Source organism: Tachypleus tridentatus, chromosome 11, assembly GCF_004210375.1.
Source record: "Tachypleus tridentatus isolate NWPU-2018 chromosome 11, ASM421037v1, whole genome shotgun sequence".
In the NCBI taxonomy this organism is placed as follows: Eukaryota; Metazoa; Arthropoda; class Merostomata; order Xiphosura; family Limulidae; genus Tachypleus; species Tachypleus tridentatus.
This window is the reverse complement of record NC_134835.1, coordinates 74,252,878-74,496,670: the sequence shown is the minus strand read 5'-3', so window position 1 is coordinate 74,496,670 and position 243,793 is coordinate 74,252,878. Positions and strand designations below refer to the sequence as shown.

General features: G+C 31.9%; 3 protein-coding genes across 18 annotated transcripts; 2 read left to right on the top strand and 1 right to left on the bottom strand.

The window, feature by feature from the left end:
• The first annotated feature begins 750 nt into the window (after positions 1-750).
• Positions 751-23,602, top strand: LOC143232475 (uncharacterized). Of its 5 annotated transcripts, none has more exons than XM_076467998.1 (6): positions 753-1,004; positions 2,601-2,793; positions 3,830-3,925; positions 13,676-13,789; positions 18,749-18,885; positions 19,681-23,602. In XM_076467998.1, exons 2-6 carry the CDS (start codon positions 2,659-2,661, stop codon positions 19,892-19,894), a joined length of 696 nt encoding a protein of 231 aa, XP_076324113.1. In that variant the 5' UTR covers positions 753-1,004; positions 2,601-2,658; the 3' UTR covers positions 19,895-23,602. The 5 variants fall into 5 exon arrangements, with proteins under 5 accessions (XP_076324114.1, XP_076324115.1, XP_076324113.1 ...); XM_076467996.1 differs by having other exon boundaries at positions 753-1,055; XM_076467997.1 differs by lacking the exon at positions 753-1,004 and adding an exon at positions 1,024-1,068.
• Positions 23,603-25,260: 1,658 nt separating this feature from the next.
• On the bottom strand, positions 25,261-48,175 carry LOC143232477 (F-box/SPRY domain-containing protein 1-like). 3 transcript variants are annotated; one of them, XM_076468003.1, is made up of 4 exons: positions 47,537-48,175; positions 41,499-41,740; positions 38,520-38,607; positions 25,261-36,098 (listed from the first exon to the last, which is right to left on the bottom strand). In XM_076468003.1, exons 1-2 carry the CDS (start codon positions 48,116-48,118, stop codon positions 41,555-41,557), a joined length of 768 nt encoding a protein of 255 aa, XP_076324118.1. In that variant the 5' UTR covers positions 48,119-48,175; the 3' UTR covers positions 25,261-36,098; positions 38,520-38,607; positions 41,499-41,554. The 3 variants fall into 3 exon arrangements, with proteins under 3 accessions (XP_076324118.1, XP_076324119.1, XP_076324116.1); XM_076468004.1 differs by lacking the exon at positions 38,520-38,607 and adding an exon at positions 37,783-37,863; XM_076468001.1 differs by lacking the exon at positions 38,520-38,607 and having other exon boundaries at positions 47,537-48,174.
• A 39-nt stretch (positions 48,176-48,214) lies between these two features.
• On the top strand, positions 48,215-161,228 carry LOC143232474 (phospholipid-transporting ATPase IF-like). Of its 10 annotated transcripts, none has more exons than XM_076467991.1 (29): positions 48,215-48,475; positions 63,775-63,897; positions 68,332-68,421; positions 72,856-73,044; positions 76,868-76,996; positions 79,014-79,168; positions 80,733-80,797; positions 87,589-87,670; positions 90,020-90,158; positions 98,237-98,318; positions 99,847-99,962; positions 102,015-102,176; positions 110,725-110,897; positions 115,414-115,556; positions 116,245-116,348; positions 117,617-117,730; positions 117,855-117,977; positions 118,870-119,018; positions 121,944-122,097; positions 129,673-129,775; positions 136,591-136,736; positions 137,384-137,443; positions 140,407-140,534; positions 142,757-142,895; positions 145,407-145,472; positions 150,588-150,691; positions 153,325-153,496; positions 155,840-156,031; positions 157,250-161,228. In XM_076467991.1, the coding sequence occupies exons 1-28, from the start codon at positions 48,440-48,442 to the stop codon at positions 156,008-156,010; spliced, it is 3,417 nt and encodes a 1,138-aa protein (XP_076324106.1). In that variant the 5' UTR covers positions 48,215-48,439; the 3' UTR covers positions 156,011-156,031; positions 157,250-161,228. The 10 variants fall into 10 exon arrangements, 9 of the variants coding, with proteins under 9 accessions (XP_076324106.1, XP_076324107.1, XP_076324103.1 ...); XM_076467992.1 differs by having other exon boundaries at positions 48,216-48,481; positions 155,900-156,031; XM_076467988.1 differs by having other exon boundaries at positions 48,216-48,481; positions 155,840-156,013.
• Positions 161,229-243,793: the final 82,565 nt, after the last annotated feature.

Here is a 243,793-nt window from a genome sequence, read left to right as displayed (position 1 = left end):
TTAGACGAATCACACTTTAATTGAAACTGTTATAAAATTCAAAATCAAATCGGCTTGGAACAAATCTAAAGTAAAGAGAAAAGGGTTGTAACATGCAGACAGTACACATCTCGCTCTCGTGACGTTATATACTTAATAGTGTAATGAACATTTTATTTTGTACTAGAGTTTCATATTAGAACCGGCTTAGTCATGGGTGCTATTATTCATAGGTGTTACACTATGCAGGACTTAGTTAGGGGTGATAGATATTCTGTGAGAATATTTTAGTGCTTTCACATAATGTGGGAAACAGCACTAAATTCTTAAAATGTTCTGTGATTGGTGAACCACGGAAAGTATGAGTTGCGAAGATATTTTTGTTGCTTTTGGAGAGATTATATTCGCTTTTGAAAGAGTTAAAATTGTTGTCCAAGTCTTTTCTTCACTCTACAAGACTGTCTAATGCAGTCGATACTGTGTTACTGCTGAACGTGCAGTCTACTTTCCTATTTTAGTTATTAAGAAGAATTTAAAAAGTTTTGATTTGCTTTTAAGGGTAATTTCATTTTCGTTCATGCATCGCTTTAGTTGCTTGACTTACACTCACTTTTATGTATACCATCTCTGTTTTCAACACCTATCAATGCCAGTGTTTTTTAAAGTTTTATTTATTATTTGTCACTAAACTGTTTTTTTTATTATTATTTTCTTCCTTTGACGCTAATCCTCGTTTCCTTCAATAAATGATGACAAATATTACCAGTGTTTTCTGATGTTACGATGATCAGGACACAGTGTTTATTTTCAGTCTTAGGATATTAAAGTACACAAAGATAAGTTATATAACTTCTAATCCTGTAAATGTATTCAACATAATAGTGAAAATAATCAATTATTCAAAAATAAAGTTTTCGTTTTAATATGTATAAAATCGTTTGATTTATATATAATATTTCTTTCACTAACATTTTTACGAAGAAAGACTCAAAATTATCAAAGCCTATTTCAGCACTAGAGTGAAAGTGAGTTGTTTACAATATGGCGAACGAATCACCTTTGAATGTGAACTTGAAGTATGTACGAATTGTAAGATTAAATTAGCAATGTATTAATAGTGTTTCTTTAACTGCAAATTTTAAATATTTCTCATTTATGTTTTTTCAACGTTGCTCGTAATAACAAGGACAATGCAAGCTGTATCAACTCGTTAACAGAAATAATTCATATATAATAATTTATAATATAACTAGGCTTACCATGTAATAACTCTTTAAGAACATTTTTTTGGTGTTTGATTATCTTTGGTATTTCTAAGGTTGTAACAATAGTGGAAATTAAGTTTTTAAAATCAATGCATCTCAGCCGCTTAACCGAGAAAATGAAATGGAATGCCGCACTTTAGTAGTTTGTATCAAACAATTAATAAGGAAAGTTACACGAAATGCGTTAACATTTGTCAACCTTATATGCACATAATTGGACCATGAAATCTTGCTGTTAATTTTATGAAGTAACATGTTTTTGTCTTACATACAACCGAGAATCTAAAAACAACCTAAGCAATAAAACTAATGTTTGACGATTTAGCTGAACGTTTTTTAAATGTGCGTTGCAATTTGTATGGTACAATTTCATGGTTACAAAAAAATAGGCCTTATAACATCCTATAAGGTAATAGTAAACATATTGAATGTTTGAACATGATACAATGTGAAATTTACATTAATTGTAGCACAGGAAAAAAAACATTGCTTAGTGTAATATCATAACATAAAGAATAATGTTGAAAAGAATATTCTTTAATTACAGGTCATTAATAAATAAAAAATATCAGATTTTTAGTGTGTGTGTGTACATATATATATATCTGTCCACACAATTTGGATAATGTGATATAAAGTGATTACAAATATTGACAAAATTCCTATCCTTAACAAATAATACTTTAAGAAATGGTGGTAATATGAATCAGATTACAGATGACTATTTTCTCTAAATAAGGGAAAATGCCTTATTAGCCATATCCAGTAGATATAGGCTAATCTACTTTGTTGATTACAAAGTATATTATAATTTGAAAATGATTCAGTATCTGTATCCAGTAAATAAATACTATTACTAAAATATATTCTAATATCAGCTCTGTTGTTCATTTGGTTGAAGAACAGATTAACTATACAATTTTGATCTTCTCTAATTTATTATAATATAGTAGTCTGTAATAGTATTAGAAATTGCTATGTAATATTTTTAACTGGAAATTATAATTTCTGACAAATAATGCATTTCTAGTTATGTATGCAAACATTTGAAAAATTGTACTGAATTATATTGGAGAGTAAAATATTAATGAGAATGAAATTTTGAATTTCTCATATTGATCTTCTGAAAAAGCTACAAATTGAGAACCGTATAAATTTTATACTAGAAAAAATTAGCATAAAGCTAAATACTTGTACCTTAATGCCAAAACTGCACAATATTTCTATCATTCATATGTTTCAAGAGTAGTAATGAACATTAAATTTTTTTCATTCCATATGTTGTTACTTGAAGCTGTGCATTCTGTTTATTCTATTTATCTCAATGATGTGTTGTTGTTGCTGGTTTTTTCTTAGTTTACCAAGTAAGCCAGGCATTAGTTCAGGCTGTGAAGAGGAGCTGATCTGCTTACTGATGGAAGTAGATTTAGCAGTAAAAGAAAAGCATCAGGCTTGGGAAAAGCAGTTGCAGGATGCTCACTCAAAGATTATTTCATTGGAGAAGAAGAATGAGAGTCTTTCAATAGCTCTGGAAAAAGCATATCAAGAGGTAGTTTCTTATTATCTTTTATTGTTTTTAGTTGTTGCAAAATTGGTTCAAACAGAAAATGAGCAGAATGAACATTATGAAACCACATAAGTAATTTGCTGATTATATGATAGAGCTTTCAAAATATATTAGCAATTTCCTTGAAAATTTTAGAAAGTTGATAGTGTGAAAAGTGGTGGTAAGTGTAACATCCATGAATGTTTAGAATTCTGTTTACTTTATGTAGGATTCACTTTTATTATAGTTATTTGTAGTAATGCCACCCAATAAGTAGCTGTTTACGGTAATAATTACGAATCATGGTATTCATACCTCATTAAAAAAAGTTTAGAAAAGGTGAATATTTTCTTGAAAAGGACTTTTGTGGGAGGTATTATGTGAGAAGAGTGTTTATATTATCCTGATATAAACTGTAATGCTTTTATATGTTAAAAGTGGCACCATTTATTGAAAAAATAAGCTTTTTAAGAAATCAGTTTTTATTATATTTACAGATTACATCAATAAGGATATAATCAAATCCTCACATATAGCCCTAGAGAGAGTCATGTTCTTTTTGTGAGAAGAGTATGTTTTTTAAAAGTATGTTATGTGATAAAGAAATGGTTGTCGCAACATACTACAGTTATTTTTCTGTCGAAATATCTTGAAGACACCCAAAAAGTGAAATATTTCATGGATTTTTGTTTATATGGTGCCATTCAATAGATGACACCATATTGTATTTATTATTTTGGTCACATAGTTAGATACATATATACATGCTATATCCATTATAGTAAGATTACAAAAAGTAGATTACATGTTTATCTTTAATATCCATTAAGTGTAATATTTTTATTGTAGGAAAGTAGGAAGTGCATTGAAGAAGAGAATCACTGTCATAAATATCTGTGATCTTAGATAGAACCACTGTTTTTGGATTTTTTAAGTTGCTTTGCTTATATATAAAATGTAATTTGGTCATATTTAGAAGTGATATTTTATAAATAAAATTGAAGAAATAACTGTTGATAGCTTGAAATCTTAATTTCAGACACATTCATTTAAAGAAACAGTTCATCAATTGGAAAAAACACAGATTGACTTAATAAGTAATTACGACAAGCAAGTAAATGAATTAAAACAACAGGTAAGAATAAAATGAAGTTTTTGAGTAATTTAATCCATTGTTCACCCAATAACTATTACAGCTTTGGATAAACTAGAAATCATATTGTAGTTTTTGCTACTTTTAAATTATGCAATAAAGTACTTTGTTAAATTTTGTAAGTTTGTAGTATGTATAATTATAATTACCTAATCATAATTACATATAAAATAAAAAGAGTAAAAACTAAAAACCACAAAAATTTTCAACCACCTCTAAATATTGTGATTGTGTCACTATTAAGATGTACAAAAATTTTCATAGGTTGTCAATATTTTATGTGGTATAGAAGAACAAAATACACAATTGATAAGGTTAACACAGACTTGGAAAAGTTAGAAAGCCAGTTAAATTATAATAGTGTTAGGACATTGATGTGTGCATGTTATTATTCTGTGTTCTAAGGTGAATTTTTTAAGTAAATAAAAATTTAGTACTACAATCATTATAAAAAGGTAGGTTCAAATTTCATTGGCAATTAAAATGTATATTTTTTATTTGTTGTTACAAAATTAATTAAAAGATGAAGATTAGAAACTTATTAGTTTAGATAATGAAAAATTATGAATAAGAAAAATTATTCACAAGGTTTGTTCCTGAGTAGCTCATGTACTACATTCTTCAACATGGCTATGTGATTTACAAGTTGTATGGAGGTATTATTAATTAGGCATAGTTCCAAAGGCAATAAAACTAGGTATAAACAGATCTAGACTGTCACAAGCTCAAAGCTATTCATGATAGATAATTGCAGTTTTCTGTTACAGTCTTTAGTCACCCTAGAAATGAAAAAAAGGGTAATTTTGATACAGTACATTACCTCTGCTCACATATATAGCTATTCTCATTCAGTACTGTCCTCTATGTGCAAAAAAAATTTTTGCATGCCATAAACTTTGCATTTCTACATACACAACAATCATTGTTTTTAAGTAGCATTTCACACATAAATCATCATGGGATGACCTCCACCAATAGGAGTACAGCACACTCTCCTGATGCATGTGACTCCCTCTGTTCAACTCTGCCAAGCTCTCAATACTCATCAAGTAATGCTTTAATGCAGACATTTTTTATTGTGCTTTCTTCAAGCTTTTTTTTATTTAATATTTCATAGAAAGTGAAATATTTTTACCACAATTTATTTCTGTAGTTTTACATGATAATTTACCTTTGTTGTTCTTATTTTTTATCTCCAATTCTTCATCATGTTATCACCTTTAGAAGTTCTACAACCTATTTCCAGCACATTTACATAGACTTTAAGTCAGTAGAACTCAGCTTTCCTTTGTTCGGAAATTGATTGTTAAATGTGTCGACCTTCTTCTCATGATTTTGCAAGACTTTCTCCTGAATCCATTAAACCTGTTTGTGACAATGAGGATTTTGACAGCCTTTTACCTCCAACTGATTATGCCATGTCTTCAGAAACCTTTCTTGTGTAACCTGCTATGCCTAACTTTGACTTTTAGTCATTATTTCTCAGGTGTGTTCCAATTTATAATTTCCTCTTTGTCTTATAATCTTGTTCCATACTTATTTGTATGACACCCCTTCCTCACAGTATTTTATTTTACCTCTTTTTCTGACATAGGTTTCTCAGTTGCAATCTATTGTTTGTATGGGGGCTGACCCTGACAATTCTGTCTGTTTATCCCATGCCCAATTTTTCTTCCTCTGTCTTGCCTCTACAACTTTCCTATAATCCTTGTCCACTATATACCTCTTTTATGAGGCATTTTACTAGTCACTTGAGGGAATGTTAGCAAATACATTCTTCCTTATTACCTCCATCTTGGTAGGATTATTATCTTCAGCTCTATCTCTTCATATGTGGTTTCTTTACTATTGGGATTTTCTGGGTAGGGATGCTGTCTCGGCCAAGGTTTGTTTCACATTCACTTATCATCTGGATTTGCAGAGGCTCAATTTCTCCATTACTTCATTTTGAGGGGTATAACTGAGATCTTGGAATCACGTGAGAAATCTCTGATGTGACATTTGACCCTTTCATCTTAAGTTGCTCCTTTATCTCATTCTGAGCCTTTGCAATTCTCTGTTACAATTCCATGTTCTGAACTCCTCCATCCTTTACCTGTTTTTATCACTAGGGAATTCCACCGTGTGTTATGTTTTTTGATGTAGGTTTCATCAGCTCCAGAAGTACTGGTGACTACCTTGTGGGTTCAGGTCCAGTAAGGGCTTGTTTGGCTAATTTTATTACCCTAAGGTGGGAGTTTGCTGCCAATTCTTGGGCTATCCAAGTTTTATCTGAAAGACTTTTCATCCAGTTCCTTTCCACTTCCCCATTTCTTCAGCACCTTTAGTCTTTTCCATTACCTCAAGATCCTGTTACCAGTTGACATTTATCTGAGGCACTATGGTCTTTTCTATCACAGAAAGCTATCACACCTATCAGCCATTATTCCCCACATGTTTACTCCAGGTTGTTTGTGGTGCCAAAGACAACTGGGATCTGACATCCTGTGATTTATCTGTGACGCCTCAACCAATTTGTGTATATTCCCCATTTTATTATGAAGTCTTTTTTCCAAGGATGTGGGTGACCAAGGTATATGTTTTGATTGCTTATTTCCATATTCTTATTTTTCATAAGTCAAGATGCTGTCATCAGTTTGTCCACCAGTTGTGTATCAGTTTTGCTTCTTGCTCTTTGAGCTTGCTTTGGCTCTGTATATCCTTTGTCAGAGGATCAAAGCATTTGCCAGACTTATGCATGTTTTTGGGTTGCTTACATCACTGCTGCTCGCTCATTCTGAACTGGAGTTGCTCATAGATCACTCATCTGCTTCTGACAGTAGCTTGAGTAGATTGGATTAACAAGTTATAGGAGTGTTTTCTGTTACCTACCAAATATCTTATCCCTTTGGGTATTTTGTAACCTCAACCTCAGTCAGGCACAAACTTCTCTTCTTCGACTCCATTGAAAAGGAACTATAAATTCTCCATGCTTATTTTGCCCCCTCTTTTTCTGCTTTTATGAAAGCACTTATATCTTTTGGTCAAGCACACATGCAATTTGATCAATGAACTCTGCACAATCAATGGCATTTTACCTTTGGATTCTCCCATTATCTTTTTTTCTTCGCTTATTGGTGAGCTGTATTGGTAGTTGAACAAGACTCACATGTCATTGGGTGTACCACTTCCTTTACCTGATCTGGATTTGCATCCCTTCACAGATGCTTCTCTCCATGGTTATGAGATGTGAGTTGATCAACAAGAAGCTTCAGGACAGTGGATTACAGCTGAGAGGTCTTATCTCAACATTTTGGAGTTTCTGGCAGCACAACATGATTTTGATTACTTTCTTCCTTTTATAAGGAATTGACTTATCATAATCCATTCTGTTACTATTCCATGTTCTGAACTTCTCCAACCTTTACCCATTTTTATCACTAGGGAGTTCCACTGTGTGTTATGTTTCTTGATGTAGGTTTCATCACCTCTAGAAGTACTGGTGACTACCTTGTGGGTATCATAATCCATTCTCACAGTTCTACAGTGAAAGCTTATATCAATCCACTAACAATATACGAAACCAACATTGATCAAAGGGAAGAGCCATGTACACCCAAATTGAATAGTGTAGTTTCAATGCTGAACTGGAATTACAGGTAAGCTCTCATGAAGGCTGGTGCCACTCCTATTGACATCTGGGAAAACATCTAGGGGCCTAAGTACGAGGGCCCTCAACTTTGTCCTCTTCTATAAAAGTGGAGCAACACACTCAAACATTGGATGAAAAGCCTCTGTTTACCACCTCAGTAACTGGAAAGTGGGAGTGGTAAGGACTCTGAGAGGCAATTCACATTGAGAAGTCATGAAGAATAGTGCTGTGAAAACTGTGCAACAGGCGAGCCAAATTTCTTATATTTATAAAAGCAAACCAACTAGGATTTATTCCACCTAAAGATCAGCAGATATAAGCAGGATCCCCTTTATTCATGATAATCTATGAGTGGTGGTTCATGATAATATGGTAATACCATACAGTAGGTACCTAGATAGTCTTATGGAACACTTCATTTTGTTAGAGCCTGCTACAAACTGTAATGATAATTCATTATAAGCCATGAGAATCAACTTGTGAAACCACCTCATTAGAATAATGGAAAATAAGTCACGGAAAACTGAAGGATCCAAATGAGTGAACAATTAATTCTTAGTACCTTGAAATAAGTTAGTACAAGCCACATAACACTTGAGGGCCACTAATGGGACATAGCAGATGATTAGGATCAGAGTGGTCATAGAGGTGAGAAATGGCTGACAAATGGATTAGAGTGATGCATTTTGAACCACCAGAATCATGATGAAAAAGAAAGCAACACTGAAGTGGCCAACTAGTAATTCATCCTGCCCTTCCTCTCCTTCATCTTCATCTTTTCCCTTCCATGGCTGCCAGAGTCTTGGGAAGAAAAGGCCTATTTGGGCAAAGCAGGACAAATGTGGAATGATAAAAAGTCTTATGCGCATGGGTTGTAAGCATCTCCAACTGGTGATGACCACAAACCAACAACAACAAAAATATCATTTGAGACAAAGGTGAAACAAAAAAGAACATGAAGCTAAATGCCAAAAGGAAGGATGAGACAATGCTTGTAAAACAACTTTAAAATCCCAATTCAGTAATCGAAAAGGCAGTTTGGGCTGAATAATATGAAAGTATTTGAGTGGATCTGATAATATTTGGGATACTGAAAAATTTTGGATAAGGATACTTTGTATAAAGTCACCAAAGATGAAGCAAAACCTCTCAAATATCCAAGTCATAAAATGGGCCATAGTAGATACTTTAAGATGAAAGGGATTTACATTCCTTTTAATACATTACTGATGATAAGGATACCATTTCTGTTGATAAACAGCCATTGTTGGTCTATGGAGAGATTTATTTAAATACAGAGAAATCTTAAAAGTTAAACTCTTATGTTGGACATGGGGTCACATAACTTCCAAGCATGAAGATTGAATTTTTAAACATCTGGGTAAAGAATGTCTGATTGAAGTTGTCTCAGCAGAAACAGCCAGTGTGAAAGAGGTAGAGGTGGACATTTCTGCAGATACCAAAGTGTTTGAGCTGACAATGATCCATAGTCAGAAACTAGGACAATAACTGAATCAGGGTAAAAGCATACAGATGTAAACCTGTCCAGTTCTGACTGAATGCATCTACTGCAAACACTTCAAGGTGAGGTATCAGAGACCAAAACAACTGCAGTTGAAAATTCTAGTGATTCATAAAAGGATCAGTCAGTGGAGACCTGAACTGAAAGTAAATTCACTGAAAAACCTTGTGGCATAGCATCTATTCCATTGAAAATATTCATCTTGATCAAGACAAGTGATATTCAATTAAATTCATTACTCCTGGAACATAGTATGCTGAGAAACATATGATAGGAATGAGCCCAGTAAAGAAAATTCAAGGTATGAATATAAAGACCTCTAAATTATGTGCCTCCTTGATGAGAAAGCTGAGATACTACCATAGAATTATCAGAGTGTATCATGGCAATATTTTCCTTCAAGAGAGACAAATTACAACCATACCTGGTGTGCAGCAAGAAGTTAAAAAAACATTGATATGGAAGCTAGATTTGTCTTCTGTCATGGAACTCCTGACCTTAAAGATAAGCTCCCCAGCCATGAAGAGATGTATCTGTAAACAAATGAATCTTGGGACAAGGTGGTGGAATGGGTACCCCAATAGTAGTATTGTTTCAATCCAACCACCATTTGCACTTGGCAGTGTTGCTCCTGAGTAATAAGACAGGATGATTTAAAAGATTGAAAAGCATGATCCATTGGTTATGAAGTGACTACTGGAGAGACCTCATAATTACTCATACCAAAAGGATGCCCACATTCCTAAAAGAGAGAGAACTACCCATGCCTTATGGCTCTTCCCGTGGCTTGAAGCCCAATGGGGGCTAGTTGTTCTATTTGAGTTATAAATGCAACAGGTTATGCAGATAATGGTGTAGGTGATGTGAATCAAATGGCCAACCCTGAAGCCAGAATATGGAGTACCTATGGATCTCTGGTGTAAGAACTCTAGATGTCCAGAAAGCAGTGTAATTGTGCTCCCACTGCTCTTCCACCCATGGGATAGTCACTGTTGCTGTTCTCATTGGTCTGCTCAAGTCAAAGATCTTCAAGAATAAGAATGGTCTCATTACGGGAATCAAACAAGGTGGTCAGGAAATATGACAGGTCAATATTCTCAAATTACTATCTAATGCTAAAGAAAGGTGAGAAGTCAACAACAGTAATGAAGAAAGTAAATGGGTTCTATCAATTCATGATTCTAACATCTCTAAACTCCATCAAACAGCATGGGATGCAGAAATGGAGTTTTCCATAACTCTCTAAAGGCAGAAAATGGTAAATAAACATTTTCTAACAAACTGTCACTACCCAATAAATTTCAACAACAAACCAGCCAGGAAACCAAAGAAAAAATAAAGAGACAAACTGTCTGATGTAGACATCAGTAAAATCTCTAACTCTTTCTCAAAAGTGGTCCATCCATTGAGAATCGAAATATACTTCCTCTTGATGGTGATATGCCAAAGCATACTGTCCCATAATATAAATTAGTTGCAAATCTCTTAACATGGAAAGTACTATCAAGAGGAGGAGGAAGAAGCAAGTAGTCACTTGGTGTCCTTTCTGCTAGCAAGGAAGGAGCTGGTGCAAGGTCAAATGCAACTGAGGAGACTCCATAAATCTCGGAAATCTGAGAAAACAGTTGAAAAAAAAAAGGACTAGAGGTGGCTGATCAAAATGATCACTGTTGAGATTAACCTAGTAGAAGAAAAAGTGAGTCTAAATTCTATACAGTCAGGCACCCCCTTGGTATGTGGATTCCTGTACATGGTGAGGGGACCTCCCAGTAGAGGTTCTGTTCTTTCAGTTTACCTCCTCTGGGGTCTAAACATCCATCCACGTGTTTGCTGTGGGTGGCAACCTGTGAAGGGGAGGAGAGGATTCTGGTGGTTGAAGGGTCCAACCCTAACACACCACTTTGGCCTTGAATTCCTGTAGACAGGTGGCCTTGGGATGGTCCCCCTTGGGTTAATCGGCTGATCCACTCAGGCTAGGATCAAATGAGTACCAGTGTTCGATTTCTCAACAGGTGTTGTGGACATTATATCTGATGCAGGTGTTTGGGTATAGTGCTCACAAAACACTGGCGTTGCTGCAGTCTTTGTTTGACATTGTTGTGCATCCTCTCGTAGGCTCCATGGTAGGTGGGGTCAGTGGGCACCAAAATTTCCCTCTCTTTATTATGGATACTTCAATTAAAAGTCTTAATAAAATAGTGAAAAACAGTCTATTAGTAAAAGACCACATCTTGAAGATTCTGAGCAGCAGTCCTCACCTTTTGTACCATCTGTTGTACCTCATTTTCTTATATTGCATTCACTTTCAGACCAACTTTTAGGGCAAATGTCTCCCTTTTTAATTCAGAAGGGACTAGAGGGTCTTCCTGGCTCTCTAAAGTCAGTTAAGAAGCTTCGATCTGGTGACATATTGGTGGAAACATTCACATCTCAACACATTGAACTCCTTTTGCATTCAAAGGCAATTGGGGATATACCTGTTGAGGCTACACCTCATACTACTTTGAATTCATCACGAGGAGCTATTGTTGAGAGGGATTTGAAGAACATCCCAGACTCGGAGATTCTCGCTGGTTTCTCCATCCAAGGAGTTTCTGCAGTGAGGCTTATATCCACTCGCAAAGATGGAATTATAATGCTGACCAATGTCCTCATTCTCACATTTACATCACCACGTCCACATGCCACCATCAAGGCAGGTTATCTTAATTGCAGGGTACGACCATACATTCCAAACCCTCTTTGATGTTCCAGTGTCAACAGTTCGGTAACTCAAAGACGTCATGTTGTGGTTTGTTGACGTGTGCTTGTTGCAGTGGCAAGGACCATGATGCCTACGAGTGTGAAACGGACCCTCATTGCATCAGTTGCAATGACTCTCGCCTAATATACTTTCATTCTTACCCTAAGTGGTTGGAAGAAAAAAAGGTGCAGTGTTTGAAAACAGTTCATAATATTACCTATCCTGAGGCTTGAAAATTGCTGTCCACCACCTCATCTCGGACATATGCTGCTCCACTTCATTCCACAACTACAGTGGGAGTGCAGACAGAGATTTCTGTACCTCCTAAAGAATCATTCTCCAAACAAATGGTTAAAAAGCTGATGAATCAACTTCAACACCTATATCTGTCCCTTATATACATTCCACCAAGATCCACATCCTTTGGTTCCAGGTACAGGCATTACCTTGGATACATCTTTTTCTCCAAACCTCAAGATGCAAAACAATCTTTTGTCGAAGTCCTCAGTCTCTGGAATCCCCTTCCAATAGCAAAGACCTGCCCAATCGACCCAGGGCAGGATACATGGAGCTTGATAGACTTCCCTCGAATGAGAACAGTAAGAAAAAAAGACGTGGTCGTAAACAGAAGGGTTTTCCACCCAGTTCGCCTACATGTAAATAAAAATGACCACCCTGATACAATGGAACTGTCAAGGTTTACGTTCTAATCTGGATGAGATCAAAACACTGACTGCTTCCTACCATCCTGTATGTCTTTCCTTACAGGACACATTTCTGAAACCTGCCAATACAGTCACCTTTTGGCAGTTTTCTTTAAACAGAAATGACAGGCTGTGTGATGGATGAGTGCATGGAGGGGTGGCACTGTTGGTTGATCAGCATGTGTCTTTGCCACTTGACACACCCTTGGAGGCCGTAGCCATCCATGTTTCCTTGTAGGAAAATTACAGTTTTAGATTTATTTCGTATTTTATTATGGTGGTTACAAATTCAGGGAAATCGACTGAATTTGTATAGAATTAGGGTAAAGAAAATAACCTAAAATTCAAACTTTTACTGAAAAAGTTTTATGTTTGTTTATAAGTTTTTAGAAGTTATACTAATGAAATTTGAAAATTTTCAGATGACGATAAGTATTTTTAATCTTAACATGAAAAATTACTTTATATTTCGAATATTCTACACTCTACTCGATATATTCACAGGCAGTTTTTGGTTAAAACAACTTAATTAAAATGTCTGATTTCTTGTGTACAAAAGACTTTTAATGTTTACTAAAATCTTGCCAAATTTTCTGAAGATACACAAAATATATTAAATGTTACAATATGGAAACTGGTGACTATTTTCTAAATACAGTGGTGATCACATTGACTGACTTCATATTAGAAATAGTTACAAGTAAGATACAAAATTTAACTTTGTCCAATACACTACATTCATATATGATACCAAGATAGTAATTTTATTCATTAATATGCTATCAAGTGTTTATTCTGGGTTGTTTTTTAAGACACATCAACATTTTATACAGTAATCAAATTGTTTTGTAAAATCACAACAAACAAAGGCCAATAATATGAGAACTTTCAGAATATATATCTTGAGAAGTACTTTGGTTTCTTGAGTTGCTTTATTGTTATTCATTTTACGTATATATAGGTAGTTTAAGTGATTCATATATTTTGGTAGGTTTATGGTAAGTTCTGTAGAGGCTTACTAAGTTGAAATTGCTTATTTCTCTATAATATTTAATAGTATAACTGTTTGATTCGTTTATTTTACTCTGCTACTTTCTGCATCTTTAAAATGAAGTTATTTTATTTTTGGAAGATATCTAAAGTAAAGAAGTATTATGAGAAACATGTGAAGAAAGAAAAGAAAAAAGCCCAAAAAGAAGAGAATTCTGAAATGATACAACTCAGAAAAAATATTACAGAGTTAGAGGTAAAAATACAAGTAATTAATATGTGTTAAAAGGGTTTTTTATGTTAAAAGGGCATCATTTAATACATTTGTATACACACACACACATACATAATATAAATAAAACAATATTTATTGATTTTTGTAATAAGAATGTCTCAGTTGTTCAGTTCAGTTCATTGAGATCATCTTTTCATTGATCTGCATTAAGCAACCAGTCCAATCTAAATGTAGTACTTCACATCTGTGTATTTATGATTAAAGAAAGGATGGTGTCATTACATGTCTGGAATGATCCACTACATTATATAACAATAAAAGCAAATGGAAATGAGGTTTCAGCAAATGTTAATAATGAATAAGCCATATCGATGACAGTATGCTCCAAAGCAGGTGTTGGGGAAAAGAACTTGGTCTGATTTAGGACAGTACTTTTGAAGTAAATAATTTGCACTGGTTTGTGTTAAATTTGACACTCTTGGAACAGGCAGGTCAAAATTACATTTTTAATGTAATTAAACTACTTTATTATCATTGTATATAAATATATTTGGCATCAAAACACAGTTAATAATTCAAATTTTAGTCTTGTATAAGTTGTAAGTTCTTAATTTCATAAGGAAATATTTAAAATCATTCTCCATTTCCCATAGGATGACAATTGTGATATTTGTTTTCTAGGTCTTCCCTTATTTCTTATTTACTTATCACATATTTAAGAAGTATGGACTTTAACATAAATTATTCATTATCATATAGATATTATTCAGGCAAAGTATGATTTTTATAGTATGTGTGTTATTTGTCAATAGGACCATAAAAGTAGATATTCAGACCTACTTACAATGCCCACCTGTCAAACATCATCTTTGCCAAATTGTCAATAGTTTTCTCTAATGTTTTATACTACATTATCTGTAGCCATTAGCAAGCCAACTTTTGATGTACTATTAGTATAAAAAAAGGAGACTTAAGTTTCATTGACAGTTGACAGCAACAACAATAAGAAAAAGGCCCAAGTGCTAAAGTACTATATTTCTTGTTTTTAATATGTATTATTTAATTATAATAAAAGTAATGAAGATGTAAAAATTAGAAACTTATTAGATTAGATAAGATAATGAAAAAAAAAAATTATTCGTGCATGATCTGATGTGTATGTCATACACTCTTCCCATATTCTTTTCCATCATTCATTCATAAATACTTCTTTGTCCTGGTTGTTCTTTTCTAGCTATTTCCACATTCACTTTTAATTCCTTTCTGTCCATCTCTCACTATTATTGTTAATCTGATGGTCTTCTTTGTCCTGTCCATGCATTTTGCAGTTTCATATTATTTAGCCCACTCTGCATCTTATCAAGGTTCACACTCCCATCTATTTATTTCCCAAAATTCCTCCTCTCTCTCAGGTATTTCTCTCATTACCCTTACAGGATGGTTTTATCAACTTATTTGTTTAACGTAATCTTCTCTGGATGAAAATAAACATATTGACTCTGCCACATAATCTCTAATAAAATCTGACATCTTGCTCTTTGGTTGCTGATTTCCATTGTTGGTTGGAGATATTTTGCAAGTTGGCATATGGACAACACCAAATAGTTTAGTTGCACATTATCTTCATCATCCAGCTGTTTCTTCTTTGCCATGCTTCCTTTCTGTACCATTCTACATTTACCTTACTGGCTCTGACTAGATAAGTTTGTTTACTTTCACTTTTAAAGGGCCCTCCTCTTTGTCACAGGATCCCATTACATAGCATCTGGTGTTTGTGAGAATATACAGATATGAATCTGCACTGTGCAACCATTTCAGACCTGACAGCACTCACTGATGAGATGAGTATCCACTATTAAAGATTTACTTGCAGTATATTATTTACTAAAAAGTCCCAATACAGACCATGCATACTCATGGAACATTGTGAATAAAGCAGTATTGGAATAGCTACCCATCCCTCAAGTCTAGGTTGAATGAACTGGAACATGCCTGCTTATAAAAATATGGTTTAAATATGTGGTCACTCATTGCACTGTCTTAAGGTATTGTGCTCTTTCTGGACTTCCCAGTGAGATTTTACTTTCCTTTTTCTTTTATTGGAGTACATGGGTCCTTTCAACTCACTAGTTTCTAGCCACTGGGGTCATAGACCGTGGAGGCTTCCTCTTGAATGTTATTCTATTGGTGTAAATGATGTTGACTTTTCTCCTGTTATGGAACAGATCACAAATTCATAATGCCACCTGGTTTTGGACTGAAGGTGATCAACCAAGTACAGTTCACCCCTCAGGCTGGCTTTTCCCTGACCTACTACTGCATGAATATCAGTTTCTTGTGTTCTGGTGTTGGACAGGATCTGGATCAGACAGCATAAGTCCTCACTCATGTAGTTGGTAGGGACCTTCCTTCAATCACAAACAAGTCAAACAATACCTGATGTTGCCTGCTTTTGCACTGGAGTTGACCTGCTATAAATGCTTTTTCCCATTTTATTATTGTTTAATTGTTGGATTCCTGGGTGACCTAGTGTTAGGTGTGCAGGAACAGCACTCGTGCACTCATGTAGTTGGCAGGACGGAGTTTTCTTTTCCTTCTATTTCTTGGATTTGAAATGATGATGGTAAGGACCCTTTTCCTACCACATATCTGCCTGGTTTTGGGCTGGAGTTGACCCACCACATGCTTTGACATATCTTAGCTACACTAGGATTTGTCACATCTCTATACCCTATTCAGATTTGAGACTGTATTTGTTTTTTTGCCTGACTTAGTGAAATATATCTTCAATATACATAAAGAGAGTACCCTGGTCCAGACAAGGTGCAGTCTCTGACAAGTATGCTCCAGCACATTTGTATTGTATGGGATGTCCCTTTGACTCTTTCTGAAGAGTTCACTTTTGCACTGGTTCTTCCATTACTTCAGTATAGTATTCTAGCTAATGTGTGAGAAGAAGTAAGGTACTGTATGAGAAGTTAAGATTTTTCAACATTTAAAATGTATTTCCTATAGACAGATATTTCCACTCACACTTCCTACCAATCTTACATAGAACATTAACCATACAATATAAGAGTGTTGTAAGTTCTTCCTACTGCTAGAAAATGTGTGAGCTCATGCATGGAAAGAGCTATGGTGAGGCCTTCAATTCTGTCCCTTTATCATGGGACACTGTTACAAGGTATAAGCACAAAATTACACAGTGGACCACCCACATGTGCTAAAACCCCAATTTTTAGTGTTATAAGCTCTCTGACTTATGGCTGAACTACTAAAGAAGCTTAAACAAATTGCAACTCAAAGCAAGCAAAGTGTTAAATGATACAATGAGTGTTGGAACTTTGTGAAACTTTAAAAAGCAAGCTGTTTTTCATTTTTATGGGAAAATGGGATCCATTTATATAAAGCCCTTGCTGCATACACAAGTTCAATGGTTATTTCTTGTGAAAGTACTCTTTTTGCATTGTGCAGTTGAAAGAGAAACTTTATATTTTTTGTTAGACTGCAACCCCATACTAACAGCACATTTTAAGAATGAAAGGTGGTTTCTAATACCTGTATCATATTGTTTGATACAAGGTTGGAATTGCAATATTTTGCTGCGAAGTGATAAGATGCTAGCATTTTGCAAAAACACTAATGCTGTGAAAAAACTAGTTTGAGAGAGGAAATTGTGAAACACTTCCTTACCTCAGTGAATTTTCAAAAGAAATCAGTCGTATTAGTGGCATTGTATATATTCATCTGAAACAGTTTCAGTGTCACCTAAAAATCAATTCTAAGAATCATTGAAAGAACATAATTGAATTCATAACCTACTCAATGGCATTCTAACTTCATAACTGCCAGAGGTAGCTGAAGAGAAGCTCATAGAACTATTTAACTGTTAAAACTCTTCAGGCAGAATTCAAGTCAAAACCTCTGAAAATTCTGGATGCTAACTCACAAACAATATCATGACATGTCTCAAAAGTGAAAGATGTTCACTTGCTTTTCACATCAACATTTTCTACTCTTACAGCAACCAAAACTAAATAGTGATCTCATCTGCAGGTAGAAGAGAATTTTTGAGTTGCTGTGTAAATTATTCAGGCAAGAATGAGCTTAAACTTTTTACAAGCTCAACCTCACTCTTCATACTGAATTGGGTAGTAAAATGAAACTGTTTGCTTTGTGCTATGTACCAGTTTAAGGCTTATTTTATTTTTAGACAGGTTGTAGAGGGTGAATAAAATGTTTAGCAAGGGGACAAGTGCAATAAAAAAGCTCGACATCTGGAAAAGAACTTGGAACACATGAAGATATCAAAACTACCCACTCTACATTCTTTTCCTCCAATCCCCCAGAATTTTATAGACATAGTATTCAGAAGCTTGTGAATCGTTGGCAGGAAGTAATTAAGAATAATGGAACATACATTATTGGTTAAATAACATTAAAAGCATTTGAAATCCTTTCTCTTTTTGTGAACCTAAAATTGGACATTACTTAAGGGATGACCTGATACATCAGTTACATTAAATGCTTGTGTAAGATGTTGTTGAACCAATGGTTAGTTTGTCAAGAACTTTCCCATATTGTATATTGTGTTCCAGAACTTGACTCATAGGGAAAACAGACATTATATTCTTCAAGTTAAACACATTTCTAATGTCAGTTGTACATATTTCTCAAAATGAAATACCCAAATGGCACATACTCTTATATTTGTGTGGTTGTTAACAGTATGCAATTTGAATAATAAATAGATTAAAAATAAATGTGTATTCTTCCCTATGGGTCAAGACTTTTGGGACATCATGTATGTTTAGACCATAACAGTGAGAATAATATAGACTGGTGTGGGTTAAAGAGATTTTATAATTTTGTTTTTACTGAAAAATTACACAAATGAAGTTCAAGTCAGATGTGATACACTATGAAAATAATTTATCTTTCTGATTTACTGTACTAACATTACTATCTCTCTGATAACAGTCACAAGTCAGCATCCTTCAGGAAGAAATAAAGAAAAGAGAACTTCAGCAGCAGCATGCAGAAGCTAGTCATGAACGTCTATTAGCAGCCATTGCAGAGTTGGAGAAAACTGAGGAACAAAAAGATAATACTTTAACGTAATTTGTTTGTGTACTTCTCATATTTAATTGTGTGGGCTTTTATCAACAAATACAATCTTTATAATGAGGGGAAGAAAAAAACGTTGATAACTAATTCACAATATATGTAAATAAAGATGTGATAAATAGTATGAATAAACTTGTATATTTTGCCAGTTTTCAAGTTCACACACCTTTTAGTATACAAATACACTGTAAGCTTGTGATAGGTTTATTGTGAGAAATAACTTTTTGGGTCATCATATTCCAGATTGTGAATATTTTATTAATTTACAATTAATTAGACAATGGTTTAATAGCAGAAAACCCTATATTAAATCCAAATGTCTGTGGACATTTGTAGAACCTAATGGGTTTTGCTATACAAATAAAAGTCAAGAGTCATCTGTTTATACTAGAATTAATAGTTTAGTTCTGTTAAGAATCTAGAGAAAATTTACATCCATGAAAGTGTGTATGGAAGTTGTTAACAATTTTTTTTAGTAGATTATTATTTATTGTTATTTTTTTTGCTCAAGTTTAGTTAGTGTTTTGAACATGGTGTCAGAATTAAATGATTTTGTATTTACAACTAAATAAAAAAATGTGATAATTTGTTTGGCATAGCCAATCAAAGAAATATGTAGGAGAAGGGCTATTTTAGGTGAAAATTTAAAAATAAATATGTTAATTGGTTTTAGAATATATATCTGCTGAAAGATCACTTTGAATTAAGTAAGATGTGACTTAGAATTTTTGGTACTTGCTGGAGATTAATTTTCTGTATTTTAATAGGCTCAGTTTATTTTTCAGGGATGCACAAAGTAATGAGAAGCATTTATTGGAAGAAATTAAAAGTCTTCTGAATACAGTTGAACATAACTGGCCACCAGTGGAACACCCTGACCTGAGATCTGTAGTCTCTACACTGACAGAGAATTTTATGGGAGAAGAAAATGCCTATCTTTATAAGTTAAAAGAGGCAATTACACAAGAAATGAACCAATTAAACCAATTGGACAAGTAGATAGTTATATATAATGTTCATCAAAATAATTTCGAATAAATGTTAATTTTTATGCACTAAATGTTGGTTAAAAAAAGAATGTTTTACAGTTGAGAAATCTGTGTTTTTGATTGTAAATCTAATCACCCAAAGTAAGCTTCAGCTTTCTCATATCCTTCAAACAATATAGTGTACGTACTTATTTAACTGACTGACTGCTCTTTTCGTTTAAGTTGTATTAATCATTTTGCAAAGCCTTTACTTTCTACACTTTTCTTATTGAAGGTATCAAATAGTTATTAAGATAAACTGGTTAAGTGTATAACAGATTAATTCAGTTTTAATTGTCATGTGTAAAATATGCCAGTTTATGGTAGGATATCATTGGATTATTACATACAATATCTGAGCAGTTTTTTAGTATCCATGTGAATGAACACATTTAACTTTTAACCCAAGTAGATATAATTCATGTAGCATTCCCAAGATGCCACTGCTAGTGGTTTGAAACTCAATCTCATGGGGTGTAAACATATAAGATGAGTGAACTAAGAAACACCATAAAGGTTTAACCTACCAACTTTTTCATTTTTAAACACATCATATCACCCATATATTACTGGATATCAGACAGTTCTATATAAATAACAATAGATGTAAAAAAGTTGAATGTTAGGATATCCACTATAATAAAGATACAGCTCTCAGATGAATTAAAACTGTTTTCAGACTAAACTGGAAGTTTAAGAAATATGATGAAAATGCAGAAACAGCTGAAAATTACAATTATTGTTTTGATAATGACAACTAAGTGTTGCTAAGTTATAAAATGTAAAGATATGGACTTCTCTAGTGTAGGATTATCTCTATCTTATATATATATATATATATATAGGTGTCTGCATTTACTTTTAAAGTATTTGTACATATTTTATTAAACATCAGTGAAAAGATGAACATGTTTGAAATTGTTATTATAATTACTTACCAATGAACATTGCATCCCTATACAACTAATAAGTCAAATACTTGCCAGATGGGGTAAAATGGTATTTAATGTACAAATACTTGTAGATGTCTAGATATAAAGTACTGAGTGGAACATAAAGATTCTGTGCTAATAAGATCAGTAAACTACTAAAGAAAACTAATTTTCATATATAAACTAAAAGTACCAAAATTACATTATCTGTAGATAAACACATAAGCTACTTTGTTGTGTACACGTGTATAGTCTAATAGATTTGTTGTTATAATATGTAAACATCAAAATTTTTGGTGCATAGTTAAAAGTACATAATAATTCAGAGCTCTGATTTGTTTGTGTATGACATCTATACATATGTACCTACAGATATCATAAAAACAAAATATAGAAAAGTGTCACAAATATTTGTACATACATCAAGAATTTGTTTCAGTGAAGAATACATAATCTATAGCTGAAAAAATGTGTAGTTGAAACTTTAATCATGTTACAGTATGACAGTTGAATATGTAGAAGTGACTGTTTTTACTCTCTTACATACAATTTTATCTGTTTGTTGATATCTGTTAAGAGAGAAAGAAATATATAGATTATTTAAATAAAGAATACAAACATTGTAAATAATAAACTTTTCCTTTAGTATAACAAAGGAATTTTAATCTTTGATGCATCATTTTCAGTTGTACATTATTGAACACAGTTATGGTACACATTCTTTGACTAGCAACATAACTATTGTCATACATGAATTTTCCACTTTTGAGACTGAATTAATTGTAGAAAACAGATAGTATTTTTTATTACACTAGCATTCATTGAAAATAAGGAGTAAATATTTCTTCTATAAAACAGAAAATTAATCATGTTTCAAAATAAAATATTTTTAAAATATTGCTATTTTATGAAAAAGTATGCTAAGATCAATGTTCATGTAACAACTATCACAATTATTCATTACTATTCAAATAATATTGCAAAACGTAAATTTTCACAAGTAACTGAATTAATCACAATTTAAACTATACAACGTATTGTAATTATTGAATTTAGTTAATAAACAATGAAATTATGTAAGCTGACTGAAGCACTTTAATAACATTTATTTTTAAAACTGTTATTTACCATTTTGTAAAAAATGTTTGATCTTATTTTTCTACATTATTGTAATACACATGGAAAAAAATTGAAACAAATGGGAATTTAGAACTTGTTTATCAGGTTTTCTTCTGTTGATTATTTTTGTCATCACATATAACCACATTCTATGAACTTGTCCTACATCTTGAATAGTTGTAGTATTTTGGTTGACTAACCTGGAGTATTTCAATAGTACCAGGCTCACATGTTATCAAAACTTTAAAAAATTGTTAGTCCAATTTTGAGATGGTAAACAAGAGTTTTAATTAACCAAGGTAATATGTCAAACTAAGTGCTCTGTAATTAGGCTGCTATTCTTAACATTTAGATGCTGTTAGGTTTAAAGTCAAGAGAATACCTTGGACATTGTTTCATGCATTTATCCAAGTGAATAAAGAATAGTTAGAATTTTGAATGATTTAAAAAATTAATTTCTAGCAGTAATGAACAGTGTTCTGTAAACAGCTGGAAACAGAACCTAGAACTGTTATAGTTTAGTTACTAGTATATTTCAAATATCAAGTTTTGACTTTTCATTATAGCTGTGACTTAAAATAATCCATAATAAACAGCCTTATATATATATCAATGTGCATATTTTATTTGTTCGTATGGTGTCTATGTCAAGAAAACTTGTGATGCTAATAGATTCTTACATAATGTAGTTTATAATAACATACATGTATGCTCTTTAATCTCCAGTAAAACATTTAATAATGCTCTTCATCTGTTTTATTTATAAAATTAAATTTTCAAAGGAATGTGCCTTTCAGTTAAACAGTGGTGCATGTGCTATTGTTTTTTCAAAAGAAAGATACATAAAACTTCCATAGTTAAAGTAGTTTTGGTTATGTTACATGTATATGAAGTTGAAGTAAATTTTTTCACTCATCACTGCAATGCTACTGAGAATTTTGATGAGAAAAAAAAAAGTGAAACCTTGATCTGTTTGTGGGCTCAGTTCAAGTTAGGAGACTTAAGGAATCTCATGTCTTTATAATAACCTTGATGAAGGAATAGAATTGACTGGGTATTATGTCTTTTATTATTGAAAAATTCACAATTTTAGTGATGAGAGAAAAATATTAAATTATGTAGCTTGTCCATTAAAGAATTTAGAATGCATTGATTTCAGTAATGCCAATATAAATTTAAGGTCCTTTTGGTTAGTACAAGATAATTCAAACACCAGACATGCACTCATGTCAAACTTATCATTCTAAGTTACACAAAAATATTTATCCGTCTGTTAATAAGAAGCAAATTTAGAGCATTTTAATTGCATAGAAGTTTCAACAATTTCTTAATAAAATGTTATTGATTTATTCATCTTAACCAATTTGCTACAGCTAGAACTGCACGAGGAAATATACATCCCAGCCCCACTGAAAGGGTTAATAGAAACATTATTATTGGATTGATAACTATTATGAACAAATGGTGTAAATACCTCATGTACAAATTTTCAGCAGAAGTTTTGTTTTTGTAATATGAAGAAAGCTCTAGTGTTTGTTTACTTTTTATGTTTTTGTTTTAAATGTATCATTGTTAATATGTAATCTTTCATAGGTATGTACAAATTTAAATAAAAATAATTGTGTACATATGTTTCTCATTACATTATAAACCTGAAGATGTAATACTCGCAGAATTTTCATACACATCTATATACAGGCATAACAATCGTTTTTTATAAGATCAGACCGACAGTTATCAAGATTTTATTTTGGAAACAAACAAAATGCAATAAACAAAATTAAACACTATAATAATAAATGACTAACCACAAAAAACATCTTGCCACCTTTTCTAATGAAATGTATGTTCTACTTTGATCTGTAAAACTTATTGATCACAAGAATACAATTATGTGAAATCCATAGCATACTCATTAAAAATAATTTCTGCTAAATTTAGATGCCTATAAAAATACTTTCTTTAATATTTGGAAGTATATTATGTAGCAAACAATGACTATATGTATACCTTCTGGAAAATGTATGTTAGTTAATTGTGATCATTACTTTTAAAATAACATGTTTTAATGGGTTCAAATTACTGATCAAAATTATTTTAAATGAGGCTTTTACTTTATGTCACTGATATATGAAAATTCAGCTTCCAGAAATGTGGAGACTAAAAAAACGTTTATAATTTGTTTTAATAAAGCAATAAATGTAAGTTCATAAAAAGATGTTTATAATTTGTTTTAATAAAGCAATAAATGTAAGTTCATAAAAAATGTTTATAATTTGTTTTAATAAAGCAATAAATGTAAGTTCATAAAAAATGTTGATAATTTGTTTTTATAAAGCAATAAATGTAAGTTTAAGATCTGCCATGAAATCAGTATAAATGTACTATTCAGAAACAACAAAACTTGGAAACTCCAAACACTAGTATATAGAAAAATTAATCTTTGACTTATAGACTAACATAAAGCCAGTAACACATTTCCACCTTTGTATTATTTTTTTTACATATCAAAAAACTAAGTGTTAACATAAGTCAAAAACTGTACATCTTTAACTAAATTGTATTGTCAGATCTCTTTAGTTTTGCTTAGTTAATAACATAAATATTATATCACCAAATACATGCTTTTTGATGTGAATAACAACTGTGCCAGTATAATTAGTTTCTTACAACAGATACAGCAATAACTGGAGTGCAATTCTCTTCTGTTAAGACTTGGTTACTATGTACCATACCAGGAAGCAGTTTAATTAGTTCATGTTAAAAACTGGATACATATATTAATAAATTCAAAGAATAAAATGCAATCATTAGTTTGGAATCAATCTTTATGTTTCACTAAATTGTTGATAGTATGGAAATTTTTAGAATCACAACAAATCTATTTTTCATAAATATTAAAATAAAAGTATACTGTAGAAATTTATAATATTTTAAGTTATATTCTACTGATGAAATAATAAAAAATACGTTTTGTCACAAGACCTAAAGGCAATGTTCCTATGGATCAAAATTTCATTCATCCCTCTATAAGTTCACCAGTAGATCACTTATTAGAACATTTTCATCAATTAGTTACTGTTGTAAACAGTGTCATAGAATATGTATGTTGTACAATAACTTCTGTAAGATAAGGTACAAATATAAACAGGGATATTTTTTTTTAACCTTAAGTTCAAAATTTAAAACTGGCTTTAATACTGGTAAGCAATAACTGAACAGTGCAGAATGGTAGGATTAATTATGTCTTGTGCTCAAGACCAGCTTATGTTGCAACTCTCTTGTCTGGAGAAGGGCAAAAACAGATAATATAAGCATAAGATATAATGAACACAATAGAAGTTTAGTATGCATTTGTTTCACTAAAAGAAAGAAAGCATAAAAGTGCAATTTTTAAATTCATATTTTAAATTACAATACCAACATTCAACAAATGTTTGGGTTATTTAAAGTCATGGTTTTTCCATAAGCCGTAACTGTACCTATCAGTAAAGGAAGAACTGCTTTTCAGTGCCAAGTAAATACTGTTTTTCCTTGTTAACCTATTACCACAGAAAGTGACCATAATCAATGGAAGATTAATTGTCATTGACAGCAGAGGATGACATTTCTCCCTGACCATCAAAAAAATTTTCCCTCTACATTGAAAAGCAACAACCCATCACAAACTTCAATCAACTGACAAGCACTGGGTGTGTTCATTTCTGGGAGTATGAGTAGGAAACACAAGTATAAATCCCTCAGCTGAGGTTCCAACTAATAGACCATACAAAACATCCATACCACTCACACACTGAAATACTGGCTGATTGTCATATTTAATCTGTTTTTACCATAATGTATATAAATTACTGATACCATAATATAAAGACATGCAATGCATCTTATGTATCATAATGCATAATAGAGCAAAATGTTCTGATAATTTAAAATGTTTTTCTGTAGAAATGGCAGTAATCAGGGACTGACCATTAAATGTAATTATGCAGTGAAAAGGTTGAGATGTATATGTGTGGAGAAAGTACATCTTTGTAAGAGCAAGATGGCAATGTCTAAGTAACATTACTACACAATATCTTTTTACAAAAGTGACTTGGCTATGGTTGACATTATAATAACAGATTTTGTACATCAAAAGTTAATATATCAGAAAAAATTACCTTATTTGCATTAGCTCAAATATATTTGAAAGTATGACATTTCTAACAAAGTAGTTTTATTCTAATAAATCCTTTTGCTCTGTTCTAAAACATTTTTTTTTTGTACCTACACTTGAACAAGACATAAATTTACAGTTGTAAGGTGAATCTACTCAATTTAAGTTCACTAACACTCTTAGAACAGAGCACTAGTAACATATTACTGGTCTGAGATTACATTTAATGTCTCATGAAACATTTCAAATTAAGATGAACAATATTATATAAAAGTAGTGCTGGATGATTAAACCAATTAATGTAATGAAAAAAATCAAGAAACTGAAATTGTCTTTGTTTACTCCAACTATCCAAGCAAGCAAAATATTTCCATTATGATGTCTCATTAATATTTTTAATTAATTCAAGGTTGCTCAGCTTAATCAATTAATGTCATGACATATGCAAATAATTAACCAAAATTAGTATTTCCAATTGTTATGATTTTTAATTATTCCAATAATCCAAGTATCATATTACAATAATCTGCTATTTGATATCAGCCATGACATATGCAAATAATTAACCAAAATTAGTGTTTCCAACTGTTACTTCAAAAATCAAAGTTTTGTATGACAGTAATCAGTTATTTGATATCAGTCATGACATACACAAATTAACCAAAATTTAGTGTTTCCTCCTGTTACTATTTTAAATTACTCCAACAATCCAAGTTTCAGAAAAAATAATCAGTTATTTGATGTCAGTCACAACATATGCAAATAATTAATCAAATTTAGTGTTTTCAGTTGCTACTATTCTTAATTACTCAAGTTATCCAAGTCTCATGTGACAATAATCAGTTATTTAACTAATATAATTAATTAGCTCAATGATTAATCAGTTAGTAACTTTCACTAATCACTCAGCTCTATAAAGCACATGAAGATACACATATATCTCCACCTTAAATTATAAATAAGAATATTGTTCTTCAACCTTAAGTTCACAATTTAAAGATGGCTTCTTTACCACTGGTAGCAAATAACCTGGAGAAATATGAACTGCTTTTAACATTTTCCTTTCCAAGTAAATTAATATAACTTACTAATTTATGTTTCAGCTATTTTAACTAACATCCAAAAACAGATGTAATTAAAATAATTCTTGTATCACAAATATTACAAAATATGTTTTAAGTTAGTTGATCTATAGACTCACACGAACATAATTATATATAATAAATACCAGAATTTACAACTCGGAAATAATATTCACAATAACATGTTGACCGACAAAACTAAACAGATAAGTTCGGGCATTTGTTAAGTAACATTTTTGTTTGACAGTCAATGAAAATTTTGCCTTGAAATCTGCCTATGACTTAGAAACTTTATTTAATAATATATGAAATTATACGTGAAAAAAAAAAAGAGATGACCGGGAAATTTACATATCAATTTATACTTTGGAAAAATATTTTATAATAAAAAAATTATCTGTTGGAAATGATTAATTTAACTACAATACATGAAATCTTTAAACATTTTCTATGAAAAAGCAATACATAACAAACCTTAGTAAGAAGGCATATACACATGGTAATTTCATTTCTTTAATACAAACAATTTCACAATTAAAATAAATTTCAAACAGATATATCTATATTTTTAAATAGCTTTCTCTGCATTTGTTTCAACTAGTCAAAGACATCACTACTGATCACTCTAATGAGAGGGTAGATGAAGTAATAGAATTGGTCATTGTCTACAGAACCTCTGCAAAAAAAGAGAATAACCCACAGATGCCAGAAAAATAACAAGATGCAGAAGATGATTGAAATGTGATGTGAAAAAAAACAAACTCAAAGACATTACTTAATAGATTGCCCTAGAGAACAAGGTACATATCTTCAACAAACACCACAGATCGAATAACAACTAACTGTATAATATGAAAATAATGAGAGATCAGAGGCAAACAATCCACAAATGTGAGGGGTTGAGAAAAAATACTAAATGAAACCATCAAATCATCCACCAATTAAACCTGAGTTTGGGAAATGAAAGAAATGTCTGATTAAAGACAGTAACTTTTCCTAAAAAAAAAGAAAGAAAATAATTATATACAAACTACAACAAAGTTTACCTAATGTCAGTAACAAATAAAAGTTGAAAGGAATATAGATACAAAATGCAATGCCTGTAAGCAAACAAAAAATGAAATAAAAGTTAAAAATATAAACAAGGACATTCTTCCTGAACTTTAAGTTCAAAATTTAAGAACAGCTTTAATACTGGTAAGCAATAACTGAACAGAGCAGAATGGTAGGATTAATTAAGTCTTATGCTCAAGACCAGCTTATGTTGCAACTCTCTTGTCTGGAGAGAGGAAAAAAAATATTATATAAGCATAATAGAAGTTTAGTATGTATGTGGTTCACAAAAAGAAAGGGATAACAAAAAAAAGAATAGAAGTGCAATTTTTAAACTCAAATTTATATGTTAAGTACGCTTTCTTCCTCTTAATCAAAGACAAGTTTGGCTTGAAATCTGCCTATGACTCAGAAACATTGCTCAATAGATCAACCTAGACAACAAAGTAATCTAAAGTCTCAAACGAACATAATATCTATAATAAGTACCAAAATTTACAACTCAGAAACAATACTCACAATAACAACTAATTAGCCTAATGAAAGACAAGTTTGGCTTGAAATTTGCCTATGGCTTAGAAACTTTATTTAGCAATATATAAAATTATATGTGAAAAAAAGGACATGACCAGGAAATTTACACCAGGAAGATAGCAAAATGCAGAAGATGTATATGATGTGAAAAAAAACCCTTTAAAGACACTGTTCAGTATATCACCTCAGAAAATAAAGCACATATTTCCAACAAACACCACAGAATTTCAAACAGATATCTCTATATTTTTAAATAGCTTTACCTGCATGCAGTGATTAATGCACTTCACTACAATGAAACCCATACTCACATGTAGATTTGTGTTTCCAAATCAAAAAGGAAAAAGAAAAGATGAACTAACAAATCAAAGAGGCGGGTTGATTATGTATTGAAAGAAAGCTAACAAAGTACAGTAAAAACTGTCAAATTAAATAAACTCAAAATACAAAATATATAAAGAAATGTATGTCAGAAAGGCTAGGGAAAACTAGGCTTCACACACAGCAAGTCTAGTTAAAAATGGGAACTGAGGCTTTGCAGGCACAATAAAAACAAAAATAAAGAACATCAGAAGTGCATGACAAAGCATCCCTAATCTCACTGACATTTCTTAACAAATAAACAGAGAGATGGTTAAGTATAAAGGAATAAATAAAACAATTTGAATTAAAGTATTCATGTCCAGAGTTTCATGAAGATAAGAGTTTCAGTTGAGAAATGTCCATGTAACAAAGGCATTCAACAATGGAAGAGCATAGTGGGTTCAAAACTACTGTAATAAACAAAGATGTATAACATTTCCTCTAGAAGACCCATAAAATCTGACAATAGGTATGTTTGCGTTTTAAATGAGAAAATGAATGTTTAAAATACAAAACTCTGCATAGATAGCTTTTTGATACTGTAGAAAGATAACAGCACAAACTAAGAGGATTTGAAAAACCTGTAACAAGGTTAAAGTATTACAGTTTTCCAACAGTGACAAAAAATTACAATAAAATCTGAACTGTCTCTCTCTCCAAAAAACGTTGTACCTGATCAAAATTGAAAAAGGAGAAGTCAGAATAAGGAAGTATTTCTAAAACAACCCAAGTGAGCAATTCCATGAAAAATAACATTAATGATCTCCAAAACTCTTTCTGAAAAAGTGCCAAAAAATAACATATTCCCCATTACCCAAAAATCAATACCAAAAATATGAATTTAAGTGTCAGTGTGAAAAAAAGAGAAGCCCAGCGAACAAAAATGGTGTTTCAGCTTGCAAACACAAGAATGATAATATGAGCATTCAAACTTGGAAGATAAAGAGGCCAGTTCATTATTGTCAGGCTAACAATGAGAAGATAAAAATAAAATCTGAAAGATACTTTTGTTTGAAGCAAAAATCTTTTTAGTCTGAAAAAAAATATCCATACAGTCTTCCTGAAGATTAAAATATCCATACAGTCTTCCTGATGATTAAAATATCCATACAGTCTTCATAAAGATTAAAATGTCCATTCAGTCTTCCTGAGGATTGAAATAACTAAATTTTAACAGAAATGAAAGACAAGAATAACAAGAGACTGAGGCAGTTGTCTCTGACTTGTGCTCTCAACAAAGTAAACCATAGCAAACATGCATGCAGTGAGTAATGCCCTTTACTTCAAAGATATCCATACTAATATGTAAATTTGATGAACAGATGTGGCCATGGCATTATCCAACAAACTTTCTAATTTAGACAGGGAACAAAAAAGGTACTTTATATAAAATGTGACATAAATTACAAGTCCACAACATTAATGGAATCGTAACACATCACTTAAAACCTCACTGGTCTGAAAGCAAGTAAAGAATTTTTCAGACATAGATTCCAAACATTGGATCTCTCAGAAAAGGTCAACACACGATTTCTTTAACAAATATTATGATATAATAAAACTACCAACACTTTTATATCTAAAAATGAAAAATAACATGGATGTGTGGCATGAAACTTAAAAGACCAAGTCTGTCTACAAAGGAATATCAGACAAAAAATGGTTTTCAACATGAACAGAGTTAAATATAGAAGAGAATAAGCAAGATGAAGATTGTCTTGAATATACAACAAGAGGAATATACTAATTATTTGGGCACTATGAACATGAAATTTAACTGCCTGTACATAAAACAAACTACTGGAGTAATTCCTGCCAAAATCAATCAATAGATGAACTCTATAAAAGAAATGGCATATATCAAATGGTATGCCAACAATAAAACTTCTGCTTGTACAAAAATCTGGAAAAAAAACCAAACAACCGACAGTCCACTGTAAATTTGAAGAAACAGGTGTAATGTCTAATAGAATGCAAGCATTAGAAAACAAACTTCCCAAATGAAACAAAAGAAAATAAAAAATACAATGTTAGACCTGAATCAAAGTATTCAACCTAGAAAGAGAAACACTCATTAGAATGTATAATGTGCAAGACACAGTTCTGATGACTGAAGTTTCAAAAAATGAAGGCTAAAAGGTTACAAGGAAGTGTTCTTAATAAAATCCAGCTCTTGATAATTTCCTATTTGAGTACAAAACACAATAAAAGAGTGGAAAAACAAGTATTACACAGTCTGTAAACAAGAAATTTAAAATACTTTATTTGATGTGACTAAAGAGAATCCTGCAAAGTATATAAAAAAAACAGGAATATGAAAATTAAGTATCAGCAGAAAAACTAGAAACAGAATAAATTATTTTTAGAAATACAGACTGCAGAAATGCAATTTAAATACATTAAAAATGTTCGACTATAAAATCAAAATCATCTTTAAGGATCAAATAAAATTATGAAAACAGGTGTACAATAGACTTACAAGATGAATTTGTCTCATTCAAAGTAAAGCCTGATTTATGTACAGTGCCACAGTTGACACAGACACAAGATGAAGAAAGAATGATAGAAGCTTAGAAAGACAGTGAAAATGTTTGTGAAAGCTACAACATTACAGAAGAAAATTATGTTAAAATAAATTTTAATATGGATATCAAAGCTGTCAATTTTAAAAGAGGAATTCTAGAAAACTTTGCAAAATATCTGTTACTCAAAGAAACATTAGACATGTAAATGGAATATGCCAAAGTAAACAATTTATTAATTAATTTGAAATTATAAAATAAATATTTAAATACTCTTCTCAAAATTTGATCTGTCTGTTAACTAGTGCAGATATTCAAGGAGATAATACAAAAAGGTTTCACATTAACAGCCTTATAAAAATTTATTTTGTGATCATTTTTACTTCATTATTTACATGTTTTGTGTTTTTATGTATATAATACATAAATTTTTTCAGGCATTTGAAAAGATCTCCTCATTATTTAATTTCAATATCCTGAGCAATAACCTCAGAAACAACAACTACATAAGAGAATAACATTATTATGAAAAGTGAGTTTCAACAATACACATTGTGGGTATCCTCTATAATGAGACAAACTTAATACCATCATAAATCACAATAATTACACAAGTTTTGAACAAAATAAACTTATCTATACCACACAATTAAAGCAGCAAAATAATTAATGTAATCAATCAACTTGAAGGAAAAAAGTGTAAATATTCATGAAAATATTTAAAGAATCTAGCAATCAAACTTCAATTTTAAAATAGAAAACATCTAAAGAATATCTACACAATTTCAATCTTAATCAACATTTCACTGAAATTAAAACTCCACCATATATAAGGATAATGGTTCACCAAAATAATTCTTTATTACTTTGCACATTTTAAAATAACAATACAAAAATGTCATTAAAGAGAGATTCTGGTCACAGAAACCTTCAATATGCCATGTTTATACAGAAACAAGACTACATTTAACTCAAAAGAACAAAAACTAATTCCTCAAATTCACAAAGTAAATATAATATAAACTTTGAAAAAATAACATTTAACCTTTATTTTGTTCACATATGTATACTTATAGTTTTAACTTCATTCTATGTGTGAGTCAAATTTTGTAAGACATATAACTTTTGTCTAAGCTTGAGTATTTTCCTGCTTTAAGCTTTATTAGCTCCATGCTTTGTTATTCTAATAATTAATTGGCTCTAGGATGTTTACTGTGTTTTAGAATTAAGTAGATTTAAATTCATTTATATTTAATTTATATTATTACCTTCAGCAGCCTGAATGTGTTCTATCTCCATAAAGAATATCTACTTAGGCAAAAATCTTTTGAACATGCATTTCAACATATATATATATAATGCTAAGTCTGTACAAACATGTTCTAAATCTGAGCAAATTGAAATTATATGGCTCTGTAGTTGTAAATATTCTAAGTCTGCACATCCAGAAGAATTAAAACTATGTTGTTTTTAATTTTTTTCTTCTTTCAAAATAGTTTTCCAAGTTTTCAGTTTGAGAATGTGTTTCAATATTTGGGTTTTGTCATTCTTGACATTCTCACACTTTGTATCAAAAAATAAAATCATTATGGCTATAAAACATTTGTATAGCTGTAGCATAAGCAGATTAAAGTAACAGAATTGGTATGTAACACCGATGACTAGCACAATTTAAGTGGCAATATGCATAATGGTATTTCAAGGGTAGAGCATGTAACATTTGCTCTTTCTGGTTCTACAGAAATCTGTAGCTGCTGAGTGAAAAAAAGTACTGTTGTTTCAGTTGAGCAAGACATACACAAAGAGAAGCATCAGATGTTGCACAGAGCAATAACTTAAAATTAGGGTTATGATTCACAGCAATTCTGTCTAAAAATCAATGAATATTTTAATAAAAGTACAAAACCAAAACTTTCAGAGGTCACAACTAATAACCACTTCCACGAGATCAAATAATCATGCCCATTTCTCGTATACAATATAATTTAATTTACGATAATAACCAGTTTAAACTGCATAGGTTTTAATTATGTCTAACATTTCTGCAAGTTAGTTTACTTGTTCTTCAGAACACATTTCTTTTAATAAATTCTTTTACCACCTTTTTTTTCTTATAAACCTTCAGTTACAAAAATCATGGTAAGAAAAATCTACTAGTTTTGCTACAAGTTCATTATTCTTTTCTGGAATATCCTTCTTAATTAGACTCTCACATGTAGTACATACACACACACACAAACACTGGAAGAAAGTTTTTCAGTGTATGAAACTTCAGTAAAAGATAATATGACATTTATTTTATCTTACTACTAGCTACCTTGCCAAAGATTATAAGCACAAAACATAAATTAGTTCCTTTACACTCTTCACAGAATATGTGTTCATAAAGATTTTCTTTCTTTTTACATGATTTTCATTTGTAAGTAAATGTCAAAAAAAGTAAAAACAGCTGCCAGGATTTTACTACCATTATGTCTGAGAATGTGCTAATCTTAAAGATACTGGAATTCTCTGTATTCTATAATATGTTGTTTGATTTAATTCTGAAGACAAAAAATTATTTTTATATATTAATGTATAGGTCTTAATAATTTATAAGTTATAGATAGTTCTATATTGTGAAGATACTTAAAAATAACTCCAAAGTTCAACAGAAGGAGTACATATACCAGCAGTATTAAAAAGTGGGGCATCTTCTTAAGCAATGCAGCAAATATATTCTATGCTCATCACACTGTTTATTATTTTCATTTGAAGTAGGAAAAACATAAATAAAATAGTAGTACTGTCAAAAGATAGTATTTTTTTGGTTTCATGAGAGTACTATCAATATGGCTGCAAGCATATAACTGTACATTCAAAGATAATGCTATTGTTTAAATAAACTAAGAAGTGATGATTCCTTATGATATTCACTACAATAAGAGTGACAGGAGAAAATACATTTAACCATGTAATGTGTATTGTACAATAGCTGTATACTAGACAAGCATGCTTTGTCAAATTTTAAAATATTAGACGTTTTCATTCTGGTAAAGTCAGAAGAGAATTGGATGGATCAACAATTAAGTACAATATTCAACTTGAGATCAAAAAGCTATGTAGGAAAGAAATTTCTCACCATTTTTTAAACACATGAGTAAAAATATATATATATATATACTTTGGGACATTTCCATAAACTTTAATAACTAAAAATGTTCAAGCTCTTCTATCAGTTTGTTTCTCCCTTCTGTGACACACCTTTCTTTTGTTAAGTTCTGAAATTAATTATTTTATTATCATTTACACTGTATAGTAATATTTCTTTCTTTTATTTACTTTTAAGTTCTTTCAACACTCATTATGTACACAATTTTGGTTTCGTTTTAAAATAAACAAAAACTTGAAAAAAATACAAGGCTTGACAAAGTATTGTTTCACTTTAATTATTAATACAAATGTTATGAGTAGTTCCCTTAAATTTTCAAGCATTCGTTATGGGTAAATGACTTATACACATATAAGCTTAAAGTGCTTCAGAAAAGAGATGTTCAAAAACATTCTTAATTGTTAAATCACTCCAGTAGGTTAGGGATGTGGCTTTACAAACTTGTTAAAAAAAAAAGTGAATTAGGTCTTTACTTCCTTTAAACTTATGACACCTGTACTGCAAGATGTAGAAATCATTCTTTCAAAAATATATCTATAATGCTAATAATCAGTTAATATTTTTGTGTACTTTTGTTGGCATCAATTTTACAATATTAACAATGAATGAAATACAGTATTTGTTATAGTATCTGAAACTTGAAGCCCTCACTGCTATGTTATGCTAATGTTTAAAATTCAACAAAACTCGAAATTCCCATGAATAAGTAAATGAACACTGGCAAATGCACAAACATATCACATCACCAAGCAGATAAAGAAACTTGAAAGCATAAAATCTAAAACATGAAACTTCTGTAACAAAATCAATACAGTTGTTCTTTGTTAAATTCAAAATTTGTCCTTGTCATGTTACATTCAAAGGTATGCAATGCAATACATAAGTAGAGGGTTTCAGACACAATTTGTGAGTTCTGGTATATTTAGGGAGAAAATACTTGTCATGTCTTTCTTTAGTCTACTTCTGAAATGTGGTGTCATCATTTGTATTCCACAACTGTTCACCACTTAACTCCACTGAAATCTTTTCATAAATCTTCAATAATAATGTTCCAATTGTATAAAATATATATGGAGTTCAAAGTGGAAGTGAAAATGTACTGTAGTACTGACATGAGATTTGTTGAAAACAAGTCAAATTTTTCATATTTCAACAGACATCAGTCATGAAATTAGTCAAACAAAGATGCACAGGTCAAGTTGGACCACAAAGGCAGATTAGGATGTACTTCAGGTACAACCTGGAGTGATATGGATGGCTGATCTGAAATGTAAAACATATGTGAATATTCAGATAAGGTACTTTCATTAAAATTATATTGATTTGTTAGGAGTCAATATTTTTTCTCCTTTCTTTATTACTAGACACTTATTACAAACTAGTTTTTATCTTATAGTTTGACTGCTAATCTTCTGACATCTTCCTAAGAAGGACTATTTTCTGTGTTGGTTGTGACAGCAAAACATGACACATTTAAAAACATTCATTAGTTGATTCAAATTCTAATAAACAGATCCCCATCATGTGAATAATGCACTAAACTTCTAGCAAAAAGACCTGGGATTTAATTCCATCCACTACCAAAGCAAAAATAGTCTTTTTTCAAGATTTATCTGATAACAGCAGTAGATAAGCAGATTAAACACAGGATAAAAACCAGTTAGAAATTATTATCTAGTTATGAAAAAAAAAGATTAATAATCAGGCTTTGGTGATTGTAAAGGCTAATAACCATGACAAAGATATAGGTGGAATGATACAAGATAAATTAAAATACACATTTTGTAATTAAAAACTAATAGTAATTACTACCAAAACTATTATTAATTCCACTTAAATAATTACAGATTCATAACTAAAGCAACTCCTTTTATTTCCATGTCTGCTAAGGAATTTAAAGGTAATTCATCTCTTACTATTGAAACTTGTGACACAGTAATAACACAAACTGTATTGAGTCTTGCTCTTATCTTATCTTCTTAATTAAAGTTTTCAGAAATAAGCTCTTTAACTTGTGAAGAATACAAAGGACAGTGAAAAAATGGTTTAATTATGAGAGAACATAAGTAAAATGAAGTATTAACTATAATAGTTAATAGCATTATTATAAAGTGTCCTATCATTGGGCAGATTTCTTTTTAAATTATTTAGTGAAAACAGTTCAAAGTCAAATCAACATAGCAATAACAAATTAGTTTATTTCTGATTTATTTTCTAAACCATTTCTACAACCATGTTCACTTGTAAGTTGTACTCTTAATTGTATAAGCAATATTTCAACTGCAAGGCAAACATCCTAGCTTAAAAACTACCTTTATGTAGTCAAACACATACCATATAACTGAATAACAGAAGAAACTGACTACTAATTCATTACTTTCAATCTGTACTAACTGAATACTACAGTATTTTCACATAAAACAGATTTTTTTGACAAGTATTAGAGAGGCAAATAACAGTAGGTTTGATCAAGAAATAACCAGAGCATTCTTTAACAAATAAATTGACTAAGTTTCTCTAGGTATGAAATAGAGAGTCTGGAAAAATGTGAATAAATGAACAAAGTTTTTCTCTTATCATTTCCTTTGTACTATGCTGTGTTTATCTCCACAGCTTCCTCTCCCTCAGGATTAAACCCCACAAAACTCAAACATGTTCTTAAAATTAGTTCTTCTCAGTGTGAAATAGGTTGTTTGAAAAAATGTCAATAAATAAACAGTCTTAACATATAAACGAAAAACACAGTGTGCACACCTATGCAGACAACATGAGTCCTTTTGTACTATGCTGTATTTATCTCCACAACTTCCTCCCTCAGGATTAAACCCCACAAAACTGAAACATGTTCTTAAAATTAGTTCCTCTAAGTGTGAAATAGGGAGTTTGGAAAAAATGTGAATAAATGAACAAAGTCTTAACAAATAAACAAAAAACATAGTGTGCATACCTATGCAGACAACATGAGTCCTTTTGTACTATGCTGTATTTATCTCCACAGCTTCCTCTCTCAGGATTACACCCCACAAAACTGAAATATGTTCTTAAAATTAGTCTTCTCTTAACAATCTCCTTGTAAAAACTGGTTAAAGAAAGCATACCTAAATTATAGAGGTAAAATTGCTTTCCTAATCCAGTTAATACTGTTATCATGAGGCCTTTGTTCCCTCACAGTATTAGTCAGCTGTTAAATTCAGTTAATGTAATAAATGGACAGCAATAGATTTTACAGTGTCAATCCTTTTAACCCAGATACTATATATTACTGTAAAATCCTCTTGGGTAGAAGAGACATCACCTACTGCTGAGAACAAAGAAATGAAGAAACTAGACCAACGTAATCTTAATGACTTTCTGGACCAGGTGTTGTCATTATTACAACACTCAAACTAAGTACCTGAAATTTTTTTTTAATTTCACTAAAGGAGTTAAAAAACATGATATTCTTGCATATCAAACTATGTGTGTTGATATCTGTATCCTCATACATAGATATTTTACAGTCTTTTAATAATTAATACAGCCAGCAGCTCCCACCTAACAAACAATTACAAAATTAAAGAAATACAGTTTACAACAGTAAATATGATATCATTTTGGAATTCTGCCAGTAATGAAAGGTATAAAAATAAGTCAGTAAAGTTAAAACTTTCCCTACCTGAAAATGTATTTTCAATAGATACTCACCTTCTTGCACAGATCAGTCATTTCCTCTTGAAGTCTAGTTATTCTGCCTCACAGATTTGCATGCCACAAGCCTTGTGAAACCCCCCACCTAAAATTCATATGAATTTGAGCTACTGTGTGATGACATATCATGCAGTAAAACCCTCCACCAATAAGAACATGACACACCTCCTTGTGCAAATACTCTCTATATTTATGCAAGAAAATCTTCATTTTTGACAATATAATTACAAAAAGTACAGTAGAAAAGTGAGGAGGAAGGATGTAAACATGCACAAAAGCATGTGTCTATTGGAAATACATTATCAAGCAAGGAACTTGTTAACTTCAGAAACAAAGACTCACCTTTGTGCACAAATTAACTAGAATACCATGTTGAAATGGTAGAGACTGTTACATAAGTTACCTGGATGAGCCTCCTTTCAAGTACACTAAAAGAAAGCCCACAAAGTGCAATATCTAGTGGCAGGAGCACAACAAAGGGAGACTTCATTTTATCCCTACTGAAGGACAGGGATAGGTGAGAAACCTAAAAGGTGTTGCAAGGTTGGGTTTAATAAGTACAAGATCATCTGAAATCTTACACACAAAGTGTCAGAAGGCCAATCAGTGTAGTAATGTTGGAGCACATTCAGTCTGTACTGAACATGCTCACTTCCTTAACTTTCAGTCTCTATAGTTCAATGACAGCTGTGGAAGAAGAATCCACACACAGCTCCTCAACCATCACACAATAAGGGCCCATGCCAGCTACAGCTAACAATTGGGTTAATGAACAATACATCACAGTTGTATATTAAGAAATATCAATACCTTTGCAAGCATAACTGAAGGGGTTATATTCTTGGAGGAAGTAAAGGAGGAGACAGGAGAACCACTGATATCAAAGATTCCCATGTGTGATTCCACTAATCTTGCATCACCATTAGAATGCCAAAGAGATAAGTGATTTCAGTAAAACCTTGGTCTGCAAAAGTGATAAAACTTCTCATTCAGTATGAGTAGAATAGTCTTACATCTTGGTGAATAAAAGATCTAGAGCTCACAGATAGAAGAGAGTTGGACATGACTGAGAAATGATTTGAGGAAAACTCTTGGGTGAATATGATATTGGGTGGAAGTGAGAAATGATGTTGAAGTATTTTCAAGCAATCCCAGACAAGTGGCTTCCCTCAGAAGAAGGGAAGACTCTTCTCATGAGTGGAGTAGGAGAAGCCTATAGTTATGGATTTGCAAATCTAGCCTACATAGTAAGAGAAGGCCCTAACCATGCAGTTGACACAATGTTAAATATAAGATCTCAAAACTGGAAGATACAATCTCAACAAATGAAGGAAATATTGAAAGGACTCTAAGATTTGGATGGGAAGAAACATAGACGTATAAGATGTGTGGTATCTGAAGGAAGAGTAAAGTGAACTGGGTGAGGGCTAAAACAGGGAGGAAAAGAAAACTGGAGAAAGAGTCTGCAAGTAAAAACTAGAGTAATTAACCTGTTTGTGACCAAAGGTGTATAAAACACAACAGATGAGCTCTCACTAGGTCTAATTTTACTTTGTAGTCACTGATAAGCCTGGTGAGACTGACACCAAACAGGTAGAATTCAGTCAAGTAAAAGGGGGAGGTCAAAATGTGGGAAACACAAGGACTTGGATGAGAGATGTTTTGGAATTAATGGTTACAAATGCAAAATAAAATGTATAGTACTGTTAGTATTGATAACAAATTTTAAAGTACTTATCATTACAGTTTACACTTCTCATCTTTCCACACTTACTTTTTGCAGTTATTTTATGTTAGCAGATGGCTTAGAAATTAGAAGAAACAAAATGAATAGTACAGTCTGTTGTTTCCAGTACAGACAATATATAGTTTATTCAATAAATATTATGGTAATGTGTTCAATAAATATTATGGTATCTAAAGAAACAGAAAATGTATAAGGTTCTTATTTTATATTCTAGCTTTCCAACATTGAAAACTTGAGATTAACTCATATGAAACTATAGACATTGTATTATGGGCATCATAAAATGTAATGTGATCAAACTCGGAAGATAATGTACCAATGTGACAGAAATTGATATTTAGCTATGTTTTTATTTCACAAATGTATAACACTAAAATTTCAATTAAAATCTACAATTTGATACCAAGTTTATTGATATACCTTTATAATATAGTAGTTCAATAAAATTTTGATTTGTAAATCTACAAATGTGATATGCCCTGTGACCCTTAGCTACTAGTATCAATAGGGTTAAATGACTCTCACGTAACAGTTTGGATAAATATCTACACAGATGAGAAAAATACATTCATTAACTGTTTCGGTTAAACTTATCATTTAAATATCTGTTCATACATATATAGTATGACACTTCCTTAAATTTTATATCTCGGGAAAGATAATTCATATGAACATATATGACATAGAAAAGCAAGTAAGATAACAAAAGAAAAAGGTCAATCTTACTTTTCTCATCAAATAACTTTAACAAGATCACCATCCTAATTAAGATGCACACAATCATATTCACACATATCTACACATATCCAATAAAAACATTAACACAACTGAAAGCACACCAACATGAAAACTACTTTACAATTACTTGAAAAACCATAAAACAATTTACTTCAAAATAAGAAACTTTCATATGTAATTAAAATTATTACATTTCATTTTGAATTTAATGTAATCCAGCAAAGATTTTCAAAAACATTTGCTCATGAATAAGCTTCCTTCCATTTCCTTTTCCTTTTCAATCTGCTTGAAAAACATGAAAGCGATCAAGCTCTTTACTAGTTATATGTAAAGTTTATTTGCTCTGGTATTAAAATGATAAAGATAAATATATAGTACCTAAGAGGTACACCTAAATTCAAGTGTAATAAAACCTTGAATTTTTACAAATCTGGTGACTGGAATGGCCCAATTCAACTCAGTTTTAAAATGAACTAATTTTATTCACTTACCTTATGATCACATTGGTAATTATGTATAAAACTGATTGTACAACTTGATATTTCTATCAACCATCCAAAGGATGACCCAAATACACCATTGACACTTCTGTGTTTCCGTATACTGCAGAGATAGCTGGGTAGAGCTTCTTGTCAGGAAGTCCACGAAATGCAACACCAAGGAACTCATAATTACGTTCAAATGCTAGAGTATTGTCTTCACAGTCTAAAATAACTCGAATTCTTTCTCCTTTCTAATGCAATACAAAATGAAAAATCATAAGTATCATATGAACATAAACATGCTTATATGTAACATAATATTGAGGTGCACAATGTACAGGTATTCTTTAGTTTTGCAAGTATCAATGCACAAACTTCATTATTAATAAAAAATATTTTAAAGAACACATAACTTCATTAAAGCAGAGGGACTTTCATTGTAAAATGACCCCAACAAATACAAGAAGTGTCATTTTTGTCCATGAAAGAAAACTTCATTCCTGATATAATGTTCAAATATATACAAAATTATAAAAAATTGTTAATTTAAAAAGGGGAATAGAAATTTTACAAAAAGTAGAAAAACATGATGGGTAGCTTAAAGCAAAAATTCAATTACAAAAAAAAAGAAAACAAGCTGAAGCTTTGAATCTCCGAAATATTACAGCTTTAGACATGGAGCAAACAATAGGGATTTGCAGCTTGTGGAAATAATGTCAACATTACATCTGAAACCTTATGCTTGTTTATTTTTTCAACTGCATTTTCTCTTTAAACTACCTAAAATGTTTCTGTATTTTTTAAGATCCCTATTTCCCCTTTTAAATTAACTATTTTCATATGTTGTATGTTTTCTTTATGTCCAACATGGACATAAATCTGTGTAAAACCAATACTATTTTAATTGAAACAGTTTAGTTTAACGAAATACATGGGTGGTGTATGACGATCTTTCAAGAAACAATGACAGGTTTAACAGATAACAAAAAGACAAATTAATGAACTTGCACATGAAACTTTAAATTTTGTAATGGAAGGTGTTTGTTACTCTCAGAGCACACCAGTGTGTAGCAACTTAAGGTGAACACCTACCAGGCATTATGTTATATATTTAATAGTTAAAATAATTCTTATTGAGTTACAGTTTCATAAATAACAAACAAATTTTATTGTTGATGACTGCAATTTAATCACTATACCTATTTTGACTGATCCTGTACACAGAAATGCAAAGTACAGTTGAAGCAGGCCATTGGTTCAACCTATGAAGCAGTAGTAAGACTTTACTTGGAGTACTGTGTTCAGTTTTGATCATCTTATACAAAAATAAATATTCATATGTTGTGGAGAATTCAGAAAAAACCTATATGTGTCTGAATGATTATAATTTTGGAGAAATGATAAGAACAGTCAAACCTTTTACCAAGATTTTGTGGAGAGTCCAGGGAAAATGGGAGAGGGCATGATTGAGACTTTGAAGTTGCTAAAGGCTTGGAATTCATAAATCTACATCATGTTTTCATACAAAACCTCTGCAGGCAGAAAGACAAGAGGATGCAAGTAGCAGCTTCTATCACTCTAGATGGCAACTACTTCCATATATTTATTACTATATTGAAGAAATACAAATAACTGAAGATATATTTAGTTTTTCTAAGTAATGACTGATCTTTTTTATTATTATTATTATTATTATTATAGTAATTATGAAACAAAAGTATTCAGACTTCCAGAGTCCTTCAACCAATACAAAATGAATCACTGAAGCTAGCTCAAATCTCCCAAATATTTGTTAACCATTTTCTTAAATTCCTATAATTTTGCAGTCTTTATCAATTTAAATGCCAGTTTATTTCACAAATCCACTAGAAATACAAAACTGCCTTAATTGGATATGTCTGACCTTTCCAATTCCTATATTTATGACCTATTGTTCTACTGCCCTCAGAATTCAGCATAAAAAGTCTTATGTCTTAGTGTCACAAATTTCCTTAATTATCTTAAATATTTCCTAAACTTAGAAAATCAAAACTGCAAATTTAGTTTAACTAGCTGCTTATACAAAGAGTTTAGAGATGTTAAAAACTTTTTTAATTATTATTTTTAAATTTGCATAACAATTTAAAAATTTAATTTCCTTGGTAAAATACTACATAAATTAATTAAATATTCAGTAACAAAATACTCCTTTAACATGTTGACTGCTGGGTGTACTTGTAGAAAAGATTACAGAATAATGCTGATGTCCAAGATAATGCAACAAACAATTTGATAGCAATTTAGTGAGCACACCTATTTAATAATCATGATCAGATATGTATTATATTATTATTTGTGCTATTAAAATTTATTAAGGTACAAGTACTTGTCATCTCTACAAAGCTCACTACAAAACAACTAACACTAAAAAAAGAGATGGTTACAATGCAAAAATAAGTGATTATAACCAAAACATAGTTATCTTACATGATCCATAGCATTGTTTGATCAGGTATAAATTGATAAGTAATGGACAATCAATAAATGTTTTCACAATACATAATTTTATTCTTTCAATGTAATAAACTAATAAGTTATCACATCATAACCAAATTACAAAAAAAAGTCCAACAAATGATTACAAATGTCTCTGTCTTCTTGTTTACTTGTCCATTATTGAGGCACATGGTAGTGTTTGAAGTAGACTTCTACACACAGGGCTGATTTTTCAGAAAAAGCATCACACATGTAGCAATTTTCTTATCTCCTTCGAGCATACACAGCATGGTTTGATTGGGTTATCTTTCTTTTCTGTGAGTAGCATATGAGGTAGAAAAACAACTCATTTTGTGGAATTGAAGTTGCATGTAAACCTTGGCCATGTAGATCCAGCATAGTATTTCCAAGAAGCTAAATTGTTACCTGTTCCCAAAACTTCAAGAGTTTCATTTGATGTCCTCTATTTTCCCTCTACAGGATGAGGGTACTTAGAATAAACATTTCAATGGTATAAAGGGTAATCTTCTTATAACATTATACAGTTTTTCATAGAGTTGAGTAAACATTTGATCAGATTTGCCACCATTTTAGTCATGAGAAATACAGCATTTTTTTATAAATTATATTATTTTGATTTGTGACATCAACTGTCTTTTCTCTGTGCATGTTGCTTATTGTGAGCACATCCTGTTCATCCATTCATTTACAAACTACCACTTATTCTGACCAATTCCATTCATGTTCCCCTTTCTTCAACTTTTTTTTGACCACATCCATAAAAGTTTCTTTACAATTAGAATATTCCACACACATAACTTGAGTACTCAGTCAGTTTTTTCACCATATACATACAACTGTAATAATTATCCGTGTATAAAACATGACTGTTGTCTGGATTATAAGCCATCAAATCAAGAATACAACAGTTGCAGCTTTCTCCAAACTCATATGTTCATCAAGGGAAGCTTCAGAGTATACACATATTTTCAGTACCAGATCATGCAACTTGCCTAGTTCATAAAGTCTGATCCCATATTTGTAGAATTTACTTTTGATATATTGTTTAAAAACAAAATGAGCCCACCACACCAATGTACCATAATCTCATTGATGCACAAATCTTTTCCTGGACTGTAAATACAGGCCATCTCATTATTGAAGTGATCAAGGAGAAATTATATCTTATACAAGAGACCATTTTGGGATTAGGTATTGTCTGCAAAATGCCAAAAAAATAAGAGCAATTGAAAGAAATTGTGGCTCATAACACCCCTGTAAAATGACGTCTTGTATAAAATATCAGTATACAAGTAGTATTCCAAGGTAGTGCTAAATATAATGCTACAAGATAACTCATACCTAGCATGCAGAATTGAAAATCTTATCCCACCACCAGCTATGAGTTTTTTCACAGCATGGTACTTCCCCACCAATGTGTTAAAAATGAACTTATAATTACTCATGAAAGGATAAAATTTATGAATAAAGTATATGCATACTTAACTTGGCAAATGGGATGGATGTATACTATAAGCTGGAAAAGAGCATGTTAAAGACTTAATTCACAACATTTTTTCCAATTTATAGAAACAGCCCTTAATAACTAGGCCTATAACAAAGCTTACCACAAGGCCACTTTCATTTTTATCTCAATAAACTTTGAAGAATTACCAAATTTCAATAATATAATATACTGGATTATCTCATAAGAATTTATTTAAATACATTAATGGTGAGCAAAATGTTAAGATACAAGTCGGGCCTTTGAAGGATGATAAAAAAAGGCTTATTTCTGATGATTATAAGATGGTTTGATTACTAAACTCTTCTTTTGTTCTTCATATTCCTACTTAAATAACTGTGGTAAGTGTAGAACATCATAAAAATTTTCCAAGTACTTATATGTCTATCATTATTTCATCAGTGGTAGGAAAGTTTCAAAAGCCTGATAAAAGTTGGTTTGCAAAATCAAGTAGAAACTTTAAAATTTTGTTGGAGAATCAACATTGCTTTGCTAGGGAAAAATCTTACCTTTTAACAATTTATGAAGAGATTAATGCTTATATGATTCATAGTAAAAGTCTGAAATTGGTTTGGATATTGAAAAAACATTTAACAATGTACTACAGAGAAGACTTTTTAAAACATTATCAATATAAACATGGAGAATAGTCTAGCTCACAGGATAGAAAAGCTGTTAGATGGAAGAAAGCAGAGGTTTATTATACATGGAGTTTAGACAAAATAGCTAATGTTACAATTGGAGTACCTCAAAACTCAATGTTGGATCCTTGATATTTTTCAATTTATGTCAAAAACGTACATGAAAAAATAGCCAATAAATTATTTAAAGTTGCTTATAATATTAAGGTATTGGGTATTGCTGAATGTGAAGATGCTGCTGTTTTGCCAAATGATTTAGATTACTTAGCAAGTTGGGTACATAAATAGCAGTTGACTTTAAATAATAATAAATGCAAAGTAATGCTTCTGGGTTATGATAATTTAAATTATAAATATAATTTTGATGGGAATAACATTAGAAGTGTTATGGAAAAAATGGATCTTGGTATTCTGGTTGACCAGTCTCTTTATTCATCCAAGCAGTTTTCTGTTGCTAGTCAGATAGCAAATTGGATTTTAAGTTTATCTACAAAAATACTGAATATACAAATAAAGAATATATAATTTCATTGTATTGGTTAGGTTACATTTGTATTATCATGTTCAGTCTTTGGCTCCTAGCCTTAGAAAGGACCATAAATTGTTGAAAAGAATTCAGAAGAAGGTTACTAGTATAATATCTAGGAAGAAAGGGTTATAAGAGGCCAATTTCTTTCTGTTTTTTTTAAGATGAGTTAGAATGGATCTGATTGTGGTTTTCATGATTAAAGGAAACTGATAGTGCTGATGCATCATCATTTCTTTTTTCATCATTAATGATTAAAATGGTATGATTACAGAACACAATTATAAATAGTATAAGAATATGTGTCACCTTCAGTTTTATTTTTATAATAGAATGACTACATATGAAATGAGTGGATTCAGTAAATTTATGGGATAATACTCCGTGATGATGAGAAAACCCACTTGTAGAGAAAATTATATATTTAAAAATGGCCAGTATGGGTAAAGAAAGCACTAGTAGAGGAGCGAACAATGTTTCGACCTTCCTCTACTAGTGCTTTCTCTACCCATACCAGCTGTTTTTAAACATCTAAATTTAAGGGAATTTAATGGAAGGCTTTATAAATATTTAAATAAAGGTTGGCTATGAGTTGTTGTTTATTTAATGGATAAGTAGTGTGGATGGACAAGCAGGTTTTCTTGCTATCTTTAAAGTTAACGTTATAATTTATTACTTATCTTACACCTTAGATAGTCTTTATGAAATGCTACATTTCAAAAACTGATTTAAAATGCATGAAAAAAGTGCCCCTCATATGTTTTGCTACATGTTGTTAATCCTTAACTTAAATTAATTCTGAAGTGTTCAGTCTATTCACTACAGTTATAATTTATAAAATGCACATATGAAAATTGAAATGTTGAAACATGCAACTCACTTCGTACTTTGGAGCATTATTCAGTTGTGGATAATTTCCTTGACTATCTCCATTGTGAAGTAAATGATTATCTACAAGATTCCACCCCCAGCTTTCTGAATTTGACCCCAACAATGCAACATAGCCGGTACATTGCACAGGAGCCTTTTTTGTTGCAATTCCTATAACAGCAACTGTTCCTAATGGCCCTTCCCACCAAACTTCCCAACAGTGACGACCTGTTCTAAAACCTACTTTCCCCTTGGCAGCATCAGTACTCTGAGCAACAGGATTTCTATGTAAAGTAAAGCCATTAGGTTTAATATATATATTTCTAGAGCACTCATTGGGATCCCAAGCATGAAAGAAAGCACGAAGTTTTGCTTTATACGTCGGAGCACTCGAAAGTATATCTGATTTCAGTGCTTCTTCTGCAAGTTTTCGTATACAGTGCATCCTCCATACGTCATTGTTTTCGTCAGTTAAAAGTTTATACCAATGTTTACACACCAATGAAGAACTCCTTAAATCAGTTAAATCTAAGAAACTAAATATTGTTTCCAATACACTGTGAGACAGATGAGCCCACTTGGCCGCAGCCATGATAACTCAAAAAACTCAATTCACATCTCGGGAAATCTCGCTTTATATGTTACCTGTATTTTGAGTTGCTCAATGATAATGTTAACATGATTACGAGGAATAGAGAGAGTTCACGTGAGTGATATGACAATATTTAATGAAATTAACGTTAGATGGCCTTGTGTAATCTTAAGTTTGTAACTGCGTTAAGTTTAGCAGTAGTTGTGTTTCGTAGATACTTCATTAGATAACATAGTTCTAAAATCGTGAAAGCATGGACAAATTTTTTTATACGTAACATAATATTCAAAAAATTTTGCTGGAGAAAGTTTCAAAGTGAACATGGAATGCCTTATCTTCAAAAGGATACACAAGATTGTGAGGGTAAAGCTAAGATTTCGTTATAAATATATCATTATGTGTTTATACAAGTTATAACAAAGGCCTAACTAACTTTAAAATGTAAAATAGATCTGAATGTGAAAAAACGATTTTTAAGCTATAGTTTAGATATGAGAGTAAAAGAATTTTATAATGTTGGTGCTTGTTTTGTGTGTAGAATCATTTATTACTATCAGTGAATAATACTAATAGTAATAGTGGAGCATTGTTGTATATATTGGGTGTCTGAAGCAAACTAAACTAAGCATCATTATCACTGATCCTGTCGTTGATAGTAGCAGGAAAGTTTGTTTTTTTCTTTAGATATTATAATTGATATCTAACAGGTAGAGTATACTTGGCACTAAAGTACACTATAATGCATGTAGACAAGATTTACAATTAACGAAGTATGGAAACTTAAAGTTTCACTAATAATTAAATAGTGAAAACAACAAAAAATTACAATTGGAGGATTTCATAGTCAAAAACTAGTAGATTTAGACTGCAATTTGAATTATGTATTTAATCATTAATAAAGAACAGTTAATATTCATACCTGTAAATTGACCTTTTGAACCATCAAATATCTGGTTGGTACACTATACCAAAAAAATTGCTTTACCTGGTAACCTAAAACATTGTGTGAAACTTGCAACATGGTGAGATATAATATAACTATAATAAAGTAACTTCAATTTATATTGGTAAATGAAGTAAAAACTGTCAATAATAAAATGTTAAAATACAAGTATGAACTTCTACCTATTAAAGTAAAGGAAAGATTTTGTATTCAATTCATTGACAGATATGTTCCTCAGAATGGCTGGCATGAGTATTAACATGCTCAGCAATGGTCAGTTGCAAACTCTCTCTTTGTTAACTTGAAGATGACCTAGGAAGGTCAAAACATTGTTCTTTGCTTTAATAGTAAAAGTGTTACATTTTTATTTCAAGTGGGTTTCTCATCATCAAGATATGTACCTGTTATGATATAAACGAAACTGTTGTCAAGGTAATATTGTCTGCATACTGTTCTAATTCATCATGTTCTTGACATGCTGTTAATTTAAATGAGGTAGATATATATGTGTGTGTGTGTGTGTGTGTGTGTGTGTATATATATATATAGGTTTATAAATTATGTAATACAGACCACTTAGTTTATTTTATGGCCTCATTTTTTTCAAGTTCAGTGATCAAAAGTATTTATTAATGGTTTTAAAGTTGTTTTTGTGTTTTGAAATGGCAAATTCTTCTGGAATATATGTAAAAAAAAATTCAGCACAGAGCTTGAAGAGAGCTATTGTTTGATGTATCACTGAATTTTATTGTTCAAGCATACACTCTGACACAACTTATGATTGTGTACCTTAATCTTACCAGTTTTGTTATTAAGTATGAAAAATGATAGTGCATAGAATACTATCACTTTCCTTGACACGCTAACATGTTGGCTCCCACATGACCCCACATACTCTATTTTCTTTTTAAAGGACCACTTATTGGCTGGGGCACAACAGCTACTAATACAATTCTTTTTTAAGCCCACCTATCTTTTAAAGTTTTTCTATGTTTTATTTACTTGATAGTTGTATATAGTATGTAAAAATAGACTTAGCAAATAACTTTATTTAGACATAAGTGGATAAAAAAAATGAATTTTGCAACAATATAGTTATTTTAACACAGTGAATGTAAAAAAAGCATAAAAAAGAATTTTTGAAGTAAATATTATGTAAATTTTCCAACATACTATTTCCAAAAGAGATTAGAAAACATATGTTTGCCATGAAAATAAAAATAATGAATAGTAAGAAAGCAGTACAAAGTGACACTTATCATTATTATAGGTTTAATTTGAAGTTATATGACCTTATGTCTTTTATTGGAACAAGTAATGTATAGAGTAGGGCTACCTTCACATTCATCACATTATGTGCAAACGTTTTGGTCTTTCTATCTGTTTCTTTTGCTGTCATTGTCTTTCTTATTTCACTGTAGCAGCCAGTTTATCATTTATGAATTATTCTGTTAGACTTGACTCTTTCAGTATAAGCTTTCATAATGTGCCATGTATTGGCTCTACCTGCTGTTGTCTTTGGTGTTACTGCTGCTTGAGCATTTACAGTGATACAGTGATTCATATTTGAAACTTGTGTATTTGTAGTTGTTTCTTTTGTGTGCTTTATTGAATAATACCAAAGTATTTACCACTGCCATGTTTAGCAAAATCTCAAAAGCAATCTTATTATACCATCTAATACTCTTTCAAAGTAAAAAATAACTGGACATTTGATCAGATATGTCTATTCCTTGTTTTATGATATTGTAATTAAGAACCATTTCTGGGTTTTTGACATCCACATCATTGATTCTCTGTTCAGTTTCCTTAAAACTCAGATTATCCTTTGTTAACAACATAGGAACATCACTTTTGCCCTTCCATTTTGCAGTCACAATTCTATTATCTTTCTTGTTAGTGACCTACAATTTCTTCCTTCTTTAGTTTGGCACTTATAATTTCCTTGGGGTTACTCTTTATGTTTGTTCATAATGTTCCCACAAGGTGGGTTTGAGGCTTTAGCAGCTCCTCTGCTAAATCAATTGATGTTTACAAATTACCTATGGTGATTGTTCTCCCTGCATTTAGATAGTTTTTAGTAAGATCAAGGACTGTTTGAGTTGCACGAGTGAATCCATCTAAGGGACACCCTCACTGTTGCTGTGTGTCATCTTTTCCAGTAAAAACAGTGTTGATATAGGTGTAACTTTGGGGATCACGGTTTATACACTTTCAAACCATATTAATGAAACACTGGGAGACCTCAGCATAGCACCATTGTTTCATCTACTGCAATGCATTCACCTGGAATATTAGCTCATGTAAAAGTTTTTTCAAGAATCTCAACTAACCTTCTAATTTTTCCTGAATGATTTCTCCCAGTTGTTTGATTATTTGCAAAATGACAAAACATAGGAGTGCTTGAAACCTATTTCTTAACATTATTTGTGGTTTGTAAAAATTCCTGTAGAAGAGACCTTTCTGCCAGTAGTAGGGAATTTTTGGACATCTCACAAGTCCCATGTACATAATAATTCCCCAAAAAACTTTATTTCATCACAGTTAGGGTTTTTCCACTTGCTTACCTTTGTGTTATCAGCTACCTTAGTTTGGTGATAATTTTAGACTTGTTTGTTGAACTATAATATTATAAATTTTATCATTTACCATAAGCTCAATTGCATCAAAAGGCATTACTATAGCATTTGTAGATGATCCACAACTTGGAACAATAAGTGAAAGTTTTTAGGATGGGAATTGTTCACTGGGCATCATCCATAAGATGGAGTGTGCTGCTGGGTAATACCACTAGTTTAGGCTTCAGTTTCAGACTGTATTTTCCAAATCTTCAGTTGTCAGGGCTTTTTCATCTTCTTAGTTGAAAGTTTAATTGCTAGAAGGTCATAATTTGAATCTTCATAATCTTTATTTTTAATATCTGAATTTTCCTCGATTTCCAAAGAATGTAATCTTGATTTTCTTTTTCAGAAGCATAAAAAATATTTACTGGTACATCAGATTGGTTGAAACTTGTATTTCAACATATAAAAAAAATATTAAAAAAAGTCTGAAAAAAGAGAAAAAATATTATACATAGATTCACATGCCAAAAAAATTTATGCATCTGAAATTTTAGTACAACCCATGGGTTGGTCATGTGGGACAGTTAGACGGTGACCCGTGAAGGGGAGGAGAAGATGAGGGGTCCAACCTTAACACACCACTTTGGCCTTGAATTCCTGTAGACGGGTAGCCTTGGTATGACCCCTTTGGGTCAATCAACTGGTCCACTCGGGCTAGGGTCAACCAAGTACCAGTGTTAGATGTTTTCAACAGGTGTTGTGGACATTGTATCAGATGCTGGTGTTTGGGTATAGTGCTCATGAAACCCTGGCATTGCTGCAGTGTCCTTGTTTGACATTGTAGTGTGTCCCCTCATAGGGCTCCATGATGGGTGGGGTCAGTGGGCACCAAAATTTCCCTTTCTTTATTGTGGATACTCCAATTACAAATCTCAATAAAATAGTGAAAAAAGTCTATAGGTAAACAACCACATCTTGAAGATTCTGAGCAGCAATCTTCACCATTTGTACCACCTGTTGTATCTCTTTTTCTTATATTGCATTCACTTTCAGACAAACCATTAGGGCAAATGTCTCCTTTTTAGATTCAAAAGGGACTAGAGGGACTTGCTGACTCTCCAAAGTCAGTGAAGAAGCTTCGATCTGGTGACATGTTGGTGGAAACATCCTCATCTCAACAAAGTGAACTCCTCTTGCATTCAAAGGCAATTGGGGATATACATATTGAAGTTGCACCTCATGCTACTTTGAATTCATCACAAGGAGTTATTGTTGAGAGGGATTGGAAGAACATCCCAGAGTTGGAGATTTCTGCAGTGAGACATATCTCTAAAGATGTAATTATGGTGACGACCAATGCCCTCATTCTCACATTTCCATCACCACATCTGCCTGCCACCATTAAGGCAGGTTATCTTAATTGCAGAGTATGGCCATACATTCCAAACTGTCTCCTATGTTTTCAGTGTCAGTAGTTTGGTTACTCGAAGAAATCATGTCGTAGTTCCTTGATGTGTGCTCGTTGCAGTGGCAAGGATTATGATGCCTACGAGTGTGAAATGGACCCTCATTGCATCAGTTACAATGGCTCTTGCCTGTTTTACTTTTGTTCTTGCCCAGAATGGTTGGAAGAAAAAGAGGTGCAGCATTTGAAAACCATTCATAACATTACTTATCCTGAGGATTGAAAATTGCTGTCCACCACCTCAATTTGGACATATGCTGCTGCACTTTGTTCCATAACTACAGTTGGAGTGCAGACAGATCTTTCTGTGCCTCCAACAGAATCATCCTCCAGACAAATGAAGTTTTTTGACTTCCATGGTTAAAAAAGTTAATGAATCAACTTCAACACCTATCTGTGTCCCTTACATACATTCCAACAAATCCCAAGATCCACATCCGTTGGTTCCAGGTACAGGCATTTCCTCAGATACGTTTTTTCTCCCACCCCAAAATGCAAAACAATCATTTGTTTACATCCTCAGTCACTGGAATTCCCTTCCAACAGCATGAGACCTGCCCAATTGACCCAGGGCAGGATCCATGGAGGTCAATAGACCTCCCTTGAACAAGAACAATAAGGAAAAAGGATGTGGCCATAAACAAAAGGGTTCTCCACCCAATTCGCAGTTCTCTTTGTACAGAAATGACAGGCTGTGTGATAGACGAGTTCATGGAGGGTTGGCACTGCCGGTTGATCAGCACGTGCCCACCCTGTCTTTGCCACTTGACAAACCCGAGGAGGCTATAGCCATTCATGTTTCCTTGGGTCACACCATCACTGTTTGTTCTCTCTAACTGTCACCTGGAGAGACACATGATCAATCAGACTTTGATTCTCTCATTGACTAGTTGCCATCTCCCTTTTTCATCCTGGGGGACTTCAGTGGGGATCATTCCCTCTGGTGAAGTGCTGATATTGATAGGAGTGGTCGCTCTGTAGAGCATTTGCTTTCTGATCACAATCTTTCTTTTTTCAATACTGGCTCTTCTACTTATTTCCATGCATATACTCAGTCCTTTACTGCTATTGATCTCTCAATTTGCTCCTCTTCATTATTTTACAATTTTTCATGGAGGGTTGACAGTAATCCATGGGGCAGTGATCATTTTCCTATAATTTTGAGAGAGATTGGTCGTGGTCAATGACACCCGACCAATTTGCTCTGGTGGAAACTGGATCAAGCAAAGTGGCCCTCTTTCACTGCTGTCATAGAATTTGATCCTGCCATTGTCTATAAGTCATTAATAGACGACTGTATGGCAACAGTAACTGACTGTATTATACAAACAGCTGCTCAATGTATTCCTAAAACATCAACACATTTTCCATGATATCCTCCTCTGTGGTGGAATCCTGCCTGCCACATGGCATGGAAAACTCAAAAAATGGGCCTGGGATACTTTTCATAGGTATTCCACACTATTGCACTGCATTGCTTTCCAGCAGGCCTGTGCACGTGCTTGGTGGGTAAGATGTCAAAGACAGAAGGAATCTCGGATTAAGTTCACAACCAGCTTATCTTCTACCACAGTTCCAAAGTCATATGGGACAAGATTCGAAAGGTCAGTGGGCATTATAATTCTGTTTCCCTCTTTATCTTGCTCTCTGATGGCCAGGAAGTGGCTGATACCCACAGCATTGCCGATACTCTTGGTGAAACCTTTTGCCTGGTATCTAGTACTTTTGCTTCTTCTTCCACCTTCTCAGCCATCAAGACTTGGCCAGAGTCTTATAGTCTCTATGACTATAGTTGTCCCTTTACACTGATGGAAATCAAACTGGCAGTACATCAGTTGGACCTGATGATGTACACTATGAAATGCTGTGCCATCTATCTCCTGCTTCTCTTGCTATTCTTCTTATTGTTTTTAACTGGATCTGGCAGGAGAATGTTTTTCCTGATGTCTGGTGCCAGGCTATTGTCCTACCTTTCTTTAAGCCTGAGAATGATCCCAAGATTCCTTCAAACTACCACCCAATTGCTTTGTCAAGCTGATTCAGTAAGACCTTAGAAAGGATGGTTAATGCTCATCTTGTTTGGTTCCTTGAATCAGATATGCTCCTCTTGCCCACTCAGTGTGGGTTCTGAAGACAGTGCTTCACCATGGACCACCTGATTTGACTTGAAAAGTCTATCAGAGAAGCCTTTCTCAAGTGACAACATCTTGTATCAATATTCTTTGATACTGAGAAGGCTTATGATACAACATGGAGGTATGGCATTTTGCAAGACCTCCATATACATGGGTTACGTGGCCATTTGCCCATTTTTATTTAAAAATTTGTAATGGACAGGAGATTCCAAGTTCATGTGGGTTCAACACTTTCCTGTTCTTTTCTACAGGAACTTGGAGTTCCCCAGGGCTGTGCTTTGAATGTCACACTTTTTAGTGTAAAGATTAATGCCATCACTAAACAACTCACTCTTACTGTTGCAAACGGGCTCTATATCTACGACTTGCATATCTTATGTCAGTCATCGAACATGAGGTATATTGAGTGGCAGCTAGAGATTGCCCTCAATCGTTTACTGAAGTGGACTATAGCAAACGGCTTTAACTTATCTCCCTCTAAAACCGTTTGCATGCACTTTTGCTGCCAACAGGGTATTCACCCTGATCCTGAATTCCGTGTTGGTGAAGTTGTGCTACCTGTGGTCCCTGAGACAAAGTTCTTGGGGCTTATCTTTGACCATAAGCTGACCTTTATACCACACATCAAGCATCTGCTGGTCAAATGTACAATAGCACTGAACATCCTCCATGTCTTTTCCACAACTTGGGAAGCAGATCGATGTTCTATGCTAAAGATATATAATGCTGTTATTCAATCAACACTTGACTATGGATCACTGGCCTATTGCTCTGCAAGGACCTCAGCCTTAAAGATGCTAGACCCCATTCATCTTCAAGGACTTGGCTCTGCACTGGGGCTTTCTGCACTTCTCCAGTTCAGACATTAGACCTTTTTTAATGTGAGTCTCTTTTAAGAATCAAAGTCCATCTAGTTCAATTTGAAATTAAAAAATGGCTATAACATCAAATAACTTGAAGCCAGGACTGGAAAGGCCAACTTTATGTGACTAATGCTGATGTTTGAACTACTTGTTAATCATTCTGGCAAGTTATAATTAAAATTTTGATACAAGTCTTTTAAAACGTTTATAACTTTACTTTCTGAAAATGGCCATAATGTTAAAGAACTCAGAACCAGGATTGGAAAGGCTAAAGTGACTGGTGGTGGTTTTTGAACTTACCTGTTAGTCTTCCTGTTGAGTTATGATAATTACAATTATGCTACAGAAAGTCCTTTGCAACTTGTATTACTCTAGTTTTTCTCTTACCACTGTAGACTATATGTAAACTTTGGTTTTAATGTTATTTATGTTTTTTTAAAAACGTTGTTTTGTTTTACCTTAATTTCCTTTTACAAATTTTACTAAATTTAATTTTAACTTTTTAACGGATGTTTGGTGCAGATAGCCATAAAACAACAAACCAACCAATATAGTGTGTATATCTTCATAAAATTTGGCAGTATTTCAGTTAATACTACAAGTATTTAACACATAAAAAGTCATATTTTTAGTGAAGTATTTTTAATAACTAAAATAAACATTTGTCCATGAATATACTGAGTATTTGCTTTGAACAGTTCATGTGCAAGCTAATTTTCATATGTAGATTAAAAGTACTTTTCCTTCTTTCAAAAATCTTACTTTTTTGTAATCCTAAGACCTTCCAAATACACTACAAACATTTTTTCAGTAAAATTTGATAAGTTACATGTTATTTTCTCAAACTTAACTTAAAGTTGGATCATTCAATTTGACAAACCTTGTAACCACGAAAAATAAATAAGTCTAAATTACCCCTTTTCCTTTTTATAATGATTTTATATTGTAATATTAATCTAAATTTGTTTATCCTAAGTAGCTCTAAATTTGTAACATTATACATCTCTCAGTAATTAAATTTTGATGTTTTATTACCATTTTTATTGCCCTTTGAACTGTGATCAATTTCTGTCAATGGCATTATAAGTTGTAAATCACTTGAGAAACCTGTAGCTCACATTGCGCTGTTGAATTGTACTACCCATGAGATACTACGGTTGGTACCAGCAGCTTGCATACATACCTCATGAAACATGAAAGATTTTTAATGCAAGACACTGAAACTTTGTTTCATGCATAGCACCTTTTAACTTATTGTCTCCATTCACTACTGATAAAATTTTGCTTCATGGTTTCCAAATTGGCTTTCTTAAACCTTGAAACAAACATTTAATTTCCTCTTTTCATCAAAACATGTAAAACATCAAACGTAATTATGCAGTGGTCACCCTTCTTCATAAATTTCAACTCTTGCAACCAAATCCTCATTAATCATTCACAATAAATTGAAAATTGCACCTTTTCTGGCTAGTTCCCTAACTATTTTATATATAAACTATCCTGAATCTTCAAAACCTCTCATCCTCACTTGTGGGCTCTGTAAAATTCTCATCGTTTTATACAGTTTCCCACTGACATTAGCTGTATGATCAGGTGGCCTATAACAATTGCCATTAAAAAAAACACTTCTACACTTCAGTCATAATATACAAACATAAAAGGACCATTTAATCCCTTAACTACCTTGCATTTATAAGCCCTTGAGAAATATAAAAATTTAAACCAATCATTTATATTTTCAGAAAATTATTACTCCATTTCCAAACTCCTATAAGGTAGCCCTCTTCACTGTTTTGGTGGCAACTCATTCCATACTAATTGTTGTGTTATAAAAAATAAAATTTTCTTAACTAGGACCTAAGCTGTTTTTTCTTTAAAACTATAACTTATGTTATCTCATTCTATTATTTTCATACAATAAAACAAAATATTATTGCCCTTTATCCTGTCAATCCTTGGTGATAAGTGTGTAAATTTCAGTCGTATCACCTCTTGTACTTCTTTTCTCAAGAGAGACATAAGTAAACCTTAAACTAGAATCATTTTAGTAGCTCTATTCTGAATTGTTTCTGATAAGTGAGTATTCTTTCTCAAAATAAGGAAACCAAAACTGTTCACAGAATTCATGTCAGGTCCAGCTAATGATGGCTGCAGAGAAGTAGTTACATCTTGTGACTTGTAATCAACATATTTATAAATACACTAAAATTGTTATTAGTATTGCTATTCATAACAAAACACTACCTCAAAGAATTATGCCTTATCCACCACATGGCTGAGATCGTATTATTCAATCTTGTTATTGAATGTGTTTCATTCTACAGTAATCATAATATCCAAATTGTGATGACCCAAATGCATTACTTTGCACTTGTCATATATATAATTACATTTGTACACAAATTGCCTGAAATATTATTTACAAAATGATGTAGTAGTTGAAAGTTAAGAAATAGTCACCTGATTATTTTAAGCAGCTTATCAGGAAGTGGATAACTTTTATATCATTACATCCATATTTTAAGTGAGAGTAAATTTGTCATTAAACATCAAATTATGAACAATGTTGAATTACAAGTTTACTCTTCATATGTGTATTTCACTTTTACTGTATAATCATTTACAAGTAGAATTGTAAATTATATAATGTATTTGTTTTATTAGTTCATGAGTAATTTTCTTGTATTATTCTAGTACTGTACAGTGTCATCATGTTGACAATAATTACATCAAATGACCAAGTGTTTTCTATGTCTTACAAGTGATTATTTTTTTGTGATACTGATGTAAGTTATTTTTTAATGCTTTATTTAATATTTATACTATGAGCTTATTGGTTCTGACAAAATAAACTGTAAAACTGCACTAGAATATGCACAAGCCTTTAGCCAGGATTCTTTTGTTGGTGGGTTGATTAATAATTGCGAAAAATATCGCTTTAGCCCATCATAAAGCAACTCATCTAAAGTGTAACTCCTCTTAATTGAATTTCTAAAAAGTGATGTACATCTGTGTTGTACTTACATAACTTCAAAATAGCTGCAACCAGTAAAGAACTATGAAAATGACAATATTTTATTTTTGGAGGTTGGACGAGTTTGTATTCCGTGTCAAAAAGTAAATTTGATAAACTTTTTTTCAGGCTTATGTACTACATAAAGTACTGCATGTGCTGCATGTTAATCTTCATTGCTGTATGTATTTATTCATGCCAGCAGATTACGTTAAAGCTAAACGAAACTAGTTAACCTACATTAGTTTAAAACTTGTACTGGTGTTTCATTGTATGGTGAGCCAGTGTGCACACATGCATTGGTACTAACATGTTACACAACTCTTTGCAAAGACCGTAACTAGTAATTGTTATACATGAATAGATCCTCTTACATTTTATTTTTTATTTAAATAGGTAAGTGAAGTTGGAATTCCAGGTGTATGAAAAGCAAAATTAGCTATTAAATGTAGAAGTCTGTATGTATAGGTTAACTGGCATTTCTGGTATTCACAAACAGTGATCTGTAAAAGTTAGTTATGATACAGTATATCTTGCTTGTACAGTAGAGTTTGTAACTCAAGAAACAATTTTTTAACATGCTTGTATGATCTGAATTTTTTATAATCAATTTTAAAATCTTTTTTTATATATTCAGTTTGTCTTTAACTATTGTTTGGTCATACCATGGATAACAACTATCAATAAGATTTTGACAATAAGTAAATGTAAACATTTTTACCTAAAAGTGTTAAATATCAATTGTAAAAAAACATCATCACCTTTGTATAATTTGTGTATAGATGTGTACACAGGGATTGCCAAATAAGTTTGGCAGGTTGGAGACTGGAAAATAGTTTCGCCCACTCAATCCTCCCCCTCCTTGACTCAAGAAAATGTGTGACCCAGATTTTAGTTTTGTGTAATTTGAACATTTTAGACAATCAAAATTGGAAGCCTTAAGTCTTTTGTACAATTATGTCCATTTGCATGACTTTTATATTTCAATATTTATTGAATATTCGAATACTTTATAAATATTTTCTGTTATACATAATTACATAAATATTACAGAATATACAAAATAGTGTTATGAAATTTAAGCCAGTTAGACTAAACATTTGTTTTTATGGTATAATTTGTATGGTTATTCTAGAACAAATAAAGCATAATTTATATCCATATCCTACTTTTCTTATGGTAGTTACTAAGTCAGTTAAATTGACAGACTCCCTATAGTTAGGATAGAGAAAATAACAAATGAAATACAGTCTTACTGAAAATAAATGTTTGAAATTTATTTAGGAGGTTTAAGAGATTACATAAATGGTATTTGAGATTTTTGGGATAAAGAATAGTTTTTAATCATGATGTGAAAATCACTTGCACTCAAACTCGTAACAAAATAATCTTTAATTTCACAAACAAATCTTTAGTAAAAGTACTTCATTAAAAAAATTTGAACATTGAAAATTTTTGTGTGCAAAAAAACTTGGAATCATTATTAAAAGCCTACCAAATTTTGTGAAGATGCACAAACTGCATAAACATTATAGTATAAATACTTAATATGTGTAAATGTGTACACGAACTTCAGTATTTTATACTGAGCCAACTGCAAAACAACTAATAGTTTCAATAAAGTTTTTAGTGTTACTTCATAATTCTGTATACATAGACAAGATATTTTCATTTATAGAACTATGATATAAAATTGATATCTATTTGCATATACCACATATAAACTTGTATAACTGTCATATACTTCAAGAGTAAGAGTGCTGTTTGAAAAAAAAAGAGGATGACTATATATAACAAGAAACATCTGTGATGATAGTACAAGTACTTGTACATTGTATTTGCTTGAACATTCTGTAAGTACAGCAATTAGAATGGTTTTTGAACAAAAATACTATCTTATTGATAAGGAGAGGTTCTTGTTACTATCTTCCATACAATACAGATTAGAAGTAAAGTAGGTATTGTGTTCTGAGTCACAACTATATGAAGCCTCTGAAAGATAAATGCTAAATAAGTTTTATGTGCATCATTTGTGTATTTAACATGAAACATGTTACTAAAATGTTCAGTTTACATGTATGGATAATTAGACATGATTGATTCATGAGTTGGCCAGAGTAAAATGTAAAAATGGGCAAATTTGCACATTTTTATTTACATAAGGTCCGAATAAAGCAACATATAAATCAGGATTTACATGTATTTATACTGAAGTTATACAAAAATGTTTAAAAGTGAGTAGTTTTTCAAGATCTGCAACTGTAATGTAAATCACTTTCACGTATCAGCCCCCAAATATAGTCTCCCATCATGTTTTTGTTATATGCTCCCAGGTTAAAAAAGCAAAGTTTGTAGAGAAAAATAGGTAATTTCCATAGTTAAATTTTATTTACATTTCAGTTTTCTATTTTAGTTAATTGTGTTATTTATGTTTTAAATGTGCATTAGGAAAGTTTAATATTTTTTAAAAATACAACCCATATTTTGCCTCAATTCAATGGTCAATGTCCATGTATGGATAATTAAATGTGATTGATTCATGAGTTGACCAGAGTAAAATGTGGAGTGAAAACAAAAAACTTAGTTTCAGTTTAAAGTTTTTTCATTAGTAATTCTTGACTTGTAAATATAATGCCTATCTACCTGTGTCATAAGTGTCACGATATGCTGCCCAAAGGTAAAGTATCTTTGCTGATGATACTCAATATCGCTTAAGGATGCCCAATGTTGCAATAAATAATAATATTAAAAGTCAGGAAGGGAGAATGAAATGTTTGCAAGAAACTGTATGAAAATGTAAAAACTTTTAATTAATAACATAACCAAAAGATCTTTTAAGATGACTTTGAAAGAATACAAGTTGTGTACATTTTTTCAGTTTCTTGATTTTTAACATTATGTTGCAATATTACTTAATGATAATATTCAAATAAGTACAATATAAAAATAACAAACCTTTAGATCAAATAGTCTCATTCTTTGTGTGTATAAAATACTTGTAATCTTTAACAAAATCTTACCATTTCTAGTAAAGAGGAATTAAGAAAGCTCAAAGTTATGTACAGTAGAAACTAAATATTATAAAATCAGTATAAACTGAGAAAAATAAATATAACAATCTAAGTGTTGGAAAAATGAAATATTAAAAAATATTTTCTGTATGGTCTTTGGGGAGAGTTGGAGGAAATTATGTTCAAAGAGAAGATGGTGCTGAAGGTGTTGTGTGAAATTATGTGATTGGATGTGATGTATGTAATTCATAATTTGATAATGGTGGCATAGAATGCCACTGAAACATGTAGTCTTTTTAGGACTCTGCTTTTTTTGTAATAAATTTATTGTGAATCAGTTCAACATTGTTCATTTTTCATATTTTACATGTGCAAAAGTTCCATTAATTTATTTGAAACTTAGTTAATGTCCAGCAATACCAACCATGAATTACCCCATGGATATGTAAGTGGTAAAAGAATAAGGTCAATTAAGCTACAAGTTTATGATTATTATCCACTGTAAGACTGTATAGCATTATTCAGTTTAAATGCTTTTATTCAAACCTGAATTCACACAACTGATGGAAATTCAGCATTTAGTTGTAGATAAAAGTTATTATTGGAAAGAGCTGGTGGCCTATTTATTGACTTGTGTGGTTTTGTGTATTAATCCCGACCTTGTTTCTGCACTCTTCAGCATTGACATCACCTGTCATACTTAACTTTTGCAAAAAAGAAAATTTTAGTACATTTTACTTCCCTCTTTTTACAAACAGTTTTACGAAAGTGGGTTGATAAGTGAGCAATGTTTTAATTTTACAATTCACTGGTTGTATATATTATTAATATCATACCAGTGTAGTCATTGCACTTATAGAATGACCTCATATATTGGTATTATACCATACAGTTGGCTACAGTAAATTATTAATTAACACTGATACTTATTTTGACTTCTTGGGATTTAATGGTAAACAGATTATCCTTATCTCACATTTATTGTGTTTAGTATTTAATGTATAGCTGTATGTGTATGTTACAATACTGTTTATAAAGTATTTGTATTTATAATAATTACAGTATAGCATATGTGAACATAAAGTGAACACTCTTACAACAAGAAAGAAACTTAATGTTTTGTGAACAGTGGTTCACATTCATTGTGTTTTTACAAAAAATAGTATTTCTATATTTTTGGAATAAGACATGAATTCAGTATTTGATATTTCTATATTCATGTATCTGCCAAACTTTGTTTGTTTGTAGTTTTGATTGTACAATTCTATAAATATTGTTTCAGTTTAGTTGGAATTGACTGAAAGGGAAACGTAAATTCATCAGTAATGTAAGAGATTAAACAAATCATAAAATATAGGAAATTAAAAACTAGTTAGAACTTTGAAGGTTAAGTCAGTGTCTCAAAAATGCAAAATTTGTTTTGCCCTTCAGCATTTGAAATGATTAGAGAAATGTTTCAAAAAATAAATAGTAGTAGAACTTTAAATATCCCAAAGTCTTTATGGCTATAATTTTATTTTGTCTACTCCCATGTTTAATGAGTGTGTTTTACTCTGATACTGTATAAATCATCTATAGTTTAATGGAAGTTTTTTTCCATATATTGGTGTTTGTGCTACAGATTTGTATACTGAATTATATTTGATACTTCTTTGATTTCAGAGAGCTTCAAGTCGAAAGGCTCATGAAGAGTCTAGAACAGTGTATGTTGGCCACAGACACCCACCAGGGAAAGAAGATGAATTAGAAGGAAAGTTTCCAGACAACACTGTAGTTTCTTCTAAGGTAATCTTTTACACTTGAACTTGTAATATGTGTTAAAACAATGATTATTCAAAATGTATTAAATGTCTTGGTGTGTGAATAAACAGTTGTGATTAAAATGTAGCAAGGTTTTAAGTCAAAATAACATGCTAAAATTAGAAAAAATAAGTATCTTGTTTTGTGAAAGTTTTACTTTTTCCTTATGTTTAAACAGTTCACTTCACTCATTTCAAGTGATACACTTGATTGGTGGATGCTCCTGTCTTGATACAAACTCATTGGTCAGCTTCTTTTGTTTAGTACATATTCATTTTGCTTATGTGTACATTAATAGTTAGTACATTGCTACCATTTTTCTATTATAACTAGAGGGGTGGTCCTTATTACATAAAACATATTGCTGGCTAAATCAGTTGCAGTAGAATATGTTTTTTACTCTTAAGAAACAACAGCTATGTAGCTGTTGGTAGATTGTTTAAAAAGTTATTCTCACTGAGATAGTCTTGTTGTTGATAACTTTTATTCTTTTATGTATGTTTCACCATTAAACTTTTTGTAGATGTTACACAGTTTAGTTGGATACCATTAAAATTAGTAGAAATAGTAAGTTACTGTTCATATAGGGCTTTGAATGTATTTTAAAATGAGTCACTCACCACTTTATGTTAAAATTTTATTTTGTTTTTTTACAAGCATTAACATAATATAATCCAAGGAATGGTACTTTGGCTTTGTCATTTTTTGTTAGTCCAGTTTTATTTACTTGACATCTTCTGATACAATATAGTATCATAGATATACTTTTAAGGAATTGATGGATTAATTCAGTTTCTCTTTTCAGTTGTTGAACACTTTGCACTCTTTAAATGTGGTTGTAATTTGGTTTAGGAAACTTTACAGCATATCATGGAACAGGTTTAACATAACATTTTTGCCACTTTTATGTATCTTCTGTAACTTTCATTTTAACACCTGATATGGTTTTTGTAGCAAAATATTATGTGAAAGATTTGTTGGAAGTATCACTGAGATCAGCCAAACACATTGCATGGGTATGTGTAGAAGTTCTAGAAAATGTACACTTTCCAAGTATTTTTATTTACAGGTACACATATATACCATAAAGTAAACTTATGAAATTTTTCCTTGGTTAAGCCAAGACATTTTTAGCCCAAAATCACATTTGTATGTGGTCTCAGAAGAAACATCCACTGATTATGTGAAAGATATTGATTATCCTAATATCTTAATAAAAATTTTCAATTCATGCAGTAAATAATATATTTTTCAGTAGAACTGCTACTTCTACATGAGTACTTTCATACCCTGGAACCTACAAAGCTACAAGAAATTTTGAAGAAGCCATCATACAGACTTAGAAAATTTGATAGAAAAACTGTATATGGAATTCACAAAATATTTGTCTTATATCTGTGTTTCATGAGAACATATCATTGCTTCTTTACCTAAGTTTTTAAATTCATAAATGCATGATGTTCATAAAGAATCTACACTAAATTAAAATGATATACCATCAGAATAGTCTGACAGGTTGCCAGTTATAACTCAAGAAATAATGGAATTTTTTAATGCATTTTTATGGATAAGTGTCATTGTGATTGAAAATATGTATATGCATACAGAGTATCACTAGTTACTGTTTCAAGTCAGGGTGTAAAGTTATAGGTATTTGGTAAAACTGAGCAGTTAGTGGAACAAACTCAATTGATAAATTTCAAGTAATAGGTCATTTTTGAATGACACTAATCATTCTGTTTTCAGCTTGTTTTGTGTATTTTTAAATACATTTTCAAAATTTCCATCATTTAAACAATAGATGTCTTTAAGATTAAGTTTCTTCTTTAATCCTTAATTGTTTTACATGAAAACATTTAATATACACAGTGTGTAACAAATTGAAAATACGATTACTGTTCTGTGGGTTTTTCCTTCCATATTTTCACAAGATTACTTAAACCAGTAAATTTATGTTGATGAAAATAAATATTACTTCATGACATTCATTATAAATAAGAAAAATACAAGACATAAAATTCTCATGTTTGTATTGTACATTACATTTGTATGTCTTTCAAAATTTCACCAATATTATCAATGTAGTTGCAGAGCCAGTCAGTCAGTCAAGTTGAGAAAACAAGTGCAAAATTGTTATGGAATGCTGAAATATGTATTATTTGTATTTGTTAAAATTAACTTTCATTAGATTTTCAATCCACAGTCTGCTATAAGGATACATTTGTTTTGGGGTTTTGTTGGATCCAAGGGGATCAACAGTGCACACTTTCAGTTTTCTTTTAGTTGACTTGAATATTGCAGTATTGTGGTAATTGCACCACATTTTGGTGTATAAAGACTTGAATATAGGAGTATAATAAAACTGGAACAATGCAATTTTGTAATACCTTGATTTGTCAACAATTTCCTCAATAATACATATTTTTTATAGTGTTTTCATTGCATCCTAATTTTAACAAAACTCATTATATACTTGGGTTTTGGAATTTCAATCCAGAGTTTACTATAATGTTAATTGTTTTAGCTGGAATCCATACTAATTAAGGTTAAAATGATTAATAAGGTGAAGAAGTTGAAGTGTTAAAAAATGTTGTTATCAAATGATTTTTTAGTTACTGATATTTCAGAATATTTTCCTAGTTTTATCATCAGTGTGAAAAGTCTTAAAAATAATTTACAACTTTATGTGCATAAAAATATAACCTTTTAAGTAAATAGTTGGTAAGGATAGATGTTTTGGAAGAACACATTGAAATAATTAAAATGTTTATAATTTACAAGCTGGAAGAAAGTATAGAAACAAAGGTATTCTGGTAAATCAATAAATCAAACAACTTAAAGCATGTGACAACAGCGTGACTTTTCAGTGCTACCTGTATAGCCATAGCTAGTCATTATTAAATGGGAATCCTGTTTGTATAAATAGATTAATGACTTAATAGTGTTACATATTGTTATTAGTTCAGGTCTAGTAATTTTGGGCAGAGTTAAGTATTTTTTTCAGCCAGTAAAGACTTGTGAATATTAATTTACTGTAACCTTTTTATTAAAGTAGTCATACCCTAAACAGTACTGGTTATGCTTGTAGCAACTAAAGTCCTCTGGGATTTTCAGAATTGCAAGAAAACACATTTTTCTCATGAAGTTTTGTTTGCCACACAATTCCATCACTAGAATGCAGTTTTCAGAATTTAATATTTTGCAACCAATTTAGTAAAGTTAAAATATTATCTTGTTCAGAGTTCTAAATAATTAATATATCATATCACATTTTAATAAAATACTACCTTTCATGTACCTTCTGGATTTTGTTTTGTTGATTGAATGCAGATAAGTGTTCTTTTTAAATCAAGTTCATTTTTATTATTTATTGTTGCAATGACGTGAGAAATCTCTTCATTGCAACCCAATAATTCCACAGTGTGAAATGGTATTTGCTTGGTACAAAAACTACACAAAGCCAGTTGTTATAAACTTTCAAGAGAAATTTATAACCTTGCTACTGGATACATGAATGTCTAATTGATTCTAAATCATTTAAACTTAACCATGAGCAGAACGTTAAGAGATCTTCTGCACCACTTAACCATAGTATGTCACACTAATTGTGTAAAAGCAATGAAATAATTCTATGCAAAAAATAAATTGAAATATGTTAAAAAAGAAAACAAATAAAAAATCTTTGAGACAAATGCTATGAACAATTAGTCATTGATCATTCTTATTGTGTAACTTTTGTCATAATATATAATTACCAAGTGTTCAATTATAACATTTCACACAGAGAATAAAGTGTGGAATAAAGACATTTTTATAAAAAGGTTTTTTATATATGTAGTTACCTAATAAGGCCAAAACATGCATACTTCTTGTATGATATCTTACTTGCATATCTCCATGTAATGAAATTACCTATTTTCAATAGTTCTTTTTAGGTTCTTTCCACAAAGTTTCCAAATCTTGTCTGGTATGTGGCACTGGTTGTAACTAAATGTTGAGTGGCATCCTTTTGGGGTTTTTGGTTGATTGACTTTGGTCTGAACTCCATTCTCCTCACAGAATGTATGAATCATTTGCATCCTTTTGCTAAAGCTATACGTTGTGAACATGTTAACTGTTTCTTTTATTAATCTGGTGACTACCCTATAAAAGCACTCTATGACATCATGATATGTATATTTTCAACCACAGCATCATCTCTTTCAAAAGATGTATCAATAAATGTATGATTTCTTGAGCTATAATCTCAAATTTCATGGGGTATAATATAGCTTTTCTGCAATATATCATTTTTATTTTAATAGTGCAATTAATAAATTAATTACACAGCAATATAAATAGATATTTTGAATTCATTTTATTATGCTGACAGTTGCAGTTTAACTTACTAATTATTTATCAATTTTTCATTTCTTTAAGTACACTTTATGGAACTTTGTCCCAAAGAATCTATTTGAACAATTTCGAAGAATTGCCAATTTTTACTTCCTGTGTATAGCTGTAATACAGGTGCGTATTTCATATTTTAGAATGTTATTTGGATTACTTGCAATTTAAATTTTTCATTATGATAGGACAGCAATTTATTTTCTTCATAAATATAATTTCTGTGATAATCCTACTAAATATTGCTAATTAGTAATTAGTTTATTTAACAAATGTTTCCATTTTTAGCATGATTTTAATCATTTTTTAAGAATTACAGGTAACTAACTTAGAAACTCAACTCCACAAGATCCTTTAATAGTGCGCACTGAATAATCAGTACACTATTTGCTATTTTAATATATAAGAAATTTGAGTGTAAGACACTATAGTATTTTATCATAAAAATATTTCAAAAACAAAACAATTCCAGATTTAAAAAAACATTTTTTTCCTAATATTGTGCAGAATGCAATTAAAATTGAAAGTCTGGTAGAATATTGTGTTTTTAAGAGTTAAAAATCTTTGTATAATTACAAGATATTTAACACTAAAAAAAACATAAAATAATAAATAAAGAAGGAACAACCATTACTATTGTATATTTACTTGAATACTTAAAATACATTGTAACTAACTTACTTATGTTTGATTTATTTACTTAAGCAATTTTAGGTAACATTGAACAGTTTGGATTTTATTTTATTTGAACATTGAACATTAGGGTCTTTATTGTTTCTTCATGTTTGTAATGTGTATTAATTTATTATTTCTGTCACCTTTAATTTTATTCTTATTTTTGTACCTAACCCTTAAATACACACCTTTGTATGCAAAAGTTAATTAAATTGTAAATTCCAGTGTGAGACATAATCTCTCTCTCATAGCTAATTTTACCTATTCAGTGTTACCTTCTGTATGCAAACATTTTGCTTGCTGCTATCATTGAGGATCCACTTAATTTCACATGTTTACATATGATGTTGCCACATGGTCATTTGTTGCATACAGAACCTTCCACCAATAGAGGTGTGACATCACCTATTAGAACCCCTCACTCTCTGAGTACTGGATGTTCAATTGTCACTTCTTTATTTGGCACAAGTTAACACTCTCTCTATGGGCTCAATTGAATCAGTCAAGTTTGTGACCCCAAATTAATCTTTGTAGTTTCCATAGTATAATGCCTAATTTGTTTTGTGTATCTTCATGGTACTTCACAAATTTTCATTAACCATTATCAGTCATTAGTACACAGAATATATGGAGTTAGTGTTGACTGCTCCAAGTCCAAACTTATTTTCGTGTTAAGATTGAAAATAGTTATCTTCATCTGAAAATTATCAAATTTTCTTTGTGTAATTTCTAAAATATCCTAAATGAATTTCAAACTTTTTTTTTGTGAAACTATATATTTTATCTCCCATTTTCTCTACCCAAACTCTGAGGTTGGTCAGTTTGACTGACCTAGTAACTATCATAAAAAAAATTTAAACTTACCTTTTTTTCTTTATAGAATTATTTAAAACTGTAATAGGAAGCTACATTTGTTTATCTTAAGTAGCTTCAAAGTGTAACAGTATTCTTCATTTTGTATTTTAATTTTATTTTCTTATTGTCCTTTGAACTATATCTAACTAGTATTCCTGCCACACAAGTTATAAACCATGTTGTAAATGTGTAGCTTTCATTACCCTACTAAATTATGTAATGCATGGGCCACATACAAGTGTACCCATTGGAAATTTTTATTTAATTTTTTTGTTTGTTATGTTACAAGAAATATAGTACATACCTGGGTCATTTTTATTGCTGTTGATGAAACTTAACCCTACTTTTTTATACAAATGATACTGCTGCACTATGCAGTTTCTATGTAATTAAATAATGCACCTAAGAACACAGAAGAATATGTAAAAAACAAACAATATTCTGTAACAATCACAGTTTTTCTGGCTTTCTATGTTACAAAAGCTGCTAAAAATTTGGCTAAGCTCATCAGTGTGGTTCCCTTGGTAATGAAATTTGAATAGAAAGCAAAATAGACTATTCTTTGTTCACTAAACACTATAATATATTGTGTCATCTGAGTGATTAAAACTTTGGCTTTCTACTAGTTATAAATAATATAGTATTAAATCTCAGAAGACTATTGGCAATTTGTGAAAGAATAGATGTGACAAGTGGGCATGGAAAAAGGTCTGGTTTGGTGGTTTATGGCACTGTAATCAAATAAAATTGAAGGCTGTAGAATTATGCTTTGTCTAAATTATAATGACATAAAAGTTACTCTTTAAATTTCCTACTTCTCAGAGGGATGGTAAATAGCTAAGACAAGAAAAAGGATACCTAGAGAGCAGATGTCACAATTCTCATACTAGAGTAACTTTTTTTTTAAAACCAAAATCTGCTTAGTGTAGGGCTGTCCTGACCTGATATAATATTTTTCCTTGGAGTGTTCCACAAGATTGTTGTAGGTATCCTTGCAGTGCTCCTTTTCACAAACAAGTCCCAATCCAGACTGTGTCTGCTTGTGGACCACAAGAATAAAGCAAGCAGGAGATACCTGGCCATCTTTCATGCCTAGTATAAAACCTATTGCTCACCTGCTTTTAAAGTAATAGGGTCTTATTGTCACTTGTTGCACTGTCTTATGGTGTTGCTTTCCTCCAAACTCCCCACCTTGCTTTCATACCCCCCTTTGTTGAACAAAAACTCCTTGCCACTTACCAATTTTTAGTCACTACAGTGTTGGACAAAGGATATCTCCTGAGTATAATCAGTTACATTTAGTAGAGAGTAGCAGTTTTGTCTGTGTAGTACAGTTCACCCTTATGACTGGATTTATTCCATACTACTGCTACCCATAATTTGGTTCCTGGGTAATCTGGTGTTGGATTGGTACAGGACCAGTTAATATAAGTCCTTACTCTGTTGTATATCAGATGTTAGTAAACCCTTCTTCCTTGATGGACTTGGATATCTTCCTCCTACTGCAGGCCTGAAGCTGATTTTCTCAGTGCTTCCTGGGTTTGGATTAGAGTTGATCCACCATGTACAATCTGATGTACTTTATCCACACTACATATATAGCACTTCCAAAAGCCTGATGTACATTTTGGATTGTGCTTTTATGTTCTACCTGTCCTTGCAGAATTTTCTTTCATGTCTAGCCAAAGAATGTACCTTGGTACAGATGAGGGGTAGGTTGTCACACTCCATGGGTTTTCTTCAGACATTTTCCAAAGGGGGGCTCAACTAGGTAAACTTTTGGACCAGTCACTCACCACATCAACTTAAGATTCCAGAAATACTTGAGAGAGCTTACATATTACATTAGAAGTTAACATTTTCTCCCACTGAAAATGTTTTTCTAATAGATACACATTGCTGAATGTACTCACCACCCTTTCTCCCCATTTCTGATGCATCTTACTTTCTTGCCTGATTTCGAAGTGATGGTTAAAGTCAGCTGCACTAAGAGGCAGTATTGTACTCCTGTTGATGGAGGGTTGTTACATGCTCATATATATTACAATATTTTTTTTAAGGTGATTTTTTTTCTCTATAAGTCTAATTCATTTTAACACCTTCACATGTTTCTTATTTTTTCAGCACATTAAATTACATGGATGTCTTCAGGCTTGTGGTGAGCAAAAGTTTTACATATAGAGATCAATGCTGAATTTTGAAAGGTACACGTGAGAGGATATGAATATCTGCTGAAAAGACATTTACAGTATTGACAAATGTTAACATATGAAAACTTGTTAACAAGAGTAATGCAATAGAGAAGATAGGAATTTTAAGTATGTAGAGTACTATAGCATCTATGATGAAGTTATCAGATGCAAAAACAATGCTACTTGCATATACACATATTCAAGTTAAGAAATTAGTAAATGGAAATCACATGCAGTCAAATTGTGAGAATCAACTGAAATATGTTTATATCCAAAAGTACATTAATAAGTTAGTTGATAAATAATGAAATACTAACAATGGTAGAAAATACAAGTTTAATAGATGTTGCATTTCTACAATAGCTGACAAAAGGTAATCCAAACATTTGTGTAACATATTAGGATTGTTTATTATTTCCTGATAAGTTTGAAAGAGAGGAAAAAGGGGGGATCATTAAAGTATCAGGGTGTAATTTAATAATTTAAAATTGGGTTTCAGTTATGAATGAAACCAGAAGTATAATAACATGTATCAGTTTTCATAGATTTTACATCATTTAGGTATTTTTGTATATTTTTAGTGAGAGTCAAAACTGGTAACTGATATTTGTCATTCTGAACTACACTTTTACACATACCATGGAATTCCTTTATTTTGATATTTTACTGTAGAGAAATTCATCTGAAATGTCTTACAAATAAGTGTATTTACTCAATGTATTTAAATGTATTAACTGAAAAATATATTTATATAATATTAAAATCTAATGGAAAGATTGATTTGTTTTGTTTTTAAGTATTAATCTGTTTTTATTTCTATTATTGTCATTTACAGCTTAGCATAAATAGCCCTGTCAGCCCACTGACTAGCCTAGCCCCACTCATATTTGTTGTAACTGTAACTGCTATCAAACAAGGTTATGAAGACTGGTTGAGGCATAGAGCTGATCGCTTAGTGAATCAAACACTTGTTCGTGTCATTAGAGGTAGCAAAATAGATAGGATTAAATCTCAAGACATAAGGGTAGGTAATAATGGAAAACACCAGTTTTGATATACTAATTATTTTAGAAGTTTTTTGTCTCCTGGACTTTTTTATAAATACCTGATTAAATGAATAAAAAATGTATACTAAACAAAAAATCATTGTGGCTTTAGTAGGATTATAATAATTTAGTCAAGTATGATAACTAAAATACTCTTTCAAAATCAAAACTACACACAATGTTTCTGTTCCTAGCATTTGATCTCTAGCCAAAAAATGCCACATCAGTAAGTAAGTCAATAGAACTATTCTTACAGTAGCATCTTGTTCTGTTACATTAAGATTAGCAATAAACTGGAAGCTATTCAGTTGCAATAAGACATGAAAAATAAACTTTATTTTTCTAAAATCAAAATCTAGTATACTCAAACTTCTTTATTGTCTTCTAATACAATAAGTATTATTTGAATAGTAGGAAAAAAAATCAAAAACTTGTGTTTGAGTTGATGAATTTCAAACTGGTTATAAGTTACAAGTTCATTTGTAGGTTAATTTCGTATAATGCTGAAATAAAACAATTTTTTTACCTTTTATCTGCAGGATAAGACCTATATTTTAGAAGTGGAATAAACAAACCAAAATTAGACCTATCAGCTCAATATCAGGTTTTGCCATGTATTTAGAGAATGCATATATGAAACCTTAAGTACAGTATTTTGACTAGATATGGACTATGTCAGTAAGATTGGTCACATGATCTCCTTGTACTGTTTAAAGTCTTTATAGATTTAATGCTTCCAACTTTTAATATTGTATGTATACCTTCATGAATTTTCGCATAATTTGGGTTAACATTGTATTTCATGTACATAAAATGATATTCTTTAGTGAAGTATTTTTAATAAGCTAAAATAAAGATTTGACAATGAATATATTGAGTATTTATTTTTAATACTGTGAGAATAGTAATTTTCACATTAAGATTAAAAATATTTTCTTCACCTCAAAAATCTTGAATATCCTTTTTATAATTCCAAAGACCTCTGAAATATATTTCAGATATATTTTTCAGCAAAACTTTATATGTTATTTGTTATTTTTTCTACCCTTCTCAAAACAGGATCTGTCAATTTGACCGATCTCATAAGCATCAGTAAAAATTAAAATAAATCTAAATTACCCTTTTTTTTTCTTTCTACAATGACTTCAAATTGTAACATGGAACTATATTCATTTATCTTAAGTAGCTTTAAGTGCATAACAGTATACAATTATTTGTAATTAAATTTTGTTTTATTGCTGTTTGAAGTGTTTTAACTGTTGTAAGCACTGCTATAAGTTGTAAATCATTTGGGGCATGTACGCTTACTTTACGCTGTCAAATTACATTACTCACAAGCTACTCTTGCAGGTGCCTCATGAAGCATTTTTATTATACTCTTATTTATTTTATCTAATCTAATTTTAGTTAACATAAAGATCCCTATTTTTATGTTTTAGTTATTTTTAGTAAATAAATAATAAATGTGGAAACAAGATATAAAATATTTACTCAACTAGAACTATTAACAAATCATGAAAGAGAGGATATGATAATAGGAGTTTGATTTTCTATTTCATATATCCATAACCAAACAGAGTTGAGGGATATAAAAACTGTGAATTGTGGGAGCAATGACAATTTTATAGTGAGTAATTTATGTTTGATTTCATGTTTTTTTCAAAATTGTGGTATATAAAATAGAAAAAACAAGATGCCTACAAAAAATGTCATACCAGAGGATATTCAGAATTTTTTAAAAATGTTACCATGTAAATTTAAGAATGTAAAACAAGCTATTAAAATATGAAGTATAAGTAACATTTTATGCTATAATAATTGGTATAATGTCAACAAAAAGTAGTTTTAATAAAATTTTGAATGTCAGACACAAAAACTTTGTGTCATGCTTAGTAAAGAGTTTCTGGGGCAAAAGGATTAAAGCAAATGTTAGAATAATGGTCGATGAATCATAAGATTTATTATTCTAGAGAGAATATCCTTATAATAATATTCTTCTGAAATTACTTTTCAAGTTTGGCAATAGCCATTTAAGCCAAAGAAGCAAACATCATACAGAAATTCCACCATATGTTGCATCATATCTGACAAAAAATCTAGTTTTTACTTGAAATAGACATAGGGTAAGAGTACATTATATTTTAAGAAAAGTAATAAAAAAAGAAACAGTGTTTACATATTAACTCTTTTACATACTAGTCTTTGATACTTCATGTAGCTTATTTTTTATTAATAAACTTCAACCATCTCCATCTGGGTAAACAACCATGCCATTGCATTTGTTGGCTCGCATTCAATATTTTATTGAACTACTAGAAGAGATAATCGTTCACTTTACACATTTGTTTGTAAATAATTTATATACATATGTGTAATAATGGAAATGTGACTATATTTTAAAAATAATAACTTACTAAGACACAGCCAAGACAGGTTACTTTGTAAAGACTAAAGGTCAGTTTTATATTATTAGATAAGGTAACATGAGTGCATATGTGCTACATCATTGTAACTTCTGTATTGTTAGCCAGGCATGTCCAAAATATAAATATAATAAAATAATAAATATATAATGTCATGAGACTTAAGTTATTTGTTTCCATGTTATAATATGTTGTCTTTCTAGAAAGAAAAAGGCATATTTATATTTATTTCCTAAATTTTTATGATGGTCACATTATCGGTCAAATCTGTTAAACCCATACAGAGATTTCTTTCTGAAACTAACATAAAATATAAAGTTTTTTCTTAATAAATTCTTGATATCTGTTGGGATATTATAATAATTTGCATGTGAATTATGAAAATTTGCTGATACACAAAGGTATTTTTAATCTCAAAATTACTTTGTATGTTGGATAGTTAACATACTTAAAACATTGCTTAACAAAGTTTAAGACTTAATAAAAAATGTTATCTATTTTGCATATGAAAGCCTTGTAATATTTTCTGGTAATCTGCCAAATTTCTTGAACATGCACTTAGTAATTTAAAGGTTATACCATGAAAATTTTAATGAACACAAAGTGGTTATGAAATTAGCTCTAGGGACTGAGCCTGTACTGAAAGAGGTAAGAACTTACAAATGCCATCGAATCTGGAACAAAGACATTTCAAATACATGACGTGATATCTGTGATACCTTTTTTAAGAAACGTAAATTTTATATTTTGATTAATTTATGACAGTAAAACCACTACACTGTTTACTATGCTGTTATGCACATGTTGCATAATAGCTGAACCAATAATCAGTGTTGATACTTGTACCACAAGTAGGCCTAGTAATGTGTAGGTTACACAAGCTTGTAGGATGTGTATAGTAAAATAAAAAATCTTTCAAATAATTTGAATAATATAAGTATATGCTATTTATCTCACTTTATGTGGAAAACTTATGTTGTATGTATAATAATGCATGTAAAGTGTTTGATAAGACACAAGGCCATTTACATTTGGCTGATGGTAAAGTATGATCCTATTTTTCATTGATAGCTTAACCTAAGGCATGGACAATGGAGGTAAAGTTATTTTATATAAAAATAATTGCCAAGACAATTATTTCAGTAAAATAAATACTGAAGAAGCTCATTAAGCTAATTTGTTACTTTTCTCTGATGTAAAAATAACAATATTCTAAATGAAAGCAAAACCTCCACACTGCCTTCAGGTGCATCCAGTCCTCTTGAAGCTTTGTAAGAACTTTGTGTACATTCTTAAGATGTGAATAAAGCACCAACATTTCTTATTTTGGTTTTTAGTGAGATGTATAATTATTGTTTAAATCATATATTCCTTTCAGGTTGGAGATATTGTCATGGTGAAATCTAATGAGGAATTCCCTTGTGATCTTGTGATGCTTTCATCTAGTAATAAAGAAGGACATTGTCATATCACAACTGCTAACCTTGATGGAGAAACTAACCTCAAGGTAAGTTTGTAGTTGATGATCTTTATGGGATACTTGACATATCTTAAATTTGTATTATATGTGGAATGTTGTATATGTGGAATGTTGTATTATCTGAATTAACTCTCCATACAATCATTTTTCGTGCATGTAACAAGGTTACACTTAAAAATTAATTGAATTACTTTCTTATTTTAGTGGACACATACAATTGGAATTAAAATTAGTTAAAAATTCAGCTTTTAATACTATATACATTTTATATTCTTAATTTCATAAGGTAGTATTTAAACAAAAACCAAAAAAACTCAATATTTTTTAATACAAGAATTGTGATAGTTGCTCTTTAGATGTTCTCTCTTCTCTGATTTATTTACCACCCTTATGAGATGTATGGAACTTAACATAAATTACTCATTATAGCATTGTTATTACACAGGCAAAGCATAATTTTATAGCCTTCAGTCTTATTTGGCTACAGAACCATAAACTAGAAAAATCAGACCCACTCTTGCCATGCCCAGTGTAACATCCTTTCTTTCATAAATTGCTAATAGTTCTTTCTTTGTAATATATAATAGTGTATTATTTATAATCAATATAAAGCCAAAGCTTTAAATTATCAAATAATGTATTATATTATATTAAATTCTGTACAGAAAATTGCATATTTTGCTTCCACTTCAAACTTTATTCCTATGGGAAACACATCATTGAGCTTAGCTGAATTTTTAATGGCTTTTATCACACAGTTAGAAAGTTAGAAAATTGTGATAAGTGTAGAATATTGTCTGTTTTTAACATGTTAACATTCATTTCTATAAAAGTAACTAAAAAGCAAAAATTAGAAATGTCTTAGGTTAGATTAGGTAAAATAAAGAAAAAACAGTAATAATAATTTTTCATAAGGCTCATTTGTAAGCAGCGTGTACATCACATAATTTGATATACTAACATAAGCTACATGTTTGCTGGGTGATTTAAAACTTGTGTGGTGGGAATATTATTTTGAAGTGGTTCAAAAGGGTATAAAACAATAACATTTAATTGGTCACTGGTCAGAGGGCATATCTCATTTGTTGATTTGCATTCCAAAGTTTTAGAACTACCATTTTATGAATTTATGTCAGTAACTTTGGAATCATATTGTAGATTATAATTCAGACTTTAATATTATATATGAGTTAATTTGTTAATTTTGAAGTAAATATTAAAAGAACACATCTAAATAGATTTTAGTGAATTATGTGTTATGTTGAATGCAGCACGATTTAAAATTAGATGTTTGTGATGTTAAAATACTGAGTTAACAGTTTTGTAAAAATTAGCAACTCAAATTACTGATATTGACAAGCTAGAATATAAAAATAAAGAACTGGATATCTTTTTATTTTGTTGAGATATAACTTATGTACTGAATCAAACACAGTGGCCTCGTTTAACTCTTTTCATTTAAGAAAATGGTCCCTTTTATACATTTACTTCAATATTTAACATGTGAATAATGATCAACAGCTTAGAATGTCCTCAGAGTGGTTTTCTCAGCCATTTTAATCTGTGAAAAAACCACCATGTTCTTTGAATTCAAGGTTTCCAGGAGGTAGGTTGTGCCTTTAGCCTGCTTGAAGTTTCATATTTTTTTTAAATCTAAACACATCTTGGTTGCTAAGCTTAATACATTATAGTGGAATTCTATCAGTGTAGTTTGTTTATGATTTTTTGGTGATTTGAAATTGCTGTATTATGTATTTGTAATGGTAGAATTACCTTGATTAACACTATAGGATACAAAATTTAAGAGTATTGAAGTGCATAAAGTGTGGCATCTCACTGGTTTGAATCAGTTATGAAAGGTATGTGATGGAACTGTAAAACATTTTATATTTCTATCACTTTGTGTAATGAGGAGTGGTTTGGATTGACAACTAATATATTAAAAATGGTTAATTTCCATTTTTTTCTTTTTCATTTTGTAAGATGTAAGATTGTGAGGCATTGTATTTATCAATGCATTAAGATGTTTGATTTTTAATAATAGGTTCATGAGTGTCTTCCAGAAACACAAAAGTATCAGACAACAGAAAGTCTAAATACATTGCTTGCTTTTATCGAGTGCCAAAACCCAACACCTAACCTTTACAAATTTATTGGCAAAATGACATTGTATAGAAATGCTACAGAAAATACTACTTGGTGAGTGTATTCTAATGATAGTAGGCTAAGAATAAGAAATCTTTAATCATGTAAAATTTATTCAGATATTGAAAAAAGATTTAATATGTAAAATTATAGATGTGAGAGAGATTTTTGCTGGTGCATGCTGTGATACATGTTGGTTGCAATTTCATATTTTAAGATCATTTTTCTAAACTGATTCTAATCAAATAATATATACAGTCATCAGATGTTAAAGCTCATTATTTTATGTTGGTTACTCTTAAGCAATCTCATACCAAACTGTTGTTTACAGAGTAACTTAAGTCCTCCAGTAGCTTAGCAGTAAGCTTAAGGGGATGTAAGACTAAAATTGAAAGTTCAGTTTCCTGTGATGGACATTGTGTAACTTTGCACATAAAGTATTTTCATTTAAAGTATGACAGCAAGTGATTTATTTCACACTATAGATTTATAAATAATCACTGTACAAAAAAAATTGTTAGTAAAGTTCATAATATATAAAAACATTTGTTAGTACTGAAAACCAATTATATTTTGTATTAAATAATATCCAGCTATGTTATGAAAAGTATATTAATAGAAAATCCATTTTCTGTTAAATTATATACAATTTATATTTGTCAGAAACAAAGAAGAATCAACAAGCAGTTTGAAAATAAATAATTTGTTGTTGTGTTATTTGAAATGCAATTTAATTTGTTTTTGTTTTATATCATCCATATCAAAAGCATTTACATTGGAAGCCCTTATTATGGTAACTGTGTTGCTGAAACAACTGTCGAAAAGTTTATTTTTCCTTGTTATGCCCCTCTGGCTTTACAATAAAACCGTAAACTGACAACAAAAAATTGTTTTTAATTCTTTTATGGGTAGAGTGCTAAGTCCTTTTTGTATGTAGGGCTTAACAACAACCATACCAAATCCAATTTGACAAAACAGTTATTTTTAAATACAGTAGTACAATGTATTTGAAAAGCAGTTATAACGTTAAATAGAGTTGAATTGTTTTATTTTGAGTTTACTTACTGATAATAAAGTATATTTTATTAAAATGTACAAACTTACAGTTAGTAAGATTGGTGTTTAGAACATTCTACCTGTTCTAAAAACTAATTTTACTTATTGTTGAAGTTGTAAATTGTAATAAAAAAAATGGATTGTGTTAAAATAAAATTTATCAGTTTTTGTTGTGTTCACAAAAATACACTGCATGTTTAACTTGCAATTTTATCCAATGCAAGTTATATACTTCATTCCCAAATACCTAGGTATAATTACAATTTTATAAACTGTGAATGTTTTAAAGATTTTGTGGCACTTGTAATTCTTAACCTAATCATTAGCTGCTGACTTATATCAAAAGGTAAGCGAGGTATAATGCTGCTAAGTTAAAGACACATTTTGTGTATATATTTGTTTTGTGGTAAGTTATGTTAATTTGAAGAAAAATTATTGTGAATGATTAGATTCATTTATTTTTTGAGTTTTGAAGAAAAAATTATAATTACAAAAATGTTTATGTAACTTTATTTAAAATGGCAGATAATTTAAAGCAAAATAGTTGATATGTTCATTTCAGCTCTTTAGGCCCTGTTAATTTATTGTTGAAGGGAGCTAGACTGAAAAACACTGATTTTATTTTTGGTAAGTACTGTGTACATAAACACATGAACTTCTTGGAAACAGTCAATTTTTCATTTTTGTTTAACCCTCTCATCACAGGTATCCTTTACTACACATTACAAGGTTTTTAGTGAGTTACTTTCAATATTTAATTGAAAACCTTTTTGTTCATGTTATATCGATTAGTATAGCATAAAATCATAACTAATAACACATATTTTAATATTATATAAGCTTTAAGTTCTTAATTTTATAAGGTAGGATTAAAGAAACTTTCTGAATTTTCTCTAGTGAGAGAAATTGACAATTTTTTTCTCTAGGCATCCCCCCCCCTCTTCTCTAATTTATTCACCACCCTGCCAATAAGTACAACATTTAATATAAATTCTTCATTATGTTATTGCCATAGCTTAGGCTGTACATAGTTTTCATAGACTTTTGTTTGGTTACATACCCATCGAATAGAAAATCAGACATCTTTTGCCATACTTGCCTGTAACATCATTGTTTTCAGAATTTGTCAGTGGTTCTGTTTGATGTTCAGCACTCTAGTATTTTATAACCAACAGAAAGCAAAGGTTTTCATTTATCAAATGGCATATTACTTTGTTTTTCTTGCAGATAATTGTCAAATTCTCTTTTTCTACAAGCTCCATTTTCACGGTAAAAACATTGAGTAACTTAAGTGAATTTGTAATGGCTCTTGTCACATAGTTAGAAAATAAAGTATCGATTTTTTTTTTAAATTTTGAAATGTATTTAAGAGGTTTTAGAGATTACATGAAAATTACTTTACAGTCAGGACAGTAAAAAAACATGATGTATTAACATATAAATATATATTAAAAATACTTTTGTGAAAGATGTGTGATGTTTACTGAAAGTCTGCTAAGTTCTGTGAAGATACACATAGTATATTAAAAGTTAGTAGCATTAAAAGAACAACAAATATAAAATGGTCACATGGTCAGTGAATTTCACTGAGCCTGTGTTGAGAAAGTTAAAAGGTTTCCTTCTACATATGTTTCTGTTGTAAAATGTTGTCTGAGTTTTATTTTCTTTAATGTATATTATTTGCCATAACATTGTCAAATACGAGTCCTTAACTTAGTGATTCATTGTAAACAAAAGAAAATAAAATTTCTTAAAAAAATGTTTAAACTTCTATTTCTTCTATTTTTATGATTTACTGTGTTTAAAATAAACTGAGAAAACTGAATAATAGTTGTGCTAGATAGCAAATTGAAATTGCTGTTTTTTTACTTTGTGTAATAATTGGTTATCAATACCAAGTTAGGTCTGGAAAGTGTGGCATTTATAAATTGACTTAATAATGTAATTAAATGCATTTGTTATACTAATTTGGTCCTTACATTCTGATTGTAGGATATGTGCTATTATACTTGTAACACAAGGTAATTAAATTCCTCTGTATAAGTTTGAAACTACCAAATAAAAAAATATATATATATACTATAACATTTAAACATAGCAACAAGAGGGATCTGATTTTCTGTTTGTTAGCTCTCTAACCAAATAACATTGGAGACTATAAAAATTATAGTTTGTCTGATTTGACAATTTTATAGTGAGTAATTTATGCTTAATTTTGTAGTTATTTGATAGGTTGTGGATAAAATGGGAAAAAGAAAAATATGAAGAAAATATGTGTCACACTTGGGGAAATTCAGGATTGTTTTGAATATTGCTTTATAAAACTAATAACTTAAAACTTGTATACTTTTACAATATGGATTATTAGGTATGATTTTAGGCTATATTAAACAAAATGTACTTTGATAAAACTTTTAGTGTGTCATGTACAATAAGGAATGCATGTGGAGACAGGATTAATACTATACAGACTAGGGCAATGTGGCTGACTTTATAACCCTCACAAAAGTAATATAAAGAAAATCTTAGTTACCCTTTTTTTTAAGAATGATTGCAGTTTGTAACAGAAAATTACAGTTAGTTGTTCTAAACAGCTGAAGGCCCATAATATTTTGTTTTATTTATTTTTGTGCTTTAGACCTTGTCTAACTAATTATCCTACAAAGCAAAGTATGTAGCAATTGAGTAGATCAAGTTGCAGTATTGAATGATACAAAGCAAGAGCTATTGTTGATTATACATTGGAAAAATTTTATTTATTTTATATTTCATTATCAAATCAAATCCATCCTTATCTAACCTAATAATTTTATAATTTTTACAATTGTATTTATAACAGTTTGCAAAGAAATAAGAAAATTAGTGCATATGTTTGGTCTTTTTTGATATTTAACCCTAATTTTATATGATAAGACAACTAATAACTAAAATATTTTGTTATTTGAAATATAGATGTAGAATACAAACATTATCCTTTAACCCTTTTGCTATGGTCAGGGGTCAAAGGCATATAATCATGTTTGTAGAATTGTATTAAAAATGTTATTGATCTATTGTTTCATAAATTTACGTAGCAAGACACAAAGAAAGCAATGACAATTCTTATAAAAATGTAGAACTCCACCTCTAACATGCTGTTCAACCCTTTCAGCTTGGATATTATGGGTTGCTTTCAGAGGAAATGTGTAGCATCAAAATATACTGAAATATTATTTATAATGCATCCCTACAAATCTTTGGAAAAGTAAAACTAATTAAAATCTTGAAGTTCAAATTTTTTAATTAAGTTTTATTAATATTTGCTTTGGATAAAATAACTTTAAAGAATCAAATCTTTAGTTACTCGTTGTTGATATTTAGCCTTCTTCTGGAATTTATGTTCAGGTTGAGTAAATAAGTTTCTTATATCTGTAGAGACAACTAGTCAAAACATGAAACAAAACCAGAAAAAAAGGTTATTTATAACACAGCCAGTTTAACCCCATTGCAACAAGTCAGATTATAGGCCATGTAATTACTTTTGTTATCTTGCATTCAAAATTTTATTGAACTACTATTTTATGAATTTATGTCAATAAGTTTGATTTCAAATTATAAAATATAAGTCAGGTTTTAGTATATTATACATTAGTTAATTTATTATTTTAAAAGTAAATATTAAAAGAATACGCTTTGAAATATCTTTTACAGCCAGGAAGTGTTCTCACATAGCAAAAAGAAAATATATGGGGTTCTTTTATGTTTTGGCTTATTTATATCAGTGATTTGAGTTCCTAATTCATATGAATTATAGATTTAGTATTTTTACAGCATAAACATCTAATTTGAATATACCATGCAACATACTCAAATTGACAATTAACTTTTTTTTTTAATATTTACTTTTATGTTAAGAAATTGAATATTGTAATACTTAAATGTGAATTTTAGTCTACAGTTTGATTCCAAACTTATTGATATAAATTCATCAAAAAGTTGTTCAATAAAATTTTGAATGCGAGTCAACAAATGTGATGATGTAGCCTTTGACAAGTGTGGTAAGGGTTAAGCTGTTTAGATTAAACATTTGTGGTTTCTTTTTATGATTTGTACACATTATAGAATGAAAAAAAGTATGATTTGTATCTATTTTCTAATTTTGTATGTTGGTTGCAATGTCAGTTAAATGAACCAAACCCATACAAAAATACTATAGTGAAAATAACAAATAAAATATAAAATATTTTCCTAAAAAAAGTTTGATAACTTGAGGTTATTAAGGAGTTAAAAGATTTTGCATATGAAATTTGACAATTTTCTCATGCATAAAAGTATTTTAATTTCAAAATCAAAATTACTTCACACGTTGGATAGTCAACAAGTACAAAATGGTTAAAAGACTGGTCCCTGGAACCGAGCTCATATTCAGATAGTTAATCCTTGTGTGGTGTACTCATGCAACTTCCAGAAATATAGTTTTGAATTTCATTTGTACCACAACACATGTATTTCTTAATGTATTTACTCAAAAGCTGGTAAGAGTTCATTGAAAATCATAAGTACCTTGTACAGAAATCATGATGGTTTTATAATTGTTTTTGCTAAAAATATTTTAATTTTTATTATTGTAATATTAAAACTATTAACAAATGAAGTGCAAAGTGTTCTTCATTTTAAGTACAAAAATATTTTTCTTCATTTTAAAGTTTCATATTTTACATAATCTCTAGAACCTCCAACAAAAGTTAAGGTAAATTTTTATATTATTTTTAATTTCTCCAACCATATCACTAACTATTTATTAGCATCAATGTACAATACAACAAAGTAACTAAAATTAGGAAATAGAAAAAAATACATTCCTTTTCATTTTTTTTACAATATCTTTAAATACTTTTTGTTAAATTTCTAATTTCGTTCTTTTTATATATAGTTACTTTTTAATATTTCATTTTACTTTCTTATCTTTTACAATGTTTATTTATCTTAACACATGTCAGTGGTGCTCTTGAGACATATTACAGTTTCTTTAGGGGAAATGCACAAACCTGCAAAATTTTCGTTCACTGTGTAATATCCTAAGCCTCAAGAGCAGATGCAAAGTATGATGCATATTTAGAAAATGTTTAAACCTTTTAATTATGCATTTTAAAACATAACTAATACATAATTAACTGAAATATAACAACAAGACCTAAATGCAATTTAAAATATCTCTAACTATAACATATTTAGGAAAAAAACAACCATACGTACTATAGTTGATCAAGCAGCCAGTAATACCATAGTCAACTTCATGTGCTCTGTGAGAAAAACTTGGCATCAGTTTCAAAATAAATATTTGTAATTTATACTATAAAATGAACTCTTTCTAATTGTTGAATACACTTTTATGTAACACCTACATAGAAGAGGTGAAGCTAAAAAATCTGTTAAATGCTGGTTTAGTAGCTGTCAGGGATAGAAAACATTTATTATGTATTCTAACTATATTCATTCAGTTTGTTGATCACGTGACACGTGTAGTTTTAAGTAGTTTATAAAGGTTTACTTGGATAAAATAAAGCTTGGAATCATAACACACATTTTGATATTAAATTCATTTACGTATATCAGTATTGAAGGTGTTTACTTAAATTTTAAATGCAACACAGAAACTTTTTTTTATTAAAGGGACACTTGATGAAAAGGCGTAACTTTTAATTTAATTGGTTTTCTCTTTATGGCATACATGTCTCAAAATAATTACTCTGAACTTGGCAATAATTACTCTACATCTGTAGGCAATATAAATAAAATTCTTTACTGAGAAACACCTGCACATCATTTGGTAAATTAAAACTTTGTCTTCTGTTGGCTAAAAATAATGTAATAGCGAATGTCAGAAAGAATTATTGCCAATTTGTGAATGAAAAAGTGTGATAAGAGGATGTGGCAAGTGTATTTGTCTTTCTGGTTTATATCATCTCAAGAAGATTGAAGGCAATATAATTAGTTTTTGCCTTAGTAATATCTTTACTAGAATAACCAGTTAACATTAAATTCACACTCAGCTTGTAATCCAAGGGTAGCAGGTTCCAATCCCCTTCACACCAAACTTGCTCACCCTTTCAGCCATAGGGGCATTATAACATGATAGTCAATCCCACTATTCATTAGTAAAAGAGTACCCCAAGAGTTGGCAGTGGGTGGTAATGATTACCTGCCTTCCCTCTAGTTTTACACTAATAAATTAGGGATGGCTAGCACATAGCCCTCATGTAGCTTTGTGTGAAATTCTGTGAAACATTAAACTCTGGGGATCATGGAGGAGTAATTAATAGATAAAAATGAACAAACTGGGGAAAATAGATGTACTTTAAAATCAAGTGGAGATTGAGAACTTATTAAATATTTCCCTTTCAAATGAAAAAAGTTAAATTGCTATGTATGGTTTTTAATTCTTGTATTACTTTACTAAAAAGACTGCTGTAAAAGAAATAATTATTCTTTTATGTTTTATCATTTTTTATTGAGTAAAAAAAATTAAGGAAATATATCTGCAATGTCTCGTAATGTTCATTGATTAACAACTATCAAAAATTTATAGAACATATTGAAGGGTAAAAGTTTAGAACTTGTAACATTATTTAATATTCATGTTTTTATCTGAAATTAGAATGATTGCTCAAAGTTTCTGTATTTGTTCTGAAGTTTTACCTGTACTGCTTATAGTAAAGCCCTAAATTTGTAATATTGTGAAATGGAGAAACTGATAAGGTACATAATAAGTCGAAGGAAAAATATATTTTATAATTGCAATATCTATACCTGCTGTTTATAAAAGTATAAAAATTCCTTTGAAATTTTATCAAACTTCACATTGTTTCGTAGGAAGTGGAGATTATTTTATCTTCCATACGTCATTAAGCAAGTACTGGTACCACTACATTTCAAATTAGATGGCTAAATGGTCTGAAGTGTCAATCCATAGTTGAAGACAGACTAACGAAATATATGAACTTCATAGTGAACCTAAGTAAATATAGCATCTAAGAAGATAGCTTTTCTGTATTCATTTTGTTCGTTTGTGTCAAATAACTTACACCTTTTGTTATTATTGTTATACAAGATTTTACTTTTATTGAACTGTGCCTACTATGACAACAATAAACAAGTCAGTAGAACTTTTATCATTTCAAAATATAGATGATATATATTTGTTATACTATCCTGTTTTAATTGAAAAAAATCAGCATTTTTATGAATGAAAATATGGGATAACACTTGCTCTGCATAAGATGATCTAAAAGCATTCAACCAAAAATAAACAAACTTAGAAGATTCTAAGAAAAATATTGGAACAGTGACAATCTGTACACTTTTAAAAGTTGTTGACCATTTGGCATATTTCATTTTATTTGATATTATATATAACAATTTATTTTGAAAATTTTCAGGTTGTGCTGTTTATACAGGTTTTGAAACAAAGTTGACTTTGAATCTGAGATTGACATCTAATAAATTTTCTACTGTAGAAAGGTGAGGTATTGAGCAAATAAATACCAGAAAAATATATATTTTGGTTACATCATCTTAAAAATTGTATCTAGTAATATGTATGATTAAAAGTTATATATCTATCTATATTAACTGTCATTTTTTATTATTATTATTACCCAATAGAAAGTTAAAGCTCTTTGTAAGTATATAGTTATGTGATTTACATGAGATAAGTGAGGGACAGATGTATATTTTAAAAATGAACAAAATGGCCAGAGTATGGTTTTTCTCTTGTTAAGTAGAAAATATCCAGAATATCTTTCAAAAAGCCTGTGACAAAATGTTGAGTCAAAATAAATTTCTTTAGCAAAAGGTGTTTATCACAAAATGCATGTATGATGACTAACATGTGTATCATAAATGCAGGGTAAATTAAAAATAGCTGAAAATAAAAAGATTGATATTATGTTATAATGTTGCAGTGGTTCTCAAACTTTAGAAGTTGGCACATCTGCATATATTTGTTTTTTGTTGTATTTTCTACAGGATACCAGGAACAATGTATTTATTAAGTATAATTCATTTAGTAAGTCTGTCAGTTTATCAACTATAAAAAGTATTACTAATTGCCCAGCTTGTAGATACAACAAAAGTATGGACATGATAAAACTGGCAAAAAAGGTGGGATCCTGTGAAATTATCTCAAACACAATACTGGGTAAAATCACAATTATATAGTGTGTGTGTGTGTGTGATATTTCAAACATCACAGGCCTTGAGATGCAACATGCATGTTTGCTTAGACCAGGGGTTCCCAACCGGTGGGTCGCGTCCCTGGGGTCGCAAAGCCTTGGCAGGGGAGTCGCGTAGCCTTGTTATTAGTAGCTTGGGATAACATTAATTTTATTTAATCAATTACGTTTTCATGTCGTGAGTGCCAAAAGGTTGGGAACCCCTGGCTTAGACTATTGTTTGTGCAACAGTCTGAGTTATGGCTTGGAACACAAGGGAAACATATCACATGATACTACTGGAAACTTACAATTGAAGTAATGCACTTTGAAATATGATGTATAAATGGATCAGTAATTTCAGATAAAGTAAATTTTAATATATTATTCAGACTAAACTGATATAATTGATGTTTATTTTTTAAACCACTGTTACTAGTATGCTCATGATTATTCAACACAACTTGTGTATGCAAGTCAGATTTTACTATTACAAATCTGCTGAATGAGTGTTTCTACTCTATTATCAATAGATACAGTAATTTAATTGGTAATTAACCAGTAACCAGGAGCATTTGCATTACAGATTTTTTTTTTGATATACCACACTTGACTTGAATCAGTTTATTTTGCATACAAGTAATAAAATTCTTCCCTGGAAATATTTTAAGGCAAGCTTGAGGTGCTCATGAAAAATCATACACTTCACATAACCAGCTGTGGTACATGTTTCACTATGAATTGGTTTTGCTTATGAACATGTCTGATTTATATTTTAAAACTAAATCATTTATTGAGTTTTAACTCATAGCAGTCCTTATACTTTTCTAACATATTTTTGGATGCATAATATATTCATGTAATACATACATGCATTATTTTTGTGCTTAAGTGTCAATTTATTTTGTTTCAAAGCATTACAAAGTAAATTTTACTTGTGGTTTGTATGAGTAACTTACACAAAATTTTACTTCTCTGTCTCTTCAATCTTGCCCCAGGTGTCTTAGTGGTAAGTCTGAGGACCTTTCTTTTTTCATCCTGTACTTTAAATTACTTGCTGTTTGTGTAGTAAGTATCCTAGTGTTTTGTTTCTTGTTTTTTGTATGTAATTTTTAAGAAAGCAAACATTTGTGAACATGATTACTTACTTGTTCCTGTTTTTTCTTTCTTATTTGTCATGAACATTTTGCTTTTCCATCACATGCTGTATTGTTAGTTTGGTTCTTGTCTGTAAGAGTCATAATGGATGTATTATCAAACATAACATGGTTAAATTTGTACAGGGTGTTTGGAAAGTCACTGTGCACTTATATATTTATTAACAGACATGTTTCAAAAAAATACAGGAGGTAAATATGAATGACAATTATAAACAATGTTGCAAGTGACCCCCGTTGACATCAATACAGGCTTGGATCCTTCTTATTTTGTTTCTAAACACCGCTATCAGTTGCTGGCTTGAAATAGAATGAATAGACATATGATTACAAAACTGCACAGTGACTTTCCGAACACCCTGTATATTTTCCCTTCTTTAAGTTTTTCTCAAAATGAAATTAGTATTATTTCAAGTTAAATTATTTATTAAAATTGAAACTTTGGTTAAATATATTTTTTGAAGTATAAGACATAATAAATTATTTTATTTTATTTTCAGGTCCATGAATAAATTCCTGTTGTTTTTCTTAATATTACTAGTCATTGAAGTTTCTGTTGCAACAGGATTGAAGTACTTCTATATAAGAGATCCTGTTTTAGGGGTCTCATGGTATCTGTCATCCAAGTTAAATATAAATGTAAGTTCCATAAATCAAATTTTAGAATGTTGATTTATTTTGATAATGTAAAACAGATGGATAATATACTACCTAGAGGGATTTCTAATGGATCTTTAAAAATGAATAGTAGTTTAAAAATATGTTTTGAGTTTAATGATAATGGAAAATCATGTTAAAACCATGGAAATAAATAAACTATAGATAAAATCTTGTTAACTCTTGTAAGTTTTTTTTTCATCATATTTGAATTAAGATATTGATGTTTCAAAATTTGTATATAATTCATAGCTAATAAAATTTTGGTAGTTTTGACTTAAACATTTCATGAACCTCTTCAGTGTGGATTCCTGTATGTGGTGAGAGGATTTCCCAGGGAAAGTTCTGTTCTTTTAGTTTGACTTCCTCTGGGATCTAAACATCCACCCACGTGTTTGCCATGCATGGCAACCCATGAAGGGGAGGACAGGATCCTGGTGGTTGAGAGGTCCAACTCTAACACACTATTTTTGCCTTGAATTCCTGTAGACGGGTGGCCTTGGGGTGGCCACCCTTGGGTCAATTAGCTGGTCCACTTGGGCTAGGGTCAACTAAGTACCAGTGTTGGATGTTCTCAACACTGGTGTTATGGACATTGTATCTGATGCTGGTGGTTGGGTATAGTGCTCATGAAACCCTAGCATTGCTGCAGTGTCCTTGTTTGATGTTGTAGTGCATCCCCTTGTAGGGCTCCATGGTGGGTGGGGTCAGTGGGCACCAAAATTTCCCTCTTTATTATGGATACTTCAATTAAAAATTTTAATAAATTAATAAAAAAACCAGTCTATAGGTAAAAAAACACATTTCAAGATTCTGAGCAGCAATCCTCACCATCTGTACTACCTGTTATACCTCATTTTATTTCAGACAAGCCTTTAGGGCAGATGTCTCCCTTTTTCATTCAGAAGGGACTAGAGGGACTTGCTGGCTCTCCAAAGTCAGTAAAGAAGCTTCAACCTGGTGACATATTGGTGGAAACATCCATTCTCAACACACTGAACTCCTCTTGCATTCAAAGGCAATTGGAGATATACCTATTGAAGTTACACCTCATGCTACTTTGAATTCATCATGAGGAGTTATTGTTGAGAGGGATTTGAAGAACATCCCAGAGTCAGAGATCCTCTGGTTTCTCCACCTAAGGAGTTTCTGCAGTGAGGCATATATCCACTCACAAAGATGGAATTATGATGCTGACCAATGTCCTCATTTTAACATTCACATCACCAAGTCCATCTGTCACCATTAAAGCAGATTATCTTAATTGCAATGTATGGCCATACATTCCAAACCCTCTCTGTTGCCAGTGTCAGCAGTTCGGTTACTCGAAGATGTCATGTAGTGATTCCTTGACGCATGCTCGTTGCAGTGGCAAGGACCATGATGCCAACAAGTGTGAAACGGACCCTCATTGCATCAATTGCAATAGCTCTTACCCATTTTACTTTCGTTCTTGCTCAAAATGGTTGGAAGAAAAACAGGTCCAGCATTTGAAAATGATTCATAACATTACTTATCCTAATGCTCAAAATTGCTGACCACCACCTCATCTCAGATGTATGCTGCTGCACTTCATTTCCACAACTACAGTGGGAGTGCTGACAGATCTCTCTGTGCCTCAAATAGAATTGTTCTTAAAACAAATAAAAAGTCTCTTGACCTCCATGTTTAAAAAGGTTGATGAATCAACTTCAACACCTGATCAGTAATAACGAGAAAACCCACTTGTAGAGAAAATGTGTGTAAAAATGGCTCGTTTGGGTTGAGAAAATTCTTATGTAGAGGAGCGAACAATGTTTCGATCTTCTTCAGTCATCGTCAGGTTCACAAAGAAAGAAAGATGTAACTGACCTATAGCTGACCACACGCTTGAAGGGGGTTGTGTAACTGAGTGTAGGAATATAGAGGGCGTGCTTAGATGTTTGAATATATATACATATATATGTATAAACAGGTCGAAACGTTGTTAGCTCCTCTACATAAAAAGTTTCTCAACCCATACGAGCCATTTTTACATATATAAACTTCAACACCTATCTCTGTCCCTTACACACATTCCAACAAACCCCAAGATCCACATCCTTTGGTTCCAGGTACAGGGATTTCCTGAGATACATCTTCTTCTCCCATCCCAAGATGAAAAACAATCATTTGTTCACGTCCTCAGTCACTGGTATCCCTTTCCAACAGCAAAGACATGCCCAATTGACTCAGGGCAGGATCCATGGAGGTTGATAGACCTCCCTTGAATGAGGACAGTAAGGTAAAAAGACGTGGTTGTAAACAGAAGGGTTCTCCACCCAATTCACCTACACATAAATAAAAATGGCCACTCTGATGCAATGGAACTATCGAGGTTTACGTTCTAATCTGGATGACATCAAAACACTGGTTGCTTCCTACCATCCTGTAAGTCTGTCCTTACAGGAAACATTTCTGAAACCTGCTAAAACAGTCACCTTTCAGCAGATTTCTTTGTACAGAAATGACAAGCTGTGTGATGGACAAGTGCATGAAGGGTTGGCACTGTTGGTTTATCAGCATGTGCCCACCCTGTCTTTGGCACTCGACACACCTTTGGAGACTATAGCCATCCATGCTTCCTTGGGTCATACCATCATTGTTTGTTCTCTCTGCCTGTTGCCTGGAGAGACCTATGATCAATCAGACCTTGATGTTCTCATTGAATAGTTGCTGTGTCCCTTTTTAATCTTGGGGGACATCAATGGACATCATCCCCTCTGGGGAAGTGCTGATATTGATGGGAAGAATCGCTCTGTAGACCATATGCTCTCTGATCACAACCTTTCTCTTTTCAATACAGGTTTATCTACTTGTTTCCATGCACCTAGTCAGTCCTTTACTGCTATTGATCTCTCAGTTTGCTCCCCTTCATTATTTTACCATATTTTTTGGAGGGTTGACAATAATCCATGAGGCAGTGATCATTTTCCTATAATCTTGAGAGAGACTGGCCGTGGTTGATGCCACCTGACCCACGTGCCCTGGTGGAAGCTGGTTCAGACAAACTGGCCTTCTTTCACTGCTCTTGCAGAACTTGATCCTGCCATTGTCTTTAAGCCATCAATAGACGACTGTGTGGCAGCAGTAACTGACTGTGTTGTACAAGCAGCTGCTTAGTGTATTCCTAAAACACCTCGACACATTTTCCATTATATCCTCGTCCATGGTGGAATCCTGTCTGCCACATGGCAGGGAAAGCTCAAAAACGAGCCTGCGATACTTTCCATAGATATCTCACACTCTCGAACTGCATCGCTTTCCAGCGGCCCGTGTGCATGCTTGATAGGTAAGACATCAAAGCCAGAAAGAATCTTGGATTAAGTTCACAACCAGCATATCCTCTACCACCAGTTCCAAAGTCATTTGGGACAAGATTCAAGGTTAGTGGGCAATAATACTCTGTCCTCCTCTCAATCTTGCTCTCTGATGGCCAGGAAATAACTGATACCCAGAGCATTGCCGATACCCTAGGTGAAAGCTTTTGCCGAGTATCTGCCTCTTCTTCCACCTTTTTAGCCATCAAGGCTTGGGCAAAGCAATCACCTCTTTCCTTTTGAGCTGATTGTCTCTGTGACTATAATCGTCCCTTTACACTGGTGGAACTCAAACTGGCCCTTCACTGTTCTGGCAGTACATCAGTTGGACCTGATAGTATACACTATGAGATGCTGAGGCCATCTTTCACCTGCTTCTCTAGCTATTCTTCTGGTTGTTTTTAATCAGATCTGGCAAGAGAATGTTTTTCCTGATGCCTGACATCAGGCAATTGTCCTGCCTTTCTCCAAGCCTGGGAGGGATTTCAAGATTCCTTCAAGCTACTGTCTAATTGCTTTGACCAGCTGTCTCTGTTAGACCTTAAAGAGGATGGTTAATGCTAACCTTGTTTGTTTCCTCAAATCAAACAACCTCCTCTCACCCACCCAGTGTGGGTTCCGACAACAGTGCTCCACCATGGACTATCTTATTGGACTTGAAACGTCAATCAGAGAAGCCTTTCTCAAATGACAACATCTTGTATCAATATTCTTTGACATTGAGAAGGCTTGTGTTACAACGTGGAGGTATGACATTTTATGAGACCTCCATATATATGGGTTATGTGGCCCTTTGCCCATTTTAAAAAAAATTTTAATGGACAGGAGATTCAGAGTTTGTGTGGGTTTGACACTTTCCCGTTCTTTTCTGCAGGAACTTGGAGCTCCTCAGGGCTGTGTTCTGAGTGTCACATTTGACACTATAAATATTAGTGCCATCACTGAACAACTCCCTCTTACTGTTGCAAACAGGCTCTATGTCAACGACTTTCACATCTCATGTCAGTTGTCGAACATGAGGTATATTGAGTGGCAGCTACAGAATGCCTTCAATTGTTTACTGAAGTGGACCACAGCAAATGGCTTTACCTTCTCTCTCTCTAAAATCATTTGCATGCACTTTTTCCACCAACGAGGTATTCACCCTGATCTTGAACTCCGTAGTGGGTAAGTTGTGCTGCCTGTGGTCTCTGAGACTAAGTTCTTGGGGCTTATCTTTGACCATAAGCTAACCTTTATACCACACATCAAGCAACTACAGGTCAAATATATAAGAGCATTGAACATCCTCCGTGTCCTCTCTACCACCACTTGGGGAGCGGATCGACATTCTATGCTAAAGATATATCATGCTCTTATTTGATTAAAACTCAACTAAGGATCACTAGTCTATAGCTCTGCCAATCCATTGGCCTTAAAGATGCTAGACCCTATTTATCATCAAGGACTTTGGCTCTGCATTAGGGCTTTCCGTACTTCTCCAGTTCAGAGCATATACATAGTCTCATGAACCTTCTTTACACCTCTGCTGTTTGCAACTGTCTTTACTATATGCTTTGAAACTTCATACCTTACCAAAGCATCCCACCTGGGGTTGTGTTTTCCTTCCTCAATGGACCATGCTTTTTCAGACCAAATGATCTGCCATTGCTCCTTTTGGCCTTCGTTTCCAGGCCCAGTTAGATGAATTGGTCTGTCCTTGGATAACATTGCTGTATCCACTGGTCAGCCCATCCCACCACGGCTTCCTACAACTCCCAGTTGTGACCTATATTTAAGTCATCTGAAAAAAGTAAACACTCCTGATTGGAAATACTCTCTGCTATTTGCTGAACATCTTTCGTACCATCCTTCCATTTTTATTTATATTAATGGTTCAAAATCAGGTGACTGTGTGGGCTCTGCCATGATTTGATGTGGTTCGATGGTTGCATGCAGAATCCCCCTCTACAGGTATTGTGTTCACTGCTGAACTGTATGCCATATCTCTTGCCCTGGATCACATAGAAGCTAAGCAAAACTTGAACTGCACGATTTATACTGACACGCTTTGTTCTCTACTGGCCCTGGAATTGCCTCACATTGGTTCACACCCTGTTCTTACCAATATTCAAAACTGACTGGCCAATTTCTCTTTAACATCTACTTCTATCCAGTTTTTCTGGTTACCAGGCCACGTTGGTATTTGCGTGAACGAGCTCGCTGACACAGCAGCTAAATCTATCTGCACTGGCACTATCACTGCTGTGCCTGTCCCATACATGGACTATGGTCCTGTATTCAAGGCTCAGCTCTGTGCTAGCTAGCAGTCGACTTGTAGTGAGTAACGCAAAAACAAGCTTTTCCAAATAAAACCCTATATTGGATTTTGACCATCTTGCTTCCATAAGGATCAGAAGGAGGAAGTTGTTCTGACTGGACTACGCATTGGACACAGTTTTTTAACTCATCGTTTTTCTTTATCTGGAACTGATGCACCTGTGCGTAGTTTGTATAACACTTAGATCACTATAAGCCACATTTTACTTTCTTGCCTCTCAACGACGGCACCATTTAAATACTGTTTGGTCCCAAGGTTTGTCCATAACATTAGACAGTGTCATTGGTGAAGGTGACACTGTCCATCTTGATAAAGTTTTTAGTTTTTTAAAGGCCATTAATCTTTTTAATGACATTTAAGTTTTTTAATTTATACTTTACCCCTCTTTGACATGGCTCCCTTTTAAAAATCACAGTTCATCTAGTTCAATTTGAAATTAAAAACTGACTGCAACAATAAGTAACTTGAAGCCAGGACTGGAAAGGCCAACTTCAGGTGACTGACGGTGGTTTTTGTACTTACATGTTAGTCTTCCTGGCAAGGTATAATTATTCTAGTCACGCTACAGAAAGTCCTTTACAACTTGAATTACTGTAGTTTTTCTCTTGACGTTGTAGACTAGATGTAAACATTGGTTTTATGCTATCTATTTATTTATTTATTTTTTAACTTTGTTTTGTTTTGCCTTAATTTCCTTTTATGAATTTTACTGAATTTACTTTTACCTTTTTACTGAACATTGGTGCAGATAGCCTAGCTGCTTTGTGTTATAAAACACTAAATCAACCAACTAACCAACTTTGTATAATTGTGTATTTCATTTTGTTGCTTAGCTTCTCATTTCTTTCTTTTCTTGGCATTTGTGTTTGTATTAATAGCATGATTTCTACTTTCATATGGTATCTGCATTTTCATGAGGTTTCCTCTAAACTTAGATTATCCTGTGTGTAATTAAATTGTTAATTGATATACATAATAATTTAAAATCATAACAGTTGTTATAATTAATAGAAAAAAATGTAAAACACAATCTCATCACAACTTGCAGCAATGGAAATAATAGTAGAAACACTTAAATATAAATGTACTTATACACCTTGAAGAACATCCACACTTGGACATTGTGCAGGTCAGGTCATGGTTGTGAGTGTTCCATTTGCTTCTTTGTTGTCAAAGTATTCTTTTATCCTTATTACTGGAATATGAACCCCAATCTTATTATTTATGTTCCTGATGGAATGGCATGATAAATCAGTCTCACTAGTATTGATTGTTGACAAAAAATTTGAACTTAAATTCATCTTTAAGATGCACATATCTTCAGTTATACCCATTTCAACCTCAGCAGTAGTTTTTAAGATAAGCATTATCTTATTATTCTTGAAGTAAGATTCATATTTCTTTTTACAGCAAATCACTGGCAAGATCCATACTTGACTATCATTCGTTTTGTAAAGAACCAACCCTGCAATATGTGGCATCACTTGACCATTTTTATAATTAAAAAACCCCAATTTTACTAACTGTTTTAATAGTCTAATTGAAATGTGGAATCTTTTTTGCATGGGATATCCTTGAACAGTCAGTTTTAGCTCTTCTCACTTGTCATTCACTATTTTAGTGTTTGGATCCATCAGTGGATTAAAATTACTACTGCTTGGCTTAGCATAACTGCCTTTACTTTAACAGGGTTTATACTAGGACAATACTCTGAATGGTTGGATGGTGGTGAGTCTTGGTGTAAGCTCTTGAGACTTGACTGTACTTTGATATTATTACATTAAATAAATGTCACTGTACAAGTATTTACCTTTTATGCCCTTCACTACTTCTCATAATTATTTCCATAGTTGTATGTTATGATAAATACTGAATAATTCATACAATGAAAAGAATATTTAATTTCATTGTTTTTTTTCTAAAGGTAATTTTCAAACTAAGTAAAAGTGAAAAACATTTCCAATAAGAATAACCAGTATTCTTTTATGATTTCTCTTGAAGCTGTTTTCACTTTATTAATGTTTTGAAGATAAATAATCACTTTTTTCAGTCATATGCTCAGAAAAGTATAAAAACTGTTCTTTTTTTTATAGAACCTATCAACATTTTTGTTGTATTCTTAGAATATATTTTGTGTGGAGTTGTAGAAAAAATAAATGTAATGAATTTAAAGGACATGATTTCTATTTTGAATATAATGTCCTCATCAATACAGCAGTAATTTTAAATTGTATTTTTATAGTTTTTAAAATGTTAGTTGTAATCTTGTTTTATTATATGTTTTTAATTTATCACCAAACAAAAGTTATAAGTGAGAAAAAGCTTATTGATTTTGTAATAATTTTGTTTTTCATCTTTTAATGATAATCTACACTGATTTTTGTCTTCTTTTTGTCTTGTAGGTAAGAGAAGTTTTTTCTGATTTCCTTGCATTTCTAGTTTTGTTTAACTACATAATACCAATTTCTTTATATGTAACAATTGGTAAGTGAAAGTTTTAATTTTGTGTTTTTGATTCATAAGTATATTTAGTGGGAGCATTATACTTAACCCTATTGTTACTGAGGTTTGTGCCATCAAATATTTATAGTAATTGTATTAAACCATTTGCATGGCAATACAAGGTGTAAAAGAAAGTAATAAATTCTTGTTTGATAGTTATATTTATAATTTCTGTATGATTAATAATGAACTTTTGCTAACCCTTTCAATAGGGGTAGGTCAAAGTCATAATCTTTAAGAAACTTACATCAAAAATTTAATTAAACTACTTTATTATCATTGTTTTTAGAAAAAAAACAACATCAAAGCATAGTTAATGAATCAACTTTTACTACTATGTACATTTCAAGTTTTGATTTTATAAGGAATTTTTTTTTTAATTTTCAATCTCTATTAGTGTGAGAATTGATATTTATTTTCCATGTCTTCCCTCTTCTCATAATTTATTTGTAACACCCCTCTGAGAAATACGTAATTTAATGTAAATTACTCATTACAATACTGATATCACTAAAACAAGGTATAATTCTTTTAGCCTTCAATCTTATTTGTTTATGGAGCCATTAACTAAAAAATCAGACCCACTTGTCACACCATTACTTTTACAACTTGTCAGTAGTTCTCTCTGATAACTTACACTGTTTTACTTTAACCAGTAAAAAACCCAAATATTAACCTGTTAAATGATGTGTCATATTATGTTATTTCATCAACATAGCATTGTGTATTTCACTTTTTTTTCTCACAGTATTCACATTAATGAGTTCAGCTGAATTTTTAAAGACTTTTTTGAGGTTGCCAGGTCATTCAAATTGAGTGAATAAGTAATGAAATAGTGTAGAGAAAATAACATATTAAATATAAAATCTTACTGGAAAACATGTTTGATATTTATTTAGGAGTTTTTTAGAAATTACCCAAATCTTGCAAATTTCAGATAAAAGTAATTTTAATCTTACATTGAAAATCACTTTGTGCTTGGAGCAGTGAACACTGTTTATTCATGGACAAATCTTTAATAAAAAATGTTAATTAAAATATCTGATTTTTTTGTACAAAAGATGTATAACATTTATTGAAAGCGTGTAAAATTTCTTTAAGTTCCACAATACGAATTGAAAGTTATAGTGTATAAACTTTGATAGTTACAAACTCACGTGAATTGGCTGAGGCTATAGCAGAAGAGTAAATTTTATGTCTTCATCATGGTGTACTTAGAATGGTATTTAACTCCGATTTGTACTCATTATTTCTCTCTATTTTTTGTTAAAGAAGTAACTGTTATAAATAAATTGCACTTATTATATTAATGAATGCTTAAATCCATTCGTCGAGGTTGTCAGTCAGTAGAATTAAATTGAATATAATGGTCAATAAAAGATTGATACTTAATTTCTTTTAGGATTTAAAAAAAGTTTTATATTCTAACTTAATATTTATTGTGTATATAAATGTAAATACATTAAATATGAAACACAATTTAAAGATGTAATATTTTACTTACTTTCAGAAATGGTGAAGTTTTTTGGTGTTATGTTTCTTGCATGGGATGGTGAATTATATGATGAAAATTCAAATGAATGTGCAAAGTGCAATAGCTCAGACCTAAATGAAGAACTTGGTCAAGTAAGGATATTTTGTAATGAAAACTTTTGTGACTATTACTGTTACTTTGTATTTGAAATAGCTCACTTAATCCATTGTAAACTGCATCGTGGTGGCTATAAATTGTTTCCTGAATTATTATATAGTGCTACTTGAGGTATGATGGTCTATTTTTCTTTATTGTTGTAAATTTTGTTGACTTTTGATGTATTCTAACAACATGGATTAAATGTGATGTGTTTCTTAATTACAGAACACTAAATATGTTCTGCATTTTGGATAGCAACTCTTAATTTCACAGCTTGATTTAATAGAAAACCTTCTATGCATTCTTAAAATTTTTTTTTACCTTGTTCACATCTGATTGGATGCAATCCAGCTTGATAGCAATACTGCACTGCGCAATTAAAACAATTGTATAAAATCAATTTCTTGTTGTGTTTTCCAGATATTAAAAAAGTAAACTTTGGAATTGGAATTTATTCAACTTCAAAATTAACATTATATTAATAAAAATCACAGATTTTGATTTTTGGTTAATTTCATCTTGCTGCTTTTAAAATTCTTATCGTTTATGAAGTTTTTCTAAGTATAATATGCACTTGTAGGAATAAAGTAATTATACCTTTGAGTAAAAGAGTGCAGTTATTTCCATATAGCTTCAATACAAATGTAGTTTTAATGATTTTTAGCTAAAAAATTTCTTAAATTCTGTTACCATGATGTAATGCAATTCCTTATATTTAACCCCTTCAAAAGTTATAGGCTACTTTCCTTTTATGTTCTCTGCAACTGTAGATGCCAATAAAACTTCCAGTTTGACAAAACTGGAAAAGTATTGAAAGCTTTACTTGATGAGTTGCTGCTAGAAGAAAAGATGTTTGTGAACAACTTCCACTACAGTTTGTCCAGATTATTTTTAAATGTTGCTCTATCATTTTACACTTCATTTAAATGACTATGTTCAAATATGAAGCTTGTTGATTTAGGCCTAAGTAACTGTTGCAATGAGCAAAGAAATCACAAGAAATAAGGATAAGAAACATACATGTATGTAAGTGAATTTAAAACTTATCTTTATTAAAAATAAGCTGTCTGATCAACAGTTTTAAAAAAAGTAAATTTTATTGTATACTCGTGAACATAAGCCTAGTGGTTTTTCAGATAAAAACAGAAATAAAATTTAGTTTTTAAAATAAAAATTAATCAGTATTAAAATCTACATCAAAAATAAGACTGTAATTTTATTAAACATATCACTACGAAATAATTTCAAAATTTTCAAGTTGCAAATTTTTACAAATATTGCATATGAAAATAAGGTGTTTTAGTTGCAGAAGTTACATAACCTGTAGAAAGTTATTGTGTGTTTTTTGCAAGCCAAAACAACCATGCAACAATATATTGATCTGTAGCACTGTGTGTTGTATAGAGTTAACAGCCCTGTCATTTCACTGTTTCTTAGTCACTGAGCATCATTTGTATATTTTTGTGCTATGGTGTGATTTTTTAACACAGGAGAGTAAGTTCTCTCCTTTTGTACACAATTTTTTGTGGAGATTAACAAATGGTCAGTATTCTATTTTATGGTCCCCTTACTGCTTGAATAGTGTGGGCAAAAACTACAAAAGCTCACAGATTGTTTTCTCTTTAAAATATTTAGTTAAATGGATAAAAACAAATGTTTGATGCCAGTTGTGCTTTGGTATTTTCAATAGTGTAGTATGTTGTTAGAAATATTTATCTGATTTTTTGATTACGTATATTGGTTGCCACATGTTCAAGTCACTTGGTAATTTATTATCGAGACACTCAGAACTAAGACAGATCTTTTTTAAATGTTTTTCAAGATTTGATACTACTACTTTATTTTTACCTACTAATTTAATAAACAATACAAGTTCATCCTTTTTGGTAACTCTTATTGAGAAACAAGAAATTATTTGTTTTTAACTAATCATATAAAATTTATTTTGTTAAAATATGAATAAAAGGCTAGTAATATTACAGGAACAAAGTTTTACAAAAGTATGAATACATTACTTCATTCAATTTTTTTCTTGTTGTTTATAGGTACAGTATTTATTCACCGACAAAACAGGAACTTTAACAGAAAACGACATGATTTTTCGTCACTGCTCAATCAGTGGTGTTAAGTACACTGAGCATGGTGGCATGCTTTGTAAAGTTGCTGAATCATTCCGTAGTGCTCCTGAACCAGTTTTACGTTATTTGGTGTGTAGTATGATATTCATTTTCCTATGTAAAAGAGCAAACACAGATATAGTTAAAAGGATAGCTAGACCAGCCATGTAGGATTTTTTTACAACATAAATGCTATTCCAATGTTATCTATATTGGAAAAAAATAAATCTTAAAATAAGTATTCTAAAGAACTCGTATATATGAAATAGTTAGGGCCTACTTATTGTGTATTTATTAGTGAAATTACAGAGGTTTTGTATATATACAAGTTTAGTGACGTTCAGAATAAGATAGAAATATTTTATGTGAAATGGCTGTTACATGTTATAATTTGAAATAGCCTGACACTGAGTTCAATTGCAATTTAAATTTAGAAATTAATTAAATGTTGTGATGTATCAGATTTATGATGTTTGCCAGTAAGATTGGTACACACAGTTTGTTTTCTTAACACAAGTGTATTTTAATACACAAACAATAATATAATTTATAATAATGGTTATTATGAATAGTTATTACAGATAATGATTTATATACAAAAGTTTTACAAATAATATTGAGTCTTCTATCTGGCTAGGAGTTAAATATTTTATTAACAGTTCACGATGAGTGAATTAATTCTGAGTTGATATAAGTAAGCTTTTCTGATCACACACAAGTTTGTCAATGCTGAAATTGTGTAATGTCTTTGTAAAAATACTAATATTGAATGTTAATCTGCTGAAGTTAAACAGTTTTGTGATGTTTGAAATCTATAAACATTCCTGATGAAGTATCTGTAGTTTCCCAATTAATAATTGTTAATCACAGTTATAGCTTCCAAGGTGTATAGTATATTTATTGTAGCAAACCAACAACATTTACTGTCTCTTTGCACATAGGTTTATAAACGTTAGGTGAGGTTCTAGAAATTTCGAGTAACAACAAAACTGGCATTCTCTAGTATTTACGTACACACATAGTACATTGTTGATTCTTACACTCAAGAATATTCTACAACTTTAGTGGATAGGCAGGAATTTTGCAATACCAATTTAACAGTATTAGTTACGTGCATTACTAAATATATATTCAACTGCAACAGACATCAGTATTAAATATATAATAGTAAATCAGTCACATAGTAAGGATACCCAACTGATTAAACAAGGCATTACAGTCTTTATAAGTAAAAAGAGTGTATTTGATTAACTGTACTCATCACATTGATGGGTAGTTACATGATGTTTGATAAGCAAAACATCTTCTTTGAGGTAGTCTTAAATCTCATATCATATTTTTTTTAATCACTTATACCATAAAACATTTAATATTTTTATCTAATGTTTAAGAATGTTTGTTATAAACTTATTAAAATGGTGTGATTTATGTATTTTAGTGTATGTTTGGAGAAAAAGAAAACTTCATATAATTGGTGGAATCATTTTCCTGAAATAGTAGCAAAACTGATAAAGTATTGACAGAGAAAATTAATGAAGAGGGATATCTGTTTACATTTTCAACAATTGAAAATTTTATTTTTATAATGATAGGGGAGTGTTAATTTAAAATTCAGTTTCTGATAAATACAGGTAAAATGTTCATGCATGTCAACTTACAACTTGTTTATTAAGGTACATTGAACTGACTATTTAACATGTTTCGTTGTAAATCAAATTGTCTTCAATTCAAGATACAATGATATTGAATAAGTATGATACTTTTAATTGTAGGTATGTTATAAAAGTGACAATAAATGTCATTATTTAGTTCAAAAGAGTCAAATAAAACCCTTTGTTTGTTGGTGTTGCTGGTTGCCTGCCTTCCCTCAGATCAATAGTTAAGAATTACCTTGTTACTATACCTGCATTCTAGTTACATATGACCTGATTTTTAAACCCATGTATATAAGGTTGTAAATTTAAATTCAGAAGCACATTGTATTTTATACAACAGTCCCTCGGTGTGGATTTCTGTACGTGGTGAGGGGACCTCCCAGGGAAGGTTCTGTTCTATCTGGTTACCTTCTCTGGGATCTAAACATCCACCCACGTGTTTGCCGTGCGTGGCGACCCGTGAAGGGGAGGAGAGGATCCTGGTGGTTGAGGGGTCCAACCCTAACACACCACTTTGGCCTCGAATTCCTGTAGACGGGCGGCCTTTGGGTGGCCCCCATTGGGTCAATCGGCTGGTCCACTTGGGCTAGAGTCAACCAAGTACCAGTGTTGGAAGTTCTCAACGGGTGTTGTGGACATTGTGCCTGATGCTGGTGTTTGGGTATAGTGCTCACGAAACCCTGGCGTTGCTGCATTGTCCTTGCGTGACTTTGTAGTGCGCCCCTTGTAGGGCTCCATGGTGGGTGGGGTCAGTGGGTACCGAAATTTTTCTTTTCCAATGGATTCTCTAAAAAATTTAAATAAAATTGTAAAAAACAGTCAATGGGTAGCGACCACGTCTTGAATACTCAGAACAGCAATCTTCAACATCAGTAACACACGCACCTCATTTTCTTATATTACATTCTCTTTCGAAAACCTTTAGGGCAAATGTCCCCTTTTTTTATTCAAAAGGGACTAGAGGGACTTGCTGGCTCTCCAAAATCAGTAAAGAAACTTTGATCTGGTGACATATTGGTTGAAACATCCACATCCCAACACAGTGAACTCCTCTTGAATTCAAAGGCAATTGGGGATATACCCATTGAGGTTACACCCCATGCTACCTTGAATTCTTCACGAGGAGTTATTGTTGAAAGGGATTTGAGGAACGCTCCCGAGTCAGAGATTCTCGCTGGTCTCTCCACTCAAGGAGTTTCTGGAGTGAGGCATCTCCACTGCAAAGATGGAGTTACACTGCCAACAAATACCCTCGCTTTAACATCTACTTCACCACGTGCACCTGCCACCATCAAGGCAGGTTATCTCATTTGCAGGGTTCGCCATACATACCAAACCCTCTTGATGTTTCCAATGTCAGAGATTCGCCACTCAAAGACATCCTGTCGTGGTTCCCTGACATGTGCTCGTTGTGGAGGCAAGGACCACGATGCCTATGACTGTGACATGAACCCACATTGCGTAAACTGCAATGGTTCTCACCCTCTTACTTTCATTCTTGCCCAAAATGGTTGGAGGAAAAAGAGATGCAGCGTTTGAAAACGACACATAACATTAGTTATCCTGAGGCTCGGAAATTGCTGTCCACAACTCCATCTCGGACATATGCTGCTACACTTCATTCCACAACTACAGTGGGAGTGCAGACAGATCTCTCTGTGCCTCCAAGACAATCGTTTTCAAAACAAATGAAAAGCCTTTTGACCTCCGTGGTTAAAAAGGTTGATGAATCGACTTCCACATCTATCTCTGTTCCTCCCATACCTTCCAACAAACCTCAAGATCCTCGTCCTTCAGTTTCAAATACAGGCATTTCTTCTGATACATCTTTTTCTCCCACCACATGAGACAAAACAATTATTCGTTCGCGTCCTCAGTCACTGGATTCCCCTTCCAATAACAAAAACCTGCCCACCCGACACAGAGCAGGATCCATGGAGGTTGATAGATCTCCTCCGACTAAAGACAGTAAAGAAAAAAGACGTGGTCGTAAACCGAAGGGTTCTCCAGCCACTTCACCTACCCGTTCTTAAAAATGGCCACCTTGATACAATGGAACTGTCGAGGTTTACGTTCTAATCTGGATGATATCGAAACGCTGATTGCTTCCTACCATCCTGTTTGTCTTTCTTTACAAGAAACATTTCTCAAAACTGCTGATACTCTCTCCATTCGGCAGTTTTCTCTGTACAGAAATGACAGTTTGTGTGATGGTCGAGTACATGGAGGGTGGCACTGTTGGTTGATCAACACGCGCCCACCCTGTCTTTGTCACTCAACACACCCTTGGAGGCTATAGCCATCCGTGTTTCCTTGGGTCATACCATCACTGTTTGTTCTCTGTACCTGTCCCCTGGAAAGACATATGATCAATCAGATCTTGATGCTCTCGTTGAACAATTGCCATCTCCATTTCTAATCCTAGGGATTTTAATGGACATCATCCCTCTGGGAAGTGCTATTATTGATGGGAGGGGCCGATCTGTAGAGCGGATGCTCTCTGATCACAATCTTTCTCTTTTCAATACTGGTTCTTCCACTTACTTTCATGCACCTAGTCAGTCCTTTACCACTATTGATCTCTCAGTTTGCTCCCCTTCATTATTCTCCCATTTTTCATGGAGGGTTGACAGTAATCCACTAGGCAGTGATCATTTTCCGATCCTTTTGAGAGAGACTGGTCGTGGTCGATGCCACCCTACCCGTGTGCCCCGGTGGAAGCTGGATCAGGCAGACTGGTCCACTTTCACTGCTCTTGCAGAACTTGATCCTGCCATCGTAAATCAGCCATCAATAGACGACTGTGTAGCAGCGGTAACTGACTGTATTACACATGCAGCTGCTCAGTGTATTCCTAAAACCTCGACACGTTTTCCACGATATCCTCGTCCGTGGTGGAATCTTGCTTGCCACTTAGCACGGAAGGCTCAAAAGCGGGCCTGGGATACTTTTCGTAGATATCCCACACTTTCAAACCGGGTTGCTTTCCAACGGGCCCATGCACATGCTAGGTGGGTGAGACATCAAAGCCAGAAGGAATCTTGGATTAAGTTCACAACCAGTATATCTTCTACCACCAGTTCCAAGATCATATGGGACAGGATTTGAAAGGTTAATGGACACTACAATTCTATCCCCCTCTCGATCTTACTCTCTGATGGTCAGGAGGTGACTGATGTTCGGAACATCGCTAACACTCTAGGTGAAAGCTTTTGCCGGGTATCTAGCACTTCTGCTTGTTCCTCCACCTTCCTGGCCATCAAGACTTAGGCAGAGCGATCACCTCTTTCCTTTCGAACTGACTGTTTCTTTGACTATAATTGTCCCTTTACCCTGGTGGAACTAAAAATGGCCCTTCATCGGTCTGCCAGTACGTCTGTTGGACCTGATGATATTCATTATGACATGCTGCACCATCTATCTCCTGCTTCTCCTGATGTCCTTCTGATTGTTTTCAACCGGACCTGGCAGGAGAATGTTTTTCTTGATACCTGGCGCCAGGCTATTATTTTACCTTTCTCTAAGCCAGGGAAAGATTCCAAGATTCCTTCAAACTACCGTCCAATTGTTTTGACGAGCTTAGAAAGGATGGTTAATGCTCGTCTTGTTTGGTTCCTTGAATCAAACAACCTCCTCTCGCCCACCCAGTGTGGGTTCTGTCGACAGCACTCCACCACAGACCACCTAATTCGTCTTGAAACATCTATCAGAGAAGCCTTTCTCAACCGCCAACATCTTGTATCAATATTCTTTGACATAGAGAAGGCTTACGACACAACATGGAGGTATGGCGTTTTGCGAGACCTCCATACATATGGGTTACGTGGCCATCTACCCATGTTTATTAAAAAATTTTTAATGGACAGGAGATTCCATGTTCGTGTGGGTTCGATACTTTCCCGTTCTTTTGTACAGGAACTTGGAGTCCCTCAAGGCTGTGTATTGAGTGTTACACTCTTCAGTATAAAGATAAATGCCATCACTGAACAACTCCCTCTCACTGTTGCAAATGGGCTGTATGTCGACGACTTTCACATCTCATGTCAGTCATCAAACATGAGATATATTGAGCGGCAACTACAAACCGCCTCAATTGTGTAATGGAAGTGGACTCTGGCGAACGACTTCAATTTCTCTCTCTCCAAAACTGTATGCCTACACTTTTGCTGTCGACGGGGTATTCACCCTGATCCTGAACTTCATATTGGTGAAGTTTTGCTGCCAGTGGTCCCGGAGACCAAGTTCTTGGGGCTTATCTTTGATCGTAAACTGACCTTTATACCACACTTAAAGCAGCTTTGGTCAAATGCACAAGAGCACTGAACATCCTCCGTGTTCTCTCTTTCTTCCAGTTGGGGGGCAGATCGCTGTTCAATGTTAAAGGTATATCGTGCTCTTATTAGATCGAAACTCGATTATGGATCAGTGGTCTATGGCTCTGCCAGACCCTCGGCCTTAAAGATGCTGGACCCCGTTCATCACCAAGGACTTCGACTCTGCACTGGGGCTTTCCGTACCTCTCCAGTTCAAAGTATATACATTGAATCTCATGAACCTTCTCTACACCTTTGCCGTTTGCAACTATCTTTACAATATACTTCGAAACTTCATTCCTTACCAAAGCATCCCACCTGGAAATGTGTTTTCCTTCCTCGGTGGGCAGTACTGTTTCAGAACAGACGATCTGTCATTGCTCCGTTTGGCCTTCGCATCCAGGAGCAATTGGATGAATTGGGTCTGTCCTTGAATAACATTGCAGATTCCACAGGTCGGCCCATCCCACCATGGCTTATTACAGCCCCAAAATGTGACCTTTCTTTCAGTCACCTAAAAAAGGCAGATACTCCAGATTGGAAGTACTGTCTTTTATTCAATGAATATCTTTCAAACAATCATTCAGTTCCCATTTATACAGATGGTTCCAAATCAGGTAATTCAGTGGGCTCTGCTATGGTTTGCTATGGGTCAGTAGTTGCGTGCAGAATCCCTTCTACAGCTTCTGTGTTCACTGCTGAACTGTATGCCATATCTCTTGCCCTGGATCATATTGCAGCTGAGCAGTACTCCAACTGCACTATTTATACTGATTCAGTTAGTTCTATACTTGCCTTGGAATCGCTACACGTTAGCTCACATCCTATTCTCGCTGATATTCGAAACCGACTGGCCCATTTCTCATTAGCAGCTACTTCAATCCAGTTTTTCTGGATACCAGGCCATGTTGGTATTCGCAGGAACGAGCTTGCAGACATGGCAGCTAAATATGTCTGCTTCAGCACCATCACTCCTATGCCTATTCCGTACATGGAATATGGTGTTGTCTTCAAGGCTCGGCTCCGTGCCAGCTGGCAGTCCACTTGGAATGAGCAACGTGACAACAAACTTTTCAAATCAAACCCAAAATTGGACTTTGGCCATCTAGCTTCCGTAAAGTTCGAAGGAGGAAGTTGTTCTCACTAGGCTACGCATTGGTCACAGTTTTTAACTCATCATTTTCTTTTATCTGGAACTGATGCACCAATGTGTAGTTTGTGTAACACTCAAATCACTATCAGCCACGTTTACTTTCTTGCCATCGTTACAATTCTCAACGACGGCAATATTTTAAACATATTTTTTCCCAGGGTCAATCTGTAACATTGGACAGAGTTATTGGTGATGGTGACTCTGTCCACCTTGATAATGTTTTTAATTTTTAATGGCCATTAACCTTTTAATCTCATTTAAGTGTTGCATATTTATTCATTACACCTTTTAATTGTGGTTCCTTTTTACAGTTTTAATCTCTCTCCTTCAATTTGACATTGGACAATGGCCAGAACATTAAATAACTTGACACCAGGACTGGAAAGGCCAACTTCAGGTGACTAACGCTCCTGTTTGAACTATCCGCTTGAACTACTCGTTAGTCATCCTGGCGAAGTTGTTATTATACTTTTGCTGCATATCATTTCACACTTTTACTACTTAACTTTTAGTACTGGCCATATTGACTCATAACCCGAACCAGGACTGGAAAGACCAACTTCAGGTGACTGACGGTGGTTTTATACTTACCTGTTAGTCTTCCTGGCGGGTTACGATCATTACCATTCTGCTACAGGTAGTTCTTTACAACTTTGTTGACTGGATGTCAACATTGGTTTTTACGCCATTTTCTGTTTTAATTGCCGTTTTGCTTTTATCTTCAATTACTTTTACAAATTTTACTCCATTTACTTGACTTTTATCTCTTTACTGGACATTTGGCTACTCATTATTACGATTTTGCGGAGTGTCTTTTAAAACTTTTATTCTTTTACATTTTGATAATAGCTGCTATGACACATAACCCGGAACCAGGACTGGAAAGGCCAACTTCAGGTGATTGACGGTGGTTCTTGAACTTACCTGTTAGTCTTCCTGGCAGGTTATGATCATTACCTTTTTGCTAGAGTAAATACCTTACAACTTCTTATACTCTGCCTTCTATCTTAACATTGTAGACTAGGTGTCAACATTGGTTTTATACTTTTTTGTTTTACCTTCACTTCCATTTATGTCTATTACTACATTTATTTATTTTTTTTTTTTTTACATTTTTACCGAATGTCTGGCGCAGATAGCCTTGCTGCTTTGTGCCATAAAACACTAAATCAATCAATCAATCAATTATACAACAGATGGTGTGTGTGTGTATCATGTAAGGTAACTAAGTTGTTTTAAGATGATATTTTCATCCACTGGTATAAATTTTAACTCATCAGACCTAAGGAAGGTTTATACTAACAGATTAAAACTGACTTCAAAGAAATTCAAACTGAGTTTGCTGAAACTTTAAAGATGAATTCTGGTCATTCATTTAATGTGAAAGAATGTGAGAAAACTGTAATGTTTGGGATTGTTTGTAACTTTTAGTTTTATTATTATCTAACCTTTATGTTAATTCATCATTGTAAAGAAGTTTGTTTTATCAGATCTTTTATGTCTTTTACTTATTATAGGGTCCAATTGAAGATTTTCTTCTTGTTTTGACTGTTTGTAACACAGTTCAGGTGTATGTAAAAAACTTAAGTAATGGTTTCACAGCTGAAATTTGCAATAACTCTGAGGAAGCTAATCCTGAGTATCATGCATCATCACCAGATGAGAAAGCTTTTGTAGAAGCCTGTTACAGGTAATGTTATTTAGATAACTTATTTTACTGTTATCCTTATCAGCTTAGAAAGTTGTTGATTTAAATCCAATCTTTAGAACTGTGCTTGAACATTGGCGACTGTGACTGAAATAACATTTCCTATGATTTCTAAGTTTAAGCTGCCAGTTACTTGTGATTTTGTTAAATCTAATACTTTTTATTTGTTTAATAAAATGCAAGTGTAAGTTATTATTATCCATATAGACTCTCAGTAGTCGCATATTGATCTGAGCAGCATTTAAGGGTACAACTCTGTTACATTATGGGAAAGTCGACTCTAATGAAAATATATTTTGCAAATGATATTAAGTACAGTATGTAATGTATCATATGTATTTTGATAGAGGATTAATGATTTAAAGTAAGATCATTTTTATGCACATTATTACAAATTTAATGCTCTGAAGGCCTGCAGGCTTTACACGATTATCTTGTTATTGTAATTATTTAACATGTTGTTTTATAACTCATTACATTGCAAAGTTGTATTTTATCAGTAGATACAACTGTACCAAATCAATAACTGAAAATGTCTGTTCAGGTAAACTTCATATTTGTCATACTGATAAACAAAATAATGTACAATTTTTTCAATGTATGAAATATAAGAGAAACTTACTGTTTCATTGTTACTACAATTTTTCCACGTAGTGAAAAAAATATAAATCATTATCAATGATAAGAAATGAAGATATTATAAAACAACAAATATTGCACATGTTATAAAAATCATGTTTTTAGTGCACCAGAAGTAATGGTATCAGTGAACACATAGTTAATTAGTTGTAGGTGTATATGTTGTTATTGTGTTTGAATGTTCTACTTGGTTAAGCTATACTAGAATAAAAATTTTTAAAACACTTGGAACTTATGGTGAACACTAGTTATCTGTTGGTGTCTAAGATTACAGACCCTACTGTACAAAAGAAATTATACTTCAGGTTTTAGGTAGGAAAGTGAACTGAATACATTTTCTTTGCTGTTGAAACTTAAATTTCCATTGTTGATTTTTTCCCATTAGAATGTATTAAATGTTAATGGTTTGTTATTCAGTCTCAACAGAATTCATATATTCATGTGTGTGTTGTGTTTGAGAGAGAACATAACATCAAAATCCTATAAATGGTTTTTTTCTTCTTTATCTATAACACTTTGTAACACATTTTGTTCCTGGATAGTATGTGCTATTTCTTAATTGGTTATGTTGTAAAAGTACAGAAAATGGCCATTATTACCTTCAAACTTTGCTTTTGTGACCCAGATAATGAAATTTAGAAATTAATCTATTTTCTGTGCAAAAACAGGCAAATTTGCACACTTTCATTTACATAAGGTCTGAATAAAACAACATATGAATCAAGATTTATACGTATTTATACTAAAGTTATATAAAAATGTTTAGAAGCAAGTAATTTTTCAAGATTTGTGACTGTAATGTAAATCACTTTCATGTATCATCCCCTAAATAGTCTCCCATCATGTTTTTGTTATACATTCTTTGGTAGCAGCGTTCAAAGTCCATTATATCTTGTTGGAAGCACTCGCCTTACTGTTTTGAGTATGCTCCTGTGTTTTCCTTGAATTTATCAAGATGAGCATCAAGGATATGGTCTTTTAAGGACGTCCTGCAGCACATTTTGCTGTAGTTCTTCACCACAGCCTTCACGAATTCCACATAAGTTTTGGCCTTGTGATTGCCCAAGAAGCCCCAAACCACTGCGACAAAGCTGCCCCAACCTTTTTTTTCCTTCCTACTGAGCTTCTTGGAGAATTCTGTGCACTCCAGGATTTTTTTTTATTTGGGGTACAATGAAGACACCAGCTTTGATCTTTGCCTCATACAGCTTAGGGAAGAAGTCTTGAAGGTACTTGAAGGCTGCAGACCCCTTATCAAGAGCTGTGACAAAATGTTTCATAAGACCCAATTTTATTTGCAATGGTTGGAACAACACCTTCTGGAGGTCCACTAGTGGCTCACACTTGACATTGTGCCTCCCCACAGAGAACTCGGCTTGTTGTAGTGTGCTGCGGTGTCCCTGCTGTCCCAAAGGCAAAGGTAATAGAGAAACTTGGTAAAGCGTTTTTGGAGACCCATCAGGAGTGACACCATTTTGAAGTCTCTGATAATCTCCCAGCCATACTCATCATACTTCAAGGCTTCTAGCAAGGTCTCAATGCTGTTGTATTCCTCTTTGAGGTGCACCTAAAGATATTAAATTTTAAAAGGTCTAAAATTTGTATAGTATAAAATCTCGTTATTCAAGCAAGCAAAATTTGTCCATCTTATTTTCTACAATTTTTTTGCAGTACTCACAGGTAAAATGAGGTGCCCAGGGTTTGTCTTGATCCCTGACAGGCATGCCGAAATATGCCTTGTAGCCTTTACACATTTTAGCAGATGCTGTCATAGAATACTTTTTCACTCTTGTCTTGATAAATTGGTCACATACATAGCAAAATGTTTGTGGAGAATGCTTGCAGCTTCTTGATGCCATTTCTGATAAAATCAGACAGATCTATGTGTTCACTTAGATAGCTAGAACTAAACTAAAGTGGTGAGCCCCTGTATATGTATTACTACGGAAAGTTCTAGAAATTTCTAAAGGTTCTTGAAAATTTTCATAAGTTCCACAACATTCTGGAAAGTTCTTGAAAATTTTTGTAAGTTCAAGAAAATTTGCTATCAGCTACTCAGCACTGAATCAACCTGGAATTATCTGGAAGATGGGTAAATTTGAAAATTTTATTACACAGGTCACAAAAGCAAAGTTTGAAGAAAAAAAATAGGTCTTTTCCATTTACTTTAGGCATAAGCAATTGGGAAATAACACTTTCTGTCCAGGAACAAGAAAAAGTAAAAATTTGTTACATAGTGAAGAGAAAGTTATGTTTTTTTTTTTACAGATGTACATAAAGTTCATCAGAATTGTAAAGCAAAAGATAATTGTTATTGAAAAAAATATTTATAATTTCATACTCTCACACTCTCATCAGTATTTCATTTTGTCTCTAGAAAAAAACAACTTAAATTTACTTGGGACTCTTTTAAATTACCGATTTTCTAAAACATGTGACCTTTCTTTCCTATCAGTTAGTATAATAGCTGACTGGCACACTGAATCTTGTAGTGTAGTTTTAAAATAAACTTCTCTCCAGAAGTCAGGGTCTCATTCAGTCACCCTTGACCATTTATTCTCATGATGCACTCCCAGTACACTACACAGTGATGGTCATTTAACTGGGACATTTTTAAAAAGTCAAAATTACATTGTTGAAAATATCATATTGGTAGTAAAGATTGACAGCAGAATTTGTGAGAATTAAAGTTATTGTATAAGTCAGGGACCATTGCATCTGTCTTGAGGTTACAGTGTTCTTCCTAAAGCATTGCAGAACATTAGCATCACACAAAAAATTCAGGGAGAGGCAACAGCTGGAGACATAAATACACCAGCTGCATTAACCTCTTATATACAATGTGTGACACCTTTCATATCCACATCACATAGCTAACATATATTATTTTCATGGCAGCATTTTCAAAAACATTTAATGTCAAGAAGAAAACGGATACGTGTATATGTATGCATATAGATATAGGTGTTGATCACTGAAAGTTGTTTTGTAAAATGTGAATGTGATATTTATATAGGCGTGGAACTTTTTTATAGACATGGATATGTTGACTACAGGAGTTGCTCTCTGAAGTCTGACTTTAGTATTTTATTTAGATTTATACTGTGTGGATATTTCAATCCAAATTTTGAAACTTAATACATTTTCCTGACACTTTTTGTGATAATTAATCTTTTAAAATATTTTGTTCTTTCTTTTTTCTGTAATTTGGAACTGAAGGAGAACAGCAGCACAATTAGTGATAATTTTCAAACACTTTTTTTAAGTACTAAAATCTATCACTTGTCATATAAAATTCTAAATCAAATGGCAATAGTTATAGAAGAAAATAGAGTGATGTTTATATATTTATCATACTTTGGTAAGTTGCAGTATGTTTAATACCAACTTAAAACTGAAGTTAGTGAGAGGTCAGATATAAACTATGTTATTATTTAAAAGTTTTAAATTTGCGATGCCATTTTACTCTAAATTAAGAAGTCATTTTACAATTAATACAGCATGAACCATTCTTCACAATCACATGTTTAGGGCAAACTGACATTTTAGTTTGTGCCAACTCTCCTATCTTAATTATCTAGTTAAATGAAAAACTGAGCCAATTGTTTAATTTTTTTATGGTTTCATCTGCAAATACATACAAATATTATTTTATTATAATTTAATTTGGACTAATAACTGATAAGGTGGTTGTTGTTGTTTTTTTTTAAAAGCAAATAATTTTTGTTAAAGCAAGTGTTTAAGAGTAGCCATGTAAATATTTAAAATACATTATAGTACAAAAAATGCATACTTTATTACATTGGTAATACACAGTTTAAAGCCATCTATTTGAGATTTTAATTCTTTGTGATAACAGGTTTGGTGTTATTCTTCATGGTTTTGTGGAGGATAACTGTGTTGTGACATTCCAAAAGAAAAAAAAAAAGCTCAAGAGACTTCATGTCTTGGAGTTTGATTCTAACAGGAAATGCATGTCTGTGATAGTTAAAACTGAAGATGGTAAGATATTTTTGTTTTTTAATTGAAAAAAAAAAAAAATTAAATATGTTTTCTGGTTTGTTTGGAATTACTTACAATTGTTATTAGAAAATAACTAAACATATATAGTATATAGTTTCCTTTTTGCTGCCCCTTTTTTTTTTTATCTAAACAACTGAACATTGTTACCATAATATAAAACAGCACTTAATAGAAGTAGTACATAGTATTAAATTAAATAGCAAGCTTTGTGTTGAGCTTTACAACCTTCAAATTATAATTCTTAAATGGTAAAATATAGTTGGTTTGAGTTGACAGGTAAAAGTTTTTTTATTTTATCAAAATGTTAAAAGATATCATGTTTATGATTATTATTGTTTAAATCCATAGAAAATATTAATATTGTATTCAAATATAAATCTTATCTTATTCATTGCAATTAACAGTTAATATTTTTTGCTGTTGATGCCATAATAAGTAGCTTATCATAGATTATATTACTTTTGGTGGTAGGAAAGTTTCAGAAAAACACCTTTCCTATTGAAAAGTGAATAACTGATATTATTGTTGGCTCTTTTATTAATAAAATCCTCACTATCTTAGGTGTAACAATAATTTTATTAATATTTAGTGTTTGTTTTTTCACTAGTATTATTTTTAAGAACTAATTATCAGTTTTTGAAGTTTCAGTGTAGTTTTGAAATTTCAGGGAGAATACTTTTGCTTTGCAAGGGAGCTGAATCTGCATTACTTAGTAAATGTGTTTCAGGACCTGTAGATGTCACCTTACAACACATAAATGATTATGCCATGGTAAGTTTATAATTATAACCATTATTCTGAGTCCTACAATTATGGATATGTAATTGAATATTAATTATTAAATCAGTATCATGGTACAGATCTGTAATTTAAGACCTAGGGAGCTTGAATATTAAAGAATTTCTCTTCATCCCACTTGTGGTGTGGTTATCAATAAATCCAATGCCAAAGAATTTGGTGAACAGGGGTATCCCCCAAAAAAACACTTTCACTGCCTGGGAATCAAAGATTATTAACTAATAATGCTATATGCACTTTATATTAATGAGAAATTGCTAAGAAAGTGTCATATTTTCTCAAAGTTTTCTTTTAAAACATCTTCCATTTTCAGTTGTTTCCAAGGTACTATAACAGCATTAATTATAAATCATTGCTCAACAAACCAATTTCCATTTTAAGAAGCTCCTGTGAAGGAAAGCAAGTCCAGTTTTAAACCATGAAATGCTTTCTACAGACATTCTGTTGTAGATGTACATCAGCTTCCAAGGGCATTCTTAAGCAGACCAAAGACATACAAGTCCACTAGAACTACATTGTCAAACTTAATGGATGTGTCGTGAAATGTAACTGCTGTAATTATGGTTTCTTTGACCAATTGTCTAATGAAGTAATTGATATTGAAATTTGGCTAAAAGCTTGTAAACCTTTGTTTTGTAAGTCTCCAGAATGTTTCTACAATAGGCAATATTTATATGTATACAAGTTGAAAGCCTGCTTGTAAAACTACTTTTTAACACTAACTCCATAACTAAGTGTACACCTAACCTCAATTAGAATGTTTCTGTTTTAAATGCAAGACATATACCTAACTTAACCAGGTTTGTTAAACAAGAGTGTAACTTACCAAGTGTCTTAATAATAGAACAAATGCAATAATTTATCCGTAAACACTTCACCTTCACTCACACTATGAAAAAGAAAATTCTTACTCATATATTTATTGCCATTAAACACACATAAATTCTGGTTGAATTTACTAGATCTTTACCTTACATCTTACTTGAGCTAATACATAAATTAAAACATAGAAAACATGGTTTCTTAAAAAAAATACTCTTCAGACTTTAGACTAAAAACTTTGTGATCTAAGTAAAGGTGGAGAAAACAGATGTAAGATTTTCCCCTTTTTTTTTTTTTTTTTGGAAATTGAGATGTTTATTGAAATGTATTTTTTCTATTTATTTGTGTAAAAGGAAACTAAAGTCATTTCATGAACATTCATTTGGCTTACATTCTATGTTCGTTTTCTTTAATTTTAGGAAGGGTTGCGAACAATGGTTATTGCACACAGAGAGCTCTCAGAAGAGGAGTTCCAAATATTTGACAAAAAAATTAAAATAGCCCGAACTGAAATGACAGATAGGGAAAATAAAGTAAGTCAGTTAAAAAAGGTTAGAACTGAATTTTGGAAAAATTATCTTTCTTTTCTTTTTTTGTGATCATGTTATAGTGTCTAGGAATAGTTCTTGAAGTGAAATAATTTTTTGTTACTTCTAGGTGTCAAAAGTCATAAATGAAATAGAAAGAAACCTGACACTGTTAGGAGCTACTGGTGTAGAAGATAAACTACAGGATGGTGTTTGTGAAACATTAGCTGCCCTAAGGGCTGCTGGTATCAAGGTATAGTAGAATTTCACAATTTTTAAATGTTATGCAGTTGTAATAAACAAGCTTTATATTTCTATTTTCTGAAAGTTTTGATCAGTCTTTATGGTGTTTGTAACATTCTTACACTTGTTAACCTTTTCCAGCCCTATATCTTTTGTATTTTATGAGAACACATGACAATTGCAAGTTTTTAAAAACTCTAATTTCTCTCCTCACATTACCTACAAGGTATAACTATTACTGACATGATCATATTTGTTATTTTGCTTTTATGGTTAAATTAAATGAAACTTTGAAATTTTTTAATGAAAAGAATTTTTAATCTTAACATGAAAATTATTTTGTAGTTGGAACAATTAGTACTTTGTTTATATATTCATGAACAAGACTTTAGTAGAAATACTTTTTTTTTTTTATACAAAAGACATGAATGAGAAATGTTTACTGAAAGTTTGCCAAATTTTGTGAAGGTACGTGTACCAAATTAAAAAGTATTGTAGAAATCCTGATGGTTACTCTGAGGTTATAAGGTCATTCCAATCCACCAATTCTGAATGGAAAATGTTAAAGGTTGTTGCTATCAGACATCAGTCATTTTTGTGGTATATAGCCAATATGATTGCCTAAGTCTAATTATCAATCAGTAAGGTTTATTAAATTGTTAGCAGATACTAGTTTTTTGCATAGTGAATGGCTTTTATTTAGGTTCATCTTGTTTCAGTGTAAGCCCAGTTTGGTCTTTGTATTTTTTCAGCATGGTAAAGTTTTTCAGTCAGTTCAGTTGTGGTGAGTACTTCTGATTTTTTAACTAAAATCATCTTTAAGGTAAAATCTTAGCTGTAAAGTTGACCAACAATATGATAAATACACTTTTTTTTCTATCTTTTCTTCTTCACTTGACCAGGTTTGGGTACTAACTGGGGATAAAGGAGAAACTGCAGTTAACATCAGTTACTCATCAGGACATTTTCAGAGAGGCATGGTACTAGTGAAACTTTTACACCAGGAATCAAGTAGTGGATGCCTCAGGGAATTAGTAAACATAAAGAATATGTAAGTTATTTTCAGAGGTAGATGTAGAGAGGAATTGGTTTTATTGTATGGAAGCAAGAAAGTTTTAAAGAAATTTGCTCTGAATCATAAGTAGAGCTTAACCTCTTTCAGCCCAGTATCTTGTGTTTTACAAGTGCAAGTGACATAATTAATTTTCATAAATATCTCGCTTATTCTCTTCCTATAAATTTCATACAAAATAGATTTATAACTGAAATTTTACAAGTTAGAATTTAATGTTGATGTATATGCTGTTAACATTTGTAAATAAAAAATCTAAATTATTAATCCTTCTTTAAGTTCCCCCTCCCTCAAATTGTAATTTTTAATGTTCAAAAATTAACTAAATTTTCCACCTGCCTGGGTAAAATAATTTTCACTTTACAAAACAAAACTGAAAATGTATGTTTTTTCACATAATTTTTATTTGCTTCTATCTCATATGGTTTTAAAAATGGTGAAGTTGTGTTAGTTAATTGTGCCAAAAAGTAGAAAATTCAATTCAATGCATATTTTGTTTTATTTTACAACTTTCAAGCTTTTAGCTAAAGAAGTCATGAATATAAGATCCCCCAATGGAACAGCAGTACATCTACAGACTTACAATACTAAAATTCAAAGTTTGGTTCCTTGTAGTGTTCTACAACAAACAAACAAACATTGCAAAAGAAGTCATGTAGTGTGTTGTGCTATCTACAAATGTTGCAAAGATTAACAACTTTATTAGCACAAACTGAGTGACAAAGAACAAAAAATACTTACAAAAATTTAAAGTTAATTATTTTGACCGGATTGTACCACATACATCTTTATACCAGTGAATATGATATGTGTGTTTGTTGTAAAAATCATTAGCTTTATAATCACAAGTTGAGAAGAATCTACGAAAGTACAAGGTTAATCCCCAACTAGTTTCAACATATCGTGCATGAAAGATGGAGTTATTCTTCCTTCAGTCTATTTCCTTTAGAGCTCCCTTTTTTTCTTATAAATGGATTCTAAATGTATAAACGTGGTTAATATGTCAAACCTTTCTTGATTGTATGCCTTCAAATAACCTAACTGTATCATGGTTTTAATAATTTTGTTGCTTCCTCAGCTTTTTTGTTTATTTTGTTGAAATAATTACTTTGAAGGTGCCCTATTGCTTTACAAAAACTTCAAACCTGTAGCTTAAAATTATAGTCTTATGATATACTTTTCTTAATTTTAGCTTATGGATTAACATGGGATCTTAGAAAAAGTTATACATGATTTCTAAAAGGGATACAGAGCTAACTTTAAGAAACAAGATATAAAAAGATGTTATGTTTATCATGGTATAATTTCAACAATTTATATTTTATTGCAAAATTATTTTTGACATAGTAATCTAGTAAGTGATGTCATTAGGCCTGTGTTTGTGATATTGCTGACTAGCTGACAAGTACTCTCAAGAGTACATACTAGGGTACAAGTAGTTCACCAGTTTGTTACTTGTGGATAAACAAATGTGGAATTTTGTCAAATAATTGTTTAGAAGATAACCATAAGTGAAATGTGACTTTCAGGTTAATGGTTACAAACATGTTTCAAAACACGGTAGTATAGAGCTGTCTCATGTAGTGGGTTTTATTTAGGTTTATTTAAGTGGTACATTTAAAATTGCAGTAATTTTAAGTTTTACCACGCTTTAAAAATGTTTTATCTGTAGCTATATTTTTATATTAGGATAAATTGTATATTTTGGGAAGATGGAAACAAGAGCCAAAAAAGGTATTTTAATACAAGTGAAAATGTGTTTCATTCTTGAAGCTTTTGGTTGTTTTGTCATCCTTTCTCTATTTTTATGTTAGGGGAAGAAAACATATGGTTTTACTAGACCAAGACAGAAGTGTTGGATTTAAAATGCAATTGGTTTTGTGGGTAAATTTCAAATATTATGCATGTTCCTTCATTCAAAATCTGTACATTTTATGTCTTTTGAGATGAACTTATTTTTTAAAAGTAAAAAGTGTCATTGGTTTTGCTTTTGAGTTTTTATAATATGCATGTTTTTCTTAATCTCTCATTCTGTACTTCTTGATATGATTTGCATGGGCTGTTGTGAAATTCATTGTTTAATTTGGTTAATGAATTAATGTGTATTTTATGAACTTGCAACAGTGTTTGATGAAGAGCTATTGTGTAAGAAAGGAACTTTTAAGTTATTTTTCTGTTGGTTTCTTCAATAAGAACATTATATTTAACCAGTTACACTGATAACTAGGTTGATTTTTATTCTTGGCTAACAAGATTAATAAATATATACTCTAAATTATTTTTTCATCTCAGTTTAACATATCTCCCAAAATAAAACAAACTATGGTACAAGATAATATCAAATTAATTAACAACTTGAAGATTCTAGAGTTTATATGTTTGGACAAATTTCTGCTTAATTTTTCTTTTTTTTCTTGGTTAAGATATGTGAATTGATTTTAGTTGTTATTGAAAAGCAAACACAAAATATAACAGATTTTAAAAAGTTGTGATTAATATTTGCTGCTGAACTTGTGAAATAAAATATTAAGAAATGTATGAAATGTTGATGTTTTTTTTATTTACTGTTACTTTTCCGTTTTTTTGTTCTTGCAAAATTATATGTGCTTCAATTGCTTTATAAATTTTACTAAGAGTGAAAGTAAGTGTAGAAATAACTTTCACAGAAAACTAAGTATATGTAAGCCAAGTATTAGTCTTTGTAGGTTAAAGTTTTGGCAGCAAAATCTTGCATATTATAATAACTTCTAGAACATGCTTTAGAAAAACCAGTTTTATAGTAGCTGAAAAAGTGTTTAATTTGGCTTTATTAACTGTGACCATGTAGGGTTTTTTTTTTTAACATTACTTCTTTGATAATAATTAATTATGTGTTCAATGTTTATTTGTGCTGTATGTTTTTAGAATAGAAAGAGAACCAATGAGCAGTTATGCCTTAGTTGTAGATGGACATTCACTGGCTTTTGCTCTCCACCATCACATTGATATCTTTTATGAAATATGTCGACAGTGCACTGCAGTGTTATGTTGTCGCATGTCACCCTTACAGAAAGCTGAGGTAAAACCTACTGTTTTATTAACATGTTAAAGCTAGTTGTATCTATATAATGATTACTTACACTTTATTTACCAATGTGTGCTTTGTGTATAAACGTTTTACATACAAAAACTGAGGTAGTTTCTTGTTCTTTTATTATTGTTTGTTGTATAGTGCACATTGAAGGCAAAAATACTTTTGTATTCTTTTGATTAATGATGTATGCTGTATATATTAATTTAATTTTTACTATGGATTAAGATTTCTGACAAAAAGGATTTTCATACTGGTTATTTGGAAAATTGTGCATAACTAAAAAAAAGATTAATAATTAATTAATTAGACACCTAATGGAAGTTTAAAATCATGAGAAAGATCTCTAGAGTAGCTGTGCATTTGCACTTGGTGAGTACCATTCAATACAAAATTCAATGACACTTTTGGCAGGTTATGCATTTGACTAATCAGATGCCATAAATGTTATTGTGGCAGCTGAGCCCATTTTTGGATGCAATTGTTTTTGAGTCCTGTCCTGCACTAGATTGTACATAATGAGCTGCACACATCCCCTGTAGCATCTCCCAATCATGCTCATTATAGTGCAGGTCAGGAGATGTCATTGGTCAATCTATCCTCTTGATTACTTCCTATTCAGTATGATCTTGCTAAAGGTGGGAAGACTTTATTATCAATGAAAATAAAGTTTGAAGTGATTATGCCAAAATGTCACTACCAAGTTTTTTGTTGTTTTTTTGTTCTTGTCTGATTACCTAAATGTAGTAAGGGTGTTATTTCTAAATGACATTGATGTTTATCCTTCCCTCTGTACTGGTTTCAGCTCACACTATAACAGATCTTATTCCACAACCATCTTTTTTTTTTGCAACATATTGCAGGCAAAAATGTTTGCTGCATTCTTTTCAGATTCTAGTATATATTTTTGCATGGATGTCCAATCATTGATCTACTTTTATTTGACATGATCCCTTACACTTATCAAATGTATCTAGAGTACTAGGTTAAGATTTTTAGTATATAGGCCACATGAAGTCATTATCAAACCGTCTGTGTAGAAAATCTAACTCCTGTTACATGTAGAAGGTCATTTTAATTTAATATTAATTGCATTGCATCATTGATGCAACTCACTTTGACATCAAAAGGTTGTGATTCTTCTATTCTTGAATTTGATGCTTATAACAACTGTGATGATAGCATTGTTGAGATTTTACAAGTACTGATGTTTTGCAGTTGTTTGGTTACTTTATTTATAGGGAGCCAAGTAATGGTAAAGTAGAATAACCAAATTTCATTTGTTAATTCATTTCATTAAGATGGGGGTATTTCATTGTAACTAGGTGGGTACTGAAAAATATTGATTAAACACTGTCAGTTCACATTGATTAATTAACTTGTATATAGGCCTGAAATTTTGGGGTAAATGAAAAATCCACATTATACCATCTTGAAAGTTTTTGTCTGTATAAATACAAATCTGCAACTTGAAGTTACTTTTTATTGGAATTCCTTTTATCTGGTAGAAGACATGCTGACCAAATTACACAAATGTATAATCAAGTAAAACATGCATGGCCTGCAAGAAATCATTTAATGCAGAACAGCAGTAAATTTTGGGAGTAACCTTGTCAAAAAGTTCTGTTTATTAATGCAAAGTAATAATGCCCAAATTATTGAAGAACCTTCAAATTGTAGATGAAAGACTTTTAAATTTTATGGATAGAAAGACTAGTGTTTTTATTGTTATTGTTTCAATGCTTTTATATTTTAATTTAAAATCAATGAAATTAACAATGATAATAAACATTTTAATACTGGTTCTTTAATTTATAGTATACATGTTTTTAATGTCCTGTAATGTATTTCAAACCATTACCTGTCATATTTGGCAAATCCTTACTCACAGCTTATTTTAGCCTGAGAAATAAACCTGTATTTTGACGATGTTTTATGTAATTTGAAAACCCAAAATAACTTACTATCATGTTGTTTGTTTTATCTTAATGTACCTCAAAGTATGAAAAAACTGTAATATGTTTACTTATAATACTGTCTTTCTTAATTTTAATGTTTCTATGCTTTGTTACTTAAAGATTTTTAGCATTTACAAATGAAATCGTAATTTTACACATGAACTTGGAATATGAAACTTATTTACAAATGAAAATAAAGTTATTAGCTACTTTATTGGTGTGAGTGATAACATACTTTATATGTTAATTGAAAAAGCATGGTTCACTGTGGTATATTTTGCATTTATTAAATATTTCTTTAACTTTATTTATCTAGTTTCTAACTAGGATTACTTTTAATTTATCTTTTTTACTCCATTTACATAACAATTTACTAAGTGATTTATTGATTATTTGTTTGGTGCATTTTCATGAAGTTTTGAATATTCCTGAAACTTAGTAATTGTTAATCATTATTAATCATTACCAGTTAGCCATGTGGTAACTTGGAGGATAGATTTTAGGGGGTGAAACTTCACTTGAATTTAGAGGTTAAAATGTTGTGTAACACTTATGTGATTCTGTAACACTATTATAATTAAAGATGTTTCTGCCAATGTCCATGTTGCAAGAGAAGTTTATAGATGAGTATTTGATTTCTAAAGTTTTGGATACTAAGTGTTTAATAAAAGTGTCTCTTATCACTATATCTAGTTTTATTACTTCTATACTGTCAATAAATGGAATGGTAAACCTTATCCTTTCATTCATTGACTGTTGTTGTAAGTTTATATGATGATGTATAATAGCTAGCTTACATTACTCATCTCTGACTTTATGTGTTTGATTTAAGAAGCAGAGGTCAAAGGCTATGTCATCACATTTGTTGGCTTGCATTCAGAATTGTGTAGAACTACTATTTTATAAACTTATCAATAAATTTGGAATCAAATTGTAAATTACAATTTAAACTTTAATATTACATATGAGTTAATTTCTTAATTGAAAAGTAAATATTAAAAAAACATCTAAATATAGATTTTAGTGAGTCACATGGTATGTTGAATGCAGCAATGTTTAAAATTAGATGTTTGTGATGTCAAAGTAGTAATTTTATAATTTCGTACAAATTAGGAACCCAAATTACTAATATTGACAAGCTAGTATATAAAATAATAACCTCATCTTTTTATTTTACTGAGATATGGTTTATGTACAGGATAAAACATAGTGGCCTCATTCAACTCTTTCCATTTTTTTTGAAACAGTCCCTTATATACAGTTACTTCAATATATGACATGTGAATAATCAATCAACAGCTTAGAAGGTCCCTAGGTGGTTTTCTATGTCATTTTATTCTTTGAAAAAGCTTCCATGTTTTTTTGATCCAATATTTCAGTGAGGTAGGTTGTGTCTTTAGTCTGTTCAAAGTTTCATGTTTTATAAAATCTAAATAAATCTTAGTCAGTAAGCTTAATAAATTATAATGAAATTTTGTGTTATCATTGTAGTTATTTACAATTTTATAGGTATTCAACTCTATGTATAAAACCTTAAAAAAATAACTTTCTCCTCATACAAATCAGCAATTGAGTGCAAAGGTTGTAGTGGGAAGAGATAAATATTTGCTTTATTTCTTGAATGAACTGTTCAATATTTTACAAAAAATAAGTTTTAATAATTTATTCCTAAATATCAGTAATCTATATACATATGTATAAGGTATAATAATTTAAATTTGACTGTATATTACAAAATACTAGTCCACTAAAAGACAGGGGTGACTAATGATCAGTTTTATATTACTGGATAGGTAATATACCTATAGTTCATGTGCTATACATCAGTGTAAGCTATGTAATGTTAGCTTGGCATAACTGGAAGGTCAATATAATAAGAAATTAATAAATATGTACATGTTCATATATAGCATTATGAGACTTCAGTTACTTAGACTAAATATTTTTATTTTCTTCTTATAATATGTAGTCATTCTAGCACAAAAAGAGCATAATTTATATTTATTTCCTAATGTTTTTATGATGGTTCCAATGTTGGTTAAGTGGCAGACTCTACATAGTTAGAGTATAAAAAATAACATAATATGAAGTATTACAAACATTTGAAATGTATTTAGGAGGTTTTAGAGTTTACACAAATAATATTTTTGAGATTTTTTGCATAAATAATAGTTTTTAAATCAGCATGAAATCACTTTACACTCAGAGTAGTAACAAACCAGACTGTTTTCACAAACAAATCTTTAGTAAAAATATTTAATTAAATCTGATTTTTTATGTACAATAATTTGTAATCTTTACTAAAATCTACCAAATTTTGTGAAGATACACATGCTGTATCAAAAGTTATATCGAGTCTATTGCGAAAGATTAGCAAAGGTAAAGTTATTAATAAATAACTCTTGTAAGGTAACATACAAACCTGAGACTTTTTATATGATAAACTTATAGTGGTTTTCATTTAAAGCATCCTGTTGTTTATCCTTGTTTGTTCTGTGTTTGTACCTATGACTACGTGGCTACTATATAAATGATTGAGAAACATATAAATTATTTACAAATCGGCAACTTTAAGAAATGTTTCCTTGATTTTAACTTGGTCTGTTAATTCCATAGAAGTAAATTGTAACTAATATTTTTATCCAGTAGCCTTGTTTTTCCAATATGCCATTTAAATTTCCATATTATGTAATTTATCTGGGATGTATAAAAATATCTTTAAAAATATTATCCCTTGAAGAGTTAAAATGTTGGTATATGAAGTTTGAATACTTGTTTTAACTAGAGAATCCTGCATCTCGTATATTCCAAAGTCTCGTTTAAATACTGTAACTCATTTTTTGCAGCTACAAGTACAGCATGTTTAGTGCCACAGTATAATTCCTTAAGATAAATATTAATTACAGTAAACATTTTGTTTGAAATGCTAATATTGAACGTATTGTTACAAAATATGTAGTCACAACTTAAGCAGTGTGTTTTTGTTACTGTCTCTTAACCAATGATTCACTTAAATCATGATAATGAGAAACTTTTTGATATGAAGACCATGGTACTAAAGTTAATTGCTTTAGCTTTTTCAACTGGTGAAACTGTACAGCAATACTTATAGTAACTCTGGTAAGTACATTTTTTTTCTGTTTTTAATTTTAAACATTTCATTGTATGACATTGTTGATGAGAATACTCAATATTAAAAGTTTGAATGCAAATACCTAAAATAAAAAAAATAATGAATTCATTAAAAACAATTAAAATACCATCACTCTTTGTGTACAAAATACCTGTAATTCTTAACAAAATTTAACCATCTCTTGTGAATAATTACAAGTATTTTGTACACAAAGAATGATGGTATTTTAATTGTTTTAATAAATTCATTTTTTATTTTAGTTATTTGCACTCAAACTCTGAATATTGATTATTCTCATCAACATATCATACAATGAAATGTTTAAAATTAAAAACAGAAAATATTGTACATACCTGTTAATTTTTCATAGAATAATCTGGATTTTTTTCTTCATTGTAATTTTTACTTTTTTTTCATAAAAAGTTAATTTTTAATGCTTTAATTTCTTTTTCTTTCCTCAAGTATCACAACACACATCAACTGGTGTTTTTGTGGTGTCATCACCATTGTCAGTGTGTTAGGACATTTGCTAACTACACTAAGTCTGATAACTTGGAGAGGTTTGGCAATGTTAAAAATTTTTAATCCTTTCTAATATGCATTTTAAAACATAACTAATATATAATCAACTAAAGTATAAAAGTTAAATAAGGTTTACTTATCTGTCTAACATTTTTAGGTAAGAAACAACTCTAGAGAAAAGCAAAATCAATGGAAAAGGCATTTGATGAGTTCTGTATGAAATTCTCTGCAACAATTTTAAACCAACTGCTAGGAGGTAGTATTACAAAATGTAGTCTTTTTGTTGGTTACAAAATTATATAGCTCAAGATGAGCTGAGAAATCGTAACTCTGCATTTTAAAGTAGGCATGGCATCAGTCAAGACTCCCAAGAAATATATTTCTGTTTTCTTCCCTTTTCGTTCCCTTAGGAGCTTGAAAGAATAATTTATAAACAGAGCAATGAACTCAGATTCTTTCTATATATATAGAATTTCTAGTATATTCAATGCATTTTCAACTTGCAAAATCTGAAACTTTGTGAAATTGTACATCATCAAATTTTTAATTTAGGTTTCTTTTTAAATAAATGAATTAAAACTTAGATAATATGAAACTTATAAATTCTAATGTAAATTTAATGTTCATTTTATTGGTATAAATTGATATTAAGATTGCTTAACTAAGTCATGAATATAACAAAGTAAAATCTTTTGACATGCACAGTACAGTGGTGCCTGTAATTATAAGGTTAATTAAAGAATTTTTGTTGCAAAAGTTTATTACAAATGTGTAGATGTTACAAGTATCTAAATTATTTTCAGTTCCATAAATTATGTTATACATAGGAAGGCAAAATAGTGGCACTAACAAATTTCAGTCATACAAAAAAGTGTAGCCAGAGCATTATGCACATATCTCTTTAATTAATATTGATTATCTGCTTTATTGAAGACTCAGTTTATAAATGATTGGTCAGTAGTTTATCGTAATAGAACTGATTTGTACCAGTATTTTCTCAATATTTCATGAAATTATCATATTCTACTGAAATGATCTAATAAATGAAAGTATAAATATTTTATAATATCCGTCTAAATATTATGACATGAGAAGTATGTATACTACCTTGTCAGTAAACAAAATTCTCCCACATACTACTATACTGTAAAACATACACATTACCTAAACAGTGCACTTGCTTGCGCACGCACGCACACACAGTGCTGTCGGATCATATTGTTTTTCATACTCGTAGTTTGTATTGACCTGAAGAGAGGCAAAATTAGCTTTATTTTATTTAATGTTATTTTGTCTCATACTGATCAAAACTTTAATAAACTTTTGTTTGCATTATCATTTTTATGTTATGATTAATTTGTGGATTTTCCCACTTTTCTCATGAGAATCTTTGTTATTTTTTTGACAACCAGTACAGCATTATGAACAACCTTGAGCTGTAGTCACCCCTTTTAAAATTTAGTGTTTATTGATCAACTTAGAAGTAAATAATGTGATTCTCAAAATAGCATACTCCAGAGAACATAGACTCCATTGGTTTCTGGGTGCCTTTTACTATTAAGCCCCTTGTTTATCTGCTCCCTGTAAAATTATAAATTTATGGCTGAAAGGAATATACTACAAACTAAGATAATATAAGTAATATCTAAACACATTATAGTGTTTCTTTGTTAAACACAGTGTTAATCAGTTTTGGATAAAATATATTGGTGATAAATAATCTGATATACAACATTAGAGAAAAAATTTTAGTATTGGTGACAAGTTGATACATTGCCTTAGAATTTATTTAACTAATTATGAGGCCTATTAGTTTTTCGTTAGCCAAAGCTCATTAGCTTGATATGTTATCTGAATATTTTGGTTCTAAAGCCCAGCTGTAGACAAAAAACAATATTAAAAATATTAAGTATTTCATGTTTTGTATATGTATATGGTCTTTTGTCACAGATTGTGAAGTTTATCAAGTTAGAACCTGAAGCACCAATTACGGCTGCAATTGGAGATGGGGCTAATGATGTTAGCATGATTCAAGAAGCTCATGTTGGTCTTGGTAATATTTGTTTTCATCATTGTTTACTCCTTCAGTCATACTTTTCATAAGTAATATCTGTAGAGATAATGGAAACTGCTATAATACATTATTTGTGTAAGACAGACAGTTTGTAATCTTTTATTACTTTGATTCCATTATATTGACAAAACCATCTGAAAGAGGCTTTAATATATTTTCACACTGGTTGTGAAACTGCTAGTAATATAAATCACCTATATTTTTAATAGCCCAAAATAAGTTTCTGATAAGAAACAAGTATATTACCATGTTTAGGTATACTTTACTTCGTATGTCACTTTCCTAGCTTTATCTGTAGAGTTGTTTGTCATCTATAATAGGTGTTTTTTGTAAAACATGAATTTCCAATAATTGTCATGTATCTCTTTTTTTTATTTTTTCACTCTTATTCTGCATTTTCTGTTTGTGTTCAAGTAGTCTTCAAAACTGGTTCATTAAACTTCTCTTTTTGAGTCACTTTATTGTTATTATTTGTAATCACAGATTTTGCATTGTTGCTAACCACAGGTACTTATTCAGTTTGGTTATCTTCTAGTGCTGCTTGCAATCCCTAACATAGTTTTGTTTGGTTATACACTTCAGAAAATGTTAGTTGGCTCTATTACATTAATTTCTATCTCTATAAACTTTTTTGGTGATTCTTCATTCTAGAAGTTGTTCTCAACCCTTAATCAGTAACATTTATAGGCTTCAACTCATTAGTATTTTTCTCAAGAGTTGTTTATATTCTGCTTTAGACTGAAACATGGCTTTAATATTTTTGTAAATATATCAAACAACACTGATGCCATTATCTCATGTTAAAATCCTTTATAGGATAATCATGTGAATCATACATACCCTCATTTAGTACTAAAAAAAATTTTCATGTTATTCACTTCTGAATGTGACTTGTAACACCTGCTCCTGAAGAACTAATTCCTTAAAGATGGGAAAGAATAGTCTGCAGTTTCTGATAATTGTTTTTGTCTTCCTTTAATAAATTAACAACATGGCTGTATGTTTTATGTGAACAGACAGATAAGTATATTACTGTCATTTATTATTGGTTCATTTGATAAGTAATCTCAAACTAAATATTTGTGATCTTTTCTTGAGAAAATAATTATCATTATTTTGTTTCTTACATGATTTTCTTCCCATATCACAGATTTTATTAGTACAGCCTACATGTTAACATCCTTTTATGATTTCACAGCATGTTGCCTAAAAACAACAACAAAAAAACTAAATACAGCTGGACAGTCACTAGAATATGCTAATTATTAATTGATTGACCATCCTATTAAGTGTTACATTTTTGATTTATTAATTAAATTGGTGTTTTTTTTCAAATTATGGTATGTGCAAGCAAAAAAAAAATAAAGTTTGATTAAAGTGCTGCAGTTATTTGCCTTCTCTCTGGTCAGCAACTCAGAATGCGTGGCAATTGCAGATAGCTGTGGTACTTACCGTAACAAAGACAGATTGAACCCCTAAAATCATGCACGCAACACACACCAAATTCGCCAGAGCTGTAAAACCATGAAGTACAAAAGAAAATTGTAGAACTAACATTGAGCAGGATAAAGATAGGATATTTCTTAGCTTTGTGTTTAACAACAAAGAAAATAGCAATATTTTGATTATTTGGATCATTGGAATAATCACAATTGGTAATAAAACAGGCTTGCAAATTTAAACTTTATAAAAGTTGTATTGAATTTGATAATAGATTTTCCATAATTCAGTATGCAGATCTCCCCTTGTTTTTCATTGATGGCACTGAGATTTTTAGGGAAATAGTAAGTGTGTGAGTGTACTATATGAATTCTCAAGTTCATATTACAACCCAACTCTTTAATTTTATCAAACATGTTAGTGACATTATTATAAAGCATTGTCTGCTTTTTGCCTGTTATTGTTCAGTGTTCTTTGGTGCTTTATTTAATTAAATAAAAAGATATTTAATGCAGTAGAACAAAAAAAGACCAAGATAAGTACTTTTTCATGTGTATTATTTATTTATTTATTATTATAAAAGTAACTAAGATGTTAAAAATAGAAAACTTTTTAAGTTAGATTAGGTTAAGTAAGAATAGTAATGATAATTATTCTTGAGATATACTCATGAGTAACCTGTGTTATGTAATCTGATAGGGTAATGTGAGATATAAGTTTGTCAAGTGATTTACAACTTATATGGCATGAATATTAGTTAATGTTTGAAAAGATAATAAACCAATAAGTATAAGCAGATGTATACTGTTGTGAATTTAAAGTTATTTAGGATAAACAGATGTAGATTTATGTTAAAAGTTGAAGTTATTCTAGAAAGGGGTAATTAAAAATTTTTTTAGTGGTTAGAATGTTGGTCATATTATCCAACCTCATATAGAGTTAGGGTATAGAAAATAGTAAATAAAATATAATGGTTTAGTGAAGAGTAAAAGATGGTTAAAATTTATTTAGAAGGTTTTAAAGATTAGGCAAATAAAATTTGATTTTTTCAGATGGACAAAAGTATTTTTATTCTTAACATGAAAAATCACTTTGCACTCAAAGCAGTCAACAAGTATTTATAATCTTAACATGAAAATTGCTTTGCACTCAAAGCAGTCAACACTCTCATTTCATGTGTTGCTGTTTTTTTGTGGACAAATGGCTCTTAATGATTACTTGAAAACTTGTGAAATTTCATGAAAGTGCACAAAATACATTACAAATTATAGTATGGAAACTCTGAAGCTCCTATGAAAGTCACAAACTTGGCTGATTCAACTAAGACCAGTGTTAATGAAAATCAGTCAAATTGAAATTGGCTAGATATATAAAATGTAACTTTCTGATTAACCATATAAAGAAAAAAGAATTTGAAACAGAAAGGGAAGTATGTTTAATGTATTTTTTGAAAAAGTTTCTTAACAAAATTTTTGATCAAAAATTATAGAAAAACTATATGAAATGTTATGATTTTTTTAAGCTAAACCTAGATATGATTTATGTAGTTGTTTGTATGTTTTTGTTCGGGCCAGATATGTTCTCTGTGAGAATGAAAAGATCAAGAAATATTAATGACACTCCTATGGTTTGGAAAGGGTTAAGTATAAGGAATTTTATGGGTGTAGAATGTGAAATACATTTTCAAATGCCATGAATGCATAACATGTTAGCCATTTAAATGCTGTTGTTTAAAACAGCATGATATTGATGAATAGAACAGATCCTAACAGTGACATAGATAGTTTTATTCTAAAACTTTATCAGCTGATTTTGCATTTAGCCTAATCTGTGAAGTTTATATCCACTTTTGAAATCAAAGGAAGGATTTTTGCACGACAATAAAAACATATAGACATGTTTTTTTATCAGTGGCTCCAGCATAACACTGTGCATGAATAAAGTTATTTGTGGTTTCTTCAATATAAACCTCATACATTGGTTTTGTATTATCCATAACCTTCATGCTACTGTTAATTGCAGTACATTAACTTTTGCTACAGGAATAAACTTCTTCACCACTAACCTGTATTCTTCTATCTCAGGATGCATATGAGTGAGACTGGCATTCAATGATAGATTCTCTTTTTCCCATTCAGTGTACTACTGATTACTGTGAACAAATTGTTTATGTTTGCATGCTTATATTATATCCTAATGAGCAATAAAAGGAAGCACTAATTTGAACGGTTGTGTACATCTTTCTTTTTTTTTTGTATAACTTTCTGATACTAAATTGTTACAAAGGATAACATTTTTGAAGATGTGATAATAAAGGAGGCATATTAATAATTAAAAATTATTTCACATTTATTTTGTACCATTAGCATTCATAGAGAATTTAATTTTGGACAAAAAGTATTAAGTAGCAAATATATGAATGAAACTGTTGAACGTTATTTATAATAAGTGTTAGTAGTGAGTGCATAAGAGAACAGATATTACATATTAGGCTTTATAATTTAATATTTTTTTATTTGTAATAACTTAGGAGTAATACTAATTTCTCACAGTCACTAAATCTTCATAAAAGCAAAAGATTAATTGATCTGGCTTGCAGAATGACAGTGCAACTATTTGTTGGACATAAAAATGAGTCAGACAAAATGAGGTGTAAAATTAAAAAACTATTTTGTGAAGCATGTCTGAATATGAATAACTGGTTACACAGACCAATAATAGTTTTATTGTCTTGAAATCTGTAGATGTTTTACAGCACTTTGTGTACACTGAATCTGAAAATGTTCTCTCTTTTTTTTCTCCATGACATGCATATTTTTCACAAAACCTCATAATGAAGTACGTAAAAGAAAGACCAAAACATGTAGTTTTGAAATCAAAAGACATGGATTTCACAAAAAAATTAGGATAAACAAGGACTCGTGTTCATTTGACATTAATGTTCTTCCCTTGTCTTCAGTTTGTTTGTATTTATGTTAACAAACATAATAATAGTAAGAGAAAATGTTCATTGTGTTAAATGAAATAATAATTTAATGTAAGTAAGAATTTTCTTTTTTCACAGTTTGTAAAAACTCCTTATGTCATAGAAAAAAAATTATTTTCAAAATCTGTGTGTGAATTATGGAAAATCCATTGTTAAAACCAAAACAACTCTTATGGAGTTTAGATTTGCAGGTCTGTGTTACCAGTTGCAGTAAGACTTGTTTTTACAGTAAGAAGGTGAAAATGAGGAAAACTGTGTAGAATTAAAACAAGTTATAACTGTTTTATTTTGAACTAAAATTATAATTAAATGCCATGATCAGTAGGTGGACTAAAGAAATTGAACAAGGTCACAAGATTTTCAAAAGTACTGTTTCAGGTAATTAAACTGCTCCTTTGAATAATCATAAAGAATCTTTAAAAGAAAGTGTCAAATCTGCTTTCACATGGCACGTTGTCTTTGTAGTTCACCACTGATAAAATAGGTCACTACTATTTCTCTCATACAATGAGTGAATTCTTCAAATAGTCAAGCTACAAAACATAACATTTTATTCAGACTTGATTTTAACTAGATTTAGCAAATTCCATATTAGAACTTGAGAACATCTTGAATATTTTGTTGTTAAGAAATAAATTATTGGAGAGAAAGGTATGTAATATCTGCATATTGGCAGATTAATCATAGATTTGTTTGATGAATGAATCATGGTTGTTTATTAGATCAAATGTACCACACTTCTTTTCCTGGAGTTTTTTCTGAATGCAAAACAGTTTACAAAAGTGCCTTTTTTTGGTAATTTAAAAAAGGTGAGTTATTCAAATCCATACAGTAATGATAAGGTGTACTTTATTTAGCCTTGATTGTAAACACTAGTAGGTTTATTCTGAAATAAGCCTACACTGTTGATATTGATAATGTTTAGATTATATAAAGCAGTTTAACTTCACCTTTTCTATAGCTTTGTGAGTTCTTCTAACATTTCATTTAGTTGTAACTGACTTGTTTTTTGTAGTATTGTGTCTAAAACTTTAACCCTTTCCTGAAATTAATAACGTGTTCAAATTGTTTCTGTATTCAGTCACTTCACCAAATACTCACACTAGCTTTTAATATTTATTAATTAGTTGGTTATTAAAACTATGTATGTGACACATATACATATAGTTGTACAGGTTGTTAAACATAATAACATTTAAATGAAGAACTACAGAAACGTATGTAAAATATATATTGGTCTATGTTTTAAACATACTTATTTGACATCTTTCCATGTTGGTGCCAATCTGCAATCATTTTTATTATTTGTTAAACTCGTTGATAATCATGCTTTGGAATTGTGTTAAATTTCTTATCTGATTGTTATAACTGGCTTTTGTAGTTAGGTGTTATGTTTAAATTTTATATTGTCCCTTGTTGACCAAGGTCAGCACCATTAGGTCAGTAGAACATGTTGCTTATAATAATAGTAATCATGGTCAATCAAGCAGTTCATTAGAATATTGTGCAGTGCCTCACAAACACAAAGGAGCAGTTCCCTGTCATAATGAAACAAGCATCTAATGATACTATTAGTTTTTGAGTGTGAAAGGAAAAAAAAAAATTTATCCATTCTTCCAATAAATGTGATTCCTGTAATTAAGTTACTGGAGTAACTAGATTGTCTGGTGCAGTGTTTCTCAACCGCTGGTCTGCCAACTACTGCCTTTTTGATCTGTGGGATGACAAAAAACTGACAGAATATTCATATATAAATCATGATGGTTTTCTTTTGTACTTGCATTTTAGTGGTCTTTGATAGTTTAGGGAGGGCAACAAGCCAGTCCCTGTATGAAAAAATTAAAATCTGGATTTGTATTCCATTTAGGATACACAGATCATATATGTCTGAACTATTTAAACCATTGCTTATATCATTAATTGATGGTGCCTGTGCATACTTAGACTTGTTAAAATTAACCTTACAAAGGAATGGTTTGTGTTTTTTTGTTGAAAAATTGCCATTTCAGTAGTGTTTCAAATTAACAAAATTTCGAGTCTTGACTCAGCTAAGACTGATAAAATGGAATACATCTTGAGGGTTTTTAGACCAGTGTATACTCTCCTGCACATCTATATTTTTCATAATTTAAGTGATATTACATTTTAAGATACACACTACCATTTGCAAATAATTCTTTACACATCAGAAACTTATACAAATTACATGTTTCAATCTAGATTGTTTAATAAATTGACCAAGTAATTAAATATATTGTTTTTATAAGAAGGACCAGGTGTTTAAATTACCATGCATTACTCTTAAACCAGTCTTAAGGATAAAATACTGTGCTAACTCTCATATAACTGAACTTCTGTCTAATTGCAGGTATTATGGGTAAAGAAGGTAGACAGGCTGTACGATGTAGTGATTTTGCTTTTGCTCGTTTTCGCTTCTTGCAACGCATACTACTTGTTCATGGCCATTATTACTACATTCGTGTTTCAACGTTAGTACAGTATTTCTTTTACAAGGTAGGTGGTTGTATTACTTTCTTTGTCCTCTGCTGAATATTTTCTAAATAATAACTTTGTGTTTATCTTATCTCTGAATGTAATGGGGTTGAAATCACTAAATAGAAAATTATCTGAAGAGAAATACTATGTGTATCAGTTCTAAAGTAAATACTAAATTTGAAATAGTAAAGTACATATTCTTAAAAATTCATTTGTTAGAACTTTCAATTGGTGATAACATCACATTTACCTGACGTAATTTAGTGGTTAGGATGCTAGATTTGCTACACAGATTTGTGTGTCACAGGTTCAAAACTTATCACCAAACATGCTTGCTCTTTCAGCCAAGGGATATAATGTGACAATCCCACTATTCATTATTAAAGAGAAGCCCCAGAGTTGGCAGTAGTGGTGTTTACTAACTATCATTCCTTTATATTATCACTTCAAAATTAAAAATGGCTTGCACAGACAGCCCTAAAATAGCGTTGCACAAAACTCAACATAAAAACGAAATCAATATTATGTGAAGAGTTAATATAGTTGTGGTTAATTCATATGAACTTAATGTTTTATCAAAATGAAGAAATGAAATGAAATTTTGAAGTTGGAAAATTATTCTTTTTATATATAAGCTCATTTCTGTCACATTTGCTCTTTTCCAGAATATAGCTTTCATCACACCTCAGGTGTATTATGCTTTCTTTAATGCCTTTTCAGCTCAGGTAATTATTATTGTTATTGTAATTGATAATACAGTAACTTTATTGTTATAAAATCTCTCTTCTTTATGTATTGTATGTTTATTTAATGTTTTCTAAATTCATTTATTCTTTATTATGCATCATCTTGTAATGACAAAATCACTTTTATTATAGGAGTGCTTTAACAGTATATTGTCGTATTCAGTAATGCTTTGCCTTTGAAGAGAATTAGGGCCAGTGATTTGCTTTTTTTGTTTCAGATTTAACCTTTAAATTATTAAGCAACATCTTTATATAGGTTTACATTATCAGTGGTGATATTTATTTCTTTGACATAGTGTATAATATTTTCATGGTTTAAGTATTTGCTTATTTGATCAGTAGTTTCATTACTTGGTAGGAAAAGTAAAAAAAACATCTGTAACAGTAAAATTTGGATCCTTTAATAAATCTATAGTTTGAGGTTACTTTAAACAAACTTTTGACTTGGAAAAATTATAAATTATTTTGGTATATTTTTCTGTAAAATCCCATGGATTATACAGTATTCTGTATGTATGTGTTCTGTGGACATCCAGCATGTGCATGCAAAATTACTTCTGTTTCATTTTTAAAATACATTTAGATTTTGGCATGATTGTGTTCTTTCTCTTTTTTTGTTCCAGCATGTTTGGTATCTTATACTGACAAAATGGCTTACAATAATGATAATAAGCATTCATGTAAGATTAAAAAAAAAAAAGATAAATTACAAAGTAAGAAATCCACTAATACATATACTTTTAGAAGGTGAACTGGGAATGTATTTCTGACATTAATATAATTTTAATTTTCACTTCCTAGCTTTTAAAATGACCTTTATGATATTAAATCTGTGCAAAATATTTAGATGAAATGTGATAATCTTAGTTTTTAATATTTTTAAAATACATTCAAAAACACAGTTTAAATGTAAGTATTTTTATTCAGTTATATGAGAAAGTTTTATGCAATATTTTTTTATAATACTAATAGACAATCAAAAAATCTTCCAGATTATAGTCTTGTAATCATTGTTCTTTTCATGTACATTAAATTATCCCTGGTTGACTGAACATAAAGTAAATGTAGGTTTGTTTTCTAGTGAATACATTTCTGCTCAAAACAAAAGTTATACTGATGGATTTTATAGCAAGGGTATGAATATGATTTTGAATGCTCAGTGTAAAGTGCTGTGCGATTGTTTCACTGTAATATTTTACTTTTAGCTTAGTGCAAGAAATGTTTTAAGATTTTTAGTTTAGAATTAAAAGTAATAATAAATTGTAATATTATATAAATGCAACTGGCATTAAATTTGTAACTGATTTGGCATGTGCATTTGCAAGACAGAATTTGTCTTTGAATACTAACTGTGATACGTAAGTTGGTGTTGGAAATAAAGAAGGTATGAAAGGTTTTGTAAATGAACATTAATAGATAATGGAGATATAAATAACATACAAACTCATTCCATCTTTTACCTTGTGAGCCTGTGTTTCACCTCTTTAGTCTTTTTATAGAAGATCATGAAAATATAATGTTATGTCTGTTGTGTCTTGTATCCGTAAACTGTAACATCTGTCAAGTTCCACTGAGAGCAATGCATAATTTAATATTCTGTACTTTTAAATAACAATATGTTAAAATATCTTAATTTTGAACATAAAATATTATTATTAGTTTATATCAAATTATGAATTATATGTTAAAGTTTAAGATTTTAAATATACTAAATAATTATGATGGAGTTGTGGTATTCTACTATATATTAGGGCAGTAAATAGCTTATGGTGGTTATAAGGTGCACAATCCAAAAATATATTTATATTAATAATTATGGTCAGAACCACATAATATTAATTAAAATGACACCTTTGTTTGTTGTGAATTGAGACTTTGATTGGGAAATTGGGAATTGATTGATAATTGTTCATACTATTCAGGAAGCACTGATGAACTTTGCATTTAAGAATGAAAAAAAATGCCTAGATCAAATATTGAATAAGCATACGTCTGTCTATAAGTAGTAAGCATGTGAAGCTTCTTTATTTTTAAATCATGCATTGTAAAATGTTACAATTTTGTTAAAGCTTATCACTAATATATATAATTTTTAGTATTTTACTGTATTTAAATAATAAGGTTAGGTATAATTATAGGTGTTTTGTCTCAAAACTTATTGACTTAAAAACAATAACTATAGCAAAGGCAGTAGTGTCTAGTGAAAGATTTGTACAATACAAATACAAATTATTTTGTTTTGTTGACAAGGGAAGAATCTGTATTATGCAAGATAATTGTTAAAACAATGTATTCTGCAGCTAAAAATTTGAATATAAAACATTACTTGGTTTTTTTAAATTTCTAAAGGTTTATAATGGCCAAATTATTTTTTATAATACTAAGGATATGATAAAGTATACTTAAAATTTCATATAACTTTTCAATTTTAGAACTTGGAACATTATTCACTTTTTACTAAAAATAATTGCTAAAAATATTATACAATTGGACTTAATACCTATTACATTTTTATATATAATGTTTCTAAAAACAAACACATTTGAGAGTGGTATTTCAATTTTTGAGTATGGTGTTAAAACAGAAATGCATTTCTGGAGTTTACAAAAGTATTTTGGATGTTTCAAACCTGTCAGTCACTGCTCCAGTAAGGTTGGAAGTTTTTATATTTTCTAGTATTATTTTTCTTTAACATTTTAAACAAATGAAAAAAATCATATATTTTGCTATAGATAATTTTAAAACTTCAGAAAAAAAATTATAGGAACTTTAGTAAGGTTCATGTACTAAAATTATTTTCTCAAGAAGCTGAGGTTTGGCTCTGTTCCACTTGATTAATTTACCCCCTCCTCAGAAACAAATCAGATTTTTACAGCAAGCATTAATTTCTATTACTCTTTTTTTTTTTTCTACCCCGTAACCTTCTCCACCTTCTCATGTAGACACTATACCACAGCATTTACCTTATGTTCTTCAATATCTTCTTCACCTCCCTTCCTATAATCATCTATGGCTTGTCAGAGCAGCATATAAGTCAGAAAACCTTGCTCGAGAACCCTCACTTATACAGGTAGGTTTAGCAGCAAGTTGTAGTCATGTATGTTCATTTAAAAAGTAACTTATCTCCATGCATGGCCATTTATGTGTGTAGGGAATGAGTATATATGTTGTTTAAAATATGGAGCATGGAATGCATGTTCATTTTTTAAATATTTCTCTTGTTTGATGTTGTGCATTTGATAGATTTCTGCTTGTTAAAAGCTTGACATTGCTTGCTGTATTAAAAGCATCACAGTTTTCACAGAGAAAGATCTTTTTTTTTCTATGTATAAATGTTGAAATTAAAATGTGATGAATATGCAAGATATTATTAACTTGCACACAAACCAGTTTTGAGTCAAAGTTACAATGATTTGTTTTTACGATACACACTGAGAAGTAACAGTAATGAAAACATCACCCTAAAAATTTATTTATGCTTTACATTTAGTATTACAAAGTTAGTGCTTTTATAAAATGTTTATGTCCTTATTAAAATTAATATCTAAGTATAGAAAGAATTAGACAGCTGTAAAAAACACTTGCTTATGTGTATAAATGTTAAAACACAACATTTTAAGTTTGACAAAGTATCTCTAAGGGTAACAACACGTATGGTAGTGACAGCTGTATCGTATCACAACGTTTTAGGTAAAAATTCCATTTCTGATCTTCAGTAATGTAGTGTATATCCATTGTAGCTTCACATAAAGAAGAAACAGATAAGTTGGTGAATGGTGAGTGAGTGTTAAGTGTTAGAATATTATCTTTTGAATAGAATGTATGTAAACCTGTGCAAAACGATACTGAGAAAACGCAAGTTGTAACTAATGTTTGATATTCTTTTTCTCTCTTAAAATTTAAGTGCAATAAAAAACTGAATATTTTGAGGAACTCTACTCTTTCATTTGAGAAATAAAGAATTTATTAATTTAAGTTTTTATAACATTATCAGTAGTGGCATAGAAAAATTACACCATTAAAGAAAACATTACAAATTTTCAAACTTGAGACAAAATTGTGAAATTCATTAGCCATATTGAATTTTTTATGAACAAAGTACTGAACAGGTTAAGTTCCAGTTTAAATAGAATAAATCTAGTAGTCATTTGAAGGTATGTCTGTCATAAAAAGTTAAGAGTAATCAACACCTTAAATTTTGACATTACCCCAAAACATTTAAACAACTTGTGTTTTTTTTTTTTTTTTGGTGTCTCTGTCTTTAACTGTGAGTTTAACATTCTGATACTGACTCTTTAAATATTTCAAAAAGGATTGAACAAAAAATTTGTCTTAAAATGACAAAATTCTTATCAAAATATTTGTGGTACAAAAAGTTTTAACTTCTTCAAGGCACTAATCAGAGCATTTCTTCATATAATAACATAAAAAAACATTGGCTAGAACAGGACTGATTTAAAGCCAATTTCTAATCCATCAGTTTGAGTGTAAACAACACCACTGAATGTAACATGTAACTGTTTGTTAGTAAGTTCAAAAAGTTTGATTAAATGTGTAACCCTTCATTTAAATGAATTTTAGTGTAAAATCTCTCAGTATCGAGGTTAGCAACTGTTTGGTTAAACTTGTAGAAAACTGAAACAGTTTTAACACAAAAAACTTTAAACTTCAGATCAAGTTGCTATGTAGTTACAAGTAATAATGCTAAAAACAGTTTGATTGGACCTTATAACTTATGTATATTATTTAATACATAGAAAGTAGAAAATTGTATGTCAACTAATCTTTGTAGTGCTGTCTTTTTAATCATTAAAAAAACTGCAGTATAATTTGTATCTCAATAATTTAGTATGGTAAATTCAGGTAACTCCATTTATTGTATTCTCAAGACTGCTGGTATGGGTATTAAAACTTTAATTAAAATAAAGAACAGAACAACATTTTGACCTTTTAGGTCATCTTCCGGTTAACAAAGAGAGTTTGCAAACTGAAGGTGATTTAAAAGGTCAAAATGTTGTTCTGTACATTATTTTATTTAAAATTTTAATATCCTTACCAGCTATTTTGAGAATACATTTTTTCTTCAAGTGGGTTTCTTGTCATCATGAATAACTCCATTTATTGTTGCAATTTGTTTAGTAGCCTCTAGTCTAAGAATAAACTCTGAGAAGAGTAAACACTAATTGATGATGAGAACACTTGTGTATTTAAACATTTTTCTTCTCTTGAGGATATTTATTAATAATTAAGAAAATGATTGTTCTCAACTCTTAATTGAATTTTATATAATAGTAATATCCGAAGAAATTCCAGAATGAGTAGATTGCAATTTGCCAAATGGTTTGCACTAGGAATATGGCATTCATTAGTCTTCTATTTTGGAACCTATTTTTTTTGGGAAGAGAATGCTTCCTGCTTCTCAGATGGTCAGGTATGTATTTTGTAGAAATGTGTAATTTACTTTTCAATACATAAATAAATCTGTAATAGATCAAAAGCAAAGATAGTATGCAAAAAATTACGTAACTGAAAAGTATTACAGTCAGAGAAGAAGGGGAAACAACTGAATTACTCTTTGCTCTTTTTTGTTTCTCACACACACACACACTCAGACACGTACATTTTATTTCAACAGACGAATGTTTTAGCAGAAGTCTCCTAGTTTGGATTAATGTATTGAAACATGTAACCTTTTATTTATGAAAATGTTCTCTGAGGCATTTTATTAGAAAAATTATGTTTCAACCAATACAAATACTTAATTGTTTTTAAAGACAAATTGAATACATAGTTTGGTACTTGCAGCCAAAGTGAGAGAAGTTCAATTTATTTATTAAAATCATGTTAAGTTGCAACATGATTGAACAATATTAATTTTAAAACTTTATAAATTTGGTTTGGACCACTGTTTTGGTATTAGTATATTATGAAAAAAAGTTAATTACCTTATATATTAAGTTTTTCTTCATTACATCTGAAAATGTACATTCTCTTCTCACTATTTATATTAAGCTCTATCTTAGCTATTATGCACTTGTAAAAGTAGAAAAAAGTTAAGGAACAATATACAATGTTCTGATTAAAGGGGAAACTAATCATGAGATGACATAAGACATACTACTCCTGTAACTACATATGGCCTTGTGGCTCACAGAAATGTTGTATGGTTTAATATTCCCAAATTGCAATAATAAATTCAAAAGTAAGTAACTAATAAATGTCTTTACTAGCCTTAAAGACAACCAAACAGAACACCATTATGCAAATTGCCCCTATTCACCAACCAAGTATATTCTAACAGTAAGTCAGAGGAATAAAGCTTTAGTACACTTATCAGTAGCTCTGCTCCAACATCATGAATGTTCTAGAACTTTGTAGTATAGAAACTTCTATTTTTAGAATATTGTGATTATTACATAAGTTTCAGTTGTTTAAATTTTAAGGTTTAACCTAGGCAATCTTCAAGGTTTTACCCACCCCTGAATGTTTTCTGTTTCTGAAAATATAAAAGTCTTAAGAGTGTAGCCTACATTTAAGAAATTAAAAAAGTATTTTCATAAATAAAACTGCAGAAAACTAGGGGGAGGAATGTTTGGTTGATGTTTTATTAAACATGGCTCATTTTAATTTTTTTACATAGGTCTATGACACTGCATAAAATTATTTTTTTTAAGGAGAAAGACCTTTTTTCAAGTAAAATAGTTATTTTTTTAAGAAAAATATGCAAATATTGGGAAAATTCTGAATTCTTTGTTACTTTTGAGTAAATTAAGCAACCTTAACTTTGGCATGTTTTTTTACACATTGATTAAAGTTAGAATTTTGTATGCAATATTAGTGTTAGGGATTACAAGTTTTTGTTAAAGTAAATAGAAGTATGGAAGGAAAATTGTAGGTTTTAAACTTTTAAAAAATTAAAAGCTGTATCAGCTGAAGCAAGGATTCTAGCTTGAACTTTTCTTGACCATTCATCATTTCATTCCTGGTACATTTTCTCTTCAGTAATTTTTGAATAAACTGTTTCATCTGAACATAAAACTCTTTTCATTGTATCAGTATCAAAGCTACATACTTAATGTATTATTTTCTACAATATTTATGAATTAAGTTTAATTTCTATCATAAAATAGCATTTATTTTCTTTACTTGATGTTGTACAATAATGTGTGTTAGTATGTCTTATGCAGTATCTTTAGTTTTAGAAAGGAAAGATTTGAACCTCATATAAAACAGTTATTTGTTACATTTACCTTGTACACACGCCTGCTGTTCTGAGATCCTTCATAACACATAACAGTGTACTTCACACTTTTGTTGCGTGCTTTAACTTTTACATGAATCTATAACCTAAATCTTCCATAGAAAATAATGACATGTTAATATGATCACATAAGTGAACACTTTATATTCTAGAAACATGTGCATTATAATGGTAAAATTAATTCATTGTTGAAACAAAATAATTCTATTATTTTGAGCAATAATACAATGCAGGAGCTGAAAAATATCCATTAAAATAAGATTAAATCTTATGTATAACTTATATAAGATAATATGACATAAATGTACGATAATCTTGTGATGTAAAAATCTTTGTAGTTGCAGTCAATTTTCTTTTGCAATATAAACAGTATATTTGTGAAGCCTTAGTTACATAACTAACAATCCCATCTTTTGTTTCTCAATACTGTTTCTGTAATAATAGTTATTTATTTAATTTTTGATTGTTTTTGTGCAACTTTAATAAGTGTTTGTAAATTGTTAATCATAATATTGTAGATAGTCAAAGATAACTTATTTCTTTACTTTCTTTTGTTAAATTACTAATAATTTCAGCTATATCAAAGTAAAGTATAAAATTTTCTGTAAGCAGCAAAATCTTGACTGGTTTTATGCTTAAGAGGTAAATGTACATCGTTGTATGTTTTTCACTTTATTCTAGACTTTAGATTTGTGGAGCTTTGGCACAGTGATGTTTCACACACTTGTTATTACTATCAACTTTAAGGTGAGTTTATTAAAATTATTAACCTGTGTAAAATATTTGAAAAAACATTTATTGCTAAATTATTATTTTGAATTAAGTCTTAGTATCTGAAAGGCTATGATTTTGTCAGAGGTTTTTCAAATTCCAATATGATACATACCTCTTTTCACTCAATGGTTTTTCTCAATCTTCCACTGCTCTGTAATGTATTGGGGAAAAAAAAAATTCTTGCTTGATGTACTAGCCTTTAACCCTCTACTTTTGAGCTGCTCATTTGGCATGCATAGAGCATGTGACAACCCTCCACCAATAGAAGCATGACACAAAGTTTTAGAGCAGCTGGCCCACTCTGTACTACTTTAAGTGAACCTCATTTTGTTGATTGGTACGATGCCAGTTGGACTTGTTTCTTGCTTGCTTTCAGTTTTTCACAGTTTTTTTTCTTTTTCCAGTATTTTGGACTTGATTCCTTCCTATTTGGTTTTTGTATGTTGTTATCTTTTTAAAGTTTGCTTTGCTCCTTCATGTATTCTGGTGTGTTACAGACTTTAATTACCATTTTCATTTAAATAATTGTGGATTATGAATTTGCAATTTACTGTGATTACCACCACAGTTCCTGAGGTTACTGGGAACACACATTTCTGTTACCCAGTCTTCAATGAGATGCAAGCCTCGATTTGTTAGCTTCTTACATGGAGTCTGGGCCACATTCTCCACAATGGCTGATGCCTCTTCAGTCTGATGAGATTATTTAGGACAAGAATGATTTAGACAGCCCTTTTCCTGCTCCTTCTATTGCCATGCAGCCATATCTTGCAACTTTGTTGGAGGATTTACTCCTTTTCTCCAATTAATTACCTTAGTTGTCACATTTTAAATGTTTATCCTGTTTCCTATGATGCCTCTCTTTTCCTTTTGTGTGAGATCCCTACTTGGACTATTTAGTGTTTTCCTTTTCACTGAACCTTGAGGTTTGTGCATAGCAGTTTTTTTCAGTTAAGTTTGGGGGTTAGTATGCCTCAACCTCTTTAAGTTTCTGATCAACACACTTTATCATTTCATCTCTCTTCAAATCTTTATTTGAATTCAGTGTTAGATCTTTTTTTTCCCTTCTGAGGTTCTAATCATGATGCTTGTGTATCATTTTCACAGGCACAATTTTCTGGAATTTTTTATACATTTACAAACATTTTGCATTAGCGCTCCTTTTTTCCACCTTTTATTTGAGGCTTTTTGTCTTTTTCTTGACCATTTTTCAATTAGTTTTATCAGAGGGTTTTTCTCTTCAGTTGCAATCATCACCTCCTCTCTCACTGTCTCTAGTTCCTTACCCTGCTACAAGAGATCCTCTGTCAAGCAGCCTGAATCAGTGAGTGACCTCCTTCTCAATGAAGTATTCAAGGCATTGTGTCTCATATAACCAGCTTTTACTATCAATTTTTTGTTGTCCCCAAGAAAACTGGAGATTGGAGACCCATTATCAACCTCTTCCATCAAAATCAGTTTCTGAATTCTCCTTAATTCACCATGAAGTAGTTTCTGTCTCTTTGTTGAGTTCTGTCTTTTTTGGGGATGTGAGCTTCCTTGGATGTTCTCATATCTCTCAGTTGTGCTTGCATGCATTCTCTTCAGTGGGAATTCCATGATTAATAGAATTTCATCTTGGATCCCTTGAATCAACCAGTTGTCCTTCCTTCTGCCCTTCAGACAAACTTTGCTTGGTCATTGGACAAAGACAATACTATGGCTGGTGTACCTGCTTCTATACACCAGTGCTTCTCTTGTGAGTTGGAGTGAATATCTCAATTCCCAAGAAGTTTCCTGGAGTTGGTTGTTGGCTGAATCCTGTTTTCATGTCAACATTATGGAACTCTTACTATTTGTTGAACTATATCTCATTTCCTTTATCTTCTGAGGGGAAGGTTGGTGATTGTGCATCCCAACAACTCCACAGCAATCTCTTACATCACCAAACAAGATGGTACCAAATCAAGTTACCTTCATTTTCGATCTCTGGAACTGCTATTTTAGTTCTATGAGCACCAAATAAAGCTCTTGCCCTGCCATTTGTCCAGTATATTGAATACTGTTGCAGATTTATTATTGCATCTCCACAGGGTCATTTTTTTGGAGTGATACCTAGATCCTAAAGTGTCTAGTGATTATGCTTTCACCTGGGAATCCCACACACACAGATGTTCAGATGAGTGGAAAACACAACAAACTGCCATCTTTCTGATCACCACTTCCTTATCCTCAGGCTTTATGAGGAAGATGCCTTCACATTTATGCTTTTCTACCTGTATGTTATTTTCCCCAAAGTAATTTCCATCATCCTTATTATTTTGTATTGTGTTCTCTTCGTAGCTCTGTTTTGATCATCTTAGCCTTGGTTCTTCTCCTGAAACCTCTGAAATTTACACCACTTTTATCTCCTTCTCTACTTTGTTAACCTCATTTGGACATCTTCCATCTTGCCATTTACACCTTCCATTTTCATGCATGAATTTTTCATTTCCTTTGTAAGAAGACAGGATATGACATTATGTGTTGCTTCTTTTCTTTCTCTCTTGGTCCAACCTTCCACATTTTTAGTGTACCAGTGATGTTGGACTGTTTTTATTGTTAGTTTTTCAAAAGTGGTTTCTACCATTTCTGTCCATCTGTTCCTCATTTTTTCTGGTTCTTCACCTGTTTGTTTGATCATAATCTTTTTGTTTCAATAACTTCTTGTTTTAAAGCAGCCTTGGTGCACACAAACATTTTGTTTTAACAGATTCTGCCAGCTCTTATCCTTCCCTCCTCTTCCAGTCCTTTCATGTTTTTTTCCTCGTTTTGCCTTTCTTGTGCTTGATTTGGATCTCAGTGTCATCCCTTTTGCCCTTTGCCAGCCTTCCTTTGAATCTTTGGTTTCATGTTTCCTGTATCATTTTTCCCTCAAGACATATTTTACTCTTTTCTAAGCATGCAGTTATTAATCATATGTCTGATCATTTTGCAATAGATGTTTCCTCTACCCTTTATCATAGTACATATATTGTGTTATTCCTGGACCATTCCTTCCTTCTCAAGACCTCAGCTGCTTATAAGGGTGATTCTGACTTCAAACCCATCTTCATGCCTTTCATTTCCTATATTTATTCCACATTACATCTGGATTGTCTCCTGTGAAGGCACTACAGTACTATGTGGGTTGCACAGCCTCCTTTGTAGTTCCTGGGCTCCTCTTGTGTCACTTGGCCTCTCCCCCTTCACTCTTACATATTTGGTTCATAAGCTTATTAGGTTGGCTTACTCTTCTCTATCATCAGAAGGATATCATATTTATTGTGTCTTGTTTTATCAGATCCCACACATATCACGTTGATTCTGGTGGTTTATTTTCATTGTCCTCTGGCAAAGATCATCCAGGGTGGAATATGGAATACTTTCATACCTTTGTTACTCATAACCTACACCATTGAACTGTGTCCTTCTCTGGTGGATATCTGATTGCAGAATATACAATGCCTTGTTCCTCTGGTTGAGCAGGCAGGTGTTCCACATATACCTTGTAATGCTGAGTGCACAATGTTTTTTCCCTCTGCTCTTACAATTAAGTTGGAATAATGCTTTTCCTACTTATAATACTGAATACATGATGACTCCACATTCTTACAGTTGAGTTGAGATTTAGACACAACCCTGTAAGTCCAAGTTCATTTTGTTGTACTTCCTGTCTCTAACAGTTGATTTGGAAGTTTCTCTGGCATATGCAATTTGTTTACTTCCTCATAGTAATTCTGCTTGCTAATACTCTGTTTACTTATGGGAGGGGTTGGAGTTTGTATTAATAAATGGTTAACTTGACCTAGCCACCATACACTTTACGTACATGTTTTGATCTTAAGTGAGAACCTCTGCCTTGCAATACTGAGGATTGGATGTGATTGTATGGTTGGGGTTTAGTAGATATCTAGCATTGTTTTGTCAAATGCTACCATCTTAATAATTCTGAGTACTGACCATTTTCTTTCTGTCTTTTACATGGAGATTGGAGTTACCTGTCTATGTATGTTTATTCTTTATACTGCTTGTAACTTATCCTTCCAAAGTCAGTTCGTTTCCAGTTACATTTATACAGCTGAGGACAGAGTGGGACTCACATTGATTATTTATACCTAATACATTTATTCCTGAGTTTTTTTTTTACTAGCTCCAGACCGTGATACCACTCATTTCATGAGACTCCACTTTTTAAAGGGTGAATAGCATTACCTATAAACACTTTCCATGTGAGTCTCATCAATACCTCCACCTGCTCAGTGTGGTATTCTAACTATTGTATGAACAGAAGAACGTACCCTAAGTAATAATTTTTTTACACTAAATAGATTTCTGATAGATATTTACCTCCATTCACACACTTCCAACGTCCTTATGTTTCTTGTTGGTCTGACCACAAAAGTGACTTAGTAAAGAGGGAATCAACTACTCTAGAAGAGTGTGCCACATTCCTAAATGTGGAGGGGTGTTGGATGCTAAATGAGCATCTCAAACTTATGGCTAGTGCATCAAATTAGAAAACTTCAGTGCATTAGAAGGTAGTGGAAGATTGAGAAGTAGCTATAGGAAATCTATGTTCAGTGTAAGAAAGTGATAACTCTAACAGTGTGCGTAATAATAAGATGGTGCTACTATCTTTGTTGATTTTAATGGGCTGAAACTGTGGAAATAAAATTAGCTAGCAGATAGAAAGGCCAAATAATATTCATTATAATAAGATGATGTTACTATCCTCGTCGTTTTGGTGATTCTCAGACCAAAACTGTGAAAAAATAAAACAAGCAGACAAAGGGACAAAATAACATGCATTATAATAAGATGGCTAAAAATATGAATACTGTGGAAACTTACATAATTTGGTCTCCTTTTATAATGACTGCACTTGACAGGTAGACCTCTTATGAAGTATCTTATTAGAAAATAAAACTTGTCAGCATTTAATTTTATTGGTATTAAATAGAAGGCTGAATTTATAATAAACACAAAAAGAAATATATTTGCAACAGTTTAAAATTTATCTAACAATATGTGTGTGTTTATAATAATTCAAATAAAGGTTATTTTAATTGGATACTTTATTTTTTATAGCTGTGCTTACACACCAGATACTGGACAGGATTGTTTACATTTTCAGTATTAATTACTATCATTGGTTTCATGGGATTTAGCTTTCTCTATTGTGCCTTTTTATGGTAAGTTGTATATTAGAAAAAAAAAATTCACATAATTTGACATTGTCAACATGAGCAATTTTAAACCAGTAAAGTTTTTCATGGTTCTAAGCCACTTGTGTTTTTTCATTGTTTTTTAACACTGTGGTTGTTTAACTTGTCTTAGGGACAAGAAAACTAGTTTACTGTTTTGTAATTAATTGTAAATGATATTAAAGCTAATTTAAAAAAAATATGTATAAATTAATAACTGGTGTTCAAATAAAATAGATAATATTATGTTATTAATTGTTAACCAAAAAATCTGATTTATAGATAAATATATTTGATAATTACAACTCAGTTGATTAAAATGGTCATACTATAACAGTCATTATTAATGACTCTTGATATGTACATAGGTAGAACTTAGGCCACTACTATGTCTGTTGTGTTCCTGCTTTTGGGTGAAAAACCTTATCAGCATTGAATTTCACATCCAAAGATAAGATTGACTGTCAGCTTTCCCCAAACTGAAATGTTAAACATCTCTTGAATCTTCGTTAATCTACTCTTTTATTTCACTTATGAAAAGGCAGTTTTCCATCAAGAGAGGTGACCTACTGCCTAACTGTAATTTTGGTGACAGTTTCTTTACATCATTTGTCCTTTCTAAAGTGCTGCTTGTTCATGGGGAATTCTCTTTAACCACATAGTACCTGGCTTGTTGTACCACATCCTAAGTGTAATATGGTATAGTTGAAGAAAATAAATAATTTAAAAGATGCTTGCAATCAACCTTCCACATACACTTTATTGTCACACCTTTTAATTAAAGTTTATTCAATTGAAAAAATAATAATAAATTTGATACATAATTTTAGAAAAATCTAATTTAGATTTTCAATAAATTTCAGGTCACTATAAATAAAAAATATTACTGTTACGAGCATGCTTTATCATATTATATTTCATTTTAAATGTAATATTTCAGTGAGATAATAAATGAAAATTTTTTGGTGGAACAAAATTACATTGAGAATTGTTAGGCTTACTTGGAACATGTTGTGCTCAACTTTATCGAGTTTCATTTCACCAACAAGGCCACTGTCTGCTAGAGTTCATTGGCATGAGCACCAAAAAAAGGAATCCCAGTAACACCAAACATGCTTGTCCTTTCTACTGTGAGGGCATTATAATGTGATGGTCAATCCCACTATTTGTTGCTAATAGAGTAGCACAAGAGTTGGTGGTGGGTGGTGATGACTAGCTACCTTCCCTCTAATATTACACTGCTAAATTATAGATGGCTAGCACAGATAGCCCTCGTGTAGCTTTGCTCGAAATTCAAAACAAACCAAACCAATTAACTACATAATGTGATAGTTCATTCCAAAATTCATCCAGTTTTTTGTGTTTGAAAAAGCAAACACATTTAAATAAAATTGATATAATTGATTGTGCATTTTATATTATAGAGTTAAACATTTAATTTATTATCATTTGTAAGGCATTTGTACCCATTTCAGCTGAGCTTTCTCCAAATTCAGTTTATTTAATTCATTATTATTTTATTATTCAAAAACCTTTTTTTCTGGATGTCCAGTTTTGTACCTTGTATATACAGTGGAACCCCTCTAAGCAGCCACCCCTCAGATTTGGTCACCCCTTGAAAGCGGTCATTCAATCACAGTCCCTTTTTTTGTTTACATAATCCCTAATTATGTACAGTGGAACCCCTCTAATCAGGCCAGTTTGTCTCAGTCTTGGCAGTGGCTGCTTTAGAGGGGTTCCACTGCAGTTTTCTTAGTGATGACTAACCAATTTTACATTGGTGGTATTCTGCTATGTATATTTCTTAATGTAGGATTTGATGTTTCTTTAGATAAAACAAGTGAATTTTCTGCAATACTGTATACTCAGTTTAACATTTTTAAACATATTTATACAATTATTCAATTAACTTAATGAGTTTAACCATCTTTAGAAACTACTCAGTAATTGTGCATTAACATCTTGAGAGATTTAATTTACAAAATGAATTGAACTGATCCCTTATTTAAAAAAATAATACTTCTACTTTGCTTTATGTGGATGTAAGAATCATAATATTGAATGTATTCAGTAAACTGCTCAAGGAAATAAATCTGTAATGGTATTGTAATTAAACACACGTTGTAAATGTTCCAAATTTTCATTAAGTTCTTCTAATGCATTTTTTCCTCACCTTTTCACTTTCTGTACATGGCTTGTGACACATGTTCTGATGAATGACTTCAAAATGATTTGAAATATCAAATATTCATTTCTAATAATTATTATTTATTCTGTGGTATGTTGCTTGGCTTTGTAAGAAATGTGGCATTCAGGCTCACTGATAACAAACAGATGCATTCAAAGTTATTTGCAAAATACAAATTCACAATTATGTAGCCATCAAAATCATGGACTCACATGTAGAGGATATTGGAATTCTAGAGTTAAAGTAACATACTTCTTTTTGAACATCAAATCATGAAATATTTTGTTTTCTGTGAGTTATGTAAACATAAAAGTTTGATATTTTATATAAAATGAATTACTACACATGAACTCTTGTTCAGTCTTCTCCTGACTTTTTTTGTAGACAATTCATTGCTGAAAATATATCTTATCTTTTTTGCTTATTTTCGTAGGCCATTCCAAGATAACAACTTGTATTGGGTGTACATTAACATCCTCTCATCACCTTCAATCTGGCTTTTGAGCATTTTATTAATTATTGCTGCACTTATTCCTGACTTTTTGGTACTGTTTTGTGAGGAAAGATTTTCAGATGTTAAGAAAATATATTCCAGATTATGCAATGTGAGTTGTATTACTGCTTATTGATCTTCTTGAAATATTTTAATATTCATGTTTATTTTGATTATCTAGAACTTGTATATCTGATAATTAAGTGTAAAAAGTTAAGTTTATTTAACCTTAAAAAAATGTAGCTTTTTTTTTCATCTGGTGTATCTGTTTTTAACACATGCTTTCAACGAATGTGATTGAATTTTTTCTAAAACTTCTGAAAGATTTATTTTCATTTCCTACAACTTCATGATTGTTTTAAACACATTTCCTGAAGTTTGTTGTCTCTTTCCAAAAAAACAGAACTCTAAACGATGTCCTTGTTCACACAAAAGTGAATTACGTCCCGACAAAAAAAATTGGTTGTCATTAATGCAATATAGCTCATTATCTAACATTTACGTTCATAGAAACTACTGAGCCCTTTTTATTAACAAGCACAACCAAAGAAACCTTAAAATTTCCAAAGAAATCACTTGTGGAATACAAACACCATTTGCCTTATAAAGTATAAAACATTGCACCCATTAACATGTAAGACATACATAATTACTCTTGTGAGAGCATTTTAACAACCATAAATCTTTTATTAACACAAAAATAGATCTCTTTCTTACTCAATGCTTTAACCAACCTGGTCATTCCATTAATTATGTTACTCTCATTGGCATTAAAACAAGATTCAAATCTGAAGTTGATAGATAAAGGAAGCTTATTGGATTACTAACCTAAACACAGTGTGACCTTTTGGTATCACTGTTTTTATCTCTGTTAGAAAAATAATTATTCTTTACTTACTTCTTTTATGTAGTGTGAAGCCTAATTTTTCTAAAACTTACTGCTGACTTAAGATAATACTCCATACCTCTTTGTATGAATTAAATTAGATTTCCTTTGTAATTAGTCTCCAGGTGTCACCTTGATTTTGCTTAAACACTTATAGTTTTATTTATTTATTTTTAACCATTTCTAAAATGAAATATCCATATCACACTCATCACCAGCCACGTGATACTGGAAATGAAACCCACTTACAACAGTACGTGGAAAAATATACTAAACATTTCTTGTATGACCAGATGGCTTTCATGACATTGCTCAACTCACTTTATGTACATATCACTCATTTGATACACTACCATTTGTAGTTTGTCTCTGAAGAAGAAAGGTTCACCTTTTTAAAGCTCTCAGGTTGTAAGGTTTTTATCCTTTTCTATAATGTTAGTAGTAGTAAAGCTTTGTGTAGTTTAATTTAAGCATTAGTTTTAATACATAAATGTAATGTAAGGCTTATATGAAGCACTAGTTGGTAAATTTTATTTTACCTTTGGCTACAACTCAGTATTGTGAAACTTATGAATTAAACTGTCTTGTGGTTATATCAGCAAAGTTGTCCAAAAAATAAATAATAAAAAAACTCTTTCTAAAAAATCAATATGAATATTGCAAACATTCAACATAAACGCCATAGTTGATTTAAGAACAATCAGGTGATAGTTTTGTTTCTAAGCACTAATGCATATTGTTGAGCATTACCAAAAACAACCATAAAAGCGTTGTTACTAGTGACCAAAGGAATAAACCTTTTATAGTTGAAGAAAAGTATTCCACATTATTTTAGGTGCAAAAGTTTTTACTTCTTTTTCTAAGGGTTTTTGCTGTTTGAAACTTAACTACTAGTTCTTCAGATGCTCTAAAAGTAGCCCCATCACTTCAAGTTAGAATATATTTTCATATATGTGATTTTCCTTTAATTTTCTATATCTTGTATGTGCTTGGTGTGCTTTGGTGAATAGCATGTAGGATTCTGAATCCAAGGGTCTGTAGTTCATGTCTTATTGTCATGAGATCATGCTTTGCACTTTTGAGTTTAAATGTTGGGTGTGTTGTTAGATTTAAGGACAAATCCCACAATTAACACTCCTACGAAAAGACGTTTCTAGTCCTGATTTCTCCAAGCCCGTTCCCCTGACTGTAGTTTCGCTAGATAGTAGATAGGGACAGTGGGAATCTCGTTAATCCATTCATTAATGGATTTAAATGGCAATTTCATTTAAATACAAAATTATTAGCCTAATATTAATAACCTTTCAAGTTGCTCTGGCCCCACTTTTCGTAGGAGTGTTAAATTAAAGTGGTCCAAAGACTAGTGGTGGTGGCAGGTGTTGTGAACTAACTGCCCTTACTTTTGTTTATCATATCAAATTAAGAGAGAAAGAGTAAAGGTAACCCTGGTGTTGTTTTAAGAAAGCATCCAAATTAAACACACACATATAAATTTGGTTTGTATTATGTTTGTTTTATATTTTTCATGTTTTTTTTTTGTACAATGGATGTGTGTATGTTTGCATGAAGACAAAACCTGTGAGCTGTCCTTTTTTCTCCACCATCACTTCCTTGTTTCCTTACCTTCAGGTGCACTTAATGTGCTTGTGGAATCGATCCAGTGATTATAACTTCACAAACAACAGTCAACTCAATATTGTGGGGGGATCAATGACCACAATCGACCAAACCAGTCTCTGAGAGGTAACTCTCTCTATACAGGTTAGATACTTCATGGTATATTTTCTGATTTCAAACTACTTCTGTTTGCACTGAGCTTCTCAGAAATGGTTTCACTTCAGTCAGTATATCCAAAAATTGCAAAAAAACTTAATCAGTATTGTAGAATTTTGAAGTATGATTATTATTATTATTTCTATTGTGAAAGTTGCAGTTATACTCTACGCATAAAAAAGTGGTAAGGATTTCAGTTTTAGAGTTTTGGTTTTCTAAGAAACACCTCTCAGGAGTGTTCATTAGGAGTTTTACTACTTAAGCATAGTTTTCATATTCTTGAGTAGATTTACTTTCCTTCTGAAAAAAAAAAATATATAGATACATACGTATATTTCTAGTAACACGATTTATTTTACTATAACAAAGCTTGATATCGAGAAAAATATCTTTAATTTTCAAAAGTTTTTTTTTGTATAATCCTCTAACTGCTTAATTATTAAGGTATTTAATCAAAACCCAGCTGCCTAATCATTATAATGACATAATATTGATAGTTGGGTTTCAACACTCTGTTAGTTAATGTATGACATTGTATCACTCATTTTGCTTTTAATTTGCAGTAGCATAATCCAAAGGTTAAACAAGTCCATAAATAATTTAGTTGTAAGTTTGAGTTAAGAATTGTCAATGAGTATTATGTTATCAGAATTTTCAAATGTTTATTTACTTTAGAAGGAAACTGAAAGTATTTTTAATTCACTTAAGGTATTTTGTAATGTATTTTATTTGAAAAATGTATATTTCTTTATAGTTCTTGATGTGATTAAAGTTATTGTGATGATGGTGTAAAAACAGAACTATAATACAATATTAAGCTGAATCATTTAGAATTTATCACTTGAACCAGGATATAAAAACGTCTGTACTTAGTGAATCTTCTAAATTCTTTTTTTTTAACTATTACTATCTTATTGTGTTTAATTTTGTTGTGTTTTACTGTTATTATCTTATTGTGTTTATTTTATTTCTTTTGGATTGTACAAAGTTTAGTTCTCTTAACATTATAAGAATTCTGTAATAATTGTTCTAAATCCCTATTGATGAAACATTCATTTAGTTCTTAAAGCAGTCTAATAATAAATTATCAGCTCCCATCTGGTTTTGAAATTTTATAGTGTGTTTCATTGTTCTGCTAACTCTGCTGTATTGAAGGTAAGTAGTAACTTATCATTTCTTCTTCTCTCTTTTTTCTTTTCTTCTTAGCTGAAATGTTTTCTTCAATAATATAGAAAGAATCGTCACTGAGCTCCCGTGCCACAGAAAGAACTCCATTAAACCAGTACAAGTTGCACGTGTCTACTGGTAGCAGTTACCCAGACAGCAAGCATCAGCCCAGATAACAGTGCATTTTAAATGTAAATTACTTGTGTGGGTATTAACCACACATTGTTGCTATGTGGTGCTGAGTTATTACATTTTTCTTTGCATTGTTATAAATAACTAAAAAATGTTAGGTTATCTATTTTAGGTAGGAAGTAAAATAATAATAGCGTATTTGAATCAATGAAATGGTTTTGTTCATTTGCTACTGGTTGATGTGTGTTATTTGAAACATATTCTTCATTTAGTAATTTTAATGTAATTGAAGTTACTTAAAAATACGTCCATCCATATAAATATTTTGGCTTATTTTATGTCTTATTAAGAAGAGTTTTTTTCATTCTATATCACCCTCACATGGAATTGTGATTTCAAACATTATACTATTGCTTTGAATGGAGTAGAGTTATGAATTACATTATATATATAAACCTTCCTGAAATACATAAAGCAGACACTAATGATAAGTCCATATATTCAGGGTTCATTACTTTTATTTTAAAAAATGCAATACTTCCTCCTTTGTTTAAAATAATGTTTTGAACACATTCACAGAGTTTTATGGATGTATGGAGTGGCAGTATTATTTGTATATTAGCAAAAGTCAAAATATTTTTTCTTAATTATTTTTGATGTTGTTCAAAATAATATATATGTTGTTAATTTCTGAAAGACAGATTTTTATGAAGGAATATAATTATATCAAAATCTTTAGAATGAACATACATCTTCTCTTGAGTAATCTTTATACAGAACCACCTTGATCCTTAAAATGTAGATCTATTTTGAAAGTGGAGTCTTTTTAAATTTTAGAAATATCTGATCATTCTCAAAAAAGAATCATTAAAAAATGGTTTAGATGGATATTTTAGATGCCTAGAAAATAAATAACTTATTATTTGGTTGGCTATGTTTTTAATGCAAAGTAATCAGGTTGAGTAATAATTAAATGAACATAAAGTTGCCCTTAGTTTATTTTTGTTTTTGAAAATTGTAAAGTTAAATTGTTTGAAGTATCAGTGTAATTATATAGACTAGGTGACATTAATTAAAAGTCATTAGGTGTCTGTATAACAAACTACACTTTGAATATGGAAAATACAAGGTATTTGTAAATTTAGGTTAACTTTGTTCAAGTGAAAAAGGGAACTCAGGGAATGACCTGTTTGCATATAAAGATGTTGCAAATTAAAAAAAAACTTTATATTTATCAGCTGTAAAGATTATAATGTAATTAGTATTAATCTTGGAAAGTACTGTATTGTATGGTTATTTAACAATTAAAGGATAAAGTGTCTGTATAATGTGAAGAACTTTCATTACTGGTCTTGTACCAAAGATTTTCTGTTTTTACCCATTGGTACTTAATTTACTCTACCTTTAGTATAAAAAAACATGTTTTCTTCAACTAGGTAGCAAACAGGTGGCCTATTTTACACCGTTTCTTTACTCACTGTATACTTAACTATACTTAATAAATATATACAGTTTAGCTGTATGCTATTGATAATTACATCATGATTCAAACTTATGTTTATGTCTTTAACTGTAATAGTGTAGTTAAAATTGCTCAGGTATTTAAAGTTAAACAGAAATATAAATGAAAAAGTTAGATATTGTACAGTTTTTTATTAATAAGGTCAGGAATAACTATACTGGTATTGAACCTTATTCAGTTGAACTCCAGTATATGATTGCTCAGTTTTCATTACAATAAAATCTAAATTTCAACCTTTCATGGTTAGAAGAATGTTATGACTGGAATATTAGTAAGCATATATAAAAAAATCAAATAATAAGAGCAGCAAAAATGAAGAGTACTGTTAATTATGTGTTCTGACAGCTTCTTGTATATATCTTTTATAAAACAAAACACTTGCAGAAATGTTACTCAATTTCACCTATATGAAACAGGACTTGAAAAAACAAAGATAAATGTACATATGAGGATTTGCCACAGTTAGTGTCAAATGTTGAAACATAGAAAGTATTTTTATCATCTAAAAAAAAAGATGTACAGATATTTTTTATTGATAAAACTATGATAGAGATATGTTTATGTATATATAAATTAGACAGTACAAGATACTTTAAAAGATTTTTTGTCTTTTCTGAATTTTTGTCAATTTCAGCCATTTCTTAACACCTATGGTCACTAAAAAACAAAATTCCATTTTTAAGCTATTCAACTTTGATAATCTGAAAGAAATATTTCTATTACAGTTGCATTCTACTTTGATCACTAGAAAAAAAAATAAAACTCATTCCAATAATATTAGTATGATTCCTATAAATATTATTCCAGTCACATTGTGGTTGCTTTTCATTCTTTATTTTTTTCCCAACACATTTTAGCCTTTTTTTTTCTCATCTTTCTCTTTTCTTCTTCTTCTTTCTTTCTTTTTTTTCTTCTTCTTTCTTTTTTCCTGTCTACATACTTAACTGGACAATTGTGATAATAAAACAATTTAACTTGACCTTGCTTTTCTGTTACATTAAATAAAGAAAAATGTGTGGTGGCTTCCCTCTTGTAAATACTTTTTTGTAAAAGCTGTAGTTCATCACTCTTAACCGAGACAAATATGATTATTTATATTCATTCCACAATTAAACGTTATTAATTGGTGTGCAGTAAGTATTGATGTTAATCAGAGTGAATTAACTCAGTCTATGTTCCATTAAAAGTTGACAAATGTTGTCAAAAAATACTTGAAGTATTTGTATGCCCTAATTTTTAATATTATTATTGTTGATTTTTATAATTTTTTTTATTCACATATGTTATTCAAGACTGTTTATGATTAAAAAGCCATTTTTATGTAAAATATAGTTGAAACTATAATACTAGTTATCACCAAAGTATGTATGGTAGTATATAGTTTTGAATAGGAAGAGATTTAGCCATCATCATCAATTCTTAAATGTTATTTTGCTTATTTTATATGTCTTTGTTTTCTCATTGAGTACATAATGTCTCAAAGAATACCTGCACCACTGAACTTTAAGAACAGTTACTCATCCATAAAATAATAACTTTAACACCAGTTTGTTGCAGTATAGTCCCATTTTTATGTGTACTTTTTTGTATAGTAAGTCACTCTTCATGCTAACTAACTACAATCACATCACTTTTCATGACCCATGATTAGAAAACTCTGAACATCAAGATAACCAAAACCTGTTACACTAAAATCAAGTCTTCATAGTTTAGTTGTGGTATTTTGCTGATAATTCTAGCTTTTGTATAGCATAAAATATTCAAAACAAACAACACTAACCTTTCTTCGTGCATTTGTGACATTTAGCTATCTATTCAGTTCGGGAAAATTATATTTGAGATCCTTTACAATAAGGATATAATATTGTGTCAGTTACTTCTGTAATAGTGTTCTAAAACATTTAATATTTAGATTATGTTGTTCACTTGTTTATTTTATTGTTTCATTGATTAATTATTTTCATGTTATCCAAGTGTATTTTTTATTTGTTATTTCAGAAGAAATATTGCAGGAATTTCTATGTATGATATATGCATCAGTTTAAGTTAGTAAATTTTGGAGTTTATAAATTAGAAAAATGTGATAACGTTTGGTTGTATTGTATAATAATAATCTGTTTCTTTGTACATAAAAAGCAGTGTTTTATTCCCTCATTTAAAATGTTTTTGATTAGTTGGTTGATTTTGGTGATATATATTTACTGTATTTCAATTCAGTCATTTAAAGCCAAATGAATATTATTTTCACCATAAAAAAATTGTCATGTTATAGTTTTAAGAGATTTTGATTATTTTATGAATGGATATTTCTATATCATTATGCATCAGTGGTTGTATGAATAAATGAAGTTATTAAATGTCTAAGTTGTATTTTTGAGAGATGTTAGGTTGTCCCCCTATATGTGGACATTTCTTCTTGCATTGTAATTGCATTGTTTTATCTTGTTTTTTCACTTTTATTTAATTGGTATTGTTTAAATAGTAAACTTACCTCTAAAAATTGTTCTACTCTTATTTCATTTCTTTCATGTGAGGGTAGCACTCCACTTTCTTCCCAATATTTACTAAATAATTGTTTTAATTTTTAGACACATTATAAGTGTGCCTTCAGTGGTATTTATAACAAGTGTCCAACTGTAATTATGGCCCAACATTCCAAATTTATGAAAGCTGACAATTTAAGCCTTTATAGACATACTAAGCTGATAATCTTATTAATGATCAAAAATATACTTGTGCCCTTTTTATCTTTAACTGCACAGATTTACAAATTATTTCATAAGGAGGCTCGACTTGATGTATAAACTTTTGCTTAGGTGGGCCTAACCAATATTTCAAGGTATTATAATTTAGACGTTAATATATAAATTAAATATGCAAATCAGGGTTCATATTGGATAAAGAAATTAGCACACTTGGCTCTGAAGTATTGTTCCGAGGGTTTGTATCCCCATTACAAATATAGTTACACGAAACGTGCTTGCTCTTTCAGCTGTGAGGGCATTATAATGTTACAATCAATCCCACTATTCATTGGTAAGAGTTGCCCAAAAATTGGCAGAGGGTGGTGATGACTAGCTGCCTTCCCTCTAGTCTTTGCTAAATTAGAGACGGCTAGTATATAGTGTGTTTTTCTTATAGCAAAGCCACATCGGGCTATCTGCTGAGCCCACTGAGGGGAATCGAACCCTTGATTTTAGCGTTGTAAATCCGTAGGCTAGCATAGATAGCCCTCGTGTAGCTTTGTGCGAAATTCAAACCAAACCGAAGTTTTGTAACTCGTATTATTAAACTAGATCACTTTAATAGGTTTTTGGATTTTAAGCACGTAGGTGTCATTATATATATGCAAAAACGGCTCGTTTGGGTTGACAAAATATTTTACATAGAAGAGCGAACAACGTTTCGACCTTCTTCGGTCATCGTCAGGTTCACAAAGAAAGAAAGAGGTAACTGACCGGAAGCTGACTACATGTTTGGAAGGGGTTGTGTAACTGAGTGTCGGAATGTAGAGGGCGGTGTTAGATTTTTGAAATAAAGCAATACTTCATCAACATCAATAAGTTTCCTCCACAAACCGTAGAAAACATTATACGCACACACCTAGACAGAAAGCAAAATCAACCAACAAAAGTAAATATATCTCACGAATCAAAAAATCACGAAACCATATACTGCTGCATACCATGTATTCCCGACATCAGTAGAAAAATAACCAACATTTGGCAAAAACTAGTAACAAAATATGACATTCCAGTTAATACCAAATTTATTCAAAAACCAGGCACATAACTGAGGTCTATACTATGTAAAAACTACACTGACAAACACCACACCAACATTATTTATAAAATACAATGTGATAACTGCCACGACTTCTATATTGGAGAAACAAGTAGAAAAATGGAAACCAGATTCAAAGAACATAAAAAGTCACCTTCACACGTTTTCGAACACTGCAAGTCAAATAAACACAACATAACCATAGAAAACACTCAAATACTAAATAAAGAAACAAACATAAACAAACGCCAAATTAAAGAAGCCTTACTTATACAACAACTTTAACCCAAAATAAACCAATATAAAGGAACGCCTTTATACCTATATTAATATAATATAAATAAAATTATGTATTCAAACATCTAACACCGCCCTCTACGTTCCGACACTCAGTTGCACAACCCCTTTCAAACATGTGGTTAGCTTCTGGTCAGTTACCTCTTTCTTTGTGAACCTGACGATGACCGAAGAAGGTCGAAACGTTGTTCGTTCTTCTATGTAAAATATTTTATCAACCCAAACGAGCCGTTTTTGCATATATATTTCTCTACAAGTGGGTTTTCTCGACATCACTGGGTGTCATTATATCCTTAAAGTTTGAGCTGAAGAATCTTGAACTTTCAGCGGTTTATTCGTTTCTTTATCATCAGTAGAAAATATTTACATTTATTAGAAACATGATTATATATACAAAAACGGCTCGTTTGGGTTGAGAAAATATTTTACGTACCATTTTTATTCGTTTATAAGACGATTCGCTTATAAGACTGGTCCCAACTTCACCTGAGAGATTGTCGATATTCTGTTTAGACTCGTTTATAAGACGAAGGAAGGAAAGCAGGTAACGAGAGAAAAGTGAAAAAAATGGAAATTAATAGAAACCTAATTTTGGGTTTCGTATACGATATTTCGATTTCAGATTAGAAGGAGAAAAATAGAAGAGATAGAAAAGTGAAAATAAATGAATAAATCCAAACTCGGTGTTCAAGCGTTTAATGGAATTTCATCAACTATTTTATTTACTGTATGATAAATATTCATATTTAAAACACATAACAAAGAACAATCTAACGCACAAAACTTATCACAACATATTTCAGTATCAAAGTACGTTTATGCTAACTTTTAAACCACATTTCTTCAAAGTATTAAAAGAGTTTACGCAAACTGCACTTTAATAGAACACAGCAAATCAGTATGCAAGTTATGAAATTCAAAAGCCTTCAAATTATTCGTTGTCGCTATCTCCAAACAGTTCATAAAACTGCTCCTCGGACAATCCATCATCGTAGAGGTCACATTCCTCCGTGTTCTCCTCCTGCTCTACGTCATCTCTGCCGCCGATAAACTCACTGAAAAGTTCATCATCCTCACTGCCGTCAATGGAATTCGAAATTCCGCATTTGAGGAACGATCTGATAAACTGAGTGAACTAAATTTATTTTCTATGTCTGTAGACCTCGCCTATAAGACGGGCCCCCCAATTTGAGCCCGAAATCTCGAGGAAAAATCCCCGTCTTATAAGCGAGTAAACACGGTAGAAGAGCGAACAACGTTTCAAACTTCTTCGGACATCGTCAGGTTCACAAAGAAAGAAAGCTGACCACATGTTTGGAAGGGGTTGTGCAACTGAATGTTGGAATGTAGAGGGTGGTGTTAGATGTTTGAATATATAATTTTATATTATTTATTTTATAATATTTAATATAGGTATAAAGGCGTTCCTTTATATTGGTTTATTTTGGGTTTAAGTTGTTGTATAAGTAAGGCTTCTTTAATTTTGTTTTATTTTGTCTAATTCATAGTTAATTTTATCTGGTGAGCATAGTTTTATGGCTGTGTTTATTTGGTTTCTTAGTATGTTGAGTTTTTGTTTTGTTTCATGTGCTGAGTCCCAAGGAATGTATTGTCCAGTATGGGTTATTTTTTGGTGGATTTCTGTTTTGAATTGTGTGTCGGTTCTTGTAATTTTGAGGTTAAGAAATGATATTTGATTGCTTTCTTCCTGTTCACATGTGAAGTTAATGTTGGGATGTGTAGAGTTAATGTGATTGAAAAATTTTGTGTTCTGTAGATCTGAATCCCGCAACCGTGTCATCTACATATCTGTACCAGTATAGTGGTGGATGTAATGCTGTGTTAATTGCTTGTGTTTCAACTTGTGTCATAAAAATATTGGCTAGAACTGGTTGCCCATGCTTAGGCCATTTGTTTGTATATAGTTGTAGTTGTTTAACATGAAGTTTGTCTTTATCGTGGTGAATTCTGTCATAGAAACAACATGAACATAGAAAATATTTGGTGAAAGTGTTAAAGACTAATATGAAACTATATATGATATATATCTCCTGAATCAAAAAATCACGAAACCATACACTGCTGCATACCATATATTCCCGAAATCAGTAGAAAAATAATCAACACTTGGCAAAAACTAGTAACAAAATATGACATTCCAGTTAATACCAAATTTATTCAAGAACCAGTCACAAAACTGAAGTCTATACTATGTAAAAACTATACTGATAAACACCACATCAACGTTATTTACAAAATACAATGTGATAACTGCCACGACTTCTATATTGGAGAAACAAGTAGAAAAATGGAAACCAGATTCAAATAACATAAAAAGTCACCTTCACACGTTTTCGAACACTGCAAGTCAAATAAACACAAAAAAACCCCAAATACTAAATAAAAAAACAAACGCAAAATTGAAGAAGTCTTACTTATACAACAACTTAAACCCAAAATAAACCAATATAAAGGAACGCCTTTATACCTATTTTAAATAAAATAAAATAAATAATATAATATTATATATTCAAACATCTAGCACCGCCCTCTTCACTCCGACACTTAGTTACACAACCCCTTCCAAAAATGTGGTCAGCTTCCGGTCAGTTACCTCTTTCTTTCTGTGTGAACCTGACGATGACTGAAGAAGGTCGAAACGTTGTTCGTTCTTCTATGTAAAATATTTTCTCAACCCAAACGAGCTGTTTTTGCATATATATTTCTCTACAAGTGGGTTTTCTCGACATCACTGATTAGAAACATGATTGTTTATCTTCATTAGTTAACCAAACTTTATCAAAGTAGTGGCATTTTATTTTTTGGATGTCTGCTTGTAAGTTATGTTTTGTTTTGGTAGTTTCCAATATTTCCCTCTGTTTTTTTAATATGTATATGATATTTTCTACATTTTTCTAAGTATCCACATTTCCAATATATAGTTTGTTCTAAAATTATTTGGTTACTGTCCAAAGTCTCGGCAGCATACAGGAAAATATTTAGCTGATAATAAATGCTGAAATTTACATTTAAATTAACTTGCATCTTGAGTACCAGAATAATTATCTTTCATCCTTTATATTGTAGATATTGGATGAAATTCTCAAAAATATTTACAAAATGAGTATGTACATATCTTTCAAAAACAAGATATCTAATATATAGTTTGATTTACTCTACCCTCATAAAGCAAATTTACAGAAGTTGAATATGTTATATTAAAATGATTTTGGAGCCTCATCATGCCGTTACAATCCACATCCATCAGTGCTCTTAACAGTAGCCATGCAGCATACTTTCTTTGCAAAATACACTGTCGTACTGCTGTAATATCCAAAGAACAGCTTTCTCCCCGTTGCTTTTCATAATCCGTCTAGCATACGAGGATTTGGGTTGCTCAGTTCTCGTTTTTATAGTCCAATAACAGAAAACCGTAATAATGTGCCCAATAATGCTGCTGGTATTGCATGGTATGGAATTGCATGAATGTCCATTTCTTTTTCCATCTTATTAAGATGTGCAACTATTTGGACTAATATGTCTTGAAGCAACTTACACATTCATATGTTGCTTTTCCAGGCTGAGATATTTCGTGGTTATGTTGTATATTGTCGCCTGTTAACGGCTTTTGATACTGACGTTTGCGTTTATAGATGTTCATATGTTGAAAGAATTTCCTCAACTTGGTATTACTTGTTGCAATTTCTTTTTCTTGGTGGCCCAGTTTTCCCAAAGATAAACCGTATTCCTTTGTGTTTCAGTGGCATTAAGTACAAGAGATATCTCAGTTTCTGAATATTTTGCATCGAATAAAGTTACACACGTAACCTTCCCTAAGTGATACATTTTCAGTAAATTCACATTACCTACAGATTACTAATCAGTGTCTAAATATAGTTGCAATTTATACTGTAAAATATGTGATAAGTTCCTTTAACATAGCATTCTTTACTGAATAAAAGAATTACGAAAACGACACTTGTAAAGCAGAGAAACTAACAATACATAGTAAAACACCCTTTAGCAAAGAGCAGTGGATGTAGTTACAACAGAAATGAAAAGAAAAGAATGTAAATGATTATACTTATGTAACATGTTCTATTGTTGTCCTAGTTCTTTTGGATTATAAAGCCTAGTCCATTCGACATAAAAATGAGTTTATTTCTTTCTTATCTTTTGCTGCAGGTTTCTTTCACTTTCCCACAATTGTAAGCCTAAGTTCATGAATAACATTATTTTCAGCAACAAATTACCCGCTAACGGTACTGTCTAAAATAAACATTTACTTATACAATTTTACGGTTAGTTGAACGAGTACCTGAATAATCACGATAATTAACACTAATCTGAATACACCAGTAACTTCTCAATTATTGAACTAACTGTCACACATTGACTAATTACATACTCGTTTATACAACTGTATCCTTATTTCTCGATACTGGGCCCGGCATGGCCAAGCGTGTTAGGACGTGCGACTCGTAATCTGATGGTCGCGGGTTCGCATCCCTGTCGCACCAAACATGCTCGCCCTCCCAGCCGTGGGGGCGTTATAATGTGATGGTCAATCCCATTATTCGTTGGTAAAAGAGTAGCCCAAGAGTTGGCGGTGGGTGGTGATGACTAGCTGCCTTCCCTCTAGTCTTACACTGCTAAATTAGGGACGGCTAGCACAGATAGCCCTCGAGTAGCTTTGTGCGAAATTCAAAAACAAACAAACAAACAAAATTTCTCGATACTTTCTAAAATCTCTAGATCAGGGGCAGGCAACTTATTTTTTATAGTGACTACAGCTTTTGCTAATGAAAACAATGTTGGTCACACTATTAAAAAAAAGAAATGTTAGTTTAATTAAAATAATTGCATTTCAACTAACCTTCAATGTGAAAATTGATGGGGATTTTCGTCAACAGGTTTCGTGAAATTTGGCTCAACGTCTATGATCAATGAGCATCTCAGCTCTCTCTCTGCCTCTAAATTTATGTCAGTAAGCCGAGATCTGAATCTATACTTGAGAAAATCTACTGTAGAAAATGTTGACTCACACACCCATGCGGATCCAAACATGGAAAATAATTTTGAAATTGCTATCTTTAAATTTGGAAGACTCTCATGTATCAGAATAGTAAGCCACATCTCTCTGATAGAATATTTTTGTTTACCTTTTATGTGTTCTACACTTTGCAGGGTAAGCATCTCGTCTTCAAATCCACACTTATCCAAAGAAAAAAAGATGAAATTTTCAAAGTCAAATTGAAATGGATCGTACAAAAATTCAAATGTCAATATCAAATTTTTAAATCCGGAGAAACGTGATTCAAATTTTTGAAATAGATTTTTGATCCAATTTATATAGAGATCATCTTTATCATCAGAAAAATCATAGTCCTTATTATTTTTTAGAAAACTATTCAACTTTGCAAAATGTGTCAAATCATTCTTTTGTAATTGTTCATGAACAGACAGTGATCGCTCGCTTATTATTTTACATCTTCCCGGAAACTTTGTATTCAAATTATTCAAGTAAGCCATCATGTCGCACAGAAAGTGCAAATCAAACTGCCATGACAATGTTTCAATTTCAAGTGAGGAGTGGGGCAAACTTTCTTCAGACCGATGTCAGAGACTGGTAGATGGCTACAAGTTGCGTCTCACTGCAGTTATTTCAGCCAAAGGAGGTAACACTAGCTATTAGGAGATAGGGTGTCTTAACTTTTTCCTCAGTTCGAATATGCATTTTTCTAGCATGACATTTACAGAAGATCTTGAAAAGTCTTTTCTTCAATTTTAATTGTTTAGTTGCATTAATATAATCTCTCAGTATTGTTGAAATTGAGATTAAATATCTATATAGCCAAAAATGTTACAAAAATACACAGGCTTTCATAGGGTGTCCTAACCTTTTCACATGACTGTATAAGATTTATGCATTTTACCAAGCTCAAGATCTCTATATCAATTTACTCTACTCCTATATACTAATTTCAATTTGAAGGTAGGTTGGTAGAAATCCTAATAAGTAGTAAAATCGAATCGTGTATACGCGAGTTCCATGCTTAGTATTTCTGACGCATAAAAATGAAAACATGTAAAAGCCAAGGATCAGATGGTTACGCTTAGTTTCTCTGGCTTTCGTGAGTTACAGTTGTCTAATTCCTCTTTTAATTGCTTGTTACCATTTTAGTTGTATTTAATTACTAACAGGAACGTAAATATCTCCTACATTTCGGCACTTTTTCTCCTACATAAAAGCCTGTCAAGGAGGGATTTCCCAGGGCCAGATCAAATGTGGTGTTATGTGTGTGACAGCGCAACAGTGTGGCGTGAAGATACGTAAGATCCGAATAGAAAAGCCCAAAATACTCCAATGAAAGAAAGTATTGAACTGCATTTCCACTCTATCGACGCATGTTAAAAATAAGTAAGAAATTAAGGCAAATCTGTGTTTGGGAATTATTATCAAAAAGCCTTTATCAGAACAGAATGAAAGTATCAATTATCTGTGGGGAAGAGGACGGCTTCTCTCTAGAAGAAAAAGAGATGTGTATGTAATCATACGTTCATCGTGTGTTTTAATCCTTTATCCAAAGGCAACAATATGTTTTTTTTGTATTTTTTTTTAATTTTGCGCAAAGCTACACGAGGGCCAGCTGCGCTAGCTGTCCCTAATTCAGCAGTGGAATGCAGCTAGTCATCACCGCCCACCGCTATCTCTTGGGCTATTCTTTTACCAACGAAGAGCGAGATTGAACGCCCCCACGGTTGAAAGGGCGAACATGTTTGGTGCGACGAGGATGCGAGCCTCAGATTACGAGTCGCAGCCTTAACCCACCTGGCCATGCCGGGCCGCGTCAATATGCATCATATTTGTTCAATTATAAGTAGTACGTTCAAGAACAACATGTAGCATGTTCTTGGGAAAGGTAATTTTATATATTTACTATTCATTTTTTTGTGCATCGCTAGTTTGATACAAAATATATTTGGTTTTCTGTGTTTCCTCTCAATTTGAACGAGTTTTTACCCTAGTATAAATCATATAAAAACGAAAAGGAAAAGGTTCAAAGATAAATCTACTCTACACTTGTCTGAAAGAAGTAAATGTTTGCCGGTTATTGAGGATTCCTTCTTGTTTTTGGTATACATCATTATTTAGTTTTGAAAGACGTTTTCTAATCTGACCGGCCTGGCATGGCCAAGCGCGTAAGGCGTGCGACTCGTAATCCGAGGGTCGCGGGTTCGCGCCAGCGTCGCGCCAAAACATGCTCGCCCTCCCAGCCGTGGGGACGTTATAATGTGACGGTCAATCCCACTATTCGTTGGTAAAAGAATAGCCCAAGAGTTGGCGGTGGGTGGTGATTACTAGCTGCCTTCCCTCTAGTCTTACACTGCTAAATTAGGGACGGCTAGCATAGATAGCCCTCGAGTTGCTTTGTGCGAAATTCCAAAACAAACAAACAAACTAATCTGACCAGTGGTTTAATTAAAGAACTAAAATCTAATTGACCCTTGGTCAGAACTTTAGTTTTCTTATTGGACAGGCCGATATTAAGCCTACCGGAAAGGTTTACTAAGATGTTTTCACACCTAGAGATAAAGAAATTAGAAAGATAAAATAGATGCTACAAGTTCGAGAAAAACTAATTCGTAAGTTGAACTAATACCGACAGACATAGTGGAAGGGGCAACCAGTCATCAGTGACTGTTAACCACATTTCATGATAAAATATCACTCTTATTACGTACTCGTAGCTAAAGATGCGACACACCAAAGTCCTTCAGATTATCAGTCCGAAACTTTAATTACTAAAACGTATTTGAAATATTATTCCATAAAAAAAGGCTATTTTGTGGTAAGCATATTCTAGTGATCATAATTTAGAAACTGATCAGTGAGTAGAAAGCTACAATTTGTTTCAATATGAATGATTAAGTTTGTTTGGAATTGAGCACAATGCTACGCAATGGACAATCTAAGCCGTGTCCATCTCAAGCACGGATACTCGGTGAGCATTGTGAGCCTTCAGACTTATTGTTGAACCACTGGGAGCCGTACGGATGTTAGCATGTATCATGACATAGCATCAGCTAGCATAAAAGGTTAGGGTCAGTGGGCATAAATTATACATAGCGTTAGGGTTAACTAACATAGATGACGCGCTTCATCCATATTGAGGATTTTTTAAAAATATAAACCTTAATCAATTGTAGATATAAAAAAGCATGGAAGATATCTTACAGTGTTTGCTCGTACATACTTCATAGAGGGAGAACAAGGTAGGCCTTTCTTAGGAGATATAACAATGTAGAAGAAATTGTATTAGTTCTTCAACAGTTGTCCTGTCCGACTCCAGTAAACAGACTGCAATAAGTAACACAAAACATGCTCGCCCTTTCAGCCGTGGGAGCTTTATAATGTTACGGTCAATCCCACTATTCGTTGGTAAAAGTAACCCAAGAGTTGGCGGTGGGTGGTGATGACTAGCTGCCTTCCCTCTAGCTTTACACTGCTAAATTAGGGACGGCTAGCGCAGACAGCCCTCGAGTAGCTTTGCGCGAAATTCAAAATAACTAAAATAAATAAATAACTAGATCCCATTGTTTTAGTTTCAATTCTCTTACCAAACAATTGTACAGTTTTTGTTTATTAAACACTCGAAACATTTTAGATTTCTTTGTTCTATATTTAATGTTTAACCGTCAAATAACCTTTGCATTAAAGCTGAGAAAGTAACACGAACAATTTATCTCTGTCATCAAACAACCATCGTATGTTTTAACCAGCCCTCTTCTTCTCATCTGCAAAATGAACCGACACAACGGACGTAACGAGATAAGTTGTGTTTCAAAAGTAATAAGACACGTTTCTCAAAACTTACATGTTAATAATTATATTTCAAAAGAAATTGCTTGTCACAGGAATAAATAAGATGATTTTATGATCATGCGCGTTTTAATTTGATCAATTATAACTGAATTAAGTTATGTTTCAAAGTAAGGATACTGCAATCAAAACATTTTACAAATACTTTTGTATAAAAAGTGTAATCTAGAAAAATCTTGGCAAATACATCTATTTTTAACTCTCCTATTACAGAATTTAAAGAGCCGTGCGCAAGTTTCTACAGTGGCCCGGCATGGCCAGATGGTTAAGGCACTCGACTCGTAATTCGAGGGTCGCGGGTTCGAATTCCCGTCTCACCAACCATGCTCGTTCTTTCAGCCATGGGAGCGTTATATGTAACGGTCAATCTTACTGTTCGGCGATGCGTGGTGATGACTAGTTGTTTTCTCTGTTGTCTTACGCTGCAAAATTAGGGACGGATAGCGCAGATAGTCTTCGAGAAGTTGTGCGCGAAATTCCTTTCTTTGAGTAACACTGCAAACAGACTTAGTTTTACAATATTTTATATTGTAGTCAATCATGAATAAACGCAATGATATACCACCATTTGTTTTTGGTTCGACAAAATGATTTCTTTACAATTAAAAACACGTTCGCAAACTCTATGAACGCCACTACACAGGAAATCTAAAACTAATTATCGTTTAAGATTGATTTAATGAAAACAGATTAGTAAAGGTACCTGTATGAAAGTTATCATTAGCTATGTCTGTTCTTAATCGATTTACGGTAACTCTCTACGGATATTAAATTTGAATTAAAAGAAACATTGATCGAAGGGTTCGTTCGATAATTTCAGAGAAAAGACAATGATAAACTGTATCATCTCACTTAGTTTCTCCTATTGGATAGCAAACCTGGACTTCTGCAGGTCGAGATTCGTCATTAAGAACCATCAAACTTCTGAGAGGAATACCTGAAAACAAAGACGTAATTTTTAAGTCAGTTATGAGAGACACATATATAGGTCTAGTAATAGTTCTAAAAGACCGGTGTAGATGTTGAATTGACAACACTAGTACTCGGTTGATCCTAGCCCAAGTGGACCGATTAACCCTGGTCGCCGTCCCTGAGTCACCAATCTACAGGAATTCAATGTTAAAGTGGTGTGTTAGATTCAGATGTCATCGACCATGGCCAGCCTTCCTCCCCTTGATAAGTCTCACACACGACAAACAGGTGAGTGGATATTCAGATCCCGGAGGGTGTAAACTGAAAATACAAAACGTTTTCTGGAAGGTCCCCTCATCATGTTCAGGAATCCATCTTTAGGGTTTCATCATTACAGGGTGCCACATCTATCCGTCATCATCGTAGATGACGAGGCAATAGTACCAAGTTTAGCACAGGGAGCATGTTGTTAGGAGTGAGTTGTTATGCCGCCATGTCAGGTGACCATGTTGTCATAGTATCAAATTTTCTCACCACAGTGTGCGTTGCGAAGTTGCCAAGACAGGCTGCCATAATGAAGGTTACATAATGATACCACAAAGAAAAAAATGTGTCTCTAGAAAGCCATGCATCATACAATACATGTGTCATCATGTCTATAATTAAGCACTAATAATTAAATTCATTGTTCTATACAAGATGCTTAGTTCTAATTAATTAAATAACTTATGATTAATTCTTTGAATTAATTATTGTTAAATCATCATAAAAGGATGCTTATCATTAAAATAGTTACATTTTCTTACCATTTAAATTGTCCTGAAAGTATAATAATTTAGTTAAACTTACTCATTCGAGCTGTTAAAAAATTCATTGCTAAATTATAGCATTTCCATTCCTAAGAGGATTTGATCTTACTCAGTGCGATGTGTACAATAAATCACATATATTCAATTACAATTATTTTAACGACTTACTATAGTATCGTACACAAGTCATCAACATCTATATTTTTATGTTAACATACATTATCTGCCATCAATAGGTTTCCTTCTAATTTAGTATAAAAAATAACGTAAGGCTTTGTTGGAAACTACTTTACAAGTTAATACTTTTCCCTTCAACTCAATGTTCTAAACTTTTGAATTAGACTATTTTGCTGTTATATCATCGAAGCTGTCAAAAAAGTAAGCCTTTCTAATATATCAATATGAGTATTAAGCATTCAACATAAGCACCACAGTTGACCTAAGAATCAGATGATGCTTTTGTTGTTAGGAACGATACATATTTAAGTCCCCAACGGCTTAAAGGTAAGTTTTAAAAATTATAACGATAAATATCGGGATTCAATACTATAGTTAGTAGAGCACAGAAGACAAAAAAACAAATTGTTTTATGCCTTATATTTCTTTTCTTTGTTTTCTGTAAAATGTGTTTTTCTCATAAACTTTAAATAAAAAATAATGAGGGACGCGTCTGTAATCTAGTCAAACCTCCTTTCCTGAATGAGTCAATTCATTTGATGAATCATTTCCGGGCAAAGACGACGTTTGCTTATGTTAGCGCTATCACTTACCGCGCACAGAAAACTAGAAACACGGGTAAGTAATATTCCATTTGTCATACATCAACGAACTATTTACAGACGCTCTTCTCTAGCGACAAAGTTATAAGACAGATATAACCATTTTTTAATAAAGGGTCTGTGAGAGACAATTGGAATTGCCTGTAATCCGAACGAGTGGTGCCCCTTTGTTGATAGCTCATCCAGAAGCCTCAAAGCTGTGCTGCTCCATTACGGTTATTCCCGTTATGAGGAAACTTATTCGTTTCCGTCTTTTACCCTGGCTGATTCGGTGCACCTCAAAAAGGAATACAACAGCGTCAAGACCTTGCTAGAAGCCTTGAAGTATGATGAATATGGCTGGGAGGCAATCGGAGACTTCAAAATGGTGGCATTCCTAATAGGTCTCCAAGGACGCTTTACCCAGTTTTTCTGTTATCTTTGCCATTGGAACAGCAGGGACACCGCAGTGCACTACAACAGGAAGCATTGGTCCCAACGGATGGAGTTCACTGTGGGGAGGCACAATTTCAAGTATGAGCCACTAGTGGACCTCCAGAAGGTGTTACTCCCACCATTGCACATAAAATTGGGTCTAATAAAACAATTTGTCACAGCTCTTGATAAGGAGTCTTCAACCTTCAAGTACCTTCGAGACTTCTTCCCTAAGCTGACTGAGGCAAAGGCAAAATCTGGTGTCCTCGTTGGACCACAAATAAAAAAGACCCTGGAGTGCACAGAATTCCCCAAGAAGCTCAGTTGGAAGGGGAAAAAAAAAGCTTAAAGGAGCTTTGTCGCAGTGGTTTGGGGCTTTTTGGGCAATTACAAGGCCGAAACTTATGTGGAATTCGTGAAGGCTGTGGTGAAGAACTACAGCAAAATGTGCTGCAGGACGTCCTTAAAAGACCATATCCTTGTCGCTCATCTTGATAAATTCAAAAAGAACATGGGAGCACACTTAGAGGAGCAAGGCGACCGCTTCCATCAAGACATACTGGACTTTGAACGCAGCTACCAAGGAGCGTATAACAACATGACAGTAGAGTATATTTGGGTCTGACACGTGAAAGTGATTTACATTACAATCGCATATCTGGAAAAACTACTCACTTCTAAACATTTTTGTTTAACTTAAGTATAAGTACATGTAAATATTGATTTATATGTTGTTTTATTCAGACCTTATTTAATTAAAATGTGCAAATTTGCTCGTTTTTACATAGAAAATAGGTTAATTTTTAAATTTCATTATCCAGGTCACAAAAGCAAAGTATGAAGGGAATAATGGCCATTTTCTGTACTTTTACAACATAAGCAATTAAGAAATAACAGATACTATCCAGGAACAAAAGTTGTGTTACATAGTGTAATTCAATATACATATCTTAAAGTGCAATATTTCTCATTTCTAAAAAAATGCAGTTGAATTATATATATGTATATATGCGTGATAGACGTCACGGGATTTTGATGCATCGTTTTAACAGTTTCTGGAGTCTGTCAGTCACTGTTAGCGCGCTTTTTGTTCTTCAATAATGAATATTCGACCTCAAGATAGTGATTGGCATGAGTTTAAGATTTATTTCAGTTTAATGATTTTTTTATAAAGTTTCAAGCATACAAAAGAAACTCTAGACTTAACAAAATAATTCTCTTTACTCCTTCAACATATTTTCCCGTTAAGTTCATTTTATCTCAAAGAGGAACTTTTATTTTCTGATTGTACTAATCAGCGGTTGGTTTATCAGTAAGTGGTTTCCAGTAGACTCAAACACGTCATTTATTCACCAATGAACAGTGCATGAAAATAGAGGAACTGTTGATACGATATTCCTTTTATCACCATCCGTCGTGTGTCTGTGATTAAGGCTTGGTTTTCTTCTCTCATTAAAACTATAGTTACGTAGTTATGTAAAACAGTACATAGGTCATGAATGAGAGCGACATGTCTTTGTTGTCACTTTTTAGGTATCTAAAGTGACTCTTCCCGTATGATAATTCAATGTACATACATTAAAATGCATTATTTCTCACTTATGAAAAATGTAGTTATATTATATGTGTGTGTGTGTGTGTAATTAAGGCTTAGTTTATTATAAAATATATAATATATATAATCTGCCAGTTTGTGGTGGTAAACATTCTGTGCAAAGACATGAATATCAAAGTGTAGAAGATAAACTTTACCAAAAGAATCAAGGATCTTATGAATTTGACGGTGAGGTAATTTTTGTATTTGTGTTGTTTTGACCCTTGAAAGGAACATATATTAGAACCATGGTTGTCAGCTATGTAACTGCACTATTCACATCAGTGAAAACCACGCCAAAATAAACTAAAAACATAGAGTTTCAATTCTATAGAAACGTGGCAGCAATACATAGTGTTTGGTTTTCTTAAAAGGCTTAAACTATATTCAACAAAATTATTTCTTCAACTTCTTTGTTTCTTTTTCAGTGTTTATAGATAATCACGATCAGTTCTAAAGATGAATTTTAAATTTCACCAGTTGGTCATAGTATATTTGAAAGAAATAATTAAGTGCCTTAACAATAGGTTTTTATTATTATTAAATACATGGAAAGTGAGGAATTTCTGGAACAACTTTTTCTTTTACTTTTCTCTTCCACAGTTAATGAATAACCCAATAACATTGAACTGTATATATTTATGGTCTGAAAGAAGAAAGTGTTGGTAAAGATTGATTGGTGACTATGATGCGCGCGGCTGACCACAAACATGTATTCAGTTTCAATCTGAGGTGATTATGAACGAGTTCACGAAGGAGTTTCACCACTTAAACACACCAGGTAGTTCAACTAACCTCTCTCACTTTTGTTTTACATAAAAGTTTCAGATCTAGATAAAGTCAATGAGTGTACCCTATTAATAAATACAAATAACTAATTGACTAAAAACATTGTTGTCAAATATCTCACTATCAATAGAAGTCGAAACCTATCAACAGTAATTTTAAGAAAGCAAAAGTTATTTGTAGATGAAAAAAACGTAAAGATTAACTGTTGGGGTGTAAAAGCTAGTTGTAGCTTTAAAGACGCAAGGTTTAGATGCAGTTAAGGAGAGATGAAAGCTAGTTCCAGATTTAAGGACATAAGGTTGAGTTGGAGCTGGAGCAGAAGGGCAAGTTGCAGATGTAAACATGTATGGTCTAGTTGTAATTGTAAGGACGTAAGGTTGAGTTGGAGCTGGAGCAGAAGGGCAAGTTGCAGATGTAAACATGTATGGTCTAGTTGTGGTTGTAAGGACGTAAGATGTACCTATAATTGTAACGATGTAAGGATTATTTCTAGCTCTAAAGAGATAAAAGATAGTTGTAGTTGTAAGAAGATAAAAGCTATAGCTGTAGTCGTAAAAATGTATGGACTACTTGTACTTGTAAGGCGATAAAAGCTATAATTGTAGTGTAATACCATTCGGACTAGATTTACTTTTAAGTACTTAAAAATTGTTTGTTATTGTATGGTCTAATGTCGTAACAGTGTTACGACACTGAGACGACAAAAGAAAAAATATTAGACATTTCAAAGTGACGTCTCCTAGTACTTTTCCGTCAACCAACAAATTCACTCGAAACGCAAAAACATAAAATCCAATGCAACAGTGTTTGAGAACAAGTGAGCGTTGAATTTTTCAACGATGCAAATAAGTTCATATTTCATTTAATTTTTGTAGGTTAACATAACTTCTGAACAAGTAAACTTCAGAGAACTATTTAAAAAATAATATTTCTTTATAATTCAGTTACTACAAACCACCTGTTCACTACATACCTAAAAAAGTTATAGTTTGCTGAAACTGTTAAAACCTGTTTAGAACTAATTTCGAATTCAACGGCACAACTACATAAAAAAATCTATACAATAAAACTTCCCTTGCAATATTAAGTAGTAAAGATAGAACCTTGTTATTGGGTTGGCGTTGGACACAAATTTGTCTATCACTGTACAATTTTCAAGAAAATTTGTATATGTTACACAAGAGAATAAATGACATATTTTTGTTAATATTCGACACTTTGCGTGCTACAGCGTGAGTTTCGGGACCTCTTTCAGTCGTTGGGGCACCTTAGAAGCCAATGTACCATCGGTGATTCTTGGGCGCCCATCTCCTCTCCAGGTAGCCGTCTCTACTTTACTAGAGAAAGTTTAAATGGAAGGCAGATTGTCAGTGTTACTCACCATCAATTCTTGGGCTACTTTTTTTATCACCAAATAATGAGATGTACCGTAACGTTAGAATGCTTCCACGCTGACAGAACGAACATGTTAAATGACGAGTAGTCCAACCCACATATCTCGAATTGAGCGCCCTAATTACCAGACCATGTCAGGCCTACATCCTACTTATGAATATAAAATAAAAATAATTACACTTAGCCACAGTAAACCAGTTTCATTTTATTGTACATAAATGCGCAAAGTATTGTGAAAAAAATTGCTTTTGCGTACCAAAAAGCGTTGTGGATAGTTTAGAGTCTAGTTACCTATTAATTGAGACTTGATGTAACCTAGTGTCAGTATGTACGTTGGGACTAGGATGGCTGTAATATGCTACTGAACAATTTAAGCTGTATTATAAATATATATACTTTTTGCGACGTGGAATTCAATACCTGAAGTTAACCAAAAGTTACTTATAACAACGTGTTAAGAAAAAAAGTCTCCAGTGAACCAACAGCAAGTTTATGCCCTTACAACACTTAAATGCGGGGTTCGGTTTCCCACAGTGGACAGAATGCAGATAAAACAATTTGTAGCTTAGCGCTGTGAAAGAAAATGAAAAAAAAACAACTAAAAATACCGACGTCTCCATCACGGAAAAGTGATGTTAAATGAACAGGAGAATCACAAAACCTTGTTCTTATGATCTGGGTGTGAACCTGGTGTACTCATTCTGTAATACTGAACAAGTTTACCTATTTTCTTTGTTACATTTTTTTCTCATAATGCACGACTATGTGTATAGAAGCTAAGAGTTTAAAATTGATAACTGGAAGGTCAATGTTGAATCGTAATATGTTGCTAAACACGATCCGTAGTTTCCTCTGTTATATATTTTTTTCCTCTATAGTACAGGCGTATACAAGTGAATTGTTTTCAAATATGTAGGCTGAGATACCTAGAATGGGCATAGATATAGAGAAATAGTGCTAACATTTGATAGTAATATCCAAATATCTATACTAATAGATATTATAACACTATCGTACAAAATACAAGCATGATATACTTTTCATTGTGTATAAGTAAATATGTATTGATAAATTTTTTGGTAAATTAAAATCTCGGTAAGTAAACCAAAGCAACGATTGGTAACCTAATCAAGCAAATTTAAAATGATGGAGCGAGGAAGAGAATTTTGTGCCTCAATAATGTGCTTGTGTTAAAGTGTGTGCCGCGTCATCCTTCTGTTGAGTAACAGTAACAATGTCCTGTTCGGGTGTCACAACGTGATCATTGTTTCTGAATTTTACGTTCTTTGATAACTTTCCTGTTCTTATTTGTAACACCATTCTTTATATAATTTTGTAACAGTGCTTTGTTCATGTGCCACTACGAGATCAATGTTTTGTAGGTTTATAACTCATCAATAACTTTCCTGTTTTTTGACTTATCAAATTCAATTGATAAAAAATTATATTTAAGAGAGAAAACTAGACGTCGGTCAGGCACGGCCAAGTGGTTATGGCAGTCGATACATAATCTGAGGGTCGCGGGTTCTAATCCCCATCACACCAAACTTGTTCACCCTTTCAGCCATGGAGACGTTATGTTACCCTCAATTTAACTATTCGTTGGTAAAAAGTAGCCCAAGAGTTGGCTGTGAGTGATAATGACTAATTGTCTTTCATGTAGTTTTACAATGCTATATTAGGGACGGCTAGCGCAGATAGCTCTCGTGTAGCTAGGTGCAAAATTCAGAAACAAACAAACAAACCCTTTTCGACTTTTAAGGAGACTGTATTTTATTTCTATTATTTAAAGTTACGTAGAAAGACAGAAAGCACTTCTTACTTGCTTTACTTATTCAAACGTCCATCGTTAGATAAAATAAATTTGTTTAGTAACACTCCCACTACTTCTTTGCTCGTAGGGTCACGGGTGATACACAGGGTTTTGTATTCTATATCGGCACACACAACATGAGAGAAAAATTTAATCATCACCTGTAAATCAAAACAATTATATATATCTAGTATTTAATTCATTTTTTGTGAAACTAAAAAAACAAGAAAAAAAGACTGAATAAAGCTATTCTCATTCGGTGTTTACAAGTATCAACACCAGATGTCGTGAGCATAAATAATTCTTACTTTGTCATATAACTCTCGTATATCAGTGTCAAGGCGATATTAGAAAACTTAACGAAAACATAAACTAAGGAAACCATTTTAAGCAATTTCATAACATTAAGATTACTAACATGAATTAAAAAGAAATTTAATTAATACAACAAATGTGGTTTTGTGTTTCGCCTTTAAAACACAACAAACCTCAACAGTTCGAAGAATGGTAAAAATGGTTTCCTAACGTCTTTCTGAAACACAATTTTAAGTGTGGTTATGGTTCTAAAGTAAAATATGTCATAATGTCAAAGGCAAATATTTGCCAATTAATTCGAGAAGTTGATTGTGAATTTGTTTTAAGATAATAGAGTAAAGGATATATTAATGAATTCCAACCGACAAAAACAAGTTTTACGTTGTAATGAATAATACCTTTATGGTTTCAGTAGATTAGTTGTTGAATTTTGAGCCAAAGTATTCGACACGGAAGACAACATAATTACTGCCACTCTGATTTACCAACAAATAGTGATACTGACTGTCGTATTATAACACCTCACTGCCAAGGGTAAAGAGTACGTTTGGCAACGGCTTTGATTCCGCAATTTACGAGCCAACCTTGCTCTAATTATCAGGTTAACGTTGCAGAAACAACACTATGAAAAATTATGTGAAGCTTATAGAGAAAACTTGGTGGAGCTAAATGAAATGGTATATACTAATTTATGTTTCATTTTTATGTTTTAACAGAATGACAGACGGGATTTAAGACTAATTTCAAGTCACTTGATAAATAGGACCCATGACCTGTATATTTATTTCTGTAATTACACTCCTTTGAGCTGCAAACAAGTTTTCTTATCCAGAAAAGAAGGAGAAAAAGACTTGTATTCCATTTAAAGTCTTTCTATGCACATTTCACGCCTTAGCATTCTATTAGTTAAAGTCGGAACAGATCGAAAGAAAGTCCATTATTTCGAAGCAATGCCATCTCCAGGTGTCGCTAACCAAACAGTATATTTGCTGATGTTCGGCAAAATTATACTTAAGAGACTCAAGTTGGTTATTAGCAGAAAATTTTAGAGATACAATAAGTTGTAACACACAAAAACCAGTGGCCAGACATCTCAATTTGCACAACTATAGCCTTGGTCATTTCAATACACTTGTTTTAAAGAAGGCCCATACAAACCAACATAACCGTAAATTAAAATAAAACAAAATAAGTTTCTACCTGAAAACGTTTCTCACCAATAAACTTTCAGTTGTAATAACATTTCTCGCTTTAGTTTTACGAACACTGTTGTTGTTGTTTAGAATTAAGCATAAAGCTACACAATGGGCTATCTGTGCTCTGCCCACCACGGGAATCGAAACCTGGTTTTTAGCGTTGAAAGTCCGCAGACATACCGCTGAGCCACTGTGGGCGTTTATGAACACTTAAGTGACTTTACACAGTGAATTACGTGAAATCTAACAATTCAACGTTTTTAAAATTATAATATATATAGTGATATATATGTATATCCGATGTGTTTATGGGCACGTGCATGTACAATAATTATATCTGGATGTATCTATGTGTGTGTGTGTGTGTGTGTATATATATATATTGAAAGATATGTATATGTTTTTACGTTCTATTGTTTCAAGTGTTTATAATATTCTTATACATATTCATTTGTTACTCAATCAAACAACCTACCATTTATAATGTTTTCGTTTACGGATTTACTGTTTAGTTAGTGATACCTGAAGAAGGATATTGTCTAAAACGTTGTATGGAGAATAGCATAAAAATAAAAATGTATGTTTGTATTTGCAGTTAACTTCTTGATGATTTTACTTTCAACGTTTTTCTTTTAAGACTGAAATATTTGAGTCTTAGCGACTGATATTATTAAAACGGGGAAACGGGTGTGGTATCATCAGCCATAACTGTACTAGTGGCAACATAAGCAATATTATTGTTAATGCTCGTAGCATTCGTAAGCTTGACCAGGATGTGTTTGATACTGGAAAACTTCTTCTAAATCAAAAATGGAATACTTATACAGATTATGAAACAATAAAAGATTCTATTTATAAGGATGGTGATGCAGTTGAAAGAGGAAGCGATGATGAGACAACTTTTCTCTCTGTTATAAAAACTGTATCAGAAGATCCAGGAGTCAAAGTGTCAAGGCTTCTTCCAACAAAATATCTGCCAGAAGCAAGACCAAGTCCTCACGTAAATTATCCAGTTCATCATCTTGACGCCTCAAATAATAACGAACAGTGAGGTCGTTTATCATTTAAGAAGGAAAATAGAATCCCACAAGATATTTCGCCAATTGGTAAGAAACCGGATATAAAAGGTCTGTTTCCTTTTACAGAAGAAACATTTGTGAAACCAGCCATTCCTATTGACAACGAGTTTGAAAATGAGCCCATTATTACGGACCTAAACGAAGATGAATGTTCAATTCCAATAGTCTGCAAAGGTGAAACACTTTTTGTTCTGGTTGCTAAACGAATAATTGGATTCTTGTAGGGACATACATTGCTTATCGCATGACGAAAGAGGGTGAAGGAAGTTATCTGATAGAAGAACCTAAGAATATTCCACTGGGCAATCTTTGTACTCCAGGTAAAAGCAAGGAGGTCTACATTTAACATATAATCTCCAATAATCATACCATGTCTGTTTGTTTTTGTGTCAACATTTTTATTTACATTCGTTATTATACTTTCCAAATTTTGTTAAGTGTTCAATAGATTACTTCCTCTTGTATTTAGACCACAAATTAAGTAACTGAAACAAGTAAACACTTAAATAATATGAGAACTGACGATGTATAATTATATCAAATAAAGAATTTGAATGTTGAGCTATTGTCACAAAACCTCTGTTTTCTTTTAACCTTAAAATGGTGGCCATCATCAATTGATGCTGCTACATTCATGCTGTTTAATGGATAATTAGTCACTTTTTATAGTAAATAATTATTTTTCACTACTGCCAAAGTCGTGCTTTTTTTTCAAAACAGGATTAACTGAACTTAACCTCGAAATCAAACATGAAGTTAAAATCATTGTTGACATCAAGCATTTGATAATACTACGACAAATTACACAATGTTTTGTTTTCAAAGTGTGCTGGAAAAAGTAAAACGGTGTCTGTGAAATCAAACTGGTGTCATGAATAGGTCATGTAGAAAATATATAAACTGTCGACCGATATATTCAGTATTACTTTTTATATAAACATTTACAGTTTTCATGTTGCTATACCTTTTAGTTCTTTTCCTGTCACATCAAACATGCTCGCCCTTTCGACCGTGGGGGCGTTATAAGGTGACGGTCATTCGCACTATTAGATAAAAGAGTAGCCCAAGAGTTCGCGGTGGGTGGTGATGACTAGCTACCCTCATCTAGTCTTACACTGCTAAATTAGGGATGGCTAGCGTAGATAGTTCTCTTGTAGTTTTGCGCGAAATTCAAAAACCAAAGAACAAGAAATAAACTTTTTCTTTTAAAATGTTTAAGCTATTTTCTTGTAGTAGTACAAATGGTTGGTAAGGTGATAAAGTGTGCTACTACTATTGAAGAACAATTGATGAATCAGATATTCTGGTTACAGAACACAAGTAGAGGATTGGAGAAGGTTTAATATTTATTCCATGTGTTAATATTCATGTATTTCTAAACTTTATTTCTGGTGATATTTCAGTAAGATGAATATCAATATTTGTGAATACATTTGTCTACCTGTGTTGATTATTCTTTATTCGTTGTCACTTGTTTTGAACAATTATTGTCTATAATTATGTAAATTATTCACACTAGAAGAATTAAATGTGCACAAATTACAAACGCTACAATGTTATACAACTTTGAACTCAAACTTGAGACCTGCGGTTATTTTAACAAAAAAGTAGTAGTTAAAAAAACATTCACACACTCCACTTCTTCTTTCACTAAAATGAACGAGTTTTAAGTTATAAAGAAGAGAAAAATACAAGATGAAATACACATTCAACTTGTCTGGATTTTACGATTTCTCAGCACCAACTGAACACGAGTTCTATGCCTAAAAAATATACGTACATACAAGTAACGCAGTGATGAATCAAGACCGTGTGTGTATTCGTGATTAGTGTTATAAGCTGTGGTTCTGAAGTTCAAATTTAATGTAGAAATAGGCTGCAAGACACTTTTCGCGCTTTCTACTGTGGCGAAGTTACAACCGATACAAGCAATCCTGTAATTCGATTAAAGGTAACTAGTGGTTTGAAATTAGGGATAATTATGCCAGAGCCTTGTCATTTTCTACCTGATTTTTTAAACCCACATATGACACAAGATAGTTCAGCAGTTGGAGATTAAGGATGGTTATACTTGAACTGTGGGATCTCTGACCTGAGTTTTTAAATCCATGTTTCACATAAATTACTGCTCAGGTTGAAAATACGAAATAAAGTTTCTGAACTGCACATTTTGATCAATTTTATTAATATAATTTCACCCAGAATTAGGTTTACGGTTTTATATCAGCATCAGTTTATTTATTTAATTACTAAGCTGTTTATCATCAACCTTGTGCAATAAGTGAGCGAGATGGACAATGACGTCATGCCACATTGTTTTGTTACACTGAATCTCAATTGCTAATTCCACAGGAAGAATATCTTGTGGTTTTAACATTTGAAAAGTTTTATTTATGACTTTTGGTATTGTATATCAGACGTTTAGATGTACTACTTAGAAATTAGAATATAAGATATTTTACGATATTTAAATGAAAAAAAATGCTTACTCAAATCAATCGCATGGTAAAATATGATTATAATATTTTCTATATGGTTTCGACAAATACTGAGACGTTTGTTTGTAAGCTGAGCTACATGCTAATTGCATTGTTTCCGATGGTAGTTTGCAGCCAAATGATTTATATATGTGAGTACAGACGAATCTGTTTGAACTCAAACGTCTCAGTATTTGTCGAAACCATATGGAAAATATCATAATCATATTTTACCATACGATTGATTTGAGTAAGCATTTTCTTCACTGCACTGTTTAATAACACTGAATTCCATCAGTTGGCGCCCCCCAGTGGCTCAGCGGACGTACAGTGCTAAAAACCGGGTTTCGATACCCGTGGTGGGCAGAGCACAGATAATCCATTGTGTAGCTTTGTGCTTAATTCAAAAAACAAATAAGAACAAACAACCATCAGTTGATTATTGTTTTTTATGAATGAAATAAAACATTGTATGTAACAATGAAATTGTTGGTAGTGTTCATGTTTCGCTAAAACGTAAATCTAAATTGAATATCTCACGGTAACCTAACATTGTTATTTGAAAACACTGCAAAAAAGATGAAACCCAAGTTAAAATTTCCAAGGTTACCTAGGAGAAGTGTTGTCATGGAAATATCTCTAATTGTTGAAACTTTATACATTTGTTAAGGAAATTATTGTATGTTGATTTTGATACGTCAGTAAACCACCACTCATGCTTGGATTTGTTTTCCAGAGTTTGAAAAATTGATAGTAGTGACCTATTTATACTGCAAATGAAAAAAAGGTAATTGCTACACTAGCTGAAAATGAACATACATAGTTACCCCACACCGAGACAGTTCTATTTTACAGTGTATTTGAAGTATTAATATTTTTATAAGGACAATAAGAATATATTACATACCTTATCATACACATGAAACCATGTCAGTAAATGATAAAAGTGCGATTAAAAATATACTTAAACTATTAGTAAGTGTGAAAATTTTTTAATATTTTAAGTGTGATAACGCATTTTTTAGCTTTATGAGCTAATCCTATTTCAATATCTTTGTTTTAGGCTCAAAGTTTTACAGTGGGTTTTCTGTACTGTTCTTACCGTAAGAATCCAACACTGTACTTTATTAGACCGTAAGAATCCAACACTGTACTTTATTAGACCGTAAGAATCCAACACTGTACTTTATTAGACCGTAAGAATCCAACACTGTACTTTATTAGACCGTAAGAATCTAACACTGTACTTTATTAGACCTCAAGCTTATCACTATACACCGTATGGTTGAAAATTACTAAAAAATATCAATGCCGACATTGAAAACTATATGAAAAGAAAATTGAACAGTACGTAATAAATACATAGATATATGTGTAAATAAATACTTTTAGCCTTTGAGCTCACTGAGAGTAATCCAACATCTTATTTTAGCGTTGTAAATCCGTAGACATATTATCGTACTAGAAGCAAACAAATACTTTTCTTTGATTGTGTGTTATAAAGACAGAGACGCACAATGGTCTGTCCCTGCTCTACAAACTGCAGGTATGGAATTCCGATTACAATAAAATATTAATTTTGGTTATTATATAACATTGTTACCTGCTGTCGGCAGTAGGGGTGTTTCTATTAATGTTTGTGTTTTGTTTCTATATGTTATTTCTGCTGTTGTTTTGGTAATGTTGTGATGTATGCTGTTTATTGTGGTTTTAAGTTCCTTATATTTACCGCATCCTTTTTAGTTTACCGGGTGTATTTACTTCAAATTACAACAATACAAATCATCATGTTTCCTTAGATAGTATGTATTATGATGGTTTTTACCACACAATGTGCGAGAGATTTACAGGCTGCGGTGATGTATCTGTAGTGCTGTAAATTAAGTTACAATCTGGAAGTATCAGGTGCGATTTGGACCTCTTCCTTCTTCCTATACTGTATTTTAAACTGAAAAACGCTAGAGAAAAATTCACGAAAACATGACTAGAAATGAAAGATTTTAAATTTGTTTCTATTTCCTTTATCAGGACCATGGTTATGAATGTAATACATTTAGTGTTTCATTACCACTTTGCTTTATTTCATCGTGCATATCACTTCAAATAGACCACTGGTAAATTATCACTTATCACAATATCATGAGCGGAAAATAAAATTACGCATTTCATATTGAATGTGTGAATATTTATAGTATATTTAATGCTAGTAAAGTAGGCTCTGGTAAGGGGTAATTATTTGGTTTTGAACAAACAAAAAATCATAATTGTTCCAATTAAATATAGGATTATCAGTATCAAATGTTTCTTTGCTATTTCTAAAAGTAAAGTGATGTTATCTGTATTTGCGAATTTTGATGTTCGTGGGTGAACTCTATGAAGATGTTTTTGGCTGCTTCTAAGGTATAGATAATCAAAGTGGCCGACTGTTGTTTATTTGCTAGATTTATGTTTTTATTTGGGTGTTTTTATGTCGTTGTTTTCTTATTTTTCCCTGCTTGCTTACTCTCTTTTATTTGTTTTTTGTTTGATGAGTGCGCAACTTTTAAATAGGCATATGTTTGTGTTCTACACCCTTGTGCAAATTAATTGAAACAAATGGTCATTTTACAATATTTTCAGCATGGTGGCCGGTGTTGGCTCGCTGGATCCGCTGATTTCCTTTAACAGTTATTTTTTCACACAGACGGCGTCATTAGCTGTGTTTTGCGGTACGGTCGATCTATTTTTGGAATATCTGACGAAATTTTGAGGAATATTACGTCATTCGAAATTGCGCTAGAAGGGCAAGGAGACCAGTCAAAAAACAACTTCTTACCAACTCAATGAAGAAAAAATGGTATTAATGGGGTCTGAAATACAAGAACTGGAGGCAAGAAGAATGGAGGAAGGTGTTATTCAGTGACGAGACTCATTTCTTCGTACAGGGTCAAAGAAGTCTGTATGTTCGCAGATATCCAGGTGAGAAACTTCGAGAATCTCACATCAATCAGTTCGTAAAACATCCCTTGAAGAAGATGTTTTGGAGTTTTTTCAGCTACTATGGCGTCGGAGGCTTACATATTGTGAAATTAATATTTAAATAAATATAAAAATTATTAGAAATAACCACTTTATAATGAAGCATCTGATTTTCTGAATCTATCTTCCTCTGTTTAATAGCACGATGGCAATCTTTGGTAGTTAAAATATTAGTATTATTCTGTAACTATGCATCAGTACTGTTATTGGTTGAAAATTGTTAAGATAAGGCCTCCACAGTGTCACAAATAAGCTATATGAGAGTGTGAACTTTTCTATAGGCTTAACAGTAATTTTGAGGGCTATTACCTCTTGATATATTTGTTAGGCATTGAACACATAGCCCATTGCTCAAGTTGTATTTATGAAAACACAGACACAGTAGAGTATCACTTCTTTTCTTGGAAGTAACTTATTTCCTTTCATCAGAATTACCTTATTTTACGAGGGTGTGAATATCAACTCCTTTTAGTGGATGTAAACTATTGTAAACTATGGATACTAGAGGTAAATTTGTGGACTAGTTAGAAGTTGAGGGAATAGAAGCTTTACTGAACCTAAATGCTGTCTATGTTTAAAATGTAAAGAAAAATTGAGTCCTTATAAATGCAAGTTAGACAATGTCGTGTATTTTAACTAAGTAACTGTTAAAAAGGAGGAATCTTTAACATCCGCGGTACTTGAAATTATTTTAGGCAGGATTAAAGTAAACTACTGTATGATATCTCCCCCTTCTTTATTACTGTATTTTTGTGCTCCAGCGATACCAAGTGTGGGGTGTGCGTATAACCGTTTCAATTTCATTACTTATCAGAACCTCTACGAGCTTACCGTCAAATACAAATTATTTTAGGCAGAGTTAGAGTAAATTAATCAATTAGAATTTGCACGTAGTCAAATAAATCATTCGAAAAGGTTTGTTTCATTGAGTCGAAACCTGTAATTATATCTCAAATCGATCACAACAAGACGGAGATATGAGCTCAAAATTTGTAGTTCAATAAAAACCAAAGAAAGGAAAACTCAGACCTTTATATGAGTTGTTATACGACGGCTACAAAACACTTTTGAAATAAAGTATTACAACAAAGACTTGAAAACTAGTTTCTGCATGTTCACGTATCATCTTAAATCTTACGCAGTTTTCCTAGTTTTCATTATTAATGAGAAAGGTTTTGATTCTATCATCCAAGAAAAATATGAATAATAAATTAAGAGTTGTGAATCAAAATAGAAACCAAATGTAAAAGAAATTGACATTTTTGTTTTCAAATGTTATTTTTGCCTTTTCTATGAACAAGTAATGATATTAAAATAAAACAACTGATCACTTACGTTAATGTGTATTGAACTTACGTTTCTGATGATATTCATGTAGAAACACATTTTACATATATTAAAAAAAATTCACGTGATAAAGTGACCACAATGTATATTAAATCAACAAAACACATGTAATAAAAATAAATTAAATTATAGATAGAATAAACAGAGTTTTAGTTTACTTTTAGCACAGCCATATTAGTTTCCTTTTTCTATAAATAGATATATACCTTGTATATAAACCTTTGGGCAAGTAAACATAGAACAACCTAAACTCAGATGTCAAACAAGTTAACAAGGTAAACTCATTCATGTACACAGTAAAACCTCATTGTATTTCAGCACCTGTTGAACTTTGTCCAGTACAGGGCACGGCAAGTTCAATTAAGTATTGGTAAACATGACTGTTCTTTAACAAGAATTCATCCATGACCTTGGTCGTGTACATTATCTATCAGTTCTAACAGGTGTGCGAACACCCGGAGCGTTATACTTGCCTATGAAATTTTATGACAGTTTGTAGCAATGTATAGGGTTATTTAAATCCAGATTAATTATTATTTTTATTTAAAACTTTGTTAGTTCAACATTCCTCTCCATATCATCAAACTACAAAACTATCACTCAAATGAAAAATAGACAAATCAGAGCACAGAACCTCCCGCAACCAATCTGTATGATTTGAAGCTCGTTAATTTAGAATTTGGGGTTCGAGTAATTTGGCGGATACAACTCCTCGTATACCATTTTGCAGCTTTTTACTAAACAAACAAAAATTGGAGAGAAATAACACAATACAAAATAAATTTACATAGAGGGACTATCTGGCTACGTTTACCATACATTTAATAATATAAAAGGCATTTTTTTCTTAACTAAAGCTCATAATAAACACTGGCAGGTATGGAACACAACTTACATAACTATACTTTGTATTCATATCGGCTTACATTATCTTACGTTGTTTTGGCATTAATAATTACTTGGAAAACTTTATTTTGCAGAGGATTTAACCAATGTCTTCCTATCTTACCAATGATACGAAATACGTAACTTTTAATAACCTTCTACGATATTGTCAAAATGATCAAATTTCTCACAGAGTAGCAAGAAGAAATAATTATTTGAAAATATGAATAATTTCCTCAATAATATTTCAAACTGTAAATTACATTTTTGAAGCTGAAATTTTCTTTTTTGACCCATTATGTTATTTCATAGTAATACACTAACAATATAGTTAATAATAATATTAAATATATTAGTTCATTTAATTTGTAATTATGAAATGTATTATTAGTTTATTACGAAGTACAGTGTACCATGATGTTGTATACAAATAAATAAGACACCACAGAGACTAGGTAATTCTTACGGAACCTTAAATACGTGGTAAAAGCTTTAAACACAATCAAGTGTTGTTCACAATAGGAGTATTTGCTAGTTTGTCAGATTATGTTTATATATCTTTAATATTTACTAAGAAATGTTGTTGTAAAAGTATGGTCTTAAAGACAAAGATGCCTCTCACTTGTTCAATGAAAGGTTTTTTTTTTGGAATTATAAACCTATAAACTGTGTTTTGATACCTGTGGTGGGCACAACACAAATAGCCCATTGTGTAACTTTATGTTTAACAACAATAACAAAAAGACAAAGATTGAATGAGTTAAATTTTATTTTGTTTCTAAAATAATGTTAAATGTTGGTGAAGTTTTCAGATATCCATTTATTTCTTCATAAATTTAATAATCAGTTGAGACTAGTGGTTCTATTTTGTTCTTTTAGAGTAAATACACTAAACGTCGCTGCACCTTCAGTAATCTGTCAATAGTAACAAGCATTACAGTCTTCCTTATACCTGAAACATTCAACAGACGACTTCCTGATACAATACTGGAGATAGAGAACCAAGAGAAGTAAGTGAGCTTCAGTTTACTTATTTATGTAAGTAAACCATAAAAGTGACAGTGATGGTAAATTAAAAAATAATTATTATTTTTAACTTTTTGAATTGAAAAAATTTATTGTCAAGATTACTTTTTACTTCCGATATCCAGTTCTAGAACATTCGTGATAAATTTGTTCTACCTGATTGTTCAGCGGTAACTTTGAAAACTCGTAACACTAAACTAAAAGATTTGACCGCTGTGATGAACACAACTCATATGGTCATTTGTGCAGCTTTGCTCTGAGAAAAACCAAAACAAATATATACAAGTTAATTCTGTAGATTACAATAACAACACCCTTTACAATAGAAAAGATCTGATTTTGATAATTACATCGTTTCGGCTAATACTATCGATACTGTGAGTCGAAACGTTGTAATTATTAAATTAACAACTTACCCATTAAAGAATTGTTTGTTGTGGTAGTTGTTAATCAATTTTAAGTTCAGTAGGTTTAACTTTAAATATAGTTATAAAGTTTATCTTTTAATTTATATACTTTAACAAATAACGTTTAACTGTTTGTTAAGATTGTTTCATTTTTAAGACACAGTTTTTGGCGTTTTTTGTTTAACAAATCTTCCATTGTACTAATACAAAATGTTTACAGAAAATGTTTTGCTACTTCTATCAGCCTTTCTGAAAGAAGGAGAATGTTTCTGTCACGTGATTTGAAATTCGTTCTTGATTGGTTGAAGATAAAAAGTCAAAAATATGTTACCAGTTGTCAGAAACAAGAAACTTTATGACAAACGTTGGGAAAATATTTTACCAGAAAAACAGAAAATGGTTTCCAACATTTTAACTTCTGCAAGATGCCCAGTGTATTCTGGGTTAAAACCATAACTAATATGTTTTGTGCTCTTCTAGTGGATCAGCTGTAAATCTGAAAGCTTATAAATTCCAAAATCTGATTTTCGATACATATGATGGACACAGCATGGATAACAATTGAGTTGTTTTGTGGTTATTACAAACAAAGCAAAAAAACAGACAATATATTTAATGTCGAATTTCATGTTTTCTCAGCTAAATTACAAACTGAAAACTGTTTCCAACGATAACATGTTTTATTTGGTATAATATGGATTTTTCTTGGCAAACTAATTCTGAAATAGTTTGTTATTATTAGTCGTTTGCTCTCTGAGATCCAATGGGAGGGGTTACAAAGTTCCATGAAGATTACCCAAACATGATGGATAGAGTTTTGAGGAACGCACTAACCAAATCTAGTATCAGTTTCTTCTCTCCCTCCCTCTTCCTCCAGATCCTGTGTTCATGAAGTTTGAAACTGTGTTTATATTCTCACTTAGAAGCTATTGAAACGAAACATACCTTACGTGCACAGATATCAATGCCACGGTTTGATACCAAAGGGGTTTAATTTTTTTTGTATACAAACCCTACTTATGGTTAAATATAAAATAATTAGATATCATAGGGAAGCTTAATTGACACATTGGGGTATCTGTGAATCATGAAGGGTCCTAAACTCCACAGATATTTTGTGCTAGTTATATCTAACATAGGTGTGAGTTTACCTTAAAAATTAAGAATAAATATCTTATGTTTTGAAGAAGGTTTTTTAATTATTGTGCAATTATATGGAAATGCAAAGTATTTAAAACAAGTTGTGACTGTATTATTCAGTCGCAGAAAGATGCTAGTTCTTTCAAAGAAGTCTTGGCTTATTATTATTCAAGTAAAGACAGATTCAAACTGTTTTAAAAATATGTGACTTTTTACTTATAGAAATATTCAGAATGCTGTAGGGTATTTAAGAGCAAATCTAACACGCACGTTAACTTTCGAACCTTCCATTTAAGTGTTAAAGCGCCATCTATCCTGTGTTTGAATTATAACCAGGGAATATGCTTGAAAATGTGTTAAAACGCTATTATAGAATCTTGCCATTTCTGTTTCTTTTTAATAAATGTCAATTTTGTATCCAAACCTTTCTTACAGATTGGTCAAATATCAGACAGAAAGTCCAGTTGAAGAGACTGAGCTTCAACAAACACTAACAGCATGAAAATAGAGGAATAAATCCTATATTAACTTGTGTTTAACAATATATTAAAACTGCTTTATTGACTTATATTTTAATAAAAATAGTCTATTGTGACGTTTAAAATATTTATTTAGCAGGTACTCAGAGGTAAAAGGAATCATGTTACTAAGTTGAAAAATATATATTGTATACCGGACCATAGATCCGAGGTCCCATGGTTAGAGACAGACTGTGCACACTTCTATTTTACTTACAGCGAATTTATTGTGAAAAATTGTACCACGTATTTATGCAGAGGTAGGTGCGTTATAAAAGTGACTGTCAAATAACATTATTGAGTTAGAGTAGCTCATAGAGTGGTGTTGACTGGCTTTTATTCCCCCTTTATTCTATCGTTTCGAAATTAGGAACGGCAAGAAAACACAGCCCCTGAGCAGCTTTAGGAGAAATTCAATAAGTAACAAACGGAGAAAAAAAAATCATTGTAAATTATATGAATAGTAAACGATTGTTCCTACACACAAATAAAAACTGAAAACAGAAATATCGTCGTTTCGAGAAAACTAAATCTTAATGTATTGATAAACAGCTTTTCTTTTGTTCTGATTAACGTCATTCCTTTCTCTCTCTCTCTATCCTTTAACAGAACGCTACACAATCAGCTATCTTCACTCTGTTCACCTCTTGAAACGAATTCCGGGATCAGCACTACAATTTTGTTATATTGACACTGTTTATTGACATTTCTCTTTTTGTTACAGTGATTTTAATTTTGTTTTGTTTCTTGATATTTTGTTTGCTACGTTTTAACAAAGTTATAGTAGAGGAAACGAATTTCTTTATAAATCAGGTTTGTTTGTTTTAAATTAATCAAAACATGAAATAAAATAAAAGCAGCAATGATAAAGTATAAATTTATGAACTATGTTTTCCTTTGTAACTGTACTACTTATCAAATAGTTTATGTAACGATATAGATGTAACTGTACTACTTATCAAATAGTTTATGTAACGATATAGATGTAACTGTACTACTTATCAAACAGTTTATGTAACGATATAGATGTAACTGTAGTACTTATCAAACAGTTTATGTAACGATATAGATGTAACTGTACTACTTATCAAACAGTTTATGTAACGATATAGATGTAACTGTACTACTTATCAAACAGTTTATGTAACGATATAGATGTAACTGTACTACTTATCAAACAGTTTATGTAACGATATAGATGTAACTGTACTACTTATCAAACAGTTTATGTAACGATATAGAAGTAACTGTAGTACTTATCAAACAGTTTATGTAACGATATAGATGTAACTGTAGTATTTATCAAATAGTTTATGTAACGATATAGATGTAACTGTACTACTTATCAAACAGCTTATGTAACGATATAGATGTAACTGTACTACTTATCAAACAGTTTATGTAACGATATAGATGTAACTGTAGTACTTATCAAACAGTTTATGTAACGATATAGATGTAACTGTACTACTTATCAAACAGTTTTTGTAACGATATAGATGTAACTGTACTACTTATCAAACAGTTTATGTAACGATATAGATGTAACTGTATTACTTATCAAACAGTTTATGTAACGATATAGATGTAACTGTACTACTTATCAAACAGTTTTTGTAACGATATAGATGTAACTGTACTACTTATCAAACAGTTTTGTAACGATATAGATGTAACTGTACTACTTATCAAACAGTTTATGTAACGATATAGATGTAACTGTACTACTTATCAAATAGTTTATGTAACGATATAGATGTAACTGTACTACTTATCAAACAGTTTATGTAACGATATAGATGTAACTGTACTACTTATCAAATAGTTTATGTAATGATGTAGATGAAATTCGATAAACACTCGTTTTGTACAAAACACCGGACACACTAACATATAGCTGATTGAGACAAAAGGTGATGTCGTTCAAATATTTCATCCGAAATTCAACCCATGTTATAAACATGACTGTAAACTCGCTTATCCATTAACAAAGTACAACGTTTTTAAACTTGGAAATAGTTTTTTTTGGGGGAAGATTGGAGGTTTTTTATACTTCTATACGTTTATATGTGCATTTCTGTTTACATATACACAATACTCGACTTTCATCTTTTCTGTTTCGTACCATTTTCCAAAGAGATTTCAAAGTTTCAAACTAAAATTCCACACTGTCGTACGATGTTAGGTATTTCCTTTAATATTCAAGTGAATTCCTTACACTAGATATATATCATTCAGTGAAGTTAGTGTAAACAACAGACGAAACAAGATATCATGACTGAACTTTCTAGTTGATATCGTTAGTTTAAATACCGCATCAGCAAGTTTTTGTTGCTAGGACCTTTGACCCTGAAATTACTGACTTGTTTGGGTACCGTTAACTACTGCGACTCTTGATGGTCTTTGGCGTGATGTTTGAACTTTTTCTGAAATCTATATAATCTGGGATAACTATCTATATCACGTTCTCTTTATAAACGTTTCGTTCTGAGTCTAAGTTTCATTTGTTTGCCAGAAAATAAAATGTTATGTAAGTATATGCGTAATTAATTTTTCCAAAAGGGAACCGAAGGCTCCCAGAGAGGTAATCTTTTTAGCCTCTCCCACCACAATGCAGCATTGTGTCGTCTGTCAATAGATCTAAAATGACATCATTTAAGAGACGCTTAACGTGAGTAAAACGTGCGCATGCCATGAATGATGAGAAAAATTATACACTCTGGAGGCTTGAACACAACATTATATTCGAGCTTCAAATTTAAGGGATGAAAATGTTTGTTATTCTTAATTTTCGAGAACCCTGCATACACATACACACACACTCACAAGTGTTTTAACAATGTTGAAATTGAATCAAAAGAGAACAAGATATGTAATCTGAGAGTTGATGTATACAATACACTGACATTATAGCACAATGAAACTAAAATTACTAAAGAGATCCAAACGGACCCAGTTGAATTCTTAAACACGTGTTTTTTAGGTATTTGTGTTCAAATTCCTTGTGTATTGATAATTTTTTGAATACAGGACCACTTACAACATACGAGACACACAAATAATGTATTTAAAATACCATCAATATTACTATTAGTCTCACTGAATAGTGTCGGTATTTCCTGTATATTTTGCACAAAATTAATTGGGGATTTTGTTTGGGATCAGTTCTTTAAACTGGTCGTTATGATAGGCAAAAGTATAGAATAACTGATGTAACGTGTTCATCCCGTCATTAACATTTCGGTAATATTAGGACTAACCTTTATACGATTGGTTCATATATCCCAACACAATTTGATTTGTTATGACCGTTTGTAATTATGCAAAAAGCTATACAATGGGCTATCTGTACTCTGCTAACCACAGATATCCAAACCCGGATTCTAGCGTTACAAGTCAGCAGACGTACCTCTATGCCACTGAATGGCCCGTTAATTTATGATTAAAGTTTTCAGATTCTTAATGATATTCAGATTTTTCTTGTATTCTCGCTCGTTAGAGGATGTTTTTAAACGGAATAATATATTTGATTTTTAACAAACTGTGTGCTTTGTAAAAACTACAACTCTCTTTTCTGTGTGAAGTCTTACAAAAATTACCAAATATATATTTACGTAGTTTGCACCAAGCCAGTTATCCAGTTAAGAGATTATGAAGTCTCCTTTGAGCTATTCGTCCATTTTTTTACAATTCCATTAGGCCTATATTTTTTTATTCTTTAAGATTTTATAAAATTAATGTTTTCAAGTAACAATTTTATATTACAGATTGTAGAATCAGGTTGTCATACGCTAATGGACCTTTCTAAGAGCTTTAGCCTTGCAGGGCCAGATGGTTAGGACGCTCACCTTGCAATGTGTAGGTCGCGAGTTCGAACCAACGTCCCATCAAACATACTCGTCCTTTCAGTCTTTGGGGTGTTACAATTTGTTGGTCAATTGCGCAATTCTTTGATAATCTACCCCAAGAGCTGGCGGAAGATAGTGTTGATGCCTTCCTTTTAGTATATTGCTGCTAAATTACGGTATGCTGGCGCAGATGGCCTTCGTGAATTTTTGCGCAAAATTGAAAACAAATAAACCAAAGACTTTTGGTTTAGACCGGAAGGAGGCCCTGAATGACTGAAATTTTGTGACGCTACCATATTTAAGTTTGTGTTAAAAACAAATAACTTGCCAAATACTATTACATTCATATTCAGTTTAAGAAACCTCTGACTAATCCATTCGTACACCAATCGAAATCTATTTTACAATGAACGTTAGTTGCACAGCAAGAGGAAAACAGTTCATAAATAACTAAGCTTATACAATGTTAAAACATGACCTGATTGTATAAAATATGTTACTTCTGAATGAGATTAGGTTAAAAAAATACGTTCTTGTTATTTATAGATTTGTTCATTTAATGTTTATAAGTTTATCCTTTTGTTGTTTTTCTTACTTACGTATGGATCAGAAAGTCTAAGGTTTGATCTTCGCCAACCAGTATTTGCACCTGGAAGGCTTTATCACATTGACAATCAAACCCTGTATATATTCAAAGTTTTCTGGGCGCTGGGTGCTACTTATTGGTTGCCCTTCTTATTATAAACAGTTCAAAGTTAGTTTTGGCTACATATAAAGCTTGAGGTGTTTAATTTGTTCTTTTATATCACGTATATCACGACGAACCGTTCTGATTGTGAAGACCAATTATAAATTAAAAGTATTTGTCGTTCTAAACTAAGATGTATGATTTGCACCCATCACTTGTTAAAGTCTGAAATAAAAATTGTTTTTTATCAATGTGCTGGTAACGACCCAACCTTAAGATATATTTTATCAACGATCGCATTTATAAAATCCATTTTTGTGAAATTCAGTGTAATAAATTGATTCAAAAAATGAAACACGTAGTTTACGTTGCCCACAGACAGTGTGTTCATGAAATATTAATAAATTAATTAATTATTTCATCAAAATCGTAAAAATGATTGATTTTTTAAAAATATTATATTGTTGTTGTTTTGAATTAAGCACAAAGCTATACAAGGGACGATCTGTGCTCTGCCCACCACGGATTACGAAACCCTGTTTTTAGCATGGTAAGTCCACAGACATACCACTGAGCCACTGGGTGGCGAAATTTCTATTGTAATATCGTTTAATCTTAACTTAAATCAGGAAAATATATCACAACATAAAATTTATATATATATATATACACGAAATCTTTACCACATTGATTTGTTTCTAGTTGAGTACAAAATGGGCTCTCTGTGCTCTGTCCACCACGAGTATCAAAACGCCATTTTTACTGGCTTAAGACCACAAATGTATATCTTTACTACTGAGGAAAATTTGTTTTAAACTTAATTAAAATACAAGACTCGAATAAAAGCGTTTATTGGAGAAACCACAAAAACTCTCATTCAAGAATGAGAGAAAAGAAACAGTTTCATTTTTGTTCTTGATGAGGAGAAACCCACTTAAAATAAAAATGTATTTCAGAACGGCTGGTATGGGTATTAACACTTTTATTGATAAGGAGAGAACAAATTACAGTTTAGTTCTTTAATTAAACCACTGGTCTGAATATGAAGCGTGTTTCAAAACTAAATAATGGTGTATACCAAAAACAAAAGAGGGAATCATCAATAGCCGCGGAACTTTAAGAGGCACTGAAAACAAAATCTATTTTCTACCAAACTGGCAATGCACAAAACAATGAATGACAAATATAAAAAAATCCTTTCCCAAGAACATGTTACATGTTGTTCTTGAATGCACTACGTATAACTGAGCTAACATGATACATATTGGTGTCTTTGGATAAAGGATTAGAGCACACGATGACATGTGATTACATACATATCTGTTCTTCTTCTAAGGAGAAGGCCACGTCATTGTGGTTGTAGACTCGCACTCAAAATCTTATTTAATTAGTATTTTATGAATGTATTTGATAAACTTGTTATCATATTGTAGATTTTATTTCCAAGTTTAGTATTATACATTAATTTGAAATTAAATGTGAAAAAGAAATGTGTCAGGTGGAATGTTGAATGCAGTATTGATTCAAATTAAATGTTTCTGATGTCCGAATACAAATCTATAGTTTATAAACTTAAATGACAGATATTGAAAAAATAGAATATAAGATAAGAACCTTCTTTCCTTTTATTTTCTATGAATTAACAGGCATTCCCGTCCACTTCTATTTTTGAAAGAACTTTCTTATTACACCTACTTCACTCAATGGCATATGTACCACCAATCGAATGCTCAGAATATCCTATACTGGCTTTCACAGCCTCTGAGAAATATTATGTTTCATGGTAGGTTCTAAGCTGCGATGTAAAATATTGGTGAGCGTGAAAAGTCGTATTTTATTAGCTCAAAGTGCAGCTTAGTTACTGAGCTTGATAGATAATAGTGGAATTCTAGTTTGTAATTAGAAGAGATAATTGTTTTCTGTCTTTCTTTATTTACCGTTCTGTGTTTTAAGAAAAATGATTGAACCTTATGAACTATGAACTCATTTGTAAACACAATTGTAACCGAAATTTTACTCTATTTTAGAAAACAGACTTGGCAAAGGTATATTTATATTCTTGGGTACAGTAACGAGGGTTCACGTGCGTCACCTAATTGCAATTTTTGTAACGTTGTTAATCGAGTACAGATGAAATATAAATAGCATAATATATATATGTTTAATGTGGTGAGATTTAAGCGGATCGGGCTAAAGTTTGAATTTTGTTTTATAATGCATTGTAATTTTAGAACGAAAAAACGCAGAGCCTGTATAAATTTTCAAACTAATTATAGTGGTTACGAAGTCGATCAAATCGAACAAACCCGTTCAGAGGTGTTGAAAATCTCAGTCTCAGATAAAATAGTTTTCTCTAAAAACCTTTTGATAATGATTTGTAGGTTATAAATATTTTGCATGTTAAATTTTACAATTTTTTGATGCATAAAGTTACTTTTCATCTTAAAATGATAATTACTTTGCACAATGGATTGTCAAGACGCAAAGAGAAAAAAGTGAATGAGCAAATCATTCAACAAATCTTAAAAAACTTAAATTAAAAATATGACATTTTGCATACGATATCTTTGTAATGATTACTAATTATCTACAAATCTATACCAAGTTCTAAATGGTTATGAGATCGGTCCGTGGGAGAGTTGTAAGAACATAGAATTTCCATTAGTGAGGCTGGCTAAGGATAGGAAAAAATAGTAACACAAATTACTAAATCAAAGTAACACCAGGACAACGAATTGTTTGTTTGTTTTTAATTTCGCGCAAAGCACTTCGAGAGCAATCTGCGCTAGCCGTCCCTAATTTAGTAGTGAAGGTAGCTAGTCATCACCACCCACCGCCAACTCTTGGGCTACTATTTTACCAACGAATAGTGGGGTTGACCGTCACATTATAACGCCCCAACAGCTGAAAAGGCGAGCATGTTTAGTACGACTGGGATTCGAGCCCGCGACCCTCGGATTACAAGTCGAACGCCTTAACACGCTTGGCCATGCCGGGCCTCCAGGACAACGAAATAGCTACAGATGGAATTGTGCCGGGAGAGAACAATCGTGAATATACAGAATTACAGATGAGAAGTCTCAAAATTAATGTTGTGATATCATTTTGTATTATGAGCTGAAGCTGAGCTATGATATTTGCAGGAAGTCATGGTATTCAGTCCGAAATTGGGAAAAGCCCTTGTAATTGCAGGCACAACAAAATCGTTACTTTCTCTCTGGTCTACATCTCGTCCTTAGGGTCTATTGCCAGCCAGTTTTGATCATTTGTGCACAAATTATGCTTCAGAAGAAAAGTGGATATGCAATTTCTAAGTTGCATCAGTTTACAATAGCGCAATGACATGATTACAGCAAAATAGTACGTGCAATGTAATATTAATTATGTCTGCCTGTTGTTTATACATATGTGAAAAGATGCGTCTGAAGTTACCAATTTCTATAACTAAGTATAACACTGGAAATATTTTACTCTGCAGTTTTACATCGAGCAGTGTTAAAAATTTATTAAAACTCTTTAATTACTACATGTCATTGTGTGGATTTATTTATAAAATCCCAATAGATTTACGTATAGAGATAAAGCTTGTTCTAAATGTTTGTACCTATGAAATATAAAAATAAGTAAACATCTGATCTATGTCTTATTACTAAAATTTATAATAGTTTCTTTTATTAAGTACCAAATTATTTAAAAACTGTTTCTTAACTGACTATTCCGTTTCATAGACAATACAAAACCAAGCACTCATCAAATTATTCTCACTTCACAGGAAAGCTACATTCAGAAAAATTCAAAACCTTTAAACGTAACTTATCATCACAACATTTTTATTTAAGAGGAAAAAAGCCGAAAATAAAGCTGCAACAAGAGCAAGTTTGTGAGTGGGACACCTGTTAGCCAAGCAAGGAAAACCATTTACCGATGGGGAGCTAATTAGATTATGTATGACTGAAACAGCCGAAGAAATGTGCCCAGGAAAAGCAGACTTATTTAAGGCTATTAGCCTTTCGGCAAATATAGTTGCGTTTAGAGTCGAGAACATTGGAAGCAATATTGTGTCTCAGCTGAAAGACAAGGCCAAAGAGTTCAAGCGCTCTTCCATTGCCCTTTATAAGTCAAAGATGTGTCCGACACTTCACAGCTGCTGTTTTTATTCGCGGAGTCAATATTAATTTTGAAGTGACTGAAGAACTAGCTTCTATGCACTGTATGCATGGAACAACCACAGGTGAGAACATCTTCAAAGAGGTCGAAAAATCACTAACTCAGTACAACCTTGAATGTTGAAGTGCGTTACAGCAAATGCTGGCAAAAATACGTGTGGTGCAGAAAAAGGTTTAATTGGGCAATTTTACAAAGCTGTTGAAGTGTGGGTTGTTCCAAGCACATTGTTCTTCACTGCACTATTCATCAGCAGACACTTTATGTAAAATATTTGGATCTGTTACGTCTCATGGAACAAGTAGATTCAATAGCGAATTTCATTCTCTTTCTTGGATTCAACTGTCGTCAACTCCGTGGATTTCTGGTGGAAATAGAAGCACCTTATCCCGATTGTCCCACCACACTTAACGTTTGGAAAGTTATGTTGTGATTTTTTGATCTTAGAAATGAAATTGAAATTTTCTTAAATCAAAAGAACAGCACTCAGCAATTACTCACAAACAGTAAATAACTTTGTAAATTAGCTTTCTCTGAAGGCTTGACAATGTATCTGAATGAATTCCATCTTAAATTACAAGGCAAAACCGCGCTTGTCTGTGATATATACACCGAGATGAAAGCATTTCGGCAAAAACTAATCATTGTTGAGTCCAGGTTGATGAGGTGTTGCTTTTTGCTATCTTTTAAAAGTTCAAGCAAGAAGCAGGATCCCCATTTAAACGCAAGTTTGCCCCAGATATCCTTTGTAATCTGAAACTACAGTTCAAGGAGCATTTTTCTGACCTTGATGCAAATGTAACAGAAATTAAGAGTTTCAAACCCATTTGATTGAGTTATTGATGAACTGCCACCTGAAGTGACTGATCTGCAATCTAACGACATGATGAAAGACAAATACAAAGAAGGGAAACAGACAGAGTTCTATAAATGCTTTCCAAGTGATCAATGTTCATTTAAAAATCTTTGCTGTTGGATTCATTTCAGTTTTTGACACAACCTATTTTTTGTGATAATACATTTTCAAAGATGAAGTTCGTGACATCTAGTTAAGATCAACCTTATCTGATGAGCATTTGTAGTTACTTTTGATGATAGGAAGCTAATTTTTAACCTCAATTAAGTATAAGTTTGTCAGAAAAACACTAGTCTCATGTTTTTCACCAATGATAAAAAAAACTATTGTACATTGTAGATATTTTCAATATGTGCTGTTGTCAGAAATAAGTTAGTGATGATGTATTCTGATCGTGTATACATCTCTACTTCATTTTAACACGATACCTCCGGTTCGCGAAGCTTTATAAGATCTACCTTCCCGCTCTTGTCCAAAAAGGTTTGGATACCTCTGTACTAGTTTACAAAACATATGTTAGGAGGTGCCATTCAAGCAATTATTTAATGTTCTTATCATCGTTTTCACTATCTATGTTCGTCCTGACAACAAGATTTGATGTTATATAGCACGAAGTATCTGTCTAGGAAGCACTCAAATTTCTGTTTCAGTTATATTTCTCAGGAAAGCAACGGATGAAAGATTATGATGCTAGACGTTTATCTTACTATACTCGTAACTAATGAACAGCAGGAGTGGGGTGAGAGGAAAATGTTGGAAAACCTATGTAAGCAATATTATTATTGGATGGTGGATATAAGATAAAGCACTGTCCAATATAAATATAATTTCGTGGACAGTTATCAGTTGATGCATTTTTCGTTTGATGTTATGTCAACTTCATACAGTCACTGGGTGTGTCAATGAATCTTCGAATGTTCAATCCTTAAAGAAAACGTTAGCAGTGGAACTACAATGTCATTGATCTATAGGAATTTGTAATGACTTGTATGACATAATAAATGATAACAACTGACCTTAAAGAACGGAATTGTTCTTATCTCTCTTTAAGATGCATCATAACCAATTTTCATCAACTGTATCATATACCATGAATTCCATTACAAACGTGTTTTTTTTCTGAATTGTTAGTGGAGTGTTTTCTAGCTCCTAAAGAAGTTGGATGGAATAAAAAAGTACAGATGTTGGATAATGCGCGAAACATTCACATAGTTCAACGTCCTGCATCTCGATCATAGGATTAATTCTGCAGCACGAGTTCAAGTCCACATTGCTGTTCGGTGATGTTTAAGGGTGACCTTACCTTACATAGTTAACTATAATTCTTATTCTTCGTAAATCTTCTTATGAATCTACTGACAGCAACAACTTTTTGTGTGCTTCCTGTGTCTGTCTGTTATCTTGAGCTACATTACTCGGTTTTATTCAGCGATGGTTGTAAACAAACCGAGTGTGTGTTTTTCTAAATAGAATTGTTGTTTTTTTTTTCACTTTTATTTCCGGATTATGTTTCTTCAGTAAGTAATATATCTAATATTCTAGATGTTTTTCTTTTTATTGCATCTGAAAATAATTTTAACATCTTATAAATCTAACAAATGAGAGAGGACTTGTAAATATTTATTGTCAGAATTTAGGCTCTCTTTCTCTTAAATATTAATTCTTCCCTGAATTCAGTGTCTTCTACTGTGTGTGTGTCGTTGTTCTTTTAATTTCGCACAAAGTTACACTAGGGTTACCTGCACTAGCCGTCCCTAATTGAGCAGTGTAACACTATAGGGAAGGCAACTAGTCATCGCCACCCACTGTCAAGTATTAGACTACTCCTTTTACAAACGAATTGTCGCTACATTATAACGCTGCTACGGCTGGTGCGACATCTATAAATCTATTCATTTACAATACTAAAATTGGGTATTAGAATCCCGCGGAAGACACAGCAGATATTCCAATGTGGCTTTGCTTAAAATACACTTGTCAGCCCAATTTTGTACGTTTATTCAGTATACAAAACTGGTTGAAGAAATTTTAAAAACTACATTGATTATATGTCAAATCTGTATATATCTTTTTGTACGTATGTGTATATTTTGGATAAAGAGTGAAACTGACGCCCATAAAAAAAAACAAATTGAGAACCGGTGTTTATACGTCATCAAATAAAACGCAAACACGTTTTACACGATCTTTGGTGATAACTAAAGTAAGTGTAATAATTGTTTTATTAACAAAATATTTTTACTATTAATATTTTTTTTGATATCTTGTTTCTTAATATCATTTCTATACTACGGGTTGATATTCGATGTTTATATTGTCTTTCGCAGTTACCTGTGCTTCCTGTGTTCTGACAATTGTTGTTCCGGAACGTTTGTGCCAAATTTGTTGAAAATCCTTTGTTTTTATGAAAATCATAAATCATTATTGTTACCAGAGTTTTGATGTTTTCAACTACATGTTACGTGTAACAAGCAAGCATTTCAAACGAGTGTTAACTTAAAAGTAAAGCATTTAGTCACATATGAATGTGTATTTAATTTACCTTCCTACAGTAACTCTGTAACAGCCACAAGCTGCATTATGCAAGGGAAGTTTTAAGGTGTCATATATGTATTTAACTTACCAGTGTAGTTTAATGGCTATTTTATTATTTATGTCTCTTTTCTCGTTTTTAATCTTTTCCTGTGCAGATACGGTGGCGACAAAGATTTCACTAGCTGTGATAGGAAAAATGTTCATAGCCACTGACATTAGCATCAGTTTTGTTTATGGAAGAAAAGTGTTCTCCACTGATATTTGAACTGTGGGGTCGGCACTTCTATTCTTTGTTCGAGGATTGGAGCAGTAATCGTTTCTTTTGTTCGTAAACTGGTGAGTTAGATCAAACATACATTGTGGTAAGCATTTGTTTACCAGATAATGTATTGCCACTTATCAGGTATTAATTGCATTGATACAGAAATACTGAACACTTGTGAGTAATGTACGAATATATTTTATTCAGGTATTGGAAAGTGACACACGACAAAGTGAGCACAATGTAAATTAAATCAACTAAACACATCTAAAACAAGATGAATTAAATTATAAACAGGATAAGCAGAGTTTAGTCGACACTCAGTACAGCCATATCGGTTTCCTTTTGTTATAAATAGATGTAGAGCACCGTAAACCGTTGGGCAAGTAAACACATCGAATAACCTGAAGTTAGATGTGAAAGAGTTTAGCAGGATAAACTCGCTCACATATATATAGAGCCCTCTCCCCACACCTATTGATTTGTGAACGGTAGTGGACAGACCAAGCTCTGCCGTAACTCCGACCATGACCTCGGCAGTGAACATTAGCTATCACTTCTACCGAATGTACAAATGTCTGGGGCTTCACACTTACTAAAGAGATTTGATTAGAGTTCATAACAGTTTCTTGAGTTACCTAAATAAAATTATATACGACATATTTAATGCATCTATCGATTTTTTTTTATCTAAAACTTTGCTAGCTCATTATTGCCTTTCACATCGTCAAACTGCACAGTTGTAACTCCAAAATGAAAATAGGCAAATCAAAAGAGGGTAGGCCCAGTATGGCCTAGTAATTAAGGCACTTGACACGTAATTAGAGGGTCGCAGGTTCGAGTCCCCGTCACAGCAAACATTCTTGCCCTCTCAGCCGTGAGACATTATAATGTAACAAGCAATCCTATTGGTAAAAGAGTAGCCAGAGTGTTAGCGGTAGGTGGTGATGCCTAGTTGTCTTCCCTCTGGTCTTACAATGCTAAATTAAGAACACCTAGCGCAGATAACCCTCATGTAGCTTTTCACGAAATTCAAAACAAACAAATCAAAGCACGGTATCTCCGTACACTCGTCCATATGTTTTCAACATGGGTACAGTACTTTGGCGGATACAACGCCGGATAGACCTTTCTGTAGCTTTTCGGTAAACAAAACGATTAATTAAGTCAAAACAACTTAAAACTTTTTAAATTTATTTGTATAAGGAGATGGTAAAGCTGCAAACTGATACATTAAATATTGCAAAACACAACTGTGATGTTATTTAATATTATACTAATAGTGTAAGTCTAAAAGAGTACTGACTTACATAACCTGTCGTTATTATTAACATTAATAATCGCTTGAGCGTCTTTGTTCTTAATTCTTCTAGAACCTAAAAAAACAAAAACTTGCAAAAGTTTTATACACAGTCAAGTTTTGTTTGTAACACAAGTTTTTACAGTTTGTCATGATATGTTTATATACCTTCAATCCTTCAATATGTACCAGGATATGTAAAAGTGTAGCTTTAATGACAAATGTGCTTCCTTCTGGCTCAGCGGAAGGTATCACTAAAGTGTGGGTTTCGACACCTTTGGCGGTCATAGAACAAATAGCCCATTCCCTAGTTATGTGTTAAACAACAAACAGACAGAGACTAAGTAGTTAAGCTGTTATTTTTTATAAGATAATTTTACACGTTGCAAATTACACATTCTTGCAATATTCATATTTATAAATTTCATAATCAGTTCAGATAAGTCGTTATATTTTCTACTTTGCAGTAAATTCACGCACGTCGCTGTACCTTCAGTAACCTATGGTGTTCTAAAATGAAACCAATATGATCTATTCTTAGAAGAGGTTAACAAATTTATTTCAATGTTAAGTCTTATAATATCTCTTGTAATACAAATGAAGTGGTGAACACAGTCCTGATAAATAGTTAAAGGCCCGTATTCTTTAAATTTGTTTTGTAGGAGTAACACTCTGCCTGGTAAAATAATCATTAAAATATGAACAACATCAACAGAATCAGTAACACAAGAACCTGTGTTATAAATACGTATTATCTCTACATTACCGTGTTTATTTACAAGTGTTTTATTTATTTATGGTTCCTCACATGTAAAACGTTATTATCTTGAAAGCGTCTGTTCAAGTAAGTACTTGATGCTGAAGAAGCACCTTTAGTTCTAACTATTAATTGTATCTATAAAGACTACCTGTATATTTCAAAGGGATGACAGTCTTTGCTTACTTCTAACCATAGGTAATAAAGTTAGGTTCATCCAAAGAGAATAATTGCCACCATTCAATTTAATAGTTTCAACAAATAGAAAACGTATTACGAAGTTTACAATGATGCTCTACAAAAAAGAAAAAATCTGAATCAACTATTGGTTCTTCACTTATAATTAGCGTAACTCAGAAGAAAAATTATAAGTTTTCACCTTTACCATTAACAAGTATTTTATTGTCTTGTAATAAACGTTGATGAAATTAACTGTAGAGAAAATGACAGTATTAACACATAATTATCTGAAACATCTCAACAATTTGTGAAAGCATTATCAAGTGTTGATACAGCAGCCCCTAGTAACCCAGTGAACTGAAACAAAAAATCATATTTTCATCAACTAAACAGAATTCAGTTTTCATAATTGATTTATCAACAAGTGATTCCAAAGCGACGACAAAATCCTTATATTTATCAGAACATGGATAATAAATATAAACTGTATGAAATTATTCTATAGTAAATTAACATAACTGAATGTGGTAAGTGATAATAATACAATTGATATCAGATTTCTACTTCAGGTCAGAGCTTGTATATACAACAATTCCACCACCGCGTTCAGTGGGTCTACCTATAAAATCTATATTATAGTTTAATAAAGGTTTTATTTCCCAATAACATATTAAGTGATCAATCATCTGTCTTGCCTAATTAACATTATGAATCTTATTAGTAGAGTCTTCTTTAACATCCGTGAGATAACGTCTTAGACGAAAAATAAATTGACAGTTAAATCTGCTGGCTAAAATTTGATTTATTTTTGTTGTAAAATAAAGCTGAATTGTTTGTTTCTTAACAAATATTTCATTATTAAGACACAGATATTAGCGTTTTATAAATCTTCTAGCATACTCATGCAAAATGTCCTCACAAAATGTTTTACTACTTGTGTTGGCCATATTGGAACAAGAAGAATGCTTCTGTCACGTGATTTGGTATTCTTTCTTGACTGGTTGAAGGTAAAACCTTAAAAACCTGTTACATAGTGTCGGAAACTACAGATCTACAACAGATTATTTTTTTTAATCAAAAAAAGGTTTCCAAACTTTAGTTTCGGCAACATGTTCAAGGTATGCTTGGCTCACCACAACTAATATACTTTATACCCTTCAAGTGGCTCAGCGGTAAATCTGAAACATTACATTTGTTTGTTTTGAATTTCGCGCAAAGCTACTCGGGGGCTATCTGCGCTAGCCGTCCCTAATTTAGCAGTGTAAGACTAGAGGGAAGGCAGCTAGTCATCACTACCCACCGCCAACTCTTGGGCTACTCTTTTACCAACGAATAGTGGGATTGACCGTCACATTATAACGCCCCCACGGCTGAAAGGTCGAGCATGTTTGGTGCGACCGGGATTCGAACCCGTGACTCTCGGATTACGAGTCGAACGCCTTAACACGCTTGGCCATGTAGGGCCATCTGAAACATTACAACGCAAAAAATCCGGTTTTCGATATGTGTGGTGGGCACAGCACATTTAGCCATTGAGTAGATTTTTACTTACTACAAACAAAAGAGAAAGAAAATATGTAAAATTTCATTGTTTTGTCATCTTAGTTACAAACTGAAGTTTTTAACTGTTTCCAACGATTACATGTTTTTATATGATGACGTATAGTTACCAAACATCTATTAGTACTAAAGGGAATGAGAGGGCTACAACACGAACTGAATAGATTTAAGAATAAGTTTCGAGGGTCACTCTACGTAAATCTGGCATGTAATTATTTATTTGTCCTCCTTCCCGGATCCTGAGTGCGCCATGTTAGAAACTGTGCTTATACACCCACTCAGAAGCTAGTGAAACCAAACTTGACAAACGGTTTTGTTTTTTTATGTATTGTATCTCTCTCAATGGTAGATATAAAAGTAATTTGATCTAATAAAGGAGTTTAAGTAATAAATTGGGTCCTCTGTGAATCATGAAGAGTCCTAGAAAGTCCGTAAATGTTTTATGCTAATTGTATATAAATTAAGTGTATGAGTTAATTTTAATAACTAAAGAATAAACCTACTTTATGTTTTAAACAAATTTTTTTATCAATTGTGTAGTTATATGAAAATGTATGATATATTCAAGAAGTTATAACATTATTATTCAATTACGGATAAATAGGAGTTATACTGAAGAAGCTTTTGTGTTTTATTATATAGTTAGAAGTGGATTCAGAGTCCTAAGTGATCTATTCAGTTATAGAAAGATGTAAGATGTTACAAAGTATTTTTGAGCAAAGTTAATAAACTTCAACGTTATTAACTCCGATTCTTATAATTAAAAACTTGAAGCACCATCTATCATGTGTTTGAGTTAGTGTTTGACCAGTGTGCAACAGAAGTGTCTGTACACCTGTAATCAAATTCTTAAAAAAAGTACTACAACGTTCACAAGAACATTGTGGCTTTTCGGTTACAGAATACAATAGTATTGGAATCTTCAACACTAGCTAAACATTTGGTTCTGGCTTTCTAACTATATGAACACGACTTCCATTCATCGTCAGTTCAGTTCTTGAGCTGAATCGGCTTCGCATACTAGTAGTTAGTTTCCGAAGACTAAAACGGTATACCTAAGGTATGTCATGCTGCAGACATCGTTCGATACGACATATCTAAAACTATTAGTGACTTGTACCTTATCAGTTTCGCAATATATTCAGTTGTTCACAGCAGTGTAGGAAGTAAGTTAGTCGTTGTGTGTGGAGTTACACAATTAGTGACTTCTAGTTTCAAAACTACCCTTTTGTACACGTTGGTCGGTAACTGTGAGAAGATATAGGCCTTGTCAGGATCGACAGAGGTTTATCTTGTCATCACTTACGGATGTGTGAACATCCAGGGTTTGTAGTATTCTAATTAGTCGAAACGTAATCTACTCTCTCTATTGTTTTCTATAATTATTGTCCAGTTTCGTAAAGTTCGCACACTTTTCACAGTCATGGACGGTTTACGACACATAAAAATTGGATAATTCTATTAATAATCCAGGAATATAAGTGCAATAGTGATGAATGCTCTTTGTGTGTGTTATAGGAATGACAGTCAACACAATGAATAGAGTCAAAGCTGAATAAAGTATTTGTGACATCGGATGCTGCTGATTGCCTGCCTTTCAAGTAGTTAGTACTTTAAAATTACAGACAGATATGCCTGAATTCTAGAAGTCTCTATCTCGATCAGTTGCAAAGAAAAAATTTGAGGATTTGTTATATTATTATTTATTTTTTTAATTTACCGTTAGAGTACACTTGGCTATTATCAAAAATACCCACATCTCTCCTTTTTATGCTAGCAAAATTATTTAAATATTTTATAATAAACATATTACAGAAACACCGAATCAAACAAAGTAACGCTAACATATCTTAACTGTGTGATCTTACATCAACAACACCTCATATACGAATTATACTAGTTAGTAGGATCCAGGCTCAAAGTAAATCATACAACAAGTACATGATTTGTTTTTCTGTTACTGTAGTGTTCTATAATTATTTTATTAGCAATTTCAATAAGCTGTAGGGTAGCGTGATGAAATGTTTTATAAAAATATAAAAAAGAACTGAGACAAGAAAAATAGAAGCAAACCCAGTAAACAATTTAAAACACGATATTCATTCATATTATATGTGACCGTGTTTTTATTAAACTTCTTTGTTGCCAGAGCAGGTAGGAATGATGTTTTAATATCACAAAGGCGGACATGAGCTTATATATAGTACTACTAAATCAAACCCTATTTGGTGCGGTATCCCATAATCCGAGATTTACGTGTGAAAACGACAATTTTCCTTATGTCATTTTGAGGTAGAGAAACCTCAAAACCTTGAATCCTTACAGATCACGTGAGTATAAGTGATTCTGTGGTATGTAATAATGTAATAGGGTTGGTCCCGCAGGGTCAATTGGATAGTTTACTTGGGCTAGGGTCAACCAGGTACCAGTATTGGATGTTCTCAAAAAGTGTTGTGGACATTGTATCTGATACTGCTGTTTGGGTATAGTGCTCACGAAACCCTGGCATTATTACATAGTCTTTTTTGGCACTATAAGGCGTCCTCTTGTAGGACTCCATGGTGGGTGGGTCAGTAGGCACCAAAATATTCTTTCTTTATTATGAATCCCACAAATAAAAATTTAAATAAAATGGTAAAAGAAACAGTCCATAGTTAAAGAACCACGTCTTGAAGATTCTGAGCAGCAATATTCAAGCTCTGTAACAGCTGTACCTCATTTTCTTATATTACATTCTCTTTCAGACAAACCTTTAGGGCAAATGTCTCCCAGTTTATTCAGAAGAGACTAGAAAAACTTGCTGGCTCTCGTAAGTCAGTAAAAAAGCTTCACTCTGGTAACATATTGTTGGAAACATCCACTCCTAAACATGGCGAACTCTTCTTGCATTCAAAAGCGATTGAGAATATACCCATTGAAGTTACTCCCCATGCTATTTTGAATTTGTCACGAGGAGTTATTGTTGAAAGGAATTTAAAGAACATCCCCGAGTCAGAGATCCTCACTGGTTTTTCCACCCATGGTGTTTATGCAGTGAGGCATATCTTTACTCGTAAAGATGGAATTATGATGCCGACCAATGCCCTAATTTTGACATTTGCATCACTACGTCCTCCTGCCACCATCAAGATAGGTTATCTAAATTGCAAGGTATGGCCATATATTCCGAATTCTTTCATATGTTTCCAATGTCAGCAGTATGGTCACTTAAAGACATCATGTCCTTGACGTGTGCTCGTTACGGTGGCAAGGACCACAATGCTTATAAGTGTGAAACAGACTTCATTGCGTTAATTGTAATGGTTCTCACCTGTCCCACTTTTGCTCTTGTCCTAAGTCGTTGGAGGAAAAAGAGATTCAGTGTTTGAAAACGATTCAAATCCTTACATACACTGAGGTTCAAAAGTTACTATCCACCACTTTACCTTGGACGTGTGCTGCTGCACTTTGTTTCACTACTACAGTGGGAGTGCACACGGATCTCTCCGTACCTCCAAAAAATCGTTCTAAAACCATATGAAAAGTATTTTGACCTCCATGGTAAAGAAAGTTGATGAATCAACGCCAACGCCCATTTCTGTTCCTATCATTAATTCCAACAAATACACATATCCACTTTCTTTGGTCTCAGGTACGGGAATTTCCTGGAATATATCTTCTTTGTCCCAGAAACGCAAAACAATCATTCGTTCATGCTCCCAGTCGCTAGATTCTTCTTCTAACGACAGGGACCTTCCTAATCGACCCAGAGCAGGATCTGGAGACAGATAGACTTTCCTGGAATAAAGAAAAATACGTTATCAAAAACAGAAGAGCTCTCCATCCAATTCGCTTACACATAAATAAAAATGACCACTTTGATGCAGTGGAACTATCGAGTTTTACATTCTAATCTGGATTTCAACAAAGCACTGATTGCTTCCTACCATCATATATGTCTTTTATTACAGGAAACTTATCTGAAACCTGCCGATAGAGTCACCTTTCGGCAGTTTTCTTTGTACAGAAATGACAAGTTGAGTGACGTACGAGTGCATGGAGGGGTAACACTGTTGGTTGTTCAGCATGTTACCATTCGACACACTCATGAAAGTCGTAGCCATCTGTGTTTTCTTGGGTTACCATCCCTGTTTGTTCTCTCTACTTGTCTCTTGAAGAGACCTATAATCAGTCAGACCTTGATGCTCTCTTTGAACAGTTGCAGTCTCCCTTTTAAATTCTGAGGGACTTTAATTGACATAATCCTTTCTGGAGAGGTACCGATATTGATGGGAGGGGTCTTATATTTATTTAGCTCTTATACTGGTTATCATACATATTTACATGCACCTAGTCAGTCTTTTACTGCTATTGATCTCTCAGTTTTACCTCCTTTACTCTTCTCTCACTTTCCGTGGAGGGTTAAGAGTAACGCAAGATGCATTAATAATTTTCCTAGCATTTTGCGAGAGAATGGGCGTGATCGATGTCACCCGTCCCGCGTACCCCAGTAAAAGCTGGATCAAGCCAGTTTGATCTTTCCATCATCTGTAAGCCATCGATAGACGGCTGTGTGACAGCTGTGGCTGACTGTATTATAGAAGCAGCTGCTCAAGATATTCCCAAATCCTTGACACGTTTCCCACAATATCCTTGTCTGTAATGGAATTCTTCCTGTCATATGGCACAAAAGGCTCAAAAACGGGACTTGGAATACCTTTCGTAGCTATTCCACATTTTCGAACCACATTGCTTTCCAGCGGACCCGTGCACATGCTCGGCAAGTAAGACGTCTCATAAGAGACAAGAATTGAAAGGTCAGTGGGTAGTATTATTCTGTCCTCCTTTCGATCTTGCTTTCTGATAGCTAGAGAATAGCTGATGCCCGGAGCATCGCTGAAACTTCCCGTGAAAGCTTTTGTCAGGTACCTAGCACTTTTGCTTCACCCTCCACCTTCTTAGCCATCAAGATTTAGGCCGAGTTATCACTTCTTTCTTTTTGGGCTAATCATTTCTATGACCATAATCGTCCTATCACACTGGTGGAACTTAACTTGGTCTTTCTTTCGTCTGGTAGGTCGGACCAGATGATATACTCTACGAGATGCTTTGCCGTCTATATCCTGCTTCACTTGCTATTCTTCTGGTTGTTTTTAACCGGATCTGGCAGGAAAATGTTTTTCCTGGTGCATGGTGCCAGGCTATTGTCGACCTTTTTCTAAGATCAGGAAATATCCCAAGATCCCTTCAAATTACCATCTAATTGCTCTGACGAACTGTCTCTGTAAGACCATAGAGAGACTAGAAAATGCTCATCTTGTTTGATTCCTCTAAGAAAAAACTTCCTCTCGCCCACTCAGCGTGGTTTCTGACGACATCGCTTCACCAGCGTCGAACAGAGAAACCTTTTGCAAATGAAAACATCTTGTATCAATATTCTTAGACCTTGTAAAGGCTTATGATACTACGTGAAGGCATAGCATTTTGCGAGACTTCTACTTATATGTATTATGTGGCAATTTGCCCATTTTTATTAAACAAATTAATGGGTAGACGATTCAAAGTCGTGTTGGTTCGACACTTTCGCGTTCTTTTCTACAGGAACTTGGAGTCCCTCAGGGCTGTTTTTTGAGTGTCACAATTTACAATATAAAGATTAATGCCATCACTGAACAACTCCCTTTTACTATTGCAAATGGGCTCTGTGTCAACGAGTTTCACATCTCATGCCAGTCGTCGAACATGAGGTTTATTGAGTGGCAGCTATAGATTTCCCTCAATCGTTTACTGAAGTAAATCACATCAAACGGTTTTAATTTTTCTCTCTCTTTCAAACCATTTGCATGCACTTTTGCCGCCAACGAGGTATTCACCTCGATCCTGAACTCCGTGTTGGTGAAGTTGTGCTTCCCGTGGTCCCTATGACAAAGTTTTTGGGGCTCATCTTTGACCGTAAGCTGATCTTTATACTACACATCAAGCAGCTACGAGTCAAATGTACAAGAGCACTGAACATCCTCTGCAACCTCTCTTCCACCATTTGGGGAGCAGATAGATGTTCTATGCTAAAGATACATCGTGCTCTTATTCGATCGAATCTAGACTTTGGGTCTCTGGTCTATGACTCTGCCAGGACCTCGACATTGAAGATGCTGTGCCTCGTTCATTTTCAGGGACTTCAGCTCTGCACCAGGACTTTCTGCACTAATCCAGTCCAGAGATTATACACAGAGTCTCATGAACCTTCTCTACACCTTGTTCGTATATAGGTTGAGACAGTTAATTTCTTAATTGGGATTACCAGTATATTCATTAACTAGAAAGAAGCTGTTAGGATTTATCACAGTTTTTATAAGAAATTTTACGTGTTCTTTTTATTTTGAAAGGAAAATAGGCTTACGTCCGACTGAACCAACACACCCCATTACCAGAATCTGTCATATACACGAGTTTTGATCTTTAGTGGATGATGAATATGTTGTTATGTGTAGTGTTGTTAGCCAATTAAAAACGTCAGTAAAGAGGCCACAATGATATTCTATAACTAAACGGATAATGTTCTTCCTTAGTTCTTTATTTTTCAGAGATCAATCTATTCAAAACTTGCTTCAGTTACGATTGTAACACAAATTTATGTTTTTGGAACGAGTTCGATACAGGATTTGAACCTATACTTCATATCACAGTATGAGATCATGTGAGGGTTGGTTGGTCTTGGTCTGAGGGTTGCGGGTTCGCATCCCCGTCGCAACATACATGTTTGCCTTTTCAACCGTGGGGGCGTTATAATATGACGGTCAGTCTCACTATTAGTTGGTAAAAAGTAGCCCAAAAGTTGGCGGTGGGTGATGATGACTAGCTGCCTTTCCTCTAGTCTTACACTGCTAATTTAGGGACGGCTAGTACAGATAGCCCTCGTGTAGCTTTGTGCGAAATTCAAAAACAAACAAACAAACAAACAAAGAAACATAATTGTCTTAAGTTGCACGACTGAATGTTACTTGGCGCCACTATTTTCATATTAAGATATCATTGAAATTTCAAATATATCTTTAAGTGTCTAATTGGTAATTCTAGTAAACAGTGAGGTATTAATCAGTAGTTTGTTTAACATTATGTTATAATGAGAGTAATAATAATTTTAAACAAATCTTTCTTTACTGGTAGGGCGCTCGACTACTGACCTGTAGGTCAAGGGATCGAACCCCGCCACACCAAACATGGTCGCTCTTTCAGTGATAGTGTTATAAAGTGACGGCTAATCCATTTATTACAAAGGAATAGAGTAGACCAAATGTTTGCCTTGGGCGGTCATAACTAGTTGCCATCTCTCTGTTCTCACACTGCTAAAGTAGGGATGGCTAGTGCATATAGTCCTCGTGTAGCTTTGCTTGAAATTGAAAAAGAAACAAACAAACTTTACTACTAGTGTATTATGGGTTTCTAGCAAGAAGAAAAATAGTGGTCAAGTTAGGGATTTTAATATAACGGTCAATCCCCTTACACAGTTTTAAGATTGGCTCAAACATTCAGACAAATAGTATTGAATAACTTTGTTTCCCTAAGTATATTATTTCAAAATTAGCAAGCGCTTGAAGCCATCTCGTAACTTTCCGCGAAATTGAATGATAAACAAACATATTGGTATCTCTATCACACACCTATGTGCTTCACACCATTACCAAGAAGACCTAAAGATATTTTATTAAAACGCTATGTTTACCAAAACAGCTTCCTGCTTGTACAGCAGTACGTCTACGGATTTACAGCGCTAAAATCAGAGGTTAGATTCACCTCAGTGGGCTCAACAGATAGCACGATGTGGCTGTGTTAGAAGAAAATTTACACACACTCTCAAATCTTTACTTTAGTATATTCTGCATACAGTATTTTGTTTTTGAAATAACATAAAAGTAATTTGTCAAAATAAAAACAAATGTTTTAATGTAGGATTATAATAATATTTGATCATCAAAACGTTAACAGTTCTGAATAAAAGAATTTTTACCAAGTTAGCGAAAATCGTCGTGAGCAGTGGCGACGGCGTTCAATGTTTGCCATCGAAATGCTGTTGTTATTCATATATAATATTCATACTGAAGGTCCAGTAAAAAAAACTTTGTAAAAAGTGTTTCATACTAAGTTGTATAATAAGTTAAATACCTTGAAGAGAATGGTGAGATATTTGTTGTCTAGTCTGATAACGTGTGTTTGGAAAACCAGCTGGATTCTTGTTATATTGTCTACTAAAATAAATGTGATGGAAAACAAGCTGATATATAACTATATATTTTTCGCTATAACATAAGTATATAATTACATACTTATTCATATATCAGTGAGAATGAATAAGTATATAATTACATATTTATTCATATATCAGTGAGAATGAATAAGTATATAATTACATACTTATTCATATATCAGTGAGAATGAATAAGTATATAATTACATACTTATTCATATATCAGTGAGAATGAATAAGTATATAATTACATATTTATTCATATATCAGTGAGAATGAATTGATGAAACTGTGTCTTAGTGATTAGCTTAATAGTATTTATGTCGATGTGTTTCTTCGTGAATACCTGGATTTAGTTTGATTATAGTATTTATGTCGATGTGTTTCTTAGTGAATACCTGGATATGGTGTGATTATAGTATATATGTCTATGGATTTGGTATGATTATAGTATTTATGTCGATGCTTTTCTTAGTGAATATCTGGATTTGGCATGATTATAGTATTTATGTCGATGTGTTTCTCAGTGAATACCTGGATATGGTACGATTGTAGTAAATATGTGGATGGATTTGGTATGATTATACTATATATGTCGATGTGTTTTTCAGTTAATACCTGGATATGGTATGATTATAGTAAATATGTCAACATATTTGGTATGATTATAGTATTGATGTCGATGTGTTTCGTAGAGAATACCTGGATATGGTATGATTATCGTATAGATGTCAATGTGTTTCTTAGTAAATACCTGGATTTGGTATAGTTACATTATTTACGTCAATGTGTTTCTTAGTGAATACCTGGATTTGGTATAGTTACAGTATTTACGTCAATGTGTTTCTTAGTGAATACCTGGATTTGGTATAATTAAGTCGATGTTTTCTTAATGAATACCTGAATTTGGTATGATTATGGTATATATGTCGATGTGTTTCTTAGTGAATCGTTTCGGTAATCCAATTAGGTCTTTGCTTATGTATTCGACATGAATAATTGCAGGATGACAAAAGTGAAGTTATTTATTTCTAAAATTTTAATGTATTTGTTTGTTTGACATTATGCCATTTTCATGAAGTGTCCATTATTACTATTTTTTTGCATCGATGTTTTTTAAAAAAATTTGAAAATTAGGGTTTCGTCTTATATCTTTATAGAATTGCTTTGTTTTTGTTTAGTAAATGTAAGACTCAAAATCTTGGTATAATAATTTTTAGCCATCAAAATACTTGGATTTTACGAATTCATGTTCATTCCGGCATAAATCTATTTATTATATATTATTTGTGTTACATTAACATGAATAGTACATAGTATTTCTGTAAATATTGCAATCTCTTTGAAGTTTGATTTAATTATTAATATTTTAACTTCAATTGCATCATAACACAATTTTATATAAACTCGTTTTATAGTATTTGTCTGTATTTGGAAAGATTATTGAAACAATATATATTTACATAAGTATTATATAAATGGTAAAACAACATGTGCAAACTTAAATGTCTTTATTGTTTTTCTTATATGAATGAAAGCAGCGAGAAAAAGGTTAATGGCATTGATTCACTTCAATATATTTACGTACAAAACTATACGTACGTATTATAATGTATACCTGACGAGCCTCTGATTTATTTTGCGTTGTTGTTCTTGATTAAGCACAAAGCTACAATGGGCTGTCTGTGCTTTGCCCACCACGAGTATCGAAACCCGGTTTTTAGCGTTTTAAGTCCGCAGACATACCGTTGAGTTTATTTTTTATTTTTTGCGATGTCGTACAAGTTCAAATAGCCGGAACTTTTAATTTTAATTTAAAAGTTAATTTAATGTGAATGTGTATCAAATTTATAATAATTGCCAACAAGATTCATACATACAAACAATATTAAGTCCTCTATCTGGCATGATAATAACTTTCAAGTTGATATAGATGCAGTTCACTTAACGAGTAAGCTAACTAACTCTATTATTCGCTGGACTCACGCCGTTTACAAGCTGAGTTTTAACCGCGGAAAATATCTAATGTCCTCGTAAAAATACTATCGTCTAAAGTTAAATGGTTTGTAGTGTTCGACATCTATGAACGTTCTTGGTCAAATATAGGTAGTTTGTTTCGATTAATAAGCGTTTATCACAGTTATCAGTTCTGAGGTTTGTAGTATACTAACTGTTGCAAACTAACAATATATGCTATTTCTCAGCGAGTTTGATGACTATCTTTTATAATCATTAGACAAGGTTCTATAAATTTCAGTTGGCAACAATACTGGCAGTCACTAGAACTTAAATACACATATCTGCAATTGATGATTCTTTACTCTAGAATCTTCTACAAATTTATAAAATAGAGGAGAATTTCCCAATACGTATTTAACACAAGAAGTGGCGTACATTTCTAAATATTAATATATATTTAACTAAAACAATCGTTCATATTAAAATAAATATATGTTAATGAAATGCCGTTACAATAGAAACTATGTGAACTAAACCCAGGGTTTGTTTGCTTGTTTTTAAATTTCGCACAAAGCTACTCGAGCTAATCTGTGCTAGCTGTCCCTAATTTAGCAGTGTAAGACTGGAGAGAAGATAGCTAGTCATCACCGCCAACTCTTGGGCTACTCTTTTACCAACGAATAGTGGGATTAACCGTCACATTATAATCGGGATTCGAGCCCACGACTCCTCAGATTAAGAGTCGAGTGCCTTATCCACCTGGCCATGCCGGGCCCAGATTTTGGAGATGACAATGTTTGAGGTACTAGCAAATATTGTTTCCAATATTTATGGCCTTTTTGAGTTTTTCTTTTTTCATCATCTAGTAACCTAAAGAAAATAAAAGAAATCTATAACATTAAATAGTTGGTCAAAATCATAAATTTGGCCAAGGAGAACAATATTATTCACACACTCAAATAATCTAGGTTACAAAAGGATAAGTTTAAAATGACTTAAAGACTTTATAAATATTTCTCCTCGGGAAATATGTACGTAGTGCTGTGGCGACATGTAACTGATAAGTAAATAAATATTTATATAAACAATCCAGTTATGTTGCGTGTATGAAACATTTTAATATACAATATTTTGGATTAAAAAACCAACTGTGTGCCTTTAATATGAAGAAAGCCACCTGGCCCGGCATGGCCGAGCGCGTAAGGCGTGCGACTCGTAATCCGAGGGTCGCGGGTTTGCGCCCGCGTCGCGCTAAACATGCTCGCCCTCCCAGCCGTGGGGGTGTATAATGTGATGGTCAATCCCACTATTCGTTGGTAAAGAGTAGCCCAAGAGTTGGCGATGGGTGGTAATGATTAGCTGCCTTCCCTCTAGTCTTACACTGTTAAATTAGGGACGACTAGCGCAGATAGCCCTTGAGTAGCTTTGCGCGAAATTCAAAAACAAACAAACAAACAAACAAACAAACCGCCCCTATAGGCATAGAACATGAGGTTTAGGGAGTTCATTTTTTTTATCATTTTTTCAGCATCATCAATGTCTCCTACTGGTACAGCGGTAAGTCTACGGATTTACAACGCTAAAATAATGGGTTCGATTCCCCTTGATGGACTCAGCAGATGGCCCGATGTGGCTTTACTGTAAGAAAACACATACGCATCACTGATTGCCTGTATTTTTAAGAAAACAAGAAAGCAGCAAATCAAAACATAAACTGGGTACCAATTCATCACTGAACTTAGGCGTAAGTAGTTAAAACTCATAAAAATGATTAAACATGCCATTATTGATTCATTTTTCTAATTGCTTGTGATTTGCTACCCAGTGGCTCAGCGGAATGTTTGTGGACGCTAAAAAACGAACGCTAAAAACCGGGTTGTGATAGCCGTGGTTTTGTGCTTAATTCAAAACAACAACAAACTTGTCATTTAGGTTTTACTGCATGTAACGTAACTACTTCTCATTTGAATTAATTTTGGTAAATTAATAAAAAATAAAGTGGTTGCAAGAATTATGAAAAATGTGTTAAAAAGTGGATTACTTTAGCATTTGTTAATTTTGGAAAGCATATTCATTTTTCTTTTCGTTTTTGTAAAGTGTCGCTAATTCCTAGCTAAATTTGATTGGTTACAACACAGCATCGTTCTATTCTGAGATATTGTTATTCGGTTGCTTAGCAAAATAGAACGTTTATAACCGTTTTTGAGAGCAGGATTTAATCGTAAGTACTCTTAGTTATCTATAATAGCATAATTTCCAGAAAACTGTTGGTAATATCAAAAGCTTTACCCACATTTTAACGGTTTTGAAAAACCAAAAGTTTTATTAAACTTGTGTGTTTTTAATTTAGTGATTTATTGAGTTTTAAGTTTACTTTGTTTCAGACATTAGGCTTAAGATGGCTTATGCTATCAGGAAGCAGTTAAAGATGCGGCGTAAAGCAAAAGGCATTGAAAAGTGTAATGTAAGTATGTGTGATTTACATAATTATGTTTGATTTATATTAATTTGAAAAAAGTAGGCCAGTATGTTTCATCAATACATTTTTTTCCTTTAACTATAACGGTATGAATTAGTAGTGAATTTTTATAAAACGTAATTTTTGTTTAGGCCTAGTAATATTTCCCAGACCACTTTACATATCATATTCTGTCTTTATTTTAATAGTCAAATTTTTGTCAGATGATTGTGTTGATGATTTAAATTCCAACTGATACATAACGTATTTATATATAATGAAATTTAATTAATACATTTGGTACTTTAACAGGAGCAAAAAACCCTGTCTAAGGCTGAAAATATAAAGACAGTGTTATCCACTATTATATCCTTCAAGTTTTTAAAATATTTTAATTTTACTCTTGGCTCATATCAAACTCAGATGTTTGGTCTAGAATTAAGTATAATATATACTATAAATTTTTCCATTGTTTAACTTTTAGGCTGCAGTAGCCGGAGGAGAGATTACATCTCATTATCATTACGAGATGCTTTTGAAAGAAAAAGTGTATATATATATATACATATATACAGGTAGGTAATTTGATGTTGTTTAAGTTATCTTTCTCCTTACCATTGTATTGAGCTTACACCTATTCTGCTCATGGTGTAATGGGCCTCTTGATGAATCTGATGTTGCCTGTAAAGTGAGAAATATTGAGTTTAAACAGTCTGGTAGATAGTTTAAGCTCAATAAAATGATGATACTTATTTTTGTAGAAGAGACTGTTTATTGTTCCTTGGGCAAGTATACACATGCAATGTTTGTGTTAGTGAATTAATAAGGATTGTTTGTTTGTAGTTATTTTGAACCCAGTCTTTTTCGTTCATGAACTCAGTTACCAAGAGATTCTGTACCACTTCATAATATAAATATCTTATAGAATTTTCTATTATTAAGTTTCTGTATCCAATGTTTCTGATACTAATGCAGCTCTACTTGAACATAGTATATTATTAAAGATTCCACATAACTCACTGCATTAGCCTAAATTGCACTCTCATAAAGATCTTATTATAAAGTACTGTATGGAAATAAGATCTTATCAGTTGAAAGTTGTAAATAACTATTTATACTGATTGATTAATTAAATCTTAATTGTAAGTGTAATTCAAGATAGTTTATACAACTTCATAACTGCCTATTATTTCCAACAGTCTCTTTTTTACATTGAAATTTGCATTTTTTCTGTTTTCATTTTAGGTAATATATTAAGTTTCTTTACAGATGACCTAACTACAATTATGGCTGTTTTGTTTGTTGTTATTTTCAGGAAGTTCAAGTGTCTATCATAGGTTCTATTTCTTCACATGAGAAAAGTACAGCATTTACTCAAACAGACTGCAGTGACTTGTCTGATAATCAAAAGTTTAAAACCATAAAACAAAGGGTATGTATTACCTATACCTTTATATATATTTATATGTATTTGATATTTACATATAAAGCAGTGTAAGGCTGTCAAAAGTGTAATATTAACACGAATTCTCTTGTTCTTTGTGACAAGTAATACATTAACATGAGTGTCTCTTGTTCTTGGTAACAAGTGTTATATTAACATGAGTGTCTCTTGTTCTGTGTTACAAGTGTTACATAAACACAAGTGTTCTTGTTCGTTTTAAGAAGTGTTATATTAACATGAGTGTAACATGAGTGTCTCTTGTTCTTTGTAACCAGTGTTACATTAACATCAGTGTCTCTTGTACTTTGTAACAAGTTTTACATTAACACGAGTGTCTCTTGTTCCTTGTAACAAGTGTTACTTTAACACAAGTTCTCTTGTTCTTTGTAACAAGTGTTATATTAACACGAGTTCTCTTCTTCTTTGTAACAACTGTTATATTAACACGAGTTCTTTTGTTCTTTGTAACAAGTGTTACATTAACACGAGTGGCTCTTGTTCTTTGTAACAAGTGTTACTTTAACACGAGTTCTCTTGTTCTTTGTAACAAGTGTTATATTAACATGAGTGTCTCTTGTTCTTTGTAACAAGTGTTACATTAACATGAGTGTCTCTTGTTCTTTGTAACAAGTGTTTCATTAACACGAGTGTCTCTTGTTCTTTGTATCAAGTGTTATATTAACATTAGTGTCTCTTGTTTTTTGTAACAAGTGTTACATTAACACGATTGTCTCTTGTACTTTGTAACAAATGTTATATTAACATGAGTGTCTCTTCTTCTGTGTAACAAGTGTTACATAAACACGAGTTTTTTTGATATTTGTAACAAGTGTTATTTTAACACGAGTTCTCTTGTTCTTTGTAACAACTGTTATATTAAATGAGTGACTCTTGTTCTTTGTAACAAGTGTTATATTAACATGAGTGTCTCTTGTTCTGTGTAACAAGTGTTACATAAACACGAGTTCTCTTGTTCTTTGTAACAAGTATCACTTTAACACGAGTTCTCTTCTTCTTTGTAACAACTGTTATATTAACACGAGTGTCTTTTGTTTCTTTGTAACAAGTGTTACATTAACACGAGTGTCTCTTGTTCTTTGTAACAAGTGTTACTTTAACACGAGTTCTCTTGTTCTTTGTAACAAGTGTTATATTAACATGAGTGTCTCTTGTTCTTTCTAACAAGTGTTACATTAACATGAGTGTCTCTTGTTCTTTGTAACAAGTGTTTCATTAACACGAGTGTCTCTTGTTCTTTGTAACAAGTGTTACATTAACATGAGTGTCTCTTGTTCTTTGTAACAAGTTTAAAAATTAACACGAGTTCTCTTGTTCTTTGTAACAAATGTTAAAAAAGGTGAATGTTTCTTCTTCTTTGTAACAAGTGTTACTTTAACACGAGTTCTCTTCTTCTTTGTAACAACTGTTATATTAACACGAGTGCTTTTGTTCGTTGTAACTAGTGTTACATTAACACGAGTGTCTCTTGTTCTTTGTAACAAGTGTTACTTTAACACGAGTTCTCTTGTTCTTTGTAACAAGTGTTATATTAACACGAGTGTCTCTTGTTCTTTGTAACAAGTGTTACATTAACACGAGTGTCTCTTGTTCTTTGTAACAAGTGTTATATTAACACGAGTTCTCTTGTTCTTTGTAACAAGTGTTACATTAACACGAGTGTCTCTTGTTCTTTGTAACAAGTGTTATATTAACATGAGTTTTCTTGTTCGTTTTAACAAGTGTTATATTAACATGAGTGTCTCTTGTTCTTTGTAACAAGTGTTACATTAACACGAGTGTCTCTTGTTCTTTGTAACAAGTGTTACATTAACACGAGTGTCTCTTGTTCTTTGTAACAAGTGTTATATTAACATGAGTGTCTCTTGTTCTTTCTAACAAGTGTTTCATTAACACGAGTTCTCTTGTTCTTTGTAACAAGTGTTATATTAACACGATTGTTTCTTGTTCTTTGTAACTAGTGTTACATTAACTAGAGTATCTCTTGTTTTTTGTAACAAGTGTTATATTAACACGAGATCTCTTGTTCTTTGTAACAAGTGTTACTTTAACACGAGTTCTCTTCTTCTTTGTAACAACTGTTATATTAACACGAGTTCTTTTGTTCTTTGTAACAAGTGTTACATTAACACGAGTGTCTCTTGTTCTTTGTAACAAGTGTTACTTTAACACGAGGTTCTCTTGTTCTTTGTAACAAGTGTTATATTAACATGAGTGTCTCTTGTTCTTTGTAACAAGTGTTACATTAACATGAGTGTCTCTTGTTCTTTGTAACAAGTGTTTCATTAACACGAGTGTCTCTTGTTCTTTGTATCAAGTGTTATATTAATATGAGTGTCTCTTGTTTTTTGTAACAAGTGTTACATAAACACGAGTTCTCTTGTTCTTTGTAACAAGTGTTACATTAACATGAGTGTCTCTTGTTCTTTGTAACAAGTGTTATATTAACACGAGTTCTCTTGTTCTTTGTAATAAGTGTTACATTAACATGAGGGTCTTGTTCTTTGTAACAAGTTTAAAAATTAACACGAGTTCTCTTGTTCTTTGTAACAAATGTTAAAAAAGTTGAATGTTTCTTCTTCTTTGTAACAAGTGTTATATTAACATGAGTGTCTCTTGTTCTTTGTAACAAGTGTTACATAAAAAAGAGTTCTCTTGTTCTTTGTAACAAGTGTTACTTTAACACGAGTTCTCTTGTTCTTTGTAACAACTGTTATATTAACACGAGTTCTCTTGTTCTTTGTAACAAGTGTTACATTAACACGAGTGTCTCTTGTTCTTTGTAACAAGTGATATCATAACGTGAGTGTTTCTTGTTCTTTGTAACAAGTGTTATATTATCATGATTGTCTCTTGTTCTTTGTAACAAGTGTTACATTAACATGAGTTTCTTATGTTCTTTGTAACAAGTGTTACATTAACATGAGTGTCTCTTGTTGTTTGTAACAAGTGTTAAAATAACGTGTTTTTTGTTCTTTGTAACAATTGTTAATTTAACTCGAGTTCTCTTGTTCTTTGTAACAACTGTTATATTAATATGGGTGTCTCTTGTTCTTTGTAACAAGTGTTATATTAACACGGGTTCTCTTGTTCTTTGTAATTAGTGTTATATTAACTTTAGTGTCTTTTGTTCTTTGTAACAAGTGTTACATTAACACGAGTTCTCTTGTTCTTTGTAACAAGTGTTACATTAACACGAGTGTGTCTTGTTCTTTGTAACAAGTGTTATATTAATACGGGTTTTCTTGTTCTTTGTAACAAATGTTACATTAAAATGAGTGTCTCTTGTTCTTTGTAACAAGTGTTATATTTACAGGAGTTCTCTTGTTTTTGTAACAAGTGTTACATTAACATCAGTGTCTCTTGTTCTTTGTAACAGGTGTTTCATTAACATGAGTGTCTCTTTCTTTGTAACAAGTATTACTTTTAACACGAGTTCTCTTCTTTGTAACAACTGTTATATAAACTCGAGTTCTCTTGTTCTTTGTAACAAGTGTTAGACAAACAGGAGTTCCCTTGTTTTTTCTTACAAGTGTTATATTAACACGGGTTATCTTGTTCTTTGTAACACGTGTTACATTAACACGAGTTCTCTTGTTTTCTGTAACAAGTGTTACTTTAACTCGAGTTCTCGTGTTGTTTGTAACAAGTGTTATATTAACATGAGTGTCTCTTGTTTTGTGTAACAAGTGTTACATAAACACGAGTTCTTTTGTTCTTTTTAAGAAGTATTACTTTAACACGAGTTCTTTTCTTCTTTGTGACAACTGTTATATTAACACGGGTTGTCTTGTTCTTTGTAATTAGTATTACATTAACATTAGTGTCTCTTGTTCTTTGTAAAAAGTGTTACATTAACACGAGTTCTCTTGTTCTTTGTAACAAGTGTTACATTAATGCGTGTTCTCTTGTTCTTTGTAACAAGTGTTACATTAACATGAGTGTCTCTTGTTCTTTGTAACAAGTGTTACATTAACATGAGTGTCTCTTGTTCTTTGTAACAAGTGTTATATTAACACGAGTTCTCTTGTTCTTTGTAACAAGTGTTTCATTAACACGAGTGTCTCTTGTTCTTTGTATCAAGTGTTATATTAACATGAGTTTTCTTGTTCTTTTTAACAAGTGTTATATTAACATGAGTGTCTCTTGTTCTTTGTAACAAGTGTTACATTAACATCAGTGTCTCTTGTTCTTTGTAACAAGTTTTACATTAACACGAGTGTCTCTTGTTCTTTGTAACAAGTGTTATATTAACATGAGTGTCTCTTGTTCTTTGTAACAAGTGTTTCATTAACACGAGTTCTCTTGTTCTTTGTAACAAGTGTTATATTAACACGAGTGTCTCTTGTTCTTTGTAACTAGTGTTACATTAACTAGAGTATCTCTTGTTTTTTGTAACAAGTGTTATATTAACACGAGTTCTCTTGTTCTTTGTAACAAGTGTTACATTAACATCGAGTGTCTCTTGTTCTTTGTAACAAGTGTTATATTAACACGAGTTCTCTTGTTCTTTGTAACAAGTGTTACATTAACACGAGTGTCTCTTGTTCTTTGTAACAAGTGTTATATTAACATGAGTGTCTCTTGTTCTTTGTAACAAGTGTTACATAAACACGAGTTCTCTTGTTCTTTGTAACAAGTGTTATTTTAACACGAGTTCTCTTGTTCTTTGTAACAAGTGTTATATTAATGAGTGTCTCTTGTTCTTTGTAACAAGTGTTATATTAACATGAGTGTCTCTTGTTCTGTGTAACAAGTGTTACGTTAACACGAGTTCTCTTGTTCTTTGTAACAAGTGTTATATTAACACGAGTTCTCTTGTTCTTTGTAACAAGTGTTACATTAACACGAGTGTCTCTTGTTCTTTGTAACAAGTGTTATCATATCGTGAGTGTTTCTTGTTCTTTGTAACAAGTGTTATATTAACATGATTGTCTCTTGTTCTTTGTAACAAGTGTTACATTAACATGAGTTTCTCTTGTTCTTTGTAACAAGTGTTACATTAACATGAGTGTCTCTTGTTGTTTGTAACAAGTGTTAAAATAACGTGTTTTTTTGTTCTTTGTAACAAGTGTTAATTTAACACGAGTTCTCTTGTTCTTTGTAACAACTGTTATATTAACATGAGTGTCTCTTGTTCTTTGTAACAAGTGTTATATTAACACGAGTTCTCTTGTTCTTTGTAACAAGTGTTACATTAACACGAGTGTCTCTTGTTCTTTGTAACAAGTGTTATATTAACACGAGGTTCTCTTGTTCTTTGTAACAAGTGTTACATTAACACGAGTTCTCTTGTTGTTTTGTAACAAGTGTTATATTAACATGAGTGTCTCTTGTTCTTTGTAACAAGTGTTATATTAACACGAGTTCTCTTGTTCTTTGTAACAAGTGTTACATTAACATGAGTGTCTCTTGTTCTTTGTAAGAAGTGTTACATAAACACGAGTTCCCTTGTTCTTTCTTACAAGTGTTATATTAACACGGGTTCTCTTGTTCTTTGTAACAAGTGTTACATTAACACGAGTTCTCTTGTTCTTTGTAACAAGTGTTACATTAACACGAGTTGTCTCTTGTTCTTTGTAACAAGTGTTATATTAACATGAGTGTCTCTTGTTCTTTGTAACAAGTGTTACATTAACACGAGTTCTCTTGTTCTTTGTAACAAGTGTTACATTAACATGAGTGTCTCTTGTTCTTTGTAACAAGTGTTACATTAACATGAGTGTCTCTTGTTCTTTGTAACAAGTGTTACATTAACACGAGTTCTCTTGTTCTTTGTAACAAGTGTTATATTAACACGAGTTCTCTTGTTCTTTGTAACAAGTGTTATATTAACACGAGTGTCTCTTGTTCTTTGTAACAAGTGTTACATTAACACGAGTTCTCTTGTTCTTTGTAACAAGTGTTACATTAACACGAGTTCTCTTGTTCTTTGTAACAAGTGTTATATTAACACGAGTTCTCTTGTTCTTTGTAACAAGTGTTACATTAACACGAGTGTCTCTTGTTCTTTGTAACAAGTGTTACATTAACACGAGTGTCTCTTGTTCTTTGTAACAAGTGTTACATTAACATGAGTGTCTCTTGTTCTTTGTAACAAGTGTTATATTAACACGAGTTCTCTTGTTCTTTGTAACAAGTGTTTACATGAGTGTCTCTTGTTCTTTGTAACAAGTGTTACATTAACACTCTTGTTCTTTGTAACAAGTGTTATATTAACATGAGTGTCTCTTTCTTTGTAACAAGTGTTATATTAACACGAGTTCTCTTGTTCTTTGTAACAAGTGTTACATTAACACGAGTTCTCTTGTTCTTTGTAACAAGTGTTACTTTAACACGAGTTCTCTTGTTCTTTGTAACAAGTGTTATATTAACACGAGTGTCTCTTGTTCTTTGTAACAAGTGTTACATTAACACGAGTGTCTCTTGTTCTTTGTAACAAGTGTTACATTAACACGAGTTCTCTTGTTCTTTGTAACAAGTGTTATATTAACACGAGTGTCTCTTGTTCTTTGTAACAAGTGTTACATTAACATGAGTGTCTCTTGTTCTTTGTAACAAGTGTTACATTAACACGAGTCTCTCTTGTTCTTTGTAACAAGTGTTACATTAACATGAGTGTCTCTTGTTCTTTGTAACAAGTGTTACATTAACACGAGTGTCTCTTGTTCTTTGTAACAAGTGTTACATTAACACGAGTTCTCTTGTTCTTTGTAACAAGTGTTATATTAACATGAGTGTCTCTTGTTCTTTGTAACAAGTGTTACATTAACACGAGTTCTCTTGTTCTTTGTAACAAGTGTTATATTAACATGAGTGTCTCTTGTTCTTTGTAACAAGTGTTACATTAACACGAGTTCTCTTGTTCTTTGTAACAAGTGTTACATTAACACGAGTTCTCTTGTTCTTTGTAACAAGTGTTATATTAACACGAGTTCTCTTGTTCTTTGTAACAAGTGTTACATTAACATGAGTGTCTCTTGTTCTTTGTAACAAGTGTTACATTAACACGAGTTCTCTTGTTCTTTGTAACAAGTGTTACATTAACACGAGTTCTCTTGTTCTTTGTAACAAGTGTTACATTAACACGAGTGTCTCTTGTTCTTTGTAACAAGTGTTACATTAACACGAGTGTCTCTTGTTCTTTGTAACAAGTGTTACATTAACATGAGTGTCTCTTGTTCTTTGTAACAAGTGTTATATTAACATGAGTGTCTCTTGTTCTTTGTAACAAGTGTTACATTAACACGAGTTCTCTTGTTCTTTGTAACAAGTGTTACATTAACATGAGTGTCTCTTGTTCTTTGTAACAAGTGTTATATTAACACGAGTTCTCTTGTTCTTTGTAACAAGTGTTACATTTAACACGAGTTCTCTTGTTCTTTGTAACAAGTGTTATATTAACAGTGAGTGTCTCTTGTTCTTTGTAACAAGTGTTATATTAACACGAGTTCTCTTGTTCTTTGTAACAAGTGTTACATTAACACGAGTGTTTCTTGTTCTTTGTAACAAGTGTTACATTAACACGAGTTCTCTTGTTCTTTGTAACAAGTGTTACATTAACACGAGTGTCTCTTGTTCTTTGTAACAAGTGTTATATTAACACGAGTTCTCTTGTTCTTTGTAACAAGTGTTACATTAACATGAGTGTCTCTTGTTCTTTGTAACAAGTGTTATATTAACACGAGTTCTCTTGTTCTTTGTAACAAGTGTTACATTAACATGAGTGTCTCTTGTTCTTTGTAACAAGTGTTACATTAACATGAGTGTCTCTTGTTCTTTGTAACAAGTGTTACTTTAACACGAGTGTCTCTTGTTCTTTGTAACAAGTGTTATATTAACACGAGTTCTCTTGTTCCTTGTAACAAGTGTTACATTAACACGAGTTCTCTTGTTCTTTGTAACAAGTGTTATATTAACACGAGTGTCTCTTGTTCTTTGTAACAAGTGTTACATTAACACGAGTTCTCTTGTTCTTTGTAACAAGTGTTACATTAACACGAGTGTCTCTTGTTCTTTGTAACAAGTGTTATATTAACATGAGTGTCTCTTGTTCTTTGTAACAAGTGTTACATTAACACGAGTTCTCTTGTTCTTTGTAACAAGTGTTACATTAACACGAGTGTTCTCTTGTTCTTTGTAACAAGTGTTATATTAACACGAGTTCTCTTGTTCTTTGTAACAAGTGTTACATTAACATGAGTGTCTCTTGTTCTTTGTAACAAGTGTTATATTAACACGAGTTCTCTCTTGTTCTTTGTAATAAGTGTTACATTAACACGAGTGTCTCTTAACATTAACATGAGTGTCTTTTGTTCTTTGTAACAAGTGTTATATTAACATGAGTGTCTCTTGTTCTTTGTAACAAGTGTTACATTAACACGAGTTCTCTTGTTCTTTGTAACAAGTGTTACATTAACACGAGTTCTCTTGTTCTTTGTAACAAGTGTTATATTAACACGAGTTCTCTTGTTCTTTGTAACAAGTGTTACATTAACACGAGTGTCTCTTGTTCTTTGTAACAAGTGTTACATTAACACGAGTGTTCTCTTGTTCTTTGTAACAAGTGTTACATTAACACGAGTTCTCTTGTTCTTTGTAACAAGTGTTACATTAACACGAGTTCTCTTGTTCTTTGTAACAAGTGTTACATTAACGTGAGTGTCTCTTGTTCTTTGTAACAAGTGTTACATTAACACGAGTTCTCTTGTTCTTTGTAACAAGTGTTATATTAACGTGAGTGTTCTCTTGTTCTTTGTAACAAGTGTTACATTAACATGAGTGTCTCTTGTTCTTTGTAACAAGTGTTATATTAACACGAGTTCTCTTGTTCTTTGTAACAAGTGTTACATTAACACGAGTTCTCTTGTTCTTTGTAACAAGTGTTATATTAACACGAGTGTCTCTTGTTCTTTGTAACAAGTGTTACATTAACACGAGTTCTCTTGTTCTTTGTAACAAGTGTTACATTAACACGAGTTCTCTTGTTCTTTGTAACAAGTGTTACATTAACACGAGTTCTCTTGTTCTTTGTAACAAGTGTTACATTAACACGAGTTCTCTTGTTCTTTGTAACAAGTGTTACATTAACACGAGTTCTCTTGTTCTTTGTAACAAGTGTTACATTAACACGAGTTCTCTTGTTCTTTGTAACAAGTGTTATATTAACACGAGTGTCTCTTGTTCTTTGTAACAAGTGTTACATTAACACGAGTTCTCTTGTTCTTTGTAACAAGTGTTACATTAACACGAGTGTCTCTTGTTCTTTGTAACAAGTGTTACATTAACACGAGTTCTCTTGTTCTTTGTAACAAGTGTTACATTAACACGAGTTCTCTTGTTCTTTGTAACAAGTGTTATATTAACAGTGAGTGTCTCTTGTTCTTTGTAACAAGTGTTACATTAACACGAGTTCTCTTGTTCTTTGTAACAAGTGTTACATTAACACGAGTTCTCTTGTTCTTTGTAACAAGTGTTACATTAACACGAGTTCTCTTGTTCTTTGTAACAAGTGTTACATTAACACGAGTGTCTCTTGTTCTTTGTAACAAGTGTTACATTAACACGAGTTCTCTTGTTCTTTGTAACAAGTGTTACATTAACACGAGTTCTCTTGTTCTTTGTAACAAGTGTTACATTAACACGAGTTCTCTTGTTCTTTGTAACAAGTGTTACATTAACACGAGTTCTCTTGTTCTTTGTAACAAGTGTTACATTAACATGAGTGTTTCTTGTTCTTTGTAACAAGTGTTACATTAACACGAGTTCTCTTGTTCTTTGTAACAAGTGTTACATTAACACGAGTGTCTCTTGTTCTTTGTAACAAGTGTTACATTAACACGAGTTCTCTTGTTCTTTGTAACAAGTGTTACATTAACACGAGTGTCTCTTGTTCTTTGTAACAAGTGTTACATAAACACGAGTTCTCTTGTTCTTTGTAACAAGTGTTACATTAACACGAGTTCTCTTGTTCTTTGTAACAAGTGTTATATTAACACGAGTCTCTCTTGTTCTTTGTAACAAGTGTTATATTAACACGAGTTCTCTTGTTCTTTGTAACAAGTGTTACATTAACACGAGTTCTCTTGTTCTTTGTAACAAGTGTTATATTAACATGAGTGTCTCTTGTTCTTTGTAACAAGTGTTACATTAACACGAGTTCTCTTGTTCTTTGTAACAAGTGTTATATTAACACGAGTTCTCTTGTTCTTTTGTAACAAGTGTTATATTAACACGAGTTCTCTTGTTCTTTGTAACAAGTGTTACATTAACACGAGTTCTCTTGTTCTTGTAACAAGTCTTAACACGAGTTCTCTTGTTCTTTGTAACAAGTGTTACATTAACACGAGTTCTCTTGTTCTTTGAAACAAGTGTTATATTAACACGAGTTCTCTTGTTCTTTGTAACAAGTGTTACATAAACACGAGTTCTCCTGTTCTTTGTAACAAGTGTTACTTAAACACGAGTTTTCTTGTTCTTTGTAACAAGTGTTATATTAACATGAGTTCTCTTGTTCTTTGTAACAAGTGTTATATTAACACGAGTGTCTCTTGTTCTTTGTAACAAGTGTTACATTAACACGAGTGTCTCTTGTTCTTTGTAACAAGTGTTACATTAACACGAGTTCTCTTGTTCTTTGTAACAAGTGTTACATTAACACGAGTTCTCTTGTTCTTTGTAACAAGTGTTACATTAACACGAGTGTCTCTTGTTCTTTGTAACAAGTGTTATATTAACACGAGTTCTCTTGTTCTTTGTAACAAGTGTTACATTAACACGAGTTCTCTTGTTCTTTGTAACAAGTGTTATATTAACACGAGTGTCTCTTGTTCTTTGTAACAAGTGTTATATTAACACGAGTTCTCTTGTTCTTTGTAACAAGTGTTACATTAACACGAGTGTCTCTTGTTCTTTGTAACAAGTGTTACATTAACACGAGTTCTCTTGTTCTTTGTAACAAGTGTTATATTAACACGAGTTCTCTTGTTCTTTGTAACAAGTGTTATATTAACACGAGTTCTCTTGTTCTTTGTAACAAGTGTTACATTAACACGAGTTCTCTTGTTCTTTGTAACAAGTGTTACATTAACACGAGTTCTCTTGTTCTTTGTAACAAGTGTTATATTAACATGAGTGTCTCTTGTTCTTTGTAACAAGTGTTACATTAACACGAGTTCTCTTGTTCTTTGTAACAAGTGTTACATTAACACGAGTTCTCTTGTTCTTTGTAACAAGTGTTATATTAACACGAGTGTCTCTTGTTCTTTGTAACAAGTGTTATATTAACACGAGTGTCTCTTGTTCTTTGTAACAAGTGTTACATTAACACGAGTTCTCTTGTTCTTTGTAACAAGTGTTATATTAACACGAGTGTCTCTTGTTCTTTGTAACAAGTGTTACATTAACACGAGTTCTCTTGTTCTTTGTAACAAGTGTTACATTAACACGAGTGTCTCTTGTTCTTTGTAACAAGTGTTATATTAACACGAGTGTTCTCTTGTTCTTTGTAACAAGTGTTATATTAACACGAGTGTCTCTTGTTCTTTGTAACAAGTGTTACATTAACACGAGTGTCTCTTGTTCTTTGTAACAAGTGTTATATTAACACGAGTTCTCTTGTTCTTTGTAACAAGTGTTACATTAACACGAGTGTCTCTTGTTCTTTGTAACAAGTGTTATATTAACACGAGTGTCTCTTGTTCTTTGTAACAAGTGTTACATTAACACGAGTTCTCTTGTTCTTTTTAACAAGTGTTATATTAACACGATTGTCTCTTGTTCTTTGTAACAAGTGTTATATTAACACGAGTTCTCTTGTTCTTTGTAACAAGTGTTACATTAACACGAGTGTCTCTTGTTCTTTGTAACAAGTGTTACATTAACACGAGTGTCTCTTGTTCTTTGTAACAAGTGTTATATTAACACGAGTGTCTCTTGTTCTTTGTAACAAGTGTTATATTAACACGAGTTCTCTTGTTCTTTGTAACAAGTGTTACATTAACACGAGTTCTCTTGTTCTTTGTAACAAGTGTTATATTAACACGAGTTCTCTTGTTCTTTGTAACAAGTGTTACATTAACACGAGTGTCTCTTGTTCTTTGTAACAAGTGTTACATTAACACGAGTTCTCTTGTTCTTTGTAACAAGTGTTATATTAACACGAGTTCTCTTGTTCTTTGTAACAAGTGTTATATTAACACGAGTGTCTCTTGTTCTTTGTAACAAGTGTTACATTAACACGAGTTCTCTTGTTCTTTGTAACAAGTGTTACATTAACACGAGTGTCTCTTGTTCTTTGTAACAAGTGTTATATTAACACGAGTGTCTCTTGTTCTTTGTAACAAGTGTTACATTAACACGAGTTCTCTTGTTCTTTGTAACAAGTGTTACATTAACACGAGTTCTCATGTTCTTTATAACAAGTGTTATATTAACACGAGTTCTCTTGTTCTTTGTAACAAGTGTTATATTAACACGAGTTCTCTTGTTCTTTGTAACAAGTGTTACATTAACACGAGTTCTCTTGTTCTTTGTAACAAGTGTTATATTAACACGAGTGTCTCTTGTTCTTTGTAACAAGTGTTACATTAACACGAGTTCTCTTGTTCTTTGTAACAAGTGTTACATTAACACGAGTGTCTCTTGTTCTTTGTAACAAGTGTTATATTAACACGAGTGTCTCTTGTTCTTTGTAACAAGTGTTACATTAACACGAGTTCTCTTGTTCTTTGTAACAAGTGTTATATTAACACGAGTTCTCTTGTTCTTTGTAACAAGTGTTACATTAACACGAGTTCTCTTGTTCTTTGTAACAAGTGTTATATTAACACGAGTTCTCTTGTTCTTTGTAACAAGTGTTACATTAACACGAGTTCTCTTGTTCTTTGTAACAAGTGTTACATTAACACGAGTTCTCTTGTTCTTTGTAACAAGTGTTATATTAACACGAGTTCTCTTGTTCTTTGTAACAAGTGTTACATTAACACGAGTTCTCTTGTTCTTTGTAACAAGTGTTATATTAACACGAGTTCTCTTGTTCTTTGTAACAAGTGTTATATTAACACGAGTTCTCTTGTTCTTTGTAACAAGTGTTATATTAACACGAGTTCTCTTGTTCTTTGTAACAAGTGTTACATTAACACGAGTTCCGTTGTTCTTTCTTACAAGTGTTATATTAAACGAGGTTCTCTTGTTCTTTGTAACTAGTGTTACATTAACACGAGTTCTCTTGTTCTTTGTAACAAGTGTTACATTAACACGAGTGTTCTCTTGTTCTCTTGTTTTGTAACAAGTGTTATATTAACACGAGTTCTCTTGTTCTTTGTAACAAGTGTTACATTAACACGAGTGTCTCTTGTTCTTTGTAACAAGTGTTACATTAACACGAGTTCTCTTGTTCTTTGTAACAAGTGTTACATTAACACGAGTTTCTCTTGTTCTTTGTAACAAGTGTTACATTAACACGAGTGTTCTCTTGTTCTTTGTAACAAGTGTTACATTAACATGAGTGTCTCTTGTTCTTTGTAACAAGTGTTACATTAACACGAGTTCTCTTGTTCTTTGTAACAAGTGTTACATTAACACATGAGTTCTCTTGTTCTTTGTAACAAGTGTTACATTAACACGTGTTCTCTTGTTCTTTGTAACAAGTGTTACATTAACACGAGTTCTCTTGTTCTTTGTAACAAGTGTTATATTAACACGAGTGTCTCTTGTTCTTTGTAACAAGTGTTATATTAACACGAGTTCTCTTGTTCTTTGTAACAAGTGTTATATTAACACGAGTTCTCTTGTTCTTTGTAACAAGTGTTACATTAACACGAGTTCTCTTGTTCTTTGTAACAAGTGTTACATTAACACGAGTGTCTCTTGTTCTTTGTAACAAGTGTTATATTAACACGAGTTCTCTTGTTCTTTGTAACAAGTGTTACATTAACACGAGTGTCTCTTGTTCTTTGTAACAAGTGTTATATTAACACGAGTTCTCTTGTTCTTTGTAACAAGTGTTATATTAAACACGAGTTCTCTTGTTCTTTGTAACAAGTGTTATATTAACACGAGTTCTCTTGTTCTTTGTAACAAGTGTTACATTAACACGAGTTCTCTTGTTCTTTGTAACAAGTGTTACATTAACACGAGTTCTCTTGTTCTTTGTAACAAGTGTTACATTAACACGAGTTCTCTTGTTCTTTGTAACAAGTGTTACATTAACACGAGTTCTCTTGTTCTTTGTAACAAGTGTTTATTAACACGAGTTCTCTTGTTTTTTGTAACAAGTGTTATATTAACACGAGTGTTCTCTTGTTCTTTGTAACAAGTGTTATATTAACACGAGTTCTCTTGTTCTTTGTAACAAGTGTTATATTAACACGAGTGTCTCTTGTTCTTTGTAACAAGTGTTACATTAACACGAGTTCTCTTTGTTCTTTGTAACAAGTGTTATATTAACACGAGTTCTCTTGTTCTTTGTAACAAGTGTTATATTAACACGAGTTCTCTTGTTCTTTGTAACAAGTGTTACATTAACACGAGTTCTCTTGTTCTTTGTAACAAGTGTTACATTAACACGAGTGTCTCTTGTTCTTTGTAACAAGTGTTACATTAACACGAGTTCTCTTGTTCTTTGTAACAAGTGTTACATTAACACGAGTTCTCTTGTTCTTTGTAACAAGTGTTACATTAACACGAGTGTCTCTTGTTCTTTGTAACAAGTGTTACATTAACACGAGTTCTCTTGTTCTTTGTAACAAGTGTTACATTAACACGAGTTCTCTTGTTCTTTGTAACAAGTGTTATATTAACACGAGTTCTCTTGTTCTTTGTAACAAGTGTTACATTAACACGAGTGTCTCTTGTTCTTTGTAACAAGTGTTACATTAACACGAGTTCTCTTGTTCTTTGTAACAAGTGTTATATTAACACGAGTGTCTCTTGTTCTTTGTAACAAGTGTTACATTAACACGAGTTCTCTTGTTCTTTGTAACAAGTGTTACATTAACACGAGTTCTCTTGTTCTTTGTAACAAGTGTTATATTAACACGAGTTTTCTTGTTCTTTGTAACAAGTGTTACATTAACACGAGTGTCTCTTGTTCTTTGTAACAAGTGTTACATTAACACGAGTTCTCTTGTTCTTTGTAAAAGTGTTATATTAACACGAGTGTCTCTTGTTCTTTGTAACAAGTGTTATATTAACACGAGTTCTCTTGTTCTTTGTAACAAGTGTTATATTAACACGAGTTCTCTTGTTCTTTGTAACAAGTGTTATATTAACACGAGTTCTCTTGTTCTTTGTAACAAGTGTTACATTAACACGAGTTCTCTTGTTCTTTGTAACAAGTGTTACATTAACACGAGTTCTCTTGTTCTTTGTAACAAGTGTTACATTAACACGAGTGTTTATTGTTTTTTGTAACAAGTGTTACATTAACACGAGTGTCTCTTGTTCTTTGTAACAAGTGTTATATTAACACGAGTTCTCTTGTTCTTTGTAACAAGTGTTACATTAACACGAGTTCTCTTGTTCTTTGTAACAAGTGTTATATTAACATGAGTGTCTCTTGTTCTTTGTAACAAGTGTTACATTAACACGAGTTCTCTTGTTCTTTGTAACAAGTGTTATATTAACACGAGTTCTCTTGTTCTTTGTAACAAGTGTTACATTAACACGAGTGTCTCTTGTTCTTTGTAACAAGTGTTATATTAACACGAGTTCTCTTGTTCTTTGTAACAAGTGTTACATTAACACGAGTGTTTATTGTTTTTTGTAACAAGTGTTACATTAACACGAGTGTTTATTGTTCTTTGTAACAAGTGTTACATTAACACGAGTTCTCTTGTTCTTTGTAACAAGTGTTACATTAACACGAGTTCTCTTGTTCTTTGTAACAAGTGTTATATTAACACGAGTTCTCTTGTTCTTTGTAACAAGTGTTACATTAACACGAGTTCTCTTGTTCTTTGTAACAAGTGTTACATTAACACGAGTGTGTCGTGTTCTTTGTAACAAGTGTTACATAAACACGAGTTCTCTTGTTCTTTGTAACAAGTGTTACATTAACACGAGTTCTCTTGTTCTTTGTAACAAGTGTTATATTAACATGAGTGTCTCTTGTTCTTTGTAACAAGTGTTACATTAACACGAGTTCTCTTGTTCTTTGTAACAAGTGTTACATTAACACGAGTTCTCTTGTTCTTTGTAACAAGTGTTATATTAACACGAGTGTCTCTTGTTCTTTGTAACAAGTGTTACATTAACACGAGTTCTCTTGTTCTTTGTAACAAGTGTTACATTAACACGAGTGTCTCTTGTTCTTTGTAACAAGTGTTATATTAACACGAGTTCTCTTGTTCTTTGTAACAAGTGTTATATTAACACGAGTTCTCTTGTTCTTTGTAACAAGTGTTACATTAACACGAGTGTCTCTTGTTCTTTGTAACAAGTGTTATATTAACACGAGTTCTCTTGTTCTTTGTAACAAGTGTTATATTAACACGAGTTCTCTTGTTCTTTGTAACAAATGTTTCATTAACACGAGTTCTCTTGTTCTTTGTAACAAGTGTTATATTAACATGAGTGTCTCTTGTTCTTTGTAACAAGTGTTACATTAACACGAGTTCTCTTGTTCTTTGTAACAAGTGTTATATTAACACGAGTTCTCTTGTTCTTTGTAACAAGTGTTATATTAACACGAGTTCTCTTGTTCTTTGTAACAAGTGTTATATTAACATGAGTGTCTCTTGTTCTTTGTAACAAGTGTTATATTAACACGAGTTCTCTTGTTCTTTGTAACAAGTGTTATATTAACACGAGTGTCTCTTGTTCTTTGTAACAAGTGTTATATTAACACGAGTTCTCTTGTTCTTTGTAACAAGTGTTATATTAACACGAGTTCTCTTGTTCTTTGTAACAAGTGTTACATTAACACGAGTGTCTCTTGTTCTTTGTAACAAGTGTTATATTAACATGAGTGTCTCTTGTTCTTTGTAACAAGTGTTACATTAACACGAGTTCTCTTGTTCTTTGTAACAAGTGTTACATTAACACGAGTTCTCTTGTTCTTTGTAACAAGTGTTACATTAACACGAGTTCTCTTGTTCTTTGTAACAAGTGTTACATTAACACGAGTTCTCTTGTTCTTTGTAACAAGTGTTACATTAACACGAGTTCTCTTGTTCTTTGTAACAAGTGTTACATTAACACGAGTTCTCTTGTTCTTTGTAACAAGTGTTACATTAACACGAGTTCTCTTGTTCTTTGTAACAAGTGTTACATTAACACGAGTTCTCTTGTTCTTTTAACAAGTGTTCTTAACACGAGTTCTTTGTAACAAGTGTTATATTAACACGAGTTCTCTTGTTCTTTGTAACAAGTGTTACATTAACACGAGTTCTCTTGTTCTTTGTAACAAGTGTTACATTAACACGAGTTCTCTTGTTCTTTGTAACAAGTGTTATATTAACATGAGTGTTCTCTTGTTCTTTGTAACAAGTGTTACATTAACACGAGTTCTCTTGTTCTTTGTAAAAGTGTTATATTAACACGAGTTTCTCTTGTTCTTTGTAACAAGTGTTATATTAACACGAGTTCTCTTGTTCTTTGTAACAAGTGTTATATTAACACGAGTTCTTTTGTTCTTTGTAACAAGTGTTATATTAACACGAGTTCTCTTGTTCTTTGTAACAAGTGTTATATTAACACGAGTTCTCTTGTTCTTTGTAACAAGTGTTACATTAACACGAGTGTCTCTTGTTCTTTGTAACAAGTGTTTATTAACACGAGTTTCTTGTTCTTTGTAACAAGTGTTATATTAACACGAGTTCTCTTGTTCTTTGTAACAAGTGTTATATTAACACGAGTGTCTCTTGTTCTTTGTAACAAGTGTTATATTAACACGAGTGTCTCTTGTTCTTTGTAACAAGTGTTATATTAACACGAGTTCTCTTGTTCTTTGTAACAAGTGTTATATTAACATGAGTGTCTCTTGTTCTTTGTAACAAGTGTTACATTAACACGAATTCTTTTGTTTTTTGTAACAAGTGTTATATTAACACGAGTTCTCTTGTTCTTTGTAACAAGTGTTATATTAACACGAGTGTCTCTTGTTCTTGTAACAAGTGTTAACAAACACGAGTGTCTCTTGTTCTTTGTAACAAGTGTTATATTAACACGAGTTCTCTTGTTCTTTGTAACAAGTGTTACATTAACACGAGTTCTCTTGTTCTTTGTAACAAGTGTTACATTAACACATTAACACGAGTGTCTCTTGTTCTTTGTAACAAGTGTTATATTAACACGAGTTCTCTTGTTCTTTGTAACAAGTGTTACATTAACACGAGTTCTCTTGTTCTTTGTAACAAGTGTTACATTAACACGAGTTCTCTTGTTCTTTGTAACAAGTGTTACATTAACACGAGTTCTCTTGTTCTTTGTAACAAGTGTTACATTAACACGAGAGTTCTCTTGTTCTTTGTAAGAAGTGTTATATTAAGACGATTGTTTCTCGTTCTTTGTAACAAGTGTTACATTAACACGAGTTCTCTTGTTCTTTGTAACAAGTGTTACATTAACACGAGTTCTCTTGTTCTTTGTAACAAGTGTTATATTAACACGAGTTCTCTTGTTCTTTGTAACAAGTGTTATATTAACACGAGTTCTCTTGTTCTTTGTAACAAGTGTTACATTAACACGAGTTCTCTTGTTCTTTGTAACAAGTGTTACATTAACACGAGTTCTCTTGTTCTTTGTAACAAGTGTTATATTAACACGAGTTCTCTTGTTCTTTGTAACAAGTGTTACATTAACACGAGTGTCTCTTGTTCTTTGTAACAAGTGTTACATTAACACGAGTTCTCTTGTTCTTTGTAACAAGTGTTACATTAACATGAGTTCTCTTGTTCTTTGTAACAAGTGTTACATTAACACGAGTTCTCTTGTTCTTTGTAACAAGTGTTATATTAACACGAGTTCTCTTGTTCTTTGTAACAAGTGTTTCATTAACACGAGTTCTCTTGTTCTTTGTAAAAGTGTTATATTAACATGATTGTTTCTTCTTTGTAACAAGTGTTACATTAACACGAGTTCTCTTGTTCTTTGTAACAAGTGTTATATTAACACGAGTTCTCTTGTTCTTTGTAACAAGTGTTACATTAACACGAGTGTCTCTTGTTCTTTGTAACAAGTGTTATATTAACACGAGTTCTCTTGTTCTTTGTAACAAGTGTTACATTAACACGTGTTCTCTTGTTCTTTGTAACAAGTGTTATATTAACACGAGTTCTCTTGTTCTTTGTAACAAGTGTTATATTAACACGAGTGTCTCTTGTTCTTTGTAACAAGTGTTACATTAACACGAGTGTCTCTTGTTCTTTGTAACAAGTGTTACATTAACACGAGTTCTCTTGTTCTTTGTAACAAGTGTTATATTAACACGAGTTCTCTTGTTCTTTGTAACAAGTGTTATATTAACACGAGTGTCTCTTGTTCTTTGTAACAAGTGTTATATTAACACGAGTTCTCTTGTTCTTTGTAACAAGTGTTACATTAACACGAGTGTCTCTTGTTCTTTGTAACAAGTGTTACATTAACACGAGTTCTCTTGTTCTTTGTAACAAGTGTTACATTAACACGAGTGTCTCTTGTTCTTTGTAACAAGTGTTACATTAACACGAGTTCTCTTGTTCTTTGTAACAAGTGTTACATTAACACGAGTTCTCTTGTTCTTTGTAACAAGTGTTACATTAACATGAGTGTCTCTTGTTCTTTGTAACAAGTGTTACATTAACACGAGTTCTCTTGTT

Bases quoted from the DNA above. Each gene is read 5' to 3' on its own strand.
- LOC143232475 (XM_076467996.1), top strand. From the start codon at position 1,021: ATGGCGAACGAATCACCTTTGAATGTGAACTTGAA. The intron at 3,926-13,675 runs GTAAGAATAAAA...TATTTTTGGAAG, and splicing joins TAAATGAATTAAAACAACAG to ATATCTAAAGTAAAGAAGTA. The intron at 18,886-19,680 runs GTAATTTGTTTG...TTTATTTTTCAG, and splicing joins CAAAAAGATAATACTTTAAC to GGATGCACAAAGTAATGAGA.
- LOC143232477 (XM_076468003.1), bottom strand. From the start codon at position 48,118: ATGGCTGCGGCCAAGTGGGCTCATCTGTCTCACAGTGTATTGGAAACA. The intron at 41,741-47,536 runs GTGAGTTGCATG...GTATTGCATTAG, and splicing joins ATAATGCTCCAAAGTACGAA to AAAGGAGAAAGAATTCGAGT.
- LOC143232474 (XM_076467988.1), top strand. From the start codon at position 48,440: ATGGAATGCCTTATCTTCAAAAGGATACACAAGATTGTGAGG. The intron at 63,898-68,331 runs GTAATCTTTTAC...CATTTCTTTAAG, and splicing joins ACACTGTAGTTTCTTCTAAG to TACACTTTATGGAACTTTGT. The intron at 102,177-110,724 runs GTGTGTAGTATG...TACTTATTATAG, and splicing joins AACCAGTTTTACGTTATTTG to GGTCCAATTGAAGATTTTCT.